At 41.4% G+C, this 243,793-nt stretch overlaps 2 protein-coding genes across 8 annotated transcripts in view; one reads left to right on the top strand and one right to left on the bottom strand.

The window, feature by feature from the left end:
* Nucleotides 1-300: 300 nt before the first annotated feature.
* On the bottom strand, nucleotides 301-189,831 carry map3k5 (mitogen-activated protein kinase kinase kinase 5). Of its 2 annotated transcripts, XM_072249338.1 has the most exons (29): nucleotides 189,170-189,831; nucleotides 151,896-152,035; nucleotides 148,808-148,831; nucleotides 140,361-140,554; nucleotides 136,872-137,040; nucleotides 134,687-134,793; nucleotides 110,550-110,720; nucleotides 104,399-104,511; nucleotides 93,210-93,369; nucleotides 90,493-90,646; nucleotides 86,592-86,699; nucleotides 86,424-86,473; nucleotides 85,144-85,239; nucleotides 83,219-83,300; nucleotides 69,423-69,556; nucleotides 65,934-66,061; nucleotides 63,310-63,446; nucleotides 59,973-60,078; nucleotides 55,288-55,445; nucleotides 54,158-54,335; nucleotides 51,304-51,481; nucleotides 41,607-41,775; nucleotides 32,527-32,712; nucleotides 27,806-27,911; nucleotides 26,392-26,668; nucleotides 25,401-25,513; nucleotides 22,492-22,604; nucleotides 15,520-15,596; nucleotides 301-2,821 (listed from the first exon to the last, which is right to left on the bottom strand). In XM_072249338.1, exons 1-29 carry the CDS (start codon nucleotides 189,507-189,509, stop codon nucleotides 2,737-2,739), a joined length of 4,053 nt encoding a protein of 1,350 aa, XP_072105439.1. In that variant the 5' UTR covers nucleotides 189,510-189,831; the 3' UTR covers nucleotides 301-2,736. The 2 variants fall into 2 exon arrangements, with proteins under 2 accessions (XP_072105439.1, XP_072105448.1); XM_072249347.1 differs by lacking the exon at nucleotides 85,144-85,239.
* A 24,027-nt stretch (nucleotides 189,832-213,858) lies between these two features.
* Nucleotides 213,859-243,793, top strand: part of pex7 (peroxisomal biogenesis factor 7) — a 97,809-nt gene continuing 67,874 nt past the window's right edge. For all 6 annotated transcript variants that reach the window (XR_011883875.1, XR_011883876.1, XM_072249291.1 and 3 more), the window contains exons 1-5: nucleotides 213,859-214,435; nucleotides 215,597-215,654; nucleotides 218,966-219,116; nucleotides 225,862-225,939; nucleotides 234,617-234,725. Coding sequence is in view for 4 of the 6 variants with exons in the window: in XM_072249291.1 (XP_072105392.1) it covers nucleotides 214,312-214,435; nucleotides 215,597-215,654; nucleotides 218,966-219,116; nucleotides 225,862-225,939; nucleotides 234,617-234,725 (520 nt within the window). In the remaining 2 variants the exon portion in view is untranslated. The remainder of the gene's footprint in view (nucleotides 214,436-215,596; nucleotides 215,655-218,965; nucleotides 219,117-225,861; nucleotides 225,940-234,616; nucleotides 234,726-243,793) is intronic.

Raw genomic sequence — 243,793 nt, 5'->3', positions numbered from 1 at the left:
TGGTATCCTTTGGTGACAGACTCGATTTTTGATTTGAGCGATGCTGCGGACCGGCACATTGCAGGCTGCAGGAGTTTGTGCTGAAGTTTGGTACAACTACCACAAAGGCTCAGTGAAGGAGGATCATGGTATAGGATTCTTCTGCCACTGGACAGGGAGGGCCTGGGTTGGGTGGTGAACCACCCCAGGGGTCCACACGAGTGGCAATATTGCTATTGGTTTTAAGCAATCTAATTGAACCTATGTAACACATTGTCTATTAATGTAAGAATGAAAAGATATGGCACAATTTATTCTTGTAATTAGTTTTTATTATGAATAAAGTTTATTTTGATGTTTTAAAACTTTCTCATACCCCAAGACCTTTCCACTATCTACAGAGGACAAGCCAGAAGTGTGATGGATGTTTCTAGCTCCATCTACACTCAAGAATTCAGAACCATCCGGGGCAAAGCAACCTGTTTCACTGGCACCTCAACCACCGGGTTAAATACTCTCTTTCTCCATCACTTGTACACCATACCTGCAGCAGATTCAAAATGCACTGCAGGTACTCACCCAACACCAGCCTTTAAGACCAAGAAGGATAAGGGGAACAGGTCCAGAGAAGGAAGGAGTTTAGTTATGGGGATATACCGAAGAGAAGCTGGAGCTCCTCTCTTCAGAACAGAGCAGCATGTAGGCGCATCTGAGAAATTTAAAGTCATAGTAGCTACCTACAAACTAGATTGCTGAAAGACTCAAGAACTTGGGGATAAAAGATGAAGATAATGCCAACAGAAACAAAAATGACACCAAGAAAAATTATTACCACACAATGAATGTACTGCCACGTGTAGCAGATTCAAGTGTGTCGTTCTGAGGGAGCTGTGTAACTTTGTGAATGGAAATGATTGTGCAACAATGATCAGAGGATTGTAGAGTGGGACAGCTGAACTCATTTACATAGTGCCAGTGCAGACTCAACATGCCAAATGACTTCCTTCTGTTCTGTAAATATTTACAATTCCGTAACTCTGTAAATGGCAGTGTAATAATACTCGTGTTTGTAATTTTCTTTCATTTATTGCTAAAAGTGGCTATCAAAGTATTTATCTTTAGAACAAGTAATTTGTGACACAAAGATCAACAATAAAAGTGAATCATAATATGATGATTTTAAACATATTTCACCATCCATCAAAGGGAATGGGACTAACTGTATTTATACAACATAAAGCCATATAATTTACATTACAAAAACTGGGACAATTACAAATATAACCTATGTGCATTTACAAAATTTACTACAGTAACTCAGGTTGTTCAAAGGCAGAAAAAAAGATAAGACAAGTTACGACAGTGGCTACATTACAAACATTGTAAAAAAGTTATGTGCAGTTTTGCGCAATATACTTTTGTACATTAACAGTAGTTCAGCAAAATGTCATCCAAAAGAGCACAAAATATATAAAAAACAGAATTTAGTGCACAATTGTTTCCCCCCATGTTTAAAAGAAAAATTCAAAAATAGAACTTAAAATGTAATTGGATTCTGTGCTCTCAGCACAGAGTTTAAACCCATTGGGACTGTAGATGCTTTGTAAATTTAAAATGTCTGCACATCTTTAACTCAAGACTGGCAAATAATTATTATCTGAATGGTGGCTGATTAGGAAAAGGGGAGGTGCAACGAGACCTGGGTGTCATTATACACCGGTCATTGAAAGTGGGCATGCAGGTACAGCAGGCAGTGAAAAAGGCGAATGGTATGCTGGCATTTATAGCGAGAGGATTCGAGTACAGGAGCAGGGAGGTACTACTGCAGTTGTACAAGGCCTTGGTGAGACCACACCTGGAGTATTGTGTGCAGTTTTGGTCCCCTAATCTGAGGAAAGACATCCTTGCCATAGAGGGAGTACAAAGAAGGTTCACCAGGTTGATTCCTGGGATGGCAGGACTTTCATATGAAGAAAGACTGGATGAACTGGGCTTGTACTCATTGGAATTTAGAAGATTGAGGGGGGATCTGATTGAAACGTATAAGATCCTAAAGGGATTGGACAGGCTAGATGCAGGAAGATTGTTCCCGATGTTGGGGAAGTCCAGAACGAGGGGCCACAGTTTGAGGATAGAGGGGAAGCCTTTTAGGACCGAGATTAGGAAAAACTTCTTCACACAGAGAGTGGTGAATCTGTGGAATTCTCTGCCACAGGAAACAGTTGAGGCCAGTTCGTTGGCTATATTTAAGAGGAAGTTAGATATGGCCCTTGTGGCTACGGGGGTCAGGGGGTATGGAGGGAAGGCTGGGGCGGGGTTCTGAGTTGGATGATCAGCCATGATCATAATAAATGGCGGTGCAGGCTCGAAGGGCTGAATGGCCTACTCCTGCACCTATTTTCTATGTTTCTATGTTTCTAATTTACACCCTGTTTATAGGTTTCCAATTCATATTAATTGTGAATGAGGATCAAAGATCTGTGATCCTCGTTCACAGTGAATATAGATGTTGGAAAATTACTCCTTAAATACCTGTTTAATCACTTTTTCAGATATGGTTATTTTGAATATAAACAGCCAGCTAAATTGAATATCTGTTGGTAACACACGTGCATTTGTCAGTGTTTCAGGTTTTTTTCTCTCCCCCTCCCATTTATCTGTATTGCAGCAGACTCATAAACAAGACATTGTGAAATTTTCTTTTAAAGTGCTAGTACCTCATGAAGAGATACTTCTGTGTGTCCCATTACAGGCTCCTTACACATGATCTACTGGGGAAGTAGATTCCATTTTCTTCCTGTTCTCAATGATTGCTTTCCACAATTTGCAAAGCGTTCCACCCCTAGAGAAGGGAAAAAAACAATCATTGATCGATCAGAAAATTATTGACATCCAATTTACGCAATAAAAATAACCAATGAGTGAGAGGTAATATAAATAAATTATTGTATCTGAAGATTTTAGCCTATGTACCAGAGTTGTTACAGACTGGAAGTCAGCCCACAGTTTTTTTTCTTAATGATTCAGAATTAAAATGACTTAAAAAATTTACGTTAAACCCTTTAGATAAAATATATTTATTAAATTGCAATAAACAATCTCAATACATCAACATAATGATTGAACTGAATGCTGAATCACTCTGCAACATAAGCTGTAGAGGCCATGTCATTGGGTCTACTTAAAGCGGAGCTTGATTGATTCTTGATTATTAAACATATCATAGATTATAAGGAGAAGGCAGGAGAATGGGGTTGAGAGGATAACAAATCAACCATGATGGAATGGTGGAGTAGATTCAATGGGATGAAAAGTCTAATTCTGCTCCTATATACTTATGGTGTTATGCTCATATACCTTCTCATTTAGGAGACCAAATTTGGAATTGCAGGACAGACATGAAAGAGCAGACATTGCATTGAAAAGAACTATAATGGCAATATTGGAGTTGAGAGGAACAAAGGAGCAAATCAAAGAAAGACAGAATCAGTATACTTTTCTTTTTCCTTCACTGCAGGGTTTCAAATTATTCATAGGATTAATAAAAGCAATGAGTCAAGAAGACACAATGAGAGAAATATTATCATGTATTTGACCATTCAAATCTTTTTAAGAAATCAAAAATTTAACCTAATCTGATCTGATAAAGAATATTGAAAAACTATATTTTCCCTTTCACAGACACCTACTGAGTATTTTTAGCATTATTTTTTATTATTTCAAAGTTTAAGCATTGAAGTGTTGGATTCAAAAGAAAGAAACATGACGATGTAGCTATAACAGCATGGCTATTATGACCTAGAAATCTGATCATGTTGTGCTGTGTTTCTTTTCAGCATTATGCAACCTAACATTGCCTTTGAAATGTGATTTCATTTATTTACTGGTTACTTCACATCAACTTGAAAAACCACCAGGCACTTCCCAGTTTGATTAGCATCAGTCGTAGACAGGATGATGCCATTTCTTGTGCAATGGTCCCCTGGGAGAATGTTAGAAATTATGCTCTGAGGACCACCACATTTTACTAAAACAGCTCCAACCCCCTGACGTTCTAACATTCCACATTCCTGAACACTCGTAGTTTACGTCTTTTGATTTCTTGTTTTTCTAACCCTCCTATCTCATTATACTTGAGTTATGATTCCTTGATTTTTCAGACCTTTGCTCCGCCTCGATACAAGTCACTGGCCCATATTCCCAACAACTTATTCAATCACTATGCATGCCCCCATCCCTCACCTCCCCAGAGTATCCATCAGAACAGCTCCACGTGGCTCATCCTGGATATGTCACTTGCTCCTTTTTGACCACAGGTCCTAACCTTCATCCTCACCATCTAGGACATGCATGTTCTCTTCTTGTTTCTACCATCAGAGAGAAGATACAGGAGCCTGAAGGCCCATACTTAGTGAATCTGAAACACTTTCTTCCCCTCTGCCATCAAATTTTTGAATAGTCTATGAACCCTACCCTATTATTCCTTTTTTTTGGTAGTTTATTTATTTTAATTTATTGTAATTTTGTGTCCTTGCACTGTATTGCTGCAGCAAATAAGAAATTTCATACCAATAAGAAATTGGTAATAAACCTGATTCTAATTCCTGCCACCAGTCCTTCTGACTACCTCCTAACCCAAGCACAATCCCAAATGACACATCTTCCAAATCTCACTCAGTAGTGTGCCTGAAATTACAGTGGCAGACCTTTGACTTAAATAGTACCACAATGCTAATATGGCACACCCATTTGGTGGCACGAGGACTTCTAAACAAATATATTCAAGGATTAGGATACAAAGACTAGGCCTAAAAATTCTGCCACGCAAAGTGCTGTTCCTCTCAGTCGCAGGAGGGATCAAACTGTAAGAGCTGAATTTGGGTGGAGTGAAGTTTAGGTCCAGAGTCTGGGGAAGGGAGGATTTAGAGCTATGGCATGCTAAGCCGATATACTGTATGTAAGCCATAAAATAACTTGAGGCATTATGAACTGGTGCTTATGAATGGTAACACAGCTGCATTCTAAATAACTGTTATTCATGCTGATAGGCCATTTCTGCAGTCAAACATCGCTGAATAATAATGAGATGAAAGGCATAAAGCTGATGTGAGAAAACCCAATGTTGATAGAAGTGCAATCAACGATGCCTTGACTTGTTGGAACTCAGTAACTCAGTAAAAAGCTTTCAGCCCACTGAGCCTTCAATTCACAAAGGAAGTTATGAATGTGCTGTTCTCAGAAGACACCACATTTGTTATTTGTTAGACAAATGTTGGCCACTCAGCAGGCTGATTAAACTGAAGGCCCCTAGCGAGCACTTGGTAGTGTAAACGCAAGGTTATCTTTTACTGTAAAAAATGCCAGCCACGTTCCTGATTTTGTCTGTAGGTTTTTGTGTCTTTGGAAAGTTTTTTCTACAGGCAGGGTAAATTGACTCATAGAATCGTACAGCATAGAAAGAGAGCCTTTAGCTTACCACACCTATGCTGTCCATCATGCCTATCTACATGAATCCAATTTGCCTCCATTAATTCCATATCCCTCTATGCTCTGTTCATTCAAGGACCTGTCAAGACCTCTCTTAAATGCTGTTACCTTCAACATCTCCTCTGACAGCTCCTTTCAGATACCAACTACTCTGTGTGTGAGAAGTTTACCCCACAGATTCCTTTTAAACATTCCCCCTCCCATCTTAGAATATTAAGTCAGAAAGCTAAAAAAAATTCCTTCAGCCCAATTTATCCACTCCAACCTAGATGCCCACCTAAGTTATTCCTTCCCACCTGCCTTTGCTTGGCCTGTATTCCTCTAAATCATCTCTGTCTTTTAAACAATGCTCTCTAATTGTAAACACCCTACAATGGGAAACAGACACGGGATTTTCCAGCATCTGCAGGATTTAATGTGTTTACTATATCTATGCCTGTAATAATTTTATGTATCTCTGTCATCTGCCTCTCAGTTTCCTTCACTCTGGGAAATACTGGTTTAGTCTATCCAATGTCTCTTGATAACTCAAATCTTCCAATCCGGGCAACATCCTTGCGAATCTTATTTGCACCCTCTTTAGCTTACTCACATTCTTCCTATGGTGTGGTGGCCAGAAATGTGCATGATACTCTGAGATAGCCTAGCCATACATTTTGTACAACTGTAACATGACATCTCAACACTTAAAACTCAATGCCATGGCCAGCTGCCTATCTCACCTCTATGTCTACCTGTGTTCCCACTTACAGGGAACTTGTACTCCATTCTCCAGGGCCCTTACATTTGCTGTGACCTGATTTAAATTCCCAAAGTGCAAACACTTCTCATTTGTCCAATTTGAATTCCACCTACCATTCACTTGCCCACTTTCCCAGTTGATCTAGATCCAGTTATAATCAGAGTCAACCTTCTTCATAGTTCACAATACCACCGATTTTGGTGTTATCTGCAAACGTACTGATCATGCCAGTTGTATTCTCATCCAAATCATTAATACATATGACAAACAACAATGGATCCAGCACAAATCTTTACGTACACCACTAGTCATAGGCTTCCAATCTATAAAAACATCCCTCCACTACCTTCAGGCTCCTTTCACCAAGGCAATTTTGTATCAAATTTTCTAATTCACCATGTGTTCTAACCTTTTGGACCAGTCTACCATACGGGACATTGTTAAGGGCCTTGCTGAAGTCCATGTAGACAATATCTAGCAAACTCCTTCATCAATCCTCTTGGTCACCTCTTCAAAAAAAACTCAAATTCATGAGAAATGATTTCCTGTGCAAAAAGTCATGCTGACTGTCCTTAGTCAATCTTTGATTTTCCAAATGCAAATAAATCCTGTCACTCAGAATCCCTGCCAATAACTTTCCTCCACTGATGTAAAGCTCACCAGTCTATAGTTCCCCAAATTATCCCCGCTGTCCTTCTGAGGTGACGGGACAACATTAGATATTCTCCAGTTTTTCAGGGCTTCATCTGTGGCTAACAAAGATATAAACATCTCTTGCAAGGCCTCAGAAATCTCTTTCCTTGATTCTTACAATGTTCTGAGATGCAACTGGTTAAGTACTGGGGATTATCCACCTTTATGCATTTCAAGCCCTCCAACAACTCCTTTGCAATGTTGATATGATTCAGGATATTACAGGTCCCTCCTTTGAGCTCACTAGCTTCTGTGTCCTTCTCCACAGATGAGAAGTATTCATTTAAGACCTTACCCATTTCCTGTGGTTGCACACATAGATCAGTGTTCTGATCTGTAAGAGGACCTACTCCCTTCTCTAGCTACCCTTTTATTATTAATATATTTATAGAATCTTTTAGGATTTTCCTTCATCTTGTCTCCCAGTATGGCCCTTTCTTCCACTCTAGAGTCACAAATACATGGAATAATGCCGCACAGAAACTGGCCCTTCAGTCCACTGGTCCATGCCAACTATAACATCATCCCTGCCAGTCCCAGATGCCCACATTTGGTCCATAATCCTCCATGCCCCTCCCCTCCATGTACCTGTCCAAATGCCTCTTAAATGTTGTAATTGTACCTACCTTGACCACTTCCTCTGGCAGCTCATTCCACGTACTCATTATGATCTGTGTAAAGAAGTTACCTCTCAGATCTCCTTTAAATCTCTCCTCTCTTATCTTATATCTGTGCTGTTCTTAAAGTGTATTCTTAATTTCCTTCATATGTGTACTCCTAAATACCTTATCCTTCTCAAAGGGTTCACTTTATCCAGATGCCTATACCTATCATATGGCTCCTTCTTTTTCCTAAACAGACCTTCAATATCCCCTGTCAACCAAGTTTCCTCAGGCCAACCTTTCCCTTCAATCTGACAAGAACATGAGCTCATTCTATCTCAATGTTAAAAGGCAGACAATTTCTTTACATGCAAACGGTCTTTCCAAATCAACTTTTCAAGTACCTGTATGATACTATCAAAATTGACTTTTTCCCAATTTAGGATTTTGATGAGGACCAGTTCTATCTTTTTCCATGACCACCCTGAAAATATGTTTAATTACAGTCACCGGTCTCAAATGCTTCCCCAATGGCATTTCAATGGCACTTGTCCCACAGCAATTCTGAAGAGATCAGATGTACTTCTCTAGAAGGACTAGTCACACATTCCATCAAAAATCTTTCCTGGATGCACTTAAATTCTAATCCACCTAATCCCCTAGCACTAAGGCAGTCCCAGTTAAAAGCAAAAGTGAAAGAAAGGGCATACGATTGAGCACAAATTGGTGTGGAGTTAGAAGACTGGGAGACTTTTAAAAACCAACAGAAGACAACTAACAAGCCATGGGGGGGGGGGGGGGAGGTGAAATATGAAGGTGTTTGCCAACAGTATCAAAAAGGACACCAAGGGTTTTCAGATATATGAAGAGTAAAGGAGAGTCAAGAGTAGATATTGGACTGCTGGAAAACGATGCTGGAGAGGTAGTAACAGAAGAGGGGGAACAAGGAAATGGCAGACAAACAGACTTAGTACTTTGCATCAGTTGTCACTGTAGAAGACATTAGCAGAATGCTGGAAGTTAGAGTGTCAGGAGCAGAAGTGACTGCAGGTGCTATTGCTAAGGAAAAGATGCTTGGAAAACTGGAAGGTCTGAAGGTCAATAAGTCACTGGGACCTAATGGACTACACCTCAGGGTTCTGAACAAGATGGCTGAAGAGATTGTGGTGAGATTAGTAATGATCTTTCAAGAATCACTAGATTGTGGAATGGTTCCAGGAGACTGGAAAATTGCAAATGTCACTCCACTCTTCAAGAAGGGAGGAAGGCATAGGAAAGAAAACTATAGGCCAGTTAGCCTGACCTCAGTGATAGGGAAGATGTTGGAGTTGATTATTAAGGATGCAGTTTCAGGGTACTTGGAGGCACATGATAAAATAGGCCAAAGTCAGCATGGTTTCCTTAAGGAAAAATCTTGCCTGACACATACGTTAGAATTCTTTGAGGAAATAACAAGCAGGATAGACAAAGAAGAATTGGTGGATGCTGTGTACTTGCATTTTCACAAGGCCTTTGACAAGGTGCCGCACTTGAGGCTGCTTAACAAGATAAGATCCCATGGTATTACAGGCAAGATGCTGGCATGGATACAGCATTAGCTAATTGGCTTGAAGCAAAGAGTGGGATTAAAGGGAGCCTTTTCTGATTGCCTGTCGGACCCATTCTTTTTACGTTGTATGTCAATGATTTGTATGATGGAATTGATGGCTTTTGGCCAAGTTCTCAGAGGAAACGAAGATAGGTGGAGGGGCAGGTAGTGTTGAGGAAGCAGGGAGTCTGCAGAAAGACATGGACAGCTTAGGGGAATGGACAAAGAAGTGGCAAATAGAGTACAGTGTTGGGAAATGTATGGTCATACAATTTGGTAGAAAGAATAGAAGCACAGACCAGGGGTTGGCAACCTTTTTGCCTCTGTGGGCCGGATCGCGTATTAATGAGTGAACAGTTGACCAGATAAATGCAATAAAAAACTTGAAATATGGGAATTATCCATTTAAATACATCTAGTTATGTTTTGCCTCAAATTAATGAATAATGCATGCTAGAAAATCATTTGTGCTTAAGGTTACCTACCCCCTGGCATAGACTGTTTTCTAAACGGGGAAAAAAAATTCAAAAACCTGAGGTGCAAAGGGACTTGGGAGTCCTCGTGCAGGATTCCCTAAAGGTTAATTTTCAGGTTGAGTTGTTGGTGAGGAAGGCAAATGCAATGTTAGCATTCATTTCGAGAGGGTGAGAATATAAAAGCAAGGATGTAATGATGAAACTTTGTAAGTCATTGGTGAGGCCTCACTTGGAGTACTGTGAGCAGTTTTGGGCACTTTATTTAAGAGAGGATATGTTGACATTGGAGAGGATTCAGAGAAGGTTCAGGAAAATGATTCTGAGAATGAAAGGCTTATTATATGAGGGGCAATAGATGGCTCTGGGCTTGTACTCACTGGAATTTAGAAGAATGAGGGGGAATCTCATTGAGAGCTATTGAATGTGAAAGACCTACATAAAGTGGATGTGGAGACAGTTTTTCCTGCAGTGGGGGCACCTAGGACCAGAAGCACAGCTACAGAATAGAGGGACGTACATTTAGAACAGAGATGAGGAGGAATTTCTTTAGCCAGAGGTGGTGAATCTGAGGAATTTTTTTGCCACGGGCGGCTGTGGAGGCCAAGTCATTGGGTGTATTTAAAGTGGAGCTTGATAGGTTCTTGATTAGTCAGGGTGTGAAAGGTTACAGGGAGAAGCATGAAAATAGGGTTGAGATGGAAATGGTGGAGCAGACTTGATGGGCCAAATAGCTCAATTCTGTTCCGAAGTCCTATGGTCAATATTAGGTAAGTTAAAATCACCTAAGTCACTTCCTAATCCAACACTTCTCATTCATTATTTATTTCTCTAAATAGCTACACCTCTAATTCCTGTTGACTACCGGGGAGGTTATTGTATAAACCCAAGTTCTTTCTTATTTTGAAGTTTGATCCACCTAACCTTGCAAAACAATTTCACCTGGAATATCTTAAGTGGTGCTGATATATTCTCCGATAAATAACACAACCCCTCTTCTTCGCTTACCTCCACCTCTGTCATAATGCCAGAAGCATTGAAACTTCAGAATGCTGTTGCTTGTCTTGCCCATCCTTAAGCCATGTTTCCATAATACTGTAACTATAATATCACAATCCCCTGTGCTGAACCATGCTCTGAGTTCATCTGCTTTATTTGAGTGACTTCCTGTATTAAAACAAGGTAGTTTAGTCTATCAGACTTCTATGCTGCCTGTCCTACCAACCAGACCTGCTCGCTCTAACCCATAAATTTGCTTTAAATGTTTCATCTGGTAGACCAGTTCTTTGGGTCCCAGTTTAAACCATAAGACCATAAGACAAAGGAGCAGAAGTCGGCCACTCCACCCATCAAGTCTGCTCTGCCATTTTATCATGAGCTGATCCATTCTCCCATTTAGTCCCACTCCCCCACCTTCTCACCATAACCTTTGATGCCCTGGCTACTCAGATACCTATCAGTCTCTGCCTTAAATACACCCAATGACTTGGCCTCCACTGCTGCCCGTGGCAACAAATTCCATAGATTCACCACCCTCTAGCTAAAAAAATTTCTTCGCATCTCTGTTCTGAGTGGGCGCCCTTCAATCCTTAAGTCCTCCTGAGTAGCTCCAGAAAACCTTCCGCCAATTCAGTTGCAACTCATCACTTGTGTACAGGTCACTTTTGCCCAAAATGGGTTTCCAATCGTCTAAGTAGCTGAGGTCCTCCCACATGGATCATCTCTTCAGCCACAAAATCATAATCCCTTTTTCTACCCTTTCCAAGCATGTAGTACTGGGAGTAATCCTGAGATTACAGCCATAAAAGTTAGGATAGTCACTTTTCCAGACCTCGTCTCTTCCTGCTCAAATCCTTAGTACCAATATGGATTAGACACTTTGCCCCCACCCCTTTCAAAATGTCCTTCACCTTCTCCAAGACATTCTTAAGCTTAGAACCAGGGAGGTAATTGTCCATCTTGGAGTCTTGCTTGCCGTCACAGATGGTATGAGGTTTTGGACATTTGATATCCCCTTCTCAGAACATCAGCAATCCGTTACCCATCATGGTTTCTCTGCAGGCTCTGACCTGTGATTCACTGCCGATCAGATCTTCCATCCTGCCTATCCTGCCAACTGGACTTGCCCCTTTAACCTCGACACCCGCTTCGAAGGTCTCATCTGTTAGACCAGTACTTTGAGTCCCAGCCCACGCTATGCCAGTCTAACCCCTCCTGAGCAGCTCCAGAAAACCTCCCCACAAGAATATTGGTCACCCTTCAGTTCAGCAGCAACCTGTTACTCTTGCACAGGTCACCTTTGTCCCAAAGAGAATTCCAATGGTCCAAGCAGCCACAAATCCACCATTTCAATGATACCTTCAATTACCCCCCAGCCTGGAGTTACCATACAGGACAAAGGGATCTAAATGCCACTAATGTCATTTACACTGATTTGAAAAGAAAAGGAGCAGCATCCCATGTGTAATTAGCTATCATGAGCTTAATCAGCTTGGAGAACACTGTGGGCTGAAGGAACTGCTCCAAAACTGTACTGTCCAATGTTCCAGCAGCTAGATTACAGCAACAGAGGGGGTGATGCAGTACAAGGCTACTGAAAGGTGGTCGAAGGGGAAGCAGAGAGATTTCACATGAAAAAAATAATGAAATTTGTTTGTATGTTACTTTGAGGACAGTAGCAACATATTTCAGTGTATAGATAGATGTTGGTGTGGTTGGGCAGCTGTTGCCTTTGCTTCACCCCCGTGATGCCTCCCTTTTGTGGCTGAGAGTCTCATGCATTACAGGTTAACGTGCTGGACCCTCACTGTGATTACTGGTATCCAAATAAAAAGGGTTACCTCATAACAGTGCACAAATGTTTGTGAAATAATTTGACTGATGCCATGACTCACATGATATTATGCCAATGAACAAATCTGACCTTCATTTTCATTTTAAAATCTTTTTTATTATTATTGAAAATCAACAAAAAAAATTTAAGTAATCAAGTCAACATGTCAATATGTACAATGAGAATTAAATTATCAAAACACTGATTAACAAAGCTAAACAATATATCAATAATGCAGACTATTGTTGAAAAGTTGCAGAACGATTATCTATGAAAAGATCTTAAAACGTCTAATACCCTTTCTATGCCAGTCGTAAAATGTTGAATCCTGCATAGGTAGGAAAAGATAATTATGCAAAATAGGGCTAGAGAGAGAAAAACCATGAAGACCATTAAATTTTCTGAACTGAGCCCATATTCTTAAAGTATAAGAGGATTAACAATAAGTCTAGGCAAATGACAAGGAAGTGTGGAACCAAGAAGTGCAGAAGCTGAAAGATCCTCAGTAGAGTTCAACTCCATTGCCACCCTTTTTGGACAGTCAGACTTATTATGGAAGAAAGACCAAAAAATAAGACAACGAATATTAGCTGCCCAATAATATAAACGAAAATTAGGCACTTTCCTTTTTAGATTTTTGAAGATGAGCTTTATTAAGTCTAGGGCTTTTTCCCTGTCATAGATAAGACGAAATAATAGAATCTAACCCATCGAAAAAAGCTTTAGAAATAAAAATTGGTAAAGACTTAAATAAATACAAACATTTAGGAAGGATATACATTTTAATAACATTAATACGACCTACAAGAGACATAGACAAGGGTGACCAATGTGTCAAACTCTGTTTTGTAGAGTTTAGAAGATTGGTAAAATTTTCTTGAAAAAGATTCTTGAAGTTCCTTGTTACTGTAATACCAAGATAAGTGAATTGATTGTTAACTACTTCAAAAGGGAGGTCATGGAATACTAAAGCTTGTGCTTCTCTATTGATAGGAAAGAGTTCACTCTTATGTAAATTAAGTTTATAACCAGAAAGTTGACTAAATTTATTAAGAAGTGAAAACATTGAGGGTAAGGAGGTAGTCGGGTTTGATATAAAAAGTAAAAGATCGTCAGCATAAAGGGAAACTATGCTCAACACCCCCCCTTCGCATCCCCATCACTTCAGCACAGCTACGAAACGCAATGGCAATTGGCTCTATGGCCAAGTTGAAGAGTAAGGGACTTAAAGGGCAACCTTGACAAGTGCTGTGTTTAAGACTGAAAGACTGGGATTGCTGAGAGTTGGTCAAAACAGAAGCAGTGGGACATGAATATAGCAGTTTAATCCATGTAGTAAAACTTTGTCCAAAATCAAATTTTTCTAAAACCGCAAAAAGGTAATTCCACTCGACGCGATCAAACGCTTTCTCCGCATCAAGAGAAATAACACATTCAGGAATCCCAGTTAAAGGTGAATATAAGATATTAAATAAGTGCCGTATATTAAAAAAGGGAAGATGATTTTTGATAAAACCAGTTTGATCTTCAGAAATAATAGAGGGTATAATGTTTTCTAATCTACGAGCCAAAACTTTAGCCAAAATTTTAACATCGACATTTAATAAAGAAATCGGCCTATACGAAGAACACTCTGTCGGATCTTTACCTTTTTTGGCTAAAAGAATGATACATGCCTCATTAAATGATGCAGGCAATCTACCCTGCTTAAATGAATCGGATAGAACTAAAAATAATTGAGATGAAACCAGTGAAGAAAATGGTTTATAAAATTCTGCTGGAAAGCTATCAGGTCCTGGAGATTTACCCGACTGTAATACAGAGATGGCAGGTGATATTTCCTCTAATGATAATGGTTCATTGAGTTTTGCTTTAAAGTCAGGGAAGAGTGAAGCAATATTTAAACTATTTTAAAAATGCTCAACCGAGATAATGTCATTTAAAGATTCAGAAGTATAAAGTCGAGAATAATAGTTCTTAAATGTGTCATTGATATCAGAATGATTTGAAGTAATGTTCCCATTTCCCATTCGAATTTTTGTAATTTGTTGTTTAGCTTTAGAGCATTTGAGTTGCTTAACTAAAAACTTACCGGACTTATCCCCGTGAATATAAAATCGACTCTTACTTTCAAGAAGTTGGCGTTCAACTGGCTGAGTGGAGATGAGGTCAAACTTAGTTTGAAGTTCTACTCTCCTCTTATACAATATAGGATTTTTGGTCTGGGCATATAATTGGACTGTTGCTTTAATTTGACCAATCAAGTCTAAATGCTCTAAATAGGTCTTTCTTTTCAGATTCACAGTATATGAAATTATTTGACCCCTCAAACGTGCTTTCTTGGCATCCCAGACAACCTGGGATGAGATTTCAGAGGACATGTTAGTACTTAAAAAAAAGTTATCAGGTCCTTCATAAATTTTACAAAATCATTATCTGACAACAAGGTCGGATTAAAATGCCAATGTTTGTTCACTTGAGGAAAACCAGGGAAATTTATGGACAGGGTAACTGGGGCATGATTCGAAATCTATACTCTGATAATCGCAAGAGCAAACAGATGAAATCAGCTGATTATCTATTAAGGAATAATCAATTTCAGTACAAGTATGTTGGACATGTGAAAAAAAGGAATAATCTCTCTCAGTAGGATGGAAAAAATGCCACACATCAGAAGTAACATAATTAGAAAGGAAAGAGTGAATAGATAAAGCAGATTTACTAGTCTTTTCATTTTCTATATTTCTACTTTTGCGTGTCACTGAAATTCTTTCCATCTTTTGTGAATGCAAAGTACATCAACTCCTCTTAATTTTATAGATCTCAGTGACATTTAGGAATTCAGATTCCCCTGGGCCAGTCAGTCAACTGGACCACATGGACACCAGTGGCAGGAGAGTCTGACAATCAGATTGAATGCGGGTTGGGGGAGATTGACCGAATGTTTTCCTGAAGAATCTATAAGAATTTAAGATGGGTAGGGAGGGAGAAAGAAATAGATGGGTAGAAGAATTCCTGTTTCTCCCTGCTTAAAAGGGTTCTGAAATGTCAGCTTCCCTCATGGATCCAGCATTGACCCTCCCAGCTAATTAAACGGACAAAGAATAACCCAAATCATTTACCTTAACCTCAAGCATTTCAGATCATCTCTTGTCATGTAGTTGAGGACATCCATCAGAGTGTAATCATCTGCCACAAACTGAGTAAAGAACGAAAAAAAAACTTTATGGCCACGAGAAGGTAACCGATCTTGCTGTGTATCACATTTTGAATTACAAACATACTGTATTTGGAATGTGTAAACTATAATTAACAATAAATTAGCACCTTTTCTACCTATACATTCTAAACTGTGTTTTATTTGAACGGTAAATTTGAGGCAAACAATATTGTAAAATAATCATAGAAAGTTTGATAATGATCTCAACGTGACACCCTTGGCAAATCTGAGAGGATCCATTTCCTTCATCAGAAACAATTACTACCGTCTGTATGTATCTAGGGTTGCCAACATAGAGCAGCTTTGTTGATGAAACCAATAAACTCAAGGAGATATTACCAAAGTGAGTGGTTAAAACAAATCTGTGATCACTACAGTGCAACTAAAAAGGATAAAACAATGCACTTTCCAAATGGTGAGAAACAGTGTAGTAGGAGTCCTTATCTGAATGTTATGCTGTCATGAACAAAAACAAAAAATAATCAAAAAGGCCAAAGTATTGACAAGTATTTAGTGACCTGGGATAGGGGAAGAATGATGTTTAGCTATAACTGTCAGAATTACTAATCAGTCCACACCAGAAAGATATGACAGTTCTTAGGCATTGCAAGGATCTGTTGTCATTAAACTGATTTACCAGAATAATAACTCAATCACAGGGTTAAAATGTAAGAATAAGGAATAAGGAGTGATCTGACTGTATTTTCAAAATACTGGATTCTATCTTAAATGTTGAGAAAATGGAACATTTAGAAAATATCACCAGGATTACTCAGAGTTAATGTGGATTTCTAAAGGGGAAATAGTGTGACAAATGTATAGAGCTTTTTTATGCATGTACAGTAACCAGTAGATCTGATATACTTGGAGATTAAGGAAGCTCTTGAGGCTAATATATTGGTGTGGGTTGAATGCTGATTGACAGGAGACAGTATCAGTTTTATTATCATCGGCATGTGTCGTGAAATTTGTTAACTTAGCACCAGTTCAATGTGATACATGATAATATAGAAAGAAATAAATAAGTTAATTATTGTGAGTGTGTGTGTGTATATAGATATATATATATATATATTAGATAGTTAGATTAAAAATAGTGTAAAACAAAAATAATATATTTTAAAAATTAGGTAGTGTTCATGGGTTCAAAGTCCATTTAGGAATTGGATGGCAGAGGGGAAGAAGTTGTTCCTGAATCACTGAGTGTGTACCTTCAGGCTCCAGTACCTCCTTCTTGACAGTAACAATGAGAAGAGGCAATAGGGAATAACTTTTTTACCAATGTGGCAAGTATCAACTAGTTGAGTACTGCAGGGATCAATGCTTGTGCCACAGCCATTCATAACATGTATAACAACGTATCAGATTAGGGAACCAAATGTAATATTCCAAATATTGTCAACAGCACTAAAATGAATGGCATGACAAAGGGTGAAAAGGATGCAAGGCCATTTACATTCAGTGGCCACTTTATTAGGTACACCTTGTTAATGCAAACATCTCATCAGCAATGTATGTGGCAGCAACTCATTGCATAAAAACATGCAGACATGGTCAAGAAGTTCAGATGTTGTTCAGACCAAACATCAGAATGGGGAAGAAATATGATCTGACTAACTTTGACCGTGGAATGATTGTTGGTGCCTGATGGGACAAGTATCTCAGAAACTGCAGATCTCCTGAGATTTCTGTGCACAGCTACCTCTAGAATGTATAGAGGATGGCAAAAAAAAAAAAAAAAAATCCAGTGAGTGGCAGCTCTGTTGACGAAAATGCTTTGTTATTGATAGAGGTCAAAAGGAAATGGCCGGACTGATTCAAGCTGATAGGAAGGCGACAGTAACTCGAATACCCCACCTTATAATGGTGGTGTGCAGAAGAGCATCTGTGAATGCACAAGATGTCGAACCTTGAAGTGGATGGGTACAGCAGCAGAAGACCACGAACATACACTCAGTTGCCACTTTATTAGGTACAGTAGATACTGAATAAAGTGGCCACTGAGTGTCTGGATTGGCAAAAAAATGACTTGTAACATGAATAAATATGAAGTTACCCTCTTCAGCCAGAGAGCAGAAAATCCCCATATAATTTAAACAAAGAATAGGAAATGTTGACATAGAAAAAGAGTTAAGTGTTCTTAGACACAAGTCATTGAAAACAAACAGGCATAGCAAGGAGTTAAAAAGGCAAATGAAATGTTGGCATCATGCTGTGTTACAAATATACAGAGAATTGATGTCACCACACTTGGTTTTGGTTTCCTTACCCAAAGAAGAATATATTGATGGTTTACCTGACCAACTCCATGGTGCAAGAAGCTGACTAGGTTTGCATTCACCAGCACTTAGAAGAATAAGAGGGGATGCATTTGAAAGTTATAGAATTCTGACATATCCAGAGAGACTGGATGTGAACATGATGCTCCCCCTGGCTGGGTTGTGTAGAATAAGGGTCAACTGTCTCAAATAAAACAGCAAGAGATTTAGGACTGAGGTGAAGAGAAACTTATGTGGCATAGGTAAATGTGACTCGGTGTTTACACTGAGGCAATGAGCAGCATAGTTTTTGACTACCACAAGGATAAGGCAAATAGAATGACTAAGCCAGAAGTATGCTGGAAAACTCATGCCTTCAAAGATGACAGAGACATTGGTAAGGGCTTAGCAGCAGATGAGCTGTGAACACTTGAAATTTATTATCCAGAGAGGCTACGTTGGTGCCCTGTACGTACAAACGTAGAATGTGCTAGTTCAACAAACATGTAGACCCATTAACACAAGGAATGTATCGACTGAACAATGTTACAATTAAAGATGGATGTGTTATGTAGGGGGAAATAGAATTGTGGAAACCTATAGCACAGTTTATAGCATTTGTGGCAGACTGAAAAGATAAATGTATGTTATTCCCACTCCCCAGCATTGTAGATCATGATTCATTGAGATCTGCCTTTAATGCACTGAGGGTTTCTGCCTCCACCAACCTCTCAGGTATGAGCTCTATGCTGTGCTGTTCTATGTCCCACCATGCACCACTCTAGGTAAAGAAAATTTTCCTTAATTTTCCAATAATTTTACCAAATAACTTAGATTTATGTGAATCTCTTCTGTATCCTCTACTGTATGTCATCAAATCCTTCCCAGTAATTGATGATCAGAACTTGACTGAGTACTGTAACCATAGCTGAAGAAGTATTTCATACAGATCACACATAACCACATTACTGCTTTTGTTTTCTCCGCTTTGATAATAAATATTACAAATGTGATTTAAATCACCATGTCCAGTTTTAAAAGATGTTCAAACTCTTAATACAGTGGATTCTGGTTAATCGGGCCATGGACTAATCATGACAGCCGCTTATTTGGGACAACTCTTAAAGAACAAAAACAAATGAGAAAATAGCTGAGATTCCCCTTGTTTATTTGGGACACCATCCATTTAATTGGGACAGGAGAGTGTTGCTGAACAGTTTTTAACTAGTGTCAGTTGTACACACTTATGTGGCTGTTAGACACCACACACCATGCTTAGAGCAGATAATTTTTTAATAGCTTCATTTGCATGTGCTTGCGTTATGTTATTCATTTGGGTCGATGGACGCAGGCTGATTCAAGAGGCTGGTGTTTTTCTTAATTTTGTTTTTTATTTTGACCTTAAAAAATTTCATGCCTCTGCTAAGTTGCCATAGAAAGATTTGACACTAGCTGAAAAAAATACCCTAATAGACCAAATTAAAAGCCATCTGCCTAACATCACTCATTGTCAGCTCCCGAAATAACATGGGTGCCAAAAACTACAATTGCACACACAATACAGCAGCAAGACAAACTGCGAGAAGAATGGGCATTACCCAAGGGATGACATGGGTATCCCAAAACAAAACAAAGAAGGTAAAGATTCAGATGTTGAAGAGAACCTCAATCAATGGTTTTCCATTGTAACTGGACAAGGTGTGTGTGTCAGAGGACCAATGTTTAAACAAAACAAGTCAGGGGAGTTAAATAAGAAGCTGTTCACAAAGATTTTAAAGCTACAGATGGTGGGTTGTCTTGATGGAAATGTTGGCACCGCATTAAATTCAGGAAAGCACACGAGGAAGGTAATGCTGAAGCTGTAAGTGCAGAAACATGGAAATATACATAACTCCAGGACCTGCTTCAAAAAGTTTGTACAGATTATATCTACAATGCCTGAGAAACAGACCTTTTCTCTTCAATTGTGCCACACTGAACTGTTTCCTTGGCTACAAATACACAACAATATCAGGTTCAAAGAAACCAATGGATCACATAATGGACCGATTACCTGCACAAAGTGTCTGTACTGATTTTGTTAATTTACGGTCATTCAAAAGAACATGGCCACGTACACTGGATGAATTTCTCCATCAATAAATTTTAGGAACTAATGCTGTTCCATATTACTGTAGTAGTATTGCTAGTGTTTTAACTTCTGTATTTTGTTTAAATACATGATTTGTTAATCAGTTAAACAGTAGTTTGACTTTTTTTAAATACCTTTTTAAAAATTTCCATGGAACTTCAGCATATTGGCACAGCTGCTTAATTGGGCCAAAATGTATTGGTCCTGATGTGTCCCAATTAACTGGAATCCACTGTATATGTATTCTTAACTTTAGAAAGTGATTAATAAGTATCTAACATATTGGACTGTATTGATGGAGTTTTAGAGCATAAACTCAGGCAGAATATGCTGAAACAGTATACAATGTTGATCCAGTAACAACAAAATATTGTGTTCAATTACGTTGCCACATTATAAGAAGGATAAGAAAGGCATTAGAAAAGTCCAGAAAAGGTTTATGAGAATGCTTTCTGGAATAATTTTCCTTTATTCAAGAAAGGGAGTAGAGATAGCCCAGGAAATTATAGACCAGTGAGTCTTACTTCAGTGGTTGGTAAATTGGTGGAGAAGAGAGGCAGGATTTATGAACATTTGGAGAGGCATAATATGATTAGGAATAGTCAGAATGGCTTTGTCAAAGGTAGGTCATGCCTTACGAGCCTGATTGAATTTTTTGAGGATGTGACTAAACACATTGATGAAGGAAGAACAGTAGAAGTAGAGTATATGGATTTCAGCAAGACATTTGATAAGGTACACCATGCCAGCTTATTGACAAAGTAAGGAGGCATGGGATCCAAGGGGACATTACTTTGTGGATCCAAAACTGGCTTGCCCACAGAAGGCAAAGAGTGGATGTAGATGGGTCATATTCTGCATGAAGGTCGGTGACCAGTAGTGTGCCTCAGGGATCTGTTCTGGGACCCTTACTCTTTGTGAGTTTTATAAATGACCTGGATGAGGAAGTGGAAGGATGGGTTAGTAAGTTTGCTGATGACACAAAGGTTGGAGGTGTTGTGGATAGTGTGGAGGGCTGTCAGAGGTTACAGCGGGACATTGATAGGATGCAAAACTGGGCTGAGAAGGGGCAGATGGAGTTCAACCCAGATAAGTGTGATGTGGTTCCTTTTGGTAGGTCAAATATGATGGCAGAATATACTGTAGTATTAATGGTAAGACTCTTGGCAGTGTGGAAGGTCAGAGGGATCTTGGGGTCCGAGTCCATAGGACACTCAAAGCTGCTGCACAAGTTGACTCTGTGGTTAAGAAGGCATATGGTGTATTGGCCTTCATTAATCATGAAATTGAACTTAGGAGCCGAGAGGTAATGTTGCAGCTATATAGGACATTGGTCAGACTCCACTTGGAGACTGTGCTCAGTTCTGGTCACCTCACTACAGGAAGGATGTGGAAGCCATAGAATGGGTGCAGAGGAGACTTACAAGGATGTTGCCTGGATTGGGGAGCATGCCTTATGAGAATAGGTTGAGTGAACTCGGTCTTTTCTCCTTGGAACGACGGAGGATGAGAGGTGACCTGATAGAGGTGTATAAGATGATGAAAGGCATTGATCATGTGGATAGTCAGAGGCTTTTTCCCGAGGCTAAAATGGTTGCCACACAGGTTTAAGATGCTGGGGAGCAGGTACAGAGGAGCTGTCAGGGGTAAGTTTTTTACTCAGAGTGGTGAGTGCGTGGAATGGGCTGCCGGCAACAGCGGTGGAGTTGAATACGGTAGGGTCTTTTAAGAGACTTTTGGAATGGTACATGGAGCTTAGAAAAATAGAGGGCTATGGGGAAGTCTAGTAATTTCTCAGGTAGGGACATGTTCGGCACAACCTTGTGGGCCGAAGGGCCTGTATTGTGCTGTAGGTTTTCTATGTTTCTATGTTTTAATAAGGGACTAGACTTACAAGAAGTCGAAAGGAGCTGGGACTACTGTTGAGAAAGAGAAGGTTGAGGAGGGACTTGGTAGAAATAGATAAACTGACACTGGTATGGATGGAATGGATCACAGATATAAACTTAGAGGGGAAGGGAATTAAAAGAGACATGAAATCTGCTCCTTACATGGCATGTGCTGGATTCCAGAATGAACCGCCTGCTGATGCAGTTGTGGCAGCTTCCCCCAAAGCCTTCGAGAGAGAATTGGGTAGATGTGGTGGAGCAGAATGCACAAGGCCACAGAGGAAGGGCCCATGCTTGGAAATGGAGAATTACTCTTGTGGAGTACCTGTGCAGACACTATGGGCCAAATGGCCTCCTTCTCTGCCTTAACCAGCCTATGATTTTATGTCTCTCCTTTCCTGTGAAGATGGATGTGAAATACTTATTTAGAAATGCGCATGACTTCTCTCTCCATACACAGAATACCATTTTGCTCAGTGACAGATCCTACTCTTTCCTTTGTTACCATTTTTCACGTGTATCATAATTTGCAATGTTAAGGATACTCATCCCATACAGATGAATAATGTACTTCATAAACAGGTGACCTTTCTTACCTTGTCTATCGTATCTTCATCAGCTCCATGTTCTTTCAACCAGCTAATAAGTTCAGGGTCTCCAGTGTTTACCGGAGAAGAATCATAGTGACACACTGACAGAGTCGGTAAGTCTAGAAAAATAACATGAAATCAAACAGGAACACAATGAATGAAGTCAACAGTAGCATGTCGTGAAAGATCAAAATCTTTCTTTATGGCATGAAAGCTTGCTTCAGCTGAATCAAGAAAAGCAATCCTTAAAAAAAAATGTAAAAGCTGACAATACTAAAGGTGCAACGCCACATCTATCAATTTTGTGAATACTAAACTTCCTCTGTGTAATGTACCTAGTACATTGAAAACAGCTTAAAATTCTATTCGCTGTTCTAGGGTTATGAAAGCTATTCCTTGAGAAAAATAAAATCAGGGGCTCACTTGTTAATGAACTCTGGTGCTAATACAAACTAAACATGCAGAGATGCCGGTTGACTGCCTGTCTGTCTGAGATCTCCCGGTGGAGGCATTGCTGATGCCCTTCCTCAGCCAATAAACAAACAGCAAATTTAAAAATACATTACTATATTCCGAGACCAAGGCCACAAACCAGTCTGGGGATTCCAGCTGGGTTCTGCTCACTGGCAGACCAGCATATCATACTTATCTTATTGGCTCATGTACAAGGAAAGTGAGGAAACTGCCAGATTGCCGCACTAGTTGCACTGACTTTGTGGGCAACTAGGAGAGGAATATACTCCCCAGCCAAAAAAAAATCCCATTGTAACAGCCTGAAGTGGCTGGCACTTGAGCAATTGGTGTGAACTTAATCAAAAAGGGAGGCTTATAGAAATACAAAGAAACACCATAGTGAACCAATATTTAGCCTGTGTGACAATGATCTACAAGTACATACAGGTGTCCCCCACTTTTCGAACGTTCGCTTTACGAAACCTCACTGTTACGAAAGACCTACATTAGTTCCCTGTTTTCGCTTTCAGAAGGTGTTTTCACTGTTACGAAGAAAGGTAGCGCGCGATAAAAAATCAGCGCGCAATAAAAGGCAGCGCGCGCCCCCTGAGCAGCCGCTCTACCGGATTCGGAACGGCATTGCTGAAACACGTTGCATTGAGCAGCCGTTAGCAAGATGAGTTCTAAGGTGTCGGAAAAGCCTGAAAGAGTAAGGGTGTTACACTTAACATAAAACTAGACATAATTAAGTGTTTTGATCGTGGTGAACGAAGCAAGGACAAAGTGAGTTTGGCTTGTGGAAGTTGACGAAGATGATGTTGAAGAGGTTTTGGCATCCCATGACCAAGAACTGATAGATGAAGAGCCGATGCAATTGGAAGAGGAAAGGATAACAGTCGAAACCTAATGCAGAAAGTGAAGCAGCTGCATGAGATTTTCACTGCGATGATAAAGTACGACTTTAATCTTGAAAGGGTACGTAGGTTTAGGGAATATTTGCAGGATGGTTTGAGTGCTTACAAACAACTGTATGATAGAAAAATGCGCGAGGCTCAGCAGTCAGGCAAGCCTTCCACATCAGCCACAGCAGACGACGAACCTCGACCTTCGACATCGAGGCGGACAGTCATAGGAGAAGATGAGCTGCCTGCCCTGATCGACAATGAGATGACATCCCCATGTCCCACCACCCCAACACCCGGGCCACGGACAGATACTGTACCGATTCGCGAACAACGCAGCAGTAGCTGGGAGGCACACAGCACATCTTTAAGAAAAAAATCCAAAATAAACAAGCTAATTAATTAGGTGCCACCAACACGTAATTGTCGGCCCAGATCAGTGCCGATTTTCGATTGCATCGCCTCTGATCTGGGCTGACAATTATGTGTCGGCGGCACCTAATTAATTAGCATGTTTATTTCGGCTTTTTTCTTAACGATGTGCTGTGCGCCTCCTGGCTACTGCTGTGTTCTTCGCGGCAATGTATCGGGTCGGCAGCCTGGAGGGTGGGAGCCACTGCACCACCCAGCCTGCGACGACTCAGTCTAACACACTATCATCAGTGTGCTTGGCGCTGTTTTCCCAATTCCGGTAAGTGATACTACACTGTACATACATTATTTCTACTTTATATAGGCTGTGTATTTTTACGTGTTATTTGGTAGATTTGGCAGCTTCATAATTTAAAGGTTACTGGAGAGCGCGTTTATGCCAACAGCGCCTGCGTGAGATTTTCGCTACGGAGATCTGTGCAGGCAATCGTTGTAGGGAAGTATTTCTACTTTATATAGGCTGTGTATTTATCATATCATTCCTGCTTTTACTATATGTTACTGTTATTTTAGGTTTTATGTGTTATTTGGCATGAGTTGGTAGGTTATTATTGGGTCTGCGAACGCTCACAAAATTTTCCCATATAAATAAATGGTAATTGCTTCTTCGCTTTACGACATTTCAGCTTACGAACCATTTCATAGGAACGCTCTACCTTCGGATGGCGGAGGAAACCTGTACCCTGGTTCCATATCCAACTTCAAATGTGCTTCCTTTTTATATGTATGCTCATTAGAGAAAGTAACTATTGATAATTCCTAAGTAGACCAGGCATGGAACATTAAACCAACACGAGAAAACCTGCAGATGCTGGAACTCCAAGCACCACACTCAAAATGCTGGAAGAACTCAGCAGGCCAGGCGTCTATGGAAAAGTCAATGTTTCAGGCCGGGACCATTCATCAGGACAGGCCAGATTTTGCATGCACACATTAAAACAACCTGGCCAAGCTTCCAATACTCTTTATGACCAAATGTGCTTCAATTACCCTCTGTGCCCTTTTTGAAAACAACAACCAGACTGAAACCAACAATCAAAAAACCACAGAGGTATAAACAACATGTACGTAAAATGAATGCATAATCAAAATCACACTTTGTGCAAGATCATTTTATTCAAGGATTACCTGTTTGTTCTGACTTCAGTTTGAGCAATTTAATTTCTTGTTCTTTATCTTCAATGGCTTGGTGAAGAAGAATCTGATAGTCCTTTTCTTTTTGAATGAGTTCTTCTAAAAGTCTGCAAATGAATGTAACAATTTTACCAATGCTTTGTAAAATGCAGTTCCAATTAATCGCAATTTTAAAAGCTGCTTTTAACTCAGTTCTTCCATTGATTTGCAGACTGGATTGCAAAGTTTTAAAAAGGAGATGTGCAACAAATACCATGTTTATCCTGGTGCAGATTAGTTTTGTTAAAATGAATTGAAGTAATCTTTTAATTGAAAATGGTACAATATCTATTAGTCCCCGCTGAATCATATATCTTAGATAAACCATGGACTAAGCACACACTTTTAAAGGTTATTATAGTTCTATCATAAGTCCTATGGTGGTCCTAATCCTACTGCTTCCTCACATAAAATTTAAGGGTCATTGCAAATTAATATGATTAGTTGACTTGGAATTAAATTAAAACTAGTTAATCAATGGCTATTAATTTTTCACACATTACAACCATACCTTCATCACCACTTCCCAAACAAAATAAATGAAGATGTCCCTTTCAGATATGAAATAGGCATTTTCAAAGCTATTGTAGAGTAAGTAACGAAAATTTGTTTCTGATAATTGACAACAGAATCATTAAAAATGTTACAAACAACATAGTCTGAAATAGAATGATGAAGACTGGGTTTGGGAAAAAAGAGTGGGGTGGGGCTAACAGTACAATAAATTTTGCTCTGAAAAATGGGACAAATAATCTCCTTCATGCCATGATAACTCTATGAACATCCAATGAAGTAAACTTTTTCAGTTAGTCAAATTAATAATCACCTGAAATATTATCCAACAATTGGAATACTTCCAACAATATTAGTTTTATTTACCATATAAATATATGACCATCAAAACAAATCACATTCTTATTGAAGCATTTGAAATCGAATGACTTACCTGCTAGTTTCCAATTTAAGCCTCCCCAATTGCATGGTCAAGGACCTGTGTATATACTGAGAGTCATGTGATATAGTTGAACTAAGTGTGCTCACACCCGATGTTGGTATTCGGTCCTCATTCACAGCAGACGGCTGCTGAATTTCACAGCGGGGTGGCTCATTGTGATTTTCATCAACATCTGCATTATCATCAACATCTGCATTATCCTCAACATCTGTTTCTTCTTGGTCTGCAGCATCACTCCCAGATGCAAGACTGAAATGTGGTCGCAGTTCTGTATGAAGTTAAAAACAACATACAATGTTAACAGTTGAGCCTTCTGTCTGACATCTGACAGACCAAAGATACAGTGTTTCTAGTCTGCTTAGCTCCAATCAAAATTGCATTCAATTGTAGCTCCTGTTTTCAAAACAAGATAAATATGGACAATTTTATGTATAATCTGCATTATTTTAAAGTACAGTATTAAATAATATTTCCAGTCTGTAGACTGGTATTTTTTGACAATTATAATAGGCCAGCTTGGATTTTATTGGGCTCTGTGATTCCCTTTCACTGGGGTTATGGGGGTAAATTGGAATAGAGACTCAAGAGCATTTTTAAGAGGAACAATCGCAAATACTTCTTGTTAGTCCTGTTTAAAATATCAATTTAAGTTTTATCTGCATGTGTGTGGTAGTTGGTCACCTTCCCAAGTAGGTGAGGCAAACATTGTTGGCAGAGGTGTGTTGGTTGTTAATACAGATGACAAATTTCACTGTAGGTTTCGATGAACAGTACATATTGTAAACAAGTGAACCCGATTCGTATTGAGGATGATGTGTGACCATGATGCCATGGAAGCACTGGAAGGCAGCGATGCAGGATTTAACTAGCTGGCATCAGAACTCAGTGGCTGCAATGATCAAGGTAAGCTTCAAAAGCAGTTGAGCTTTCCCCTTTCGGAAATCCCTTGATCTCCTCTCGCCAGTGATGAGAGACTACATCTGAGCATTCCATGATGGGCCAATATGATGTGTTACTGTGTCTAAAAAGAGTCACTTACATAGGTATGTGAAACAAAGGACATTACACTACAAGTACCCATCTGAAATTGTCTATTTTACACCTGACAGAAGTTAAAAGTTTGGTACAATGCTTCTGTTTTGCAACCAATTCAAAGGTAACAAAATGCCCTTTTAATTATTAGTACAATTAATATTTCTGTTTAATTAACTCAGTTAATTCCATATAATAAGAGGCAACTTTTAATAAAAATGGATCCATAAAACTTAATAGTTGATTCTTTGTAACACCCTCAGGTGGCAGCAGGAAATCCAATTAGCTTTATTCATAAGGGCAGCATTATTAAAGTTTGAAGGAGAATAATTCTTAAACAGCCCAGTCATCTGCTGGGGCAGTAATGACTCACCAGGAACAAGAATAGTAATAGCTGTCTGCACAGCTTTGCGAATAATGTTATCCAAAGCAAACATCCAGTGAGGTTTAATATTGTGTGTTCTCAAGATTTTATTTACCTAGTATCACAGAATAAAAAAACAATTACTCTAAATCTTTTTTGGTTACAACAGGAAGAAGAAAATGATTTTAAAAAATTGAACCTATACAGCGCAGCTGTAAAATTGAAAGTATGTAAACATGGTTCCATTTATTCTTTATTGGGCATATCAGCATTATTAGAAAGGCCAGCATCAATTACCCATCCCTAAATGCCCTCACACCGAGTACTGGACAGGCCATTTTTGAGAAAGCTGTATTTGTGGGTCAGGAAGCATGTATAAACCAGAACACATTAAAAAAACAGCAGATTTTTCCCACTACATTGAAAAGCAGTATGAAAAGTTGAAGTAAAAAGAGAAAATGCATAAAAATCTGTGCCAGAAGAAGCAAGGCCAGCCATGGAGATTCAACTTTTCACCAGAAACAGAAACCAAAATACCAATGATAATTCTCTTTTAGAGCTAAGTGGCCTAACATACATTTTCAGCATACTTTATTTACATTCTCATAAAATGTTTCTGTAATTAACAGATACCTTTATAATTATTGTAAATTACACTAAAAAAGGTAACTGATGCTTGAAAAACCCTTGTTTTCTAAAATAAAAAAAACCTGCAGCTGCTGTCAATGGAATTTAAAACAGAAAATTGTTTGAAATAACAAGTCAGCACCATCTGTGAAAAGTAAAACAGTGTTAACATTTCAAGTCAAAGACTTGGCCAATATTTTTCATTTTTTATTTCAGAATTTCAGTATTTGCTTTTCAATTTCCAACAAGAAACCTCTTCCATTGGTTGGCTGATGCTCTTAAGAGGTGCTTGGTTTTCTTTTAAAACTGCTTTCTTGTTCCCAAAGATTTTTAATTTTATCTAAAGGAACACTTCTCATTCCTAACAGCATATTATAAATATTAGATATAGATCTATTATAGAAAGGTTACAGATTAAAAATTACATCTAGTATATTCTTATCAGGACTTTTAGGAAATGTACTTATTTGAGACCGTAAAAAATCTCTTATTTGTAGATATCGAAAAAAATGAGTTTTGAGTAAACTATATTTAGTGGCAATTGTTCAAATGAAAAAAGACTTCCCCCTACAAACAAGTCCTGAAAGCATTTAATACCTAATCTATCCCATTCTTTAAAAGCCACGTCAATCATAGAGGGTTTTAAAAAATAATTAGAAAAAATGGGACCCAAAAGAGAAAATCTCAATAAGCCAAAATATTTTCGGAATTGTATCCAAATCCTCACAGTGTGTTTAACTACCAGATTATCAGTTAACTTACTCAAAGACAAAGGAAGTGAGGATCCAAGAAGAGAAATAATAGAGACTTTATTAACAGAATTAGCTTCTAAGAAAACCCACATCAGGTAATCCTCACGATTTATACAATATAAACAAAATGTAAGATTTCTTATATTAACTGCCCAATAATAAAATCTAAAATTTGGTAAGGCTAATCCTCCATTCTTCTTATCTTTCTGAAGATGAATTTTATTTAATCTAGAATGCTTATTCTTCCATATATAAAAAGATACAATAGTGTCAAAAGAATCAAAAAAGGATTTATGAATGAAAACTGGCAATGCCTGAAAAAGATATATAAATTTAGGTAATATATTCAGTTCGATAGAGTTAATTCAACCAATTAACGATAACGAAAGAGGCGACCAATTTAAAAATACTCTTTTTACATGATTCAATAGAGTAAGAAAATTTTCTTTAAATAGATACTTATATTTCTGAGGAAACTTGGAATCAAATTTTTAAATTGGTCAACACTTCATCGTTATGTGTCCGTCACTCTCCACTCTTTAAAGTGGTCCATAGGGCCCATATGACTAAGGATAAGTTGTCTCATTTTTATTTAGATATATCTCCATATTGTGATAAATGTAATAATGGAGAAGCTTCACTCATTCATATGTTTTGGACATGTCCAAGTCTTGGAAAATATTGGAAAGAAGTATTTCAAACCTTTTCGATACGTTTTAAAGTAAATTTCAAGCCTAATCCTTTGACTGCTTTATTTGGTATTGTTGGAGGAAAGGATATTATTTTGGAGCCATGTGATTTGCACATTTTGGCTTTTATGTCTCTTATGGCCCGAACAACGCTTTTGCTTAAATGGAAAGATGTAGCCCCTCCTATTCACGCTCAATGGTTACGTGATGTGATGTCATGTTTAAATTTAGAGAAGATTCAATATTCAATCTTTGAATCTCATCAAGACTTTCAAACATTGTGGGGACCATTTCTGAATTATTTAAAAAACCTTTGATTTGCTGTTAAAGCACAGATGATGACTAACAATCTTTTTTCTTTCTTTTCTACTAATCAGCTTCGGTCTTGGTAGTGGGTTAGATTTTTTTAATATAATAAAATTATTATTTTTCAATGTTATGAAATAATTGACTTGTACAAATATAGGTTAAGGAGTCTTTATATGCGATTTAGCTTAATGTAGTGACTTATTTTTTTTCCTGTACTCTGTATTTTTTATATATAATATTGAAAGAAAAAGTGCTTTCTTGAAATATACAGATAACTTTTCAGAGTTCAAAATATAAAGATCTGTGGCACTGGAAACACAGTTAATCTGTAATGGAAAAGTTACTGATCGATATCTTAAGTGGTAAGGAAAAGGGGGAGGAGCAGAGAGAATGAAAAGGGAAGTCGGTGATCCATTGGAGGGCAGGAGAGACTAGGTGGCTAAGATGGTGACAGACCTCCATGAAAGACAGTGGTAAAAGATAGTGAATGACAAAAGGCTGGTCTAGGGTGGTGTGTAAGAGGGCTAAAATGAATAGAATTTGAAAGTGACCAGAATTGTTGAAAATATCGACATATCGGGCTGGTCATATTAAATATCACTCTCAGGCCCTGACGGCTGTAACCTGCTCAATCAGAAGATGAGTGGTGAACTCCCGAGCTTCCATTTGATTTCGTTGGTCCAGTGGGGGTGGGAGGGGTCAGGGAAAGTGAGTGGGAAATTTAATATTTTAGGCAACCGTAAGCATCAAGTCGTGGATCTTGTGGAATTCTGCCTTATTTCATTGCTGGTGGTTCCTGAGTGAATTTTGCATCATCAGGGGTAACTTGCCCCAGACTGAGGAAAGGTAAGGAAAGCCTGAATGTGGAGCTTGCTGTGTTGTGCCTCAATTGGTGCCTACTAGAGAGGACAATTTTTTTATTCACTTGACTTGCAAGTACAATATTTTTCAAAACATTCTCTCCCAAAGAAATATATTTTGGAAATTAACCCTGAAATCCCAGTATCATCCAAAGTCAAGCTACATTGAGAGAAATTCCACCAATTCGATTGTCAAACAGCAATATTGCAATATGGAACCCCGACACACTTTAAACAATAAGCCAAAATTGAACTTCAACAGCAAAGAAACAGATGTAATAGATGTGACTGGTAACATTCTGTGAATATGTAGTTCATGCACAACAGATTCTTCCCCTTTAATCCGAATAGCTGGAAGATCACCCATTAAACTCCAAAGACAGTTCATTGCATTGAAGGAATAATCCAAGATCATTAACATCATCATCATTATTAAGTGCTGTGTCACATGATGTGAGCCATCATGGTCCTTGACCAAGATTGAACTTGGTAATTTTTTTCCACAGAAGAGGTTTGCCTTTGCTTTCTTTTGGGCAGTGATTTTACAAGATGGGTGACTGCAACCATTATCAATACTCTTCAGAGATTGTCTGCCTGGTGTCAGAGGTAGATAACCAGGACTTGCGATATGTACCAGCTGTACCACCCATGGATTCACGTGACCTTGATCGAGTGGGGGAGGGGGGAGGGCTAAGCAGGTGCTACACTTTGCCTAAGGCTGACCTGCAGGCTAGCGGAGGGCAGGAGTGTATTACACCTCCTTTGGTAGAGACGCATCTCCACCATGAAAATAACTTAAAAGCATATTTAATAAGAAAGAAATCATTTCTGTCTCAGTGTTCTTGCTGGGAACATTATTTCTAGGAAACATAACCCTTCATGTTTTGGACATTCAAGGAAAACATTTGGGAAACTGAAACATGAAATTTCTGCCAGCTTCCTGAATTAGATTTGTTGTCCTGAATAAATGAAATGTGATACCTGCAGATGCTGAAAATCTGAAACAAAATTAAAATTTAGCCAGTAACTTGTTTTCATATCTTTATTACCCAGCACTCCGTCAAGGGCTGGCCAAAAAATAAAAGAATAGGAGGCTTGTATTCACAAAGCATAGCAGTCTACTACCCCAAAGGATGTGGTGGTTCCTGCTGGGCATGTAGCAAATCATATACTAATGTTTGGACTACTGAACTGTATAGTTTCATCTGGAGTATACTTGCACATTTTTAAGACTGCATAAACCTCAGTTGTACTGAAGAATACTTCAGCACTTGATCATTATCATGAAAAAGCATGGTCATTACACCATTGCAGGAGTGTCCCCTTCTTTGACCACCCAGTCTCAGGTTAAAGGTTGCACAGTTGGTAGAGTTCTGTAAACTCATGTCTACCAGCAATCAGAGCGGGACAGGTCAAGATCATTTCACAGCCAGCAGACACAAGGACTTTTTCCAGAAAAAAATTCACACTGAAATAAATATATTTCAACTTACAGCTTCTTGAAAACCAAACAGCACCACCTGAATTTGATTAATGGCATGATTGTCAAAGTCCAGCTCCAACTTCAGCTTGGAAAGTGTGGCTGAGATAATTTTGCGATCAGTTGATCTCACAAACTCTCTTAAACTAACAACAAGTGTGCAGATATGCTCCGATTTCAGTTTTGGTTCTTCAGAACCCTACAAATAAAGAAAACATGCAGGAAGTATTTATTAGCCTTCTAAAATTTAACAAAGTTCAAAGTAAATTTATTATCAAAGTATAGGTACACATGTGTCACCATAAATAGTGGATTCCAGTTAATCAGGGCAGCCGCTTACTTGGGATAACTCTTAAAGAACAAAAACTACAAACCCATTTCCAGAAAAGTTGGGATATTTTCCAAAATGCAATAAAAACAAAAATCTGTGATATGTTAATTCACGTGAATCTTTATTTAACTGACAAAAGTACAAAGAAAAGATTTTCAATAGTTTTACTGACCAATTTAATTGTATTTTGTAAGTATACACAAATTTAGAATTTGATGGCTGCAACACACTCAACAAAAGTTGGGACAGAGGCGTGTTTACCATTGTGTTACATCACCTTTCCTTTTAATAACACTTTTTAATCGTTTTGGAACTGAGGTTACTAATTGTAGTAGATTTGCAGTTGGAAATTTTGTCCATTCTTGCTTGATATAAGACTTCAGCTGCTCAACAGTCCGTGGTCTCCGTTGTCTGACTCTCCTCTTCATGATGCGCCATACATTTTCAATAGGAGATAGATCTGGACTGGCAGCAGGCCAGTCAAGCACACGCACTCTGTGTCTACAAAGCCACGCTGTTGTAGCCCGTGCAGAATGTGGTCTGGCATTGTCCTGCTGAAATAAGCATGGACGTCCCGGGAAGAGACGTCGCCTTGATGGCAACACATGTCTTTCTAAAATCCTAATATACGCCTCAGAGTCAATGGTACCTTCACATACATGCAACTCACCCATGCCATGGGCACTGATGCACCCCCATACCATCACAGATGCTGGCTTTTGCACCTTTCGCTGATAACAATCTGGATGGTCATTTTCATCTTTGTACAAATCAAAAAATTATCCCAGTTACCAAACCAAACTACGTTTACATTTGAAGACGAGTCCTTAAGGATCCAGTTCTGAAGAAGAACCTTGGCCTGAAACGTCAAATGCTTATTCATTTCCATAGATGTTGCCTGGCCTGCTGAATTCCTCCAACATTTTGTGTGTGCTGCTCTGGATTTCCAGCATCACATATTCACATATGGATAGTTTTAAGGTGATATATCTGCCAGTGGAAGCTTGGAACTATCTCTGTCAACTTGCTGTTTTTGGGTTTACTACCTAGACTAAATGAAAATCAAAACCAGCAGATGCTGCAGATCCAAATTACCTGGACTCTGTTGTGAATTACCTAACTAATTTCAATTAATAAGTGAATGGGAGACTTGGATTCATATGCCAGTTGGTTTAGTGGTCCTTGCTGGGCAAACAGCAAGATACATGATAATCAAGAGAAAACCTGCAGATGCTGGAAATCCGAGCAACACACACAAAATGCTGGAGGAACTCAGCAGGCCAGGCAGCATCTAGGAGAAGAGTCGTCATGGCTATCCCTTGAGGTCGAGGATGATGGTCTTCATTCTGTTGATCTACTTATGGGCTCTCAAGTGGCTTACGAGTCCAATCTTGGCTCTGAAAGTTCTTCCGCATTCAGGACAGGTAGTTCCAGATGGCAGATCGGGCTTTGGCTGTTGCTGCCTCTCTTTCCATTTTCTTCTCTTTTCTTCTAATTCTGCATATCTGTTGGCTTCGAAAGTTGCTGTTCCTTTTTGGATGATGGCTTGCCAGAGTTTCCTGTCCTTGGCATTTGTTTCCCAATTGTTGATGTCGATGTTACATTTCTTCATGTTGGCTTTTAAGATGTCTTTGAATCTCTTCTGTTGTCCGCCTCTTTTACATTTGCCGCCTTTACGCTGGGAGTAGAAGATTTGTTTCGGCAGACGTTCGTCTTTCATCCGAACAACATAACCACTCCATCTTAGTTGGTTCTTGATGACGTAGGCTTCAATGCTTGCTGTTTTTGCTTCATTTAGCACACTGACGTTGGTTCTTCTATCTTCCCAGCTGATATTTAAGATGTTTCGAAGGCAGCACTGATGGAACTTTTCAAGTGTCTTCAGATGTCGTCGGTATGTTGTCCAGGTTTCTGATGCATACAGGAGCGTTGGGATTACCACTGCTTTGTACACTAACATTTTGGTGTCTGTTCGGATGTCATGATCGTGAAAGACTCTTGTTCAGAGACGTCCAAAAGCTGTTCCAGCGGACTTAAGACGATGTTGGATCTTGTCATTAAGGTCGACATTGGAGGAGAGGTGGCTTCCAAGATACGGAGAGTGGTCCACGTTTTCCAGGGTTGTTTCGACAAGTTGAATTGATAGTTCTATCCGATTTGTCTCAATTGGTGACGGTTGATAGATGATCTGAGTCTTCTTGGAATTGCTGGTAAGTCCAAGTTTTGTGTATGCACGGTTGAAGACAATCAGAATCTGTCGTAGGTGGTTTTCTGAAAGAGCTGCAACGCTGTTGTCATCTGCGTATTGGAACTCGATGAGGGAACTCGTGGATATCTTCGTTTTGGATTTGAGATGCCTGTTCCACCGTTGAGGTCTTGGTTGGATTGTTCTTTGTCAGGGACCTCACCCTCGACCTTACCGCCATGGGTGACCCTACCGGGAGCATAGCTCCAGACAGCATCGCTCTCGGGATCTCAGGACCACACAAGCTTCTCCACCGCGACAAGGTGACAATCCACGGAGAAGAGGAAAAGAGTACAGTCAACATTTGGGGCCAAAACCCTCTGGCAGGACACATTACAATGCCTTTTACTAGTGATCTTACTAGATTCGACTGGAGTATTGGCATGCCTGTACACTTTGGGGATTCAGTACATACAATAAATCTTGGTCTTAATTAAACACCATGAGCTTGGGTGAGTGATAGTGACACAAGAACTGCAGATGTCAGAATGTGGAGCAACAAATAATCTACCAGAAGAACTCAGCGGGTTGAGCAGATCTGTGGGGTAAAGGAATTCTCTACATTTTGGAACAAATTGTCAGTAATTCTTTCCCCCATGCAGATGCTGCTTAACCTGAGGAGTTCCTCCAGCAGACTGCTTGTTGGGTGAGTAACGCATCTCCTCACAAGGTGATGGTGATGGAATTGACAAGCAGGTGAAAGTGGGATGGGCGAATAGGGAGTAAAACTTTACAATCCTTTAGTGCAGACAGAACTTTGGTATTTGTGTGCAACTTTTATTGGCTTAGTTTGTAAACTTCTAATTATGGTGCTGCGTTTCTGCCTATCAGGCATTTTGCAAAGCACCAAACAAATTTACGCAAGGTGAAGACATATCTGAGTATTGGTTACTGAGCAAGATAAAAGGTTAGAAAGAATTTCTAACATATTTTTCGGGGTAAACTTTTTGTAAATGTTCTGGCAGGGGCATGTGACTCCATTTTAAGCTCTGTTATAGGAACTGGAAGATACGGTTCATGCTGTGCACATCACTCCTGCTATTTGCTCCCACTTACTGCACTGAGGATGGGTTAGGTTCACAATGATGCCAGCATCAGTTAACATATATGGATAATGTGTGAGATCTTGTTAGTGTGGAGGGTCCATGAAGTACCTTGATAAGTATTCTACAGCAGGACAGCTTTAGCCTAAACACATTAGCACCAAGGAAATGTTTGGTCTCAATAACAACATAATTTCTATGGGTGGAATATATCATATCAACATTTTGAGGAAAAAAGGCTGCAGGTAGCACAAGCTATGTAACAGATCTACCTCATGAAAAGTTTGTGAGCAAAGATAAAACCAGTATAACACCAGAGAGGGTTTAAAGCCTTTGACTATTGATCTGGAAAGGGAGCTGGGTGAAACAAATGTAAATAAATTAAGTTTTACCGTCAGTAAGGCCAAGCAAAAGCAAATGCTCTTGTGGGGAATTGGTGGCAAAATGGGCAAGGTAAAAGACAGACAAAGAGATTTAATGAATGGTGGGGCAGGCTCCAGCAGTTTTATGGCCTACTCGTGCTTTTATTTCTTACTCAAGTCGAAATGAAGTAGGAGGATGCACTGAAAGAGATTATCCCCTCGGATAAAGTCTCAGTTAGGCTTCATGTAGATTAACATGCATTTCAATCCTCTTAATCTTTGAATGATATGGAGGCTCCTGGGAAAGGTTCAGAGAAGGGCTGATAGCTCAGTGACAAAGTCAGCATTGTACTGCATGCTTAGGGAACTGGACTTTTAAAATTTAGAAACATTTGACTAAGGATGTCTTCTTGAATTTCATTTATAATAGTGATAGATTGGACTCTGTCTCTGAAGATTATTTTGAGTTAAGTTGTTTAGAAAGAATAGAAAAAAGGGAGTAAAGTTGTGGGTTAGGCATGTCAAGATTGCAAGCGCTGGAACAGAGTAGAGATCACTTACTTTCACTCTGTTCCCTGAAGCATCGAAAATGAATTTGCAGGAATGGAAATTAACAGGTTCCCAGCTTTGCCTGAAAGTGCACCTTACTGGCTATTGGCGGAATATTTTTCTTATTATCAATTTTAGTGGGTTTTGTTTCTCCCGGAAGATCAGAGAATATTTGTGGTTGGAAGATATCTTTCTCAGTGATATCTCTGGACAGGTCAAAGGGCCATTCGTTTTTTTTGCCCCACTGCTATTTTTGTTCTTATTTTCTGTGTTTGTCTGGATTTACAAGACATTTGACACAAGGAACAAACTGACTAACTGGCAAACACAGAAAGGGTGTTCAGCTTCTGAAATGCACTAAAATTTACTTGGCCAAATGGTAGCTTTGTAAGAGAGTAGGTTGTCACGGTAGGAGGGTGTCATGATGATCAGTGCCAAGACAATGCAAATAAACAAGGAGGAGCAAATCTGACTACGTTTTCAGAAGAAGCCAAATTTGATGTGGAGGTGCAATAGGCAGAGATAAATTTTAGTGCACCTCTGAAAATGGATTCATACTCTGTGAATGAAAGCTGAGCACAGATTAAGTGCGAGTATTCACAGTAAGTGATGAATGGACAGAGGACTTTATGACAACTTGAACAAACGTTTGTAGTAGTGGTCGATTGAAAGTTAATACTTTTGCAACTGGTCAAATGAACCTTTTTTATAAGTGAGGAGCTTGAATAACTTTGGTTCCAACAAAGTTTAATTGAACGTCCAAACAGAATTAAACAATCTAAATCTCTGGGATCTCCTTCAGGTTGTCTTTAATATTGAGATCTGGCCTTACTGTGCTTCCACGTGGGATCCCTTAAATAAATCCTACATTGTTAGCAGTGATGACAATATATATCGAACTATTCAAAGAAGTTAGATTTAAAATAACTGACTTCAGAGAGTTAAAAAAAAGAAAACAATTCCAAATTTATTTGTTCTAAATTTCTGATGACATTGCTCAAAGGTTATGCTGTAATCAATTCGTAACGAGTAATAAATTTGTTATGTTGAAACAGGATCAAGGGTGTATGTAATAACTGGGACTCACTGCATAATCCCTTTTAATACTGTTGTTGTACAAGTACCAGGATTTTCCTGTTATCAGTTTGCTGAGTTTGAATTAAAAGCATGTGACAAACATGTGGAACAGCAGCTATATTGATGTCCTGCATGTGATGACCTGGCAACTTTCCCAGCTCTTGTCTAATACTTACTGTCAACAACATAACTTGGAGAGAGGTTATTAGGAATGTCAGTTCTTAAAATAGCTCTTTAGTTAACTGCTGGCTACACCCTCATGGTTCACCAGACTAGTTCCTGGGTTTGTGAAATTTTCTCTGTGCAGAGATAGAGTAGGCTAGGCCTCGGTTACTTAGCTCTGTAGAATGGGAGGTGACCTCTCTGTAAATTTCTTAAACAGTTTGATGGGGTGTAAGTGAGGAGGAGGTTTCCCCTGGCTAAAATCAAGAAAATGGGGCTGAGGAGGAAGATCAACAACAATCATGTTGAATAGAGGGATGGTTGAGTATTCGTTACTTGCTCCTATACCCTGCTCCAAAGGAGGTGGTTAGTGGATTAGCCTCCCAAGCCACCATCCACCATTCAACAAAATCATAGCCAATCTGATCTCAGCCTCAGCTCTTCCTTCACGCCTGTCTGGGTAACCTTTCAACCCTTGCTTATCAGATCAATTATTTCCGGCATAAAAATATTCAAAGACTTTGCATCCATTGTAATTTAAGGAACTTCCTGAGAGAAAAATAAATCTGCCCCACCTGCGATAAATGAGCGATCGTTCATTTTTAAACAGTGACTCCTAGTTCCACAAAAGGCAACATCACATTCCACCCTGTGAAGATCCTGAAGCCAGTCTGATCTTTTAATCTAAGATTATCCACCCATTCCAGATAGTCCAGTAAGCCTTCCACAAACAGGGAGTGTTGAAGAGTCAACAGCCAACATCAAAACAAATAAAAATACTAGCAAGGATAGAGCATTGCCTAATTGGCGGGAGGCAAAGACTGGGAATAAAGGGAAATTTTTCTGGTCAGCTGCTGATGACTATTGGTGTTCCACAGGGGGTGTGTTGAGACCAATTCTTTTCATACTATATGTCAATGAGTTGGATGAGGGAATTGATGGCTTTGTTGCAAAGTTTGCAGACAATAAAAAGAAAAGTGGAGGGTGGGTAGTTTTGAGGAAGTAGAGAGGCTACTGAAGGATTTAGACAGATTAGGAGAATGGGCAAAGAAGTGGCAGATGGAATACAGTGTCTGGAAGTGTATGGTCGTGCACATTGGTAGAAGAAATGAAAAGATTGACTATTTTCTAAATGGAGAGAAAATACAAAAATCTGAGGCACAAAGGGACTTGGGAATCCTTATGCAGGATTCCCTAAAGGTTAATTTGCAGGCTGAACCTGTGGTGTGGAAATCAAATGCGATGTTCGCATTCATTTCCAGAAGACTAGAATATAAAAGAAAGGATGTAATGTTGAGGCTTTATAAAGCACTAGCAAGGCCTCACTTGGAGTATTGTGAGCAGTTTGGGGCACCTTACCCTAAAGAATGTGCTGAAACTGGAGAGGCTTCAAAGGAAGTCCACAAAAATAATTCCAAGATTGAACAGCTTGTCATATGAAGAGTGTTTGATGGCTCTGGGTTTGTATTCACTTGAATTCAGAATAATGAGAGGTGACATAATTGAAATCTACTGAATGGTGAAAGGCCTTGATGGAATGGATGTGGGCAGGATGTTTGCTATGGTAGGAGAGTCTAAGAGTAGAGGTCACAGCTCAGAATAGAGGGGTGTCATTTTAGAATGGTGATGAGGAAGAATTTCTTACGCCAGAGTATGGTGAATCTGTGGAATTTTTTGCCACAGGTAGCTGTGGAGGCCAAGTCTTTATGTATATTTAAGGCAGAGGTTGAAAGATTCTTGATTGGTCAGGGCATGAAGGTACATGGTGGGGGGAGGGGAGGCGGGCTGAGGGGGAAAATTGGATCAGGCATGATGAAATAGTGGAGCAGACTTGATAGGCCCAATGGCCTAATTCTGCTCCTATATCATATGGTCTAAAACAAAATCTAAAGTATGGACATACTAGCCAGTACATATGCCAATAAAATATAAGGACATTGGGACAATTTGACACCGTTCTCTAGACCCTGACTGATTTTGCAGTGACGAATGAATTTCGGCTGTCATTGGAATTTCTAGTGAGGGAGGAGGTAAGGGTGGTGGGAGTGAGAAGTCGAACAGCCTCTGTCGGGGAGAAGGAATTATTGACATTTCAGTCTGAGATCCTGCACTGGTACTGAGAGTGGAGAGGAAAGATACACAGTATACTGAAGAGCAGGGGAAGGATAAGACGTGGGCCTGAAGGTTATTGGTGTACTGGAGAAAGATTAAGGATAATAGGCAGACATTCAGAGGGTGGTGGTGGGGGGTTGGGGGTGGAGATGGAGTTAAGAGACAGAGGAGGGTGGGGGACAGAGAGCAAAGGCAGATAAAGCCTGGTGAGGGGGAGGGGTTGTTGGTGCAGATAGCTGCTGGAAGATGACGAGCAGGTACACAAATCCAGCCAGTGCTGGAATCTGAGAAGTAGGGAATGGATACCATTAGGGGAGAGATGAAGGGCAGATGGATGCAGAACCAGATGGGAGAGAGGCAGTGAGAGACAATGCGTGAAATGTGTGGGTTAGTAGATAAACGGAAACAAGAGGGCGAGGGAGATGGAAATGGTTGATCGGGGCTGGGGAGGGGTATGGGAAAGGAGACAGAAAAATAGGAGGACTGGAGATAGATCAGTGGGTGCATGCGGAGCGTGGGTGGGGGGGGGAAGACCACTGTCAAGCAGGACTGAAACTGGAAGATTCAATGTTCATGCCACTGGATTGGAGGGTACCCAGGTGGAATTCGAGGTAGTTGTGCCTCACCCTGGCAGTGGAGAAGTGCAGGGATGGACACATTGGTGTTGGAACGGGAGAGGATATTGAAACCACAAACACAAGGAAATCTGCAGACGCTGAAAGTCCAAGCAACGCATACAAAATGCTGGAGGAACTCAGCGGGCCAGGCTGCATCTATGGAAAAGGGGAAACAGTCGACGTTTCGGGCTGAGTCCCTTCATCAGGACTGAAGGATATTGAAATGGTGTGCAACTGGGAGTTTGGGATGGTCACCTAGCCTGGAGGCCACATCAGGATCACTGAAAGCAGTAGACAAGGTTGGAGGAGGCTGTTGTGCATCTTTTCCTCCTCTCTGGGTCCCTGGATGGTAATGGAAGTCCAAGTGATGCACCTCCCGCAGTTGCAGGGGTAAGTGCCAGGGATCAGGGAGGGGTGGGTAGATTGGGGTGAGAATTATGGAGGGAGTGCTACCCATGGAAAGAGGTGGGGAGGAGAAGATGTGACTAGGTGGGTGACAATTAATAATCTGATTTATTTTAGAAGATCCAAACATTAGGTTAAAATAAATTAAAATAGAAACAATTTGATGTATGCTATGGAAGTGTGCATTTACCTGCATCAGAGATTGAAGCAGGTTTTTCACAACCTTGTCCTGATCCTCTGAGAGAATCCGGTGTAAGGTGGCTCTCCTCTCACTGTCTTTCTTCAGCATGAAGAACCCAGCATCCTTCTCCTCAGGTGATGGTGGTGCACTGTGATCTTCAAAATGATCATCCGGGATACTGCAGATCGAACCAAATAAAGGTGAGCAATTTGAAAAAATGAGAAGACACCAGCACAATAAACAAAAATCACCGCATGTAACCTGAACGAATGTAAAATCTCCTGACAGAGCCTAGACGTGACTCAAGTAGCAGCAGTACTCTCAATGGATACGATTAAATATTCTCGTTTCAGCCTGTTACAGCTAAAAAGCACAACTGCTTCCAAGGTCAGTACAGTCAACAAAGATATCTCGATGTGTTTAAACAAACTATCACTGCTTAAAACCGACGGAAACAACGCCGATTGTGGTCAGAAGCGCCCACGTAGGACACCTCGGAGGAAGTGCAGGTGTAGAGTGGGGTTACAAGTGCATTTTAAGGAAACGGGGTTTAAAACTCCCTATACTGAATATCTTGCTGGCGAACGTGCAGTTTCTGGTGAATAAAATCGATGATCTCAGGGCTAGGGTGCTGAATCAGAGGGACATTAGGACCATGTGTGTCCTTTGTTTCAGGAATCCTGGTTAACCCCTTCTGTACCGGATGCAGCGATTCAGGTCGACAGATTTATTATACACCGTCAGGATAGATCTACGGAGTCTCTTAAGGGCAGAGGTGGAGGAGTATGCCTCATGATCAGCTATTCTTGGTGCAAAAGAATATCTGTGCTGTCCCAATTCTGCTCACCAGACCTGGAATATCTAGCAGTTAAGTGCCGTCCTTTTTACCTGCTATGGGAGCTCTCCAGGGTCATTTTGGTAGCAGTTTACATTCCACCTCAGGCCAATGTCAAGCAGGCTTTAGATGATCTGAGCAATGGGATCAACATGCACGAAACAGCGCACCCTAATGCCTTCACCATCGTTTTGGGAAACTTTAACCAGGCCAGTCTGAAAAAATCACCAAGCAATTACCATCAACAGATCACTTGCAATAACAGAGGAAACCACACACTGGACCATTGCTACACCACCATCAAGAATGCCTACCGTGCTGTTCTACGCCCTCACTTCAGGAAGTCTGATCACCTGGCTGAACTCTACTCTCTGAGTACAGGCAGAGACTGAAGACTGCAGTACCAGCAGTGAGGACCAAGAAGTATGGACAAGGGAAGCACAGGAGGACCTACAGGACTGCTTTGAATCAGTGGACTGGATTGTATTCAGGGATTCATCTTCGAACCTGGATGAGTATGCTGCAGCTGTTACCGACTTCAATAAAACCTGTGTGGATGAGTGTGTGCTCACAAAAACTTATTGTACAATCCCAAACTAAAAGCCGTGGATGAACCAGGAGGTACATCAGCTACAGAAGGCTAGATCTGTGGCATTCAAGTCTGGTGACCCAGGCCTGTACCAGAAAACCAGGTATGATTTGCGGAGGGCTATTTCAAGTGCAAAGAGACAATTTCGAATGAGGTTGGAGGCGACATCGAATTCATGACAACTCTGGCAGGGTTTGCAGGATATTATCTCCTACAAAGCGAAACCCAATACAGGTTTCCCCCGCCATCCTAAGGTACAGTGTTCCTATGAAACGGTTCATAAGCCGAAATGTTGCAAAGCGAAGAAGTAATTACCATTTATTTATATGGGAAAATTTTGAGAGCGTTCGCAGACCCAAAAATAACCTACCAAATCATGCCAAATAACACATAAAACCTAAAATAACAGTAGCATATAGTAAAAGCAGGAATGATATGATAAATACACAGCCTATATAAAGTAGAAATACTTTTCCACAATCATTACTGAACTGTTCTCCGTAGCAAAAATCTCACGCAAGCGCCGTCGACAGAAAATCTCACGCAAGCGCCGTTGGCAAAAACACAGCGCAAGTGCTCTCCAGTAACCTTTAAGCTATGAAGCTGCCAAATCATACCAGATAACACGTAAAAATACACAGCCGATATAAAGTAAAAATAATGTATGTACAGTGTAGTATCACTTACCGGAATCGGGAAGACAGCGTCGAGCACACTGATGATGGTGTGTTAGACTGAGTCGTCGCAGGTTGGGTGGTGCAGCGGCCCCCACCCTCCAGGCTGCCGACCAATACCGAACCAAGAGGCACGCAGGGGTCCAGCAGTAGCCGGGAGGCACACAGCACATCTTTAAGAAAAAAGCCAAAATAAACATGCTAATTAATTAGGTGCCGCCCAGCACATAATTGTCGGACCAGATCAGTCCCGATTTCCAATTGCGTCGTCTCTGATCTGGGCCGACAATTACGTGCTAGGCGGCACCTAATTAATTAGCATGTTTATTTTGGTTTTTTTCTTAAAGATGTGCTGTGTGCCTCCCGGCTACCGTTGCATTCTCCACGAATCGGTATCTGTCCATGGACTGGGCCTGGGGGTTGGGGTGGTGGGACGCTGGGGTGTCATCTCATTGTCTGTTTCCATTAGAGCAGGCAGCTCATCTTCTCCTATGACTGCCCACCTCGATGTCGAAGGTCGAGGTTCACCGTCTGCTGAGGCTGATGTGGAAGGTTTGCTTGACTGCTGAGCCTCGCGCATTTTTCTATCACACAGTTCTTTGTAAGGACTCAAACCGTACTGCAAATATCCCCTAAACCGACGTACCCTTTCAAAATTAAAGTCGTACTTTATCATTACTCATTCGGTTTTGATTGTTATCCTTTTTTCTTCCAATTGCATCAGCTCTTCATCTGTCAGTTCTTGGTCATGGGATGCGAAAACCTCTTCAACATCATCTTCGTCAACTTCCACAAGCCAAACTCACTTTGTCCTTGCTTCGTTCACCACGATCGAAATGCTTAATTATGTCTAGTTTTACGCTAAATGTAACACCCTTACGAGCTCTTTTAGGCTTTTCCGATACCATAGAACTCACCTTGCAAACGGCTGCTCACAGGCACGTGCTTAAGCAATGCTGGCGAGAATCCGGGGAGAGCGCCTGCTCGGGGCGCGCGCTGCCTTTTATCGCGTGCTGATTTTTTTGGGCGCTGATGTTTTATCGCGCACTGCTTTTTTCTCGTAACAGTGAAAACACCTTCTGAAAGCGAAAACAGGGTACTAATGTAGGTCTTTCGTAACAGTGAGGTTTCGTAAAGCGAATGTTTGAAAAGCGAGGGACACCTGTAGCATGAATGGCAGCGATGCTTTACTGCCAGATGAACTCAACGCCTTCTATGCCCGCTTTGAAAGAGAGAACATAACTACAGCTGTGAAGATCCCTGCTCCGCCTGATGACCCCGTGATCTCTGTCTCAGAGGCTGCTGTTAGGCTGTCTTTATAGAGAGTGAACCCTCACGAGGTGGGAGGTCCCGATGGAGTCCCTGGTAAGGCTCTGAAAACCTGTGCCAACCAACTAGCGGGAGTATTCAAAGACATTTTCAACCTCTCATGGGTACGGGCAGAAGTTCCCACTTGCTTCAAAAAGGCAACAATTATACCAGTGCCAAAGAAGAATAATGTGTGCTGCCTTAATGACTATCGCCTGGTAGCACTCACATTGACAGAGATGAAATGCTTTGAGAGGTTGGTCATGACCAGGCTGAACTCCTGCCTCAGCAAGGACCCGGACCCATTGCAATTTGCGTGTCACCACAATAAGTCAACAGCAGATGCAATCTGTACCTCCCTCTGCAACTGGATCCTTGACTTCCTAACCAAAAGACCACAATCTATGCGGATTGGTGATAACATACCCTCTTCGTTGACAATCAACACTGGCGCTCCTCAGGACTGTGTGCTTAGCCCACTGCTCTACTCTGTGTATACACATGACTGTGTGGCTAGGCACAGCTCAAATACCATCTACAAATTTGCTGATGATACAACCATTGTTAGTAGAATCTCAGGTGGTGATGACAGGGCATACAGGAGTGAGATATGCCAACTAGTGAAATGGTCCCACAGCAACAACCTGGCACTCAACGTCAGTAAGACAAAAGAGCTGATTGTGAACTTTAGGAAGGGTAAGACGAAGGACAACATACCAATCCTCATAGAGGGATCATAAGTGGAGAGAGTGAGCGGCTTCAAGTTCCTGGGTGTCAAGATCTCTGAGGATCTAACCTGGTCCACCTCACTTTTTTAAAAAAGATATACAGTATTTGAATGAATGAAATGAATGAATGAAATATCTTTATTGTCATTGCATAGTACAATTCGTCATGCACCAATACAGTGAAAATGAGTTTGCAACTCCCATACTCAATACCATAAAACAACAAATAAAATAAATAAACAATAAATAAAATCAAGTAACCAGCCAGTACAACCAGCAACCATAAAACCAGTATTAAAGTAGCAATATAACAAATTTATTTCTGATTTTTGCACGTTTTTTAATCTATTCAATATACGTATACTGTAATTGATTTACTTATTTATTTATTATTATTTTATTTGTTTTTTCTCTTCTATATTATGTATTGCATTGAACTGCTGCTGTTAAGTTAACAAATTTCACGTCACATGCCAGTGATAATAAACCTGATTCTGATTCTGAATTCACTCATGAGAAATTCACACTTGGTGATATGTGTACTAGAAGAGCAATTTAGGGGCCAAAGTTCCTGGTCTCTGCCAACAACTTCCCAGCACTCTGGTCCCTAAAGAAATTGTGAACATGCATCATTCAGCTGAGACTCCACTGTCCGTGCCAATACACAGTCCCTGCTGCTTTCAGTCTGAACACTAATAATTATAGCTTACTTATACAGCACTTTTCATGCAAATGATGTACATCGTTCAAAGTGCTTTACAATGGGACAAAGTGCAACATAAAAATTTTTAAAAAACAAAATGATCTTGATTAAAAGCAAGGTTGAATAAATTGAGCTGATGTTAAAAAGTGTCAACTGAATCTGCATCCCTGATTATTTTAGGTACTGAGTTCCACAGTTTAGGAGTGTAGTTAAAATAAAAGCTGACCTGCCAATTTTCTTTTGAGGGAGATTGTTTAAATCTAACAGGCCCGTGGAAGAAGACCTGAGAGCGCAAATATAGATTCTTTAGTTTCTCTGTGGCTCTCTTAACAACATGGTCTCACAGACTTAAAAATTATTTAACAAATTACCAAGAGCAGTTGTAATGCCAAGTCACAACATTAGCCAAGGAAGTAACTCCTGCATCATTTAAACTGAGAAATAATAATTCAAGTTTAAAGGACCAATTGCAACATGCTCACAAATATCTCCTGGCAACTTCCATTTCACGTGGGACCAAAATACTTACTGGTAACCAACAATCTGCTGGAAGAACTCAGTAGGTTGAGCAGCATCTGTGAGAGGAAAGGAGTTGTTGATGTTTTGGGAGCTAGGGCTTTACTCTTTGGAGAGAAGCAGGATGAGAGGAGACATGATAGAGGTGTACAAGATAATAAAAGGAATAAATAGAGTGGATAGCCTGCATCTCTTCCCCAGGGCACCACTGCTCAATACAAGAGGACATGGCTTTAAGGTAAGGGGTGGGAAGTTCAAGTGGGATATTAGAGGAAAGTTTTTTACTCAGAGAGTGGTTGGTGCGTGGAATGCACTGCCTGAGTCAGTGGTGGAGGCAGATACACTAGTGAAGTTTAAGAGACTACTAGACAGGTATATGGAGGAATTTAAGGCGGGGGCTTATATGGGAGGCAGGGTTTGAGGGTCGGCACAACATTGTGGGCTGAAGGGCCTGTACTGTGCTGTACTATTCTATGTTCTATGTTCTATAAACTTCTGGCTTCCCAGACTGATGAGTTTCATTTAATTGACTGTCAACATTTAAATGAGACCCATAGATTGGCATGGCTAGTTTCACAGGTTGGCACACAGCAGAACCAGCAGCCCTTCCCTGACACTGCATCAGCTTGGGATTGCTTCTCTGCTATAATTTATTCTCTTTAGTTAAGAGATTAAATTATGATTCATTACACTACTTCTTTTTGTATCTAAAATGGATTTATGGTGTTTGAGTTTTAGTAACAGTATAAAACTGCATCAGAAATGATGTGAGGAGTCGCAGGAACATTTCAAGATCATTTATAATTCTACATTACTTGGAAAAGGTAAGAGGGGTGCTATTCTTCATTTGGGTCATGTTAAATCCACTTGGTTTAATTCTGATATTAGATTCCCATAGCATGAATATTTTGAAGTTCATCTAACATGGAGGGTTAAGCGGGGAAGTGATGAAATTTCTGCAAAACAGTTCGATTTCTGGACCACCAACCCGGAGATCAGAGTCCAAATCCTGCCACACCAGCTGGGATTTTAAGAACTAGCCGGCTGGCGGTGCAGCATCTGCACCAGACTTCGAGGCGAGTGGTCCTGAATTTGAATCTGGCCGGCTCCTTGCACGCTTTCCAGCTGTGTGGGGATGAGCATCGAGCCAGCAACTCAGCCTCGTAAAAAAGCAGCTAAACGCTAAAGAAATGACAAGATTGCCGCCCGATGCCTCACCCGGCGTGGAAAGGAACAACAACAAATGAAAGAAAAGGGAGAAAAGCCGCTCTCAATAACAGTACCGGAAAACAACAGGACTGTTCTCAGATCACATTTGCTTTGCCGAAGCCTTTCAATAACCTCCTTCTCAGTTCAGAAACAACAAGAGTAAACAATTGCCAATGACGTCAAGTACCATAAATAAATAAAAGCATTTACTTGAACTCCTTTCCACAAATTATTGCAGATTATTTATTCAATGCTCTTTTACATTCACTACTCATCCCCCCTCATTTCAAATATATTCTTTTTTCAGGATCTCATCCTTTTTCCAGGCTTTGATGGCAAGGCTGAGATCTGTTGTCATTTTGAACTGTTACAGTCCTTCTGGAGAAGTCCGATCCACACTGTTGCTGGGGAGTGGTAGGCAATAGATTTTCAACATGTTGTGTGACTTGGAGGGGGACCTTTGGGCGACAGTGTTCCACGCCCTGCTCGCTGCATGATCGTGACAGCAGAGTGCATGAGTTTAGGAGATACTGTCAGAGGAGCCTAGCTGAGTAACTGCAGTGTATACTGTAGCTATTGACTGTAGAGGAAATGGATGTTTAGGGTGGATCATTTGTGCTGCTTGATAATGAGCAGTTTTGTGGTTTCCCATCAAACTTTTGATTTGGCAGTGTAAAGACCTTGGGGGTGATAGGACACAAATCACTCACCATGCAATATCTTACATCTGACTCATTTTTGCAGCTCCAGTACTATCTAGTTGAGTTAGTTAACAGTAATATTCTGGATATTAATGTTGGGAGACTTGATAAAGGTGATACCATTGAGTGTCAAGTCCACTCTTGCTGGAGGTGGTCAGTGCCTGGACTTTTAAGTCAAATATGTTATTTAAAGGTCTGTTAAATAAATCTCCAATACAGACTGTGTAATTTAAAATAATTTGTGTGACTGCAAATTTTAATTCCAACTTATTTTCAGGAATCCAATTCATCATTAATTTTAATCATGAGTATAGTAATGATTTTCTGCATGTCTGAAACAGATCCAGTAATGTCTGTTCATGATCTAATCTCAAAAGCCTGCAATGCCAATGATACTCTTTTCATGAATAGACACTTAACGTATTTCTGATATGTTCAATGCTCTAGCTAATGACTTTCTGTAAAAGTCTATGAGACCACAAGACATCGGAGCAGAATTTGGCCACTCAACCCATCAACTCTGCTCCACCATTTCATCATTGCTGATTTATTTTTTCTCTCAACCCCATTCTCTTGACTTCTCCCGGTAAACTTTGACATGCTTACTAATAAAGAACATATCAACCTTTGCTTTAAATATACCCAATGACTTGCCTTCACAGCCGTCTGTGGCAATGAATTCCACAGATTCACCACCCTCTGGCTTAAGAAATTCCTCCTCATCTCTGTTCTAAAAGATAGTCCTGAGACTGTGCTTTCTGCTTCTAGACTCTCCCACTATTTGAAACACATTCTGCACATCTACTCTACCCAGTCGATATGGTAAGTTTCAATGAGATTCCCGCAATCTTCCCCCCCAACATTCTTCTAAACTACCCATGAGTATCGGTCCAGAACCATCAAACGCTCCTTATATGTTTGGATGTATGAAGAGCATTTCATTCCTGAGGATCATTCCTGTAAACCTCCTCTGGATCCTCTCCATTGCCAGCACATCTTTTCTTAGGAATGGAGCCAAAACTGCTTATAATACTCCAAATATGGTGTGACCAATACCTTATAATGCAACAGCATTACATCCTTGCTTTTATATCTGTTCCTCTAGAAATGAATGCTAACATAGCATTTATCTGCCTTTCTACTGACTCAATGGTAAAACAAAAAATATCTATTAGCCAAGGAGAACAATCTGTGAAGAATTCTTATTCATTAAACTTTTAATTACTGTTAACAGATTACAGTTTTGCCTAATTACCACTGTGATTATCTGCACTCAGAAGCAAAATGGGCAAGTAATGGGCTATTTAAGAATACAATTTATAGCATCCAGCTACAGAGAGTCACGAATTATTGTTTTTAACCCAGGCAATCATAAAATTGTCCCTCCACTTACTATGCAATGCTTCTCTCTGTCGAATTCCAGGTAACCTCCACATTACAGCCTTTCAGCTGATGGAAAATTGCCTTTAATGAATTCACTAATTTCACCTTAAAATTTTCAGTTATGGAATAAAAATTTGCTATCATGGAACTTACATGAAAAATGTAAATAAATAAATTAATTTTTAAAAATGATATTTATTTATATTTTTTCTTGTCAGTTCCATGACAGCAAATTTATATATATGATAGTGGCATTCAAGATATATATATATAGAATATTTATATCTATCTAAATCTAAATGTCTATTGTGCTTGTGTCTATCTAGATTCCAGATGGATATGAATCATGTGCAGGCAAAAGGGATGAGTTTAATTTGTCATGTTGATCAGAGGGGCTGTCCTGTGCTGTACTGTTCTATATTCTATATTCTGTGACTCAGCTTTGCATTACACAGAATTGTGATACAAACCATTTTCTAGGAAAACAACACCACTCCCTTCCACAGGAGCAATAGTTGAACAGGGTTAAGTGAGCACAGGGGAGGGAATAGGTGAAGGAGATCAAAGAGCAAAGTGCAATTGATTAATTTGTGAATGAAGGAGGATGCCAACCAGAATCGACATATTTAATGTGGCCCCATTCATTTCAATAGGCTTGCCAATTTTTGTTTGTAAATATAAATGAATATAAAATTTAAGTGTTTTAAATGAGTTACAATAAATTTCATCACTGAATGATTTTCAACCCTGTCATCCTAAAAATTTGTAACATAGCTGGGTTGTGTGCAAAATCTCAGGCACTAACAAAATTGCTTCATTTTTGTCGCATTCTCTAAAATGGCAACTATTGACCAATGTTAGTAAATGTAGATGAAATGCAGGTGCAGTCATGTTGACTGTCAGCTTACAGCAGTTATTGATACAGTGAAAACAATAGAAGATAACAATAAAAAGGAAAAACTGATCTTCAGTCAGTTTTACCCTCACTCCTTAAAAATAAAATCAACAGCACTGAAGTGGACCCAAGTGGTTTTGCAAGAATATTAGGTAGTTGATTTACCTGAGTAACAAAGGTCTTGTTGGTTTGGTCTCCTTTTCAATACAGGATTTTGCCCTTGTCTTGAAAAAGAATGGATCCTGTTTCAAGTCAGAATCTGGTGAAACTGAACCAAATTCACTGCCACTACTTAATTCCTCCACAACGACTGGAACGGGAAGGGATATGCTGCGAAAATAATCTGTATTGGAAATAGGCAGAAAAATAAGAAAATAGAAACTACGGCAATGCTGAACATTCAACTTCACCAAGAACACAAGAACGTGTATATTTATACGATTTCTCTTTGAAAATTCCCATGTCTCCATAGGACACAGCTGCCCCTGAGCTTCAATAATAGTAATAATTGTCCCTGGAATTCTATTCCTTACACTATGGGATTAAACTGAAACCTGATATTAAAACTTTCTGATCAAGCGTTGGGCTGGATCACATTGAGGGCTAGCTGATAATTCTGGTAGACAATTGTTACTTAACTTCCATGTGCTCATCAGCACATTCCGGACTTGTATGTCAGTACATTTAAATAGCAGCATGGATGGTTCCAGCAAATGTAACACTCTTAGCTGAAGAACTGAATAAACTTCTCATTTGCCTCTCCCCTTGATGCCAACCAGAATCGACATTATTTAATGTGGCCCCATTCATTTCAATAGGCTTGCCAATTTTTGTTTGTAAATGTAAATGAATGTAAGATTTAAGTGTTTTAAATGAATCTATTATCATTTCATTTCTTTAGTTATTTGCATTGATTTCGCAGGCTAACAACTGCACAATACAATATACTCAATGGCAACTTTATTAGGTTAAGGGGGCACCTAATAAAGTGGCCACTCAGTGTATGTTCCATGGTCTTTTCCTGCTTTAGCCCGTCCACTTCAAGGTTTGACACGTTGTGTGTTCAGAGATACACTTCTGCACATCACTGTTGTAATGTGTGATTATTTGAGCTACTGTCACCTTCTTGTCAGCTTGCAGCACTCTGCCTACAGAACTGCAGCTCACTGGATATTTTTGGTTTTCGTACCATTATCTGTAAACTCTGGAGACTCTTGTGCATGAAAATCCTAAGACTCAGCTGTTTCTGAGATACTCAAACCACCTGTCTGGCACCAACAATTATTTCACAGTCAAAGTCACTTAGATCACATACCTTCCCTATTCTGATATTTGATCTGTACAACAAATGAACCTCTTGACCATGTCAGCATGCTTCTATGCATTGAGTTTCTGCCACACGATCGGCTGATTAGAAATTTGCATAAACGAGCAGGTGTACTGGTATCCCTAATAAAGTGGCCACTGAGTGTTAAAATTTTATTAACAACAAGTGTGCTGTAGACACATCAGTGAGGCATCCATCCATTTTCTTTTAATGATTCTAGCAAAATAGCTTGACTTGACTTTTCTTTAAATACAAAGAACAAAAACAATCAGAAGTAGCAAAGTGTATCATTATGTTGAGTAAAAATAAAAATGGTCAGATTGAGGAACAGAAGTTTTTCTTCTGTATTGCCCCAAGTAACACTTTATAAAATCTCTGTATCTCAAAGACAGCTTGTAATGATGACACATCCAAATTAATTAAGGACTTCCTAAATCTGAGAATACACATTATAGATCAAATTGAACGCTCACATTAAATGGGCAGTGGATAAAGACAATGGTTGGACAGGGTATTTCAAACAGAAAAAGTATATTGGAGAATTTTCACAGTATCAAGACACCTAAAAGCAATATGCACCAGTTATTTATTCTCGAAATGACATCATTATTGGTTTGTAGATAAACAGACCAATTAGCAATGAGATTAATAACATGTTAATCTGGATTGGTACAGAAGAGAACATGGAGAAATCCCTTCACACTGCACCCACCCCAATCCCATCTCTTTTGAATAGAATAATGAGATATTTTAAATCTACCCAAGATGGGCCCCAGTCTTATTTACTTCATATATATAAATTAGTTGGGGTAGTTTTGTCTGCCAGTCTTTCAGTTCTATCCTATAAAATGATGGAAAGAGTTGCATTTGCAAAAAAAGGTGCACCTGGATGACAGACTTGAGTGGAGGACCAATACAGAGGATGTGTACGAGAAAGGCAGAGTTGTTTCTATTTCCTGAGGATACTGAGGTCCTTTGCAGTATACAGGCCTCTCCTTCACATGTTCTAAGAGTCTGTTGTTGCCAGTACAACCTCCTATGTGGTTGTGTGCTGGGCAATGGCATAAACACAGGTGATGCCAACAGGCTCAATAAACTGATTAGAAAGGCTGACTCTGTTATAGGAGTCAAACTGGACACACTGGAGACTGTGATAGAACAAAGGACCTTACGGAAAATCCTGGCAATTCTGGACAATGTTTCACCTTGGCTGAACAGAGGAGCACTTTCAGTAACAGACCAAGACAACTGTGCTGCTCCAAAGAGTGCTATATGAGGTAATTCTTATCCCTGGCCATTAGGCTCTATAATGAGTCAATCTAAAGCCAGGAAAGTGATGTCCCCCTCTTGGGAGACTGTTTGTGGTAACTTTTTAATTCTTTCTACTTCTCTTCTAATATTTATACTGTGTACTTGTAATGCTACAGTGACAGTGTAATTTCCTTTGGAATCAATAAAGTATCTATCATCAAAACATTTTGCATGAAACAATAAATGTATTTAATAAGTTACTAATTTCTTTGAAATACTTAGAACTTCTTCTTTATTTTTAAGGTGAATTGTCTTGAATCCACAAGGCATTAAAAAAGTTATGAAGATTGAAAAGTAGGGTTGAAAAAATGAACAAAAGCTCCACTGTCTGAGCTGCAAAATGGTGCGAAAGTGCGAGCCAGGTGTTTCTGATTTGCTTACCTTGTTGTTTTAGTGGGGTCTTTTTCTTCTTGCTGGTAACCTTCAGGAACTCATCTAATAGCAACTCTGTAGCAGTAGCTCGTATATCAGGTTCTGGTTCAAAGCAACGGAGAATGAATGCTTTGGCTTCTGGTGACATGGATTCTGGAATATCTGGATGAATTTTAAACATTCCAACCTACAAAAAATATGCAATGCATAGAAGCAATTACCTCTTGTTCTTGGCAAAAACACATTTCGGAGAACTTGACTCAACAATTAATGGGAACCAAGGCAATGACATTAAACAGTTTGGCAGATGAATGAGCTGTTAGAATTAATTTATCATTGTTGTTAAATATGTCAATGAGGTCATGAGATAAAACTGCTGCTCATGGTTTAGCGATATGAATCTTGCAGGAAAATGCTAAACTTCAATTCCAGAGAAACACAAGCATGATTAAATGCAAAGGGGTTCTGTGGTCCAAACCAATAGGAATAGATGCTGCAGGCAGCATGAGGCCAGGCAGAAAACAAGGATCTCAGGGCACATCACAGTAAAGTACCTAAATTGTACAACACACACACAAACTGCTGGAGGAACTCAGTTGGTCATACAGCATCAACGGAGGGGATCAACAGTCGACGATTCGGGCCCACACCCTATGCCAGGAATCATATTCTGACGAACATGTACTTGTGTTCTGGTTGGAGACTGCAAACAGACTGAGCATACACCTTGTGAGAGCAACACTTAGCAACCTCCTGGAGAGAATCACATTTTACCCTGTACGGCCCAACATACAAGTTACCATCAAGTGCCTTTGACCTGAATATTAACTGTTTTCTCTTCAAAGACACTGGCTGCCTTCCGGGATAGTTTTACCATTTGACTTATCTCCAGCATTCACAAATTCTTGGCTTTTTTTTGATCACTATGGTTAATATCACTTTTATTCTACTTACTTTATGACAGTAGTTCATTGTTTAGTGCTGAAAAGAGGCTGGAACTGGAGGGTATCATCCTGTTTATTCTCAGTGCTGACTTTGAATGGTCTCTTTTGTTTATTTTGCCTCTTAGTTGTAGCAATTTTTGTTTTCCACAAGTTTATTTATTATCCTGTATTCACTTCTTAGGTGCACGAGCCTACCTTAAACATAGCAGCTTGAGGTTCTCCAAGTTCATAAAACGGAGGTTTCCCTGTAGCCATCTCAATAATCGTACATCCCAGTGACCATATGTCGGCAGGTTTCCCATATCCTCTCGGTCCTTTGTCTATTATTTCAGGAGCCATGTACTGAAGCGTTCCTGAACGGTAAATAAAAATAAACTCAGTCTCCTGCAGGAAAAGGAATTTGCCCGTCTTCTTCCTCCCTCTAAATGCAGAGGACAGCAGTGGTGAGGTCTTCACCAGCTGGCCTGTGACTAAACCCTTCACTGTGCATTGTTGCACTTACACAGACTCAAGAACAACCCCATCACGTAAACAAGGTCACATCAGGTGAGGAAACAACCCCTTGTTGTGTAGACTAGGTCACATCGGGTGAGGAAACAACCTTGTTGTGTAGACTAGGTCACTCTGAGTGAGGAAACAACCCCTTGTTATGCAGACTAGGTCACACTGGGTGAGGAAACAACCTTGTTGTGTAGACTAGGTCACTCTGGGTGAGGAAACAACCTTGTTGTGTAGACTAGGTCACCCTGGGTGAGGATTTGTGGGTTTGTTTCTCTGCAGTGTTTCATGATTTTATAGCAACCCTTTCCTCACTTTCTCCATCTCACACACAAAAGTGGGCAGACACGAGCTTCGGTTGGTTGGCAACCATAACATTGAATGAAACATTGAACATCATGTTACAGTTTTATCTTCACCTGGCTTGGAATCCTATCAGCTTCTCCACTACCCAGTTCTCTGCCCACGACCTTGTAAGATATGCTGAACATTAATGTGAGGGAGCCCACCTGCTGCAGCCTGTGTGCAGTTGCAGGCTTACATCACTATGTGTCACTGCAGAGTGACACTTGGTGACGCAAGGACACCTAAATGTCTAGCACACCAGTAAAGGTAGATCCTTGGCCTTTGGAGGAGCACTTTAAGCATGCATGTACCTGAAGTACTAATGGGAGGAAGGCACATGACCCAAAAAGCCCATATTTTCAGTATTTTCACCACACTTGGAGACTGCAGCAGAAGACCGCCTTTGGAGCAGCATGAGTAGTTTTGGGGCCATATAAGGTTTACGAGAATGGTCCTGGGTTTGAGGAGGGTTTGATAGCTTTGGGCCAGTACTCACTGGAGTTTAGAAGAACGAGGGCAGAGCTCATTGAAAGAATCGAATACTGAAACGCCTAGATAGAATGGACATTGTGAGGATGTTTCCAGTAGTGGGATAGGCTAGGACCAGAGGTAACAGCCTCAAAATAGAAGGAAGTTCCTTTAGAATACAGATGAGGAGGAATTTCTTTAGCCAGTGGGTGGTGAATGTGTGCAATTCATTACCACAGATGAGTGTGGAGGCCAAGTCATTAGGTTTATTTAAAGTGGTGGTTGATAGCTACTTGATTAGTAATGATGTCAAAGGTTATGGGGAGAAGGCAGAAGAAAGGGCAGAGCAAATTCGATGGGTGAAATGGCCTCATTCTGCTCCTGTGTCTTATGGTTTTATGGAAAACATTGTGATTTCAACCTCATGCTTGACCCCACACCTGAGCAGATTTTCACTCAATACATTCACCGGAACCTTCAGAGGTTATCGCACATACCAAGGAAACTGTTATCGTCTATTAACCTTCTGCTGTCCCTAGAACTTTGGATATGACATTGACTCTACCCCATCATTACTCTGGGATTGAGACTTCTCAATCTGCCTCCACACCTCAACATCCTACTTTTCCCAAATGAACAACCCTTGCTTTTTATTTCCAGTAAGATACTTATCCCAATAAATATTTCGACTTCCCCATTCTGAACATTGACCAACGTCTTGGTCCCACTTCCCAATAAGCAACATCATGGAGCAAACCACCCCTTCCCGTTTCCACCCTATCTAAGCAGCTCTGTCCACTTCCTCACCCCTCACCCCCCAGTAATGGGTCTCCGTGCATTGTTAGACATTACTGAGTACTTGCTATACCGGTCACACTGGTTGCCATAGAATCCAGGGTTCTGACCTGCTTGAAGATATGGGTCTACATAATGCATCTGAGGCCTGTATTTTATAATGGAAGTCCCATTTCAAGTGTAACACGTACAAAATGCTGGAGGAACTGATGAAGGGCATTGGCTCAAAACACTGACTTTATTCCTTTCCATTGATGCTGCCTGACCTGCTGAGTTTCTCCAGCATTTTGTGTATGCTACTTCAGACTTCCAGCACCTGCAGAATCTCTTGTGTTCTCTTTTCAAGGAAAGTTTGGGGTTCTGGATGAAGTCATGAACCAAGTTTCCAGGCAGCTCCGCATGAGCCTGTAAATACAGCTTGCTGGTCTCCCAAATGCTTGTACAGGCTGTAGATAAGTCAGGTGGGGACCAGCTCTAGGTTGGTTGAGAGTGTGCAGAAAATCTGGCATATGGAGTTTAATGTGAGAAAGTACAAGGTCATTCACTTCAGAAAGAGTAATCTAAGGACATATTATTATCTAAGTGGAGAAAAGTACAGAGGTACCTAGGCATCTTGTGCATGAATCACAACAGTTTAGCAGGCAGGTGCAGCAAGTGGTTACAAAGCCAAATGACATTTTGGCCTTTATTGCAAGAGGGATGGAGAACAATTGTAATGGATGTCGGTGAGGCCACCTGGAGTACTCTGCATCATTTTGGTCCATATACTAGAGAAACAATATATATTGGCACTGGAGGCAGTCCAAAGAGCTTCACTGGGCTAATTTCAGGGATGAGAGGGTTGCTCTGTTACAAGTAGCTAAAGAGATTCATATACTTTGAAGTTTAGGAGATTGAGGGATGATCTTGCAGAATCTTTAGGTGGCAGGTAATAATAGATAGCTTGATGTTTCCAATAGTAGAGAATTTCAGAGTGTGTAGAATTTTCTACTCCAAAGGGCTGTAGAACTGAGGGCAGTAGAGGTACTTAAAGAGAAGGAGATATCATTTTGAAAGGTCAGGGAACCGAAGATACTCAGGAACCAGCGCGGAAGAGCCGCCAAGGCCTAGGAAGAATAGCCACAATCATATTGAAGGCGGAAGCTTGAGGGCCAACTGTACTATTCCTGCTTCTTTTCTGTTCGTGTAACAAGTTCCATTTGGACATATAGGAAACCCATGCCAGTCAGTGTCAATGTTGGAGAAAATTTTTCACTGGCATACACTATGGATGTACCTGCTTTAACAACTTGCAATCTTTCCATGCAACTACTCCGAAGATGAAAGTAAGTTAATTTTTTTTTGCAGGTATGGTCACATTACAAACATAGCTTATTATTAGCAAACTATATTAGTCCATCCTTGCTTATTTGCACCTCTATACTTTCCATTCCCTGAGCTCCTAAATGATATATTCTGCACAACAAGAATTCCAGGATGCAATACCACACATAGATGCATTACTAAGTTCAACGTCAAGGTAAATTTATTATCAAAGTACATATGTCACATGTACAACCCTGAGATTCATTTTCCTGTGGGCATTCACAGTAAATACAAAGAAACACAATAGAATCCATGAAAAACTATACACAGAGAATGCCAAACAACCAATGTGCAAAGGAAAACAAGTGCAAGTACAGGAAGAGAAACAACAATAAATAAATAAATATTGAGAACGTGAGTCTTTGAGAGTGATTGCATGGGTTGGGTTCAATGTTGTGGTGAGTGAGTGAAATTATCCACTCTGGTTCAGGAGCCCTGATGGTTGAGAGGTAATAAAATAATAAGTGACAATGACTGAATTAGTACATGTAATGCCATTGCAGAACCAAGTGATATGAAAGATTAATGAAGAGGAGACCATCTGATCCACAGGAAGAATTGTCTGTTTCAACTGTTATGCAGAATTGTCTCTGGCAATTTATTTTGCTACGTAGTTTCCCAGTGAAACTAATGCAGCTAATACAAATCTCTTCTGACACATCTTGATCAGAGTGAACAGCTTTTGTACCATAGCCAGAATGGCTGTATGTGGCTGAAACTGCATTATTCTCCCAGAGTTCTGTTCTCCCAAATCTAAAAGCACAATTATCTATCTGTATAAAAGGAGTCCTGTTTCTCTTCCCATAATTTGTCTGGCCTGCCACAGATGTTCAAGCTTAAGCAAATCTTTATGCCATCTGAAATAATTTGTGGCCAAAAATGTATTTGATATGATGAATGCAGCCTACATTCCTGACAATGCTGCTGTCTTCAATGCAAGCAGTTCCCTGATTTGGCAAGACAAGCACCAACTGACTTATAGACACCACAGATCCTGTCTTATTAAAGTAATGACTTCTAACAAACAACTAACTCTGGCTCAAACTGCACCACAACTTTATCACCAGGATTGTGACGTGGTACCAGAGTAGTAAGATAATTAATTTCAGTGATTAATAATTTCACAAAGCTACAGTGTTTTTTAACAGCAGGATGCTGATAAAGTATAGATAGCATCTCAATTATGTGGTTAAACCAACACTTTTTTTAAAAAAAAACAGCGTTTCACATCTACCAGCAGTTTCTAAATGAATACTTTGCCTGCCTACTCCCTCATTTGTTCTGCCAACTCCCCCATATTTTATAAACAGCTACTGCGTGACCTTTCTTGAAAATTACATCAGCCACACTTCATAAAAACAATGTAACCACAAAAGCTTCCTAATAATGAATACTTCATCGCTTCATACCTGTGAATGTTTCAGCACAAGGATTGATTCCTGCCAATCTTTTAGAAGTACCAAAATCTGAAATTTTCAAGATCCCACTGTAGGTGTTGATCAGCACGTTATCCCCCTGGGAGAATAATTAGTTTATTGTGTTAATAATAGAGCATTTCTGAACTCTTCTCTCTAGCTTAGCAGCTAACCTGTTATGTAAAATACATGTGACAATTATTCCTCACGTCAACATGACAAATCATCAGTACATTTTTGGACTGTGAGTTAACATTCTGCCTTTCCCCACACTTTGCATTCATGAACTTAATAACTCATGATTTCAAGTAGCTTTGTCATTGTTGATATTTTTAAAGAGGCTGCGGAGGTCTGCACTCAGCCAGTCCGTCATCACAGGCACAACCCTCCCCACCATTGAAGACATATTCAGAAGGCAATGCTTGAAGAAGGCAGCATCCATCATGAAGGATCCTCACCCCCGGGGCTTTGCCCCCTTCTCATGAGTACCATCGGGGAGGAGGTGTAGGAGGCTCAAGACCCACACTCAGTGTTTCAGGAATAGCTTCTTCCCCTCCACCAACAGATTTCCAAATGGTTCATGAACCCGTGAACACAACTTCGTTATTCTTCTTTTGCAATACTTCTTTTTGAAACTTATGGTAGTTTTTATGCATTGCCCAGTGCTGCTGCCACAATACAACAAATTTTATGGCATCCTGTATGTCAGTGGTAATAACCCCGATTCTGATTCAGTGTCTCGCAGTGTATAAACGAGGAGCACAAAGGCAAAAGCAGACAGACAAGGGTAATGCAGTTAGAAGGGACTGTGTAGATGTCAGGGAGAGATTCTTTTTTGTTCCACTGCCAGGGACACCAATACTTTCAATGGAATAAATGAAGACAAGTTCTTTTGAGGCGTGTACCCTGACCCGGCATTTTTCATTTGCTGTATTTTCCAACCAGAGATGCACCAACATGCTTACATAAGCAAACAGATTAATATTGCAGTTAAAGATCTGGTACTAATCATTTTAGAGTTTGCACATAGTAAACAGATAAATAAATAAAATACTGTATATTAGGCTGTAGAGGTTAGTTTGGGAAAAAAATCCTTTCAAAGAGAAGAAGTATTGCCCCTAATACCGACGTATTTATTGTGCAGAAAGTGTGGGCTTAATGTTAGATATCACCAGAGTTAAACTCACCATCAAGGGGATCAGAATTGTGGAACACTCAATAAAATTAGGTTATGGAAAACTAAGGACGAGGCCAAGGGTTAAGGCATGGAGAAAGGACCAAGGAAATACTGAAGGAGTTCTGAGGGTATATGCAGCTAGTTTGAAAGGCTCACATTTCCAGAGCTGGCGAAGGTCTAACAATGGTGGCATTTGGGCAGCTCCTAGCAATTATCCAGAGGAAAAAGATACAAACTGTTGTTGTCTTAGACAAAGAAAAAAAGAATGAAGATCAGTTTTCCAGTCATGGATCCCTAAAAGTATTAATTGTTTCAATTAATTTTATAATCTATAACAAATGGAGGCATATTTGGAATAATTACTGCCTTAATGTGAAAATGAAAAGCAACAATATTAAATTTTCAGGTTTTACGTGTTTAATGGGATTATATCTTTAAAATGGCAAGGATTTTAGAATATAACATTACAAAGATCCTGGAAAAGTTACTGATACAAATATGAAAGTTGAAGAGTATTATCTATTACTTGGCAATGCATGAATCAATATAAAAACAGATCTACTATAAAGTGAAGGGAAAAAAAGACTCAGCAGGTCATTTCAACATTTTAATCATTGGCTGAATTTGCGTTAAAAGACTAATTGGCAGAAAAGGAAATATTCTTGCCACCGTGTAGTTGGGAAGACAGCTGACATCTCACTGCATTTTGAACTCTCCAAGATGCAGTGCTTCACTTATTAATCCAGGACTCCAAATAGATTCATCCTCTTTGTATTAGTGTTGGTGGGGGTAATTTTAACTGTGTTAGATGTTCTTGTAGACCAAACTCTTTTGAAAGCATCAATCATGGGCAGATGGGAAACATCTAGCATCAAGTAACCTGCCAGGTGACCATACCATAGGAGCAAGCCACTCAATCCCACTGTTCAATAAGATCACAACTGATGAGGAGATCAGTTCCCTTCCCCTGTTCCATCTTACTTAAAGTATGTCTATGTCTCTCTCTCTCTCTCTCTCTCTCTCTTCTCTCCCCCCCCCCCGCCAATTTACCCAGCAATCAGTGTACTTGGAAAGGTAGAGCCACCTTTCCATTGCTGCTTTCTGAGAAACATATTTCTTGATTTCCTTTCTAAATTGCTGAGCACTAAATTTAAGATTACACTGCCCTTGTACAGAATTCCTCCACCAGAGGATTCTTCTGTATCTACCCTATCAAACCCTCTTGGTAGTTGATGCTTGTGCCTCTATTGTTTCCCAAAACATTTTCTGCAAGGATCTCGCAAAAACTTTCTGAACCAATCTCATTGTGCCATCTCATTCCCCATCCCCTCTGGTTGCATCCACAGCAGAGCATGGGAATATTGCACATCTGTCCATTTGATAATGGGAAAATCCAGTGATCCTAATGTCAGATGGAACCTGAAACAATCCGAGATCCTTTTAAACCAAAGTGCCAAAGGTGAATGAGTTCATGCAGACTCACAGAAATTTGGCCTGTCCCCTAAAACCCCCACTAATTTTTATGGATGCACCGTAGAAAGCATTCTTCTAGGGTGCATCACAACCTGGTATGGAAGTTGTCCTGTCCAAGACTGGAAGAAGCTGTAGAAGATGGTGAACGTGGCCCAGCACATCACACAAACCAATCTTCCGTCCTTGGACTCACTTTACACCGCACATTGTTGGAGCAGTGCTGCCAGGATAATCAAGGACACGACCCACCCAGCCAACACACTTTTCGTCCCTCTTTCCTCCGGGAGAAGGCTCAGGAGCTTGAAGACTCATATGGCCAGGTTTGGGAACAGCTTCTTTCCAACTGTGATAAGACTGCTGAACGGATCCTGATCCGGATCTGGGCCGTACCCTCCAAACATCCGGACCTGCCTCTCGCTTTTTTTGCACTACCTTACTTTCCATTTTCTATTCTCTGTTTATGATTTATAATTTAAATTTTTATTATATTTACTATCGATTTGTACTCTAGGGAGCACGAAGCGCAGAATCAAATATCGCTGTGATGATTGTATGCTCTAGTATCAATTGTTTGGTGACAATAAAGTCATTCAATTCAATTCAATTCACTGCATTCATCATCTCTGCATTATTAACAGAAAAATCATTCTACTCAGAACTAGAAACAAGACAAATCTTTACCTTAATATCTCGATGTGCTATTTGATTGTCATGAAGGTATTCCAGTCCTTCTAGGATCTGCTTTGTGTAAAATCCAATTGTCTGTTCATTATCCTTCAATGGGCCCCATTTTGATCGTAAGAGAGCAGAAAGGCTGCCTGTTCATTGACGTAATGGCAAAAAAGACACGTCAGTAAAAATAATTATTTATATTTGAACTTCAGTGGGGTTCTTTCAATCATCCACTCTAATTTGAATGCAAGATCTTATGGAAACATCTGAAAAAGTGGCACACCATAGTAACGTTGCTTCTTCTGCATTAGCAAATATTCTGCTGAAATGATAAAGGACAATCAGGAGAAAACATGTAGAAATTAAGAGCGGAACCTCCAATGCTTTGTGATTAAACAACAAGTGCAATGCACCATGTCTGGCAATCTACAACATCCAGCATTTTCTCATGAGAAGGATGCTATTCTGCCCATCAAATCTATGCTGGCGTTCAGAGGACTCCATTAATATCATTTCCCCACATTTCCCTGTGTGCAATTCCAGGATACAAGACCGTCAACTCCAATTGTCCTACTGGGCCAATTAACCTCCAAACCAGCAGGTCTTTGAAATATGGGAGGAAACCAAAGCACCCACCATGAGGCCAGGGGTAAATCGGGGGTTGCTGAGCAGTACGGCTCAGCTCAGTGGGTCAGAGGGCCTATTCTGCACTGTACCTCAATAAAAAAAATAGCAAGTGTTTGGAATGGGGGAGGAAACTAGAGTATGGGTCAACGTAAGTGTTTAAAGGGTGAACATGCAAACTTGACACAGCCAGTGTCAGGATGAAACAGGAGACTGGAACAATGGTAATAACAGATTCACCAGTTTCACAAACTTTCCTACACATTCAACGGTATTCACATTACTCTAAATAAATGGAGATAAATATATTAATACATGTTGTCTTGTTACATCCAACAATACTTCAATCTGTTTTACTATCATTTAAATGCTTTCTAAATGTAGTCCCTTTTATATTGTGGACAAGGAAAACAGAGTTTACATGCAAGAGTCCAATAAGAGCAGAAAGGCCAGCTCACGATTACTTGGTTGTGTTGCTTGAGGAAAAGGTAGCCCTACCAGAGCATTTGTTTCTGCTCTCCTCGATTTAGTGCCAATGAACACCATTCTCTAACAGGAAGGAGCAGTGTTCCATCACATTGAAATGTCATCCCCTAGTTACACATTTACATCCTAGGGGTGGACCTCCATACTAAAATCTGACTGGTTCAATCACTGTCAGGCATGAAGATGCCAATGTACAGCATCAGAGAGAGCTGCAGAGTTGTAAAGTACATGCTAGTTCCGGCACTAACCATCGAGGACAGGTTCAGAAAGCCATGCTTCAAGAAGTCGTTAAAAACCCTCACCACCCATGACTACCATCAGGGAGAGGACACAGGAGGCTGACGTCACACAAACGTTTGAGGAACAGCTGCTTCTCCTCCACCATCCGATTTCAGAGCAGCCCCTGAACTCAAACACTACCTCACTGCCTTGCGCTCTTTTACAATACTTACTTCTTCCTTATATTTCTTACTGTAACTTGTATTTTTAATGTATTGCACTGCTTTGCTGCTGGAAAACAACAAATTTCACAATATATGTCGGTGATAATAAACTTGATTCTGAGTTTGATCCTAAAAGTTTCCGACCAAAAGACAAACGTTTTGCCTAAAGTACTCATAATGTTTAAATGGACAGAAAAACAGTGGTGGTATGGTGTGTAAACCTCTACAGCAGAATCCCAAGTCTTGATCAACATTGCAGAAACCAATTCCTAATAATGGTAATGACAGAAAGTATAAAGTTGTGGTTAAAATCCCATGTGGCTGACTGGAGGGGAATTCTGCCAGGTTCACCCAGTCCAGCCAATATATGATTCCAGATTTATCCCATGTCGTGGATTCTAAAGTGCCCTCTGAGGTGGCTAAACTATTTAGTGCAAAGATAATAAAAGCTAGTGTTACTAACAATGCACAGATTCCATAAAAGAAATAAATAAAACCACCAAGGCTTCACTGATCTGGGCAGAAAACTTTACTTGGTCTGAAATACACCTCATAACTACAAAACTAAAGTACATACAGTAGTCACAGATGTTTGTCAAAAGTTTTTCAGAAATCAAAGCAGCAGTCACTTCCAAAGATCGAAATACTGGAGGTATCATTTTTAACATATTTTTATATCTTAAATAACATACTTCAACCACCTCAAAATGAATTTATAAAAGTAAGTAGCTACATGAAATGACCTCCCTCTCTGCCAGGAAAAGCAGGATCTCCCAGTGACTTCCCACTTTAATTCCCATTCCCATTCCAATATGTCTATCCACGGCCTCCTCTACTGTCATGATGAGGCCACACTTAGGCTGGAGGAACAACACCTTATATTTCGTCTGGGTAGCCTCCAACCTGATAGCATAAACATCAATTTCTCAAACTTCCAGTAATGCATCTGCAGATTTTTTTCCTGTACATGACGTGATAAAACCTTTGTGTAGATGCAAAGTCTTTCTAAAACACAGAATAAGCCCTGGTGATCTGGGATTCCGACAGCCCATTTTATACACAGCATGCACACCAACATACCTCCAGGAACTTGTTCCATAAAGATCTTAATGAAGCCATTTTCACTAATGGAGCCCAGGTATTGCACGATGTTCTTGTGTTTGAGGTGTTTATGAAGAGCAATTTCCTCATGGAGGGGCTGTGAATATCTGAAAATATTTTGACAGAATCACAGTTTAATGACAAATATATTGTAAGTAACAATTTTCTCACTGCATTCTTCAAAATAAAAAGATTTGGTTGAACAATTCACATGTATGGACAGTCCATAAAGCCCCGCCTTTATCCTTCATTTTAATAAAGCAATTTTTTATCAGTGAATTTTGATCCTAAGTTTTTAAGCCCAAATAGGACTATCTGGAAGATGTAAATTTGAACCCACAGTGCGTACAAACATACAAAGTATGAAGAGGTGTAAGTCATTCTGCCTCTCAACGTGCTTGAGCATTTAATAAGATTTGGCTGCTCTACCAACATTTACTTTTGAAGCCTTACTCCAACTTTGTTACGTCGGTGTAGGCAGGAAAGGGTTTTGACTCGAGAAAGAAGTACAACTGCAATTTAGCAAGTAGCGGCATCTTCCTGCTGAATCATCATCACATCCTCCTCCACAGACTCCTCCCAGTGGCTGAAGAGCTGCTCCCAGAGCTCTGGGGTAGATTCCACTCCCTTCACTGTGCAATATTTTGAGGGTAAATCCAGTGAGCAGCACCAGCCTATACACATTGTCTTCTTCAACCTCACTAAAGCGTCAATAAGCAGGAAGGTTGGAACACTTCCATCAAGTTTGGTTGCCCATAGAAAGTTGTTTTTGTATTATGTTTGCTCTACAGCGGAGTGCAAGCCATAACCCCTGTCTCTAGACATGCTTCGGAAATCTGGTTTACCTATAGAAGACATCTCAATGCAGCGAAAAACTATCACCTTTGCTGTCTCTGTAAAATCCTCAAAATGCATTGATAGGATAAATGAACCAACACCACTGTTCTCATCCATGCCATCATCTGCAGCAATTATGTTCAGCCAGCTATGCTGAGCAGGTCATCTTGTCCACACGCCTCGGACCAGACACCCAAAACAGATGCTCTGTTACAAATTGTGGAAGTAGTTTACAGGCATGCAGAGAAAAAGATTTGCAAACACCTCTAGCTCATGACCGTACAGAAACTTCATGATGATGTTGAAAGCCATAAGCCCATGCATTAGGGACAAACAGAGGACCTGGTAAGTAGGAGAAGGAGCACACTACTTCACAAATTACCCACCCCATTGGCTATCTCCTGTTCTAATGAGAAGTTTCCAATTCCCATATTGGCTTCACTGGCCACATTAGAATCCACAAAACCAGAATCGAAGCAAGCCATCCTCAATTCCAAGAGACTGGCAAGAAGAAGAAAGAGGTTTACTTAAAATTAATTTGTTGGTCAAGCCATAACAAAGAAGATAGCTTTTTAAAGTGTAGTTGTTGGGACTTGTGTTTATAAGTCCCTTCAACAGCAGCCTTTGGCTCTAGTCATACTACACCCCCCACTCTGCATGAGATCCCCTTAGCCATCAAAACAACTGGATACAGGTCCCACTCCAGACACTTGAACAAAAACTTGGCCACCACTTCAGTGCAGCATGAAGCATGTACTGAGGGAGGTGTCAGCTCACAATAAGAAATGAAGTCACGGACTGCCTGTACTCTTTGATATACGTATATGAAAAGTACGTAGCAGCTTTTGTAAAAGAGCCAGATGTGCTTCCAAGTGTCCTGCCCAATACTTACTCCTCAGTCAGTGCTGATAAAACTATTTATCTCTCTAGGTCTGCATGTTGCAACTGCCTTCAACAAGTGCCGCTTTTCAGAAGTACTTAATTGCCCGTGAGGCGCATTGAAACTTGCTGCTGCTGTGACTGGCCCCATTTCAGATGAAGATCTTCACAGCTGAGTGAACAACAGCACAGGAAAAAGAAATGCCATGAGCATAATGGAAGTGTTGGGAAACAGGGGCCCGTGTGTTCAAAGGAAATGCCACACTTGAAATACTCTAGAGTGTGGAGGAAAGATTTCCAACAGATGAGGGCTTGACTTTTGTGGATAGCTGGCAAAAGCTGGGACTTTTCTCTTTGAAAGAGAGGAAATTGTCATGAAGAATATAGATAGAAAGGAAGTGCTCCTTTTGACAGAGAAGTCAAGAACTAGGGAGCAGCTTTGACAAAAGAACCAAAATAATATGAGGGAAAACCTTCTTGACACAGTGAATGGTTAGAACTGCTGGGGTACTAGGGGAATAAGCTAAAATCATATTGTTAAAAAGGGAGCTGGATGGGGACTGCAAGAAATTTGCAAAACCATGAGGAGAGTTTTGGGGGACTGGAACAAGCTGGATTGTCCTTCAACACCATCATCCTCTCAGTATCAATCATCAAACTTGTAAACTTGGGTCTTTGTATTTCCCTCTGAACTATATCCTTGACTTCCCCATCAGGAGATCACAGTCAGTGTGGATCAGTGATAGCATCTCCTCCTCGCTGACAATCTCTACAGGCATCTGTGACCTTGTGAATCTGACCGTCTTCAATCTAAGTGAAAAGTTGGCAGAGGGTGTGATAAACTATGCTCAGGTTCCAGGTCAGGCAGAACTTAACTGAACATCTAGAGGAGTTAGGTTAACATTTTCACTGCTCCATTGAAGCCTGCCTGACATCATTTTCTTATGAGGCAGTGGAAACAAAACTGGGTGCACTTGGTTACAGCTATAACATCCTCCTGTGTTCTGCCCTGCCCCAAATCTTTTACACCCAGACATGAAAGACGAGAAATGTGTTTGGAGCCCAGCCTCAGTGGGGTACCAGTTTTAATGGTCATTCTTTTCCTACTATGGATCATGCTGAAGGCAAACTGAATGGCAATTTGGTGTTAATTATCAGCACAAGTAGGCTGTAGACCAATTCCATTCAGAGAAGAAATCCCTAACCAAACTGCCTTCAAGCACAGTTGTCAAAGTCCGCAAACATAAGAAGTTGACACTTTGGAGGGGATTGGTCACTCATCTCTGCCACTGCTCTCAGCAGGCCCTACCCATGACCCCTCACATTGCTCTTGTTCATCATCAGTCTTACCCGGACTTTCGGCTTCCTTACCCAGGCCCAGTTTGACCTCTGGCTCAACCTTCAATCCAATTCCGACCATAATCTGATCCCTGACACCTCATTCAGCTTCTGTCCTGTATTAGACTCACCCCCGTAACTTCCTCAGCGAAAGCACATAGGGGTCATTCACTGCCGGATTTTACTGAGGCTGGCCCCTGACCAAGACAATTATTGGCATATTAGATTGGGGTATCTGGGACACTCCCCTCAGAGACAAAGCTTTCACCTTTGGAGCATGCAGTTAATGGCATTACCCTGTATATCCACCATCATTATTAGAAACCTATAACCAAATATTACATTGAAAGGTGAGTTCACACTCTTCATTTTTGCAGATATAACAAAGAATTGTTTTCTTTCTCAGATACTTGCCTGCTGTCTCTTTCTGGAATTTCTTTGATGGCAATTCTGACTTGATTGCTCAGGTCCCTACCAGCATAGACGACTCCGAAAGTACCTTTACCCAGTACAACCTTCTCACCATTCTCATCATATTCATAGTCGTACTGCAGACACAAATAAAAATGAAAGTAAGCATTTCCAGTTTATAGTTTCCACTGAGTTTAATTTTAACTTTGCTTAATAAACTACATATACAGGAACTCACCAGGTTACAGAGACTTACCGAAAGCTGACTTTATGCAAATCATCCCATACACTTATAAAGCTTTTGTCCAGATAGTAATAATAACAAAATGTTTGTATTATTCATTAGCTATGAGTAGTGTTAAGATGAATACAAGATGAAATGAAAGAATTACAGTAGACCCAGTTTTTGTAGAGTAACGCGATAGCGATATATTTGTAGCTGGAGAAAATTTCTGACTTACAGAGAAATCATATGGACTGTTTTCAGAAACAGCAGCCTTACATAACCCAGGGACTAAGTGTATACATCACTTATTCCCAGCATTGTTAACTTAACTCGTGCTGTGCATTGATAACTAGAAAAAACTGTAGCTAGGGCATATCTGTGGCTGCTACTGTGAAAAAATCACAGTTGACAATGGTAACAACTTTGACTTTGGAGACAAATCTGCGCCATGTCCGGAGTCTATTCCAGTTTGCAGACAGGTAGCAGCCTGGGATGTATCTCATAATGAATAAAAAGTGAGAATGCAAAATAGACGTCTTTGGCCAACTGAGGTACTAGCATGTTTCTGCTTAGCAGGGAGCAAGCAGCAATGACAAGACAGAGTTGGGCTAAGCCAGCTACAATGTCCAGTGCTTTGGTACAACCAGCATTCCAGTTCCTCCAGGTTCCCTGCACGACATTCTCTCTGGCACCCAGCAATTTCCTGATTGGACTTTCAGTGCATGTAACAGAGTTATACAGCAGGAAATCAGGCCATACCACACAGCATATATTTGCTATCAAGTCTGTCTAAAATCATTCCATTTTCCAACATTTTCGAAGGTTTCAAAGGTACATTTAATGTCATAGAAATGTATACAATACACATCCTGAAATGCTTTTTCTTCGCAACTATCCATGAAAACAGAGAAGTACCCCCAAAGAATGAATGACAGTTAAATGTTAGAACCCCAAAGTCCTCCCCAGCTCCCCTCCCTCCCGTGCGTAAGCAACAGCAAGCAACAATCCGCCCTCCCCCCCCCCACTGGCAAAGAAAAGCATCGGCACCCGCCATCGAGCACTCAAGCGTGAACAAAGCAACAGTAAAGACACAGACTTGCAGTACCCCAAAGACTTTGTGTTTCACCCGTTACACGACATACCACAGGCTCTCTCTCTCTCCCTAATAATTTCACCTGTACCTTTCAAATGCTAAACATTTCAAGTGTTCAACTAAATATTTCTTAAATGTTGTGAGAGTATTCACCTTTGCCACTCTTCAGACAGTGCATTCCATTTGCCAGTAACTCTGCTGGTGAAAAATTACTCTACAAATCACTGCCAAATCTCTTACCCCTTTCCTTAGACCCATGTCCTCTGCTAATAGATATGATCCTCACTATCTATGCATTCAAGCCACTTAGAATTTTATCTGCCTCAATTAGCCTTCTCTATTCCAAGAAAAACAAACCCAGCCCACCCACTCTCTCATAACTGGAACCGGTGACTCCCGTCTGCACTCCTTCCAATAGCGTGGCAACCAGAACTATAACCAATGCTCTAGCTAACCTTCCAGACGGTGGTGAATCAGTGGAATTCATTGCCATAGACGGCTGTGGAGGCCCAGTCATTGGGTATATTTATAGGTTTTTGATTGGTAAGGGTATCAAAGGTTACAGGGAGAAGGTAGGAGAATGGGGTTGAGAGGGATAATAAATCAGCCATGATTGAGTGGTGAAGCAGACTCGATGGGCCAAATGAACTATGTCTTATGGTCTAACAAAGTTCTGCCATAAGCTCTCCACTCTCATATTTAATAGCCTGACTAATGAAGACAAGTATTTCGTATGGCTTTTAAACGACAATATCTATCTGTACTGCTGCCTTTGGAGATTCTTGTACATGTACTAGACTCCTCTACTGCTCAGTAATCCCAAAGGTCTGATTATCCATTGTGTGCATCCGAATTTGATCAGTTCTCTCAAAACTGCATTGGCTAAAAAATGAAATTCCATCTGTCAAATTTCTGCACATCTTAGAATATGGAACATAGAGCACCACAGCACAGTACCGGCTTTTTGGCCACCCATTACAATGTCCTTTTAAACTACTCTAAGTTCAATCTACCCTTCCCTCCAACATATGTAGCTCTCCATTTTTCTATCATCCATGTGCCCATCAAACAGTTAATGTACTTACCTTTACCTCTACCTCTGGCAGGGTGTTCCATAAACCCACCACTCTGTGCACAAAATGGACCTCCGACAACCCATGCTACTTTCCTCCAATCAGCTTAAAATTATGCCCCCTCATATAGCTCTTTCCACCTTAACCACTAATAAATAGTATTCTGTAGCCCAAGACCATCTTTCTTACCGTCAGCACCAATTTTCATGTCACCCGAGAACTAACGTATCACATCTCTTACATTCACATCCAGATCATTAATGTAAACTACAACCAGCAAGGGTCTATCCCAGCAGTGGTTCCACAGTACATCACAAAAACAAAAATGCAATTTCAGTGCATTTGCCTTGCAAGGTCTGCAAGTGCCTTGTATTACAGTTTGGGTCCTAACAAGAGGCTGAACGACTGACCTAAGGCTGATACTCAGAATGTCACAGGCTGGTACGCATAGTGATGTGACCTAAAGCACCCTGGCAAACTGGTCAGCAGCAAAGAGAGGATAGGTTGGGTGGGAAAGTGCCAAGATAAGTGGAGTGGTTATGGAGATGGAAGTCAAGGAGGGAACAGTTCCTTTGGAATGCTGGGAGCTGATGGGAAGAGAGGGTTTGTTTAATGGTGGAATCCTGAAGGATGTGGAAATTACAAAGAATGATTTAGTGAATTTGGATGTTGGTGGCATGGCAGGCAAGGACAAAATGAACCCTTTCCTTGTTCTGGGTGGGAGGACAGTGAGTAGAAGGTGCAGGAAACAGATAAGGTAGTGCTGAGGCCCCTGTCATGTTTGGCAGACAGGAAGACTAGCTTAAGGAAAATAAAGACACTGGTGTGGAAAGGTTTTTCCATCAGAGTAGGTGTGATGAAGATGGAGAACCTGGGAGATGGACTGGCGAGCTTTCAGATATGTATTGCTCAACCTGTCTCTTGGTCTTCAGCCTCTCACCGAGCTCAGTGCAAGCACAAACAACGGGCACGTCATCTTCTATCTGGCCATGTTGCAGCCCTCACAATTCAGTAGTGAATCAAAGAAATTTGGACAGTTTTCCATTCGTAGTTTTCATTTTGAATTTGTTCTTTATTCTCTCCTCTCTCTAACTGCTGGTTCACAAAGTAATTGCTATCTTGACAACTTCGCTCTGCTTTATCACAGACCTTTCCTTTATTCTCTCCACTCCTCCCTCTCTCTACAATCTTGTCTCCTCACTTAGCTGCTTCTGACGAAGGAGACTTCAACTTTAATACTCATTATATTTCTCTTCCCAAGATGCTGCCTAACCTGCTAAGTACTTGTAGTGTTTTCTTCTCTTGTCACTAGGATCCGAATTAATGTGGGAAAGAAGCCAAAAATCAGTTTCAGGGAGGAGGTTCAGCATGGAGACACAAGAGACAGCAGATGCTGGAACCGGAAGCATCACACAAGAAGCTGGAGGAACTCAGTCCAAGTGAAGGATGTCAACATGCAAAATTGTCTACCCGTTTTCCTTCATCAATGCTGCCTGACCCTCTGAGCTCCTCCAGCACATCGGGCGTTGCAGATGTTTCAACCTAATGGTTGAATAAATGGCTTCTATAAATATTGCCCTGGGCCACTCTTTGGGGTTAACGAGCAAACCCCATATCCCACTCCACTTCCCTATTCCCGTCAAATGGACTTGGTCACTGAAAATAAATTAAGAACGTGCTCCCATACTGGACATAATGCCAAACGGCATTACAGCACCTTTCCTTCCAACTCAATACACGCAGCAACAATTGATCCACACGTGTGGAGATAAAGTTTGAGCACTTTACTAATAGATTTGCCAAGAATTTAATCTTAATATGATTAAAAAAAAAACAATTTGCTTGACCCAATTAATAGTACCTCTCAGTTGGGTGACTGTGGATTTAAATTCTGCTCTGGTTTGTAAACAGATATAATCTTGTCTGATGCATTGAAGCGTAAATGCCAGAAATAGGTTGCTGGTCAATCATGTGGAAGATTATTAGTGAAAGTGAAGGGAGAGATTTGCAAAATATTTAGAGTATAGTTGCAGATTAGATCAGTTTTTTTTAAAACTGAAGTTGGGAGCAATCTCCATACAGAATTCAATGAAGCTTTGATTACTTTGCTCTTGAATTACAAACGTACTTTAATATAGGCTATTTATGTATACTTCATCAAAACAGTTGCTTTATTTATTAAAAACAACAAAAGGAAATGTGAAGCAGTGTCAGTCAAATGGAGGAATCTATTACAGAAATGACATTTAGAATTCAGTGTCACTCAAAGGGTTTAGTACTCTCACTGCTGCAGTCAGCAGTTCCCATCTTCTTCAAAAGGATGGCAATCATACCAGTGCCCATGAAGAGCGGGGTGAGCTGCCTCAACAACTATTTCCCAAAGGCACTTAAATCTACTGTGATGAAGAGCTTTGAGAGGTTGATCATGGCTAGAATCAGTTCCTGTCTAAGCAAGGACCTGGACCCACTGCAATTTGCGTATCACCACAAAAGGTCTACAACAGATACAATCTCACTGGCTCTCCACTCGGCCTTGGAGCACCTGGACAACTACAATACCGATGTCAGGCTGATGTTTCTCGATTACAGCTCAGCATTCAACACAATCACACCCTCAGCTCTAATAATCAAGCTCCCAAACCTGGGCCTCTGTATCTCACTCTGCAGTTGGATCCCTGACTTCCTCACCAGGAGACTACACTCTGTGTGGATTGGAAATAACATCTCGTCCTTGGTGACCATCAACACTGGCACACCTCAAGGATATGTGCTTAGCCCACTGCTCTACTCAGTCTACACCCATGACCACGTGGCTAAGCACAGCTCAAACACCATCCATATGTTGGTGATGACACAACTATTGTTGGCAGAATTTCAGAAGGTGACAAGGCAGCGTAGAGGAGCGAGATAGATCAGCTGTTTGAGAAAAGTCGCAGCAATAGCCTCAGTGTTAGTAAGATTAAGGAATGGATTGTGGACTTCAGGACAGGGACGTCGAGGGATCACACACCAGTCGTTATTGAGAGGTCAGCCGTGGAAAGAGTGAGTAGTTTCAAGTTCCTGGGTGTCAACGTCTTTGAAGATCCATCCTAGGCCCAACATATTGATGCAATTGCAAAGGCGGCAATATAGTAGTTATATTTCATTCAGAGTTTGGGGAGAATTGGTTTGTCACCCAAGCCACTTGCAAATTTCTACTGATATACCACAGAGGTGCTTTTTATGGTGCATCGATAAAAACTTGGTAAACGTTGATGGTTGCTCTATGGTGGTCTGAGTTCCTCTTCTGTGCCACTTCTGCTCCCCCACCTCGATCTATCAAACATTTATCCCCACCACTTTAGATATTACTAATGATCCATCTTCTGGGGTTGAGAATTCTAGAGATTCACCACCCTCTGCAAAAAGGAATGTCTATCTATCTTAGCTTTACAGTAAATACCCCTTAACTTGTGCTCATGTCCCCTTGTTTGAGACTCTCCCACAAGCAAAAACATAGCAACATCCACCCTGTCTATCCCCTTGATCTGTTTGAAAAAGGTTGCCCACCATTTATCTAAACTTCAAAGGATACAGGCCCAGGCTATTAAGCCTCTCTTGATAAGACAACCTCCTCTTCCTGGGAATTAGCCTGGTGTTACTATATATATTTTTTCAGGTAAGAAGACAAACACTACAGGTGGTATTCCAGATTGAAGACTTTCCAACATGCTGTACAATTGTAACAAAACTTCCTCATTTTAAAACTCCAACATTTTGCAATGAAGGGCAAAATGCCATTTGCCTTCCTAGCTATTTTGTTGGACCTGCCTGCTAGATTTTTTAAATTCACACACTGGAGCAGCCCTCTGGACTTTACCCTCCTGCAGTCTTTCTCTGTTTAGATAATAATCTGCCTTTCGATTTCTCTTACCTCACAGTTCCCCCCATTAAACTCCATTTTTCAGTCTTTTGTTTACTCAGTCTATCTGTATTTTATTACCGAACAACAACATGCCCTTCCAACTATCTTCGCATCATCAGCAAACTTGGAAACCTTACGTACTGTTCTCTCCTCGAGGTTAATAATGTAAATAGTGAACAAATGAAGGCTAAGAACTGAACCATGGAGTACTCTAATAGTTACTTCCTTCCAGTCTGAAAAGGACCAATTCATTACAAATCTCTGAAATAGCCATCTTTTAATGCATTCTAAAGTCATTCCTTAACCATCATGGGCTTATAATTTATGTACCAGCCTCCAAAGTAAAACTTTGTCAAACATCTTTTGAAAATCTAAATACAGTGTATATACAGGCTTCCTTCTATCAAATTTCCTTGTTAGATTCGCAAAGAATTTAAGCAAATTTGTGAAGCATGGTTTACCTTTCATAAAACCATATTAGCTAGGCTTAATTATATTCAGATTTTGTAATTGATTTTAACTATTTTCTAGCTATTTAGATAGCTCAGTGGTGCTAATAATAGCTGTTAAACTAATTGGGCTGTAGTTCCTGCATTTTGCATTTCTCCTTGCTTGAACAATGGAGTCACATTGGCTGCTTTCCAATCTTCTCATGCCTTCCCAGAGTTTAGTGAGTTCCAAAAAAATTGTTGATCAATAGGTTCAGTGTCTCAGCAGCAATTTCCTTTAAAGCCCCAGAGTGCTGTCCATCTGGTCCTCCAACTTGTCAATCTTTAGCTCTCTTAATTTCTCCAATACTTTACATAGGGATATTTGTAAGTTTTACCACCTTATTTGAAATTAGCCCATCTTGGGGAGTTGGTCGGGTTCCACACTGCCCTTGTGCCCACGCCTTTGTCTCCTGGGTGATAGGACAATGATTCCTAATGTAAACAATGACAAATTTACTATTTTAAAGGTGGGTCTCATCACAGTTGCAAGAATTATATTGCAAAACTGGAAAAAACCCAGTTGTCCCACTGTGAAGGAATAGACTGAGGAAATGATTAAGATTTCATCATATGAACACATGTTGGGAAGAATTAATAGTGAGGGAAAAGTGCAAGACGCGTGGGGTCAATTTTGGTTTTATGTTAATTTAAACTTAAATTAGAACTTCTTTCTGTCTCTAAGTTTTACTTGTTTTCCTGTCATGGGATGGCTGTGTAAATATGCTGTACTGTATCTGCTCTGTGACATGCTGTGCTGCTTTGTAAAATAAAAATAATAATAAAAATTTGAATTTAAAGAAAATTAGCCCATCTGATACCTTGGGTATATTAGCAATGACTTCCATGAAGAGTGATGCAAAAAGAATTATTTAACGTATCTACAGTCCTATTTCTTTGTTTGATGTTACAAGTCTCATTCTCTCTTTCAATTTATAAATACATAGAAAATTTTACAGTTAATATTTATTCTGTGCATATGTTTTCTCTCAAATTCATTTTCTCTCTCCTTATAAGCTTTTTGGACTTTACTACTGGACCCTAAAAGCTTCTGTGTCCTCTGGTCAACCATTCATTTGCCTTTGTCACCCAATGTACCTTACCTTTCAATTGAGTGTTATCCACAGATTGTGCCTTTTTTGATCGTGAGAAGCTTTTATTGAGCATTATAGACTAACTGTTTGAATATCTGCCACCGTTCCTCCACTGACCTGCCCTCTGGTTTGCTTAGCTAGTTGACCATAGAAAGCTGCTGCCTCATATCATTATAAATACCCTCATTTAAATTAAAGATGCTGCTAATAGACCTCATTCAGAGGGTGGTGTGAGTGTGGAACTCTCTGTAAGGGAAGCGGTAGATGCAGGTTCAATTGTGTCAACTGAGAAAGTGATCCACAACCCTGATATAGGCAGAATTTGAACAGTCCCGATGAAGGGTTTTGGCCTGAAATGGTGACTGCTGATATCCCCCAACCCACCCTCAGATGTTGCCTGATCCATTGAGGGATTTGGGTAGAGGTAGATGGAACAAGGCCGAAGATTGGGTTGACATGGACTGGATGGGCCGAAGGGCCTGTTTCTGTGCTGTAGTAATCTATGACTCTACAAGCTATGGCATTTATCATCAAACTGCATTTGGAACACTATCATATTGTGATAAGTACCCCCTATAACCACAAGATCTTTTATTAATCCTTGTCCCATCAAATTGAATCTAAAATACCCTGTTCCCAGTAGATTTCACAAAGTACTAACTTAAAAAGCAATGACTGATGGATTCCACCAAACCTTTTTCTTTGATACCCTTGCCACTTTGATTTGTCTAATCAATCTCTTGATTTAAAATCTCTCATGAAAATTGGATTTCTCTTCAAACGTGCCTTTGTCATTTCACCATTCACACTCTGCACCATTGGAATGTCAGTGTATAGACTGCTCATGCCTGGCTCTTCCATTCCCTGCTGTAAACGATTTTAAACCCAAACTGATTCCACACACTTTATCATGACCCAGCTCTGCTCTGTTAACCTTCTTGTTAACAATGCCACCCCATACCTTTTCCTCTTCAGCACAGTGTGCAAGCTGGAATACTGAGCACCCAGTCCCAGTCACCCTGCAACCATGTTTCTGTAATAACTGTTACATCATTCTCATTTGTCATCTTATCTATGCTGTCATCATTTGCCCCGTTGCAAATGCTATGTGCTTCAAAAGAAGACCATTTAGATTAGATTTTAACAGCCATTTATAATACTGGCTATGCTGGTTTTTGCATATTTTTATTTGCATCTTCTGACCTGATCTATCACACAATGACTCTGTTTTCTGTGCCATTGCTCTTTCATTTCCTCCTCATTTACTTAATCTTCTGTTCCTGAAGACCTCCCCCATTTTTGTTTGTTTAAAGCCCTGACACAAGAGGTGCTGTAGATGCTGGAAATCTTGATCAACACGCTCAAGATGCTGGATGAACTCAATGGATCAGGCAACACCTGAGGGTGGGGGTGAGGGATATCAGCAGTCACCATTTCAGGCCAAAACCCTTCATCGGGACTGTTCAAATTCTGTCTACAACCTTGGTTATGCAATTTCCAACACAATTCATATACAGCCCATGTCAATGACACAGCTCTCACCTTTTCCTGTACTAGTGCCAATATCCCACTAATCAGAACCAATTCCTACAACACCAAGCTTTGAAACATGCATTAACCTCTCAAATCCTATTTAGCTTTTGCCAGGTTGCACAAGGTTTGGGTAATAATTGAGTAACTATCACCTTATGGTTCTGCTTTTTCATATTGCCTGGACATCTTCACAATTCTTCAGCAGAAACTCCTTCCTCATCCTATAATAGAATCTGATTTTACACAGACCACCACTACTACACCCTTCCCTTCCAATTCCATGTTCTTTTTTTCAGTCCAGCATGCACCAGGCATGCAACACAGCCTTCAGGACTCTGTCTGTGCACCAGAGAAGAGTGGTTGTTCCCCTAACAGTGGTTCCTCCTTTAACTACTGTTCCGCACCTCCCTCCCCTTGAATGGCTCCCTGTACAATAATGCTATGGACAGCCTGCACATCATCCTGTAGTTGAAGGTGTATGTTTCAGGTTTTACTTTAGCATTTCTATTTGCAGTGACAGCTGATGCAGAATGCATCCATGAGTGTTCGGCTGACAAATGAGCATCAACAGCTATTTAAGCTGTTTGAGTGGTTTTGAAAGGAGCTCTTCATGTAACTTAAAATGAACTAGATTTAGAAAAGGGAACAGAGCAAACGTTCCATGCCTTTGCAAGATTCAGGATAATCTCTCAAAACTCATCATTTATGTACATTTATTGGCACATCTACGCAACCTATTAAACTAGTCTTTTTCATTCCTCAGACACCTTTAATTTCCTTCTATACTCAGTCACTTAAGTAAATCTGATGCCTTTTCTGATGTAATCATTTGAGCATTTTATCAAAAATTTCTTATGGAAGTATTAACCTGAAAGATTAGTTTGGAAAATAATGATCTCTCAAATTCCAAAAAATATTGTATCAACCAAACGACAGGAAGTACCACAAATGACATCACTACGATTACCAGTCAAAGACTGTAAGAGATAGGAGCAGAATTAGGCCATTTGACCCATGGAGTCTGCTCTGCCATTCAATCATGGCTGATCCGTTTTCCCTCTCAATGACATCTTTTGCCTTCTCGCCGCAACCTTTCACACCCTGAATAATCAAGAACCCATCAAATGCCTTAAGGACACCCAATGACCTGGCCGCCACAGCTACCTGTGGCAACAAATTCCACAGATTCACCACTCTCTGGCTAAAGAAATTCCTCCTAATCTCTGTCCAAGTGGATGTCCCTCTATTCTGGGGCTGTGCCCTCTGGTCCTAGACTCCCCCACTATAGGAAACATTCTCTTCAGATCCACTATATCTAGGCCTTTCAACATTCAATAAGTTTCAATGAGATCCCCACTCATTCTTCTAAACACCGGTGATATAGGCCCAGATCCATCAAACTCTCCTCAAACGATAAAGCTTCTTCCATTCCTCTGCCATAGTTGGATGCATCAGCAAGGGAGATGAGGCTGAGTACAGGGCTACGGTAGGAAACTCTGTCACATGGTGTGAGCAGAATTAGCTGCAGCTTAATGTGAAAAAGACTAAGGAGTTGGTGGTAGACCTGAGGAGAGCTAAGGTACCGGTGACCCCTGTTTCCATCCAGGGGGTCAGTGTGGACATGGTGGAGGATTACAAATACCTGGGGATACAAATTGACAATAAACTGGACTGGTCAAAGAACACTGAGGCTGTCTACAAGAAGGGTCAGAGCCGTCTCTATTTCCTGAGGAGACTGAGGTCCTTTAACATCTGCCGGACGATGCTGAGGATGTTCTACGAGTCTGTGGTGGCCAGTGCTATCATGTTTGCTGTTGTGTGCTGGGGCAGCAGGCTGAGGGTAGCAGACACCAACAGGATCAACAAACTCATTCGTAAGGCCAGTGACGTTGTGGGGATGGAACTGGACTCTCTCACGGTGGTGTCTGAAAAGAGGATGCTGTCTATGTTGCATGCCATCTTGGTCAATGTCTCCCATCCACTACATAATGTACTGGCTGGGCACAGGAGTACATTCAGCCAGAGACTCATTCCACCGAGATGCAACACAGAGTGTCATAGGAAGTCATTCCTGCCTGTGGCCATCAAACTTTACAACTCCTCCCTTGGAGGGTCAGACACCCTGAGCCAATAGGCTGGTCCTGGACTTATTTCATAATTTACTGGCATAACTTACATATTACTATTTATTATTTATGGTGCAGCTGTAACGAAAACCAATTTCCCCCGAGATCAATAAAGTATGACTATGACTATGAATCATTCTCGTGAACATCCTCTGAACACCCTGCAGCGTCAGCACATCTCTTCTTGGATAAAGGGCCGGAAACTGCTCACCATACTCCAAGTGAGGGCTTACCAGTGCCTTATAAAGCCTCAGCACTAAAGCAATAATCATTGAAGAGAATAAAACCTCATGATTATAAGAGAACAAAAGAAAGACTCAGCAAGTCAGGCAGCATCTATGGAAAGAGAAACAGTTAATGTTTCAGGTCACAGATCCTCAGGGTGTTAAAAACCTCGTGACCACCCAATGTCAGTGAATAGGCAAATGTTGCTCAAGTGTAAATCAAATTAAACAAAGGACTAATCATTTGAACAAAGTCCATACTTGATGAAAAGCTCATTGACTGAGGAGTGATACACGAAGATCAAAGATTGTCAAATGGCTTTTTAAATATATTGGACAAGAAAAAACAAATTAACTTTCAGATAGAGATGCTGAAACTAATCTTGAAACATTATGTGCTAGGTTACATTCAATTTAATTTCAAGGACAAACAACCAGCAAGCCAAGTCAGTGGAAGTTCGTGCCATATACAGGTGTCCCTCGCTTTTCGAACATTCGCTTTATGACACTTCGCTGTTACGAAAGACCTACATTAGTTACCTGTTTTCCCTAACAGAAGGTGTTTTCACTGTTACAAGAAAAGGCAGCACGCGCCCCAAGCAGCTAAGCTCCTTCCCCAGAATTGCACTCTAGCCGCATTGCTTAAACACGTGCCTGTGAGCTTCTGTGCTTTATGTCGATTTATTTTGAGCATCCGTTTGCAAGATGAGTTCTAAGGTATTGGAAAAGCCTAAAAGAGCTCGTAAGGGTGTTACACTTAGCGTAAAACTAGACATAATTAAGCGTTTCAATCGTGGTGAACGAAGTAAGGACAAAGTGAGTTTGGCTTGTGGAAGTTGATGAAGATGATGTTGAAGAGGTTTTGGCATCTCATGACCTAGAACTGACAGATGAAGAGCTGATGCAATTGGAAGAGGAAGGGATAACAATCGAAACCGAATTCAGTAGCAAAAGTGAAGTCTTCCAGGAACTGAATGTGAAGCAACTGCATGAGATTTTTGCTGCAATGATAAAGTACGACTTTAATTTTGGAAGAGTACGTCGGTTTAGGGCATATTTGCAGGATGGTTTCAGTGCTTAAAGGAACTGTATGATACAAAAATGCATGAGGCTAAGCAGTCAAGCATATTGTCATTTTTCAAGCCTTCCACATCAGCCACAGCAGACGACGAACCTCGACCTTCGACATCGAGGCAGACAGACGTAGAAGAAGATGAGCTTCCTGCCCTGATGGAAACAGACAATAATGAGATGACATTTCAGTGTCCCATCACCCTAACCTCCGGGCCGTGGACTGATACATTGCTGCAAAGCGTGCAGTGGTGCAGCTGTGGCCGGGACGCACCCAGCACATCTTTAAGAAAAAAAACCTAAGTAAACAAGCTAATTAATTAGGTGCCGCCCGGCACGTAAACGTCGGCCCAGATCAGAGGCGATTGCCGATTGTGTTGCATGCACTGCTCATTTGAGGTCTATCCACAGATTCTCGATGATGTTTAGGTCGGGGGACTGTGAGGGCCATGGCAAAACCTTCAGCTTGTGCCTCTTGAGGTAGTCCATTGTGGATTTTGAGGTGTGTTTAGGATCATTATCCTGTTGTAGAAGCCAACCTCTTTTCATCGGCTTTTTTTTGCAGACAGTGTGATGTTTGCTTCAAAATTTGCTGGTATTTCATTGAATTCATTCTTCCCTCTACCAGTAAATGTTCCCTGTGCCACTGGCTGCAACACAAGCCCAAAGCATGATCGATATACCCCTGCACTTAACAGTTGGAGAGGTGTTCTTTCCATGAAATTCTGCACTCTTTTTTCTCCAAACATACCTTTGCTCATTGCGGCCAAAAAGTTCTATTTTAACTTCATCAGTCCACAGGTCTTGTTTCCAAAATGCATCAGGCTTGTTTAGATGTTCCTTTGAACCTTTTGAATAGAACTTTCAGGTTATTTCTCTGAAATACTAACTCTTGTTTCACACTCCACAGTTACAGCTGAGTATATTAAGCATTTTCTGTTCTTTCTAAATCAAATGTTTGTCTTACCTCCAATGCATCTCCCTCGGAGTCTCCTTCTTCTACACCTTTTCTTAGCTCGTCTGTTATAGAATTCACCATTTCACAGAACCTGAAAGACATGTATGTCACCAAAATTAATCTAATGATTCACCTGATCAACAGAACTTTTGTTCAATATATAATTCTGTATTGTTAATGTACTTTGCTTCATTCAGAGATATGTTACTGTGCATACTGACATCCTATCCTGTATAACACTTCAAAGCCATCTGGAAGATTAAATGCTTTGCTTTTCATCTCTGTTGCCTAACCTACTCAGCATTTAATTTTATTTCAGATCTCCAGCATGTGAAAAAAATTGCTTTATTCTTAGCTTGTAAAACCACATCATTCTGCAAATTACCACCTACACATTCCATTACATATCCCGTCACAATGAAAACAAAATACCACAAAACTAATTTATTCCAAATTACAGACGCAAAACAAATTTTCTGTTAAAAAATTTCTTATTTGCAAAAGATGCTGTGCTAAACTCACATGCACCTAGATGTGCAAAATTCAAAGTTCAAAGTAAATTCGTTGTCAAAGTTACCATATACAATCCCGAGATTCGTTGTCTTGCGGACAATCACAGTGAATACAAGAAGCGCAATAGAATCAATGAAAGACCACACCCAACAGGATGGACAACAACCAATGAGCAAAAACAAAAAAACCCAAAAGGTGCAAATGCAAGAAGAAAGAGAGAAAAATAAATAATAATAATAAATATCAAGAACACGAGATGAAGAGTCCTTGAAAGTGAGTTCAGTTCAGTGGGAACAGTTCGGTGATGGGGCAAGTGAAGTTATGCCCTCTGGTTCAAGAGCCTGATGATTGAGGGGTGATAACTGCTCCTGAACCTGGTGGTGTGAGTCCCGAGGCTGCTGTCCCTTCTTCCTGACGACAGTAGTGAGGAGAGAGCATGTCCTGGATGGTGGGAGTCGTTGATAATGGATGCTGCTTTCCAGCAACAGCACTCTGTGTAAATATGTTCAATGGCAGGAAAGGCTTTACTCGTGACGTACTGGGTCATATCCATTCTTTCTGTAGACTTTTTGGTACAAGGTCATTTGTGTTTCCATACCAGGCTGTGATGCAGCCAGTCGATACAATCTCCACCACACATCATGATCAGTGATGCTAAATGAAGCTACATTGTGTTGTTGGAAATTATATCTCAGTGTTTCCCTTTACATTCTCATTTAATTTTAATTAAGAAAGTGATTTTAGTGCCAATAAAACAGTTCTTTCTCAATTAAACAGGGTGAACAGAAAACATTCACATACGTTACACACGGAGAAAATTTGGTTTGCATTGTTAAACAAATACAGAATTACTTTAATCTCATGAAAATTTGCAAGACTTTAACATCATTAATCTTTGGGTTTATTGGGAAACAATCTATGATTTTTTTTCTTGTTAATATTTCAGATGGATTTAACTGCAGATTCTGACAAGTCAGTTTTCATTCAAAGGTCCTTAACCTCAACTGGATCTAACTGGGAACATAATTAAAATGGAAGCTTTAAAATATATTAACAAAACCACTTCTGTTTTAACGTTCTGAGCAATGGCAGTATAGTTTAGACATATTTGGATGGACGACAATGACTCACTCATGCATTGAAGGAACTAAAAATTATTGAGCCAATGAAAGCATTAACTCTGAAAAGTTGAACTGTGCTGTGCACAATAATATAATTATTGAGACTTAATGGCACAGCACTGAATATAATTATTTACTACGATTATTCCTCACAGAACAAACTAATGACCTCAGGGGAGGGAAAGGAGGAGATTAGATCAGCTGAAACATGTACCCAGCTAGTTATTTAAACATTGTTTGAACATGAAGTGCGGATAAGGATTTGAAACTTCACTAAAACGGACTGGAAAATATACACACCTTTTGCAATGAAGCTCTGTGCAAAAGTATATCTGAAAATCATCGGAATTATGCAGAACATACAGGAAACAACAACGTTCATCACACTTGGAAACACTGAAATATTAAAAAGAACAATATTAAGGCTAGCTCATTTGCCATGAGATATGCAGATGTTGATCACGGAGGCACATGCCTCCATGCCTGAAACAACTATATTACTGGGCAACATAGGGGTGTTTGGCAAGAGTAATGCCACTAATTATCAGGAGTAGTTAGCTCAAGGACAATTTCTATCCTTCTGTTACAAGACTATTGATAGGCTCCCTGCTACATTCAGATGACCTCTTGGCCTCACAGTCGACTTCGTGATGGCTTTGTGGCTTATTGTCTGCCTGCACTGCAGTTTCCCTGCAACTGGAACAGTTTATTTTACATTTTGCTATTTTTTCACTAGTGCTACCTCAATGAACTGCTGAAATAAACCGAACTGTACCAATGGCATGGAAAACCAACTTCTTCACTGTACCTTGGTAAATGTGACAGTAATAAGCCAATTGACCAATTTACTAGTATTGACCTTGCAATGGAGGGAGCATCATTGTCACAGCTTCTGAAGATAGCTAGACTTAGAATCTTATCCAAGGACCTCTTGCAACGGTACACTCAATGAGATGATTGATATCTGACAAGCCAAGCTATTCCTCTTTGAGCCAGGTACAACTCCACAATGTATCAAAGCTCCCCCATGATTCAGTGCACCAGATTGTTCCCAGATTAAAAATGGAAAATTCATATGATTGTAAAGCAGGATATGATTGTTGAAGAAACCTTGGGAGCTTTGACTTATCATGGACCTGGTGACTGGAGGATCTTTAACTATTATAATGCTGAGAGTATGCAAATAGTTTTAATTCTTAAGCAATTTTTTTGAAACTCGTATATTCTTCACATCAGGAAACAACTCACCCAAATTGCATACAGAACTCAATATCTTTAGGCAATAAAGTGCAACATATCTCGACAATCTTAAACCCTTTGTATCTGATATATAGACATAAAACCTCTAAATACAATAATGTTGTGATCAATAATGCTTCAGTCATTACAAAAAACTGAATTATGCATGTTTATAAATGCATGAATACATATTCCTAACAATGGTTCGAAATGGTAATAAATTACCACTAATTAAAGAAGAGATTCACAACAGTGAGACCTAATGTTTAAGCTGTTCTACGACATTAATCGGTATGATACCAAAACTTATTGTGCATTGAATACAACAGTCAGTCACTGACCTCACGCCCCTGATTGAAGTTGCATTGAAGTTCCATTCGTATATGGCGTTCTGTGGTTCCCCATGGGGAGAAAAGAAATAGGAAATACAAACTCACTTTATAAGCAGAAAGCCATGAGCACCAGAAATTGATTCATTTAATTCCATTGCATCAAGTGCAATAAATTACCTTATCACTTGGTGATACATGCCAAATAGACACCGTCTTTTCTTCTTCCTCATTGTTAATGGATAAATAAGCAGGCTGGAAGACTTTGGTTGGCTCTAAGATTAAAACCTATCACGTCAAATGTAAAAATAAGAGAATTCTTTCAGTATTTTTGAAAACTCATCACCACCATTACTGGTTTGTACACATTTCGAAATACTTATAATTACTGAGATGAATACCTATCACTGTTACTGGTTGGTACACATACCGGAACGTGGATAATTACTGAGGTGAATACTCATCACCATTACTGATTGGTATACAAACCAGAATGTGTACAATTACTGAGGTGAATACTGTACCCATCACCATTACTGATTGGTACACAAACCAGAATGTGTATAATTACTGAGTGTATAATACCTTCTTCTCAATTGTCAAACCTCACAAACACTGTCTGCTCACATTATTTGTATCCTACAGATATTTATCATATAACATGAATCAAATAGTTAATCAAATATTGTCAATCAGCCAGTAAATCAGTCAGAACCTACAACCGTCAGGCAACTTTCTGTACCCAATCAGAACCCTATATGGAATGGCTGACGTAACTATTGTTCTGAACGTCCTGTTCACAGTTCACCCACAAATTAGTTTATTTCTATTGGAATACTGGTGATGTGCTTCTAATCTATCATTCTTTAATGACACTCAAATTTTATGCCAATCTGAAACTACCAAACAGGACTAGCTGTGTGTTAACCAGCAAAGAGAGTGTGCAATAGACAGAGCCAGGCAATCACACAAACAACAAGCCAGACCAAAGCTCTACAATCCTGTCACGTCTGGGAGAGAATTATGACAGCCAAGTAAACAGGTAATGGAAGAAGGCAATTCTAACACCATCCTTGACGATGAGGCAAGCACTTGACTGCTAAAAGACAAAGTTGATGCACTTGGAACCAGCTCAGCTGATTGTGTCAAATTAATGATCCACCTTGACATGGGGAAATGGCTGAGAGCACCGGGTATAGCAAAGGCTCGGGGGTCAAACAGCATTCCAGCTTAGCATGGAAGACCAGAACTAAATGCACCTTCAGACAACTTCAGTTACATCACTGAAATCTATCAAGCTGGAAAAACTGCATAGGCAATTCCTACTCACAAAAATGAGAGAACAAATCCAATCAACTCTGCAGGAATTCCTTAAGGAAGTGTCCCAGGCACAACCATCTGTTGCTTCATCGCCTCCTTTTGATCATAAGGTTTTAAGTGGGAACTAGACAATGGGGTGACCCATCGGGGCACCCTTTGAGAGAAAGGTAGTGCAGTCTGATGTGACCAGAATAAACATTAAATTTTCCTGAATGCTATTAGTATCGCTTTGCTTTGGAAACTGAAGTAGAAAACCTCAGTTTATTAAAGAAGAACGACGCATAGCAAAGCAAATATAGCTGCTCCTCATTTAATGAAGGACACTTTTGATGGCAGCATTTCTGGTTTAGCTGCCACCCTTGTGCCTCTTGCTGTCATTCTGGAGACGTGCAGTCCTTTCATCCCCCGTCTCTTCAAGTCTTCTGTTTGCTCTTTGTCTCTGATCCTGGAGACGTGCATTTCTCAGCCTCTTTGTCTCTTCCTCTCTCCTCCATCTGTGCCTGTTTTTGTCATTCTGGAGCCGTGCAGCCCTGGTCTCATCCGATTCTTGTTCTCTCCCTCTCCTTGCCGCTTCCCGATGAAGTTTGGCGTCATCTCTTGACCGTAAAGTCCCCTTTCCCTTTCCACGCAGCATATTAGGCTGACCATGTTTTTTTACCCTAATGTTGGATAGAAGATACGAAGCAGTAACACCAAAGGATGCTGATTATTCTTAATGATGTGGTTGGTGCTCTCCTAAATGGACGTGATATAGTCACCGCTGTCCTTTGACTGCAGCAAAGTGTTTTATGGGTATCTTGAAGTGCATCACTACAATAAGATCTGATTATCTCTTATCGATGGGTGGCAGTTAGATCTGTCCCAATCCTGCACATGCTGATAATAGACAATAGACAATAGACAATAGGTGCAGGAATAGGCCATTTGGCCTTTCGAGCCAGCACCGCCATTCACTGTGATCATGGCTGATCATCCACAATCAGTACCCCGTTCCTGCCTTCTCCCCTTATCCCTTGACTCCGCTATCATTAAGAACTCTACCTAACTCTTTCTTGGAAGCATCCAGAGAATTGGCCTCCACTGCCTTCTGAGGCAGAGCATTCCACAGATCCACAACTCTCTGGGTGAAAAAGTTTTTTCTCAACTCCGTTCTAAATGGTCTTCCCCTCATTCTCAAATTGTGGCCTCTGGTTCTGGACTCCCCCAACATTGGGAACATGGTTCCTGCCTCTAGCATGTCCAATCCCTTAATAATCTTATATGTTTCAATCAAATCCCCTCTCATCCTTCTAAATTCCAGTGTATACAAGCCAAGTTGCTCCAATCTTTCAACACATGACAGTCCCGCGGATTTCCATGATGGCGGATTGGCTCTTGGGTGAAAGAGAGCCTGTTGATTGTGCGAAAGAGCAATTTTATATGAATATATAACCCTGAACTTTGCTTGCATTCTGTAAGTTAGCACATTTTAATTCGATTTAGCGAAAAAAAAGTGCCGCTGTAATGCACCGTTTGCACTAATTGGAGGTCACAAACAGACAAACAGACAGTGCATGAGAGTTTTAGTAGTATATAGATGTTCACTGGTGATTGCAAAAGGTTCAATTTTACCTGCTTCTTCTTCTTCCACAGCAAGTTAAGCAGCTTGTGCCTGCAATGCAGCACGGCCTAGACCACATTCAGGCACGGTCTGATAAAAGGCGAGCTACATGTGTGACTCAAAAGTGCCAGACAATGATCATCTCCTATAAGACAGAGTCTGACAGTCAACAACATTATCATTACCAAGTCTTCCATCATCAAAATGAGAGTCACAGCGGACAGGAGCTTAACTGGACCAGCTACATCAATACCGTGGCTGAAAGAGCAGGTCACGGGTATCCCCTGGTAACTAACTCAATTCTTGATTCCCCAAGATCCTTCCACTATCTACAGCACATCAGGAGTACAATAGTCTTTCACTTAACTGGAGCACAGAACCAACAACTCCCTAACGTTTGACACCATCCAAAAAATATCTGTATGGACTCCATCACACACCCTAAACATCCACTTCCTCTGCCAGTGGCTGCAGCGTGCACCATCTCTAATTATGCTTCAGTTAATTACCCAGGCAGCTCACTCACAAAGGCAGCAAGTATCCAGGAACACCACCACAAGTAGGTTCCCCTCCAGATCGTACAGGTGAACCTGGCTGACTTGAGAAATTGTTCATCATTTCCGGGCGTTACTGCTATAACTACCAACCTAACCGCACAGTGTCAGTACCTTCACAGAGGCACTGTTACAACTCAAACTCATCTTCCTGCCGAAGGGTCTCAGCCCGAAACGTCGACTGTACTCTTTTCCACAGCTGCTGCCTCACCTACTGAGTCCCTCCAGCGTTTTGTGCGTGTTGCTTGGATTTCCAGCATCAGCAGATTTTCTCGTTTGTGATCCCCATTTTCCCATCAGCAATTAGCACTAAACAATAACTGCTTCTCTTGCTGGCAACAGGCACACTTTGAAAGACGAATAAATGGAAAAGTGTTTTACAGTTTTGGCTTAGGCATTATTGCAATTAACTTCGGCACTTTATCACTTTGATTTCCTCCATATTCAACATGCTCCATAGGTAAACGATTGCTTCAGCTACTTGCGACAACAGAAAGGTACAGACTTTGGAGGGCTTTAACTTTAATGTGTGGTTCAAATATACATAGGGGGATGCGGTATACACAAAAGAGTAAGCACAAATAAAACTTTCAATAAAACCACATACAGGAAATCGAACTAAGGACACGGCCTCGTTGGTGGCTTCAACAATGAAATCCATCCAGAAGTCCATCAGGTCCTGACATTCTGAAGGCTGCTCTGGAGTCTGCTTCTTAAACCGTTGATATATATGGATGGTTTGTACAACAGACTTCAAATACCTAAATGAACAGCCAAAAGCAAACAAATACTGATCAGATCCAAAAGTATTAGCAGAGTCTTTTTAAGTCCCATTCATCAGCCCCATTCACAGACTCTCTCCAGCTTATGACATTATTTTTCAACTTAAAACAGAGCTCTCTTACACTGACCACATCAAGACCTTGTGAGTTTAATTCACTTAAAATTGTTCCTCAGTCATAATATAATAGAGGATGAAATATAACATTCACACCAATTTCTCCATTCCAGACACACTGGGGGTAATTTTCAAATGATTGGTATGATAAATTAGCATTCTGGAAAAGAAAGTTGGGTATGGAACTGCAGCATCTCCTATCACGTAACCAGTGGTCTCGATCTCATTCTTGTAAGACCGTAACACAAGAGAATCTCGGTCTCACTCTTGTCAGACTGTAACACAAGAGAACTTGGCCATTCAGCGCACTGAGACTGCTTGGCCATTCAGTTGTGGCTGATTTATTACCCCTCTCAAACCCATCCTGACTTCTCCCTAGAACTTTTATAACTCCCTGACTAATTAAGAACCTTATCAAGCTCCGTTTTAAATATACCCAATGATTTGGCCTCCAGAACCATCTACAGCAGTAAATTCCACAGATTCACCACCCTCAGACTAAAGAAATTCCTCCTTCTCTCTGGTCTAAAGGGACATCTGTCTATTCTGACACTGTGCCTTCTGCTGCTAGAATCCCACACTATAGGAAACATCTTCTCCACATGACCTCCATCATATGACCTGCTGTTGAATTGTAAAATTAAACTCCTGATTCCAAATGGATCATCTGCAGGAGCAACCAATGATTTTGAATCCCAACCATATTTGGTGTGATCCAAAATTTGGAACTGTCCATTGTGATTAGGTAATCACATACTGTAGATCATAAATTGAATGAGCTCATCCAAAGTGACAGAAATGCAGAATTTTATATTTCCTGTGACAGAATTAGAGACCAGATTAGAATCAGGTTTATAATCAGCATCATGTGTCATGAAATTTGTTAACTTAGCTACCGCAGTTCCATGTGATACATGATAATATAGAAAGAAAAAAAATAAGTAAATCAGTTACAGTAAGTATATATGTATAATTGAAAATATTTTAAAACAGTACAAGAACAGAAATAATCTATATATTGGAAAAAAGCGAGGTAGTGTCCAAGGGTTCAATGTCTATTTAGGAATCAGATGGCAGAGGGGAAGAAGCTGTTCCTGAATCGCTGAGTGTGTGCCTTCAGGCTTCTGTACCTCCTTCCTGACAGTAACTATGAGAAAAGGGCATGCCCTGGGTGATGGGGGTCCTTAATAATGGAAGCCACCTTTCTGAGGCACTGCTCCTTGAAGACGTCTTGGTTACCACAGAGGCTAGTACCCCAGATGGAGCTAACTAATTTTACAACTTTCTGTATCTTCTTTTGGTTGGTCCTGTGCAGTAGCTCCCCTCCCCTCCCCCCCCCCCCCATACCAGACAGTGAAACAGCATGTCAGAATGCACAGAAGGGAAGAATTTTAAGGTTTACACTTGTATTGCATGCTGTAAGGAGATGAGAAGGAGATGCCTTGTGTCTCTACCGCTCCTCTTTTCAGCTTTATCCTTGTCTTGCAATGACTCCTGCTTTTTGTCTTGTCCACCATGAACACAATGGCACCAAACTCCCACCTGCACCCACCAGAGAGATCATTCTCTATATAGGTACCAAGATGATGGGTGGGGATTGTCTTGGGAAATCTATCGACCATCAAAGCAATCACTATATACTCAAGTAATTCAGCTCTTAAGGTTGTAAAATACGGAGTTTAGAGGCCGGAAAGCTGTTTCCACTGGTAGGTGAGAATAGAACTAGGGACATAACCTCAAGATTCAGGGGAGTAAATTTGGGACGGAGATGAGGAGAAATTGCTTTTCCCAAAGAGTGGTGAACCTGTGGAATTCTCTGTCCAGTGAAGCAGTGGAGGCTACCTCAGTAAATATATTTAAGGTTCGATAGATCTTTGCATCGCATGGGAATTAAGGGTACGGAGAAAAGGCAGGTAGCTGGAGCTGAGTCCATGGCCAGATCAGCCATGATCTTATTGAATGGCAGAGCTGGCTCAACGGGCCAGTTGGCCGACCCCTGCTCCTATTTCTTATGTTCAAAGTTCTAAGTTCAAAGTTCAAAGTAAAGTCTGTAGAATAGTAACTACAGCAGGATAAATGAATGATCAACCAGAGTGCAGAATGCAACAGACTGTCTAAATACAAATATAAATAAATAGCAATAAATAATAAGAACACAAAATAACAAGATAAAGAGTCCTCAAATTGAGATAATTGGTTGTGGGAACATCTCAATAGATAGGCAAGTGAATGTAGTTATCCTCTTTTGTTCAAGACCCTTATGGTTGTGGGGTAGTACCTGTTCCTGAGCCACACGGTCATCCTGAGCTTCTTAACCTTCACCAATTCACAGAAGACCCAACTACCTCGACCTTCCTATTTCTTATATTTACAAGAACCCTTACAAAGAGGCTTATTATTCCAATTCTTCAGACATCTAAACTTACCAGGCAGGTGCTTTGAGTTTAAAGAGCTTCTCAGAAGCCATAATAACTCGATGTGGATCATTTGCTAACATACTGGCACCAAGGAAAAAGCCCACATCCCAGTAACTCTGTATTTTTTCCAAGTTTCCCTTCCTCCCCAGAAGGCTGCTGAGTTTCACACCTGCATAAATTAGAGGTATCACCAATTATCATCATCAATAACAGTATTATCATTTTTATCAACATACATTACCACAAAAATCAACACATTGGGGAACCTCAAGGATCTTTTCAGTTAAGCAAAATCATAGCCACATGAATATTTTAACCAGACTAAGTGAAATCTACTGATTCTTTTAGTCCACCTTCAAATCGCAGCATTCTCAGGAAGTTCAGTTAGAGAAAGTCTATTTAAACATTGAGAAATTACAAGTTACCTGGTGAAGTCACTTGGTTAGATATGCTCGACTTAGAGGATATGCAGATACAGTTTTGTAATTAATATTTAATGACAATGAAATTAAATTTCATAAGAGGCATCAATAACAAAACACATGAGATCAAGCTTTTTAATTTTAATTTTGAGACTTCTCCACCCTTTCAAATGATTCTGTAATTTGCGATACGGGTATTTTTATTTCAGTGAAAATAACATTTTATTTCTCCTTAGCTTTACTTGGGAAATTGCCATGAAATTACAGCGATACTTTAAATTTAAGACTGTGATGACCACAGAAATGAAATCACAATGTTTACTGTATATACATTTGAGCTAGTTGGCTAAATTGCAAAATGCCATGTCAAAGACAAATACAATCCATAAGGAATGTGTTCAGTCCCTCTGATCTAATTGTAAAAGCTACGTGGCACGTTACTCCATGCCCATGTCATGAAATGGCTCGCAGAGTGCTATGAATCAAGGTAACATATATAGCATAAAACTGTATTAAGGCACCAGTGAAAGTTCAAACGCAATCTTTTTGAATTTGTTGCACTGTAGTTTTAGTCAAACTATAACACTAAATACCTGTGTATTATTGTATACCTGTAAGTAGCTCATGGACCCATGGTACTCAAATCAAACCCGAGTTCACCCTAACTCCACTGGATCTGATGGCAATATTTAATACAGAACAAACAATATACTACACACTTTCTATAGCTTTGGAACATTTCACATGTTCCAGAGGTCCAGCCCCTGGTCTAATAATCCAGTGGTCCCCAACCACTGGGCCGCAAAGCACATGCTACCGGGCCGTGAGGAAATAATATGAGTCAGCTGCACCTTTCCTCATTCCCTGTCACGCACTGTTGAACTTGAACATAGGGTTGTCAACTGTCCTGTATTTGCCGAGACATCCCGTATATTGGGCTAAGTTGGTTTGTCCCATACAGGACCGCCCTTGTCCTGTATTTCCCCCGCTAAGGTAGAGCGTTCCTATGAAACCTTTCGTGCTGAAATAGCGTAAAGCGAAGAAGCAATTATCATTAATTTATATGGGAAAATTTTTGAGCGTTTCCAGACCTAAAAAATGACCTAACAATTCATACCAAATTACACATAAAACTGAAAATAAATAAGACTAACATATAGTAAAAGCAGGAATGATGTGATAAATACACAGCCTATATAAAGTACAAAATAATGTATAGTATAGTCAGGAAGATGAAGGCAAAACCAATTTGTGGGGAAAAAAAATCGGAACGTACGCGCATGCGCACACATGGTAGTCTTTCCTGGGGTAAAGTGTCCCAGGATTTGACTACTACTTTTGTCCCTTATTTCGGAGTGAGAAAGTTGGCAACCCTAACTGTAAAAGACACGTGGAGGTGAGTTTAACCCTACTTAAACACCCCCCCCCCACCCCGTCGGCCAGTCTGCAAGAATATTGTCATTATTAAACCAGTCTGCGGTGCAAAAAAGGTTGGGGACCCCTGTGATAATCTACTTGAAGGCTTTGAATTTGCCTACTATCAAGTAGGTAGAATTTGCACAAGGAAATTGGGTAGGGGAATTTGGTGTCTTAACCCTCACTTTAACAACCAGAAACTGGTATTTACAGAAAATGCTGGAGGAACTCAGCAGGCCAGGCAGCATCTATGGAAAAAAGTACAGTCGACACCTCGGCCCGAAATGTTGACTGTACTCTTTTCCATACATGCTGCCTGGCCTACTGAGTTCCTCCTGCATTTTGTGTGTGTTGCTTGGATTTCCAGTGTCTGCAGATTTTCTTATTTCAGAAATTGATATTTCTGCCTTTCAGTGCAACAATCATTTATTTTGTACACTGCTTTGGTTTAGCTTCATTTTTATCAGCAAGTGCACCTTTAAAAGATAGTTCTTTGATCATTTGTGTAAGGTGACTGTAAATAGATAAAAACATTTGGACTAGATTATACTTTCTGGAGTTTGCATCAATCAACTTTATGGGGTATGAAATAAGAGGATAAGCTTTGCAGGGATTAAATATTGGATATAATCCAATGGATTACGCTCAATGAAACCTTCAGAGGTATTGCATTTATTGATAAAATAATCTGGGTCTGATGTTTAAAATTAACAATGAAGTCTTTCACCATATCATTTTATTATATGCAGGAAGATTAAAAATAGTTAATTAAAAGAGTAAGTGGCTCTCTTCAGTGATCAGTGCTTTGGGCATTGTTTTTCTTGATCTCTATTGATGGCTGAACCTGCAATTTGTAAATTTTCAGATGATACACCACTTGGTAGTACAGTCAACTGCAAAGATGGTCATAGACTGCATCAGGATATGGACAGGGTAGTGAAAAGGGCCAACACATGGTAAATCAAGTTTAATAATGAGGAATACAAGGTAATACATTTTGGTATGAGGAATGAGGAGAGATAGTGTAGAATAAAGGATACAGTCCAAAGAGTATGCAGGTGCAGAGGAATCTGGGGAAAAGTCATTGCAAAATGTTGAATTGAAACAGTAGTTGAAAATCAGTCACTATTTTAGGCCTTAATTATAATGAGAAGCAAAGAGGAAAGAGGGAGGAAAGTCACTCAATCTTCAAAAAACATGGGTCTAGCCTCGTCTGGATTATCACGGTCATCACAATTTATAGGGAAAAATGTGAAGACATTAGAAATGGTCCAAAAAAAATTTGAAGAGAATAGTTCCAGGATGAGCAGCCACAGTTTGAAGATCAGAATATACAGGTTAGGATTGCTCTCTCTAGCGATCAGAAGACTGAAGTGTGTTTGACAGAGTTACCTCTAGTTATGTAGGATTTGGATGGCGTGGATAGTGGGAGGCTTTGATGGAAGGGACGATGAAAAGATATGACTTTTATAAATTAAAGGAGAAGAAAATGAAAATTGAGGAACAACTATGTTTGTCCGAAATCTGGAATTTAAACCTGCAGATGTGGGTGGAGGATAAATCGATTTGCAGCCTTCAAGTGGGAATTGAACAAAAATATGGCGAAGAAAACAATGAAGCCATGGTGAAAGGGTTGAGGATTGCAATTGGTAACATGCACTAGTTGAAGACCTCTGTAGACATAATGGGCTGAATGGCCTCTTTCTGTGTGGTAACCATTCCTCAGGTACCTACCTCCAACAGGCAACATGCTGTGTGGTTAATCAGATCTGAAGACCATAAGACATAGGAGCAGAGTTAGGCCCATTGAGTCTTCTCTATCATTTCATCATGGCTAATTTATTATGCCTCTCAACCCCATGCTCCTGCCTTCTCCCTGTAACCTTTGACACCCTAATTAACCAAGAACCTCTGCTTTAAATATACTCAATGACTCAGCCTCCACAGCCATCTGTGGCATGGAATCACACAGATTCACCTCCCTCTGGCTGAAGAAATACCTTCACATCTTTGTTTTAAATGGACATTATTCTGAGGCGCTGATCCTAGACTCACCCACAGGAAACATCCTCTTCATATCCACTCTATCTAGGCCTTTCAATATTCTATAGCTTTCAATGAGATCCCCACTTATTCTTCTAAACTCCAGTGAGTACAGGCCCAAATCCATCAAATACTCCTCATGCATTAACCATTTAATTCTTGGAATCAATCTCGTGAATCTCCTCTGGATCCTCTCCAATGCCAGCGTGTGTTTTTTCAGACAAGGAGCCCAAAACTGCTCACAATACTCCAAGTGCAGTCTGTCCAATGCCTTATAAAGCCTCAGCTTCACACCCTTGCTCTCACATTCTAGACCTCTTGAAAAGGATGCTAACATTGCACTTGTCTTCCTTACCACTGAGTCAACCTGCAAGTTGAATCCTGCACAAGGACTCCCAAATCCCTTTGTACCTCTGATTTTTGAATTTTCTCCCCATTTAGAAACTAGTCTGTGCCTTTTTTCCTTCTACCAAGGTGCACGACCATACACTTCCCTACACTATATTCCACCTGCCACAATCAAATCATTGGGGTGAAATTCAGCCTTGGCAAAGGCATAAGGTAGACAGCAGCAGATTAATTGTCCATGATGAACAGTGTCCAAATTTCATTGACTTCACATTGTTTTCAATGGAAACTAAAGTCCAACAGGGTGAAAGTGGCCTGTTTTGCTCCACAATTAGTGATTTTGTTCATCCCTGTCTAAGCTAATTGTCCTTTCATCCTCCTTCAGCTTATGTAAAACACACACGTTTGCATGCTCAACTGTGGCACAAACTGAGTAATACTTTCTGCTGATTCTAAAGCAAACACGAAAATCTGTCAGTCTCCATAAGCTCCTGTTTCCGGGGTTGTGGTTGAGAATGCTTATTTTTAGTACAGCAGATACATTTTGAATTCTGTTGAAACTCATATTTCATTGAGTCTAAGTAATTATATGTCATGTGTTATTGAAATGCCTCTCTGCAGGATTGGTGGAGGGGATATGGAGGAAAGTATATGTTTGTGTGTCCCAGTAGTTCCACAGCTCGGGCATTCTACTCAATATTCCCTGATACTCTCAGTTCACAACTAATTGAGAGGAAAATAATTTGGACTTTTTCTTCAAGCTGGAGCTCCATCCATTTAAGTTACAAAGTTCCACACCAGGATGGGTACATCTCTACACATGACCCCTCCCCCCACACCAATGATTACACAATAATACTATCTACAGGAACTGTGTAGAGGCAGCGGGCTCTCCAACAATTGGACAGAAGAACTACAGCACATCCTGTGTCAGACAAGCTCTGGGAATTTCAGTTCTTGGGTGCTATTAAAAGCTGAACAAAGCACAAGATCAAACAGTGGCACTGCTTGTGGAGCTGTTGTCTCACAGCTTCAGTGCCAAGGGTATAATCCTGACCTCCTTTGCTGTCTTTGTGGAGTTTCCTGTGACCAGGTGGGATTCCCCCAGCTGCTCCATTTGCTCCCTAACCTATTGGCATTAACCAGCTAATTGGCTGCTTCAATTTGACCCCAGTGTGTAGATGAGTGGTAGGATGGGGCAGACTTGAAGGGACAATGGGAGAGAAACATGGGATTATTATTGTGACAAGAGTCCTTGACAAGGATGCCTTAGACCCAGATGCTGGAGTATCTGAGGCTGGGATCGAGACACAGTCTCAAACGGGATCCAGAAACTGAGTACAAAACAAACGCTAGACGAAATCACTGGTAGACTTATGATTGAGCACTGAGACTACGATCAGGTGTTCCTTAAGTAATTCTTGGCACCCAAAACATGATTATCAATTACGCCCTTAAAGAGGCCTCGCCAGCTATCCGTACTCTGGAGAGTTAGAACATTTAAATCTCGGAAGCTGGCGTGGTTGAGAGCGTCTCGTAGCAGGACCCCTTCCCCTACAGCCAATTCCTGATGGCCCTGGTTGCTCGGAGAGTTGGTGATGGTAATCGTGGATGAGAGTCGGATCCACGATGTCTCTTTCAAGCACCCGCCACCTTTCCTCCGGTCTGAATCCCTCCCAGTCTACTAGGTATTGCTGAACATTTTGAACGGTACACGCGTCCAGAAGTCTTTTCACCATGAACATCTGATCCCCCTCGATAAACCTGTGTGGCGGTGGAGCTGATGGTGGCTGGGCTAAGGGACTGGTGCAGACAGGTTTTAATTTAGAGATGTGCAAGGTGGGGTTGATCCTTCTGGTCTTGGGGAGCCGCAAGGTGTAAGCCACCGGGTTTACTTTCCTCAGGAACTTAAAAGGACCAATGAACTTGGGCACAAACTTTCTAGACTATTCTCAAAGAGGCAAATAATGAGAGGGCAACCACATCTGTTGTCCGTGCTGAAATGCGGGTCCCAGACCTCTCCTTCAGTTTGTCTTGTCTCTGCTCTCCGGGTAGAGGCCAGCAAATTCTTTCTTGCCCTCATCCATTTCTTCTTGCAGTGTTGGACAAGATCTTCTGCCGCAGGGACCCCAAACTTAGCTTCTTGTTCCGGAAAGCAAGGTGGAGGGTAACCAGACTGGCACCCAAATGGTGGCATCCCATGTGCGAGTGCTGTGAGGTGTTGTAGGCGATCTCTGCCCACTTCAAATGGACACACCACTCTTCAGGTCTTTCTGAGGCCAGGTATCTCAGGATCAGTTCTGAATCTTGATTGGTCCACTCCGACAGGCTGTTGGACTGTGGGTGAAACCCGAACGAAAGACTTGCTGTTGCCCCTATCAGTTCACAGAAATCCTTCCGGAAATGTGATGAGAATTGTGGACCACGATCTGAGACAATGTCCACTGGGAATCCATGGCCCCTGAAGATCTGGTCCAGGACAATCTTAGCAGACTCCACCGCGGAAGGTAGCTTCTCCAAGGCAATGAACTTACAGGCTTTTGAACCAATCGACATCCACCGTGATGACTGACTTCCCCTTGAATGGCTGCAGACCCTTGACACAGCCCATGGAGATGGGTGCCCAAGGTCTTTTCAGAATGGGTAAGGGTTGGAGGAGCCCTTGAGGTCAGGTACAAGGGTCCTTGTTCCGGGCGCACACCTTGCACACCTGCACGAACTGCCAAACTTCTCTTGTCATTCCAGGCCACCAATAACTCCTCTTGATCAACTCGATGGTCCTGGCAACCCTGGGTGTGCGGTCATTCTTGACGAATGTCCCCATTGCAGTACCTGGGACCACACGGAACTAAAGAAGAACAGCCGACTTGGAGGACCATTCTCGGGAATCCTCCCTAGCGATTGGGCCTTGAGAACAAGAGCATTGATTCCCCAATGTATTGGCACTACCACCCTGGCTTGGGGCACAACGGTGGTAGGCTGCTCCTCTTGTTCTGGTTCGTCGAACTGGCGGGACAGGACATCTGGCTTCTGGTTCTTAGACCCTGGTCGATAAGTCAGGATGAAAGTAAACCAGTTAAAAAACAAAGACCGCCTGGCCTGCATAGAATTCAGCGTCTCGGCCTCCTGAATATAAGCCAGGTTCTTGTGGTCAGTCCAAAAAACAAAAGTGTTCTTGGCCCCCTCCAGCCAGTGATGCCATTCCTCCAAAGCTAACTTAACTACAAGAAGCTCCTGATTCCAGGTGTCATAGTTCCTCTCTGCCAGGGATAGCCGGCTGAAGTAGAACGCAGTTTACTGTCCGAAGGTGATCGCTGAGTAGGCACCTACTCTGAACTGTGAGGTGCCCACCTCCACAATGAAGGGAAGGTCCGGGTTAGGAGAAACCAAGGTGGGAGCTGTAGCCACTGTTCAAGCTCTGCAAAAGCAGCCTCCACTTCAGCAGTCCAGACAAAACGGCCCGTGGATTTCTTAATTAGGGCTGGCAGTGGAGCTGCCACCGAGCTGAAGTTCCTGATGAACTTCTGGCAGAAGTGAGCAAACCCCAGGAATTATTGGACCTGTTTGATACTGGATGGCGGTGGCCAGTGTCTGACTGCCAGGGTCCATCTCAAGATTATTATTGGAGATGATGAAGCCCAAAAGCAAAACAATTGTCACATGAAACTTGGACTTCTCCAACAAGTTAAAGTCCTTGGTCTAGTAGCCTCTTTAAAAACGTCCCTGATATGAGTGATGTGCTCCTCCATTGACTTTGAGAAGATTAGGGTATCATCCAAGTAGACAACGGCACACTTATGGAGAGTATCCTGGAGCACAGTGCTTATAAAGGCTTAGAAAATAGCTGGGGTTTTCACAAGGCCAAAGATTATTACCTGGTACTCGTCGTTCCCTGTCGGTGTATTGAATGCTGTCTTCCACTCATCGCCCTCCCTGATACAGACCAGAACATAGGCACTCCAGAGGTCTCATTTTGTGAGTACCCTCACCCCTTGGAGCAACTCGAAAGCCATGTTCATAAGAGGAAGGAAGGAAGTAGCAACTCTTAGATGTTTTAACCCCCTGTAATCAATACATGGCCATAGGCTCCCATCTTTCTTTTGTACAAAGAAGAAACCTGTGCCGGTGAGTGAGGTGCAGGCCTGAATGAAGCCTGTGGCAAGAACTTCCTTTATATACCCCTCCATGGTGCTTCTCTCTGAGCCCGAGAGCGCGTACAATTGACCCTGTGGTGGATAAGTACTGGACAGAAAGTCTACGGCACAGTCGTGGGGTTGCTGCAGTGAGAGAGTCAGTGCCTTTTCCTTGCTGAAGGCCTCCTCTGTCCTTGTCAACAGAGGGGATTTCGACTGACTCCTGAGACTTCTTTGGTGATGGGGTGATTCGATGGCCTTCAGAATCCTCTCCCTGAGCTCAGAAAATTTTTCTGTGGCAGCTGTGGCCAAATCAGAGTCCGACTCCCTGTCTGTATCCACGAGCAACAGCAGTGAGGCCTTTCAGAGGGTTCTTGCATCTCCAAGAACAGGCTTCAAGGAGTCTTTCCCTTCCTTGACACCTGGCAGCTGGCTCCCTTCAGCTTAATGGCAAGTCTCCCAGACTGCTCGGGGATCTCCTTGGTCTTCTCCTGACCTAGAAACTACCTGTTTCTTGTTCCCTTGGGACTCCGACCAGTCTGTGTCAAGACTCGCACTATCCTGTTGGCCAGAACCAGTTTGCCCATTCTTGAGGACTAGACTAGGTCTCCAGAAGGCCTCAGGTGCCTCTTTACAGGTCATTGGTCACTAGAGCATCTGGGTGTTGGAACACCATGCTGAAAACAAAGCCTCTGACAATAACTGGACCAAGCAATGATTCTCCCCTCTCTCCAGTCCCTGGGTGGGTTATGCTGGGACAACCAAGAGTTCCTGAGGATCAGGGTATGAATGGAGAGTCAATAATGTAGAAGCTAATGTCTTCCACATGATCCCCTCTCCACAACTGCAATTCCACAGTCTGTTGCTGGATCTGCCCAGAACCTTGTGGGCAACCATCCAAGTCAGTTGCAGGTAAGGACTGACTCAATTCTTGCAACTGAATGTCGAACCAGTGCGCGATTCCTCTGTCCAGAAAATTACCCGCTGCCCCAGAGTCCACAAAAGCCTTCACTTAGCCCAGGTAAACCCTGCCTTCAACACAGAACCAGATCCGTGGGGTTGGGTATATTGGCTGCTACTGTCACAGTCCTCCTGACATTGGACAGTCTCAGCAGTTCCCCAGGTGACTGCAACCTCGGACCTTCAGCCCACTGGTGACCTGCTTCCCCACAGTAAATGCAGTGACCTTGACTCCAGTGCCGGGGCCTCTCCTTGGCGGAAAGTCTAGTGCAACCGATCTGCATGGGTTCACGTGGACTTTGAGCAGGCGACGGGCTGTTCATGGTCCGAGATTGGGAAGTGGGACAATGATGCGTTGGATCTGGGCTCGGGCTAGCCTCCTCGACCTCGTGCTGTAGTCCCACGTACACTCAGCCAGACAATTATTGAGACAGATGGACTGGTCGATGAGAACCTCTAAGTTCCCTGCTGACACTCTCAAAGTGAGGGCCTCCTTCAGTTTATCTTGAAGTCCATGGTGGTATAGCGTGGCCAAGGCCTCTCCGTTCCAGCTCCTCTCCTGGGGCAAGGTCAAAAATTGGATCGCATTGTCAGCCACTGACTGTCCCCACTCCCCACCCCCCCCACCCTGTCAAACCTTCATCAGGCGGTCTGAGGCTCAGCTGGCTTCAGCGGGGTGATGAAGCACCTTCCTCATGGCAGCCAGAACTCCTCCGAGTCCACGCAGAACTGTGACCTGTGTTTCCAATGTGCAGTGGACCGGGCCGGGGCCCTTCCAGTCAGGAGAGGGATAATGAAGACCACTCTCCTGCAAGGGCCCTGGGTACCATCGAATCTCCCCAAGGTCGGAAGATGTGCTGGGACCGACTGGTTGTCCCAAGCAGCTCAGGCTTCCTTCTGACCAATGGCTACTTGGAGGTCGTGAATCTCCAAGCTCCATCTAGAAATACCTTCGCTGTGGCTGGTCACAATGGACAACAGACTTAGATAACTCGCTGGGTCCATGTTGGCTCGATTGTACTGTGACGAGAGTCTTTGTCGAGGATGGCTTGGACCCAAATGCTGGAGTATTCGGGCTGGGATTGATACACGGTCTCAAATGGGATTGAGAAACTGAGCACAATGCTAAGACAAAAATCACTGGTAGGCTTACGACTGAGCACTAAACTTATGCTCATGTGTTTCTTAAATATTTAATTCTCAGTGCCCAAAACATGATTATCAATTAACAGGAACGTTCTAAGCCCTTAAGAAGGCTGCACCAGCTATCCGTATTCCAGAGAGTTAGAGCATTTAAACCTTGGAAGCTGGCGTGGTTGTGAGTGTCCGGTAAAAAGTATAAGAAAAGAATAAAGGGGTGCTCAATAATTGACAAAGACAGCGATCTGGAGGGGCTGGTTCTTTGCCGTGTCACTCAACAACTCTGTTGGTGGCTTTGGCATTTCTCATCTACGCTCATCAAGAAATCTAATTAAGAACTCTTCAATCCCAACCACAAACACACTGGATGTCTCACAATTTGCATTAAGTGCATACAACAGCAATTACGTTGGGACTGAAAATCCAGCCTTCTCTCCATGCTCTAATAGGTTTGATAAACTAAGTAGCTATTTTTGAGCTCTTCTGAACTCTTCAATGCAAGCATCCAGCTTCATCTCCGACATTATACAGCTGAAGTGATACACCACTCAGTACTACTATAACTTTGATAAAGAAATGTGGTTACAAATGTGGAGATTTTAATCAAGATAATATCCTTTCAAAAGAAAACAAGAACCAATGAGAACTAACATTTTCAACATTGAATCATAGCTAAATGCAGTGTATCTAAAATAGCTTATTAAAATGTATATATCCAGAAGATAAATCCAATTACCTGTTTTGTGTAGCTCAAACGATGTGTCAAACTGATGCCCTGCTGCGAGAAGAAGTACAGCTAAATTTATCCCAGAATGTATTGTTGGCTCTGATTCAAAAGCCTTTCCGTACCTTAAACAGATGTTCCAAGGTTAAAAAAAGCTTCACACTGCATGACAACTTTTGAATAAATCTCACAGAATTTAGTTAATCAATGACTGTACACAACTTGCAAAGTGTTATAAATATCTGGTCAAGAACTATTCACTCCAAATTTGTTTAGGCTTCAAAGAGAATTTCAGTTGTCTACAAATTTATCTCTTATCAGTGATGCTAAAAATGCTTGCAACTGACATCTACCATTTCAAAGACAGAGTACATCCAACTGGGGATAAACTTCCTCAATAGATTTTGAGTGTATGCAAAATCCTCTAAATTCAGTGAGCACATTAGCATGTCAGCTCCCAATGGAGTATTAATAAACACCCAGAACTAAATGGGAATTATGAGCACAGGCTTGCCCACCCACCCAATCCATCAAGTCCCCACATTTTGCCAAAGTATAACGACTGACATTTAGCCATTTAATGGATACTTTCAGTGCAAATGGGAACAAATAGGGTAATGACAGCATTATAAGGATATGCTTATCCTTCTAAACATCAAATACTGGTGTTTTTCAATCCATGGGTATCATTGCCACTAATTCAAAAATCTTTTTACAAATAAAAAGCAAAGTTAAGTAGTTCAGGTCATTTAATACTTTTGTTTGGATATTATTCTACGGCTGCACTCATAGGGTGAACTTTGTTTAGCACAAGAAATAGGACAGAATCACAGCAGCTATTCATTTTCAAATGCATGCATCTCCTTGTTAATTTTCACAAATGATCCAAAGAGTCTGCTGGCTTTCTGTCTAACAATGAAAAGAAAAATGTTGTTGCTGCATAACAAGCAGAAATAGTAACCAGAGTCAACACTTTCAACGTTTCCCCTCTACTCCAATACAGTATCAATAAAATTCGGATAGCAACTCCGAAACAAAATTAAATGGGAGAAAAGCAAGGGAGTCCCAAATGAGAGTCTAACTTCATTTTTATTTCAAGTGAGGTTCATACGCATGACGTGGTAGCGTGACATATGCAATTCATTTATTTTACACGTAGTATTTAAACGAACAAGGTTTAATCAAACAATATATTGACATTATTCAAATATTACAGAAATATTAAATACACAGCATTCTGCCCTGCTTAGCTATAAACTCCAACAATGTCAAATGCATCTCAACTGTACACAGTATAATACATAATACAACTACTGCATAGACATGCACAGCATAGTAAATTTTAAATTGTCCCATTTAGGCCTAAAGATGTAATCACTGTGGAGGATTTCTTACACGTGTGGGATAACATCTTTCCTGACAAACAGGGTGACTGTGAAACAATCTCAGGTTTGGGGGCCTCCTCTATGGTGGTTGTAGGATTTGACTCTGGGGCCATAGGAAGTGATTCTGACACATCTAGATGCCTTTCTTCTGGACATGTTATCATCCCAAACAGTGCATGGCAAGCTTCACTGGACAACATGGATCATGAGGTGTGAGTACAGAGTCTGATGTCACCATTTCCTTTACCTTTTGGAAAGCCAGCTCACCCTGCTTTGTCCATTGCCATTTCTTCCCGATCTGTAGTGATGAGGTCAGGAAGTGGAGCTCAGTAGCCAGGTTCAGCAGGAACTTCTTGTAGCAATTGACAAATCCTAAAAAGGACCACAACTGTGACACAGCCCTTGGCCTTGGGACATCCACCGCTGCTTGAATTTTCTCAGCACACTTGTGTAATCTTGTGCATCAGTGGTGTGACCACAGTTAGTGATGCTTAGTTTAAATAATTCACACTTGTTGCATGGTGCTCAGAGCCCATAATCTTCTAATCTTTTTAACATGTCTTGAGATTTTGGAGAAATTCCTTGTCATCCTTACTGGTAATAATGATGTCAATCCAGATAACTCTTGAGTCCCTGGGCAGCCATGCAACACCTGATCCATAGCTTTGAACCAGAGTGCAGGTGCAGATGCTACTCCAAAATAAGCCTATTATAGTGATAAAGCCCTTTGTGCGTGTTTATGGTGAGAAACACTTTGGACTCTTCTTCTACCTTCATCTGGAGGTAGACTGCCACTAAGTCCACTTTGCTGAAGTGTTTTCCTCCAGAAACGTTTGCAAAGATATCCTCTATTCTGGGCAGAGGATATTGATCTGATTTCAGTACTGGGTTGATGGTGACCTTAAAATCACCACAGATCCTGACAGCCTCATTCTTCATGATTACTGGGACCACTGGCATTGCCCATGGGCTCCACACAACCTCGAAAATAACTCCTTCAGCCTCTATTCGATCTAGCTCACTGGCTACTTTATCACAGATGGCATAAGGTACTGGACAGACTTCGCAAAACTTGGGTGTGGCATTTTCACTTAATGCTATTTTACCCTTGATATGCTTGGGTTTTCCAGTGCCATTCTTGAACGCTGCTGTGGCATCATCCAATGCATTTAATTTATTTTTGGTTGACTCTACTGCAGCTGATGTGGCATGCAGATGGCTGCTGCATCTCCAATCAAGCTGTAGTTGTCTCTGCCACTCATGACTCCATGAGCTGGCCCTCCTGTTTTTACCACATACAAGCTCAATGTGGCTTCTTAGTCGTTGTATTTCACATGAGTTATCTTTTCTCCAGTATAAGTTCTTAGTCGGGTATCTGCAGGTTTCAGTTCAGTATCTTTGAAATGCTGTTCAAACTCATTTTGTGGAACAACTGGAACAGCCAAGCCAGTGTCCAATTCCATTTTAGTTAATTTGCTATTCACTTCTGGTGTAAACCATATTGCTTGTCTCCTGTTAGTTTTCACAATATAAATCTGAAGGCCACTCAGTCCTGCTGTGTCACTCTCATCATTACCAGGTTTTTCCATCAACAGCATGCAATTAGTGTTCTTTTTGAAACTGCAACTTGACTTTATATCTTCTTCTAACAACACACATCAAAGTTGCTGGTGAATGCAGCAGGCCAGGCAGCATCTGTAGGAAGAGGTGCAGTCGACGTTTCAGGACGAAGGGTCAGGTCGACTGCACCTCTTCCTACAGATGCTGCTTGGCCTGCTGCATTCACCAGCAACTTTGATGTGTGTTGCTTGAATTTCCAGCATCTGCAGAATTCCTGTTGTTTATATCTTCTTCTCTTCCCTGTGCAGTCTGTTTATTTTTGTCTGCCCAACATGCTCTTTGTATGCGTCCTACTTTGTTGCACTTTCTGCAAGCTTTGCCTTTAAATTTGCATTGGTCTGGTGTATGTGAGACCCTGCCAACAGTAACACAGTTTGTTCAGCCAGACAGGTTTCTGTTCAGACACTGCTATTTTGTCCATGCTCTTTCATTCCACACTGCATCTCAGTTGTGTTTCTGCTGTTTCCATTGATACAGCTATTTCAACTTCTCTTTTAAATGTAAGTTGTTCTTCAGTTAGGGGTTATTTTTGAAGGCTTTCTTGTAAGATTCCACAAACTAAATGATCTCTCAGTGCATCAATATGCTCATGACTGAACTGACAATACTCAGACAACTTCTTCAATTGAGTCACATACGTTGAAATGGACTCCCCTTCCTTTTGATTCCACTTATGAAACCTAAAGCATTCTGCAATCAACAAGGCTTCTGTTATAAATGTTCCTGCATTACTTTCATGACATTAGCAAAGCTCATTTTGGCTGGTTTGGTTGGAGCAGTCAAATATCTAAACAAACTGTGTGTCTTTAAACCCAAAGCACTCAGCAAAACTGGCATCTGCTTCTCATCAGCTATTCCATTTGCTTTAAAATACTGCTTAATCTGCTCAGTATACAAAACCAGTTACCTCTTGTGCAACTGAACAATGTAGCAGCCATTTCTGCTTTTATTAAATTTATGATTATCACCCGGTATTCACTGTTCATGAACCTGTGAATTCTTCCATTTTCTGCCTTTTATTATAACTTGGCTATGTCTGTCTCCTTTTCGGAAGAAGCACATGCCGTGCTGTTTTTTTTAAACTTGAAATTCAACAGGTAGGTAGTCATCTTGGGTTAATTTAAAAAATACTTCATTGCCACTGTTATGTTTTGTAACTCCAAAACATAAAACTAATTGAGGGAAAAACAAGGGAGTCTGGAATGCAAGTCTAACTTTGTTTTTACTTTAAGTGAGGTGTGTATGTATGACGTGGTAGCGCCATTCACGTATTTTTACATATAACCCATAAAGATTTATTTAAACAAATAATGCTTAATCAAGTACATTTACAATCTTTCTCAAATATTACTGTAATATTAAATACAAAGCAACGGCATTGATACAGAGCTCCACTCGTAGCTCCAGTCCCAAATACGTCAATAGTACATCTGCCTTGCGTGGAGATCACAACGTATATTAATATATGACGGACAGAGGATAGTGGGCAGTGGCTCAGCTCCATCGTGGGCACTAGCCAGGGCATCTTCAAAAGATAGTACTTCAAGAAGGTGGCATCCATTATTAGGAACCCTCACCATCCAGGCTCTTCTCATTACTCCCGTCAGGGAGGCAGTCCAGGAACTGGAAGACCCACACTCAATGTTTTAGAAACAGCTTTTTCCCTCCACCATCAAATTTATGACTGGTCCATCAGCCATGAACACCACCCGGCTCTTCTGCTCTCCTTTTTCACTGTATATTCACCTTTATATTTTTTCTTGTAACCTACAGTAATGCTTATGTAATAAACTGTAGTGCTGCTGGAAAGCAACACATTTCACAACATACATCCACTGATAATAAATCTGATTCAGATTTCCACTTTTGATTATTTGTATTTTCCCAGCTGAAATTACAGGAATAGCTGAAGCTAATTATGCTCAATGTCAAAGCTGCATTAACACTCCAATGATTATACACCAATGGACAATTTTGTTACTTATTCTTGTACCCCTGCATCTGGTGTGACAAAACCGGCTGATCATATAGGTGCAAAAATGACAAGCCAAATTCACCTGCTGAGTTTACTCAATGACTATAAGACAGAAGCACAATTCTTTTGCTCAGAATGACTTAGAAAGCATGACTTCAAACTTCTTTTGTGGCAGGGAAAATCTAGCTGAATGAATGATGCAAAATAAGCCATTGCATGCTTTGTGTTGGGGCCTGTCACTGTGGTGTGTGAGACCCAAGGTGGTGTGAGGCCAGTGGAGCAAAACAGGGAGACGGGCAGGTGATAGATGGTAGACTGCAAAGTGGGGCATGGGGGGAGGCAGGTCAGTGCAGCGAGGTCTGAATAGGGCTGGGATAGGGACCGGATGAAGTATTGGGTGAGAAATTAAGGACAATAAAGCTTGTGGGGGTATGGGGCTCCAAGAGAGACTCTCAGCAAAATGCAAGTTCTTAACTTAAGAGTACATACCACAAGCCATTTGCAAGCTCCATATCCTGTCACAACTTAGCCAATGCTCAAAAACCACTGAGATCGGGATTAGTAGGGTGATGAGGAAAAGGGATTTCAGCCCAGATACCACAGGAGTCCTGAACTCATGACCAGTACTTGGAAGAGAACATTAAGAGCTGTGAGTTGCAGGGACCCGGACCCCATGCTGAGGTGGGTCTAAGTTTTCTTTCCGCCAATATGAAAAATGGCCTTCTGTGTTGTAGGTTTTCTGTGATTTCTGGGTCTTCTGATATCCCTGAGGTAGATGTCACATTTGTTGTGAAGGGATGCCGCCACTTGAGTGACATTACGTGCTGTTGGGCGCCACTGTGCGTGTCCAGAGGCCTCCTTGCAGTAACTTGTCAGGTACATGGAGTATTGAGCAATAACATGAAGTTCACTGAGGAAGCAGCACACACCCAATTACATTCAGTTTTCCAAAAACCTTCTGTGCTGTGGTACACATACACTTCATGCTGCACGATAGAGTTTCAAGCCCATCCCTGGTTCTTGTCTCCCTTCCTCTTTCACACCCTAAAGCAAACATGGTTCTGTCTGCCATCTTTATTTGGAGCAAAACAAAATTAACTGTGATGTTATTGCATCTACTTTGCACAAACTGGGTTCAAATATGGTACATCTGTGGAGTCTATAACGTGGTGTGAATACTAACCAGTAAGCACCGTTGTCTCGGCTTTCGGTATCTTGAAAGCCAGAATCCAGAAACATGTCTTTGTAGATCCTTCCTAAGAGGCAATAGATGTCAGACGGAACTTGCTCCTCTGATTGCACCATTGGCAGTAATATAGCAATGGCGCTTTGCCGATCTCCTGAAAGATTTCTCCTGGAAAAACATCATAAAGAATGAAATTATAGACAGGTGAATGATAAATCACAGAATTTGTATGGAAATATACAATCAGAAATTGCTTGTCAATCTTCTGATAGCACAGTTAACATTTGTTAGCAAGTTAGCAAGTGTTCCATAGAAGTTCTTTTAGAAAGTCTCAATTAAAACTTTCTATAATGTTAATATACAAAGACTGCAGTGCACTGAGCAGTCTCTCTACATTGCCTTTACGTGGCCTCGCTGAGGTGGTGAACTGATTAAAAACAAAGGCCACTATGTTTAAATCAATAAATGCAACAATAATCTGAAGACACTTTGCTAGAGATCTGTGTGAATGACGGAGTTGGTTTAGAATGAGATTAGCCAGATGCAGAGGAATAATCTTCCACCTGTGCCTTCTAATGTTCCCACATAAATCCCAGAGAGCTCATCTCAGGAAAAAAGAAAGCCATAAAATCAATTTACAGACTCACACAGCTTCAATATCAACCTTAAAATGAAATAGTCCAGTACCAAAGGCTTTCTGAATACCTAGCTACTTTTCTTAATGGAAATGTTAATTATTAGGAGATGTTGTTTAAGACGGGGGGCAAAGTTAAAAGAGATTTGTGAAGTGAATGTTTTACACAGAAAGTGGTGCATGCTTGCAATGTGCTGCCTGGGAGTTGGTAGAAGCAGATATGATAGCAACACGTAAGAGGCATTTAGAGACAGAACTGAAGAAACTGGAAACAGAGAGACAGGGGCATGCACACAGATGGGATCAATTTAGACTGGTATCATGGTTGGCACAAGCACAGTGGGCAGAAGTAGCTGTTCCTGTGTCACCCAGTTCTATGTTCTATGGGATTGTATGTACCAGGAGCATTTAGGCTATCTTCAAAGGAGCGGTAAGCGGCTTCATTGAGTGCTTCTATCTGTGGGATATAGGCACTCCCACAGAGTCTCCAGGAAGAAATTCTTGAAACCTGTCCCAACGACAATTAAGGCCTGGTGATAGACTGGTGTGTAGCTTGGTGAATATAGTGCTTTTAGCTAGTAAAGGTTATGCACTTTGAAGGTACTGTCAAAGTAACCTTTCTGAGTTGGTCTGGTGAACCTTCAAAAGTCAAAGTAAATGTAAGGGGGTTTCGACTTTTATGTTACTGCGGAGGCTAATTAAAATGGCATCTTTGTTATGTTAATCTGGGGAATGCGGCTTTGTTGTGTTAAACGCTGAGAAAGTTTGCGCTAGCAGCTTGTTTTTTCTTTAGAGTCTGATAAGAGAGTGCTATTAACCAATTGGGATAGTTGTTATGGTTTTGGTGTATTTGAAGATACTGTATGCACGGGGTTTTGGGGCAGAAGGCGGGAGAGCAAGACAGAGAGTAGACGATGTACTGTGATGTCCGCTAACGGGGTCGGATCCCGAGGAGGACGTTCGGCAAGGAGACAGAGACGGACTCGTGTGGAGCGTCTGGTCGACCACCATTGGTGGTCCCAGGCGGCCGGTCGAGGGGGTCCGAGGGGGTCGCAGGGTGAAGAAGAAGGTCCTTGAGCTCCAATGGTTTTGTGCACGAAGAGATTGAACTTTGATAAGTGTGGCGCCTTTTATTTTCCTTTTATATTTTATTCTCTCTTAATTATATAGTTCCAGTAATATCTGTAAACTGTAAATCATTTAATTGCATCTGGTGTATTGTCTGTTATTTGGGCGGGGTGGGGTACCTCACACAGCATCCACACAAACGAGTTATCCAGTTTGGCGGGGCCGAGGCTGTTTCCCTAGACGACAGCGAGCCGAGCGACCCTGAGGGTGGCCAGGTGGGGCTACATAAATTATTATCTCAGTACATATGTATTACCATACACTACCTTGAGATTCATTTTCTTGCAGGCATTTACAGAAAAAAAGAAATGCAATAGAATTTTATGAAAAAAGACTAATCATGAACAAAGACTGACAAACTCCAACTTGCAAAAACAAACTGTGCACATACAAATAATACTGAACACATGAATATCTTTGAAATTGAAAGGAATCTTGACTCCAATTACGAGTATGAAAGGTATACTATGGAGTACGTAAGTGCAACATTTATTTTGTTAATGGATGTAAACTGAGTTAGAAAGGAAGATAGAGGGAACCATAAGGAAGGATGGAAAAAGACAAATACAGTGGGTATTAGTCAAATCACAAACAAGAGAAAATCTGCAGTGCTGAAAATCCAAGCAACACACACACAAAGTTCCCGCAGCATAATGTGCATGTTGCTCAGTTGGTATTAGCATTGCATTTGCAATAAACTTTCCCAGTAATGCTTGGCTAAAAGCCAACTGGAAAGAAACACAAATCAGCAAGAGCGAGATATTCTGAAAACAAAGAAGAACTTCCTGAAGTATTGATTCTGAGTTGTGTATGTTACTCTTTAAATACTTTGCAGTTGATTGCACTGAGCTTAAAAAACAGTCACTGACATTTGTGTGACAATCTGTGCAGTTGGTGGAAGGTCAGCGATTTTATGAATACAATACTTGAATATTATTGTCACTGGTAATCTGATTTTCCACCAGGAGTTAGAGGTTGCACACATAAACAACTGAACAGACAGAGTAAGCCACCAGTTCACTCTCCAATGTAAAACACTCAGCCATCTTCACAACAAACTGTGGAAAATTAAAACAAAAAATAAGTTTTTACCTCTGGCACATTAGAATTTTGTTTCAACATGCTGCAATTTCATGCATCAATTGCATACTCATGCAATAAATGCACACTCATATCATGAACTGAATGAACTCTCTTTAAAATGTGGCCAGACATGTCATTGAATTCAAAAGACTTTAATTTGAATGTAAAATTAACACTTAAATAACTGCCACCTACAAAGTAAGATGCAAGAATAATCTATAATAAATTGAATACTAACCATTTATAAAGAAATGTTATTCATGGGAAACATAGTTGAATTTCTTATTGAACTCCCAAATGTAAGCAAGCAAATCTGCAAAAATAGCAAACACAGATCTGTGCCTGAGATACTAAATAGTTTTCAGGCCTATTATTCCTCTGATAATAATAGTTTATTGTTGTCCAGTTAGTCACTTCTGCCAAAAAAAACCAGAATAAGGCAAGTATTATTCTACTTACGGAACTAAAAATAGCTAAATCTCACGCAACAAAGGCAGACCATGGAAACTGTTACAATTTTGGACACATCTTTCATCAGAGTATTTAAATTAATTACTGAGCATACTTGACTGTATCCTTTACACGTACACTGGGAAAATACAAATAGGATGTATAGAAATGCACAATGCAAAAGATGTAAATGAAACAAAATCACATGCAATTTAATGATCACACACAAAATGCTGGTGGAACGCAGCAGGCCAGGCAGCAGCCATGGGAAGAAGCACAGTCAACGTTTCAGGCTGAGACCCTTCATCTCGGCCTGAAACGTCAACTGTACCTCTTCCTATGGATGCTGCCTGGCCTGCTGCGTTCCACCAGCATTTCGTGTGTGTTGCTTGAATTTCCAGCATCTGCAGATTTCCTTGTGTTTGTGCAATTTAATGATTGCTTGTTGCCAATTAATTCTCTTCTTCATGCTTGTAGCTGTTAGGAAGTCTCAGTCCATTTATTCCTTTCCATTATTTCATTTACACAAAGCACATGGTGATCTCTACAAGAATTCTCCAGCTACAGGAACCAGTTGACAACACTGACACATTCATTATCATCACAAATCTGAGATGCCTAATAAGTAAAAGTCAACAGAATCTTTCATCCTGGGGCAAAGAATACCCCTACCCAAAGTTGCAGAAGGATATCTCCTCACCTCTTAGAATATCCTCTCATTTCCCAAAGTATTTCATTGACCAAAGTAATAAATGTGGGAGTAATCATGTGGTACATGTTCTGAATTACTTGGATACTTTGAAATATATGATTTTTAGGATATTTTGAAACAGGTACGAGAACAGCAGGAGACATCACCTGTTGTTCTCCAGTTCTTTAACCTCAAAACAAAATGTTCTTTCACATTGCAATAATGAGAAAGCCATAATTCAAAGGATAATGGGGGGGTAGCTTAAGAATTGCCTTTATGTTTACCATTGATAAATTATCATTTATATACACCCAATCTATATGAAGCTTAAGACTCAATGGCGTCATTAGCATTTAACAGCAATTTTAAAATAGTGGCTCCATGTGGAATAGTGAGCAATCCTCCAAATATCCAGAGTGAGGTTTCAGTATACTACAACTATTTCGAAACGAAATATGATACCAATCTGATCAATTTAGTAAGAATCCATGTTTAATAGTGTCATAAGTACAAAATAATTCAATGAACTACTATAGGTCATAGAAGGTCACGGAAAAATCAAGTTCACTTGTACACGAAAGAAATGGCTGCAATGAAAGGCGCACAAATGTCTCCATTTGTAAGTCTTTGTAAATATAAAGTTTTTGATGTACAGTTTGTATTTCAGGCTATATGCTGGTTTGCTATGATTATGCTACACATAATACACAATATTAGACGGCCAGTACTAGAAACACTCAGCAGATAAGGCAGTGTTTGTGAAGAGGTTAAAAAGTTAACCTTTAAGGTCTCTGACCGCAGAGTCAGAGACATAGCAGAGAAACAGGCCTTTTGGCCCACCAGCTCTGTGTCAGCAACCACGCATCCATTCTTACACTGATCCTTCCTGGATCCACTTTATCCTAGTCAACCCCTCAGAGATCTGACCACGTTTCTACACATGCGGCAATTTACAGTAGACAACTAAACTACCAACCCAGACAATGTGGAAGAAAACCAGCGCACACAGAACAAAACCCACATGATCACAGGGAGAATATGCTAACTCCAAGACAGAGGTTAGAAATGAACCCAGTGCAATGGAGTTAGGAGGCCACAGCTCTACTAAATATGCCATAGTGTCAGACCTGCTGAGAACTTCACATTTTTCCTGATTTCCAATATGCAGAGCAGTTTAGTTTTGTATCAAAATAAAGGCTTGTTTGAGCGACTAATATGCAACATCATTAATCATTTACAGAGCTAAATGTTGTGTATTTAATATTGCAGTAATATTTGAGTAATATTGTGAATATATTGATTACTTATGCATCCTTTGTTGTTTATTACAGGTTATATGTAAAAATACGTAAATGGCATACGTCATCACGCCACCACATCATATGTGCACGCCTCACTGAAGTAAAAACTAAACATACACAAGTTATCCCCAGCTCCGTGCTTTTCTTTTAATTAGTTTTACACTTTGGAGTTACACAGAATAACAGTGGTGACAAACAAGTTTTAAAAGAAACTCGAGATGACTAACTACCTGTTGAAGCACAACAGATTTTTTTCTTCTCAAAGGGGAGAGAGACAGTGACGGAGACAGAGACATTTGAGTTAAGAAAAAAAAGCCTTCATAGCTGCCTGTGGCAACAAATTCCACAGATTCACTACTTTCTGGCTAAAGAAATTCCTGTTCATCTCTGTTCTAAAAGCATGACCTTTTATTCTGAGACTGTACCCTCTAGTCTTAGACACTCCCATCATAGGAAACATCCATTCCCTATCCACTCTATCAGGCCTTTCACCATTCGATAGGTCACCCCTCATCCTTCTGAATTTCAGTGAATACACACCCAAAGCCATCAAATGCTCTTCATATGACAAGCCATTCAATCCTGGAATCATTTTCATGAACCTCCTTTGAACCCTCTCCAGTTTCAGCACATCCTTTCTAAGATAAGATGCAAAAACCAGCTCGCAATATTCCAAGTGAGGCCTCACCAGTGCTTTATCAAGTCTCAACATTACATCTTTGCTCTTATATTCTAGTCCTTTTGAAATGAATACTAACATCACATTTGCCTTCCTCAGCACGGACTCAACCTGCACATTAACCTTTAGGGAATCCTGCACGAGGACCCCATGCCTCTTTGCTCCTCAGATTTTTGTATCTTCTCTCCATTTAGAAAATAGTCAACCTTTTCATTTCTTCGACCAGTCACTTCCCAATACTGTATTCCATTTTCCACTTTTTGCCCATTCTCCTAATCTAAGTCCTTCTGTAGCCTATTTCCTCAGAACTACCTGCTCCTCCACCTATATTTATATCATCTGCAAACATTGCAACAAAGCCATCAATTCCATCATCCAAATCACTGACATATAACGTAAAAAGGATGTCCCAACACAGACCCCTGTGGAACACCACTAGTCACTGGAAGCCAACCAGAAGAAGTTCCCTTTATTTCCACTCTTTGCCTGTTGCCAATCAGCCACTGCTTTATCCATGCTAAAGTCTTTCCCATAATACCATGGGCTTGTATCTTGTTAAGCAGTCTCATGTGCGGCACCTTGTCAAAGGCCTTCTGAAAATCCAATACACAGCATCAACCGAATCTCTTTTGTCTATCCTGCTTGTGATTTCTTCAAAGAATTCCAAGAAATTTGTCAGGCAAGATTTTCCCTTGAGGAAACCAGGTTGAGTACAGCCTATTTTATCATGTGTCTCCAAGTACCCCAAAACCGCAACCTTAACAATCGACTCCAACATATCCCAACCAGAGGTAACACTAACTGTCCTATAATTTCCTTTCTTCTGTCTCTCTCCCTTCTTGAAGAATGGAGTGACATTTACAATTTCCAGTCTTCTAGGACCATTTCAGAATCTAATGATTCTTCAACGATCATTACTAATGGTGCCATAATCTCTTCAGCCACCTCTTTCAGAATCCTGGGGTGTACACCATCTGCTCCAGGTGTGACGAGAATACACATAAAATTAAGATGTTTGCTGGCCTGGGTTAGCATCAGTGACATCAGCAGTTGGTCTGCCACCTGTCCTCAGGGGGAAGGAGAGATAAGGAACAATGAAGCAGCATGTGGAGGTGTTAGTGAAGGAGCCATCAGTCTGGGTATTGCCAAGATCGGCTCCCCCTTTGAACCCTGAACTGTTTGAAGTGATGGACAGGCGATACCCCAGCAGGGGGATAAAAAGGGACAGGTTCGCTAAGGCAGGACACACACGACACCCGAGGTAACGAGACCCTGGAAGCGGTGCGCCTCTCACGAGTCGGTGGGAAGTACCGGGCCATAAACACACAGGGTGGAAAGGTACGATCAGCGGGAACCCGGTGTGTGTCCACCCTCACTTGGGTGCTGGGTTCACTGCAGAGGATCGACCGCATCTGGAGGAGGGGTCACAGTCGGTGACTTCAGGTGACATCACCAAGGACCTGCCCAAAAAGCTGCTTGTGAGCCATATCGCCGGTCTGTGAGTGGAAGCCGTGTCTGAATGATCAGTCGTTCCCGTTCTATCTCTCTCTCTCCCCACGTTGTCCATCGCCATGGCAACGATTACTGCGAACTGAACTAAATTGGACTGAACTTTTGTGTCACTTTGAAATTTGGTCATTTACCCCTAGACAACGATAGAGCTTGATTGATGCTGTTATCTTAATTCTGTGCACATGTGTGGTTATCATTGCTGAACTGTTGCATTTATTGTCCTTTCGATTACTGTGTTGCTTGTTTCTTTAATAAAACTTTCTTAGTTCTAGTAATCCAGACTCCAACTGAGTGATCCATTTCTGCTGGTTTGGCAACCCAGTTACGGGGTACGTAACATAAGTGGGGTTCTCGTCCGGGATTTTGAACGCTAAATTTGGGACGGAGTAAATTGGTTGGGTTAAAATTCACGAAAGAAAGAAAAGACAAACAGCAGAAATGGAGGCTAAGGAATTTATAAAGGCGCCGACCTCGGAGGCACTAGAGGATGCCAGGAAATCGGAATTGGTAGCTGTGGCCAAACGGTTGAATCTTGCTAAGGTGAAGTCGACAATGAGGAGAGAGGAGATACACAGAGCTATTGTAGAGCACTATGTATCTAAGGGTGTGTTTCCCCAAGGCGAGCTGGGAGTGGTGTCTATTGAAAAACCTGCTGGAGACGCGGTACAGGTACAGCTTGAAAAACTGAGACTCGAGCACAAGTTCCGGGTACGACAGTTGGAGAGAGAGGAGAAAGAGAGGGACAGACAGATGGAGAGAGAGGAGAAACAGAGGGAAAGGGAATTTGAGCTGGAGAAGTTAAAGATAAGGGCCGAGCAGGGGCTCGTGCCGAACCAAGGTGGAGGGTTCCGGGCGACCCAGGAGGTTAGGCTGGTTCCCCCATTTGACGATACCGACGTGGATCGGTACTTTCTCCACTTCGAAAAAGTGGCTATAAGTCAAGACTGGCCGAGGGATAAGTGGATTGTCTTACTTCAGAGTGTACTGAAAGGGAAAGCCCAAGAAGCTTACTCCGCTTTGTCCGCGGAAGATGCCCAGAGGTATGAGGTGGTAAAAGAGGCCATCCTCAGGATTTATGAGTTGGTCCCGGAGGCATACCGGCAGAGGTTCCGGAATGCGAGGAAGCAGTGGGACCGCACGTATTTGGAGTTTGCCCGTGAGATGCAGACATATTGTGAGCATTGGTGCGCCTCGAAGGGGGTAGAGGGGGATTATGACAGACTGCTACAGCTGATCCTGATTGAGCAGTTTAAAGGTTGTGTCCCTGAGGGTATGAGACCCTACCTCGATGAGAAAGAGGCAGCCACGTTAGCCGCAACTGCTAATTTAGCGGATGAGTATGCGTTGACGCATAAAATGAAGTTTGCCCCGAGTAAAGGCTACCAGAAGGGTAGTCAGGACAGCGGGGAGAGTCCGCCGGAAAAGTCAGAAAGTAAGCCGGGGACTAGTGAGAAGGATAAGGTAGACCGGGAGCAGTCTGGCAGGAAGTCTCCTGGGGTCGTCTGTTATAATTGTGGGAAAGCCAGACACTTTGCGTCCAGGTGCTTTGCCCCAAGGAAGGAGACGGGGAAAGGAAAAGCGGAAATTTTGAATGGCTGTATCGAGCTGTTAAGCGAACCGCTAGGGACGGTCAGGTCTGCCAAAATTCAGGAAGGGCGCGAGAGGTTTATCTCGGCTGGATTGGTGTCAGTTAAGGGGTTAAAACCAGTTCCAGTGCGGATCTGGAGAGACACGGGAGCGTGTCAGTCACTAATACTGAAGAGTGTATTAGAGTTTAGCTCAGAGACCCAGACTGGGGAGGTAGAGGTCAAAGGTGTTGGGGAAGGGACAGAGGCAGTCCTTTTGCACCAGATACACTTACAAAGCAACCTGGTCTCTGGACTAGTCACGATCGGGGTGAGGTCCGAATTACCGATGAAAGGCGTGGAAGTTTTGCTCGGTAATGACGTCGCCGGGGGAATCGTGTTCCCAGTCGTGAGATTGACGGGTCAGCCTGCCAGCAGTGAGGCTCCGCCCATGGACTCACAGGTTCATCATGGGGCTGCGGTAGTGAATTTAGCTGAAACGTTTCTGCCAACCTTGTACGAGAAGGGGGTAGAAAATGAAAAGAAGGAGTGTAGTGAGACAAGAGATAGTGAGGGAGCTGGGACAGACATAGCAGTAGCCAGGAAAGAATTTGTGCAGACGCAGGAGCGAGACGAGGGGCTGATGATTTTGGCAGAGACAGCTCTCTCTGACACAGCTTTAACAAGGGAACTAGTAGGCTATTGTGTGGAGGAGGAAGTGCTAAGGAAGAAAGGGAGACCAAGTACCGTGCCTGCCGATGAGGAGTTGGGGGTGGTGCAAAAGAGTTATGGGGATGATAACATGGCCCACGAGGTACCCCCCAGTGGACATTTTGCGGTGCTGGAGGAAACAGTTGGTGGAATCATGAAAGAGGTTTACCGGCTGCCCAGGGGGAAGGATGTTATTGATCATGACTGACGCAAACTGAGACGGTCACAGGCTTTTGATATACTAACAAACCTAGTCGGTGTTAGCGTGGAAATCAATGAAGCTAGGGGCCCCCTGATAAGAGGAAAAAACCATTTTGAAATGATTAGTATGGGATCGATCAGATGGGAGAAGGCTATTGTTTTGGCCAGGTCTACTGATAAGGTCTCTCCCTTAATCCCTGAACAAAGCGAATCTTTAGCAGAAGTAATTAAACGACTCGCACCCGTGTGCTTGATTGTCCCGAGGCGATGCAAAGAACTGGGACGTTGGGTGATGTCACTTACAATAGGGCAGCCTAGCAAACAACATCCATATATAATGAGTAATTCAGTGACTAAAGGGCTGATGAACACAGAGGTGTGTATTGGCAATTTAATACGGCTGTCTGAAGCCAGCTTGATAGTGAACCTTGAAAAAAATGAATTCGGCCACACGAGGGTCACTTACCTGGGAATTGTGGTGACACAGGGACAACTGGCAGCGATGCAAGCTACAGGGCAGGCTATCGCTGATATCCCAACCCCGACAGACAAGAGGGCCCTCAGAAGGCTCTTGGAGATGGTGGGGTACTGTAGGAAGTTTTGCAATAACTCTGCGGTCACTACCCCTCCTCCTCCTACTAAGCCCATATGAGAGAAAACTAAGTCGGAATGGGACGACCCTTGTTATTGTGGTCCGGGACAAAACCAAATGAGAGGTTACATTGATCGAAATTCATCAGTGTTTTTGGCCACTATGAAGTTTGCTGAGTTGGAGCCTGGTCTAAGGGATTATTAATAACACATGTAAAAGGAACAGAAAATGCGATGACTGTCTGTCAAGGTGCTGACAACCTCAAACTCGCTGTGTTAGCCAAATAGCTGATAAAAATGTATATTTGTGTGTGTATCAAATAACGCATTCATGTTTGTAATTTTTACCTCCCAGTAAAAATTCTTAAAGGGGGGAAGTGTGACGAGAATACACATAAAATTAAGATGTTTGCTGGCCTGGGTTAGCATCAGTGACATCAGCAGTTGGTCTGCCACCTGTCCTCAGGGGGAAGGAGAGATAAGGAACAATGAAGCAGCATGTGGAGGTGTTAGTGAAGGAGCCATCAGTCTGGGTATTGCCAAGATCGGCTCCCCCTTTGAACCCTGAACTGTTTGAAGTGATGGACAGGTGATCTGGAGATGTGTAATGAAGGGACGGTAGAGAGTGCTGTCTGGAGCGGCTCCCCCTTTGAACCCTGAACTGTTTGAAGTGATGGACAGGCGATACCCCAGCAGGGGGATAAAAAGGGACGGGTTCGCTAAGGCAGGACACACACGACACCCGAGGTAACGAGACCCTGGAAGCGGTGCGCCTCTCACGAGTCGGTGGGAAGTACCGGACAACGCACAGGGTGGAAAGGTACGATCAGCGGGAACCTGGTGTGTGTCCGCCCTTGCTTGGGTGCCGAGTTCACTGCAGAGGATCGACCACATCTGGAGGAGGGGTCACAGTCGGTGACTTCAGGTGACATCACCAAGGACCTGCCCAAAAAGCTGCTTGTGAGCCATATCGCCGGTCTGTGAGTGGAAGCCGTGTCTGAATGATCAGTCGTTCCCGTTCTATCTCTCTCTCTCCCCACGTTGTCCATCGCCATGGCAACGATTACTGCGAACTGAACTAAATTGGACTGAACTTTTGTGTCACTTTGAAATTTGGTCATTTACCCCTAGACAACGATAGAGCTTGATTGATGCTGTTATCTTAATTCTGTGCACATGTGTGGTTATCATTGCTGAACTGTTGCATTTATTATCCTTTCGATTACTGTGTTGCTTGTTTCTTTAATAAAACTTTCTTAGTTCTAGTAATCCAGACTCCAACTGAGTGATCCATTTCTGCTGGTTTGGCAACCCAGTTACGGGGTACGTAACACAGGCAACTTCAACCTTCTGTTCCCCAAGAAACTTCCCTGCCAGCAATGAAAAATTCACACACTTCATGACTCCTGACACGTGACGCTTCCACCATACTGCTAGTGTCTTCCACAGTGAAGACTGACGCAAAATACTTACTCAGTTTGTCTATCATTTCCTTGCCCCTTATTACTACCTCTCCAACATAGATTTCCAGCGGAACAATATCCCCTCTTGCAAACACGAGGAATTCTGCAGATGCTGGAAATTCAAGTAACACACATCAAAGTTGCTGGTGAACGCAGCAGGCCAGGCAGCATCTCTAGGAAGAGGTACAGTCGATGTTTCAGGCTGAGACAGGACAAAGGGTCTCAGCCTGAAACGTCGACTGTACCTCTTCCTAGAGATGCTGCCTGGCCTGCTGCGTTCACCAGCAACTTTGATGAATATCCCCTCTTGCCTCCTTTTTGCACCTTACGTATCTGAAGAAACTTTTGGTATCCTCTTTAATATTATTGGCCAGCTTACTTTCATATTCCATCTTCACCTTTTTAATCACTTCTTTAGTTGGCTTCTGTTGGTATTTAAAAGCTTCCCAATCCTCTAACTTCCCAGTAATTTTTGCTCTATCACAGGCCCTCTCTTTGGCTTTTACGTTGGCTTTCACTTACCTTATTAGGTATGATTGTGTTATCTTTCCTTTAGAATATTTCTTACTCTTTGGGATGTATATATCCTCTGCCTTCCGAATTGCTTCCAGAAATTCCAGCCATTGCTGCTCTGCCATCATCCCTGCCCGTGTTTCCGTCTAATCAATTCTGGCCAACTCCTCTCTCATGCCTCTGTAATTCCCTTTACTCCACTGTAATAGATACACCTGACTTTAGATTTTCCTTCTCAAATTTCAGGGTGGACTTGATCATATTATGATCACTTTCCCCTAAGGATTCTTTAATCTTACCAATACTGGTTCATTGCACGACACCCAATATAGAACGGCTGATCCGCTGGTGGGTTCAACCACAATCTGCTCTACAAAGCCACCTTGCAGGCATTCTAGAAATTCCCCCCCATGTAATCCAGCACCAAATTGATTTTCCAAATCTACTTACATATTGAAATCCTCCATGACTATTGTAACATTGCCCTTTTGGCATGCATTTTCTATCTCACATTGTAACTTGTAGACCGCATCCTTACTACTTTTCACAGGTCTGTATATAACTCCCATCAGTATCTCTTTACCCTTGCAGTTCCTTAGCTCTATTCACAACTATTGAACACCTTCCAACATTATGTCACTCTTTTCTAATGATTTAATTTCGTTTTTTACCAACAGAGCCCCACAGCCCCCTCTGCCTCCCTGCCTGTCCTTCCAATACAATGTGCATCCTTGGACCTTAAGCTCCCAGCTAAAATCTTCCTTCAGCCATGATTCAGTGAAGCCTACAACACAAGACCATAAGATATAGGAGCAGAAGTAGGCCATTTGGCCTATCGAGTCTGCTCCACCACTCAATCATGGGCAGATCCAATTCTCCTAGTCATCCCCACTCCCCTGCCTTCTCCCCATACCCTTTGATACCCTGGCTAATCAAGAGCCTATCTATCTCTGCCTTAAATGCACCCAATGACTTGGCCTCCACAGCCGCTCGTGGCAACAAATTCCACAGATTTACCATCCTCTGATTAAAGTAATTGCTCCTTATCTCAGTTCTAAATGTACGTCCTTCAATCCTGAAGTTGTGCCCTCTTGTCCTAGACTCTCCTACAATGGGAAATAACTTGGCCATATCTAATCTGTTCAGGCCTTTTAACATTCGGAATGTTTCTATGAGATCCCCCCTCATTCTCCTGAACTCCAGGGAATACAGCCCCAAGGGCTGCCAGACGTTCCTCATACAGTAACCTTTTCATTCCTGGAATCATTTTCGTGAATCTTCTCTGAACCCTCTCCAATGTCAGTATATCCTTTCTAAATTAAGGAGCCCAAAACTGCACACCAAGTGTGGTCTCACGAGTGCCTTATAGAGCCTCAACATCACATCGCTGCTCTTATATTCTATACCTCTAGAACTGAATGTCAACATTTCATTCGCCTTCTTCACCACCGACTCAACCTGGAGTTTAACCTTTAGGGTATCTTGCACAAGGACTCCCAAGTCCCTTTGCATCTCTACATTTTGAATTTTCTCCCCATCTAAATAATAGTCTGCTTGTTTATTTCTTCCACCACAGTGCATGACCATATACTTTCCAACATTGTATTTCATTTGCCACTTCTTTGCCCATTCCCCTAAACTATCTAAGTCTCTCTGCAGGCTCTCTGTTTCCTCAACACTACCCACTCCTCCACCTATCTTTGTATCATTGGCATACATCGTAAAAATCAGCAGTCCCAAAACTGACCCTTGTGGAACCTCACTGGTAACAGGCAGCCGGCCAGAATAGAATCCCTTTATTCCCACTCTCTGTTTTCTGTCAATCAGCCAATGCTCCACCCATGCTAGTAACTTCTCTGAAATTCCATGGGCTCTCATCTTGCTAAGCAGCCTCATGTGCAGCACCTTGTCAGAGGCCTTCTGAAATTCCAAGTACACCACATCTACTGCATCTCCTTTGTCTACCCTGCTTGTAATTTCCTCAAAAATTTGCAGTAGGTTAGTCAGGCAAGATTTTCCTTTTAGGAAACCATGCTGGCTTTGGACTATCTTGTCATGTGCCTTCAGGTATTCTGTAATCTCATTCCTAACAATCAATTCCAACAACTTCCCAACCACTGACGTCAGGCTAACAGGTCTTTTGTTTCCTTTCTGCTGCCTCCCACCCTTCTTAAATAGCGGAGGAACATTTGCAATTTTCCAGTCATCCGGTACAATGCCAGAATCTATCAATTCCTGAAAGATCATTGTTAATGCCTCCGCAATCTCTCCAGCTACTTCCTTCAGAACCCAAGGGTACATTCCATCAAGTCCAGGAGATTTAGCCATCCTCAGACCACTACACTTCCTGAGCACCTTCTCAGTTGTAATTTTCACTGCACATACTTCACTTCTCTGCCACTCTTGAATGTCCGGTATACTGCAGATGTCTTCCACTGTGAAGACTGATGCAAAATAGGCATTCAGTTCCTCTGCCATCTCTGCGTCTCTCATTACAATATCTCCAGCGTTATTTTCTATTGGTCCTATATCTACCCTCAACTCCCTTTTATCCTTTATATACTTTTAAAAATTTAGTATTTTCTTTGATATTAGTCGCCAATTTCCTTTCATAATTTATCTTTTCGTTCCGAATGACCTTCTTAGTTTCCTTCTGCAAGATTTTAAAAGCTTCCCAATCCTTTATCTTCCCACTAGCTTTGGCTTCCTTGTATGCCCTCTCTTTTGCTTTTCATACATGCCTATCTGTAACTGTGCTACATGTTAATCGAACGTATTCAGTATACTGCACGCATGCAAGTATAACACCTTTAGTCTTCTATTCACCCTTTTCAATTTTGTCTGCCTTTATACTTTATTGTCGCCAAACAATTGATACTAGAATGTACAATCATCATAGCGATATTTGATTCTGTGCTTCCCGCTCCCTGGATTACAAATCGATAGTAAATATTAAAAATTTAAATTATAAATCATAAATAGAAAATAGAAAAATGGAAAGTAAGGTAGTGCAAAAAAACCGAGAGGCAGGTCCGGATATTTGGAGGGAATGGCCCAGATCCGGGTCAGGATCCATTCAGCAGCCTTATCACAATTGGAAAGAAGCTGTTCCCAAATCTGGCCGTACGAGTCTTCAAGCTCCTGAGCCTTCTCCCAGAGGGAAGAGGGATGAAAAGTGTGTTGGCTGGGTGGGTCGTGTCCTTGATTATCCTGGCAGCACTGCTCCGACAGCGTGCGGTGTAAAGTGAGTCCAAGGACGGAAGATTGGTTTGTGTGATGTGCTGCGCCGTGTTCATGATCTTCTGCAGCTTCTTCCGGTCTTGGACAGGACAACTTCCATACCAGGTTGTGATGCACCCTAGAAGAATGTTTTCTACGGTGCATCTATAAAAATTAGTGAGGGTTTTAGGGGACAGGCCAAATTTCTTTAGTTTTCTCAGGAAGTAAAGGCATGGTGGGCCTTCTTGGCAGTGGACTCTGCTTTTGTTGGACCAAGTCAGGTCATTTGTGATATTGACCCCGAGGAACTTAAAGCTTTTGACCTGTTCCACTTGCGCACCACCGATGTAAATTGGGTCGTGCGGACCGCTACTCCTTCTGAAGTCAACAACCAATTCCTTCGTCTTGCTGACATTGAGGGATAGGTTATTGTCTTCGCACCCTGTCACCAGGTTCTTAATTTCCTCTCTGTACTCAAACTCATCATTACCCGAGAGACGGCCTACAATTGTTGTGTCATCAGCAAATTTATATATTGAGTTTGATGGAAACTTGGCTACACAATCATGGGTGTACAGTGAGTACAGCAGGGGGCTGAGTACACAGCCTTGTGGGGCACCGGTGCTCAGAGTGATTGTAGAGGAGAGCTTGTCCCTTATTTTTACAGCCTGGGTCCTGTCTGTGAGGAAGTTGAAGATCCAGCTGCAGATCTGAGTGCTAAGGCCCAGGTTCTGGAGCTTAGGAATCAGTTTATTTGGAATGATGGTATTAAAGGCAGAGCTGTAGTCAATGAAAAGAAGCCCTATGTATGCATCTTTATTCTCCAGGTGTTCTAAGGAGGAATGCAGGGCTCTACATTGTTGACTGCAATTTTGCCCTATCATCAGCCTCTCCTTACTAGGAGTCTCACTACACACTAACATACATCTAGGCATGGTCAAAATGAAGGCCTTGGCTTGAAGCTTTATCCAGTGGCCTAGAACACATCGGCAGATCGAGCAGCTTGCTATGCACTGTTGAGATTGCCAATATGGCCAGAAAACACCCAGGAGCATCTTGGAGAAAAAAGAAGAAAGGTGTCCAGAAAACCTGTCAGAACTACTTCCTGCCATCCCAAAGTCAATTCCTACAGTCACCACGGAGCAGGCCCAGAACTTGAGATTGTTTCACAACCACAAGTCTCTCCTGCTTAGCAGTTATCCCACAAGAGTAAAGAGTAAAGATGTTATCCCACAATGATTAAATCTTTAGGTCTGAATGGGATAATTTAAAATTTACTATGCTGTGGGTAATTAATATTTCAGTAATTTTGTAAATATATTGTTTAGTTAAACATCCTTTGTTGTTTACGTAATTCGTTATGGGTTAAATGTAAAAGTACATGAAAGGCATAAGTCATTACGGCACCATATCATGTGTGCACACCTCACTAAAATAAAAACTGAATGTACAGAAGTTATCCCTGGCTCCATGTTTTTCTTTCAATTAGTTTTATGTTTTGGAGTTGCGAAACTTAATGCTAACAAAACACAGAAAAATAGTAATAAAGCTCTTGAAGGAAAAGTCTTCACAGCCAATTTATTTTATGCTGTAAATTTGTCAATGTTTTGAGTAATGCTAAATTTTCTACTCGAACAGTTAGAACCTGTGAAGCATTGCAACCCACAAGAGGATGTTAAAAATTTCAAAGGTGTCGTTTTAATGTATTATCAATCCAGGGAATGCATCCTTCTAAAAAAAGGCTATGATCTTCTGGGAAGATGATATGAGAGCAAGACCGTCTAGCCTTCAAAAAAGGATCAATTTATTGTCAAGTTTTAATAAACTGAATAGGACACGTTAGAAAACAGGAAGTAAATGGTATCGTTTTGAAACATTTGTTTTCACAGAAAAACCAAGCTCTTGTGTGCTTTGTACATGCACAGAAAATCTCATGACATTTCACATTGAGTTATAAACTTGATGTCACATGACACAGATGAGAAAAGATTACCAATGATACATCCAGCAAGATCTAAGTATCTAAAATTTTCAAAGCTATTGAGACCACCAGTATCATAAAAGACCGCAATAAGCTTCAGAGGAAAAGGGGTAACATTTCACAGAATCACAAATTGGTTACATCATGGAGGCAGGCCCCTTGGTCCATTGAGACTGTACCAGCTATATATACAAGGACACTCCACTTGCCCCGTTACCCATAACCCGACAAATTCTTTCTTTACAGAGACCTATCCAGGTCTCTTTTGACTCTGTGCCACCAAACCCTAAACACTTGCTGGGTAAAATGTTTTATTCCCTCTGTGCTGAACATTTGGTTCTTTTATCAATAACATTCATCATATGGGCTCTACGTGTTGGACGTCTCCTACAATGAGAAGAGCTTCTCTCCATCTACAACATCCCTCATCATTTTAACACCTCTAAAACAAGTGTTCTCAACCAGAGGTCAGTTAATGGTCTGTGCTCTAACAGATCTCCTCATAGACTCCTCTATTCAAAGGCAAACACCCCATGCTTTTGCCATCTGTCCACTTTACTAAGGCCTTTTATGTCTGGAAGTTCTACTGCAGGATTCCCTAAAGTTTATTTTACAAGTTGAGTTAAGGAAGGCAAATGCAAAGTTAGTGTCCGTTTCCAGAGGACTACAATATGAGAGCAAAGATGTACTACTGAGGCTTTTTAAGGCATTGATCAGACTGCATATGGACTATTGTAAACAATTTTGGGCCCCATACAGGGGAAAAGATACACTGGCACTTGAGAATCTAGAAGAGTTTACAAAAATTATCCCAGGAATAAAAGGGTTCACATACAAGGAGCATTTGATGGCTTTGGGCCTGTCCTCACTGGAGTTGAGAAGAATTTGCTTATTTAGAGATATACCATGGCGTAGGCTCGTCCGACCCTTCAAGCCCCACTGTCCCACCAACACCCAACAACCTGATTTAACCATCATCTAGCCACGGGACAATTTACAATGACCAATTAACCTACCTGGTACGTCTTTGAACTGTGGGAGGAAATGGATCACCCCAGGAAATCCCACATGTTCCACGAGGAGGGCATAAAGAGACTCTTTACAGAGAATGCCAGAATTGAAGTCTGAGCTTTCGCACTTGGGCAGAGCTAAAGCTGGCGGCAGAGGGCAACTTCTCTCAGCCCATCAACTGATGTCTCTTCTAATGTCTGCGTTTTCCTTTTCAGGGTGGCTGGGGTCCTGTCGGAGTGTTTGATCTGCAGTGGTACTCAAACTGCAGTTCTCCATGGCGGCGAGTTCCCATTCTTGGAGCTCGTCAATTGGCTGCATTTTTAATATGTCCAGTTTCAGCTTAAAGTCAGGCACCTTCAGGGTGTGGCTATGGCCCTGTGGACACGAATTCTTGCTGGTGTAATGAACTGAAGTGTAGCAGGAGTCGGAACATCGAAGGCAGCAGGAGCAGCTGTCAGAGGCCTCCGCACTCCGTGTGTGTGTGTGTGTGAGAGAGAGAGAGAGAGAGAGAGAGAGAGAGAGAGAGAGAGAGAGAGAGATAGATAGATAGATAGATAGATAGATAGATCCCTCTCTCAATGGTGAGTGAGACTTTACTGCTGATTCTCAAGTCGGGCAACTTGAGAAGAAAGTAATGCTTCAGACTGACTGTAACATCAAAACAGCAACTGCTTGTCTTCCCTTTCACTGTGGAAGGAGCGATATGTGTCTCTTCCTTGTTAGTAAGAGAAAGATTCGGTGGGATGTTGAACTGTTGGAGTGAACGTAGTTCTTGATGGCCTGTAGACCATGGTTTCTCTCGGGGGGGGGCTTTGCTGTTGCTTGCATGGTGGTTGGTGGGAGTGCTGACGCTTTCTGCTAGAATAAACGGGGGAGGGGGAGGGGGGTTAATGCTGCTTGTGCGTGGGAGTGGGGCAGGGGGCTTTGGGTTCTTACGATTCATTCTTTAGGGTATTTTTTCTGTTTTGAGGATATCTGCAGAGAGTGAGAATTTCAGGTTATATATTGTATATGTAATGCCATGGTTAAGATTTATACTGCTGTGCTATAGGTATTTCATCTTAGCAGTTTTCTGCAAAATCAGTGAGCCCAGTTGGTAGAATGTTTTGGTTTCGGCTAAGATTAGAAGCACTGCTTTTCAACTTAGGAATGTTGTGTCAGCCAATCAGGATGGTGGAATCTGGAGAAAGTTCTAGAGAGAGCGGGGTGGAGAGGGATTTATGACAGACAGTAATCTGGTTTGGGGTTTTTTGGTGTGAGCTGTGGAGCGGGACAGAAGGAAAGATGCCCGCAGAATGCCATGGGGAGGAAAGTCCCTGTTGCAAGAAGTGCTTTGTGCAGATGAAGTTCCAAGGAGGAAGGGTCAATACTCCCAAGAGAGAGGCAGCTTGTTCAAGATGGTCTTTGAGGGAAGTTTGTTCTGTTCACTCAGACCGTGGTTTCAGCGCCGTGAGTAACACTTACACCCGACAAGCTCCAATGGTCACGTACACGTTTAGACTGATCTAATTGTAACGGCCCTTTGTTTTCTTTCCTTTCTTTTATTTCTCTTAACGACTGTTTGATTAAGCTGAAATTAGTAAATATACTTTCTTTATAATTGTATGCGGTGTACAATCTGTTATTTCTTGCCAACCGATAATTGTGTATGAGCAGGATTTACACAGCATTTGCTCAAATCGAGGTTCCTTTAATCTAAACGATGTTCCTGTTTGGTTGAACCACAAATTATATTGACCCTGGATGCATAGTGCTCATGAAAGGTGGCCCTCTCACCGTTGAGTTGCGTGGCTGTCAGCAGAGATAGCTATCGAGACCAGTTTGTGTACCAGCCCGGTGAGGGGTTTGCATATGCATTCTCCGATATTAAATAGAATCATTGAACCCTGACACACCAAGCTGTAATAGGGGGGGTCTCAATGAAACCTTCCCATATTGAAAGGCCTGGGCAGAGTGGACATGGAGAGGATATTTCCAATAGTGGAGGAATCCAGGACCAGAGGGCACAGCCTCAGAATAAAAGGACATCCCTTTAGAACTATGATTTGCGGAGGGCTATTTCAAGGGCGGAGGGACAATTTTGAATGAGGTTGGAGATGATATCAGTTGCACGGCGACTCTGGCAGGGTCTGCAAGACATTACTTCCTACAAAGCGAAACCCAATAGCATGAATGACAGCGATGCTTCTCTACCAGATGAACTCAACACCTTCAATGCCTGATTTGAAAGAGAGAACACAACTACAGCTGTGAAGATCCCTGATGCACCTGATGACCCTGTGATCTCTGTCTCAGAGTCCGATGTTAGGCTGTCTTTAAAGAGAGTGGACCCTCACAAGTTGGAAGGTCCCGATGGAGTACCTGGTAAGGCTCTGAAAACCTGTGCCAACCAACTAGCGGGAGTATTCAAGGACATTTTCAACCTCTCACTGCTATGGGCAGAAGTTCCCACTTGCTTCAAAAAGGCAACAATTATACCAGTGCCAAAGGAGAATAATATGGGCTGCCTTAACAACTATCGCCCGGTAGCACTCACATCGACAGTAATGAAATGCTTTGAGAGGTTGGTTATGACTGGACTGAATTCCTGCCTCAGCAAGGACCTGGACCCATTGCAATTTGCCTATCATCACAATAGCTCAATGACAGATGCAATCTCCATGGCTCTTCACATGGCTTTAGACCACCTGGACAACACAAACACCAAGTCAGGATGCTGTTCATCGACTATAGCTCAGCATTTAATACCATCATTCCCACAATACTGATTGAGAGGTTGTAGAACCTGGGCCTCTGTACCTCCCTCTGTAATTGGATCTTTGACTTCCTAACCAGGAAGACCACAATCTGTGCGGATTGGTGAGAATATCTCCTCTTCGCTGACGATCAACACTGGCGCACCTCAGGGATGTGTGCTTACCCACTGCTCTACTCTCTATATACACGACTCATTGGCTAGGCATAGCTCAAATACCATCTACAAATCTGCTTATGATAGAATCTCAGGTGGTGATGAGAGGGCGTACAGGAGTGAGATATGCCAACTAGTGGAGTGGTGCCACAGCAACAACCTGGCACTCAGTGCCAGTAAGACAAAACAGCCGATTGTGGACTTCAGGAAGGGTAAGAGGAAGGAACACATACCAATCCTCATAGAGGGATCAGAAGTGGAGAGAGTGAGCAACTTCAGGTTCCTGGGTGTCGAAATCTCTAAGGATCTAACCTGGTCCCAACACATTGATGTAGTCATAAAGAAAGCAAGTTGGCGGCTATACTTTATTAGAAGTTTGAAGCAATTTGGCATGTCAACAAATACACTCAAAAACTTCTGTACCGTGGAGAGCATTCTGACAGGCTGCATCACTGTCTGGTATGGAGGGGGCCACTGCACAGGACTGAAAGAAGCTGCAGAAGATTGTAAATCTAGTCAGCTCCATCTTGGGCACTAGCCTACAAAGTACCCAGGACACCTTCAGGGAGCGGTGTCTCAGAAAGTCAGCGTCCATTATTAAAGACCTCCAGCACCCAGGGCATGCTCTTTTCACACTGTTACCATTAGGTAGGAGGTATATACGCCTGAAGGCACACACTCAGCGATTCAGGAACAGCCTCTTCCCCTCTGCCATCCGATTCCTGAAAGGACTTTGAAGCTATGGACACTACCTCACTTTTTTTTAAATATACAGTATTTCTGTTTTTGCACATTTTAAAATAATCTATTCAATATATGTAATTGATTTACTTGCTTATTTATTTTTCTCTCTCTGCTAGATTACGTATTGCATTGAACTGCTGCTGCTAAGTTAACAAATTTCATGTCACATGCCGGTGATAATAAACCTGATTCTGATTCTGAACAGAGATGAGGAGGAATTTCTTTAACTAGAGGGTGGTGAATCTGTGGAATTCTTTGCCATGGACGGCTGTGGAGGACAAGTCATTGAGCATATTTAAAACAGAGGTTGATAGGTTCTTGTTTAGTCAGGGTGTAAAACGTCACGGGGAGAAGGCAGGAGAAGCAAAAGAAATCAGGCATGGCGGAATGGTGGAGCAGACCTGAGGACCAAATGGCCTATTTCCGCTCCTTTTTCTCATGGTCTGGGTTCGATTCTGAACGGGGCTGTTGTCTGAGCAGGTTTGCACCTTCTCTATCTGACTGAACAGGTTATCGCCAGATGCTCCAGTTACCTCACACAGATGCTGGCAGCTCAATCAGCTATTGTAACACCACTAGTGCAGGTTAATGGCATTAAATGTATCAAAAAAGGGAGATACGAAAGACACCAAGTTGCAGGAATGAGGAAAATACGGAGGAGGATTTGGATGAATGGGACTGCATGTCCTCTCCACACCCCCCCCCCACACCCCCAGGAGCCAGCATGAGTTCAATCAGCCTCCTATAAGTATACAGTTCTGTGCAAAAGTCTTAGGCACACTTACATAGTTGGGAACCTAAGGATTTTGCACAGTACTGTAGTAATCTTATGCATTGCACTGCACGCTGCCACATAAAAAAAAAATCTAATTTCGTGACTTACATGAGTAATGATAAACCTGATCCTGATAAGGTTCTCTATTGAGAATGGGAAGAGAGCAGGGAGAGGGGAACCATGGTTGGGAAGGGAAGGGAGAAGGGAGGAAGCTGGAAGCGTCTGGAGAGACATTCTGTGATAATCAATAAACCAATTGACTGGAATCAAACAACCTTGCCTGATGTCTCAGAGCTGAGAGTGTCTGCACCTGCACCAGCACTCCTTCTCAGCCGCCTGTCCCAAACCCCTCCAGCTGCACATCACCCTCGCCATTTCCAACCACATTTGCTCCCGTCAGATTTACAAATTCACTCTCTGCTCCACATACAGTACTGTGCAAAAGTCTTAGGCACGCTAGCTATCTCGATCTATATATAAATAAATAAAATCAAGCTCTTAGTTAACTCAGTAAATTAAGAGAAGAGAGCAATTGAAGAGAGAGAGAGGGAGAAGTGAAAGGAGATAAATCACTTATTTATAACTGACCTTGAACTCACTCTCTCTCTAGAATCAGTTACAAAGGGGATGTTTAAATTTTAGGTGAGTCAAAGCAATGTTGTTGAACAGGCCTTCTTTTGGCTTGTTCATCATTCCAATGTGCAATTAGCCTTTGCTCATTATTTACATACATTTTGCAGTAAGCCTAAGGTACTTATTTTATCACAAACAAGAGAAAATCTGCAGATGCTGGAAATGCAAACAACACACAAAATGCTGGAGGAAATCAGCGGGCCAGGTAGTATCTACGGAAAAGAGTACAGTCGAAAAGACAGCAACAAAGTACTTCAAAATTCTTTAAAATCTGCTTGAAAATGCATGAAGTGAAGTAGGCAACTTCATACAGCATGGAAGTTAAATGAATGTCTTACCGATTCAACGCAAAGGCATAATGAAATTTAATGTGAAGATTGTCCATCAGATCACAGGTTGGGAGTCTCTCCAAAGTCTCTACCAATGTTACAATGGCATTGTAGTCCTTAGGGAAAGAAAATCAGATACAAACTTAATGTACTTTTATATGAGACCTTCTATGCATTGTGATTCAGATTCCAAACATGAGTTTTAATCGTAAACATAATGTAGCAGTAACTCCATAATGAGATCCACTTGGCAGCGTGCAGTATAGCTCACTGATTTACTGGCAAACTGTCCATAATGAGATCCACTTGGCAGCGTGCAGTATAGCTCACTGATTTACTGGTAAACTGTCCATAATGAGATCCACTTGGCAGCGTGCAGTATAGCTCACTGATTTACTGGTAAACTGTCCATAATGAGATCCACTTGGCAGAGTGCAGTATAGCTCACTGATTTACTGGTAAACTGTCCCGCAATTTTGCAACTATCACCGAGTTCACAAGAGTTGCAAGTAGCAGACAGATTTCATCCCCACCCTCACCCCAGTCCCATTCCCTTCTTGCATCCCACCAATTAGCAAAGCTGAAATAGAAAATGCCTTGACATAAATAAAAAGAGTCAGTTTTATTTTGACGAAGAACGATGGCAAGCATTTTCTATTGCAGTATTTTGTGGCACTGATATTTCATTCACCTTCTTCAGTTTTGTGTTTCAACACTATGTACAGTCCATAGTTGTTGATTTAAAATAAGAGGTTTTAAATAACAGTGGCTGTATTACTTTACAGCAATATCTAGGGATTTTGTGCCTAATGTATGGGAACCTCTTCTCTAATAGAGGAACATTAAAAATGTTATGTTTTCCCTTGTGACTCAGAAAGATTATGGCTAATCCTTAACCAAAGTCCGATTTCTCATTTGACTACATAGCCAACCCAATGCCAAACTCAAATGCAGGACCCACCTCCTCTGAATTCTAAAGGAGCCCTCCAGTGAAATTCTCCTGCTGGGCTTGTAGTCTTCAGGTGGATCAAGGGACGGTTTGGGGACTGGAGTGGGGGAAGAGCTGGAAGCAAGCTACAGTGCTTCTGTGAAAACCCCAATGACCACCAAGTCATCTCCATTTCAGAAGGCCCCAGTTGTCATTGTGAGGACTGGTGCTTCAGCTGCCAAAGGACAGCAAGATCTTTACGAATATGCTCTGTTCAGTTTTAGCACCAGATCCTGAATTGGAGGCATTTTTCCAATTTGCATTGTCAGGAGTCACCATACCTGCTTCAGATAAGTGAGCTGGCCACCCAGAAGTCACTGGCTGCCAGACAACAGGTGTACTTCAGGGACCAGGACTTAGGGCATGGGGCACCACATCTGAAGCTGTTCACAACAGTACTAGTTTTGAATGTAAACAATTCGAGAGGTACAAATTTCTACCTTTTTATTTACAATTCTTTCTCTTATAGGTGTAATACCCTGGGAGAGGTTTCAGTCCTAATGTAATGGTCTTTCTGTAGAAGCAGTGTTTGGGCTATGGTTAGAGATAACTGGTGCTTTGGAATGTGAGCCATTCAACGACAGGAGGGTGTTTTCGTGTCGTGTGCCTGGCACCAGGGTGATCTGGGTCTTTTGTTCGGTGGGAGATGAGGAGACAGGATGCCGGAGGGAGGAGATCCTAGGACTCGACCCGGAGCGGAGCCATGATCCGACAAAGGCCGGGGATACTGAAGGAGGATCGGTGAAGGGGAAACCGTGAGCTCCAATTTGTGCACATTAGACTGTTTCATTAAAATGGGCCCTTTTCTTTTTTTGCTTTTTCTTCACTAACCCTGTAGTCAAATTAAGAATTATAAAGCTAAATCATTTAATTGTATGCAGTGTTCTGTCTGTTATTTCCTGGTACTGATTTGTAACAGGGTAACAAATCACGCAGCATCCGCACAAACGGGAGTTTCGGTTTCGGCGTGGACTCGCATCTCAATCTCAGGGCCAGAGACTGTCTTCCCGAGACTTACACAGCCGACAGACCTGAGGGTTATATAGGACAAAATACTTAAGTCAAAGATAAAGAGTTTCCTGTATAGAAGGGGCAGCTAATGCTGAAGAAGGTCTAATTTTATTTACAGTTATTTGAAAGTATGGACTTAGACACTGAAATATAAATAGCCATGCAAGGTTGGTGGTTCTATTACATGATATTTACCTGAATATCTCGGTAGGAAAGAAGCAAGTTAATGATAATGTCAGCAGAGAGAACTTCAACATTGTCCAGTCGTTTTCTTATGCGTTCCAGCTCTGTGGCCAACTCTTTGCCACTGTAGAGCTCACGGGCCTTCCTGATGTCATTCAGGATGGTTTCCCTGAAGTACTGACTGTAAAACACATAACAGACGGGGTCATTCTGAGTGACAATTCTGTCAATCGCTTGTCACTTGAGATATCCTCACAGTTCAAACTTGACTTTAGAATGTCACGCGGGATAAAGGACAGGTCTGTAAGTAACAGCGAATCTAAGCTTTTAAGCACCCTTCCTGTTCGAGGAATTGAGATGGGCTTTTTTCCTAAAGAAGAACGTTTACGGTCATTCGCTATCACGCCGCAGCCTGTAGGACAGATTCACAGTATGGTGAAAACGAAGAATTAATACAGGGCGAGCGAAATGACGTTTGTGGAAGATCTTTTCCATTTTGTGGCTGGCTTGCTGGCATTTTCTGCAATTATGATGCAAAACATATCATTGTGTTGGAAATGTGAAAATATTTCTGATGGAAAATAATTCAGAAATATCATTGCTAAAGGAAGAGACAAGGACACAATGACAACACTTCAGCTACAGGACCGTGCTTCGGTGGAAGCAAAACCTCTTGCTTGAAATTGGACCCTGTTACTAAACAGAACAAGCCCTTTATTGAGTCAGTGAAATATACTGGTTCTGCATCTTATTCTTGTTGGCAAGAAAGGAAAATCTAAATACTCTTGTGTCCATATCTCCTGCACCCCACCCTCACCAACCCTCTGAGTTCCTGCTGAACAATCTTTCCATATCTTGTCACTGCAAATGTTTCCAGCTCCCGCCGCTCTCCCTTCCCTTCTTCCCAACTATGACTCCCCTCTCTCTGCTCCCTTCCCTCTCTCAGTCCACAATACAGACCCATAGTTCCACGGTCTCAGGCCTGGGATTAGCATGGTTACTTTTCACGTGTGAGCCTAGCAAGGCCGCTCAAGCACATCAGTGAATCTCTGTTCAGGCCGGCCTAATCCAAATCTAAATCTGCTGAATCACCAAGCAGGAGTCAATGGGCAATGATAGTGAAATTGAAGGCAGGAAAGATCTTGCGGTTGCAGCACCACACAAATGCTGGAGGAACTTGGCAGGTCAGGGAAATGAACAGTTGATGCTTTGGGCAGAGACCCTTCATCAGGATTGGAAAGGAAGGGGGACAAAGCCAGAATAAAAGGATGCGTGGGGTGGTGGGGTGGAGCGAAGGGATGGAGCTCATGCTGGCTGTGACAGGTGAGTCTAGGTGAGATGCGGGAAGACAGGTACGTTGGGGGAGTTGAAAGGGAATGATACAAGGTGCAGGGGAGGTGACAGGTAGAAGTGGTAGAGAACTGAGGAAGGAGGAATCTGATAGGAGAGGACTTTAGACCATGGAATAAAGGAACAGGTCATGAGGGTGGGGGAGGGGAAGAGAAGTGGGGAGAAGGCCACCAAAGGAGGGAGGGGGAAACAACGAAAATAGAAGGGAGTGGTTACCAGAAGTTAGAGAAATTGATTTTGATGCCGTCAGGCTGCAAGCTACCCCACTGGAATATAAGGTGGTACTCCTCCAATCTGCATCTGGCCTCGTTGTGGCAGCAGAGGCAGTGGACAGATACAGCATGTCTGTGTGGGAATGGGAAGAGTAACCACTCCCTTCTGTTTTCCTTGCTCCCAGCACCCCTGCTGCATCTGCTTTCCACAACCTTGTTTTTCCTCTCCTGTTATGAATGCAAATAAAAATAGATATTAACAAGGCTGAGAAAGAAACAGCCATCATAGGGTGGTGACAATGTGATACTTTAAATTAGGTTGTGCACCATTATGTAGACGAAGAAGGGAAGGAAATAACTACAGGGCTCATAATTGTTCAGCCATACCATAACCATGTCCTAAAATTAAAAAGTAAACCTGCTGGAAACAATTGTACAAAAATTAAAAAGGCAGAGTCTGCCCGGAATAGCGCAATTGGGAATCGATCAAGAAAGATGGTGAGGCTGGTGTAGTATGGCCCTGGAGCCAAAGGATGAAGGTAAGAATTCGCCCAACTGCAGGAACCCTATTCCCATTCCAGTGTTGCACCAGGAGGATCATATTATCCCGGAAGCACTTGTCAACAAGCATGTTTAGGGCAACACGACCCAAATTCCACTACAATGCTCCAACAGTGCATTGCATGGGGAATGACATTGCCCCATATAGAGTTGGGATCTCACCCCCACAAGGCTCCAGTTGAATTTCTGGAGTGCAGTGAAATAACCTGGAAATGGCAATTACCTGGTGTTCCCTTTAATAAATGGAAAATTAGACGAAAGTTTAGCTGTACAATGCCAAACAACCAAAACTGTGATGATTGAATATCTAGGCAGGTATTTACAACACCCTCAGGAATTTCCATTGGCCTTACATTGTTCATCAAACAAACGGTTTGACGGAGTTAAGTCCAGAGAGATAAAGCAAATGAAATGTGGAATACGATGTTATGCCTTTCTATGATTTCACAAAGGGGTGCTGCTTGGTAAGAAATAAGAATAGTTTAAGTACAAGTCCTTGGGAGTAGTGACACAGGGGTGAGAGGAAAGGTTATTGCCAGAGGTGGATGAATAGAAATGAAACTAAACAGGAACAATTCCAGCCAGCTGGATGCAGGAGGACGTAGATGGACGGTAAATGTGGTCAAGGGGGAAGCAGGTTGAGAAACACAAGGAGAAGGAGTAGCTTACCACAGTCAAGTCCATACGGAATATCATTTGTGACTTTGAAAAGGGCCACTTCCATTCTAAGCAATAGTACAAACCAGAATTGGCAGATTCTAGTACAAGATATGGAACAATTGGCCTGGGCTTTAACGTGCACAGTAAAGTCAAGGACAATGGGTAGCAAAGGAACGTTGTAGATGGACGAGGAGAGTTAAAAAAACTAAAGGGATTATGAGTTTTTTTTCTAAGAAGAGGCGATGCCAAATGGAAATGAGCTCCTGCTCCTCCGGCAACCTCCATTCACCACAGCTTTTGATTTTGCAGGAAGACCTAACCTTAGTTAAGCAATCTACCAGTTCTGAGTAGACAGTTACTTTAACTACTAGGAAGGGGTTGAAACATGAGCTGCATTAGGCCCTCCTCCACTCTGCCTTTAGATTGACAATAACTGGAAACTAGTAAAGGAAAAGAAAACAAATCAGGACCAAAACTATCACCAAATCTATTGTAATTCCTCCTCAGCAAGTCTTCCTCAATCACCTGTTGTTACTTCATTAGGGCAAATGTGGAAAGCACTGGCACTGGATAATCACACTGAGGAAAGCGAATCAACACGCGAGCGTTTCCTTTTCAGTGAAATATATGAAAACAAAATTGGCAAACACAGAGGGCTGTTTGAGGAAACATTTTTTGTGTGCGCAGAAACGTGATGCTTGTGTAAAGAAACACCTACCAGCAGCTGACGTGTGCAACCTTCAGCAACTGAACAAAGCGATCGACTAATGGCATGCAGATTGGCCCAAGCAACAACTCAAAATTTGGCTGCATTAGCTCACTCAAGCCCTTCATGTAGCTGCTTTCACAGCAGTAAACCTTGTTGTGTGGTGTCACCATGTATGGAATAAAGCTGTAGTTCCCACACGATGCCTGGAACAAAAGGCATATTTGTACCATATCAGCAACATATCTTCTATTATTTTACTGCATTTTCAGCATGATTATCTTTTTCTCCCTGAGTCTCAATCATTTCCTTTGTGTTCAATCAATATATCTACATACTGTAAAACTTCATTACTGAAAAGTGAGCCTTGCAATTTCACGTCACTGCATCTCTCCTCCTCTAAGCTCGGCATTGGAGAGGTGATAATGTTTTGTGGAAATTACTAGCCAGACTTCCTCTTAAGTTACCAATCCACTGCATTGTTAAACAGAATCACCAAGGAAGTCTGAGTGAGCTTGCCAAGTTAGATATTGTATAACGTACGCAATTATCAACCAGTAGCAAAAGTCAATTAAATATGTCAGTTAGTTTGTAGTTATGAACAAAACTGAAATTCAACAAGCTGCCTCATTATGTTTGGCTGATATTAAATGCAGATTCTGGATTCAATGTGGGACATCAGAGGAATACTTTAAAGAATGTGTTTGTATGTCAAGGAACAAGTTCACAATTACCTTTATTTACATAATTTTTATTCAACCTACATGCTGGATTGATTCCAAAGTACTTGAAAGTACAAGGGAATACGGTGAGGCTAACAGCCGTAAATTAACAATTTGTATAACATAGCTTTACAATGATTAATTTCTTGAAGCAATGTTAAAAGGAGCCATATGTATGCAACAACACAAGACATTCTGCAGATGCTGAAAATCCTGAGCAACACACAAAATGCTGGAGGAACTCAGCAATTCAGGCAGGATCTGTGGAGGAGAATAAACAGCCAATGCTTCAGGCCAAGAGCATTGATCAGGACCTTAAGTGAGGCTGCATGGGATCTGGGATCAGGGATCAGCCATGATGGAATGGCAGCGCAGACTCGATAGGCCGAATAGCTTAATTCTGCTCCTATGTTTTATGGCCTTATGGACCCAAAATATTGCCTGCTAACAACTTTGACAATCATCCTATTTGACAACTGGATCCAAGCAATATATGTTATCTATTAAGAATGCCCTAAAAATTACTTGCATTTATCATCACTAGAAATTTATTAGCTGCAGATATAATTTAAAATGCTGCAAATGTAACAAAATAAAATCTCACACATTTCTTTTCCATTTTAGTAAAGCCTACTTCATTTGAATTTGGAAGAACAATTATCAAGGATCAAGATGCTACCACACTTTTTTTTTCGTTCAGAATATAACCTGGAAGTAGAAATTTATTGTGCAGGTGCAGCAATGAATTGCTTGAGACCTTATTTACAGTACATTCCAATGTTTTAGTGCAACTCCCCCAAAAATATCTTCTCAAACTTGCCTATAGTCGATTCCCTTTGCTCAACTGAGCTGTCCATCCAGGCATAATAATCACTAGATATCTTCTGTAGTTATCTTCCAGGATTAGGAAAAGAATAAAAATAAAAGATTCTAATTTATTTCATACATTTCATGACCTCAAGACGTCTCAAACTACTTTACAATCAATTTCTTGAAGTGCTGGCAGTATTGTTATGTATAAAACCTTGTATAATTCTCTTAGAGGAAAGCAAAGGAGCCAAATAAATCCTTCAAATACAGCAGAATGGCCACAGTGGTGGTGCATTTTGACTTCTAGGTTTTTAAAAAAATCTCTTGATGTATGAAGAACTTTGAACTGGATTTGAAAATGCAATCCATTCATGTTGTCAATTCATATCATCTTCAGTTTAAATGCAGTCATTTGTTGAAACAGAAGGGCAGAAAAGTTTGTGCATTCCTTGGTATAAAAGTACCATCGAGAGTCAGAAGAGCACGTTTTATAACGAAGCTTTAAATGAAATTAAATTTCAAAATTCAAACAGGAAAACCTTGAAATGCTCAGCAGGTCAATGAGCACTTGTGGAAAGCTAATGTTTCAAGTCACCATCCTTTTCAACAGAAAATAAACGTTGGTGAATCAATAATAGGAGTTAGGTTTCCCAAGTCTGAAATGCTCTTTGAGTTATTTATTTTCCTCATTGAATGATGATGCAAGGATCAAGTCATGTTGATACTGCAGAGATTTACCTTGTTTGCTGTTTCTAAATTAATCTGGAAACTTCACTGCTCCCTCAAGGTTTTTGACAAGGATAGCTTCAGGTACAAGGTACAAGCATAGTAAAGGTCTAGACGAGGGGTTCCCAAACTGAGGGATCCACAGACCCCTCAGTGAATGGTAGGGATCCATGGCATAAAGAAGGTTGGCAGGACAAGTTGGGTCCAAAGGCCTGTTTTCATGCTGTAAAACTCCCCTGCTCTACTCACTCTACACTTAAGACTATGTGGCTAAGCACAGCTCCGATGCCGTATTTAAGTTTGCTGACAACACCACTATTGTTGACTGAATCAAAGGTGGTGACAAATCAGCATATAGTAGGGAGATTGAAAACGTAGCTGAGTGGTACCACAATAACAACCTCTCACTCAATGTCAGCAAGACCGAAAAGCTGATTATTGACTTCAGGAGGAGGAAACTGGAAGTCCACAAGACAGTCCTCACTGGAGGATCAGAGGTGGAGAGGGTCAGCGACTCTAAACTCCTCAATGTTATCATTTCAAAGGACCTGTCCTGGGCCCAGCATGTAAGTGCCATTACAAAGAAAGCACAGCAGCATCTCTACTTTTTAGAAGCTTGCTAAGATTTGACATGTCACTTAAAACTTATTTCTATAGCTATGTGGTGAGAGTATATTGACTGGTTGCATCACGGCCTAGTATGGAAACAGCAATGCCCTCAAACAGAAAATCCTACTAAAAGCAGTGGATACAGCCTAGTCCATCACGGGTAAAGCCCTCCCCACCATTGAGCACATCTACATGGAGCATTGTTGCAGGAAAGCAGTCTCCATCATCAGGGACCCTCACCACCCACACTATGCTCTCTTCTCACTGCTTCCATCAGGAAGGTGATACAGGAGCCTCAGGACTCACACCACCAGGTTCAGGAACAGTTACTACCCCTCAATCATCAGGCTCTTGAACCAGGGGGGATAACTTCACTCGCCCCATCACTGAACTGTTCCCACAACCAATGGATGCACTTTCAAGGACTTTACAACTCATTTTCTCTTTATTTATTTATTTATTTATTTTTCTTGTTTTGTACTTGCACAGTTTGTTGTCTTTTCCATACTGGTTGTTGTCCGTCCTATTGGGGGCGGTTCCTTCATTGATTCTATTGGGGGCGGTTCCTTCATTGATTCTATTGGGGGCGGTTCCTTCACTGATTCTATTGGGGGCGGTTCCTTCATTGATTCTATTGGGGGCGGTTCCTTCACTGATTCTATTGGGGGCGGTTCCTTCATTGATTCTATTGGGGGCGGTTCCTTCATTGATTCTATTGGGGGCGGTTCCTTCACTGATTCTATTGGGGGCGGTTCCTTCACTGATTCTATTGGGGGCGGTTCCTTCACTGATTCTATTGGGGGCGGTTCCTTCACTGATTCTATTGGGGGCGGTTCCTTCACTGATTCTATTGGGGACGGTTCCTTCACTGATTCTATTGGGGGCGGTTCCTTCACTGATTCTATTGGGGGCGGTTCCTTCATTGATTCTATTGGGGGCGGTTCCTTCACTGATTCTATTGGGGGCGGTTCCTTCACTGATTCTATTGGGGGCGGTTCCTTCACTGATTCTATTGGGGGCGGTTCCTTCACTGATTCTATTGGGGGCGGTTCCTTCACTGATTCTATTGGGGGCGGTTCCTTCACTGATTCTATTGGGGGCGGTTCCTTCACTGATTCTATTGGGGGCGGTTCCTTCACTGATTCTATTGGGGGCGGTTCCTTCATTGATTCTATTGGGGGCGGTTCCTTCACTGATTCTATTGGGGCGGTTCCTTCATTGATTCTATTGGGGGCGGTTCCTTCACTGATTCTATTGGGGGCGGTTCTTCACTGATTCTATTGGGGGCGGTTCTTCATTGATTCTATTGCGTTTCTTGTATTCACTGTGAATGCCCGCAAGAAAATGAGTCTCAGGTTGTATATGGAGACACACTGTAGAGGTACTTTGACAATAAATTTACTTTGAACTTCATGACTCTATGCTCACCAAGTGTATTAGATTCCATTTTTGTTCATTGAGAGGGAAGAAAATCTGACGAAAGGTCACCATTCTGGAATGGTTTTAAATAAATATAACAGAAAACGTTACAAAACCCTCAGCAGGTAAGGGAGCATCCATGGAAAGAGAAAAAGGACCCAAAGCACCGATGCAATTTCTCTTGCCACAGTTGCTGCCTGACGTGTCGAGTGTTTCCATAATTATTCATTTCTATTTCAGATTTCAGAATCAGATCTAATATCACTGCCACACATCATAAAATTTGTTGTTTTGCAGCAGCAGTAATTGCAATAACAAAAACTCTATATTATAATAAATATATATAAAATTTTAAATTTAAGAAGAAGTACTGCAAAAAGCGAGCAAAGAAACAAGTAGTAAGGTGGAGTTTTGGACTATTCAGAAATCTGATGGCGGAGGGGAAGAAGCTGCTCTTGAAATGATGAGTGTGTGCCTCCAAGGCTCCTGGTCCTCCTCTCATTATGACCACCAAGGAGGAGGTGAAGTCTTGGGTGACGGGGTCTTCAATGACGGAAGCCATCTTTTTGAGGCTTTGCCTTTTCAAGGTGTCCTCAATGCTGGGGAGGCTGGTGCCTATGATGGAGCAGCAGTTTTTTCCAATCCTGAGCAGTGGCCCCTCCATACCATATAGTAATACAACCAGTTAGAATATCCTCCACGGTACGTCTGTAGAAATTTGCATGTCTTTGGAAACATACCAATTCTCCTCAAACACCAAACGAAAGGTTAAGCCTTATTTGAAATTGCATCAAAATGCAGGACCCAGGATAGATCGTCAGAGATGTTGACACTCAGGAACTTGAACCTGTTCACTCTTTCCACTGCTGATCCCTCAATGAGGACTTGTGTGTGTTCCCTCAATTTCCCCTTCCTGAAATCCACAAACAAGTCCTTGGCCGTTCTGACACTGAGTGAAAGGCTGTTGTTACAACACCACTGAACCAGTTGATCGAGCTCACTTTTGTACACCTCCTCATCACCATCTGAAATTCTGCCAATAGTTGTGTCATCTGCAAATGTATAGATTGCCGCTGAGCTGGGCCTGCCTCACAGTCGTGGGTGTAGGGTGATTAGAGCTGTGGGCTAAGCACGCATCCTTGAGGTGCACTAATTTTGATTGTCACCGAGGAGCAGATGTAATTTCTGATCCGCACTGACTGTGTCTCCCAGTGAAGAAGTCAAGGATCCAGTTGCAGAGGGAGGTATAGAAGCACAGGTTTTGTAGCTTGTTGATTAGAACTGAGGGTATGGTTGTGTTGGATGCTATAAACAGCAGCCTGAGATAGGAATTGCTATTGCCCAGGTGGTCCCAGGCCGAGTGGAGAGCCAGTGGGATCGTATCTGCTGTAGACTTATTGTGGTGATAAGCAAACTGCAGTGGATCCAGATCCTTGATTCTATCCATGACCAACCTCCCAAAGCACCTCATCACACAGATGTGAGTGCCACTGGGTGACAGTCTTTCAGGCTGCTCACCCTGCTCTTCTCGGGCACTGGTACGATTGTCGCCCTTTTGAAGCAGGTGGGAGCCTCCACCTGCAGCAGTGCGAGATCGAAGATGTCCTTGAACACTCCGGCCAGTTGGTTGGCACAGGTTTTCAGAGCTCAACCAGGTACATCATCAGGGCCTGACGTCTTGCGAGGGTTCAATTTCTTGTAAGATGTTCTGATGTTGAGACAGAGATCACAGGGTCTGCAGATGCTGCCAGGATTCTCAAAGGTGTAGTTTTATTTACCTTTGCAAAGCGTGAGTAAAAGGTGTCGAGCTAAACCGGGAGAAGTATCACAGCCATTCATGACATTAGGTTTGGTCTTGCGGGAAGTAAAGGCCTGCAAACCCTGCCAGAGTTGACATGCATCCGATTCTCTCTCAAACTTCAATTGGAGTTGTTTATCGCACTTAAAATATCCTTCCTTAAGTCTTACCTGGACTTCTTGTATAAATCAGGATCACTGGTCTTGAATGCCACAGATCTAGCCCAGACATCCCACCCTGCAAAAACTCATTTCAGGGAGGTAGCACCATCAATTTGCGGGAGACTTCCGGGAGATGTGGGACGTCTGCATTAGAGTAGCTCCTTAGCAGCTAGCCAGCTAGTTTAAATAACATTAGCTATGCTGATGAACGAATGACACCTATTAAACTCACCTCAACATGTCTTTTACAGTCTTAACCCAACATGGGCAATAGAAAAGTCACTGTTGCAAACAGTGCAGTGAGCAACTCTGTCATTATTTTTGACCCCTATTAGGCAGGGGTACGCTTTAGTGTAGTCTGGGGTGACGTACATTTTATATTTTCTTTTTTGGAACACTCTGCCACTCTGACTTTTTTTGGAACTCTCTCGCTCTGGCTCTTGCTCTCGCTCTCTCGCTCTTGGTCACTCTCACTCGCGTCGCTTTCTCGCTCTCTCGCGCTTGCTTTCTCGCTCTCACTCTCTCGCTCTCTCTCTCTCGTAGTCGCTCTCACTCACACTCGCTTTCTCGCTCTTGCTCTCACTCTCTCACGCTTGCTTTCTCCCTCTCACTCTCTCTCATTCTCTCTCTCTTGCTCTGTCTCTCTCTCGCTTGCTTTCTCAATCTCACTCTCTCTCTCTCTCTCGCACTCTCTCTCTCTCGTGGTCGCTCTCACTCGTTCTCGCTTTCTCGCTCTTGCGCTCGCTCTCTCGCGCACTCGCTCTCAAAAAAAAAATGAACTTCCGGGACATTGTATATAATTTGCGGGCATCAGGGAGCCACTATTAATTTTCAAGAGACTTCCGGACCTTCCGGGAGAGGTGGGATGTCTGCTAGCCCTCAGTAGACTACAAATATCCTGGTTCATCCACGACTTTCAGTTTGGGTACATCCAGTATGTACTTGAAGGCACATATTCAACTACACAGGTCTTGATGAGGTCAGTGACACTATGGCGTATTCATTCAGATTTGAAGATGAATCCCAGAATATTGTCCAGTCCACCGACTCAAAGCATCCTGTAAGCGTTCCTCCACCTCCTTGGCCCTCACTGGTGCTGGTCTTTATTCTCTGCCTGTACGCGGGTAGTAGCAGTACAGGCAGGTGATCGGACTTTCCGAAGTGTGGGTATGGGATACCAAGGTAAACACTTTTGATGGTGGTATAACGGTGGTCAAGAGGTTCCACAGGTGATATGTTGGTGGTAGTTATTCAGAGACTTTGTCAAGCTGCCCTGGCTGAAATCTCCCACAATGATAGGGAAGGAATCAGAGTGCACTGTTCGTGTCTGCTGATCATGGAGCTCCTCTCCTCCAGTGCCTGCCTGATGTTAGCCAGAGGTGGACTGTACACTGCCACCAGAATGACGATCTTAATCTTAAAATTATGTTGCTTACTGAAGTACACAGGACTCGGAATGTTGATCTCAGTGGTAGTAATCCTAAACCAAAATATTTGATCATTCCCATCGGAGCTACACGCAGGGTCCCACTTCTCAGCACCATCTTGCACATTTCCAACTTGTAGAACTTTTTAATTTTGATTTTCAGAGTAAAATGTTAATTTATTCCGACTTGACATCTGATAATTTACATCATTTACCTTTACCTTCAGAATGTTTGGATTTCCACATTCACTCCAGGTGATGCTCAACACCACAGCAATAAAGACAAAACTCTAGCGCATTCATTTTTAACTTTGAATTGGAAATACTCAACTCGTATCTAATTCACCATTTTTCAGTAAGGCTCTTACTCATTCCTTGTGGATTACGTAATTTTTAAACAATGGTGATCAGGTACAATATTAACCTCACCTAATTTTACTTTCCCTTTTTAAGTTTTATTTATGAATATTCCTGTAATGACTTTTTGAAACTCTTAAAAAAAATCTTATTGAAAATTAAACATAGTAAGCTCCTAATTTCACGACAACCAGTACATGGAAATACAGGTCGACCTCCACCAATCCGGCACCATTGGGACCTGAGGAGTGCCGGATTAGTGAAAATGCCGAATTACAGAGGGATCACATTAAGCATAATCAGTGCCGGATTATCGAAAGAACCAGATTGCAGGTAATCGGATTAGTGAAGGTCGACCTGTAGTATGAAATACCAGAGATAAAGGATGCACTATCAGCAATCCAATTGAGAAAAGCCACGTTTGCACTTACGTTTTTCTTCTGGCATATTATTTCCTGCAAAAGGGACAAAGACAAATTAGCTGACATTACCATAAAACTTGTTCAAATAATACATTTCTAGAAATCACACAAAATAATTAAACTCTGATTCTTACACAGTAAGGCTGCTGCAATTGTAATAATATGATTAATCCAATCAGTCTGTTGAAAGAGAGTCTTAATCCATCAAAGACTTCAATTAGAGAGCCCAATGGCCTATTAGGTCTTTAATGTTGCATTGTTGAAGCACAGGATTATATTTTTTAAATTTCCTACAATGAAGAAAAATTGCTAATTTGCTTTAGTTGTTAATAATCTTGCTCTGAATTAAAACCTTTCCATTTCAAACGATTCCAAGGCTTCAGTGAAGTTCTAGCTGGACAGCACCTTTCAGTTAAAATGCTAGATGGGAATCCATGTGTTTGTTTTGGAGGTTTATCAGAACAAGTGTCTCAGGCATCGTGTGCACATTGGCCTGCAATGACAACAAAGTCTACCCTTCAGAAAGTTACCGACTGGATCTCATGCACCTTGAGTCTTCCAAGGAAACAATTTTTAATGACAAGTTCTTTCTTGTTTTTATGACATTCTACCATGACATTTTGTCTATTTCTTATCAAAAATATGTAATATATACTGGTTGTGTGAGCATTTGAACATTTTTCTATATTTTCTACTGTCACACATTTCTCCATATTAAATTTCAGCTTCCACCAGTCTTGCACCTGACACCAATTTGTTTACATCTCGCTGTAATTCATCACTTTCTTGATGCTGGTGACTCGTCTGCTCGTTAATATGAAAGGAAAATAGAACATAAGCAACAATACCTTTAAAAGTGCTTGAGAAACTGGTCTTTCATGGCAGAACATGGGATCAAATCAGCCTGGACTCAAGGTTAAAGGATTTCCTTTCACTCACATTATGAATGTAGCTGCTGATTTTGAGCACATTTGAGATGTGTTTCAATACCAATATTTAGTTTTCATCTACTAAAGTTCCAAGAGGTAGTAATGTTGTTGGAGGTAAAGAAAGGATTAGGAGGACATTTCCTTGAGGGGCTTCCCTGCATATCTGATCCTGCTCGTCCACAGTTTCCACTAGTAATGGTGTATCAGGTGGTTTGTCCCGAAGGAACATGACAGGGTGGATGTTCTGAGAGCGCTTGCTGCATTTTTTTAAAAATGGGTTCTTTTGAGTTTCTTGTATTGTGGCTGTCTCAAGGTTGTATATTGTATACATATCTTGATAATAAATGTACTTTGAAAGAACATAGTATAAAGAGTCACCCAGTTAAATGAATGAGGAAGATGCGATTTTCTTCCTCTCAAAGGTCTGTGAATCCTTGGATGGCAAGGATAGCAGAAGCATCATTTTCAACAGTGATTATTTTTAAGGTAGACCTTAATTAGTCCAGTGGGTGAAAGATTACCATGGATAGATAAGAAAGCAGATCTGTTATAACCATTCCAAATGGTGAAGCACACTTGTAGAGTTGAGCGGTCTTCTCCTATATCTAGTTCGTATGTTTGTATACTACTTACACAGCAACATTGCTTAACAGAAACAATAAGTGCAGGAGATAAAATGCTAATCAGTTACTATTGTTACTAAGGGTCTTGCTTACCAGGTAAAATGGTATGTACCCAAAATACAACCTTTGTCTCTTAATGAAAGCCAACTAGCCAAATATATATTCCAAAATCTTCTCTGTATATTTTCTCTTATTAATTCCTTTTCCACCCCAGAAAATGCTCACCCCAGGCATTATGAAGTTACTGTAATGTTCAATTGAATTGCCTATTAAAGCAAGCAGATGCATTAATAGTGAATTGAACTGAATTAATTACTAACATCCTTCATATACATGAGGAGTAAAAATCTTTACAGTACCTCTCCATCTACATGAGCAATGTGCAATTCATACCAATTTATACTTAATCAGAGGTTATATATATTTCGGGTACATATCCATTCGTCAGGACAGAATCCTACCTGGTAAACAAGACATAGTAACTGATCAGCACTGTATTTTCTCTCATACTTCTTGCAAGTTTTTTTACTGATAAGTTCAGCAACTACATTGCAAAATAACTGGTTCTTAATTGGACAGCACTTTGTAAAAGCACAAGACATAGGGGCAGAATGAGGCCATTCAGCCCATCATGCCTGTTTTGCCAGACAAACATGGCTGATTTATTTTCCCCCTCAACCCCATTCTCCTATCTACTCCCCATAACCCTTGACACACTTACTAATCACAAACCTATCAACTTCCATTTTAAATATGTCCCAAAACTTGGCCTCCACATCTGTCCGTGGCAATGAATCCCACAGATACACCACCCTCTGGTTAAAGAAATTCCTCCTCATCTTGCTCTAAAGGGACATCATTCTCTTCTCTTCTGGTCCTAAACTTTCCCACTATTGGAAACATCCTTTCACCCACCACTCTGTCTAGGCTTTTCAATATTCGATAGGTTTCAATGAGATATCCCCTCATTCTGCTAAATTCCAGGGGGTACAGGCCTAGACCCATCAAACTTCCTCACACCCTTTCATTCCTGGGACCCTTCTGTTCCCTCTCCAATACTAGCACATGCTTTCTTACATATGGGCCCACATCTGCTCACAATTCTCCAAATGTAGTCTGAAGAAAATCTTATGAAGCCTCAGACCTACAATTTACAAAAGCAGTTACATCATACAAGGAGGTTCTAGGTCCAATTTGCATCTAATTAATCACTTGTTGCATAACAAGGTAAAGTAAATTTGACACCTTGTTGCTAGGTGTGGTAGGATGCAATAATATCCCTCAATGGTAACCAATGTAAAAAGTATCTATTAAATATATAATTTAACAGAATGTAAAATGACTCAATCTTATTTGTTTTTATTAATACTAGAAAGTTTTAAAAATCCTTCAGCTCTTTCATGTCATTTGAAATTTTTTCTACTATTTTGGTATGTAATCAAAACTGAACACTGGCTTATTATGCACTCACAAGATTCCAATTTGTAGTTTATTATCCACAAAAAAGAGCACTTAAAAGTATGAATTCATTCCACTTGACTTCACCTGCAGTGACTGAAGTGTATCGGAATTTGTATCGCAATATAAAATGATATTATTTGCCATGCTGAAACTCTCTCGCACTCCAAGATGATAGAACAGGGAAGGCTGACGGAAAGCATCACTCATCTCCACCACAGCGATATCTGCAAACAACAAAAGATAAATTCAATAATGTCTGATGAACTACAGTTTAGAAATTAATGTATTGAACAGGAAATGGGCAGAAATTTGGCTGAGCTCCAATTCATCACTGCACATCATCCATCCAGGACCCATTTGAAGAATTATTCTGCAGGCGTCCTGAAAACAATAGACTCTCTAAAAGCCACCATCATCAACACTAGAAAACTAGTCTTTCCATGATTTTTTTCATCCAGTTGTTCAAAAGCCTTTCTGATTTAGCGTAAATGATTGCTTTAATTTCACACATTATCTTGTTTTTTTTATTCTCATAGATGACTCAGTACTGCTGCATGACCCAGAATACTATCAATTACCAGCTCTCATCACCACAAATAGAACCAGTAGTTACATATGGGGGAAAAATATACAATTGCACAAAATACAGAGCAGATTCAGGGCTTCAAATACCTCCCATTTGTCCGTTTGGTTGAATGCATTCAAGACTCATCACTGTTCAGCGCAAAACACCAATAATTCCTAATGAACTTTAACTTCTGAGTTGTTTTTAAAGAGGGCTTCATGCAAGCTCTCCAACTAGACAAGTATAAAGTGTTAGAATATTTGGCTGCATTGGATAATCAGACGCAGCCTAAAAGTCAGTTTTAATATGTACGGTGCTCACCCTACACAGGAAATACTTAAACAACAACAAGCAAAAACATAGATCAGTGAGAAATAAACCATTTTATTAATCCAGAAACATAATTAACTAATTAAACAAAGCAGATAAAAATAACCATAATCAACTTTTTCTGTAATTCAAATTTTTATTATTATTTATTCTTATTTTACAAAGCAGCACAGCATATCACCGAGCAGATAGAGTACAGCATATTTACACACCACCCCATGACAGGAAAACAAGTAAAACTTAGAAACAGAAAGAAATTCTAATTTAAGTTTAAATTAACATACAGCCAAAATTGATCCCATGAGTCTTGCACTTTTCCCTCACTGTTAATTCTTCCCAACATGTGCTCATGTGATGAAATCTTAATCATTTCCTCAGTCCATTCCTTCACAGTGGGACAACTGGGTTTTTTCCAGTTTTGCAATAAAATTCTTGCAACTGTGATGAGGCCCACCTTTAAAATAGTAAATTTGTCATTGTTTACATTAGGTATCACTGTCCCATCAGCCAGGAGACAAAGCTGTGGGCACAAGGGCAGTGTGGAACCCGACCAACTCCCCAACAAATCGAGAACTTTACACCAAAATGGACGAACCATGGAACACTCCCAAATCATGTGAAAATATGTGCCCACCTCATTTTCACATTTCCAGTATAAATTATTATCAACAATCCTCATTTGGTAGAGTCTAGTTGGTGTCCAATAATATCTGTGTACTATCTTATACTAAATAAATTTCCCTCTCGCTTCCCTAATATGTCTATCCACATTTGATAAAATATTTGACCACTCATTATCTTCAATATCGCTTCCAAGATCCTTCTGCCATACCGCTTTGAGATTGTTACACGATTCACCCACAGAGTGCTTGAACATTTTATAAAACATTGATGCTTTATGAACTTCCTGTGGTAATGTATTCAGCTAAATGGTTATTTTGTGGGTCACCCTTCTTGAATATGCTACTAATGCAATGTCTTATTTGTAAATTCTTCCAAAAATTCCCCTTATCTACAAAGTTATATTTCCTCTGCAAATCCACATATGACACAAAAATCCCATTCTCATAGAGATCACCTGCTGTATTTACACCTTTAATCTTCCATTCTTTCCAGTACACCATTCTTTTCCCAACTTTTGAGCTGCATCCTATAGATCCCTGTTTCAGATTAGAGGCAACTAAGAATTCTAGTTTAATATCCCAAAAATAGTTACTTCAGAAACCCAAAATAAGAACACCATCTCCAGCAATCTTTATTACTGACACTCTGAGAACCCTCTCACAACACCCAGTGCCTTTCCCATGCACACTTTATCAGGATCCTCTAACTTTCCAGTTAAATGGGATATCTGGGAATATATTCAGCAGTCATTACATTACTCTTCTGAAAGATAATTAAGTGCTGAGCAACTTTCTAATTTAAACCTTGTTCTATCGTTCCTGTAAGTTGTTACTGTTTAGAGTCTGAAGGTGACAGGCTGCATCTGGCTCAACACACACAAACTGCTGGAGGAACTCAGCAGGTCAGTCCGTCTATAGAGGGAAATGAACATTCCTGGTGAAGGTTCTCAGTCTGAAATATCAACTGTGCACTTTCCTCCCCCCACAGGTGCTGCCTGGTCTGCTGAATTCCTCCAGCTGTGCGTGCGTGCACGTGTGCATGTTGCTCCAACTTCCAGTATCTTCCAGTGCGTGCCTTACAAAGCCTTCATCTTGGCCTCTTCTGGTCACATCTCCATAATGTTAATCCCAGCACACTGACTTCCATTGACATCACTGTATGCCCCAATTAGGCAACCTCTATGCTCTAGGACTGTTTTGAACCGGCTAACTCGCAGATGTTCAAAGAGGTGACCACAAACAGAGAAGACACAGACCTCAAGGAATATGCCTCCGCCCTCCCCATCATCCCAACATGGGTGCCCCCCTGGGTTGTGTGCTGAGACCATTGCTGTACACTCTGATCACATGTGATTGCATGGCCAAACACCCGAGAAATCACATTGTCAAGTTTGCTGACGACACGACAGTGGTGGGGTTCATCACCAACAATGATGAGATGGCCTACACAAAGAAGTTGGAAGAACTCAAGGCCTGGTGCCAGACAAATAACCGCTTCCTCAATATCAACAAGACAAAAGAGATGATTATTGACTTCAAGAGAACTTGCACCACTCTCACCCTTCTTTACATCAGCAGCACAGCAGTGGTAACTGCCAGCAGTTTCAAACTGCTGGGAGTGCACATCGCACAAAACCTCTCAAGAAAGCTCACCACTTTTCGAGGAGGCTGAAGAGAGCTGGACTATGCACATCTATACTCACAATCTTCTGTAGATGAGGAATAGACAGCGTCCTAACATGCTGTATCACTGGTACGGAAACTGCATTGCGTTGGACGGAAAGGCTTTACGAGTAGCCAAAATGACCCAACGCATCACTGGCAACAGCCTACCCACCATCAAGGACTGATATAGAGAAAGGTGCTGAAAAAAGCCCTGCAACATCATGAAGGATCCCACCCACCCTGTTCATGGACTGTTCGACCAACTCCCATCAGGGAGGAGATAGTGTAGTATCCACACCAGGACCACCAGAAACAAAAACAGTTACTTTCCCCAAGCAGTAAGACTGATCAACACCTCCACCCATTAACCCACCTCAGCACACCCCCACCACCAGTACTTTATCATTTCCTGTCAGAGTCACCTCATGTACAGACACTCCTGTGCCGAACATCACTTTGTGGATATACAATCAATCTCCGTATACAAGTTATCTTATGTATTTATATTTATTGTGTTTTTTTAGTATGTTCTTTGTTTTATTGTGTACCATTGGATCCAGAGTAAAAATTATTATGATATCCTTTACAGTTGTGTATTGGAAATGACATAAAACAATCTTGAATCTTCAAGGTCTCTTCATCCATGTTCTCGATATTTATTGCTTATTTATTAATTTTGGATTGACAGAGTTTGTTGTCTTTTGCATATAGGTTGTTCATCAGCCCTGTTAGGTGCAGTCTTTCATTGACTCTATAATGCTTTTGGATTTACTGAGTATGCCTGCAAGAAAATGAAACTCAGGTTGTATACGGTGACATACAGGTATTTTGATAATAACTTTTATTTGAACTTTGAATCTTGAATACAGAGTGTATCTGGGATCCTGCATTGAAAATTAAGGGCTCCTCACAAATCAGCCCCAGGCTCTGGAGTTCTCACATTAACATCAAATGTCCATGTGTCCATGGTCATATAAAACAGAAACAGGCCCTTTGTCCCATCATGGTCATATAGACTAGAAATAGGCCCTTTGCCCATCGTGTCCATGGTCATACAGAAAGGAAATAGGCCCCTTGCCCCATCATGGAGATATAGAACAGAAACAGGCCTTTTGCCCATCGTGTCCATGGTCATATAGAACAGAAATAGGCCCTTTGTCCCATCATGGTCATACAGAACAGAAATAGGCCCTTTGCCTCATCGTGTCCATGCCAACAAAGAATTACCCTCTTTGTCAAGTACACCTGTACTCGGCACCCTCTTTATTAGGTATACCTGTACATCTGTTTGCTAATACAAATATCTAATCATATTGTTGTTATTGTCCAGTCCAAATATCAAAATGGGGAAGGAACTTGATCCAAGTGATTTTGTCTGTGGAATAATTGCCGATGCCAGGCAGAGTTACTTGAGTATCTCAGAAACTGCTAATCTCCTGGGATTTTCATGCACAACAGTTTCTGAAGTTACAGAGAATGGTGCAATAAGAAGAAACATACAGTGAGCGGCAGTTCTGCGAGTGAAAACACCTTATTAACGAAAGTGTCGAAGGAGAACAGCCAGACTGGTTCAAGCTGACAGGAAAGTGATAGTACTCAAATAACCATGTGTTACCACAGTAGTGCACAGAAGAGTACAGTGAACGCACAACACATTGAACCTTGAAGTGGATGGGCTACAGCAGCAGCAGACCACAAACGTACACTCAGTGACTACTTCATCAGAGACGGAAAAGGCCACTGTGTATACACTTAATCCTATATAACAGCACTGCTTCACAAGGTTGCATCCTCAGTCCCTGAACAGTAATGACTGCATGACCAGATTCTGCTTTAACTCCATTTGCAAGTTTGCAGATGATACCATCATCATCATCATCATCATCATCATCATCATCATCAGGTGTCATGCCCAGTTTGAGCTTTGACTGCCATGGCCCACACACTCCTGTTTCGGGTCAAGTGGATCAATTCATTGGTATTCATTTCCAGTTCTCTGGCTGCTGTCTCCATCATCATTTGTCTTTGTCTTCCTACCATCATATCTCAAATAACAATGAGTCAGACTTCAGGAAGGAGATAGGGAGCTTAGTAACGTGGTGTAATGACAACAACGTCAACAAAAGAGGTAGTCATTAACTTCAGGAAGGGGTGGCACAGATGCTCCTGTCAACATCACTGGTGCTGAGGTTGAGATGTTTGAGAGCTTCAGGTTCCTAGGAGTGCTGTAAAGTGTTGTGCTAACCGCTACGCCAGTGGTCCCCAACCACCGGGCCGCGGGGAAACGATATGATTTGGCGATATGAAACGATACGAGTCAGCTGCATCTTTCCTAATTCCCTGTCGCGCACTGTTGAACTTGAACACCACCCCCCCCCAACCCCGTTGGCCAGTCCACAAGAATATTGTCAATATTAAACTGGTCTACAGGGCACAAAAGGTTGGGGACCCCTGCACTACGCCACTGTGCAGCCCTTCAATGTACCTGGACACAGGCGACAAGAAACAAATTCCACTCCCAATTCCATAGTCTTCTACCCACTTGTACAGTGTGTTTCAAACACTATCCACTCTCCGGGTGAATATCCTTATATCGCCTCAAAATTTCTTACTCATTACCCGCTAGTTTTAAACACCCTTGCAATAGGGGGAAAAGTTTCCTACTACCTGGAGTTAGCCATCAGCATTGGCATTAGGAAGATCAGTAGATCATTCACAGAGGGGCCTTATGATTGGCCTACTCAAATTACAGCATCTCGAGCTGCACTAAGTTAAACAGAGGTGGGTACTTCGAATTTATCCTCTAGATAAAATGAACAAAGTATATTTGCACAGAACTGTTCAGAATGCTTTACAGCCAATGAAGTGTAGTTACTGTTTCAGGAAAGGAAATGCAGCAGACTGTTTCTACACAGCACTCTCCCAAGAGCAACAATGGGATTTTGACCTACTAATCTGCTTTTACTATGCAAACTAAGGAGCAAATTATAAACAGGACCTCAGGAAGAACTCCCTGCTTTTCAGTGTTACAATGGGATACTGAACAACTTAGCAGTTTAATGTCAGAATCAGGTTTATTATCACCGGCATGTGGCATGAAATTTACTAACATAGCAGCAGCAGTTCAATACAAAAAAAACCCAAAATAAAATAATAATAATAAATAAGTCAATTACAGTACACGTATATTGAATAGATTAAAAATTGTGCAAAAACAGAAATAATATATTAAAAAGTGAGGTAGTGTCCAAGGGTTCAATGTCCATTTAGGAATCGGATGGCAGAGGGAGAGAAGCTGGTCCTGAATCGCTGAGTGTGTACCTTCAGGCTTCTGTACCTCCTACCTGATGGTAACAGTGAGAAAAGGACATGCCTTGGGTGCTGGGGGTCCTTAATAATGGACGCCGCCTTTCTGAGACACCGTTCCTTGAAGATGCCCTGGGTACTTTGTAGGCTAGTACCCAAGATGGAGCTGACTAGATTTACAACCGTCTGCAGGTTCTTTTGGTCCTGTGCAGTAGCAACCCCCGCCCACCACCCCCCCACCATACCAGACAGTGATGCAGCCTGGCAGAATGCTCTCCACGGCACATCTATAGAAGTTCTTGAAAGAAGGCAGTCCAGGCTGTGTTGCACGCCCACAGTATCACACTGGAATATCATTTGGATTTCAGTCTTAAATATGATTTGAACCCACAACTTTCTGACTCAGAAACAAGAGAGGTATCAAATTAGTCATCATGAATGACATTGTCCCTCATCATGACTGTCCATGTTAGCTTACAATTTTGCACTCTCAAATACCATCTAAAGTCATTTACAAGCACCAAGCCAACAATGATGGCAGAGGTTGCATCACTGAGTTCTACGCCAAAGGCCCTCGCAATATCACAGTATATTCAAACCAGTGGTCCTCTGATTGTACCTTGATAGCAAGGAGCACGATGTTCAAAGCTCTTTCATACATTATATACGTGTGCTTTCTGACGCTTATCTGATGCTTGGTTTTTGCATTTCTAAAGATGCTTGTAACTCAGTAATATCTAGGCCCATCTGTGTCATATTACACAACACTCATTTTCTTATGTAATCTACAAAACGGGTGACACGGTAGCATAGTGGTTAGCACAGCACAGCTTTACAGTGCTGGAGACACAGGTTCAATTCCCGCCACAGCCTGCGAGGAGTCTGTACATTCTCCCGTGACCGCGTGGGCTTCCCCCGCCTTTCCTCCCACAGTCCAAATACATACCGACTGGTCGGTAAATTGGGCATTGCCCTGCGGTTAGGCTAAGATTAAATTGTGGGATTGCAGGCCAGCACGGCTCAAAGGGCCTGCTCCACTCTGCATCTCAACACATAAATAAATAGATAGATAAATAAATAAACAAACACTTTCAAGGAGTATGTGATCTATCGTCTCAGCTACAAGCTATCACAAAATCATCTTCATTTATTACTATCCATCTCTCACCCCACCATTATAGAAAGATTCCCTGAAAGGAGGGTCAATGATTTTCCTAGTTTGCTGATTCCTTTTTCTACGGTATCACTGAAAACAAATGTCCACAATTACTTTTGTCAGAGCTGCTTACTGCCAGCACAGCTTCATTCCAAAAATCAGAGAATTCTTAACCTGCAACTTATTGGCCATAATTACACCAAGACTGTATTCTGGATGCCTGCTGTTCCATATAGAAGATTAAAGAACATCTGGCAGATGTTCTTCCGTATCCACAGTAACTGAAATATGCAGTTATGTCACATCACTCTGATGCAAGATGGGCATCATACAACAGCTTAAAACAGCAATGAAGCTCATTATTTACAATGTTAGTACATGAAACCTGTCATGCTAATTGAAGGCCTGCTCTTCACAGTCTCTTTTCACTTCAGTCCCACTTTGCTAATGTAAAGCCATTTAGCTTCGAGCAAACAGAGTGTCAGAGGACCTCCTCAAGTCCCAATCACCATGGCAATCTAGAGGTCAAAGTTGAACATGGTCCACAGAAGTGAGCAAGGTGACCGTAGCTGTTGCTCTTACTGCCTCTCCCTCTCTGTTTTTAATTCTGGTTAACCACCGAGCCTTGTCCAAAATACACTTTCTACTACCTAAAATAAGTCAGAGCTAGACTGCACTGTTGATAAACGTTATGCAATTTTTACCCTTCATAAAAGGGGCCGTCTAAGTTTATTTTTGGCCCAGATCCGTTGGCTAATTTGGTGCATCTTTACTGGTTGCATTAAAAGGCAGATACGACATTTTACCTTCTCTTCAAAATTACACTGATGTTGCAGCTTTAATATTCAAGGATGTAATTCAATTGTTAACAAAATTCTGACTGAATTCTTATTAATGCTTTAAATTCACAACTTTATTCTGCAACATATGACACAAACTGTGTCAGGAACATTTTTGTCAAAGTTCAGTAAATTTATAATCACAATGAAAGACTACAAAAGCAGGGCAGACAACCAGTGTACAAAAAGTAAGAAATAATAGTAAATAAATATTGAGAACATGAGATGATGATTCTATTGTTGAAGGAATATTTCAGTGATTGGGGTAAGTGATGTTGAGTGAAGTTATCCCCTTTGGTTCAAGAGTCTGATGGTTGAGGGGTAATAGCTGTTTCGGAATCCTGTGGTACGAGTCCTGAGGCTCCTGTACCTTCTTCCTGATGACAGCAGTGAGAAGAGAGCCTGTTTAGGGTGGGGTGGTGGGGGTCCCTAATGATGGATGCTGCTTTCCTGCAACAACAATCCGTGAACATGTGCTCAATTGAGGTGGAGGAGGCTTTACCCTTGATGGACTAGGCCATGTCCAATACTTTATTGTAGGATTTTCCGTTCAATGGCATTGGTGTTTCTAGAACAGGCTGTGATGAAGCCTGTCAATATACTCTCCACCACACATCTATAGAAGTTTGTCAAAGGTTCAGGTGTCATGCCGAATCTTAGCAACCTCTTGAGGAAGTCGAGGTGCTGCCGTACTTTCTTTGCAATTGCACTTGAGTGCTGGGCCCAAGACAGGTCCTCTGAAATGATGACAGCAAAGAATTTAAATTGCTGACCCTCTCCACCTCTGATCTTCGAATGACAATTGGCTCATGGGCCTCTGATTTCCTCCTCCTGAAGTCAATAATCAGCTCCTGGTCTTGTTGACACTAAGTTGTTTTATCTCTCCCTCCTATATGCTGATTTATCACCACCTCTGATTCGGGGCAGGACAGTGATGTCACAAGCAAACTTCAATATGGCATTAGACTTGTGCTTAGCCACACAGTCATAAGTGTAAAGTGAGTAGAGCAGGGGGCTAAGCACACAGCTTTGTGGTGAACCAGTGCTGATGGAGATCGTGTTGGAGATGTTGCTGCCAATCCAAGCTGATCCATTAAAAATAGATCATAACTTTTAGTATATGTGGAAAAGAAACATAATACCTGTTACAGAATAACAAGAAACACACGTGTTGCTAGACAAATATGAATACCACACCCTGGGTAGGGCAGGCAGCTCAATGAGCATTTCGCCAATGACTCAATGTGCAATGCTAGAGCAGACGTAACCCATCAGATGCAATTAATACAAAGCTCTTCTATTACATTTTAGGGGCCAACTTGGAAGTACTGATGTAAAGCTAGCTTCCTTCACAAGGGTGTGGAGCATGGGTTCTAAACTAGGGATATATTGTGTTCTACAAGTTACACAGATTTGTCGGTTATAGAGAGAGTGGTAATTGAGCAAGAGTACAGATAGAAATTTATAAAATGAGATAATAAATACACATGGAGCAGGGAGAAATTAAACTTAATAGCAACAAAGATCAAGTATCATACATGGTAAGGGGAGGGAATGAGCTGGAATGGTAACTACTCTTCAGATAATTACATTAAATGCAAAACAATTCAACATTAAATACTTAATTGACAATGAAGTGGATAAAGCTTTTGGATACTATTTGAAACGATTGGAAATCTTATTTTTTTCATATTCAGTCACTGCGGAGGAGCATGCAATCTGTTGGAAAGGATCTAACAAAGTGGTTTATTCTTCTTAAACGATTTCAGTGCACCAGAACCCTTCCATAAATGTACAGAGTTTGCATGTGATGAGGGAAACGTATTCAGTGTGCAGCAGAACAAAAAAAAAACAATTTTAGCAAAAAACACTGACTGAGTAAGGAGCAAATCATGTTGGGAGAACATCATGTAGAAAACTGGCACTCCACCAGGACGGACAGAATGAATTTCACATCTGTTAGCTTCCTTAAAGGATTGAAGTAACTTTGGTAAAAATGATAAAAGATGTTAAGGAATGGAAGCTGTTGAATTAGACAGCAGATTTTAAATTTCCTTAATTTCTACTAATTGTTGATTGCCCATGGCTGTTTGCACTGTTGTCTCGTACACAGTTGGCTGCTATTGTGCTGTCTGTTATGATATTGTCCTGTGTTTTATGCTTGGCACCAAATTACAATCAATGCTAGTACATTTCACATGCTGGCAAATGAAGTGATTCTGACTATGATTCTGATTACTTTTTACTTTTAGAAGCAGAGACTAAAAAAAAACATTTAGCTTATTCTACCTCTTCTAGCTCTTTGGAAAACATAAACAGAATGAAAAGTGAACCCCAATAAGCCTGTTTTTCCAGTCAATACGAAAATGGTACAGCCTCAAAAAGCCATCCCAAGCTCTCAGTTACATGCCGTTTCAATGTTCCTTCCCATTCCCACGCTAACCTGTCCACTCTGTAACCTGTAACCTGGCTTCCTCCATCACCAGGGTGAGGCCCAATACAAACACAGACATCCCACCTCTCCTGGAAGTTCCGGGAGTCTCCTGCATATTAATAGTGGCCGCAAATTATATACAATATCATGGAAGTCAATTTTTTTGAGAACGAGCGAGCGAAAGCAAGAGAGCGTGAGAGCAACCACGAGAGAGAGCACGCGCGAGAGAGAGAGAGAGAGAGAGCGCGCGAGCGATGAGCGAGAGCGTGTCATGGTAGAGTGTTCCAAAAAATATATAAAACGTACATCACCCCAGACTACACTAAAATGTACCCCTGCCTAATAGCAGTAAAAATAATGACAGTGTTGCTCGCTGCACTGTTTGCAACAGTGACTTTTCTATTGCCTATGGAGGGTTAAGACTGTAAAAGACATATTGAGGTGAGTTTAACGGGTGTCATTCGTTCATTAGCGTAGCTAACGTTATTTAAACTAGCTGGCTAGCTGCTCAGGAGCTACTCTATTGCAGACATCCCACCTCTCCCGGAAGTTCCAGGAGTCTCCTGCAAATTGACGGTGCTACCTCCCTGAAATGAGATTTTGCAGGGTGGGATGTCCACAAACAGCACTTCATTTTCTGCCAGGCTAGGCCATGGGATGAATGCTGAGCTTCCCCATTTAAGGAAACCTTCCCCTCTAGTGGGTCCTTTCCCATTTATCACCTATGCCCACCTCTCTCGCTCCTGATCTTCCTCCAGGGCTCCCATTTTGTCCCTCTTCCTCCCTCCACCCACTTCAACCCTTCCCACCTTCCAGTTCAATGCATCCACCACACACATAGATCACCCACAGGTTTCCTTGCCAATCCTGCTCCACTATCTGGCTCTAGTTTCATCTGCTGTTCACCTCTCCCCAAAGGGTTCCCATTATCACAAACAAGAGAAAATCTACAGATGCTGGAAATCCAAGCAACACACACAAAATGCTGGAGGAACTCAGCAGGCCAGGCAGCATCTGTGGAAAAGAGTAACAGCCAATGTTTTAGGCTGAGACCCCTCATTAGGACTGGAAAAGTGCTGCCAGGATAATCAAGGACACGACCCACCCAGCCAACACACTTTTCATCCGTCTTCCCTCCAGGAGAAGGCTCAGGAGCTTGAAGACTTGTACAGCCAGATTTGGGAACAGCTCTTTCCAACCGTGATAAGACTGCTGAACGGATCCTGACCCGGATCTGAGCCGTACCCTCCAAATATCCAAACCTGCATCTCGTTTTTTTGTACTACCTTACTTTCCATTTTTCTAATTTTTCTATTTATGATTTATAATTTAAATTTTTAATATTTGCTATCAATTTGTAATCCAGGGAGCGGGAAGCGCAGAATCAAATATCGCTGTGATGATTGTATGTTCTACTATCAATTGTTTGGTGACAATAAAGTATAAAGTATAAAAAAAGAGATGAGAAGTCAGAATAAGAAGGTGGGGGGGAGAGGACGAAGTACAAGGTGGTAGGTGATAGGTGAAACCGGGAGAGGGGGAAGGGGTGAAGTAAGGAATTGCAAGGTTGATAGGTGAAAGAGATAAAGGCCTGGAGAAGGGGAAATCTAATAGGAGAGGACAGAAGGCCATGGAAGGGGAAGGAGCACCAGAGGGAAGTGATGACCTGGTAAGGAGATAAGGTGAGAGGGGAAACTGGGAATGGGGAAATGGTAGAGGTAGGAGGCAATTACCAATGTATTGTTCCCATTATCACCTCCTTTACTAACCAGATTCCAACCTTTTGTACTCCCGATTTCCCTCTAGCAGATATCTCCAACCGTCACCCTCCCCTCCCTGCATGTTGCTCCATTTATCGCTCTGTTTCCCTCCCTTTATTTGTCATTAAACAGCCACTCTCCCATCTTTAGCTCTCCCACGCACCTCCTATCCACGCTGTTCCCTCCACTTTCCTACCTTTTGCAGCTTGCCTGTCATCCTACACCCAACTCTCAGTCTCCTGTCTCACCCCTCCATCTCTTTATACCACTCACATCACCTCTCCACTCAAAGTCCTAATGTAGGAGTTCAACCTGAAATGCGGACAATTTCTTTCCTGCTACAGACGCTGCTTGACATGTTGAATGCCTCTAGCAGTTAGTTGCTCCAGGCTCCAGTATCTTACTGGATTAGCACTTTAGAAACTACAAGTCTAGTCCCATTACAGCAGCGTGAATTTGTTTTAACAATTTAATAGAATCTGCAAAGATAAGACTGGCATGACTTAAGGTATTCTTGTAAAAACAAAACAACTCTCTGCCATGGTCTTTGAATAGACTTCTAACAGTTCTTTAAAAGTTATAATTTTGCTAGTTTACAGCATTTGTTAAAAATGTGTGGCTTTACTAGTTACTGTCCAGAAATTTATCCTAAAAATTCTAGTTATCACGTTAAACTTAGCAGCCATACATAATTTCTGTAGGGTTATAGAATGCTTCTATGAACTAAATCTTTTAAAATACTTTGGAACTTTTGTAAAACATTATAATGTTTCATTTTACTAATTTCCAGAGTTTCGTAAGTACCTTAGTAATTTCAGTACGAAGGTATTTCCTTCCACCCACATACAATAACATTTGGCAAACTGTAACCAAAATCAGGGTGACAGATACCTCAAAAGAATTGATGGTTTCTAGATAAAATCTGGAGAAACGCCCAGTCTTCAAAATCTAGGTGCAAGTATTAGAATTATCCCATTATGGGACAAGGGGGAAAGCAAGATCAAGTCTTGAGACCTATACTAGAACATTTGGGGAGAGAAGGTAATAGCACAAATGCATCCAATTACTTTTGTTCCCATTGTTTTTTTTGGAAAATTTCTGCTGTAACTTGTTCACCCAAACTGGCCATGTTAATTGAAAAAAATCAAAATTGCAGGTGTTACAGGAAGTGGCCAAGTTACTCATCAAGGTAAGGTAGTATCTGCGGATGGAATTAGCAGGTTGCATCAATGAAACTTCAGCAGAACTGTAGAAGTGGGAAAAACAGTGTGTTTTAAAATGTAGAGGGGGGAGGAGTGAAGAGGACCAAGGCAATGTCTGTGATCTGGTGGAGATGAAGGTTGCCCAGGTGACCGGTGATCTGGCCAATAGAGGCATAGTTGGTTTTGTATGCAGTTTGTTTAGGATGAATATCATTTCCTGTATGTAAGCTGTTTTTTATATAATTTCCTGCACTGGTTAATTTGGATTTCAATTGGAAGCACACGATAGAAAAACATCCATCCCCATCCCCTCTTAATTCTCCCTTGAAACAGCAAAATCTGTTTAGTAAACATTCAGAATATATATTTGAAGGAAGTATTATGTTTATCACTTATCGTTATTAAGATATTATAGCACCACAATTTTAATCTTGGTTACTTGGCATGTGGTGTTTTGCATGTGTGGTTTACACTGATTGTCCATCACGGAGACACACTGGACTTCCATCTGTCCCAGGATCCATAGAAACACATCACACAATTGGATTGCTCTCCTCTGCAGTTCATTGTGAGAGAACTTTGGAAAACTATTGAGATGGCTAAAGAGAGATTCTTCAATTGCCGCTGGAGATCCATAGCATTTGTGCTGCCTCCTCCGCACCGTTTGAAAACTCATAGCTCCATTATTAATGCGAATTGCTCTAACCCTTGTTGCATGTTGCTGTGACTCCCCACCAAGCCACTTACAGAAAAGTCTCAAATCTGTTTTCACTTAGTTTGAGACTTAATCATTCCTTGGCATTGCAAAAGCTTGACCTCCAGGATGGATAACTGGCAGACTGGTTGTTGAATACTTTTACACCTGCTGTGACTTTTGTTTCACTAGTTAAGACTGACATCCTAGGGATGCCAGTCAGTGAGTGTTCTGGCCAATAGAGGTGCAGTTCGTTTTCTATGACATCACTTCCTGTATGTAAGTTTTTTTATATATCACTTCCTGTGTGGGTTAATTTGCATTTCAATTTGAAGTACACAGTCGAAATTCATCTCCATCCCATCTTTATTTGCTCTTGAAACAGCAATATCTATAACCATATAACCATTACAGCACGGAAACTGGCCATCCCAGCCCTTCTAGTCCATGCTGACCTCTTACTCTCACCTAGTCCTACCGACCTGCACTCAGCCCATAACCCTCCATTCCTTTCCTGTCCATATAGCTGTCCAATTTAACTTTAAACAACAACATCTGTGAGTCTTAAGTTTTGTAGATATACTTTGAAAGAAATATTATGTTTATTGCTTATCGCTATCAAGATATCTTTGCGCCACGAGTTTACTCTTGGTTACATGGCATAGTTATGAAATGTTGCATGTGTGGTTAACACCAATTGCGAGAATGATCAATAATATTCAGGTGCGCAGCAATTGAGTGTTCAATTTAATACCATTTTACTTAACTTTCTGCAGTTTCACAAGTAAGATCTCATTAAAAACCCTGAAGAAGCTGCCAGCTGGGGTGATTTTTGAGAAAGTGTTTAACGCCCTGCAAGGGCAGTAGAACCAGTACTGTCAGTGCTGATAGTTAATAGATGAATATGGGCAGTAAGAGAATTAGGGAGAGAGTTGCTGGAAACCTGAACCAAAATAAAACCTTGGAACTACCCGGGAAATATGCTACATCTGTGCAGAGAGAAAAACAGGAAAGGCTGGCAATCTGAAATTATGGAATTCAACTTTGCGTCCAGACAGCTGCAAAGTAAGTAGATGGAACACGAGTTGGCTTTCATTCTCTATAGATGTTCCTTTGTTCGAACATAGAACAGTACAGCACAGGAACAGGTCTCTCAGCCCACGACATTGTGTCGAACAAATTCAGTGCCAACTAATCCCTTCTGCCTGTACAATGTCCATACCCTTCCACATTTACATGTCTGTTTAAGAGGCTTTGGAATGCTTCTGTTATAGCTGCCTCCACCACCACCCCAGGTAGTGCATCCCAGGCATCCACACCAGCCTCTGAGTGAAAAACTTGCCTCACTGAATTTAAGTCCTCTGCATACCCTCTGGTATTAGACATATCAACCCTGGGATAAAGTTGCTGGCTATCTATTTCATTTATGCCTCTCAAAATCTTATAAACATTTATCAGACTTCTAATCTGCCTTCGCCACTCCAAAGAAAAGAACCCAAGCTTTTGCAACCTCTCCTTATAGAAGGTGCCCTCTAATCTAGTCAGCATCCCAGTCGGCCTCTTCTGCACCCTCTCCAAGGTCCAGACCATATAACAGGCAAACCAGAACTGAATTCAATACTTAAGATGCAGCTAATCAGAGTTTTAAAAAGCTTCAGCATTACTTCCCCACTCTTCAAAGTAAATTTATTATCAAACTACAAACTGTATATACTACCCTGATATTCATTTTCTTGGCTAACATTCCCAGTAAATACAAAGAAGCACAACAGAATCAATAAAAACCTGCTCACAAAGATGGACAAACAGCCAGTATGCAAAAGTTAACAAATTGTGCGAATACCGAAAAGGAAAAAAATATTAAAATAATAATAAATAAATAATAAATATTGAGAACACAAATTGTTGAGTCCTTGAAAGTGAGTCCATGTATTGTGAAATCAGTTCAGTGTTGGGGTGAGTGAAGTTCAGGAGCTGATGGTTGAGGAATGACTGTTCCTGAACCTGGAGGAACAGGACCTGAGGCTCCTGTACCTCCTTCCTGACGGCAGCAGTGAGAAGAGAGCATGGCCTGGATGATAAGGGTCCTTGATGATGGATGCTGCTTGCCGCAAATAGTGCTCCTTGTAGATGTGCTCAGTTTTGGGAGGGCTTTTCCTATCATGCAGTGGGCTGTATCCTCTACTTTTTGTCAGTTTTTCCCATCAAGGACATTGGCATTACCATACTAGGCCATGATGCAACCAGTAAGTACACACTCCATTCAGCACCCAAAGAACTTTGCCAGAGTTTTAGATGAGATGCCAAATCTTCACAAACTTTTAAGAAAATAGAGGCACAACTGTGCCTTCTTTATAATACTCAAGGGCACCATTTGATCATAGCTTCCAAAACCTTACATGAACTTCCTTTTTCTTTTTGACTAAGTTCACCAGCTCTCTCATCATCCAACGCCCCCTTACCTTGCCATCATTGTCTTCCATTCTTACTTCTTCCTTCATACCTGTCCTGTACTCTTTGCAGCTTGTTTTTAAAACACCCTACATATGAGAGATGTGGACTTGCCCAAAAACAGTTGTTCCCTATAATGCTCTTGAGCATATCAATAAAAACTTCGGTTTGATTTTGTTGGAACATGCCATGGTCAAAGACAGAGAGGTCAGAGTGGATGTAGAACTAAAGTGACAGGTGGCTAGAAGAGGAAAGTCGTTTTGGACTCTGGATGGAGATGTTCTGCAAAGCAGTCACTTAATCTACATTTGGCTTATTCAGTACAGAGGAGACGACACCAAGTGTAATGCAGCAGACTGAAGTGCAAACAAATTATTATTTCAGCTGGACAGACTATTTGGGTTGGTTGGTGGTGGGAAGGGAAAGGTTAATCGACAACATTGCATTTGCTATAGTTGGGAAGAAGTGGGTGTTGGAGATCAAAGAACCTGTGAGCAAATGGTCCCTCTGGAATGCTAGAAGGGGCAGGGAGGGAAATAGAAACATAGAAAATAGGTGGAGTAGGCCATTCGGCCCTTCGAGCCTGCACCACCATTCAATATGGTCATGGCTGATCATCCAACTCAGAACCCCGCCCCAGCCTTCCCTCCATACCCCCTGACCCCCGTAGCCACAAGGGCCATATCTAACTCCCTCTTAAATATAGTCAACGAATTGGCCTCAACTGTTTCCTGTGGCAGAGAATTCGACAGATTCACCACTCTCTGTGTGAAGTTTTTCCTCATCTCGGTCCTAAAAGGCTTCCCCTCTATCCTTAAAGTGTGACTCCTCATTCTGGACTTCCCCAACATCAGGAACAATCTTCCTGCATCTAGCCTGTCCAATCCCTTTAGAACTTCATACGTTTCAATAAGATCCCCCCTCAATCTTCTAAGTTCCAGCGAGTATAAGCCTAGTCGATCCAGTCTTTCAAGTCCTGCCATCCCAGGAATCAATCTGGTGAACGTTCTTTGTACTCCCTCTATGGCAAGAATATCTTTCCTCAGATTAGGGGACCAAAACTGCACACAATACTCCAGGTGTGGTCTCACCAAGGCCTTGTACAACTGCAGTATTACCTCCCTGCTCCTGTACTCGAATCCTCTTGCTATGAATGCCAGCATACCATTCGCCTTTTTCACCGCCTGCTGTACCTGCATGCCCACTTTCAATGACTGGTGTATAATGACACCGAGGTCTCGTTGCACCTCCCCTTTTCCTAATCGGCCACCATTCAGATAATAATCTATTTTCCTGTTCTTGCCACCAAAGTGGATAACCTCACATTTATCCACATTAAATTGCATCTGCCATGAATTTGCCAAAATGTGTGACAATTGCTGGAATCTTTATGAAGGTGGAGGAAATTCAGAAAAATCATACATTAAGTGATGGAGTTGAAGGAGAGCCTCTTCTCGGTCCTCTATGATGCTGTACATTTGGTGTTTAATTTTGTTTTGTGATGATTTCATTGATTGGATGTACCTGTCTCATTTTAATACCATAGCAATATCTTACTAACGTGAAATTCTGCAGACAAGTTAGAGTGGCAAAGCCGCAGAACGTGAGCAAGGCACACACCTTCATCGTGCACTTGAAGAGCCAGATGACCCTTTGACACTTTCGAAGTATTCAACCCTAACATCAGTTGTGCAGTGCTCAAATTTTATTACTCTTATTCACGGTTCATTTACTGAAATGTCAAATAACATTATTGCTAACCGCCTGAAATTCTCGCTCAGCCCACACACAGCTCTCAGTAAATCAGTCATCGTATGATCTCTTCCCACTCAAAATTTTAACTGAAAATGCTAATGGTGCATTTTAAACAAGCCACGGTCTCTTTTCACACAAACATGTTTCTTTTTGCAACACCATGGTTTTAATGTTCAGATTGATTGGAATGTTCCATTTTTAGTCAAGTAAAGGAAAACATATTATAATTGCAATAATCATTTAACTTGTTAACTTACATTGCAGTCACAATGTGAATTTGCCAATGGACCAGAAAATATCGAGTATGTGGTTGTGATGTAAAGGAGGTGAAGACAGTTTCACTTCTGGCTGAATAGTGGCACATATGATTTCGTTTATAGACACTGCCGTCTTCACACCAGTCCTACTGAGCACAACCCAACTGTATTTGATTAACCTTTCAATATTGATAAGTGGGTGTTGGATTCAGAATTAGTCAGACAGTTGTTAAATATCGTAAAAAGTGTGAAATCTTTCTAAGGTTTTCAGTGGTTCGTGAGAAGTGAATATTTATTGCTGAAGGTTTATGTGAATTCTTGCATGTGGGAAAGTATGAGCTTTTTCATTTTGCAATTCACCTCATAGGAAGCTATTTCAGGTTTACCCTTCCGAGCTGTTCCAAAGATGCAGTTTGGTAAGGCTCATACTGGTTTGTATTGACAGTCATTCAGGAGCAGTCTGAATGCAAATCACTCAATATATAAATCTGTATCATTATGTTACTCAGCCAGGGCAGTCTCCACTTAAAAGATACTTTTATTTCAGGTCAATTAATGGCAACCTCTGACATACAGTATGAAACCACTCCATAATATCAATGCAACAATGCTTTTGTTCTAAAACAAAGACAGATATATCCTGACTAATAAAAATTCATGTAATAATTACAGAATAATGCATATATGCTGGTGGGATATTCTGTCAGGCCTCACAGGCAATGCAAATGACACAGATTATTTAAAAAATACTTTCATGCAAACATCCCTTGTCAACTCACAGGAGCTTAATCAAACAAAATTTGACACTGAGCCCCATGAGATTTTAGCTTCATTTAGCCTGGAGCTATAACCACGCAAAGTGCCAGTCTTGCAGGTTGGTTTGGTACTACATGTTGGTAGGGACAGGCAGCTGATGGCACACCCTGCAGTAATGCAGCTAAGAAAATTAGAGATGAGAATAGTGAAACACATTGATCTCATTAATTCGTATGGGTAAAGGAGGCAACAAAAAGTAGCTACTCATTCGAAGGACTAGCTCCAGTCCAGCAAGGAGCTTGTTGATTCAATATGGAGGCTTGCTCCCTGTCTGCCGTGGCACTGGGTCACTTCGGTAGAGTCACAGCTTTCATCTTATCAGGTAGCTGGAAAAGAACAGTACTTGAGGTCCCGAGCACAGAAAATTTCAGAATGAATCACCACAAGCCCTTTCTAGTTGATGAAGTCAAAGGCTTTTGGGAGGTTGAAAAAGCTTCAAACACTGTTCAATGCTGCACTGTGCATTTTCTGGATCTGTCATCCAGTAAAGATCACTGCAATTGAACAACACACACACACACACACACACAAAATGCTGGAGGAACCCAGCAGGTCAGGCAGCATCTATAAGGAATAAAGGGTCAATGTTTTGGGGGTCTTGGCCTGAAATCTCAACTCATTATTCCTCTCCATAGATGCTGTCTGAGCAGCTGAGTCCCACCAGAATTGTGTGTGTGTGTGTGTTACTCTGGACCCAGCATCCAGAGAATCTCCTGTGTTTATGCCAACTGGGCATTGTTGTGGGCAGAATCCACATTTTCACCCTGACAGTCCTGATCCTGAGGGGACTGAGGAGGACCTTTGTGATAATTTACCCAGTAATTAGGCAGCCAGGCTCTAAAATCAATATCCACAATAAAACTCTGGAAAATACAACATCACTTTCCATACCTTGGATAACATCTTTCAGAGAGAGCAAACATCGACGATGAAACCCATCACCACCTCCAATGCGCTATAGCACAACCTTCAGCTGTCGGAGGAAAGGAGATCAGAAGCCCAGGATTTCAAAACTGGCACCAAGCTCATGGCTTACTGAGTAACAGTGGTCCCTGTCCACTTCAGTGAGTCAGAGACATGGTCAATATACCTGAGGCACCCCAGCGCACCGGAGAGGTTGCAGCGACACTGTCTCTGCAAAGCCCTACAACTTTAGTGGCAGAATGAACAAACCAATGTTGGCATCCTCCTTCAGGTCAATGTCCCCAACATCCAACCTGTGATCATGGGTCTGGTAGATGGGCATCCCTGACACCAGACTCCAAAACCAGGCTCTCCACTCCGAGCTCCCTTGCCGCAAGAGATTTCTAGGAGGACTGAAAAAATGTTTAAAGATGTTCTCAAAGTCTCTTTGAATAATTGTAACATTGATTCATCAGAATCCTTGGTAGGTGACCTCTCAAAATATAGAAAAGTTCCATGTAAATTTCTGATCAATGTACGTATACGTCACCAAATATTGATGTGTCACCAATAAATAGATTCCATTGCTTTGCAGGCACTCACAGTGGGACAAAGAAATACAACAGAATCGTTGAAAAGCTGCACAGAAACAAAGACTGACAAGTAACCAATGTGCAAAAGAATACAAAGTACGCAAATAAAATCATCAACAGACAGCTAGACAAATAAACAAATGCTGAGAATACTGAGTCCCTGAAAGTGAATCCATAGTTTGTGTTCAATAATCACTTCAGTTTTCAGGTGAGTGAAGATATCCACTCTAGTTCAGGAACCTGAGGGTTGAGGAGTAATAACCGTTCCTGAACCTGGTGGTGTGGGTTCTGAGGCTCCTGCACCTCCTTCCCAATGGCAGCAGCGAGGCCTGAGCGGTGGGGGTCCTTGATAATGGATGCTTCTTTCTTAAGATGCAAATATAGGAGCAACATTTCCAATCTCTACATTGGGAACACGCAGAAGCTATGTATAAAAACCAGAAAGAGTACAGCAGATTCCACCCAGTCAACATTCACATAATGCACCTGGAGCAGTGTCTGTGAATCCTCTATAAAACTCTTCAGTCACAGACATCACAGAACTAGAATAGCAAATCAGCTTTGATCCTGAGGAACTGCTCTTAAGAGAGAGAATTGTGTGGGTTGAAGGAAGGAGAGATACAGGGGTTTAGAGAGAAATAAAATTATTGATGGATTTGAAAATGGGGATGAGAATTTTAAAATTAACATTGTTGTACTGAGAGCAAATGAGTTGGGTGACACTGCACCATTGAAGTACAGTATGTATTTTACATCACCAGAAACATGGACTATAGAACTGCATCCTGATTCACACAGCAATAGGTGCACCGGGTACTGACATGATAGCTAAATTCATTGTAGATATATCAGATGAACCAAAAGTTTTGAATACTAAAGAACAGAAAATACCAGAAATACTCAGCAAGTCAGGCAACATCTTTGAGAAGAGAAACAGAGTTAAAGTTTCAGGTCAAAGATCTTGCATCAGAACCAAAATGTTAGAGTCTAACAAGAATCTTCAGACACACTTTCTCACCGTGGATGCATATTAACAAATGAACTACTGTACTGTCAGATAACACTGGTCAAAGTCCCAAAAGCCTTTGAATTCAAGCCAAACAAATTATTTAGTTTGTTAAGCGACGGCACGTGTAAAATATTAATGACAATGAACACCAGTCAAGTGAACAGCTAGGACTTTAAATGCTGTCATACAGCTTGGAGAGTGTTATTTTAAACCTCACTTATCAATGTTAAAAATACATAAGTATAATTTTAACTGTCTGACCATAAGGAATAACATGATTTGATTAATAAACAGATTTACTGGTATGGATGACAGCTGTGCAATTGAAGTCAAGAATCTTGGCTCCAGCTGCAATGTGCAGAGCCATTTCCTACGTAGACCCTACACACTTAAAAGTTATTGACATTTGTCAATGTGAAGTCAGTGAATTTTCAATATCTCAATGTTTCAAGCATTTTCTATTTTTATTGCATAATCATAGGCTGTTGTTTTTATATCAAATTCTGCTCTGCATTAACTTACTTAAATGAATGTAGTTACTTGTTTTCTATTCCTGTAAAAGTCAACAAGACTGTAATTTGTTAACTTTCTAACTTGATAGTGGGGTTGCAGGCATTCTGTATAATTTCTGATATACTATATATGTCATAACTAAGGAGTTATTGAAACCTGCACTCTCCCTCCCCGTAGGAGGGCAGATATAGATTCAGGTTTAAATGTGACTGCTAGTTTACCAAAACTGCTTTTCCACTAAAGCACTGAAAAGTGTCAAACAAATGCCTAGAATCGTAAAAGACTTAGAAATAGGAAACTAAAACAGGTTACTTCATAACACCAAACATTTAATTCAACAACATAACACAAAATTTCAAAACCATTAGAAGCGAGATTGTGGCTTAACAGCACTATTACAGAATGACACATACACCTCAGCAATTAAGAACACCTTTTTAAAACACGACCTAAAATTCAACAATACCAATGACACATGTACAGCCCACTCCATTCTTCAAAATGACCATCCAGCTTCAGCTGTAACAAATCATGAACAGTTCATCAGGCAGTTTATATAAAACTGCACACAAGCCAAAACGGCTCCTTGATAAGTAAGTAGCAACATGTCCAGAATGTGCTATCAGAATGAGTCACCTTCAACTGTCAAAAGAGCCTGTAATTTTCTCCTAAAACAGGAGAGCCTTTCAAGGCACCTCTTTCCACCCTTTTAGGGAAGAGGAAAGTAAACCTAACCTTGTAGTGCCGATCACTACTACATCAGTGGGCAACCCGGTGGAAGACAGTACAAAGTCTAATGGAAATTGTACTCTCTCTTCCTCCACCCTTCTTTCATTTCACCACATTTCATCCACCTCAGAAAGCTGTTTCACATACCAAGTTAAAAATCTAAGTAAATCCCAACTAGGTTAACCCTTCCCTTTTGGGATGTCATAGTCTCATCTGGTTCAGGAAAAGGTACAGGAAATGTCTGCAGGTTATCTGGTTATTACTGTTAATGCCATTGAGAAGACCTTTCCTTTGGTGTAAAGGTTGAACCCAGTTATTTCTGTGTTTGCCATTACAGTAGCTTCCTGTGCAGCTATGCTGACTTTAAAATTCTCACATTTTCTTTCAAGTCCTCTCTTGAACTTAGTCCTCCCAAACTTACAAGAAGTTCTCAAATGAATGTGACTACAAAGTACATCCATACAATTTTAATTGAAGGAGTAAATCCAGTCCAAATACTTTGGATGCTTGAGAATATTTTAATGGATCAATGCACTCAGTGGCCACTTTATTAGGTACAGCTGCTCGTTAATGCAAACATCTAATCAGCCAATCATGTGGCAGCAACTCAATGCATAAAAACATACAAGCATGGCCGAGAGATTCAATTGCTGTTCAGACCAAACATCAGAATGGGGGAAAAAAAATGTGATCTAAATAACCCTGACCAAGGAAGATTGCTGGTGCCAAACGGGGTGGTTTGAGTATCTCAGAAGCTGCTGATCGCCTGGGATTTTCATGCACAATGATCTCTAGAGTTTACATAGAATGGTGCAGTAAAAAAGAAACATCCAGTGAGCGGTCATTCTGGACTAGTTCAAGCCGACAGGAAAGCAACTGTAACACAAATAGCCACACATTACTACAGTGGTGTGAAGAAGAGCATCTCTGAAGGCACAACACATCGAACCTTGAAGTGGATGGGCTGAAGCAGCAGAACACAAACATACTCACTGGCCACTTTACTAGACTCATTAGGCAACTAATAAAACGGCCGTTGTGTATATTTAAATGGTGTAACATACAAAATTACACACGTTATAATGCAAACATATTATATAAACCTTTTCCTGTAAGGATAAAGTCAGTTCACAGAAGTTAATGCATGCATTGCAGTTTTTAAAAAAATTTTTTATAAGTTTCTACAATGCAAAAAGTAAAAAAAAGGTTTATACAGTGCAAAACATATCAAATGTACAGTTCATAACAGTAAAGGAAAAGCACCCATAGTAGAATTGTATAGTTAGTTACCACCCTACCCTCCCACTACCCAACTCCAAGCCAACCTTACGATATATAGAAAAGTTGATGAGAACTGTTACCACTATAGAGCTGTACTTATAAAAATACAGCTACTACCTGAGCTATGATATGATTACACATCAAAAAAAAACATTAAGTCTTAACCAAAAGAAGCTGGAAGTAAGGGATTTAAATGCAAAAGAAAAAAGAGGGGTAAACCCTTAATCTAAACAGGAATTATGAAAATATTCAGAAAAAGGTCCCCACACCCTTTGGAACTTTATGTCTGAATTAAGAAGTGAATAATGAATCTTTTCAAGGTCTAAGCAGGACATAGTGTCTCTGAGCCATTGAGCATGAGTGGGTGGGACAACATCTCTCTACCTAAGAAGGACTGCACGTCTGACCAAAAGAGAGGCAAAAGACAATGTACGACATTTAGTCGGACTCAGATGCATGTCAACTTCTCCCGAACTGGCGAAAAGAGCAATCAGGGGGTTAGGTCCAAACAGCAATTAAGTATATGGGATTAAGTTAGAAAGACATCTCTCCAAAATTTCTCCAAGCTAGGACGAGCCCAGTACATATGAATAAGGGAAGCCTCGCCCCCTCTACACTTGTCGCAACAGGGACTAATATCAGGATAGAACCACGATAATTTAGTTTTAGACATATGAGCCCAGTGTACAACCTTGAACTGTAAAAGGCAGTGGTGAGCACATAAAGAAGTTGAATTAACTGACTTGAGAATTGAATCCCAAACCTCATCAGACAAAGAAAGATTTAAATCATGCTCCCAGGCAGTTTTAATTTTGTCAAAGGGGGCTCGCCTCAAAATCGCTAACGTATCTCGAATAATGGATATTAAACCTTTACCCAATGGGTTCATACGAAGAAACAAGTCCACAACATTTTTATCAGGTACCTCAGGAAAGTTTGGTATTAAAGTGTTGATAAAACGTCTAATTTGGAGGTATCTGAAGAAATGAGTGTTGGGTAAATTGAACCTTACAGACAGTTGTTCAAAAGTTGCAAAGTGATCGTCTATGAAAAGATCTTCAAAGCACCTAATGCCCTTTCTGTGCCAATCTTGAAATGTGAAATCCTGCATAGAAGGCTGAAAAAGATGATTATGTAGAATAGGACTAGAGAGAGAGAAACCGTGAAGACCATTACATTTTCTGAACTGAGGCCATATTCTCAGAGTGTGTCTGATGACAGGATTAACAATTGATTTAGGCAGATGATGAGGAAGTGCAGATCCAAGAAGTGTGGGAATGGAGAGATTCTTATAAGAGTTCAACTCCATTGCCACCCATGCTGGGCAGTTAGACTGAGTATAAAAGTAAGACCAAAAGATAAGACAACGTATGTTGGCTGCCCAGTAACATAAATGAAAATTGGGCAAGGCCATACCACCTACCCTTTTAGGTTTTTGAAGGTGAGCTTTATTTAGTCTGGGATGTTTGCCCTTCCATAGATAGGACGATATAATAGAATCTAACGAGTCAAAAAAAGCTTTAGAAATAAAAATTGGTAAAGATTGAAATAAGTATAAAAATTTAGGAAGGATATACATTTTAACAACATTAATTCGACCTATCAGAGACATAGACAGGGGTGACCACTGTACTAGACTCTGTTTTGTATGGTTTAAAAGATTAGTGAAATTTTCTCCAAAATGACGCTCATAATTCCTTGTTACTCTAATGCCAAGGTAAGTAAATTGATTATTTACTACTTTAAAAGGAAGGTTATAAAATTCTAATATTTGTGCTTCTTTGTTTATTGGAAAGGGTTCGCTCTTATGTAAATTAAGTTTGTATCCAGAAAGCTGGCTAAATTTGTTAAGGAGTGAAAACATTGGGGACAAGGTGGTAGTCAGGTTTGATAGAAAAAGTAAAAGATCATCAGCATAAAGAGAGACTTTGTGCTCAACAACCCCCCTCCAAATCCCCGTCAATTCAGCACAGCTACGAAACGCAATCACCAATGGCTCTACGGCCAGATCAAAAAGTAAGGGACTTAAAGGTCACCCTTGCCAGGTGCGACGTTTAAGGTTGATAGGCTGGGATTGCTGAGAGTTGGTCAAGACAGAAGCAGTGGGGTGTGAATATAACAATTTAATCCATGTAATAAAACTTCGTCCAAAATCCAATTTTTCTAAAACATAATACCACTCCACACAATCAAATGCTTTCTCCGCGTCTAGAGAAATTATACATTCAGGAATCCCAGCTGAAGGTGAGCATAAGATATTAAATAGATGCTGTATATTTAAAAAAAGGGAGACAATTTTTAAAAAAACCAGTTTGGTCTTCAGAAATAATTAAGGGTAGAATGTTCTCCAATCTAGGGGCCAAAACTTTAGCCAAAATTTTAACATCAACATTTACAGACATCCCACCCTGCAAAAACTTATTTCAGGGAGGTAGCACCATCAATTTGTGGAAGACTTCCAGGAGAGGTGGGATGTCTGCAATAGAGTAGCTCCTTAGCAGCCAGCCAGCTAGTTTGAATAATGTTAGCTATGCTAATGAACAAATGACACCTGTTACACTCACCTCAACATGTCTTTTACAGTCTTAACCCACCATGGGCAATAGAAAAGTCACTGTTGCAAACAGTGCAGCGAGCAATACCATCATTATTTTTGACCACTATTAGGCAGGGGTACACTTTAGGGTACAGTAGTCTGGGGTGACATACAATTTATATTTTCTTTTTTTGGAACACTCTCCCATGGCGCGCGCGCTTTCTCTCTCGCTCGCGCGCTCTCACTTGCTTTCTCTTGTTTGCTTTCTCTCGTGGTCGCTCTCGCACTCTCTCGCTCGAGCTCTCTCTCTCTCGTGGTCGGTCTCGCGCTTTCTCTTTTGCTTTCTCTCTCGCGCTCTCTCGCTGGCTCTCAAAAAAATTGATTTCCGTGACATTGTATATAAGGGAGCCACTATTAATATGCGGGAGACTCCCGGAATTTCCAGGAGAGGTGGGATGTCTGCATTTAGCAAAGAAATCGGCCTATACGAAGAACACTCTGATGGATCTTTGCCTTTTTTCGCTAAAAGAATGATACATGCCTCATTGAATGATGCTGGCAACTTACCTTGTTTAAACCAGTCGGATAAAACTAAAATTAGTTGAGGCGAAAACAGTGAGGAAAATAATCTATAGAATTCTGCAGAGAACCCATCAGGTCCAGGAGATTTACCAGACTGCAATACAGAAACAGCTGGTTTGAGATCAAGAGAAAGCGTAGGGATATTTAAACTATTTAAAAAGTGCTTGACAGAAATATTATCATTTAAAGATTCGGAAGTATGGAATCGAGAATAGTAATTCTTGAACATGTCATTAATTTCAGAATGATTCAAGGTAATATTCCCATTTCCCATTCAAATTTTTGTAATATGTTGTTTAGCTTTAGAGCGCCTTAGCTGGTTAACTAAAAATTTACCAGATTTATCACCATGGATATAAAACCGGCTCTTACTTTCCAAAAGTTGGTGTTCAATTGGGTGAGTGGAAATAAGGATAAACTTAGTTTGACATTCCACTCATTTCTTATACAACTCCGGATTTTTGGTCTGGGCATATAGTTGGTCTGTTACTTTAATTTGATTGACCAGATCTAATCACTCTTTATGGGTCTTTCTTTTCAAATTCACAGTATATGAAATTATTTGACCCCTTAGATATGTTTTCAAAGCGTCCCAAACAACCTGACTTGAGGTTTCAGATGACATGTTAGTATTTAAAAAAAAGTTATCTGGCCCTCCATAAATTTTACAAAATCATTGTCTGACAACAGGGTCGGATTAAAGCACCAATGCTTATTCATTTGGGGGAAACCAGGAAGAATTATAGACAGGGTGACTGGGGCGCGATCTGAAATCAATACACTTTGATAGTCACAAGAATGAACAGATGGAATCAGCTGATTATCAATTAAAAATAATCAATTCTAGTAAAAGTGTGATGGATATGTGAAAAAAGAGTTTCTCTCTCATTTGGATGGAGAAAAAGCCATACATTGGAGATACCATAATTGGAAAGGAAAGACTGAATTGATAAAGCAGATTTACTGGGTAGTCTAGAAATAGAGGAAGACCAATCCAAAAGTGGATCTAACCAACAATTAAAATCACAGCTCAATATGAGAGAATAAGAACTCAGCTCAGGCAATAAAGAGAAAAAACGATCAAAAAACTCCACGTCATCCGAATTGGGAGTGTACAAGTTAACCAAGACTACCAATGTGTTACATAATTTCCCCAAGACAATAATAAAACGACCATTTGTATCAGGTACTTTGTTATGAAGCTCAAAGGGAACATTATGATTTATAAAAATTGAGACCTCCCTCCAGCTTTAGCCTGAAAAGTAGAATTGAAGTGCTAGCCCACCCATCTTGACATGAGATGAGAGTTATCAGAACTGTGAATGTGTGTTTCTTGCAAAAAAGCAATGGCTGCATTAAGCTATTTAAGATGTAAAAACACCTTCCTTCTTTTAACAGGATGGTTCAATCCCTTAAAATTCCAGCTTACAAAATTCAACGGACTAACCATTGTCCTTTTAAAAAAAGATAAGAGGATACCAGGCAAAAGCATTATCACAAATTCGTGTAACAGCTCTGGGGCAAAATTATAAAACAAGAAAAACAGGACAGAAATACATCATAACAATACAAATACCTAAAGGTTCTATGAATAATATTGGTGCTATCTTCCCCCCGCCCCACACCCCATGGCAAGAGAGCTACCGAAAAGCAGCAGCAAGCTCTTCAAAAAAAAGTCACCCCATAACCCAACTTCCTGTCTATTAACATAGTCAACAACTCCACCTTTTATCAATTAAAAACCAGAAAACTTTTAGCACTACAAACTAAACTTATACATAGTGAAAAGAAAAACAATTCCACCAAAATGTGTTAGTTTAACTCAAGGTAATAATCCAAAAAAAGATATGAACTAGTATTTAAGAAAAAATATAAAAACAAGTAAACAGATTTTACCAGTGACCTACCCACAATGAAAAAAAATTACTGACTTAAGAAAGAAAGATCGGGGAAAAAAAGCAGGAAAAAAAAGTACTTCTCCACCAGTATAAGTGACCAGACCGAATCTGAGGGACTCGAAGTAACAGGGAGGCTATCGATAAATTTTTGAGCTTCTGTAGCCACTTAAACCACTTTTTGCCTCCACTAGTAAGAGTTATTCGGAGGCGGGCTGGAAATCGAAGGGAAGGCCCGAATCCATGATTATATAGTTATTTCATGACTCCTTTATACTCGGCTCGCAGACTCAGTACTTGGGGAGCATAGTCCTTGACAACAAGAATTGGTTGACTCTTGTATTCCAACTTCCCTCTCCAACAGGCTTCTTTAACCAAGAGATCTTTAATCTGGTAGCGATGAAAACGAATAATTACAAGGCGTGGCCTGTGCCCCAGCTCCGGTTTAGGCACTAAAGTACGATGAGCTCTGTCAATCTCGGGCGGGGCCGAACGTACATCATTCCCAAAAATCTCACATAGCAAAGTTGAGAAAAATTCAGCGGGGGATCATCTTTCGATACTCTGGCAAGCTGAGAATACGTGGATTTTGACATCTGCTCCGACTTTCTAGGTCGGTAACTTTGGATATTGGTTTGCTGTTATGATCTCTCAAGCTGGAACAAACGTTTTCCAACTCTTTAAAACGGCGGTCAAAATCATCCGTGGCAAACTCGAGATGTGATAAACGTGGGCATGATCCTCCACTTTGGATTTAATTTGATCCAATTTCAATTCCAACAAACTGAAAGAAGACTTAAATTCAGTAATTATCTCCTGTTGATGCTGTTCTAATATCAAGATAATGTTTTCACCCGAGAAGCCGGCCACTGGAACTTCTTTTTTCCCCTGATTTGGTGGTCTTTGAAGCCATTGTAAAGGCTTCAAAGGCAGGAGGGAGAATAAAAAGTTTAACAGTTTGGAGTTTAAAAAAAAGGGGAGAGAAGGAGTGCAGAGATAAGAAATAGAATGGACCGATAGCTTTTAGCAACTAAACCATCGCCATCTTGACCAGAAGTCATGCCTTGCAGTTTTATGCAAGTTTGAAGTGTCCTATCTTTAAATGAAAGGAGCAAGATCCCACCCTAATACTATATGAACGTCAAGTTTAACTTGGTGCAGGCAAGCTGCTGGAATCCATTCTAAAGAACATTATACATATTCAAAGACCCTGTCTGATGAGCTTCACCAGATATGTTGATGATGGTAAAGAGGAGGGTTGTGCTTGATGTCATCTTCTAACAATCTCCTGCATGGCAGACTTTTCCAAGAGGAAAAATGCAGTCAGATTGAGGGATGGGTGGCAAATCTGATCCAAAACTGTTTCTATTCCAGGGGGCAAAACATAATGATAGGTGATTGTGACTTTGCTGCTACCATTGGTAACCCACTGGGCTCAATACTTCACTTCTTGCTTTTTGTAATGTAAATTATTTTGACAGAAATGAAGGAGACATGATAAGATTGCCAAGTAATACAAATATTTGACATGAAAGTTTTAGATGGCAGGAAATCTTGAAATTCAGCGACAGATTGGCAAATATGACGTCGTGGCCATCTCTGAAACTTGGCTAAAGGATGGCTGCCATTGGGAGCTGAACGTGCAAGGACATACGGTGTATCAGAAAGATAGGTTAGTAGGCAGAGGGGCTGGTGTGGCTCTGTGTGTAAGAAATAATATTAAATCATTGGAAAGAGATGACATAGGATTGGAAGGTGTACAGTCTCTATGGGTTGAGTTTAGAAATGGCAAGGGTAAAAGGACCCTAATGCCAGTTGTATACAGGCCTCCAAACAGCAGCAGGAATGTGGGTTACAAATTACAGCAGGAGATAGAAAAAAAAAGCAACACACATCAAAGTTGCTGGTGAACGCAGCAGGCCAGGCAGCATCTCTAGGAAGAGGTGCAGTCAACGTTTCAGGCCGAGACCCTTCGTCAGGACTAACTGAAGGAAGAGTGAGTAAGGGATAGAAAAGGTGTGTCAGAAAGGCAATGTCGTGATAATCGTTGGGGATTTTAACATGAAAGTGGATTGGGAAAACCAGGTCAGTAATGGACCTCAAGAGAGAGAATTTGTAGAATGTCAAAGGGATGGCTTTTTAGAACAATTTGTTGTTGAGCCCACCAGGGGATCAGCTGTGCTGGATTGGGTGTTGTGCAATGATGCGGAGGTGATAAGAGAGCCTAAGGTGAAGGAACCTTTAGGGAACAGTGATCACAGTATGATCGAGTTCACATTGAAATTTGAGAGGGAAAAAAAATAAAATCCAATGTGTCGTTATTTCAGTGGAATAAAGGATATTACAATGGCATGAGAGGGGAACTGGCCAAAGTTGACCGGAAAGGGACACTAGCAGGAAGGACAGCACAGCAGCAATGGCTGGAGTTTCTGCAAAAAATGAGGGAAGTGCAAGACAGATATATTCCAAATAAGAAGAAATTTTTGAATGGAAGAAGGACACTATTGTGGCTGACAAGTGAAGTCAGAGCCAAAGTAAAAGCAAAAGAGAGGGCATACAAGGATGCCAGAGGTAGTGGGAAGATAGAGGATTGGGGAGCTTTTAAAAACTTGCAGAAGGAAAGTAAGAAGGTCATTCGGAAGGAAAAGATGAATTATGAGAGGAAGCTAGCGACTAATATCAAGGAAGATACTAAAAGCTTTTTTAAGTATACAAAGGGTAAAAGAGAGTCGAGGGTAGATATACGACCAATACAAAATGACACTGGAGATATTGTAATGAGAGACACAGAGATGGCAGAGGAACTGAATGCATATTTTGCATCAGTCTTCACAGTGGAAGACATCTGCAGTATACCAGACATTCAAGAGTGTCAGGGAAGTGAAAACCTGTGCAGTAAAAATTACGACTGAGAAGGAGCTCAGGAAGCTTAATGGTCTGAGGGTGGATAAATCTCCTGGACCTGATGGAATGCACCCTTGGGTTCCGGAGGAAGTAGCTGAAGAGGTTGCGGAGGCATTAACCATGATCTTTCAAGAATCGATAGATTATGGCATTGATGACTGGAAAATTGCAAATGTTACTCCACTATTTAAGAAGGGTGGGAGGCAGCAAAAAGGAAACTATAGACCTGTTAGCCTGACATAAGTATTGGGAAGTTGTTGGAATTGATTGTTAGGGATGAGATTACTGAGTACCTGGAGGTACATGACAAGATAGGTCAAAGCCAGTATGGTTTCCTGATAGGAAAATCCTGCCTGGCTAACCTACTGCAATTCTTTGAGGAAATCACAAGCAGGGTAGACAAAGGAGATGCAGAAGACGTGGTGTACTTGGACTTTCAGAAGGCCTTTGACAAGCTGCCACACATGAGGCTGTTTAGCAAGATAAGAGCCCATGGAATTACAGGGAAGTTACTAGTATGGGTGGAGCATTGGCTGGTCGGCAGGAAACAGAGTGTGAATAGGGGGATCCTATTCTGGCTGGCTACCGTTTACCATTGGAGTTCCACAGAGGTCAGTGTTGGGACTGCTGCTTTTTATGAGGAATGTCAATGATTTGGACTACGTTATTAATGGATTTGTGGCTAAATTTACTGATGATACAAAGGTAGTTGGAAGAGCAAGTAGCGTTGAGGAAACAGGGAGCCTGCAGAGAAACTTAGATAGTTTAGGGGAATGGGCAAAGAAGTGGCAAATGAAATACAATACATTTCAGAGGAAGAAATAAACAGGCAGACTATTATTTAGATGGGGAGAGAATTCAAAATGCAGAGATGCAAAGGAATTTGGGTGTCCTTGTGCAAGGTACCCTAAAGGTTAACCTCCAGGTTGAGTCAGTGGTGAAGAAGGTGAATGCAATGTTGGCATTCATTTCTAGAGGTATAGAATATAAGAGCAGGGATGTGATGTTGAGGCTCTCTCTATAAGGCACTTGTGAGACCACACTTGAAGTACTGTGTGCAGTTTTGGGTTCCTTATTTTAGAAAGGATATACTGGCACTGGAGAGGGTTTAGAGAAGATTCACGAGAATGATTCCAGGAATGAAAGATTTACCGTATGAGGAACGTCTGGCAGCTCTTGGGCTGTATTCCCTGGAGTTCAAGAGAATGAGGGGGGATCTCAGAGAAACATTCCAAATGTTGAAAGGCCTGAACAGATTAGATATGGCAAAGTTATTTCCCATTGTAGGGGATTCTAGGACAAGAGGGCACAACTGCAGGATTCAGGTACACCCTTTTAGAACTGAGATGCGGAGAAATTACTTTAGTCAGAGGGAGGTAAATCTGTGGAATTTGGTGTCACGAGCAGCTGTGGAGGCCAAATCATTGGGTGTATTTAAGGCAGAAATAGATAGGTTCTTGATTCGCCAGGGCATCAAAGGGTATGGGGTGAAAGCAAGGGAGTGGGGATGATTGGAATGAGAGTGTACAGAGGAAATTTGCAAAGTGGCACAGCTGTGTAGTGGCTCGCACAACACTATTATGGCACCAGCAACCCGGGTTCAATTCCTGCTGCTGTCTGTAAGGAGTTTGTATGCTCTCCCCTTGACCGCACGGGTGTCCTCCTACATTCCAGATGTACAGGTTAGCGGGTTAATTGGTGACACGGGCTCACTGGGCCAGAAGGGCCTATTACCGTGCTGTATCAGCAAATAAAAATAAATAAAGTTGCAGGTATGAGGAGAGATTGGATAGTTAGGATTGTTTATTTTGGAAAGATGATACCCAGAAGAGATTTAATCGACAGGTATGAAGTTATGACCTTATATCTATTGCCCTAGTCAAAGTGTTTAGGAAGAACCTGATTTCCTCAGCAAAGGAGTGAAAATCAGAAGCCTCTTACCATTGGCAGAAACATTAGTGGGGAAAGGAGGAAACATTTTTTCATCTAAGGGCAAAATTTTCATTACATCTCAAAAGTGCTTAATGTTTTCTTCAAGAGCTGTGGGTAACTGTGATTACCCAGCAGGTTTTGGAAGTCCACTGTTAGATAAGATAAGGAATCCCTACCATTCGATGCCCAGACCACATTTCAGGAAATCTGATCATTTGGTTGTCCTTCTCCTTCCTGCATTCAGGCTGAGGCTAAAGAGCAAGGCTCCAAAGATGAGGACAACAAGAGGTGGTGGTGAAAGGCAGAGGAGCGGCTTTGAGTCAGCGGACAGGGCTGTGTTCAAGGACTCATCCGTCAATATGAACGAGCACATTTTGCTCATCACAGACTTCATGAAATCAGTTGTAGACCAGTGTGTCCCCACAAAATCATTCAGTCTTCCCAAACCAGAAACCCTGGATGAACTATGAGATCCGGAATCTGCTGAGGGCCAGATCACAGGCATTCAAGTCTGGCAACCAAGGAAGTTACAAGAGGTCCAGGTATGCTCTCTGGAAAGCCATCTCACAAGTGAAGAGGCAATTCCAGACCAAACTTGAATCAATGAAAGATGCTTGACAGTTGTGGCCGGGCTTGAATGCTATCAGCACTTTGAAAGTAAAATCAAGCGACATACAACTGGATTCACTTCCAGATGAACTCAATGCCTTCTATGCTCGCTTTGACCATCAAAACAAGGCAGAATGATTACGAACTCCCACTGCCCCTGATGACCCTGTGATTTCAATATCTGAGGCCAACATGGGAGCATCCTTCAGGAGGGTGAACTGACAGAAATCATCTGGCCCAGACGACGTACCTGACCGAGTACTAAAGACCCACCCTGATTAACTCGTTCGAGTGTTCACGTACATCCGTAGTGTTTTGAGAGGTTGCTGATGAAACAAATCAACTCCTAACTGAGAAGCGACTTGGATCTGCTCCAATTTTCCTACTAGCACCACAGGTGAGCAGTAGATGGCATTTCATTGGCTCATTGTAGGGGTGAGTATATTTACATGGCTGCATCACGGCCTGGTATAGAAACACCAATACCCTTGAATGGAAAATCCTACAAAAGGTAATGGTTATGACCCCGTCCATCACTGGAAATCCCTCCGCCATCTTCCATTTATTCCATTACAGTTATTGGATTTATTGAGTACGCCCACAGGAAATGAATGTCAGGGTTGTATATGGTGACATATATGTACTATGAGAAGAAATTTACTTTGAACTTTGAAGACAAAATTAAGCTGTGAAGGTTTTTTCCAATGGGCATGGATTCGATGGGCCAAATTGTCACCTTTCTGTCATTAATTTTCTACAATTCCATGATACACCTGTTTCATCTCCAACTCGTCTCGTTTTAATCACCAATTTCACCATCATCATCACTGCTTGTTACTTGCGTGGACATCTGAGTGTTTGTTAATCTGACTTGAAGTCAGGTAGACGTACACAAGACAAGGGCAGGTTAATCATGCCTTCTGAAGCGCTCAGCCGCTCACATCCAGTCACTCAGCCTGATACAGCAGTATCTTACAGACTTGTTCTGTCAGGCTGTAGCTGCAAGGATCTTAGACTAAACATACACACAAAGCAAACTTGTCTTAAATCTGGATCAAAAAAAATCTAGCTTCAACTCGCCAGAACTAATTACTTCTGACAAATATTAAGTCAGTTTCATAAATCTCCGGAACAAATACAGAAGGCAGGAACTCGTGTTACCGAATTCACTGTAATTATCGTCATTATTTAATTGTAGCTCCATGAATTTACTAGAAGGTGGGACTTCACTGGCCAGCTCTTTTACGATTATCACTGACACATCGGGCTTACCTCTGATTCCCTACCTCAACTCCAACCTGTCTCGTTTCCGTCTCTAATTTTACTATCGCCCTTGCTGCTGCTGCAGTTCGCTAAAAATGAATGTATAGCAACAGGCTCGGTTCACCTTGGCAAGCAGGAGCGGGCCTCAGCGTTAGACAAGTTAAAGCGCAGAGTTTCGTCATATCAATACCGCTGGAATAATATGTGCAACACGGAGATACTTAAACATAGTTTTGACTACATCACAGCACTTTCGCCTAAAATTGGGATTTCGAAACACACTCGAGAGCTGAATACAGTAACACAATCCCAGCTCGCTCTCCAGCGCCGCCGTGCTGAGGGGGTTTTCCTAAAGAAACAGGTTTTTAAACGGCCTCTCGGCTCTAACAAACTGCGTCCAATGAGAAAACAGAAGTAGAGCAACACGCACAAAACGCTGGAGAAACTCAGCAGGTCAGGCAGCGTCTAGGAAAGGAATAAATAGTCGACCTTTCGGGCCGGGACCCTTCATGAGAAACTATATAAGTGGTCTTCTGCTACGGCGCTTCCGATATTTTAAGAGCATCGAAATGTGTTATTGAAATGCAAAAACGCTTTTAATTTCAGTTTTCCGCTAATTGGAGCAATAACAGTACGACCCTCTGGTTAAAGTAAGAAAGTCTGTACAGCTTGCTCCTACTCTCCCTGTTGTCAGGCGAAGACGCACGCCGCAGCAGCTTTAATGTGGGAGCACCTCTCCGCTCCCATTCGCCTTACCTGCGTTATAAAAGTAGTCCAGGACGGCTGTCTCTCCAAAGTCCAGTTTCTCGAAGGGTACAGTCTGCAGGTCGGCGCTGACACTCTCGCACGCTTCCGTGAGACACTGCAGCGCCAAGCTCTCGGCCAGCTGCTGCTGAGCCGCCTCGTTCTCCACATACACCACAGTGGTCGGCCGGTTCTTAAGGCGAGCTGTCGGCACCAGGGCGGGTGCGGTGGCGGGCACCGTGTGGTCCTGCCAGTAAGTGCCGGCTGGCACGCTGCTGGCCGGTGAGAGCGTTGTCCCGGCGTCTCCCTCGGCAAGCGCCAGGGCTTCTGCCGTCTCCCGGTCGGCGTTCATGGTGCGAGCGGAGCCGCTGATTTCGGCAATGCTGCGGCTCTCCCGGTCCAGCTTACTATGGCCCACATGAGAGACTTCAAAGGAACGTTCCTCCGCATCCCCTGCTCTTTCCGGGAATGCAGCTCATTTTGTCCTAATTCACAAACGAAAACCTAACGCACCGACTTCAAACTAGCAGCAGAGAGCAGGACTCCAATCAGCGATGCGAACTGCAGCACCTCTTCGGTTTCAGACGGTGTGTATCTCACTGACGAGCACCGGAGAGTCAGTTGTAAGTCAAATTTCAGGGGCCGTCCGATTACCAAAATAGGAGAACATCCAACTAATGGCCGATTGCAGTACAGCAGGGGGCGTGGGAAAGAGACCGCGCGCAGGAACTTCACAAACAAGTCACCGTCAGCCGGGCTGTGGTGGAATTTTCAAACATTCACGTCATACCTCATGCTTGTTCTTCATTGCAATTTGTTTCACCCTTGCAGAATTACAAGTATGAAACAATCTTTCGGTTACATTGCACGCTACGTTCATGGAAATCGACAAAGATGCCTGTCATGACAACCGTAACTCAACGAGTAATGTGAATATTTCAGGTCACACAAGCTCCCACCCTTTCCGAGTTTCGGCTCCCTTCTTGAGGAGCCCACCAGGGAGACCCTCGTTGTTTGATTTCAAATGATGACGAATTTCGCTCGGCCTACAAACGGTTTTCCGCACACTCCCTTTCTTCCGCTATCCACTGGTATCCTGGCGAAATCCGATTTTTGAGGTGATACCTAAAAAAAAGTAACAATTTTTTTTGCGTACGTGTGAACGGCAGGTGTTCAGGACAATGGAGAATTGCTGCTATTTCCCAAACCTCAAATCCAAGGACCTCAGTGGGAATCTTAGGATCTTTCGCAGCTGCTGAGATCAGATAATTTAAGTATCATTATGGAATTTAGCATCTTAGCCAGAACAGCTTAGCTACCTGGAGAGGCCAAGATCCATTAACTTACACAACATGATCTGCACACAAGAAAAAAAATGTTCTTGATGGATGATTGCTTTTTAAGTGAATCATATCATGGCATCAAAACTGGATGATTTTCTTTTAAATTGCAGCTGCTGAAAATTTAAAAAAAGCAAAATATTGGGGGGAGAAAAACTCTGCTACAGACATCCCAAGCCTGACTGCAAAAGGTGGTGTGTTGGGCATAGAACATAGAAGTCTACAGCACATTATAGGCCCTTCGTCCCACAATGTTGAGCTGACCATGTAACCCACTCTGGAAACTGCCTAGATTTTCCATACTGCATAGCCTTCTGTTTTCCTAAGCTCCATATACCCATCCAAGGGTCTCTTAAAAGACCCTAACAAACCCCTCCCATAGAAACCCAGAGCTACGGCAACAGAAGCTCCGAAGACCTCATCCCTGGAACAAGAAGGATCTTCACCTTGAAGACGTAAGATGGAGTGTACCTGGACAAAGTGCAAACCAAAGACTGGCCCAGGACCAAGGACTCTGCTGAGCTGCAGTTGGCAGTGTATGCCCCAGTAGGAAACTAGCTTCAGGAGATGATGTTGGAAAAACCCAGAAGGTGTCATAAGGAGGTGGCTGGGAACGGACCCAAGTGCAAGACAAGGACACGGAAGTACTAGGGACAGGACTAGGATACAGGGCAAGGGCTAGGACATGGACAAGAAAACTGGGAACCCGGAACAGGGCTGGACAAGAGAGCTAGGAGCCAGGGCTTGGGCTCTGAGCCAGAGACTGAACAAGGACACAGAACCTGGGTCTTGCCCCTGGCTCGGGCCCCAGAACTAGGCAAGGACGTGACTTGGCTGGCAGGCAGGCAGGACGAGGCTGGAGTCTTCAGACTTGAGGGAAGGCTGGAGACCAAAGACTTGAGGCGAGGCTGGAGACCAGAGGCTTGAGACTAGAGGCTCGAGGCTTGGGGTCTTGAAGCTTGGCTTGGGGCGAGGCTCGAGGCGGGGTCTTGAAGCTCCTCCTGGGCAGGGTGCAGTACCCCTGGGCAGGGCACAGTACTCCGCCCGACAGAGGCAAGGGACAGAACCAACCACAGGGTAATGGCAAGATGGCCTGACTTACCCGGCAGAGGCAAGGGACAGGAAAGGACAGAATCAACCGTAGATAACAGAAAGACAGCCTGGCTTACCTAATGGAGACAAGGGACAGGAAGGGACAGAACCAACTGCAGGGTAATGGCAATACAGCCTTACTTACCCAGCGGAGGCAAGGGACAGGAAGGGAGCTAGGTACAGGGTGGCTCCAAGACAAGACTACAGGCGAAGCGAGGCGAGAGTTACCGGCAAGACAAGGCAGGGCTTCAGGCGAGGAAACAGAAGGCAGGGGAAGGGATACAAGGAGTAAGGACAAGAACAATCCAACAGCCACGCCCTGGTCTCTGAAGGTATTTATGCAGCCGGCCCCAACAAGAATCAGCTGCCTCAATTAGTGCTCAACAGGAACAGAAACAGGGTAGACAGGAAAACCTGGAGCAAGGGTCGATGGACCGGACCGTGAACTGGAATGCAGAATTCATGGACTGGACCATGACAGAAGGTCAATCAACATCTGTAGAAAGTGAAAACAGTTAACATTACAGGCTGAAGACTCTTCCTCAGAATATTCTGATGAAATGTCTTCAACCTGAAACATGAACTTTCCTCAGAAGCTGCCTGACCTGCAAAACTTCTATAACAAAACTACTGTGGACAGACACCTTTTTTTTTGTCTCATTGTTTCTCAATTCGAATAGATTTCCATTCTAGAATACCGCTCTTATTACAAGTTGCCACCATCACAATGATACAATGCTATTGCCTTTCTAAGCTTTCTCATTCTTTGCTCCTTGATTTTTTTAAAAAACACACTGCACATCCAATTGCACTGAACTGTTGCTTCCAAACATACGCAGGTGGAAGTGTGGATTACTCAGCGCAAAGGAAATGTTAGATATCATCTAAGATGCTCTGTTTTGATCACCAGTTATTTATTACCTTGCTAGGATATGTAGACCTTGTAGACATTGATTATATTACATCACCAAACTTGTATTTGTGGAGAACTCACAGCAGGGCAAGATTTACTTAGTGTGTTGAAAAAAGTAGCTTATGGGCCAGACTCTTTTTTTAATATCTTGGGACTGTTTTCATTATGAAATGCAGGGAAAATAAAAGTACTGTTTGTACTTAGGTTTGAAAAATTAATTCAATGGAAGGAAATTGACTTTTGCATTTAATTCCAAAATGAACAAATACATGAAATATCTCATAGGTACTCCCAAGAGTGGAATAAAAAACACAGTAATTATTCAGCATTATAGCCACACAGCATACAATTACTCACCAATTATTTTCAGAGTATATTAATTTTGATTGTCTACATATAATAATTAGATTATTAATCTGTAATTTTAATAGTTAATAGTAGACCAGTCTAATGCTGACTATGTCGCCAACACATTCCAGGATATTAAACAAATTAATCATGAGTAGGTGAGTGAGTAATTTCAAAGTTCAAAATAAATGTAGTATTGAAGTATGTATATGTCATCATATACAACACTGAGATTCATCTTCTTGTGGGCATATTCAATAAATACAATAACCATAGCAGGATCGATGAAAGACTTCACACGCTGGGTGTGCAACCAGTGAGCAAAGGGCAACAACCTGTGCAAATACAAAAAGAATGAAATAATAACAATATGTAAGCAATAAAAATCAAGGACATGAGATGACGAGTCCTTGAAAGTGAGTCACAGTGACCTCAATCACTGAAAACTTTTCAATAATCCCACGTACTTTCAATATCTCATAAAGTGAATTTAGAAATTGTTCTCGTCAGATCATATTTATTTTGAAGCAGCAACCTGGAAAATGTATTTGTCTGCACATCTTATTGTATCAGTGGGCCCAGTCAGTCTTTATCATATCAGTGGATTCAGTCAATTTTGCACGTTGCATTATTTCTCATGGAATGCAATAAACACTAAAACAAAATACAGTGGATACTGTAAACCTGAAATAAATCAGTAAAATAGAATAAAATTGCTGTATATGCTTAGGAAGTCAGGCGCCAAGCGAGAAAAACTGATTTAATATTTCAGAACAACGACTTCCCTTCAGAAAGTATACACCATGATAAACAAGTTGCTGTACTGAACTACTGCTCTAAAAAGCCATCTCACAGGCATTTTACAAACTCCTTCTCTTGGAATCCAGTAACTAAGTCCTGCTTCTTTGCTTCTTGGAACATCATTGGTATTAATTCGGAGTGGGTTGACTACCACTCAGTGGCCACTTTATTAGGTACCTCTTATACCTAATAAAGTGGCCGCTGAGTGAATGCCTGTGGTCTTCCACTGCTCCAGCTGATCCACTTCAGTGTTGGACATGTGGATGTGTTGTGAATTCAAAGATGCTCTCCTGTGCACCACTGTTGTAATGCATGGTTATTTGAGATACTGCCGCCTTCCTGTCAGCTTGAACCAATCTGGCCATTCTCCTCTGACCTCTCTCATCAACAAGGCGTTTTCGCCCACAGAACTGCTGCTCACTAGATGTTTTTTGCACCATTCTCTGTAAACTCTAGAGAACATTGTGTGTGAAAATCCCAGGAGATCAGCAGTTACTGAGATACTCAAACCACCCCAACTTGCACCAATAATCATTCCACAGTTAAAGTTACTGGGATCACATTTGATCTCCATTCTGATGTTTGGTCTGACAACAACTGAACATCTTGACCATGTCTGCATACTTTTATGCATTGAGTTGCTGTCATATGATTGGCTGATTACATATTTGCATTAATGAGCAGACGTACAGGTGTACCTAATATAGTGGCCACCGAGTGTAGTTTATGATAGTGTGTGTAATGAGATGAACTATTATTGAAGAATCCATCCTTCTCCCTCATGCCATTCAACTTTCCAGCCCTTATTCATTGGCACCTTCAAGGCATCTGCTGTCTTTATTCAATAAGCTTAACCTGTTGACTGCACCAGAGTATATGGTCTTCATTTGGATCTCAATGTTGTTTATCACTCAATATCAGTACATGTTCATTTTCCATCAGAGACTGATGAGCAATCATAAGCAAAATCCATGCAGATACTCGCCTCTCTCATTCAGGGTCATGGAGACAAATTAGAGCCCTTCAAATTCTGCTCTGCAAGAGCTAAGTATATCTAAGAGTTGAAGGCATATCATTTTAATTTGTAATGCCCATGTGTGTACTTACTGGATTCTTATATTTGTTTCAATTATCAAATTGGACTACAGACAATAAAGGAAATCCCGTTCAGGGTGTAGTTTACACATTGATCAACAATACAAGCACAAGTATTTAACAAGCAACTCATTAATCATTAATTATAAATCAAAATGTATTTTTATATAAATGGTTTGTAAACTTAAAGCTTGTTTTAAAAATCTGTTGGATGTGTTGTGAATTGTTAAAAGTTGAGTTAAGTTTCAAAATTCAAAGTTCAAAGTAAATTTATTATCAATGTACATGATGTCACCATATACCACCCCGAGATTCATTTTCTTTCAGGCATCTGCAGTAAATCCATAATAAAATCAATGAAAGACCGTGCCAACTTGGGTGTTAAATCAGTGTGGAAAAGACAAGCTGTGCAAATACAAAAAGAAAGGAAAAAAAGAAATAATAATGATAATAATAAATAAGTGAGGCATAAGTATCAAGAACATGAGATGAAGAGTCATTGAAAGTGAGTCCAGAGGTTGTTGGAAAAACCCAATGATGGGGCAAGTGAAGTTGAGTGAAGTTATCCCCTCTGGTTCAAGAGTCTGATGGTTGAGGGGTAATAACTGTTCCTGAACCTGGTGGTGTGAGTCTTGAGGCTCCTGCAGCTTCTTCCTGATAGCAGGAGCCAAAAGTGAGCATGGCGAGGGCGGTGGGGGTCCCTGGTGATCAATGCTGCTTTCCTGCGACAATGATGTGTGTAAATGTGCTCAATGGTAGGCTGAGCTTTAACCATGATGGACTGGGACGTATCCAGTATTATTTTATTGTATTATTAGTGATGCTAGAGACAGGAGCCTTTTGTTCAAAATATCATTTCTAATTCTGACATTTTTAAATTTAGAAATTTAAGGCATGAGATAATAGAGATAATAGTCAACCAAAAGATACTAAACTTTCATTGTCAAAGTACTTTTCTGCAGGACGTGATCCCACTTTGCAGCTATGGTTTAACAATAGCCTGAGAATCAAGTTTATTATTACTGACATGTGTCATTAAATATTCTTGCTTGTGGCAGCAGTACAGTGCAATACTTACAGAAATACTAAAAGTTACTTTAAGAGAAGCAATTCTGTATAATCTATAGTTAAAATTAATCAGAATATTGAAACAGAAATTCCACTCTTTATCCAACTTGCCAGATGAGGAAAGAATGCTGTGTTTATTGACAATCATATGAAAATTTAGCAGGCTATTCCATCACCTCTTTGAACATTATGTGGTGTAAACAATTGTGTAATGAACTCCTGTGCCTGTTTTCTTGTTACTTTTCATTACCTGCTGTAATTATGTCACACATTTAGCTAATGGACGTTACCAGGGCTAATTCACAGCAGGAGCTTGACATTGTTTATGTTTGCAGATCCCTCGGGTTTCCTTGGCCGCTCATACCAATTTTCCTAAAATGCCAAATATATACAGGTTGCGTGATCTCTGAATTTGCCATGAAGGTACAGTACCAATGCCTGTGAATAATCGTGGAGAGGAGATACTTTGTTGCTCAACTTGAGTCCTTTACCAAAACAAACTACAGTATAAATAACTAGTATTGCAATCAAAGTTGTATCCAGAGTGGCCCTTCAAGTGGAAAGTGTGTTGCCCAGAGTGTAAGCTGGAAAGTTTCCTATCTTGTCCAGGCATGCTTTGGGTTGTCAGCATGACCCACAGCATTAGCGTGTTTTCATTGATTCTTCAGTGTTAAGCCTGAAAGCTGTGCTGCCACACAACAGCAATGTTCACCCTTCAATACCAATCAGCTATGCAGCACACATGAAAGAAAACTACTGACATTTGGAAGTCTGTGGTGAGTTGAAACACATCCAGTTCAGCACTACAACTGCAACATCTGTGGTGATCTGTGCAGCTCGGGTACACCAAGTACTGATATTTCATTCATGAATGGGACAGCTGAGTTAAATGATCTCATTACATAAAAACGGATTGGCCATTCAGTAAGCAGGTGTTTCCAGGGTAGAAAAGTGCGGCACATAAGTCCGGCAAACTAGCAACAGAGGAGCTGAAGGCAGTGTGGACAGGGCCAATGAACTTAACCTGTTCTTTAACAGATTTGACAGTGTGGCCCCTGCCCATCCCCCACATGAGCCATCTGTTGTCGGCCCCCAACCAACACATATTCCACTCTCCCTCCTACCCCTCCTCACAGTCCCCCACCCTGCTCTCATGACTATACCCCTTCCCCACATGAAACCACCATGGTGGGCTTCACAGCTGACCAGGTGAAAAGACAGCTGAAACGTCTCAACCCAAGCAGGGCTGCAGGACCGGATGGTGTCAGTACCAGGGTGCTCAAAGCCTGTGCCCCTCAGCTATGTGGAATACTTCGCCATGTCTTCAACCTGAGCCTGAGGCTCCGGAGGGTTCCTGTGCTGTGGAAGACATCCTGCCTCGTCCCTGTGCCGAAGACGCCGTGCCCCAGCGGCCTCAATGACTACAGACCGGTGGCATTGACCTCCCACATCATGAAGACCCTGGAGAGACTTGTTCTGGAGCTGCTCCGGCCTGTGGTCAGGTCACACTTAGATCCCCTCCAGTTCGCCTACCAGCCCCGACTAGGAGTTGAGGATGCCATCGCCTATCTGCTGAGCCGTGTTTACACCCACCTGGACAAGCCAGCGAGCACTGTGGGGGTCATGTTTTTTGACTTCTCCAGTGCGTTCAACACCATCCGCCCTGCTCTGCTGGGGGAGAAGCTGACAGCGATGCAGGTGGATGCTTCCCTGGTGTCATGGATTCTTGATTACCTGACTGGCAGGCCACAATACGTGTGCTTGCAACACTGTGTGTCTGACAGAGTGATCAGCAGCACTGGGGCTCCACAGGGGACTATCTTGTCTCCCCTTCTCTTCACCATTTACACCTCGGACTTCAACTACTGCACAGAGTCTTGTCATCTTCAGAAGTTTTCGGATGACTCTGCCATAGTTGGATGCATCAGCAAGGGAGATGAGGCTGAGTACAGGGCTACGGTAGGAAACTTTGTCACATGGTGTGAGCAGAATTATCTGCAGCTTAATGTGAAAAAGACTAAGGAGCTGGTGGTAGACCTGAGGAGAGCTAAGGTACCGGTGACCCCTGTTTCCATCCAGGGGGTCAGTGTGGACATGGTGGAGGATTACAAATACCTGGGGATATGAATTGACAATAAACTGGACTGGTCAAAGAACACTGAGGCTGTCTACAAGAAGGGTCAGAACCGTCTCTATTTCCTGAGGAGGCTGAGGTCCTTTAACATCTGCTGGATGATGCTGAGGATGTTCTATGAGTCTGTGGTGGTCAATGCTATCATGTTTGCTGTTGTGTGCTGGGGCAGCAGGCTGAGGGTAGTGGACACCAACAGAATCAACAAACTCATTCGTAAGGCCAGTGATGTTGTGGGGATGGAACTGGACTCTCTGACGGTGGTGTGTGAAAAGAGGATGCTGTCCAAGTTGCATGCCATCTTGGACAATGTCTCCCATCCACTACATAATGTACTGGTTGGGCACAGGAGTACATTCAGCCAGAGACTAATTCCACTGAGATGCAACACAGAGCGTCATAGGAAGTTATTCCTGCCTGTGGCCATCAAACTTTACAACTCCTCCCTGGAGGGTCAGACACCCTGAGCCAATAGGCTGGTCCTGGACTTATTTCCTGGCATAATTTACATATTACTATTTAACTATTTAGGGTTTATTACTATTTATTATTTATGGTGCAACTGTAACAAAAACCAATTTCCCCCGGGATCAATAAAGTATGACTATGACTATAAGCCACTTGTAGATCCAACAAAGATTCTTTTGCCTCCTCTTCAAATAAAACTGGGGCTTATGAAGAATTCTGTGAAAGTAATGAACAAGGAAGGTGAAGGGTTTTGATATTTGAGACACGTTTCCCAGAATAACTGATGCCAAGATTAAGGAAGGCATTTTTGTCGGTCCACAATCAAACAGGTCATCAATGACAGAACTTCTAGTGGGACTGGAGAAAATTGTTTGGAAGGCATTCAAGGATGTTGTTGAAAATTTTCTTTGCAACTCCAGAGTACCAAACCATATGCAGCTGATTGACAACATGCTTCAAGCATACAAGATCATGAAGTGCAACATGTCACTAAAGATTCATTTTCTGCATTCCCACTTACACTTCTTCCCTGTAAATCTTAGCACGGTCAGTGACAAGAATGGTGAAAGGCTTCGCCAGGACATTGCAGTCATGGAGAAACATTATATCAGGGCAACTGGAATCCATCAATGCTGGCTGATTATTGTTGGACACTTGAGCAAGAAGCCTCAGATAGTGAGTACAAATGAAAACCATCAACAAAACATTCTTAGCTTAGTTGAAGTATTGCAAAGCATCAGCACTGTTCTACAACGAAATGAATTATATTCAGTGAAAGTTAATTTAATGTTTCTCCAAATTCCAACGTGATACAAGTAGTCTGAAAGTACATTTGTACTCAGCTTCAAGTGTTCTATTATAATCAGAGAAGAATTCTGAGGAAGCAACACGTTTGAAAAAAATTTGCTGTCCAGTGTAAGTGGTGAGATTTTGCTTGCAGTTCCGATGGGAATCATCAGATATTCTCATTTAGGACTACTGCAGCTGAAATCCACAGACACAGCCATCGGTACTTCAGTAAGCAACATAATTTTAAGATGTTTTTAAAAAAATCTGTCCATCCTCAAAATCAGCTGACTCTGGACTGCAGACTCAGGACATGAGTGGAAGAAATCTTGGAAATCAATTTGGTCTACTGATATGATTGAAAAACCCAACTATCCTGCTAGCAAATGTACATTTTTTGGAAAATAAAGCTGAAGACCTTAGAGAAAGATTATAGTACCAGAGGGACATCAGAGACTGTTGTGTACTTTGCTTCATAGAAACATGGTTCACCACCATTTGGGATGCAGCACTGCAACCCGAGGGCTTCACCGTCCCAAAGGCAGGACATTGGAGTCTTTTAAAGGTAGAGGAGGTGCAGTATGCTTTATGATTAACTCATCATAATGCACATACATGCAGTTTTAGGCCAGAGACCATAAGACATAGGAACAGAATTAGGCCATCTGGCCCATCGAGTCTGCTCTGCCATTCAATCGTGGCTGATCCTTTTTTCTTCTTTTCCTCAAACCCAGTTCCTGGCCTCCTCCCTGTAACTTTTGATAACATATCCAATCAAGAACCTATCAAACTCTGCCTTAAGTACACCCAATGACCTGGCCTACACAGCTACATGTGGCAACAAATTCCACAAATTCACCACACTCTGGCTAAAAAAATTTCTCCACATCTCTGTTTTGAAAGGGTGCCCCTCTATCCTGAGGCTGTGCCCTCTTGTCCTAAACTCTCCCACCATGGGAAATATCCTTTCCACATCTACGCTGTCTCGGCTTGTCAATATTTGAAAGGTTTCAATGAGATCCTCCCTCATCCTTTTGAATTCCAGCGAGTTCAGACCCAGAGATATTAAGCATTCTTCATATGATAACCCTTTCATTCCTGGAATCATCATTGTGAACCTCCTCTGGACCCTGTCCAATGCCAGCACATCTTTTCTAAGATGCGGAGCCCAGAACTGTTCACAATACTCAAGGTAAGGCCTCACCAGTGCCTTATAAAGCCTCAGCATCATATCCCTGCTCTTGTATTCTAGACCTCTTGAAATGAATGCTAACATAGCATTTGCCTTCCTCACCACCAACTCAACCTGCAAGTTAACCTTCAGTGTGTTCCACACAAGGACTCCCAAGTCCCTTTGCAACTCAGATTTTTGGATTTTCTCCCCGTTTAGAAAATAGTCTGCACACTTATTTCTACTACCAAAGTGCACGACCATGCATCTTCCAACATTGTATTTCAGTTGCCACTTTCTTGCCCATTCTCCTAATCTGTCTAAGTCCTTCCGCATCCTATCTGTTTCCTCAGCACTACCTGCCCCTCCACCAATCTTCGTATCATCTGCAAACTTGGCAACAAAGCCATCTATTCCATCATCTAAATCATTTAAATACAGCATAAAAAGAAGTGGTCCCAAAACTGAGCCCTGCAGAACACCACTACTCACTAGGAGCCAACTAGAGAAGGATCTTTTTATTCCCACTCGCTACCTCCTACCAATCATCCAATGCTCTAACCATGCTAGTAACTTTCCTGTAATACCATGGGCTCTTAACTTGGTAAGCAGCCTCATGTGTGGCACCTTGTCAAAGGCCTTCTGAAAGTCCAAATATACAACATCCACTGCATTCCTATATCTGTCCTACTTGTAATCTCCTCAAATAGTTCAAACAGGTTTGTCAGGCAGGATTTTCCCTGAAGGAAACCATGATGACATTGTACCATCTTGTCCTGTGTCACCAAGTACTCCATCACCTCATCCTTAACAATTGACTCCAATATCTTCCCAGCCACTGAGGTCAGGCTAACTGGTCTATAATTTCCTTTCTGCTGCCTTTCTCCTTTCTAAAAGAGTGGAGTGACATTTGCAATTTTCCAGTCCTCTGGCACCATGTCAGAGTCCAATGATTTTTGAAAGATCATTTCTAATGCCACCACAATCTCTAATGCTACCTCTTTCAGAGCCCTAGGGTGCAGTTCATCTGGTCCAGGTGACTTATGTACCTTTAGGTCTCTCAGCTTTTTGAGCACCTTCTCTCTTGTAATAGTAACTGCACCCACTTCTCTTCCTTCACACACTACAACATCAGGCATACTGCTAGTGTCTTCCACATTGAACACTGATGCAAAATGAAGACAGATGTTTTGTCTCAGTCCTGCTCACCTGTCTGGAATATCTCGTGATAAAGTGTCATCCATTTTATCTGTGGAGGCAGTTTTCCACCATCATACTAGTATTGGTGTACCTTCCACCCCTGGGCAATGTCAGGTAGGCACTGAAGGAGCTGAGCACCATGATCAGCAGTCACGAAACAATGCATCCTGATGCCTTCCCTATCAGTACAGACTTCAACCAGGACAACTTGAAGAAGTCTCTGAACAACTTCCACCAACATATCACTTGTGGAACTAGAGGAGCCAACATACTTGACCACTGTTATACCACCATCAATGTCAAGAAAGGTGGATGAGCACTTACAGGACTGCTTTAAGTTGATAGATTGTACAACATTCAGGGATTCATCTTCGAGTCTGAATGAATACGCCACAGTTTTTACCGACTTCATCAAGACCTGTGTGGATGAGTGTGTGTCTTTGAGAACACAATGGACATACCTAAATTAAAAGCCATAGATGAACCAGGAGATTTGTAGTCTGCTGAGGGCTAGATCAGTGACATTCTAGACCAGTGATCAAGAACTATACAAACAGTCCAGGTACGAAGGCTATTTTAAGAGCAAAAGAACAATTCTGATTGAAGTTTGATATGGAATTGGATACACATCAGCTCTGGCAGCGTTCATGGGCCATCACTTGCAAATTTCTGCAGACGTACCGTGGAGAGCATTCTAACTGGTTACACCACTGTCTAGTATGCACAGGATCAGAAAAAAATTGAAGTAAGTTGTAAACTCAGCCAGCTCTGTCATGGGCACTAGCCTCCCCTGCCCATGATGGCAAAAGGCGATGCCTCAAAAAGGTGGCATCTGTCATTAAGAACCCCCATCGCCCAGGACATGCCCTCTTCTCATTGCTACCATCAAGGAGGAGGTACAGGAGCCTGAAGAGACACACTCAACATTTCAAAAACAGCTTCTTCCCTAGATTTCAGAATGGACATTGAACCCATGCACACTACCCCACTACTTTTTCTCTTTTTGCACTAACTATTTAATTGATTATATATATTATCGTAATTTGTAGTTTTTATTATTATATATTGCAATCCGTTCTACAGCTGCCGCAAAACAACACATTTCGCAACATATGCCAGTGATATTAAATCTGATTCTGATTCTGACCCTGCCACTAGTTTATAGTAGAATAACAAATACCCAAAATGTGAATGGTGTTTGCAAGTGTACTGTTGGCTATCTCTTTGCATTCTCCATTAATCCACTGTTCTTTTGCTTCCATAAGTTTTCACTTGATCTCTTTGTTCAAAATTTTATATTTGTCACGGTTCTTTGGTGTGATTTTCTGCCTCTTTCATTTGATCCAGAATTTCATCTATCACCCATTTTTTTCTTCTTTTTTCTCTTTTTCGGCATCCCTTCATTAGGCACATCCATCTCTGCCTTTTTAAACGTCAACCAGCCTGGAGTGTTCTCCAATGGCAGAGCTTCAAATATGTTCTTCACTGCCTTACTGTATTTCATTTTATGTCCCGATCTTTCAAACAGCCAGGTCTAATTTGGTATTGCCCTTAGACATCCTTAAGTGTCTAAGCTTAACCTTCAGCTTGCATATTACTGGAATATGGTCACTCTCCTGAATATGCCTTGGAGTGTTGCACGGCTAAGGAATTGAACATGGAAGTTCAATTACTTAGGGAGCACGATAACATTTGACGGTAAGGCTGATGCTGAAACTAGAAGAAGGATTGGGATTGCTAAATGCACATTTGAGCTTTTGGGCAAGATACCAAAGAATAACTTAATTTCTATGAATACAAAACTCAGAGTGTTGAGATGCATTTCACACTAACATATGGAAGGAAATGTTGGATAATATCAAAACAAAACGAAGCTGCAGAAATGTGGTTTTTGAGAAGTATGATGAAAATATGGAAGGACATAAAACAAATGAGTAGGTGTTGCAAAAAGTCAGAGTAAGAAGAAAGCTGTAAACATCTATCAGGAAACAGCAGCTGGAATTTCTAGGATACGTACTGAGAAAGAGAAGCTCGAACATCTTGTAGTGATGGAAAAAATTGATGGGAGAAAAAGTCGCAGTCGTCAGCACATGATATTCATGAGTTACACCAAGGGATGGACAGGCAAAATTTTTGAAAACTTCTCAGATTAAAGAGAGATGGAAGTCATGATTGCCCACGCCATATGACATAATGATGATGATGATTGTTGGCTAATGGTTTAATTTTTGATGCTGAGAAACCTGGCTATTACTATAAAGTTATTGACGAATATTTGCAAAATACCAGAGGTACTCAGCAGGTCAGGCAGCACCTTTGGAAGGTTAGTTCTGAATTGAATCAAAGTCCTTTCCATTTCTGGTAAGTATGGAAAATAGAAATGCCACTCTCATGTGATTATGCAACAATATTAGGCTAGAAAGCATTTTAAACAAAGGAATTTCAACAGTGGTTGACTGTCTATCCCTGAACTAATGAGGCTTGAAGCTAAGCTTGAATGGAAAAGCATAAAAATCTTGACCACATTTTTATTAGACAAATCAAAACCCTCTAACTAAAGATGAAAGCAAACAAGAAAGGTTTGTGGTTGCTTTTTAACATAGGATGGAAGCTAAATCACTTAGGGTTGCAGTTCTGAGGTGGAATTTAAAGCACTTAGCTCTCCTCACTCTAATATCTGCCCTAACGCTCCCTTGTGCCAATTCCAGCAGGGCTGGTTCTGACCAGCTTTCTCATTGCCATTTATGGACTAACAAAACACTACTTTACTGTCTGTAATATTTGTAATATATTACAGCAGTTTTCCCCTGCCTAATGGTGCACTATGTAGATGAAAATAATCTATTCATTCTTACGGAAATTATATGAGAAAGAAGTAGCTAAATAAATAGAAAATGGAAAAAAATAATGTATGTATTTTGTCAACTTTTGTCAAGGGATTACATTATGGAAACTTGTGATAGGTATGGTTTTCTAGAAATACAAACCTCCATTTCATGGGGGTATACTGTATAACATACCTTTGGTATGGTTTGCATTTTACTTCCACAATTATTAAAATAAAACATAAAGTTATGATATTCAGACTGGAAGTTCATTCCAATATTTATTAAGACCACAGCCCATCCTTCCTTTGATAGAATTTTTTGTCTTAGAATGCTACTTTTTCACATTATATACAAACAAATACTAAAATCCTGAAAAAGTCAAACTGAAGTAGTAACATTAAGAGTAACATATTTAGAATGACAGTGCTTAATATGTTTGGAATGTAGCTAAACTACGGAATTTTTAATATTTACCAAGGTTAAACAATTCTTTTGAGAGCCACCTAGTGTCTAAAGACAAGAATAGTAAGTAAACTTACTGTTTATTAACGTAATGGTTGTTCTTAAAGTTTAAAAATTTAAAAGGTTTATGAAACATTATTTCCTTCATTGGATAATCAATTACATCAAATTATGATGCAACTGTGGACAGTGATAGATAGCTAAGAAAATGTCTACTGACAGTAAAGCACAATATTTTTTAGTATTTGATTTAGTGCTTAACAAAATCTGTATATTTCCATTGTTTTAGCTATATATATTATCATTTTATTATTTCTTTTTTTTAATTCTGCTTTTATGATTTGACACACAAAGGCAGCACAGTCCTTTACAGCGCCAGCAATCGGAGATCAATTCCTGCCGCTGTCTGTTTGTACGTTCTCCCCATGACAGCGTAGGTTTCCCGCCGCTGACTGTACACTTTCCCCATGACAGCATGGGTTTTCCGCCGCTGTCCGTACGTATGTTCTCCCCATGACAGCGTGGGTTTCCCGCCGCTGTCCGTACGTTCTCCCCATGACAGCGTGGGTTTCCCGCCGCTGTCCATACGTACGTTCTCCCCATGACAGCATGGGTTTCCCGCCGCTGTCCGTACGTTCTCCGCATGACAGCGTGGGTTTTCCGCCGCTGTCCGTACGTATGTTCTCCCCATGACAGTGTGGGTTTCCTCTGGATGCTCTGGTTTCCTCCTGTATTTCTAGTACCTGCAGATTTTCTCATTTTTGAATTTACTACATGAATTCTGCTGTTCCCTCTGTACCAATATTCACTCAGACAATGTTTCCAATTTATAACACCGTAATAGGAGATCTCTGTTGGCTGGATGATCGATCCTTTCTTCTCCTAGCCCTGGCATGAGGGTTCTTCCTCGTGATGGTAGGTCTCTAGAGAGAGTTATCACTGATAGCGCAATTGAAGTGTTCGCTTTTACATTCATTCCTTATCAGTTCAAATATTGCCTTTTAGTGTCATTGGCTATATATCACCTGATTGACCTTTAACACCTTTTTATTGGCTCTGATCTAGAAGTGACAACTGATCATTTATGGCTCTTTGTTCTCTTCAGTAACCAGTTTGAACCACTCCAGTATTCATCAACCCGCATGTTATATCAAAATCACCTTACAAATATCTTCTTATTTGGAAATTATCTCTAGTTCAACAGATTACCTGAAACATCATTGTGTCTACTTTAAAACACAGAAAGCCAAGTGACTTCATTTCACAAAATGGAGGATGTAAAACAGTTCCACAAAATGGCTGTCTCCATCTCCAAGCACATGGCAGGAACAAAGACAATTGATTTGTCTGCTTCCACAATCCTTGACCCATTCAAGTTTGATGCCTTCTTCCATATTTTAAATCCACCATGGCTAACATAGTGATTTGTGGGCATGGTATGTTTGCACCAGGAGCATGACTACACTTGTAGGCTGCCCCCACACATTCCTGGACTGTGTTGGTCGTTGACACAAACAATGCATTTCACTGTATGTTTTAATGTTTGATATACATGTGACAAATAAAGCTAATCTTTAAATCTTTACATGCTGAAGGCTTTTAACATCACATATCTTGATATGCAGTACTTTTTATCAGTATATAATTCAACAAATTGTGGAATTACAGAATAACAAAAAATTCAGATGCACAATACAAGTTTTTACATGGGGGATTCTAACTTGGACGCTTAGGCACCAATTCTTCAAATACAGAACTGATAATGTGCAGTTCTGTTCCAATGCAATCAGTCTCAGCCTTTGCTTTAGAATGTTATGACTAAAATTATAGGGTTTGACTGAAATAATAATAAGGGGAGACGGTCTAAAGAAATATTAGCTTTTTTTCATTAGAATCGTTAATTTGATAATTGCTCCAAATGAAAAGTGTTTATGTTGAATGGGGAAGGACAATGTTACCCAATGTAAATTTAAATTGCAATATTTAGCCTTGGTTTTCTATCTTAATTACCAGTGTATTTGCCTGTAAGTAATTATGGGACCATTATATAACCTAAATCAAACAATTATGTAATGCAGCAAAATCAAGTATTACTTTGTAAGTTTCTGTTTTAGGAAACTACTTTTAATCAGGCTTATTAAAAACATTGCCAGCATTAATCACAAATAATAATTAATTATAATAATGAATCTGTACTGGCCAACTGGCTGGAGTGCTCAAGACATCATCAACCTCTCACTACTGTGGATGGAGGTTCCTACCTGCTTCAAAAGGGCAATCATCATACCGGTACCCAAGAAGAGCATCAACAGCTATCACCTGGCAGCACTCACATCTCCTGTGATGAAGTGCTTTGAGGGGTTGGTCATGGCTAGAATTAACTCCTTTCTGAGCAACAACCTGGCCCACTGCAGTTCAGCTACTGCCACAACAGTTCTACAGCAGACGCAATCTCACTGGCTCTACATCTGGCTTTCAAGCAACTAGTTAACAGCAACACATGTATCAGGGTCCTATTTATCTATTTCAGCTCAATGTTCAATACTGTTGTTGCTTCAGTATTAACCAACTTCATAAACTGGACATCTGTACATCCCCCTGCAACTGAATCCTCAACTTCTTTATCAGGAGACCATACATGGTAAAAAAAAATGCTCCTCCTCACTGACAATCCACACATATGCACCTCAAGGAAGTGTGCTTATCCCACTCTCTACATGTCGTTAGGCATAGCTCAGGTGTAATCTATATTTTCACTGAGTGTTGTCGGCAGAACCTCAGATGGCAACGAGGAGCCATACAGGAGTCAGATAGATGGGTTGGTTGAGCGGCGTCACAACAGCAACCTCACCCTCAACATCGACAAATTGATTGTGCACTTCAGAAAGGGGAAGTTGGCAACCACACACACCAGTCCTCATTGAGGGGTCAGCACTGGAAATGGTGAGCAGCTTCAAGTACCTGGGCACTGATATCTTGGAGGATCAATCAGGCAAAGGCAGACCCGCGGCTTTATTTCATTAGGAGCATGAAGGGATTTGGTATGCAGCTTTCGACAGAGGTACGGCAGAAAGCACTCTCACCGGCTGCATCACCACCTGTCAAAGTACAGGATCGGAAGAGGCTACAGAAGGCTGTAAACTCAGCCAGCTCCATCACAGACACAACCCTCCCCGCCTTCGAAAATATCCTCGGGAGGTGATGCCTCAAGAAAGTGGCATCCATCATTGAGGATTCCCACCATCAGGGAAATGCCCTCTACTCAGTGCTACCACTGGGGAGGAGTTACAGGAGCCTGAAGACCCATGCTCGATCTTTGAGAAACAAATTCTTCCCTTCCGCTGTCAGATTTCTGAATGGCCCATGAACATACGAACACCACCTCATTATTCCTTTTTTGTTTTATTGATTATTTAATCAAACTATTTATTTCCTAATTATTGTCATATAGCTTGTTGGAGGTGTGTCAATTATAGCACTAGTCATGGCATTGCAGGAAATCCAAGCTGACCAGCTGGCCAAGTAGAAACAGGGTACTGCAAACATCAATGATCTATCTTCTGGAATTAAGCAGAGACTCTATTTTTAGTTGGATGTAAATTCCCTTACTACTGTTGAAGGCAAGCTGATAAGCAGGGCATTATCTCCAGATCCCTGGCCAAGATTTATTGCAGTTACCATCCCTACAAACACATGATGTATTGGGTTGTTGTTTGTGGGAACTTGCTACAGACAAATTAGATGCTGTTTTTTCTGTACTGTAGAAGTGACATTTTTAGCAGCAAAGCGTGCAAAAGCACAATATAAACGTGGTTCTCTTGGTTTATTTCAAGGTATGAAATTTAAATAATATCCATTTGTCTTGTGGTCAATTAAAAAGAATTCACAGAATTTTCACATCCAGCGTTCATCAGAAGTCCTATTCCATCATTGTTATTATTGAAGATGCAGGCTAAAAGAAACAGACTAATCAGCTATTCTCAGAAAAGATTTGGCTCATCAGTCTGGAACAAAAGCCTTCGACAGTGGGAAACATTCTAAGTGGTTGCATCATGGCTTGGTATGGAAACTCCAATGCACAGGAATTAAAAGCTACAAAGAGTAACGGACTAAGCCATTTCCATCATGAGTACAGTTCTCCCCTCTACTGAGGAAATCTACAAGAGGTGATATCTCAGGAAGGCCACATGCAGCATCAGGGATGCCAGCAACTGGGCCATCAGGCAGGAAGTACAGGGGCCTGAAGACCAACACCTCAAGGTCCAACAACAGCTTCTGACCCACTGCCATCAGGATCTTGAACCAGTCTGAACAAATACCACTTTAGAATACATTTCATTTTCTCTCTCTCAGTCTTGCATGAGTGCCCTTATGTTTATTTTTGTCCATGACTCAGTCATTCAAAATTTAACTTAAATTTATGTTAACATGTTTGTCATACTGAGCTGCTGCTGTTGCAAAAAGCTAATTTTCATGGTAGTTACACTCTGTGGATGTATGCCTATGACAACAATAAATTTGAATTTGAACACGCACAAACATGATTAAAAAGTTCCCCAAAATGGGCATTGGGGAGGTTACACACATCAAAATTGCTGGTGAACGCAGCAGGCCAGGCAGCATCTGTAGGAAGAGGTGCAGTCGACGTTTCAGGCCGAGACCCTTCGTCAGGGGAGGTTATCTGTAATTGGATACAGCTTCTTTAAAGTGAATGAGTAGGAATTGGAAAGTTTCTTCATCAAATCTAGAGTCAGATAAGCCTGTTGTCTCTCCCCTGTGTTATTTGAGTGATTTTTTTACAATTTATTTACTGTAACAGGCCCTTCCAACCCAAGGAACTAGTGCTGCCCAATTACAGGAATAATTGTGGGACGAAACACACTCAGATACGGGGAGAATATACAAACTTCTGACAGACAGCAGCGGAATTGAACCCAGGTCACTGGCACTCTAAAAGCATTATGATAACTATTAGACAACGGTGGTGCCCGTTATGAATTGAACCCAGGTCGAGGGTGCTGTAACAGCGTTACGATAACCATTAGACAACGGTGGTGCCCGTTAGGAATTGAACCAGGTTGCTGGCACTCTAACAGCGTTACGATAACTATTCGACAATGGTGGTGCCCGTTATGAATTGAACCCAGGTCGAGGGTGCTGTAACAGCGTTATGATAACTATTCGACAATGGAGCCGCCTGTTACCTATTGAATATTTCACTGAATCCATCAACAAGGCCACGACTACACAGATTGGAGAGGTGATGATACCAGGTAGTCGGGGGCCTCACTGTACATGAACAACGCCATCATCTATTACCTGGATCCACTATCGGTCTGCAGAACAATCAGTATCCGAAACCACTTTGAACTCAGGCATCTAATTACATGTCCCTTGGCTGCGTACACTGCACGGAGGTTCCACCTGCCCCTGTTGCTGTGAAGGGTGGGCCTGGCTTTACTGCTGTAGAACTTTCCTATATTTGGAGCAGGACACAGCAGTTTCTTAAGAGAAACACTTCGATCATAGGTTAATCAGAAAGTGGACTGAACTGAATGCCCTGGAAGGCCTGCAGTCAGAGTTGGTCGTTCCTGTCAGACGTTGTGCCTGAGCAGATTGTGGGAGTAATTGTGGGAGTAGATTGTCCGAGGCTAGTGGAAGGAATTGCCACTCTTCAGGTCCTTCCTGAGCTGAAGTCGAAATCCTTATGCACACCATGCCTGAGGCAGCTGTGGCGCAGAGGAAATGTCATCTGCCTGTTTGTTTTCCAAGAAGGTCTGGAAGGGGGAAAAAACCAATGATGGAAAACTAAAACAAAAACAGAAAATGCTGGAAATTCTCAACAGGTTGTGTGTGTGGAAAGAGAAATCGAGTCAATGTTGCAAGTCGATAAAATTTCTCAGAGCCTAATATTGAATCCACCCACTGAAGCAACTCCAACCTGAAACACTGACTCTATTTCTCTACCCACACTTGCTGCCTGTCTTACAGACTGAGTATCTTCTACTTTTATTTGAGGTCTGGAAATGGATGCAGGACCGGGTTTCTCCTAAGCAACTGTGCTATGCAGGAGTCTAGGCTGTCTGGGTGTATAAGTTATTCCCAGGCATGCATACGGAGGCCAATGTTGATCTCTGCTGAAAGATCATCAACTTGGTGAACAATGCACTCTGATCTGCCAGAACTTGCTGATCTACTGGTAGCAGTAGTGCGATCATTCGAGTCGAGAAGGATGTTCTCCTAAGGAGTTGTCTGTTGGTGGGTCCTCAGCTGGCTGCACAGGCCCATCCGGGATCCACATATTCTGGTGCATTGTGGGTAAAAGTAAGCGGTGGCTGTGGTTAGTGGTTTGGTCTTTTTGTTCTTCAATCCCTCCTTGTGCAACTGCTGCTTCTTCTCTGTGGCACGGTGGAGATCACTCTCATGTAGTGCAGCTCCCTCTTGAACTCATTGAGTATCTACTCCCAGGTTTTAAACATGATGTTCAATTTCTTCAGGCTGGCTTTGATGTTATCTCTGATGCACTTGCTTTGTCTGCCAGGGGCTCCCTGGTCTTCTTCCAACGGGAAGCAAAGGATCTGTTCAGGGGGAAGCAAACTGGGCATCCAAATGACATGACCTGTCTCCTGATGCGAGATGTTCTCAAGCCGATGCTACTAACTGACATGGTCCAAGCTGGGCGACTATGTGCTGTGCGACATTGTGGCACTTGGTGCAGCAGTCACAAAGGTTCTGTAGGGAGAGGCCACAGAATAGGATCCTCCAGCCACTTGACACAGAGGCTGGATGCCATGTGATAACTTGCTAAGTGCCTCATTTGGGAATAAATCATTAGGTTCACGTGCTGTAAACATGGCTTAGTGCAGGTCATACACACAAAACGCTGCCTGGCCTGCTGAGTTCCTCCAGCATTTTGTGTGTGTTGCGTGGATTACCAGAATCTGCAGATTTTCTCTCGTTGGTGTAGGCCATGACCTGTTTGATTAAAAGATTATTAAATGACTAGAGTACATTTTAGGTGGATAAAAATACTCCACACCAACATTGGCATAGTATTTTCACACTACGTACTTTACATAGGATTTATACCTTACGAATGGAATTCAGAAAAAGTTGCTGAAATATGAGTGATCTTGAGCCAAAGGTTGGATATACAGACATCCCAACTCTCCCAGAAGTTCCGGGAGTCTCCTGCATATCAATAGTGGCTCCCTGACGCCCAGAAATTATATACAATATCCTGGAGATCGATTTTTTTGAGAGGGAGAGCGAGCATCCTGATTGGTCTCTCTTTGTGCTAAGAGTGGTCCCCAACCACTGGCCCGCAAGGAAACAATATGATTTGGCGATATGAAACGCTATGAGTCAGCTGCACCTTTCCTCATTCCCTGTCACGCACTGTTGAATTTTAACACACGCGAGGTCATCAGTGACCCAAGACGTGCAAAGGAATGGGTCCGTGACCCATTTGTGAATGTCCCCGGTGAATCATCCATGTCAGCGCGGGAAAAAAGATCAACTCCTTGAGCTTACAAAATGACGGTGGGCTGAAAAGTATGTTTGACATAACATCTCTGCCGGCATTCTGGATCAGAGTCAAGGCTGAATATCCTGAGATAGCCACAAAAGCACTGAAAACGTTGCTTCCATTTCCAACATATTGCTGTGAAGCGGAGTTTTCTGCAATGAATGCAATGAAAACTAAATTGCGGAATAGACTGGACATAAGGAACCCCCTTTGAGTATCGCTGTCTCCCATCACCCCTCGATGGGACCGTCTTATTGCAGGAAAACAAGCCCAGGGCTCCCACTGATTCAGCGATATTGGTGTGTTGCAATGATTTTATATGTTCATATGAGGAAAATATGCACTGTGTGTTTAATATCCAAATGTTACTTAAAATGTTATGATGCTATTGACTTATAAGTGACTTATAATTCAGTGGGCCCCAACCTCTGGGCCACAAAGAATGCAGCGGTACAGCGGTGGCCGGGTTGCACCCAGCACATCTTTAAGAAAAAAACCAAAATAAACAGGCTAATTAATTAGGTGCCGCCCGGCACGTAAATGTTGACCCAGATCAGAGGCGATTGCCGATTGTGTCATCTCTGATCTGGGCGGACATTTACGTGCTGGGCGGCACCTAATTAATTAGTTTATTTATTTTGGCTTTTTCCTTAAAGATGTGCTGGATGCATTCTGGCTATCGCTGTACTGCTGCATTCTTCACGGCCCGGAGGTTTGGGACCACTGTTATAGTTGATTTATCACTACATTCATGTGAGGAAAATATGCGCCGTGTGCTTAATATTAAATTCATTGGATAAATCCCTTTAGAAACGAAATTGAGTATATTAGCCACTTACAAGTGACTTATAGTTGACTTATCACCTATATTCTGGTCGCGTTTCACACCCCCCGCCCCCGCCCCCGGGTCAGCCGGTCCGCAAGAATATTGTCAATATTAAACCAGTCCGCGGCGCAAAAAAGGTTGGGGATGCCTGATTTAAACTAGCTGCCAAGGAGCTACGCTATTGATGTCCTACGTGATGAGGCCAAACTCCCTGTAGACTTGCTTAAAGTTGTAGTGGAATAAACATGATAATGTAAGTACATATTTTAATGTCACGTTTGCTGCATATACCCAACTTGGTTTACAGATTAGACAAAATCACTAAACAAAGTATTACATACACCCTTGGAGGCCGACGGGGTGGGGGGTGGTTGCAGGGGAGCAGGGGTGCTACCTCCCTGAAATGAGTTTTTGCAGGGTGGGATGTCTGGATAAATAAAAAGATGGCTTTGCAAGTAGTAACCCTCCACTACATTTTGCTTATTTTTCCTGGCAGTGAAGAGTCTTCTTTTACATCGAATTTTGTTGATACCAAGTGCGGACTGCTTATCGCAATCTTTCATGAAAATGCTCTTTTGTTCTGCCAAGCAAATACTGATCACATGGGAGCAATGGCAACTCGCGGTGCTGCCGGGAGGAGGCGCACCTGGCTCGCGGTCCCGGGCAGCCGCGGGAAGGCGCACCGGGCTCGCGGTCCCGGGCAGCCGCGCAGCCGTGAGGAGACGCACCGGGTTCGCGGTCCCGGGCAGCCGCGCAGCCGCGAGGAGACGCACCGGGCTCGCGGTCCCGGGCAGCCGCGCAGCCGCGAGGAGACGCACCGGGCTCGCGGTCCCGCGCAGCCGCGCAGCCGTGAGGAGACGCACCGGGTTCGCGGTCCCGGGCAGCCGCGCAGCCGCGAGGAGACGCACCGGGCTCGCGGTCCCGGGCAGCCGGGCAGCCGCGCAGCCGCGAGGAGACGCACCGGGCTCGCGGTCCCGCGCAGCCGCGCAGCCGCGAGGAGACGCACCGGGCTCGCGGTCCCGCGGATCCGTGAGGAGGGTGGCGGCCGGGCCGCAGGCGCTCGTTCCGTGGTCACCCTGCTCACTGAATCATGCAGGATGACGGACGCTGCCTTGATTAAAACTTTCCGGGTGCTAGCCCGGCACGGTTACGCAGTAGAAATATCTCCCTATTTCCCCTCCAGAGTTGCCTGCGCTACCTCCCAGTACTACGGAATCGCAGGTACTGTGGCCAACACACAGAGTTCCTTTGTTGTTAAAGGTAGCCCGTGAGGAATTTTATTTTGCTGTAAGAGCAGGAAATTCAAGCCAAGGGACGTTATATATTAAGCCCCAATTTCGATGAAGTTATGGGCTAGTTGCTGGGATGACGCTTGTTCTGGATTTGCTATTTTTATTTTTTGTTGAGGTCAACCACAGTTTCTCTATCCAGTGTGACCGCTTAAGGAATAAACTTGGTTATTAAATTATTCAGCTTTCTCGATATTGTATTTTGGGGGAAATATATCGCACGGAAACAGATAGTTCGACCCAAGTGGTCTGTTTCGGTATTTATTATACACACAGGCCTTCCTTTCAGTCACATATCCCAATCTGTTCCTCTGTCCCTCATGTTTGTATCGATCTCCTGTCAATCATGTTAATGTGTTTAGTTAAAATAATCTGCATGGAGGTTTGTATTTACGTTAGAAAGTTCTGCCAGATTGCTACGTGGCCATTGGAAGTAAAATACATGTTTAGGGAGATGTACAAAATTTTAATCTGTTATATTATGGTATACTAGATTACTAGATTGAATGGGAGATTGGCACTTTAAAAATGAGCATGCTTCCTATCTTCAATACATTTTATGCAGAAAAATTGCCATGACTACGTTTCTATTACTACCTGTAAACGTTAGATCAATGGAACACATTAGATTTAAAATATAATCTCTGACAAGCTCATTGCAGTTTGGCTGCAAAATGCAAACAGACTCTAGCAGGTAGTTTTTGTAAGATTAAATTTTAGCAGTTTCGGTGGTACTTATAGTCTCAGGTCATCATGAGTGTTGAATGTGAATTACTGATGTTATGGCCATTTGGGTTACGGAAATTCACCTTTACAGAACTCGCAAATTACTCCTCAAAAATCAGATATAGAGTAAAATTCGCTCTCTCAGAAATTGTGTGGGGGTTAAATGTGAATAAGTTTTTTTTCAACATGCAGTTCTTGACAGGTGAGCAGATGTCAAGCTTCATGCTACGGTAATTCACAATAGGGCCTGCTTTGTAGGAACTGAATTCCCCCCACCCCTTGCCCAAAACCCAGTATTGCAGGGGTCACCTTTACATAATATTTGTAGTTGACTATACCTGACCATTTTGTATACACTGTCTTTCAGGATGTGGGACATTAGTGGTGCTGGAACAAACAGAGACCGGAATTAACCTTTTCAGGAGGTACTGTGAAACAAAAGGGGGCTTTCATGTGTTCCATACTATTTCTGAATGGTGGTAGGAAACAAAATGACTGGAGCTGGGTTTCTGTTTTTGTAAGCAACACACATAAAAGTTGCTGGTGAACGCAGCAGGCCAGGCAGCATCTCTAGGAAGAGGTACAGTCGACGTTTCAGGCCGAGACCCTTCGTCAGGACTAACTGAAGGAAGAGTTAGTAAGAGATTTGAAAGTGGGAGGGGGAGGGGGAGATCCGAAATGATAGGAGAAGACAGGAGGGGGAGGGATGGAGCCAAGAGCTGGACAGTTGATTGGCAAATTTCCTTATGTTTCTGTTTTTGTAACCATAATCAGTTGTCTTTTCTACATCTCTGTAGCTTTATTTTTGAAAAGCAAATTATGAATATTGTGATTCTTACCCCAATTTAAAGATAAAACCCTGATAATCTGCTATCTGTTATTCAGAAATCCAGTTGTTTTAGCATCCGACTCACTAGATGATACTTGCACTCTATTTAGTCTCACTGGGACTCTGTTTCCCATGCTCCTGTCAAATTTTTCAAGTCCTCGATTGCCAGACTGCCTGGAATTTCACAGGGGTCTCTTATTCCCATGGCTCCGTATAATATACTGGGATCCTCTTTTCAGACCCTCTTTAAACTTTCCAAGTTTACTGGAAAACTTAGTATACTACTCTGTAACATCTTAAAAATGAATTAAATGAGTGTTGGACATAACTCATTTAATGGGCATAACGTCCAACAGTCTAGAAAAATGGCCAGGCAATCTGATACCACCAAAGCAAGCTGCACTGACAGAGTTTTACTGTATTGTGATGCATATTATGAATTATTGCAGTTAACATAAAACCAGCAAACTAGTTATCAGAAGTAACATTTAACAGATTTCTCTAACATCAGACAATCAGATTTTGAAATCGATTTTCCATATTGCTGTAACATAGTTTATTTGTCATGGATAACTCTATTACTTAAAAATGTTCAATTTTTTTCCATTACATTTTACACTTGATATGGAAATCTGACGTTCTTGCCTTGGGGCTTGGCTTCTGGCATATTTTGCTAGTCATTGTTTACAGTAAATGAGAAAACGAGGAGGAAATGTGTTTTGAGCCAGAGCTTAATTCAAGAATAATTAAAACCAAAAAGGCATCAATTTTGGGGAAAATTTTAAAATGAGAGTACTGCAAACAATCAGCATGTCAGGAGAATTCTATGAAGAAAGAACAACTGGATTAAAATGTCAGGCCGATGACCAGAATTGAAAAAGGGAAAAACAAAGGTATATTTTGATGTGCAGAGAAGGTGGGTGTGGGAGGTTGGTCAGTGGAGAAGATGAATGGGAAAACTTGTGATAGGGTGATAGCCAAGGTTGCCTAGGGTGACACAGTTACTTTTGGATCGAGGCCAATTAAATCACAATTGAGGCAGTATTAAAAAAAATATACTGATGAGGACTTTGGAACCCTTGAGAGGCAGAACATAGCAGTTATTAGAAATTGAAAACAGAAACGGAATGCAGGAAATATTCAGCTGGTGGGCCTTGTGTCACAATTGGCCAGTTCTGAGGAAAACAGAAGGTTGATTATGTTGAATTATTCAGTTTGACTAGATGTTGTCCCTTGAGGTTACATTGGGGTTTCATTGGAAAAAAGTAGGAGCCCAAGGACAAATGGGTCAGTGGGGAGTGAAACAGGAGTGTCATTTACAGGTCACTGGGAGCTCTGGGTCTTCAGAGAGGTCACCCAGTCTGTCTTTGGTTTCTTCACTGTGGAGGTGAGCGTGTGATGAGCAGCAAAAGTGAAACACAATATCTGGTAGCTGAGGAAATGAATTCCTGTATATGTGGGAAGGTTGGATCCCTGAAATGTTGCATCTACTGCAGTTGTGTGGGAAATAGTATGGGAGTGCAAAAACTGGGAGCAGAAGTAGGCTACCTAACCCCTCAAGTCTACCCCATCATTCAATGATCGTAGCTGATCTAGGCTAACCTCAACTCCTTTTCTGTGCCAGTTCCTCATATCCCCCAATTCCTTGATCTTTCAGAAATGCATATATTCCCACCATTCAATGTATACAATGATATGACCTCCAAAACCCTCAAGAGGTCGAGAATTCCAGAGATTCACTGCCAGAAGGAATTCCTGCATACATCAATTTAAATGACCAGCCACTTATTTTGTAAACCAGACTAGGTTACAGATTGTGTTAAACATTTCTTCATAGCTAGCATTACTCAAAAATTACTTGTAATTTCATCTTGTGAATAATGAACACATTTTAAAATATATTGAATAGTTGTCAATATTCTTTGTTGTTATTACTGACTCAGCTAAAAATTATGTGGAATAATCGATAAAAACAGGAAGATTTTTTAAATTAAACCTGTCACTTTAATTATTTTTGAGGTAATATATGATTTAAATGTTTCCAGATGTAATAAAATTAAAACTATAATGAATTAATAAATACCACATTGATTAAAATGTATAATCGCTGGGGTGTGCTGGCAAGATTGGCATTTCTTACCTATCCCAAACTGCTCCTGAGATGCTGGTGATCCACTTTGAATTGCTGAGTTCTCTTTAGTGATGGTACTTCTACAATGCTGTAGGATAGGGAGTTCCAAGATTTAGACCCAAACTTCGATGGAGGAGTGACAAGTCAGGGTGGTGTGTGAATTGAAAGGGAGCATGCAGTTGTTCCCTTTGCACCTGCTGCCTTGTCCTTCATGGGGCCATGGGTTTGGGTGATGCTCTCATGGGCAGATTTGTTACAAACAAGTGAGTTTGGATAGTTGTGGCTTATTGGTTTCAAAAGAAAAGGTTGGCTTCTGGAACTACCAAGCAGTTCAGACACTGGGAGAATTACATATTGGGGGAAATAAATCAAATTATTGAGATTAATTGGTAGATAGGTAATTTAATTCATCTCTCCCCCTTCCAGAAGTTCCCCCTGAAAGAAATTTGCTTTCACAGGTTAGTGACAAATAAATAATTTATTTTATCTTTGTTCTCCCATTCTTAGAGACGTACTTCTTTTTAAAGTCTCTTACTTTCCTAGTTCAACAAGGTTCCTAGTAACGTCTTTTGTTCTTTTAAGGAGGAAGCTCTTTGCCTGCTGCATCTGTCCTGTAGGCCGATAAAATTTGTATTAATTGTGAATTTCTATTCTATTATAATTTTTCTGAATACATAAGCCTTAATTTCCAGAAACACTCAACATTTGTATATTCTCTTCTAGGAAAAATAAAGTTTTTAAAGAACCATATTTAAATAAACTATCTTTCTGTTTAGTTTTGACTGGAACGATAGCCTTTTTGATGTTACATGGAGTGAGAACAATGAACACGTCCTGGTCACTGGTAGTGGTGATGGATCTCTACAGATCTGGGATACAGCAGGCCCTTCTGGACCCCTACAAGTCTTCAAGGAGCATACACAAGAGGTATAAATGAAACCTTTGGTGGCAATCTTGTGAATTTCAAGTTTGATTGAATTGTTGTCTTAGTTTCAGTGGCTGAAATTTCAGATATTTAAAATGATTTCACTGGCTGGTTCAGTTGCGATCGATGCTAATTTAACTCCTTTGCTTGGCAAAAGGATTTCATACCATTTATGCTGCAATCTGCAGAGTGTTGATTTGTCAACATGCCTGACAAATGTGAGACCTCAGGGGAAGCCCACGTCCTATTGTTGATCTCATTAATGAATGAGAGGGAAAAAGTGAAAAATAATATAGGGAATGGGAAAAGAAATAAGGGGAAGTCAATTCAAATGAAATGAAAGAAGAATGATGAGAGAGTTAAACAGAACAGATTAAGGGAAATAAACAAGACAAAGAAAAGATTAATAAATAATAAACCCCAAATTACAGCATGAAAAGAGGATGTTGTAACTGGGTTATGTTCAGAATTGTTGCAGTGATTTTTGCAATAATGTTAAAGCACCGTGAAGAATGCACACATTCTGGACCCATGAAGAAGAGAACGAGTGATGCTGTTCATCAGCGATAACAACAGTATAAATAAACCAACACTGTTTTCATGATTTTCATTGAAGAAAAGCTTCATTTTAAATGTAGTGCTGATGTGATCAGCTAGAGCAATCTTAAGAATTATATTAGATTAAAAGAGAAAAATGTTACCCCAAATGTTGGTATTGTGACTGAGAAATTGGATGGTTTGTAAACTCAGCAAAAGGATAACCTAGAAGTTGACTGAGAAATTAGAATTGTAAACTAAACAAAAAGAATAAAGAAAAGATGGACAAACCGTTACTGACCAATTGATTGGCATTCTGGGCATGTAACTAACAAATGTTAAATTGGAAACAGTGTAACTTATTTGGATTTTCCTCAGATATGAATTGCTGATGCTCAAAAGTTGTTTATAAAAATACATTAGTGTGAATTGAGGTTTCATTAATGATAAAAAACCAAGAAGACAATACTATACAAAGTCTCAGGCACATGTACAGCTAGGGTCTGTGAGGCTTTTGCACAGTATTGTATTTGTCAACATGGAGCGAAGGGCGAGTTTGTATTGAGCGGAGAGCGGTGGGAGCAAAGGATATTGGGAATAGTGAGGGTGGAACCACTAGGGGAGGGGTATGGGACAGGTGACCAAGAAGGACTGTCGGGGTGGGGCGTGGTATAGGCGTAGAAACACCCAACCCTGAGAGACCAGGTAAGATCATTTGATACCAGACAATTGGTTTATTGATCATTGCAGAACGTCACTGTTGTTTCCCATTCTCTTCCCCTTTACCCAACCATGATTCCCTTCTCCCTGCCCCCTTTCGACTCTCAGTCCACAATAGAGACCCATATCAGAATCAGGTTTATCATCACAACATATGTCATGAATTTGTTTTGTGGCAGCAGTACAGTGCAATATATAAAATCATTACTGTGCTGTTACAGTGCCTAAGACTTTTTGCACAATACTGTGTATAGGCCATATTGGATGGTAGGATTTGTTATCCTATTAACATATCACAACCAGAAACTGAGCCAAGAATTGGCCATTTGGCCCTTTTGAGCCAGTCCTGACATTTATGAAATGTGGCTGATGTGTACCTCTAGTTTAGATCCTCATCTGATCTCCTTGTATCAGAAATCTACTAATCTAAACCTTGAATAAACCTTCAGTGACTGAATATCCATAGGTAAGTGAGAGAATTCTACAGATTGATAACTATCTGCTGAGAGGAAATTTCTCCTCATTGCCTTTCCAAATGGCTGACACCATGTTCCCTTGGGGAATTACGAGATTCCAGATGCTGGGATCTGGAGCAAAAAGCAAGTCATGAGATCCTTCATCTGAACTTCTTCACCAGTCCAGATGAAAGTTCTCAACCCGTAATGTTGACATTCCATTTCTTTCCAGAGATACTGCCTGACCCACTGAGTTCCTCCAGCATCTTATGTTTGTGTACCATGCTCCTTAGTTCAGGCCTCTCTAGCCAGAAGAAACATTTTCTGGACTCGCCTCTATCAACTCTCTTGGAATCACGCGTGTCTTCATGAGGTCGTATCTCATTCTCCGAAACCCCAGTCAGTTTTGGGAACTTCACTCAGTTTCTTATCAGTGGTTAAATTCCCTAATCCTAAAAGTCAGTCCAGTGAATCTGGGATAAACTGAAAATAAGAAAAAGTACTTCTTTAGGAATGAAGACAAGAACTGTACTCACTACTCCAGATGTGGCTTTGCCAAAGCCCTGAGCACATTTAGCAAAATTTCCTTGCTCTGGCACTCTGATCACCAAAGGTAACATTTTGCTGCTTTAACACTTGTTGTATCTTCACATCATGAGCTGGTCATTCACGGATCTTTACACAAATATTTACTAGATTCTCAGCACTTAGAGTATGACATCATGTAATATTCTTCCTATCAAAGTCAATAACTCTATACTTCCTCTGTCACCTTGTTGCTCACTCTTTTGAGTTAACTTTATCTCTTTCCATACTCTCTGGTTTCCTTGTACTCAGCTTTCCTACCTATCTCTGGATCACAACCAACTCAGTTACTGTCTTTTTATCTAAACCAATAATATAAATAATAATTGAGTGTTCAATACTGATCCCTGGAGTATCTCACTAGAAATCGCCTGCCTTCCTGAAAATGACTCCTACCACCCATGCTTAACTAAACCTTTATCCTTGCTAAAGGGGCACACCTTCCATTGTTTTCAAATCACTGTCCACTTGTCCTGGGATATATAGTTTGTTCTGGTGTGACACAGAGAGTCTTCCATAGAAAGTGTGGCTCACAGTACTTCACATGGCTTAGTGTGGTATACTGGCAACTTACTGCGCCTGGACAAGAGCTTTTGACAGCCAGTGGGGATCTTTTTACCCTGAAGTTCACAATCATTCAGAAATAATTGGAACTACTTAAGGTTAAATTGTCTAGAAATTGAAAATATTTCATAAAATGTTGTCATACCGTAAGTGCATTTTAAACATGGAAAGCAATGACGAAAGCGAGTTTGCTTCCCGTTCTCCTAGCAGTCAGTTCTCCTCATTCATATGACTGGGAACTTGTTTGCTTGCACTTGCTTTCAGCTGATGCAAGCTCATTGGAGAACAGTATGTGTGGCAGCAATCTGAAAGGGCAGAAGATGGTGTTAGTATCAGCAATGGACAAGAGGACTTCCATTGGAATACCCAGGAAAGTCCTGGTATAAAAGCTGGCACTTAAGTTGAAGATCTGCTTCATTATGTTGCATAGTCCTAAGTCCTTTATGACTTTTTCCCCTAGTAATTCATCAAGTGCTACATCCACAGGTTGCTCATAATTTTTTTCTGATGGTTTCAGACATAATATACTCAGTTAGATTTATGGGAAGATGAATCTTGGTTGTATACTGCATTCATACTTTGGACTTTAATGTACTCAATTATACCATGATTTTAAGTCTCTTGATACTACATTTTTCCCATGCCACTCTTGCAACTGTCTGTTCATATCCCTGATCCATTCAAACCCATACCCATTGTCTATGACTTGAATGCCAATCTCTGAATAATACTTTTAGAAGATTATCTTTTAATTAAGACCACAACCTTTCAGTTTCAGCAGAGTCTGACTCCTTGTGCTAACTAGGGTCCTTACATTACAAAAACTTTTCCAATATTGAGAGATTTCTTTAATCATTGTACTAGAGACCTGAGAACATTTGGTCGTATCTGCAGACTTCCTGACTGCACTGTTCGTGGTCACTACCATGGCTCTTTGCAATGCACCCTACGTGAACATTGTCAGGGTCAGGTTTCCTGTGAACAAGAACTCTTATTCACATCTGTACTTGGGGATAAGGTCAACAGCTAAGGCTCCATCAGCACATTCTTAGTCCTAACACCACCTAATTCTCTGTCACTGCTTTTGTTGCTGATCTCTACCCAAACCCAGGCAACTACCTAACCCAAGGCATATTCCTTCTTCTCGATAAAGCTGTTCAATTAACATTTTCCCTCAAAAGTTTTGCAATGTCTGCATAATTCAACTGTTTGAGGTTTTTATTCATTTTAATTAGATTTTGATTGACTATTTTTAGGTACTATTGATTATACTATCAATTATCCTTTTATGTTTTGTTTCAAATTTATAGGCATATTAACATATAGTAAGCTCAATATACATTTGAAATAACTTAGCTAAACTGCCAAACTACCGCGTTATAGACGGACAAAGCAATACTACTTTCACCATCTGTATAAAATTCCTGTGGGCACTGAATTCTATTCTAGCACTGTTGATTTTCACTCTGTCCAAATTTGCTGTGCAAACACTTAATACAGACAACCTTGTTGCTGATGTTCAAAGTTCAAAATAAATTTATTATCAAAGTACATATATGTCACCATATATAACCCCGAGATTCATTTTCTTGTTGGCATTCATAGTGAATACAATAGAATCAATGAAAAACTGCACACAAAACACACAACAAACAATGTGTAAAAGACAACAACTTGAGCAAACACAAAAAGAAAGAAAAACAAACAGAATCATGAATAAATAAATAAATAAATAGATAAATATTGAAAACATGAGATGAAGAGTCCTTGGAAGTGAGCCCATAGGTTGTGGGACAGATCAGTGTTGGGGTGAGTGAAGTTGAGTTAAGTTAACCCCTCTGGTTCAAGAGCCTGTTGGCTGAGGGGTAATAACTGTTCCTGAACCTGGTGATGTGGGTCCTGAGGCTCCTGTACCACCTTCCTGATGGCAGCAGCAAGAAGAGAGCATGACCACTCTTGTGGGGGTCCTTGATGATGGATGCTGATTTCCTGTGACAGCACTCCGTGTAGATGTACTCAATGGAAGGGAGGGCTTTACCCATGGTGGGCTGGGCTGTATCCGTTACTATTTGTAAGTTTTTCCGTTCAAGGGCATTTGTGTTTCCATACCCAGCTGTTATTATCAGATGCGGGGGTCAAGTGTAATATATCCATGTTACTGACTATGCAAATCTGCAAAGGAAAGATGAGCTGCGAGGAGGGAAGGAAGGTCGTGGAAGTGTTATGGACAGATTATGTAATTGGGGAAGAATATAGGAGATGTGCTGCAATGAAAAGAAATGTAATTATCTTCCTTGCAAACAATAAAAACCAAATTACTCTATGCATCAATATTGCTATTCATAGTGGTTAGTACAGCTTTTCAGATAAATCACAAATATTAGATACAGCCAATCTTAGATACAGCCTAGCATCACTTTATGGACAAACAATCAACCTATGTATACAAGCTGACTTGCGTATTTATATTTATTATCCTTGTGTTCTTTATCTTTTGTGGGTTTTTTTGTGCTGTATCGGATCCGCAGTAACAATCATTCTGTTTTCCTGAGCACTTGTGTACAGGAAATGATATTTAAACAGTCTTGATTAATTAAACAGACATTTATATTAATGGCATTGATATTAAAAGGGCTGGAATGTAGGAAAGGGGAAGCCTTACAGCAATTGAGAATTTAACAATCTCTTAAGACACTGTGGGGTGGCACCACAGCATGTGTAATACTATTAATGGCACCAGCGATCTGGTTTCAATTTCTTCAGCTGTCTGTAAGGAGTTAGTATATTCTCCCTGTCACCACTTGGGCTTCTTCTACCTCATGTTCTATTTACCTAGAGTTCGCCTCCATGATCCTGGCTGAAGTTTATGTACCACCAAAAGCCAATGTTAAGCAGGTACTCAAGGTATTGAATACAGCAATTAGCAAACAGGAAGCAGCCTATCCTGATGCCTTTCCAATAATTGTCGAGGGCTTCCATCAGGCTTATTTGAAGGAATCTCTGCCCTATTACCAACAACATATCACCTGCAGCAGAAGGGGCCCCGACACACTCAGGCACTGTTATACTATGTTATAAAACACACAAGATGCTGGAGGAGCTCAGCAGGTCAGGCAGCATCTAGGAATTGAATAAAACAGTCGCTGTTGCCTATTTATTTACTTTGATTATTTCTTTCTTTTTGTATTTACACGATTTTCACACTGGTTAAACACCCAAGCTGGTGCGGTCTTTCATTGATTCTGTTATGGTTATTATTCTATTGTGGATTTATTAAGTAACCCACGAGAAAATTCAGCTCAGGGTTGTATATGGTGGCATATATGTACTTTGATATTAGGTTTACTTTGAAGCATAGAAACATAGAAAACCTACAGCACAATACGGGCCCTTTAGCCCACAATGCTGTGCTGAACATGTACTTACTTTGGAAATTACCTCGGGTTACCCATAGCCCTCTATTTTCCTAAGCTCCATGTACCTATCCAGAGGTCTCTTAAAAGACCCTATTGTATCTGCCTCCACCACCATCTCTGGCAGCCCATTCCACGCACTCACCACTCTGCGTTTAAAAAAAAAACTTAACCATGACATCTCCTCTGTACCTACTTCCATGCACCTTAGAACCTTGCCCTCTCGTGTTAGCCATTTCAGCCCTGGGGAAAAGCCTCTGACTATCCACACAATCAATGCCTCTCATCATCTTATACACCTCTTTCAAGAATCCTCTCATCCTCCATCGCTCTGAGGAGAAAAGGCCAAGTTCACTCAACTTGAACTTTGAACTTCATCAAATAAGTATTCCAAGTTCCACTTAGCCTTTCCAATCCATTGATTAAATATCTCATTTTGCTCGTCTAACTATTTTTTTGCTTTGCTGTTACAGGTCTACTGTGTGGATTGGAGCCAAACACGAGAAGAAAACCTTGTAGTATCTGGATCATGGGATCAGACCATAAAAGTGGTAATTTTATTCTGTTTTTTAAAAAAGAGTGGAGAAATGTAAATCTTCTTCCAGAGATTTTATTTTGTACCATGTAAGATGCCCTCAGACCCCGCTTAATGCTGAGGATGTGTTCCTCGGCGGTGGAGTGCTATGTAAATCAGTGCTATGTGTGGCCATTATAACATTACATAAATGGACATGTGTGTCTGATTTCAAAAAAACAAACTCGAGATGTATGACCTATTATTTTATGCGTACACAGTAATTCATATAACCATATAACAATTACAGCACGGAAACAGGCCATCTCAGCCCTTCTAGTCCATGCCGAACGCTTACTCTCACCTAGTCCCATCTACCTGCACTCAGCCCATAACCCTCCATTCCTTTTCTGTCCATGTACCTGTCCAATTTTTTTTTTAAATGACAAAATCGAACCTGGCTCTACTACTTCTGCTGGAAGCTTGTTCCACACAGCAACCACTCTCTGAGTAAAGAAGTTTCCCTTGTGCCCCTTAACTCTCAACTCATGTCCTCTTGTTTGACTCTCCCCTACTCTTAATGGAAAAAGCCTATCCACATCAACTCTATCTATCCCCCTCATAATTTTAAATACCTCTTTCAACTCCCCCCCCCTCAACCTTCTACGCTCAGGCCTAACCTGTTCATCAGTGGAGCAGCAACACATTGCAGCAGCAGCAGAGGGAAGCGAGTGGTGGTTACTTCTTAGAGGAGGGACCAGGCGATGAGTTCTCCTCTAACTATGGCTTCGTCTTCAAGTAGGTGTCAAGATTTGACTGCCTTTTCTTAAGTTTCCTCCCATGAAGATCTTCTCAGTAGCAGGAAATCATGTCAAGAACACCTCTCTTTGCCTTATTGTCAGGGTCATTATCGATGAACTGGTCCATGATTTGTGTGATCGTGGTGATGCTAGTGTTGAGGAATTTTGTGGTGAGGTTTCTTGCTGGTGTTTCCTCATCTGTAGTTCTCAGATTCACTCAGGGTGAGTTGCTCTGCCAGTTCTCTAAGCTGTTCATTATTAAGGCTCTTGTTGCCTGTATTAGCCACTTCACCATAGCAGTAACTGCTCTGGAGGTTACTGTGCTATTTAGATCTATCAAACCAACCTCTGCAGGCTGTGAATGTTACTGACTACTTCTTCTTGAATATGATTAAAAATGCTTCTTGTCTTTTCCATTATCAGCTGGCTTAGCGGATTGTTTCATCCACCCATATATTGAGTCTATTTTCTATTTTTTCAAGCAAATGGCTCCTTGAATGAGTCACCTTCGTTGTCGATAACTTTGAGGTTGTCATTACAGAAGCTTTTATCTTGTCTACATTTTTTTATAATTGTTCAGATCGTTGATGTAACTAATTTCAAAGAGGCGCCTACATCAATCTGACCCTCACCAAGCTTCCAAATGCTGTATCACTTACAGTTTCACATCTATGGTAATGCTTTTTCTAGATATCTTAGATGTACTACTCTCACTGGAAGTTGTGAGCCCTTTTTCAGACATTATGGGTGGAAAAAAAATGGAATCAATTGGTGAGGGAGCAGGAACATTTACGCACGTGGGGGAGACAGCGTAAACTAATATGCAATTGGCTCTGAGTGGCTCAGAGCATATGTAAAACGCTCTCATTGGCTGAATGAATGTTTACTGTTTTGGCATCTGCCCTTGAGAAGTTTTAAGTATTGTTTAGAATTAAATTTTGTCAATTTTAAAAATTTCAATAAAGAATTAAATTAACCACATTGTAACAAATCAGCATTAAGCGGGGTCTGAGTGCATACTAAAGAAAGCCTTTAGACAAAATCAGTCCCCATTCAGTTGGATTGACTGGATCATGATTGGCACTTGTGATAGCCCTGAGCTATGCTAGTCTTTCCTGGCTGCATGGAATTCCATTCTGCTTTAACTGTTCAATTGCACAGATAGGTCAGTCAACAGTGCCATTAGAAAGTGGGGATGCAGAGAACTTCAGATCGTTCCAGTGCTCGCATTGTTCTACTGCAGACTCCCAATGACTTGAGTCTATGTTGCCACAGCCACTGTGCGAGGTGGAGCAGAAATGGCCAGTAAGTCTTGGGTAATGCAGTAGAAGGCTTTGCCCATGCACAGCCTTGATGGTTTTATAGCCGTTTGAATTATGAAAAGACCTTGCCACTTTTTCCCATATAGTTTAATTAAAATTAAGTAAAGTAAACCACTTTCCCTTTAAAAGAAGCTTGTTAATTGAAATAGGCTGGGGTCAGTGAGGGCTGGCATGAAGTTGAAGGACAAGATGTGAGGTGTACCCAGCTCCTGAGCATAGCAACTTACAGAATACCCCGGCTTCAGTGTTGAGTCCAGGTGTGAAGTTAGAGGATGGACATATTCCTGTCTGACTTCCAACATGTTCATCAATTCTGTGCTGCAATGCGCAGGAATCTAGATTGCAATGATGTGAGCACTGCAACGAGTTGTAAGTGCTCCACAGTCCCACTGGCCAAGTGCCACACTTGGCCAGCTTGTTTGTGCAATTAGAGTTAAAGTGAATGGAATTACAGGGAGTTTCATATTCTTAAGCTTATCTACATTAAGGAAGCCATCGCTTACAAATTTTGATGATCTGTTTGTAATCACTGTAATTACAACCTAATTTGGTCTTGGTTGCCCATTGTACAGTGCAGGCAAGATGGCAGTTATGGCAGTGTGATGCCCCTCCTGTATGATGTGGGAATTCATGGAACCTGATGGTCTCCCTGATGACTAACCTGCGGGAAGTGCTGCCAACTCCAGCTCCTGAAAGACCACATTAAGGAGCTAGAGCTGCATTTGGATGAACTAAGGATCATCCGGGAGGCAGAATAATTGATAGATACGACATTTGAGCAGGTGGTTACACCCAGAGTGCAGCAAGAGGTATACCCCTTTGGATACTGCTGAGGGGGATGACATATCTGGGCAAGGGAGCAGCAGCCAGACCAATAGCACTGTGGTCGGCTCTGAGCCTCTGAAGGGTTGTGTGAAGTCAGGCAGAGCAATATAGGGGACTCGATAGTTAGGAGATTCTGCAGAAGCAAAAAAGACGCCGGGATAGTGTGTTGCCTCCTGGGTGCTAGGGTCGAGGATGTCTCTGAATGGTTGCAGAATATTCTAGAAGGGGAGGGTGAGCAGCCAGATGTTATGGTACGTATTGATACCGATGACATAGGCAGGAGAGGGGTAGAGGTCCTGTGCAGTAAGTTTAGGGAGTTAGGAAGGAAGCTGAAGAGCAGGACCTCCAAGGTGGTAATCTCCAATTATTTCCGGTGCCACAAGCTCGGGAAGGTCAGAACAGGAAGATACCGTAGATGAAGGAGTGGCTGAGGAGATGGTGCAGGGGGCAGGGTTTCAACTTCTTGGATCATTGGAACCTTCTCCGGAGAAGGGGTGACCGGTACAAGTGTGGCGGGTTGCACCTGAACTGGAGGGGAGCAAATATCCTGGGAAGGAGGATTGCTAATGCAATTGGAGAGGGTTTAAACTAGATTTTCAGGGGGTGGGAACTGAAGTAAAGAGGCAGAGGAAAGGGCAGTTGGCACATAAGTAGAGACAGCTTGTAGGGAGTTTGTGAGGAAGGATAAGCAGATGATAGAGCAAAAATGTACTCAGCCAGATTGTTTGAGATGTAAACAACAGGAATTCTGCAGATGCTGGAAATTCAAGCAACACACATCAAAGTTGCTGGTGAACGCAGCAGGCCAGGCAGCACCTCTTCCTAGAGATGCTGCCTGGCCTGCTACGTTCACCAGCAACTTTGATGTGTGTTGCTTGTTTGAGATGTGTCTATTTTAATGCAAAGAGTCATAAACAAGGTGGATGAACTTAGAGCATGGATCAATACGTGGAACTATGATGTTGTGACCATTACAGAGACTTGGATGTCTCAGGGGCAGGAATGGCTGCTGAGAGTGCCGGGCTTTAGATGTTTCAAAAAGGACAGGGAGGGAGGCAAAAGAGGTGGGATAGTACTAATCAGGGATAGTGTCATGGCTGCAGAAGAGGAGGAAGTCATGGAGGGATTGTCTGCTGAGTCATTGTGGGTGGAAGTCAAAAACAGGAAGGGGACAATAACTCTACTGGGTGTTTTTTTGTATAGGACCGCCCCCCCCCCCCCCCCCCCCCCAATAGTAACAGAGACATCAAGGAGCAGCTAGGGAGGCAGATTCTGGAACGATGCAATAATAATAGGGTTGTTGTGATGGGTGATTTTAACTTTCCTAATATTGACTGGCATCTCCGTAGAGCAGGGGATTTAGATGGGGTGGAATTTGTTAGGTGTGTTCAGGAAGGTTTCCTGACTCAATATGTAGATAAGCCAACTAGAGGAAAGGCTGTACTTGATCTGGTATTGGGAAATCAACCTGGTCATGTGTCAGATCTCTCGGTGGGATAGAATTTTGGAGGTAGTGATCATAACTCTTGTCTCCTTTACCATAGAGCTGGAGAGGGATAGGAGCAGACAATTTGGGAAAACATTTAATTGGGGTAGGGGGAAACATGATGCTATTAGCCAGGAACTTGGGAACATAAATTGGGAGCAGATGTTCTCGGGAAATGCACGGCAGAAATGTGGCAAATGTTCAGGAAACATTTGCATGGTGTTCTACATAGGTATGTTCCATTGAGGCAGGAAAAGGATGGCAGAGTAAAAGAACCATGGTATACAAAGGATGTAGAAAATCTAGTTAAGAAGAAATGAAAAGCTTACGAAAGGTTCAAGAAACTAGGTACTGTTAGAGCTCTAGAAAATAACAAGGGTGCCAGGAAGGAGCTCAGGAATGAAATTAAGAGAGCTAGAAGGGGCCATGAGAAGGCCTTGGTGAGCAGGATTAAGGAAAACCCCAAGGCATTCTACAAGAATGTGAAGAGCGAGAGGAAGGGCCATGTGAGAATAGGACCAATCAGGTGCGATGGTGGAAACGTATATGGAGTTGGAGGAGGTAGCGGAGGTACTTAATGAATACTTTGCTTCAGTATTCACCAGTGAAAAGGACCGTGGTGATTGTAGGGATGACTTACAGCGGACTGAAACACCTGAGCGTATGGACATTAAGAAAGAGGATGTGGTGGAGCTGTTGAAAGGTATTAATTTAGTTAAGTTGCTGGGACTGGCCGAGATGTACCTCAGGCTACTGTGGGAAGCGGGGAGGAGATTGCTGAGCCTCGGGCAATGACCTTTGCATCATCAATAGGGATGGATGAAGTACCAGAGGATTGGAAAGTTGCAAATGTTGTTCCTTCATTCAAGAAAGGGAGTAGAGAGACTTCCGGTCAAGATAGCGATGGCTTAGTCGCTAAAAGCTGTCGCTCCGTTCTATTTCTTATCTCTGCACTCCTTCTCTCCCTTTTTTTTTACTCCAAACTGTTAAACTTTTTATTCTCCCTCCTGCCTGTGAATACGCCTGTTTTACAATGGCTTCAAAGACCACCAAATCGGGGAAAAAAGAAGTTCCAGTGGCCGGCTTCTCAGGCGAAAACATTATCTTGATATTAGAACAGCATCGACAGGAGATAATAACTGAATTTAAGTTCATTGAAATTGGATCAAATTAAATCCAAAGTGGAGGATCATGCCCAATGTTTATCATATCTCGAGTTTACCACGGATGATTTAGACCACTGTTTTAAAGAGTTGGAAAACGTTTGTTCCAGCTTGAGAGATCATAACAGCAAACCAGTATCCAAAGTTACCAACCTAGAACGTCGGAGCAGATGTCAAAATCTGCGTATTCTCGGCTTGCCAGAGTCTATCAAAAGTGGATCTCCTGCTGAATTTCTCTCCATTTTGCTATGTAAGATTTTTGGGAACGACATACTTTTGACCCTGCCCGAGATAGACAGAGCTCATCGTACCTTAGCGCCTAAGCCGGAGCTGGGGCACAGGCCATGCCCAGTAATTATTCGTTTTCATTGCTACCAGATTAAAGATCTCTTGGTTAAAGAAGCCAGTTGGAGAGGGAAGTTGGAATACAAGGGTCAACCAATTTGTGTTGTTGAGGACTATGCTCCCCAAGTTCTGTGTCTGCGAGCTGAGTATAAAGGAGTCATGAAAGAACTATATAATCACGGATTCAGGCCTTCCCTTCGATTTCCAGCTCACCTCCAAATATCTCTTACTAGTGGAAGCAAAAAGTAGTTTAACTTGGCTACAGAAGCTCAGAAATTTATCAATAGCCTCCCTGTTACTTTGAGTCCCTCAGATTCAGTTTGATTACTTATAATGGTGGAGAAGTACTTTTTTTTCTCTTTTTTTCCCTGATCTTTCTTTCTTAAGTCAGTAATTTTTTTTTCATAGTTTCTCACAGGTAGGTCACTGGGTAAAGTCTGTTTACTTGTTTTTATATTTTTTCTTAAATACTAGTTCATATCTTTTTTTGGATTATTACCTTGAGTTAAGCTTAACAAATTTTGGTGGAATTGTTTTTCTTTTCACTATGTATAAGTTTAGTTTGTAGTGCTAAAAGTTTTCTGGTTTTTAATTGATAAAAGATGGAGCTGATGACGATATTAAGAGACAGGAAGTTGGGTTATGTGGTGACTTTTTTGAAGACCTTGCTGCTGCTTTTTGGTAGCTCTCTTGCCATGCGGTGTGAGGCGGGGGAGGGAACTCTTAACACCAAAATTATTCATAGAACCTTTAGATATTTGTATTATTCAGGATGTATTTCTGTCCTGTTTTCTTGTTTTATACTTTTGCTCCAGAGCTGTTACTCGAATTTCTGTTCTGGGACCCCTCCTCTTTGTGATTTTTATAAATGACCTGGATGAGGAAGTAGAAGGGTGGGTTAGTAAGTTTGCTGATGACATAAAAGTTGGGGGTGTTGTGGATATTCTGGAGGTTTGTCAGAGGTTACAGCTGGACGCAGGACTGGACTGAGAATTGGCAGATGGAGTTCAACGCAGATTAGTATGAAGTAGTTCATTTTGGAAGGTCAAATTTGAAGACAAAGTAATATTAATGGTAAGACTCTTGGCAGTGTGGTGGATCGGTGAGATCTTGGGGTCTGTGTCCATAGGACACTCAAAGCTGCTGCGCAGATTGACAATGTTGTTAAGAAGGTGTAAGGTGTGATAGCCTTCATCAACTTCGGGATTGAGTTCAAGAGCTGTGAGGTAATGTTACAGCTATATAAGACCTTAGGTAGACCCCACATGGAGTACTGTGTTCAGTTCTGGTCACCTCACTACAGGAAGGATGTGGATACTATAGAAAGAGTGCAGAGGAGATTTACAAGGATGTTGCCTGGATTGGAGAGTGTGCCTTATGAGAACAGGTTGAGTGAACTTAGCCTTTTCTCCTTGGAGTGACGGAGGAAGAGAGGTGACCTGATAGAGGTGTATAAGATGATGAGAGGCATTGATCATGTGGATAGCCAGAGGCTTTTTCCCAGGACTGAAATGGCTAACATGAGGGGGCATAGTTTTGCGTGCTTGGAAGTAGGTACAAAGGGGATGTCAGGGGTAAGTTTTCCCACACAGAGGTTGGTGGGTGTGTGGAATGCACTGCCAGCAATGGTGGTGGAGGCGGATACAATAGGGTCTTTTAAGAGACTCTTTGATAGGACATGGAGCTTAGAAAAATAGAGGGCTATGTGGCAGGGAAATTCTAGGCAGTTTCTAGAGTAGGTTGTATGGTCAGCACAACATTGTGGACTGAAGGGCCTGTTATGGGCTGTAGATTTCTATGTTCGTTGAGCACCAATTTTTATAATTCTGTTGGACATGAAGGGTCAAACAATGAATTGTAAAACTAATTTATTGGAAATGCTATGTGGATAGACGAAAAATTTGTGAATCCTCTTTAGAATCGGCAGAGGTAATGTCTGCTATATACAAGAAACTTCAGAACCTCTCAAAGTCATGACCATTACTGCAAACATGGGAAGCAGGTTTATGTGATCCTTCTGATCACATCCCCAACTGATCCTTCATCCACTATCTTAATTTTTAAGTTCATTGCGATTCTACCTAAATGTATTGTAGTACTTCTTTCAACGCAGAGCAATTGAGGACTGTGGATCTCTGCTGTCTTCTGAAGGCAATTAATTTTGCTTCTGATCACTCATCTTTCCCTTCAAATTAATCTTGTTGCTCCAAGGTTCAGGCACTTTTCCTATATCATCTGAAACAATCAGCTCTCTGTGGGCAGGTAGTAAGACTACTGTGTGCTGCCACATGTATTTTCCTTTATTTCTGAAAGCACTGGCTTTGCACATTATGTGACTTTATTTGAGAACCAATTTATTTGACACAACCAGTAATCAACATAACCAAATGTGACAATCCTTAATACAAACATTGGATTCCTCACTAAACATAATTGGTAAAATAATCTTTACTTGCTTCGCCTGGAATTTATCTTTTACCCCTTCTAAAGCTATTTCTTGCTTTCTTCAAACATACAGCCCTTTGGTTGAAAGTTCCATTGAGGACAGTCATTATAATTTCAAAATAAACTATTTTCATACCTAAAGTTGTTTCTTTACTGAGGACCTTCCCATTATGCTCCTTTTAACATGGTCCAAAAAAAAGTGTCAAGCCCATTGTGCCAAACAAAGACCTGTCATTTGAATTCTGACCACATTATCCTGATTCAATGTTGTGAGTTCTTGGTTATATCCTTTTATAGAGATGTTGATCTGTGCATTTCTTTTCTGTAGTGGGATCCGTTGGTAAAAGATTCAGTTTCTACACTCCGGGGACATGAAAGTGTCATTTACAGCACAATCTGGTCACCACATATCCCAGGTTGTTTTGCTTCAGCCTCAGGTACATCTTCTTTCCAATTCAAGTAACCTATATTAAAGTGCCTTTAATTTATACAACTCAGATTCCTGATCCCACACTTAATCTAACTGTTTGACAGATTTTGGAAATATTTCAGTAAACTCTTTATCTTTTGATATATGAAGTCATAAATGGCACGATATGATTGTGTAAATTCATTAGTCGGGATTAAGTTACAAAGCCGTGAGGTAATGTGGCTCTATAAAACTGGTTAGACTACACTTGGACTACCATGTTCATTTCTGGTTGCCTCATTATAGGAAAGATGTCAAAGCTTCAGAAAGGGTGCAGAGATTTACCAGGATGCTGCCTAGGTTAGAGGGCATGTCTTATGAGGAAAGATTGGGCAAGCCAGAACTTTTCTCTTTGGAGCAAAGGAGGGTGAGAAGTAACTTGGTAGAGGTGTACAGATTATGAGAGACATAGATAGAATGGACAGCCAGGACCTTTTTCCCATGGTGACAATGTGTAATATCTGAGAATGTCCATTTAAGGTAGGTGGAGGAAACTTTAGGAGAGATATCAGAGGTAGGGATGGTGGGTACCTGGAACACATCCAGGATGGTGATAGAAGCTGATATAAACAGGACATTTAAAAGACTCTTATAAGGGTAGAAGGATATGAGCAAAACATAGGGTTATGGGCTGTGTAGCAAGGAAAGGTTAGATAGATCATGGAGTATGTTTATACAGTTCAGCACAACATCATGGGCCGAATGGCCTGTAATATGCTGTACTATTCGATGTTACTATACTTTAAAATAATTGTGTGAGGTATGAATTCTGTGTAATGTCATCATAATAGAATGTGTGTGGTGCAATAACAAATATCTGTTGCTTATTTGGAATGGAATTTGTAACTTGCAGATTTTATTTCAAATGAAAAATTATTCCCAAATATAGGTTCTATCAAATTTGGTTATACTACTTCAGTTTTAAAGGAAAAGAAACAACTTGAACACAGTTTGATTTTTATTTCGTCCTTTAATTCTATATTTTTAAATTCTTTCGTCACTCATGGGCACAACACATTTAGCCAGCAATAGGTTTTAGATGTTGTTGAAACAAGATTAGAACTAGATCATTCCTTGTAAATCAAAAAGCTACAGAGGCTGGAAATACTCAGCAGGGCATGTAGGATTCTGTAGAGAGACAAATGAAGTCAATGTTTCAGTGGAAGTTGCAAGAAGGGTGTGGGTGGAGAGAATAGAGAGGATCCCTGTAATTGGGTGGAAACCAACCATGCCATTGCTTTCAAAGCCATCTAGTTAACCGAAGGATGACAGCTGTCAGAGGCAGGTTTAAAAAATATTTGAGACAGAATTGAGCAATTGCCAGAAATTGGAAACAAAAGAAGAATGCTGGAAACGCCAACAGATCAGCGAGCAAGAGAAAAGCTGAGTTAAGAAAGGAAAAGCAGGTTATTCTTATGAAATGATTCAATTTAATTCTGAGGCCACCACACTTCATGCCTAGGTGGAAAATGTGGTGTCCCAGTTACCCAGTGAAAGCCTGAGAAATAGAACCTAGTCTTCCATCTAGACATGTTGAAGCCCAATATTGAGTTGAGGTAACTTGATGATGCTTATTAAAGATGCTTATTAAATGCAAGTTGTCAAATCTCATGTCTTTTGGGATGTGTTGCTTGTCTTAATTCCACATGGTGGCCGCAGCTCGGCAACATTGTTTCATAAATAATATTGATTCTCCAATATGAATTCACTGTTTTGGGCTGATATTTTTCCCTGAGTATCAACAAGTTTTAATATGCATCTATTAGCCTTCCCTGCAATATTTTGTTAAGGGCAAAATATTTATTGTGATGACTTTCTTAAAATGAATGGGTCTCATATTTGCTTTGTTTTGCTGAAGGAAAGATTTATATCTTTAAAATATTATATAATTTAAGGCAATTGAAATTCTTTTCAAGTTGAAATTGACAGGGTTTTTGCTGTGTACATACATCTATTGATGCTTCTGGACACATCTTCAGTGATGTTCCTGGAATCATCGGGTGTTTCGGGTCTTTCAACATCATACAACCTCCTCCAGGTGACCCAGCCGGGGCTGATCAGACCCCAGCTTGTGTCCAGATGGCTAGCTACTTATGACTCCATGGCTCCCCTCTTTTGAGCCACAGCCATCTTGAGGCCCTCTCTGCTGCATCGGTAGTACTGCGGATGGCTCTCCTCTTCCTCTCTCCCTCGATGCCCAAAATGCTGAAGGCCCTAACTAAAGTACGGGCTATGAGTCCCCTACAACCAACCTCCACTGGGAGACACCTCGCTCTCCATCCAGCCTGCTGACAGTTGCTGACCAGTCCTGCGTACTTGGAGAGCTTCCTTTCAAATGACTTGCATAAAGTGTGGGGGAAAGATAAGAGACTCTCAGCAAGCTCCAACAACCCTTGCCCTTTCAGAACTAATTTACTTTGTAAAAGTACATTTTGTTAAATATGTGCAGCCTGCCATCCTCTGTAGATATTCAAAATACTTGGATCTCTTTAATAGAAACCAATGTGGATAACTACATCAACTGTACAAGTGGATCTGGTATGGCACTTCTTAGTGGAAGGAACATTATCTTGTATAAAACAACTGAAGTCTCTCTAAATCAGTGGCTCTGTTGGAGCTATTTTTCACGGTAACAATCTCCTGCCACTCCTTCCAGCCCCTATTAATTATATCCTGGGTTTTCCTGTGAGATTCCAGTAGTTCTTCAAAACACCTGTTCATGTCTTTGTTCGTGACAAAGTTCATAAAACGTTGTTTAGGTCACACACTTGGAGTATTGTGGGCCATTCTGATTGTCTTGCTACAGGAAGCATTAAGAGGCTTACCTAGAATGCTGTCTGGATCAGAGGATATGAGCTATAAGGAGAAGATGGACAAACTGGGGTTGTTTTCAAAAGCAGCAGAAGCTGAGGGGTGACCTGATATTAGTTTACCAGACAATGAGAGACATAAAACAGGCCGGACAGAATATGCCATTAAGGTGAGAGCAGGAAGTATTTTTCATAGAATACTTAGTGCCTGGAACTTCATTGCTAAACACAAAACTAAAACATTCCCTAATGTTTATAAAAGTTTTAAGTACCCTCTGGACATAGTTTCCCACTCCCTGCTGTTATTTTTTTGCTCTCCTGATGATGGAAATATAGCTAGTCCATGTTTATGAGATGTTTTTCTATAATGTGGTGATGCCTGACTATTTAACACTAAAGTAACTTTTTGAGTTTGGTGGTCCTGGGGTGGATTGGATGAAGTTAAAATTTGGGCAGTGTCTCTGATACACGACTGCCTGTTGCTTTGTGACCTTGTGCATTTTGGTACTAGATATCTGAATAGGGTTGCCAACTGTCCCGTATTAGCTGGGACATCCCGTATATTGGGCTAAATTGGTTTGTCCCATACGGGACTACCCTTGTCCCGTATTTGACTGCTACTACTCTGTAATCACCAGAGGGCAGGCTTACAGACAGATCCTAGATCTGATACAACAGTATGTGTGCACGTTGCATGTGCTGTTGACGCCACGCACGAGTGATTCACCTGTCATCCAATCACAGGCCCCCTTATGCGCATCAGTTGTATGCTATATTTTGCCAATTCCTGCCAAAACAATAAAGTTTCAGTAACATCGGGTGTTGTTTGGTGGGTTTGGCATGTGCCAATATGGATAAACTCCAACGAAGAAAAGACTGTGCAGCTGTAACAAGCAATGGGAAGCGAAAAAGACGTGGGATAAGCCCGTCAGTGGTGACTTGACGCCAACGAAGGCCTTCTGTACTTTATGTTGTTGGGAATTCTCAATTGGCCATGGAGGTGAGAAAGACCTGACTCAGCATGCTTCCACAGAAGTGCACAAGAAGGCCACATTAGCTAAAGGTGCAAGCAATATTGGTGCATTCTTCGTGAAATTGAAATCTACTGTGGAAAATGACAAAATCGCAGCACGTGAAGCCTCATATGTGTACCATATGGTTAAACACGGACTCAGCTACAACAGCACCGATTGTCTTGCTAAGTTCAACGATGCTTTGTTTAATGACTCAAGTATTGTGAAGAAGATGCACTTGGGAAGAACGAAAGCTGAGGTGATTACAATGAATGTTTTAGGATCAAAGACTGTGCGGGATATTATGGATTATCTGTCCCCGACTGAAGGAGGTGAGCCCATGGAGCCCATGTATTTCTCAGTTGCCACCGATGCCTCAAACAAGGGAGATAGAAAAATGTTTCCAGTGTGCGTGAGATACTTCTCTGTGTCTGATGGAGTGCAGTGTAAGTTACTTGACTTTTATGAAGACAGTGATGAAACTGCAAATGGCATACGTCAAGTTCTAATGAGCTGTCTGGAAAAGCATGAACTGGATATTAGATACATCACAGCCTATGCAGCAGATAATGCCAATGTAAACTTTGGAAAACACCACTCAGTTTACCAGTTATTGAGCAGTGCCAACAATCGCATTCTGAAAGCTAATTGCCCAGCTCACATAGCTCATAACACCTGCAAGCACACCTGTGATCAGCTGTCAGTGGATTTTTGAGGATGAAGAAAAAACTGGAGCTACTGAAAATTGTCTGTGCTTTTTCCACAACGTAGGGTGTGTTTTTGACCAACTCGTAAAAAAGCTGGAGGAAACAGAACTCTACATCACAGATGTTTAGGAGGAAATCCTCTGAAAGTTCAAAATGAAGGTGCTTCAGCGGAAACAGGACAGCTTTTTTGGATACCAGACCAAGCAGCTGATGGGCAAACAAGTGCCAGCACAAAGGTCCAAGCAGCAACAGGACTTTGTGAAGTTCTGTGACTCTGTCATTACATACATTGACAAGTGGTTTGATTTCTCACCGGAAAATGTAATGATGAAACTGAAACCGATCAGCCTCTATGAGGAGCTCTCCTTCACTGATCTGGAGTAGGTGGTGGCTGCCCTCAAAATGACAGAGACAGTCAATGTGGACCAACTCTATGAAGAGTTTTGTGCTAGCCGCAAGGAAATACAGAAAGCCAGACAGGATACCACAAAATCCACCAGTGAGAAGTGGGTGGCAGTTTTCCGAAACATAGGGAAAGCCAACTTGATCAACCTGTTCAGGATTGTCTCATTTGTTCTCAGTGTGCCAGGCTCAAATGCCTTTGTAGAGAGGATCTTCTCTCTGATGACCATGAAATGGTCAGACTCAAGAAACAGATGCAGCACAGAGCTGATCAAAAATGAACTTTAAATATCTGTGAACTGTGACTTGTCATGTAAGAACTTCTCTCTGGCTGTGCAAAAAAGACAAAGGACTGCTTGAATCAGTCAACAGCAGCAAGAAATATCCATGGAAAAAGTAGACTTTGTGAGGCCCCCCCTTTTTCTCTTTTACAGTGATTATATGTCTACTCTATAGGCACATACAGATATGGTTATTTGGTGTTATTTCATGTCTGACTGGTGGTCAGATTATGCTCTGTTATAATTTGGTATTACATTTCATATATAACACTGAAGATATGTATACATGGTTCATAGATTGGATTTCTTTACCTATTCAGGGTTGTGTTTTTTTCCTCTCCCTCTCCCTCTCCCTCTCTCTCTCCCTCTCTTTTGAAAAAGGTCCCTGATACTAGCTGCTAGCACCCTCAGTCACTTCATCCCGGGCCTGCACCATACCCACACCGCCGCGTCACGCCGCCTTTTGTCCCTTATTTGGGAGTGAGAAAGTTGGCAACCATCTATCTGAAGTACTTGCCATTTTTGCGTCTCATAAATGTTAATGGGCTGTGTTCTGGAGAAATATTCCTAGAAGGAATATTTATTTTGTATCAATTGCACTGTTGACAATCATTGGCCAGCAGGTAGACTCAATGTTCTCGCTGCCTTGCTCTAACATAATGTACAGTACTTCAACCCCAGTTAAAGTCATGGTTACTGTGAGTTCCTTCTTGTCTTCTCCTTCACCAGCGCTTAACTCCAGTTTGATGATAACGTATTATGCTATCAGTAAATCATTCTCCATCAGCTAGAACAGTGTTCTATTGAAAATCACGGATATCTTTTAGTGTTTGCTGATCATGAGATTTCTAAAGTATGTTATTTACCCCTCTGCCATCCTCTAACCTCAACATGTATACTACCACAGAAATAAATATATAAATAGTACTGGTGTGTTATTGCATCTTACTGCCCATTACACAACTGGTGTTTAGGGCAGCGATGAAGGTCCTCCATTGTTGGTGCTGTTCAGGGCTTCCTCCATCATGCCAATAGCTTCCTCTCGGTTTTTACCATTGGCAGCTGTGCAAGTCCTGGGTGGAGACTCAGGAATACGCAGGTGTAGAAGGATTGTTCGTTGCTGTTTCCAATACAGTTTTGTTTTACCAGTCAGTATTGATAGCCCTGTGCTGAACCCCCAAACCTAGAGGACCGGTTAACCACTCTTAGTTTGGTCTCTTCCCTTTGATCTGTTTGGCATGGATGGCCATGCCAAAAGGCAAAGCGGAAAGCCCTGACTCCAGCTAACATAGCTCTCCGGGATATTGAGGCACAGAAGCCTCCAAACCACAAGGTTATGGTTCTTTTGGAGGGTTATTGCACCACTTGGAATAAATTCATCTTTAGTTCAGCTTTAACAACATGTAGTGTATTTTTTCCTCATAGCTACAAACAAAACTCCAACCAGTTTGATAAAAACCTTTAATAAAAGGTGCATGGCTTTCAGCACATGTAGCCATATGTTGTAGTTTCCAAATTGTGAAAATCTAGTTTCCAGAATACTTTGAGATTAACAGTGATAGGTACACTATTAGAGTTCCAGTCCTCTGACCAGTCGATTATATCATGTTGAGTTATCGTGATAAAGATGATGAGTTCATATATCTGAAAGAGAAATAGAGGGAAAAGTTTAAACTGTGAAACAATGGAGAGAGTAACAAATTTCACCCTGCAGACTGCATTCATTTCAGGGCCTTTATTTATAGCCATGACAAGGAGTTAGCTAATCTCTGACTGCTGTTCTCTTGAATTTATGGCACTGCGCGATCATTTGATACTTAGGCTGGGAAGACTAAAGCCAGGCAGCAGGAGGGTTCTTTGGAAGGGCTGCTTTTCCTGGGCTAGTGTGTAGATGTATTCTGAAAATACACATTGATGGAAAATGTTTTTTTTTTAATTGAAACATTAAAGCAGAGGAGGTGGTATTAAAGTAAGTTGATGGAAATAGATGTCAAATTGATTGGGTCGTTTTAATAACGAGTATTGGATTCAGTCAGAACTTCACTTTTAGTTGTAAAGGTTTGCAAGTGAGTCAGAAACCTGATGAGAGTGTTAGTCTGAAAAGAAGTTAAAATACAACACCTGCCAAAATGATGACATAGAACATAACAGTACAGCTCTGGAATAGTTTCCTCTATCTTTCATGTCTGTGCGAACAATGTTTCTAATTCCATCTGCCTATACATGTTCACATTCATCAAATGCCCCACAGTTCATTTGATTGTCTAAGTGCCTCTTAAACATCACTATATCTGCTTCCTCTTTTTTCCTGGAAGCACAATCCAGGCATCTAAACACTGTGTGTCAAAGAAAATGCTTGTAAATCTCCTTTAACTTATCCCCGTCACCCTAAATTTACGCCCTTTAATCTTTGACATCTCCACCCACCATGGAGGGTTATGGGCTGTGTTGGAGGGAAGGGTTACATTGATCATGGAGTAGGTTTCTATAGGTTAGCAGAACATCACTGTGCTGTATTGTTCTATCTTCTATTAGAAGACTGACTGTTTACCCTTGCTATGCCTCTTTGCATTTTGTATTCTAGCTGTATACTATATTGTAACAATTTCAACTGTTCTGTAATGTTTTTGATGATCAGAGAAACAAGTCTTTGATTATTTGAGGACTATCCTGGGTGCAGGATTCATTCCTTTCCATAAATGATGCCTGACCTGCTGAGTTCCTCCAGTATTTTGTATTTGTTCCTCTGGATTCCTAGCATCTACAGAATCTCTTATTTTTATTATGTAAGAAGAAGGCTTTTGGCCCAACATGTTCATGCAGGTAAAGGCAAGATCTATTTACATTAATTTGCCTTTCCCATTCTCACTCCTTTGCTCTCATCATAGAATCATTATCACAAACTATGAGTCAGTATCACAAAACAGTACCTTCAGCCCATCAAATCCATGCCAACCATCAAGCACCCATTGTACTAATCTTGCAGAATCGTATTTTATGCCACATTACCATCAACTGCACCAGTTTCTATCACTTGCCTACACACTGAGCGATTTACATTGGCCAATTAACCTACCAACTTGCACTTCTTTGGTAATTAAGAGGGAAGGAACTAGAGCACTCAGAGGAAACCCATGCAATCACAAAGGGAGCATATCCACACAGGCATTGCTGGGGATCCTGGGCTGTAAAAGTTAAAAGCGTGCAACCTGTAGGTGCAATTGGTGCCAGCTCAAGTGGTGATCCATGTCCTTTTTATTGTGCAAGGCTTTTGACTGATACCACCCTTTCTGGCAGTGACCACCACCATCCTGGACAAATAGAAGCTTTTGGTGATAAAATACCTTGAAAGGAAAGAACATATAGTGGGCTTGTATGGAGCATAAACATAATTTCATCTGATCACGCATACTAGCCTGTTTCTGAGTTGTGAGTTCTTTGCAATTCAGTGTTTAAATGGAGGGTTAATCTTTTTATTTTGAAGAGTTCTTTTACTACTGATTGTTGCAATGGTTCTCCCTCTCGCCCACGGTTTCCCCACCTGAGGTCCACTGACCCCTTGGTTAATGGTAAGGGTCCAAGGCATAATGAAAAGGTTGGGAACTCCTGCTCTAGCCTGTCTCTACTTATAGTCTGAAACAAAAGTGGTGAAACATTTTTAAATCCTTCTATCAGGTGGGCTGTGAAGGGAAAATGTAGAAATGAGATGATGAGGTGGAGTAAGGAAGAACATACTGATACCTCGCAGTAGCAGATGGTTATGGCTTTGCTGTTAGTGGACGTCTTGGGTATGCTGCTTACAACCAAAAATTGCTCAACAGGG

The sequence above is a fragment of the Mobula birostris genome, chromosome 2, assembly GCF_030028105.1.
Source record: "Mobula birostris isolate sMobBir1 chromosome 2, sMobBir1.hap1, whole genome shotgun sequence".
Lineage (NCBI taxonomy): Eukaryota > Metazoa > Chordata > Chondrichthyes > Myliobatiformes > Myliobatidae > Mobula > Mobula birostris.
This window is presented reverse-complemented; position numbering and strand designations above follow the sequence as displayed.

Excerpts from the sequence above, each read along its gene's own strand:
- map3k5 (XM_072249338.1), bottom strand. The coding sequence starts at position 189,509 with ATGAACGCCGACCGGGAGACGGCAGAAGCCCTGGCGCTTGCCGAGGGA. Across the intron at positions 51,482-54,157 it reads GACCCCACTAAAACAACAAG|ATTATTTTCGCAGCATATCC; the intron begins GTAAGCAAATCA and ends TTTCCAATACAG. Across the intron at positions 2,822-15,519 it reads CTGAAATGCTTGAGGTTAAG|GGGTGGAACGCTTTGCAAAT; the intron begins GTAAATGATTTG and ends TCCCTTCTCTAG.